This window comes from Bos mutus, chromosome 8 (assembly GCF_027580195.1).
Source record: "Bos mutus isolate GX-2022 chromosome 8, NWIPB_WYAK_1.1, whole genome shotgun sequence".
Lineage (NCBI taxonomy): Eukaryota > Metazoa > Chordata > Mammalia > Artiodactyla > Bovidae > Bos > Bos mutus.
The window spans coordinates 31,835,846-32,124,203 of record NC_091624.1 but is presented as its reverse complement, the minus strand read 5'-3'; the positions used below and the strand labels follow the sequence as shown (position 1 = coordinate 32,124,203).

At 43.8% G+C, this 288,358-nt stretch overlaps 1 protein-coding gene, 1 long non-coding RNA gene and 1 other non-coding gene across 4 annotated transcripts; 2 read left to right on the top strand and 1 right to left on the bottom strand.

Moving 5' to 3' along the window:
- Positions 1 to 16,093: 16,093 nt before the first annotated feature.
- TRNAY-AUA (transfer RNA tyrosine (anticodon AUA)) lies at positions 16,094 to 16,166 on the top strand. Its single transcript has one exon. It is a non-coding gene; the product is annotated as a tRNA-Tyr (tRNA).
- A 35,722-nt stretch (positions 16,167 to 51,888) lies between these two features.
- DAPK1 (death associated protein kinase 1) lies at positions 51,889 to 263,674 on the top strand. Of its 2 annotated transcripts, none has more exons than XM_070375366.1 (26): positions 51,889 to 52,153; positions 52,997 to 53,166; positions 163,865 to 164,086; positions 202,442 to 202,580; positions 204,745 to 204,874; positions 205,051 to 205,099; positions 205,186 to 205,212; positions 205,691 to 205,843; positions 206,206 to 206,251; positions 207,720 to 207,809; positions 209,147 to 209,239; positions 211,511 to 211,630; positions 212,094 to 212,192; positions 213,025 to 213,123; positions 214,541 to 214,639; positions 215,531 to 215,728; positions 217,316 to 217,513; positions 221,967 to 222,065; positions 228,703 to 228,780; positions 243,184 to 243,406; positions 249,686 to 249,874; positions 252,486 to 252,683; positions 253,773 to 253,911; positions 255,105 to 255,225; positions 258,159 to 258,347; positions 261,168 to 263,674. In XM_070375366.1, the coding sequence occupies exons 2-26, from the start codon at positions 53,105 to 53,107 to the stop codon at positions 262,398 to 262,400; spliced, it is 4,293 nt and encodes a 1,430-aa protein (XP_070231467.1). In that variant the 5' UTR covers positions 51,889 to 52,153; positions 52,997 to 53,104; the 3' UTR covers positions 262,401 to 263,674. The 2 variants fall into 2 exon arrangements, with proteins under 2 accessions (XP_070231467.1, XP_070231468.1); XM_070375367.1 differs by lacking the exon at positions 51,889 to 52,153 and adding an exon at positions 52,446 to 52,532.
- LOC138988961 (uncharacterized) lies at positions 129,804 to 154,825 on the bottom strand. Its single transcript, XR_011465228.1, has 4 exons — positions 154,728 to 154,825; positions 140,868 to 140,995; positions 140,603 to 140,668; positions 129,804 to 131,860 (listed from the first exon to the last, which is right to left on the bottom strand). It is a non-coding gene; the product is annotated as an uncharacterized lncRNA (long non-coding RNA).
- Positions 263,675 to 288,358: the final 24,684 nt, after the last annotated feature.

The following is a 288,358-nucleotide window of genomic DNA, read 5'->3' as shown; positions in this document are numbered from 1 at the left end:
TACAGCCAGGACAGGATGTTGAGACTGACCCCAGAGCTCATGGTCATGGCCATTGTGCTATTCTAAGATAGTGTCATGAGACTGATGGTCGTACATCAGTACCAGAGTCTTAGATTCAAATTCTGATGCCACCATTTACAAGTTCAATATAGAAAACAGTGTTGGCATCTAGTAAATGGCCAATTATTACCAGGTACTATTCTTGTTGCTTTCAAAGTTCTTTATTATTATTCTCTCCTATGAGAAACAGATTCCTTTTGGCTGTGATATACTAATATCACCTCTTAAAAATAATTAAATAAATTGAAAAGATAAATAGCAAACTAAAAGAAAAGGAAACTCCAAAAGAAAAGTGGCACTAAATAAGTCCTTAGGATAAAAATTCTTTTTTCAGACCTTGGCAGAATTCAACTTCCACAAACTATGATTGTTTCAGAAGAACTTCTGTTTTTTTGTTTGTTTGTTTGTTCTTGCCACATACAGAATTCAAAGAACTAATTTACAAGAATTTGAGTTCTGCTTAAAAACTCCACGCTGGTAATAGCATGCTTTGCAGATATTATGCTGTTGGGCAAGGAAGCACCACTGTTTCTAGGCAACAGACCAGAAGCAACAAAGAAGAACTAAGCAAACAACTCCAGCTCAAGGGCTGTGAACTCCATTTCCTACTTTACTTCTTTGACCTTGAGGATGTTACCTGCTCCATGCGCCTCTTGCTCCCCGTTGTGCTAAATGGGAGTAACAAGTTCAAGTGTTACAAGCTCAAGTGGCTTGTTTTGAGAAAGCCACTTCTAGAAGCAACCTGCCAATAAAATATATAATTAAAATATGTGATAGAACATTATTTATCCATTAACATAATTGTCTAGCCATTAATATACATGTGTGGTCTTGGTTTTCACATATTAATTATTAAGAATTCTTCAATCAGAGTCTTCCTGAATATAAATTAGGGTCAAATTTGTGTTCTACGTCAAGATTGAAAAATACATACACCTCAAGGGATCCCAGGTCTGAGAGCTACAATTTATATGAAGATGCAAATACCTTTGATGTAATTGTTCCACTGCCCATAGTTATTTCAGGCTAAATTAGCCTTAATTTAGATAAACCTCAAAAGCTCTCTGCATCTCAGTAGGGAAGATGGCTCATGATGCCTCGAAGTTCATGCATCACTTCTGCATAACTAATTATTGTCATCATCCTTATTATTAACCATAAAATGATGAACCCCTAACTAATTATTTAATAGAGTAGTGGAGAGTGAGTAAACATTGAGCAGCCCTCTTATTTCTCAAGTTATTATTTAATTCAGCAATGAATGTGAAGTCAACCTCATTGTACATCTGTTTTCATTTTGATGGAGATGAAAGAAAAAATGTGCAATATTCAAAATTAAAGATAAGACTAGCAGACTTACTACCCTTTTCTTCTGAGGAATAGCCTATTGCAAAGCCTACACAGGGTTTGACCTGGTTATTTCTGTATTTGAGAAATTGGAGACAAATGACCAAAAAGAAAAAACCAATTAGTAAAGATTACTGACTAGCTTATCTATTTTCTTTCTTAATGATAGTAACTCAGAATTTCCCTCTCACTTCATATTTTCTTTAATTTCTCCCTTTGAGCAGTTGTCCCCTCATTAGGGGTTAGTGGCATATATGCTGGAAGCATCAAGTTGAAAGTGAAGTCAATATTTGTCTTAGCTACACATCAACCTAGAAAACCAAACAACTCCTGTTATAACACATGAATTGGTCTTCATAATTTTGTTGTGCTATTTTAATAACAAGATCATCAGGGCCTCAGCAGATATTTATCAAAAAGATTATACACAGAAGTAACACACTTTTCACAAGACCACAAATATTATGAATATGTGACACATAATTGTTTGCGATTCAAACATCCCATTCTTTAGATGTTGATAGGAAAGGGCCACCAGAATGTTCTGAGGATTGAGGCCACTGCCTCTGTTTGCCTCCAAGTACAATGGGAGGTTCCCTGTACACAGGTAGAAGCAGGTATTTCTTAGTAGTGCATCTGTCTCCAAGAGGAAGAGTTTAGTTATCTCACCAGAAATTCCCACCTCACAAGCACAAACCTATTTCACAAGGTTAAGAAATGTTCCTTAGTGACTTTTCACACTAAGGGCTCTTGAAAAGGTTCACTCTGCAAACACCAATTCCTGTTTTTCTAACATGATGAGTTTTAACCTCCAAACTTAAATAGCAAATAGATTGCTCAACATTGCATTTCAAGCAAAGCCATACTCATGAGTTTACCCACAGACTCCCTTGGAGGATGACCGAGGCTAATGGTACATGTTCGGGTGACTCGCAGATGTTTGGCTTTGCCTAGATTCCGCTGAGTGGGAAGGATGCAGAGCTGCCGTCTCTGACAACTCCTCCACCTGTGCTGTGCAGCCTTCGTTTCCAGGTGCTTCATCACAGCTTTCATTTTGCCCAAAAGATGTTTTCTAAGTAAAAATTTTATTTTCCTGTGCGGTTTTAGTGCAAGAAAATCTTGGGCCCCTCAAAAGTCGGAAAAGTTGATAAAGAAAATGGAGCAGAAAGAAAATGATTTCATGGTGTCTTTCCTCCATCAACTAACACGAGCTGTCATCTTCTCTTCCATCCTGGGAAGGAACCAAAACCTTTTGTGAGTGGTGTACAAATTGTATTTATTAACCTTAAGATTGTTCTTTAGGACCTATATAAAGGTATCATTGTCCAACTGATATGCTTTCTACCTCTGCACATTAGGCATCTTAGCTCTGATCTGGAACACATTCTAATTTTTCCTATTAAAATTAATGAAAAATTTTCTTCCCTTACTGGCTTTTCACTTTATAGCAAGCTTTGCAGAAATGAATGATACTCACTAAGTGAGGGATAGGTGTAACCTGAACTTAATCTGATCTGTACAAATGCATTCTTGCCCCTCCTGTGGAATCTTTCCTCTCTAATTACTGCTGCTGCTGCTGCTAAGTCGCTTTAGTCATGTCCGACTCTGTGCGACCCCAGAGACTGGGCCCTGAAAGTGGGTCTGTCTTCCCTATGTCTTTCTGTTTGACAAGTTATTCCTGTTCCCTGGAGTTGTGTCCCTGGCAGATCACTCCATCCAGATTGTGCACATGGTTCAATACTGTGCTTGAATGCCTCCCCTGCCACTGCTTTCTCTGGCATCCTGGTTGTCTGATTGGCCGCACCATTCTTTTTCCCATGAGCTCATCTTGCCGAACATTATTGTAAACTGGTGGACAGGCCCAGGTCCTTCCCTCTATGAGACTTCAAATTCTACTGTTTTCTCTCCCCACCACCATCACCCACCCTCATAGCACTTAGCAAGGAGATGGACAAGATGTAGATGCTCAGTATACGTTTACTGAATTGAAATTCCATGGAATGAGTTTTTGTTTTCTAATTCAGCAGTGGAGGCCACATTTCTGCATGCTCAATTTATTTTTCAACAAGTGCTCTGTTGTATTTCTTCCTTTAGGATAGTCTGAAACATGTAAAGACATTTTACTTTGTAGACACTGATAGGGATAATAAAACAGTGCTTAAGTAATTAGCTTTGTACTCAAAGCCCTGACTGTGACACCTGGCTCTCCTACTTACTGGCTGTGGGACATTGAGCTAGTTTCTTAATCTGTCTAAGCCTCAGATTCTTAATTACCAAAGAACAAATTGACACCCCCGTGCCTAGTGATTGCACGGTTCAAATGAATATTTTTCCTTTCTCTGTCTCTTTTGATTTTAGACATTTTTTAAACTTTTTTTTAAGTATGGTCGATTTACAGTGTGGTGTTAGTTTCTGGTGTACAGCAAATGGATTCAGTTACATATATATGTACATATAATATATGGATATATATATTCTTTTTCATTTTCTTTTCCATTACAGTTTATTAAAAGATATTAAATATAGTTCCCTGTGCTATACAGTAGGACTTCGTTGTTTATATATATAGTGTTTATTTTACATATATTTACATATAGCTTTGCTAATCCCAAACTCCTTATTTATCCCTCTTTCCCTTCCCTCTTGGAAACCATGAATTTGTTTTCTATGTCTGGACTCTGTTTCTGTTTTGTAAATAAGTTCATTTGTATCATTTTTTTAGATTCCACATATAGGTGATATCATATGATATTTGTTTTTCTATGACTTACTTCATTTAGTATGATAATCTCTAGGTCCATCCATATTACTGCAAATGGCATTATTTTATTCCTTTTATAGCTGAGTAGTACTCCATTGTATATCAGGTCAGATCAGATGAGTCGCTCAGTCGTGTCTGACTCTTTGCGACCCCATGAATCACAGCATGCCAGGCCTCCCTGTCCATCACCAACTCCCGGAGTTCACTCAGACTCACGTCTATTGAGTCAGTGATGCCATCCAGCCATCTCATCCTCTGTCATCCCCTTCTCCTCCTGCCCCCAATCCCTCCCAGCATCAGAGTCCTTTCCAATGAGTCAACTCTTCGCATGAGGTGGCCAAAGTACTGGAGTTTCAGCTTTAGCATCAGTCCTTCCAAAGAAATTCCAGGGCTGATCTCCTTCAGAATGGACTGGTTGGATCTCCTCGCAGTCCAAGGGACTCTCAAGAGTCTTCTCCAACACCACAGTTCAAAAGCATCAATTCTTCGGCGCTCAGCTTATCTATTCATTTGTTAATGGACATTTAGGTTGCTTCCATGTCTTGCCTATTGTGAACAGTGCTGATATGAATACTGGGGTGCATGTATCTTTTCCAACTAGAGATTTCTCCAGAAATATGCCCAAGAGTGGGATTGCAGGATCATATAGTAATTCTATTTTAAGTTTCTTAAGGAATCTTCATAGTGTTTTCCACAGTGGCTATACCAATTTACACTCCCACCAACAGTGCAGGAGAGTTCCCTTTTCTCCACACCCTATCCATCATTTGCTTTTCGTACTTTTTGATGATGGCCATTTTAATGGTATGAGGTGATACTTTATTATAGTTTTGATTTGCATTTGTCTAGTCATTAGTGAGGGTTTTCCTGGTGGCTCAGTGGATATAGAATCTGCCTGCAATGCAGGAGCCACAGGAGACATGGGTTTGATCCCTGAGTCAGGAAGATCTTCTGGAGGAGGAAATGGCAACTCACTCCTGTATTCTTGCCTAAAAAAAACCCCTGGACAGAGGAGCCTTGTAGGATGCAGTCCAAAGGGTAACAGAGAGTTGAACACAACTGAGAGACTGAGCACACAGCACAATCATTAGTGATATTGAGCATCTTTTCATGTGACCATTGGCCATCTGTAGAAATACTTATTTTAAAATCATTTTCAGATTGCTCCTTGGGAGTAAATTCCTCAGCCAATTGCTGAATTTATTCCCTATCTTTTTCAGCATCAGCTTTCTTCACAAGCTTTGGACTTGGAGTCTGAGAATTCCTCGTGAATAGGAGTTCAGGGCATATGTATTCCCTTCTCTCTAGTTTAGCCTTGCCTTACTAGCAGTTTTGCTATTTCCTCCATAATCAACCCCTATGCTTCCTAGGAGATCCAGATTTTTATTTCAATTGGAGGAAAATTGCTTTACAATGTTGTGTTTTCTGTTGTTCAGCTCAGTTCAGTTCAGTCCCTCAGTCGTGTCCGACTCTTTGTGACCCCATGGACTGCAGCACACCAGGTCTCCCTGTCCATCACCAACTCCTGGAGTTTACCCAAACTAACGTCCATTGAGTTGGTGATGCCATCCAACCATTTCATCTTCTGTCGTCCCCTTCTTTTCTTGCCTTCAATCTTTCCCAACATCAGGGTCTTTTCAAATGAGTCAGCTCTTCACATCAGGTGGCCAAAGTATTGGAGTTTCAGCTTCAACATCAGTCCTTCCAGTGAACACTCAGGACTGATTTCCTTTAGGATGGACTGGTTGGATCTCCTTGCAAATCAATCATAATGATATATATATATACCCTCCATCTTGAGCCTCCTTCCCCTCCCCTCCATTCCACCCACTGGGTCATCACAGAGCTCCAGGTTGGGATTCCTGTGTTATATAACAGCTTCCCACTAGCTATCTAATTTACACATGATAGTGTATATATGTCAATGCTACTTTCTCAATTTGTTCCACCCTCTCCTTCCCCTACTGTGTCCACAAATCCATTCTCTACTTCTTCACCTCCATTCCTTCCCTGCAAATAGGTTTATCAGTACTAGGAAACCATAAACAAGATGAAAAGACAACCCTCAGAATAGGAGAAAATAATTGAAATTAAGCAACTGACAAAGGATTAATCTCCAAAATATATAAGCAGTTTATACAGCTCAATATCAGAAAAACAATCAACCAAATAAAAAATTAGGCAAGAGGCATAAACAGATATTTCTTCAAAGAAAACACACAGATAGCCAATAAATACATGAAAAGATGCTTAACACTGCTGATTATTAGAGAAATGCAATAGCCAATAAATACATGAAAAGATGCTTAACACTGCTGATTATTAGAGAAATGCAAATCAAAACTACAATGAGATATTACCTCACTCTGGTCAGAATGGCCATCATCAAAAATTCTGCAAACAGTAAGTGCTGGAGAGGATGCCGAGAAAAGGGAACCCTCTTGCACTGCTGGTAGGTGTAGGACAAGAGCAAATTAGCCAAGATGGTGTAGTCAGGCTCTCTCACCCCACAGTCTCTCGCTCACCTAATGTTTGGTAACAATGACTCTGTAACTTATAGCACTGTGCATGTGTGCTACGAGTTACTTGCTTTGTCACGAGGTACTTATTTGGTTGCAGGCTACTGCGTGCAGTATGCTGGTATGAGCTTCACCATGAAAGCCCTGGCTGCTGCTGCCTTGGGGCTACCTTGGAGAGCATCATGATTATGTTATATGAGGTTATGTTATGGCTCCTTCAGGGCTCTGTTATGGTGATGTTGTGGCCGCTGCTACAGCTCCTGCGTCAACCAGGAGAGAGGCTGTGTTATGGCTGCCAGGCCAGCCAGGAGAGAATAAAATTGTCTTCAGTTCCTATGGCTCCCTCCAACCTCTCAGCTAGCACCTTGCCTACCCTGGGTTCAGCGAACAGTGTGGACAGTGTGAACAACGAGATAATTGGCATCGTGAACAGGATGAAGAGCAATACAGTAGGAATGTAAATTGATACAGCCACTATGGAGAACAATATGGAGGTTCCTTGAAAAACTAGGAATAGAATTACCATATGATTGAAAAATGAGGATGAACTATGAGTGGGGGGCATGAAAAGGAAAAGAAGGACCCCTAGACATGACTAGAAACCATCGAGTCCAACCTCCTCATTTTATAGGCAGGGAAACTCAGGTGCAGAGACCCAGTAACTTGCCTGAAATCTTATAAATTCAGACCCAAGAACAGAAACCTAAACTCTTAACATTTGTGCAGTTTCCTTCTTGTTTCCTCATCAGGCAAAAGTAATTCCTTGAAAAATACTTACTGGAGTACATGTGTTTTGAGCCAAATGAAAGGAAGTAGAGTTTATCATTTTGATTCTTGCAAATGTAAATTTTGTACAATACTATGTTGGCAGGTCTGATGATTTGTAAAATGTAATGCAAATGTCTTTCGAGCAAGTAAAATGGATTCCAAATAAATACTCTATATTTTGGAAAACAACATAATTGACAGAAGGAATGAGAAGCCTTTATGGGATAAAAATGGGGTGCAAGAAGCTATCACTCGTCATGGGGAGTTATGGTCATGAGTGATGACAGACCAGTAAGACAATTAACTCTTGACTGACTCCTTAGACCACTGGACTCTGATGTTCCTAATTTGCCTGTTGACTACAAGGACTTATCTCCTAAAGAAGGAGATTAATATCTAAACTGGATCATGTTTTTCCCTTAATGCATAGATATGGCATCTCTTTTCTTTCTGATCAAAAGATGACCTTCTCTACAAAGCCTCTATGAAACAAATAATAATAATGAATTTTGGACTTGGACTGCAAGGAGATCAAACTAGTCAATCCTAAAGGAAATCAGTCTTGAATATTCATTGGAAGGACTGATGCTGAAGCTGAAGCTCCAATATTTTGGCCACCTGATGTGAAGAACCGACTCAGTACAAAAGACCCTGATGCTAGGAAAGATTGAAGGCAGGAGGAGAAAGGGATGACAGAGGGTGAGATGGTTGGATGGCATCACTGGCTTGATGGACATCAGTCTGAGCAGGCTCCGGGAGTTGGTGATGGACAGGAAAGCCTGGCGTGCTGCGGTCCATGGCGTCACAAAGAGTTGGAAACAATTGAGTGACTGAACTGAGCTGATTGAATTTTGATATATTATTAAACTTCAGTTTGGTTTCTAAAGCAAAATTCAACACTCCACACCTACTTCAGGAGATACTAATTTTAAAAAGTAATTTATTGCCCTATTCTAACCATGCTGTGTTTCTAGAAATAATGTTACAGTTAAGATAATCTTTTCACTGGGAAAACTGTGATTTTTATCATTTATAAATTTTTTTATTTTTTAAAGAGAGACATTTAGGTATTTTTAGCTAGTAATTCCCTTTCTAGGAAGCAATCCTAAGGATATAATCAGCAACTCATATTAATATACAGGTTTGCTCATCATTTAATCATCTATTATAATAACAATTCAAATCAGTCTGAATGTAAAACAATAGTATAATTAAGTTATCATGTATACATACACTGGAATATTAGGTACTTTTGAATTCATGTTTCAAAGAATATGGTACAATATCTCCTACAGAATGTAAGCTTCCTGAGGATAGAGACCAGGTTTGAAATTCCTCAGTACTGTATTTTCAGTTAACAGTGGCTCAGTAAGTATTTATTGGATGAATGAATGGGTGGGTGGAAGTACTGAGTTAAAAAAAAAAGGAGAGAATTCAAAGCTATGTTTATTTTGTTGTTGTTGTTGTTTAGTTGCTAAATCACGTCTGAATCTTTTGCGGCCCCATGGACTATAGCCTGCCAGGCTCCTCTGTCCTGAAAATTTCCAGGCAAGAATGCTGGAGTAGGTTGCCATTTCTTTCTCCAGAGGATATTCCCAACCCAGGAGTCAAACTCTTGTCTCCTGCATTGGCAGGAAGATTCTTTACCACTGAGCCACTAAGGAAGCCCATGTGTGTATTGTAAATTCCCCTATTTCTTCTCAAATAAAAGACTCCAAAGAGATACTGTCACTACTATTAGAAACAAGAACAATATTACCTTCTTGTGACTTCATATAATGTAAACATAATTAAAATCTGTTTGCTTTTGAAAGCAGAAATATGTTTTTGGGTGCTCATGTAGAGTTTTCGTGCACATGATAAACAGGTTGAGAAAAAAACAAAAGATAAACAGTCCTTTTATTTTAATCAATTTTCTCCCCTAATTCTATTATATTGAACCTTATTTTTCAAAATTTGTTCTTTGTTGCCATAGTGATCAACTCTCAATGTGAAATTATATCACACTGGCTTTCTTTCAAGTTTCAATAACGTGCCGTCACCACCTACTTCTCTTTCAAAATGTTCAAATCCTCTAATCACTCAGTATCTTAATAGCCTCACTTTTGGGGAACTGAAGTGGGAGTTGGGGACTCAGAAAGGCTTATGTACAACGAGTGGGAGTGAAATTTAAGAAAAAAGTAAAATTTGGAAGTAAATTATTATATAAAATAAGGTTTGACCTTCATCTAGCAATTTACTTAACATACCTCAAGTTTTCCATTTATATATTAGATACTAATGAATGAATTGAGCTTTAATTTAAAATAAGAGTAATTTGAGAATAAAAGTATGTGGTCTGTGTTAGCACTTACAGAGTATTCTTAATATAGAAAGAGTCTTTACAAAGCAATAAGAAAATATTTTCCTATAAAAGAATGAAGGAAAGTTATAGATAGACAATTTACAAAAGAAAATAATAAAATAATCAATAAACACAGAAAAAGGATATTCAACTTTGCTAATAATCAAAGGAATAAAAAAAAAGTTACCATCTTTTGTCTGGCATTTGGTAAAAATTTTAAAGGACAACCAATGACAGTGTAGCTAGAGTTTAGAGAAACGGGCATTCTTATACACTGTGGCAAGAATGTAAATTGGTACAGGCTCACTAAGTATCTTTTGAATTAGAATTTCCAGTTCTAGGAATTCATCTAAGGGGGAAAAATAGAGAAATGAAGATATATATTCACAAAGATGGATATACAGTGACATTCATCTTTTTTTTGTTTTCATACAATAAGTGGAATCAACCTCAGTGTCTATCAACAATACATAGATTATGATTTAACCATATAATGGAGTGTTTTGAAGCCATTGAAAATGATGATGTAGATCTATATTTTTTGACATGAAAAGTTTTCACATTGATGTGGAAAGATATCCACATAACATGAAGTGAGGGAGAAAAACACATGGGGATTTGGAAGACGTCTAAAAATACCCTAGGAAAAATAAATGTGTATGAGGCTCCACAGAAGCAGGTCTAGACAGGGCTACACCAAAATATGGACTGTGGTTATTGCTGACAGGGATGCTTCCAAGTGGTTTTTATTTTATAGATTTCTGTGTTGTGTGAATATTTATAACTGACAGTTAAAATCAGGAAAAATAACTGAGATGTTTCCATTTCTTTTACATACCAAGTAAGTTTCTCAGAGAATTCGAAACTCAAGTTCCCAGGCACTTTAAATTCTTAGGACTGAAGTGAACCTTGGAAATCAGAAATGAAGTGGTGATGATTGGGTTGAGAAAGGTCTGTGGAAGTACGTGACACAAATCTGCTACCCAGCAAATAGTTACTGAATAAAACATACATTTAGGCTCTCATTTTATAAGACAGGAAGTCCAGGCTTGCACAATGAGTAATGTCAGGACCCCAGGCTTCCTGACCCTGGGTCTCCTGGTTGTCTCACCAAACAGACCACCCCTGCTGAACAAAGCAACCATTCCCTCCAGCAACTTCAGGTGACTGCCTAGTTTGAATAGCCAAAACTGTTGTTTTTTGATGGATAACACATCCTCAGCAAAGAAACATAACACGGTGCAAACAATGAGCTGAGTTTACATAGAAATTATAGACTGTGTTGCTGTTTGGTAAGAGTTTGGAACTGATTACAAGGTACTCCCAAAGCAACACCTCTTTCGGCATCACGTGCGTTTCTGAAGATTTTCTGCGGATGACTGCTGGCTGAGGGCATATCCTCTGTGAAAATCCAAACACTGCTTGTTTATTGTTATGCTCCAGTGCAAGATTTCTAGGAATCTTTCTAGAAACCCAAGACTGGATGTTGTAGCCTGTCAGCCCTGACCTTCCCACGTAGGAACCTATTTAGCTCAGGAAGCATTTCTGTTGCTAATATAAGCCATTACTCCTGAATAAAAGTGTTTTCATTCTGTTTGCCTTTAATACAGGAGATGAGTATACATGGAGTCATATTAATAGGGAAAGCCCATATTTCTCTGACCCTTGAACTGACATCTTCTAGAACACTGAAAAGTGTCACAGGTTAAGTCTGGGTGCCCCTGGCTAGAGTCTTATCTGGGCTCCCATATCAGCTGCATTCTTCAAGCAGGGCACCCCCACATTTTTCCTCTCTCCTGGTCTCTTCTTTGATGCTCTCTGCCCTCAGCTACACTGAGCCCTGCTTTCAGCGCCCACCACAGGATGGCCCAAGTCCATGTTCTGGCTTTCTCTGGATGCTCCCAGTGGCACCAGGTCTCAATGATAGCCTGGTGATGTAGTCCCTAAAAGACTGAGGAGAAAGTATCACTGACTCAGGGTCATATTTTGTCAGTAGGAGCTGGAGGGAGCTGAGTCTCTCACCAAGGACTCCCCAAGGCCAGCAAGGTAGAGAGAGGACAAGCACCAGAGCATCTGTCTCCCACCCCTGTCTCTCCCCAGTTCAGTTCAGTTGCTCAGTTGTGTCTGACTCTTTGTGACCCCATGGACTGTAGCATGCCAGGCTTCCCTGTTCATCACCAACTCCTGGGGCTTGCTCAAACTCATGTCCATCAAGTCAGTGATGCCATCCAACCATCTCATCCTCTGTCGTCCCCTTCTCCTCCTGCCTTCAGTCTTTCCCAGCATCAGGGTCTTTTCGAATGAGTTGGTTCTTCACATCAGGTGGCCAAAATATTGGAGCTTCAGCTTCAGCATCAGTCCTTCCAATGAATATTTGGGACTGATTTCCTTTGTGTGTGTCTCCCCAAACTCACCCAAATCCTTCTCACCCACCCCTGCAACAAAAGCAGGCTGGTTATAGCCCAAATCAGGCAAATCACCTCCTAACGACCCACCCACCCCCAGCTCCTCAGACGGTCTGGACCTTGCAAGAGGCTCAAGGAAGGATGTGGGCTACATGCATTTCCCTCATCGTGTTATATTCCAAAGCAAAAGCCTATTTTGAAAGAATGAGACCATTTTGCACTGTGCTAAAAGAAATTCAGCATCTGACTACTGTAGAGCAGTCTGTCACTTCGGGTTGAGTTTACTGGGAAAGAAAGACAAAGCAAAATACATGAACATGGACATGAAAACCAAGGAAGACACAAGAACTGAATAATCAAAACAGTGTTCTTTCTTTTTGGTTTCAATTCATTTCTGTCAGAGATCAAACCACCGTACAGATGACTTTTTAAAAGTTAGCAACAGTTTAAGCTTAATTGTACTGCAATTTTTAAATTGAACTTAGAATATTTTAATGTGATTTCCATGAATAAACTGAAACACTGAAGACATTACACAGTGGCTGAAAGAGAAGACCAGATTTCATTGCAAAAATATATGGTTACACCCGAGTGAATGTGCTCCGATCAATCTTGAACACCAGGGATTATGTATGCAAACACACAAAATTTAGCACCTCTGAATTTGATCACTCAGACTTAAATGCAACTGTTCTCAGAGAAGATCAATGTTTATAGCCTTAAATTCATTCAATATTTAATTTAAATGCAAGCAGGTTTATATCTGAAACCAAAGCCTGACATTTCAGAGTTGTTTTCATCCCTGACAGCCCAACCCAGCATGAAGCCTCATGCTAATTCCCAAGTGCCAAGGAGACTTCAGAAACCCAACTGCAAAGCCCTCTTGACCAGGGATCCAGAAACAGTGTAGGAAAGCATGCTCACAAATCTGACCCAGTCCTGAAAAGGCTAACACCAGCTTCCTAACTGATTTCTCTGCCACCTCTGACGCTCTCCAGACATCTCTATGAGGCTGCCAGAGCCAACCTTCCAGGGCCATCCATCCTTCCAGGGGGCAAAGATGGGAAGCATTCAACCCATTCAAATCAAGATCAAGTTAAACACTTAGGAAAGTATTGCCAAAGAGCAGAACCCAAACCAAAAATAAAGCCCAAATATATCTAGATCCACCTCTTATATAGTGTTCTTCATTGGGTTTCATTTCATTAGCTTCCATTTCAAATGTTGTGCACACCCAGCACAGAAAAATTACAAAGAACATCTTTATAATCAAGCTTGCATTTCTGGAATGGCATGTTTGTACATGTCCTTCAAGATCCTTCCTTGTGGACACACATACATATAGGTAATATCTTTACAAAACTGGACCCCTGAAGTAAGTGCTGTCTGTTACACACCATACCTTAGGTCCTTGATTTTCAAACTTGGCTATGCATTATAATCACTTGGGGAGACTTTTAATACCTTGATGGATAGGTCTCAATCCTGACCTTCAAATTAGAGTTTCTGGAATGAAACCAAGGCTTCAGTATTTTTTAATACTTCCGAAGTGCATCCAAGGTACAAACGAATTTGAGAGCAAGTCTTATGCAGAGTAGCACAGTATACCACCCCTAAATATGCATATGCATCCTTGGCATAAGAATTATTTTGAGAAACTGCAGGCATGGGAGATCTGAAAACAGTAGAAATTACCATTTACTATGGAGAAGGCACTGGTGACCCACTCCAGTACTCTTGCCTGGAAAATCCCATGGACGGAGGAACCTGGTAGGCTGCAGTCCATGGGATCATGAAGGGTCGGACACGACTAAGCAACTTCACTTTCACTTTTCACTTTCATGCATTGGAGAAGGAAATGGCAACCTACTCCAGTGTTCTTGCCTGGAGAATCCCAGGGACAGAGAAGCCTGGTAGGCTGCCATCTATGGGGTCGCACAGAGTCGGACACGACTGACACGACTTAGCAGCAGCAGCAGCAAGGAGCATTTATTTTCTTAAGGGAACTCTCCATCCATGGTGGTGTCTCCCTCTCTAGACCAGGAGGAACAGGATGACTGTAAATCACAAGAAACTTATCAGTGGAGAAGGTACCACTTAAATCTACATAACAACCTTGTCCTCCTTAAGTGGGGTTTTCCGGGTACCCTCCCATAACTGGCTCCCCTTCTGCCCCACCCACCCTTTTGTCTTTAACTGAAGATATATTTAAAGTGGTGGCTTGGGCCATTTGAGGGAGTTCTACTCAGTTTTCCTGGGTATCTCCCATGTATATGTCAGGTATACACACTAACAGACTTTCACTTGTTTTTCTCTCATTAACCTGTCTTTTTTTACAGGGGGAACTGAGCCAAGAACTTGGGAGGGTTGAGGGGAAATGATTTCTCCTCCTCTACACTTATACAAGGGCTTCCCAGATGGTGCTAGTAGAAAGAACCCACCTCTCAATGCAGGAGACACAAGAGACAGGTTTGATCCCTGGGTTGGGAAGAACCCCTGGAGGAGGGCACGGCAACCCACTCCAGGATTCTTGCTTGGAGAATCCCATGGATAGAGGAGCCTGGTGGGCTACAGTCAGTCCATCGGGTCACAAAGAGTTGGACACGAGTGAAGCAACTTAGCATCCATCCATGCACATTTTCACAAAGAACTGAGAGTGAGGAGATTGGTTGAGGGTGAGGTAGGGCAGAGGTTGTCAAGCTTCGCTGTGTATCCAGTCCCCTGGAGAACTTGGGGAGGCTGCTTAATCCCAGGTGTCTCCTATGAGCCTTAGACTCTATGTCCTGTATTAGCTCTCTGGGCAATTCAGATACACACTAAGTTGGGGGACCACCAACTCAGGTAACCAACCTCCTATCGTGTGATTGCCTCTTAAGTGACCTGCTCCTCCTTCCTGCTCACTAACTATAAACCTCAGGAACTGAGCTGTTTTCTATGGCAGGAGCCTTTAGCCACATGTGTCTACATAGCACTTGAACTGTGGCCAGTTCAAACTGAGAGAGGCTGCCAATACAAAACAAACACTAGATTTCAAAGACTGGGAACACATTGAAATGACAGTATTTTGCTATATTGAGCTTCTCTCTTTCTTTTTTTTTTTTTCCCAGTGTGGCCTCTAAGAAGTTTAAATTACACTTGTAGCACATAACTTGTTTCTTTGGGACAGGCTGCTTTAGGGGAGAAGACTTATGACTATTCACTACTGTCTTTTTAGCACCTGGCTCAGCAATTTTGCATCAAATAGGCATTCCATTGATGCTTTTTGAAAAGAGAAAATGAGTCAGTGAATTAATGAATGCACACAGACATATGGCAGCCCAGGCATTCATGGTATTATCCCACAGACAAAGGAGAAACTTTTGAAAAATAGAAGCTATATTGGTTTGGGTTCCCCCAGAAGCAGTCCCTGAGACAAAGATCAAGCGCAAGTGATCTATTTGGGATTTACCTGTTAATATTTGCTCTCTCATTCCATCCTAGAAAGGCCAAAAACAAAAGCCAGGGAGTGGAGAAGTGAAACTGGGAAGGGAAGAGGCTAATAAAGGGTGTGATCTCAAGTCAGTTACCACCATGGGCAACAGAAGCTTGATCCTGCTGGGAAACTTCAGAAAATGTGCTTCGAGGGTATCTCCTTCTGCCAGGGTATTTCTACACCATTCCTATCTATCGTTACTTAAAGCTGCTGGGAGGGCTGCATGTGTTCATCCCAGGCTCTCTTGTCCTACTCTATGGCACAGACAGAGAAAGCAGGCAAAGAGACATCAGGGCCAGCAGGTGGCATGTGCCAAAGTGGTACAGCTGAGAGATGGGGCGTGGCCAGTGATAGCTAACTATAGTTTCTTTCAAAGCAAGCCATCATTAATTCCATGACCTAATAGTTAAAAGTACTTCCCTGGTGGCTCAGATGGTAAAGCGTCTGCCTATAAAGCAGGAGACCCGGGTTTGATCCCTGGGTCAGGAAAATCTCCTGGAGATGGAAATGGCAACCCACTCCAGTATTCTTGCCAGGAAAATCCCCTGGACAAAGGAGCCGGGTAGGCTACAGTCCATGAGGTTGCAAAGAGTCAGACACGACTGAGCGACTTCAATGTCAATAGTTAAAAGTGGTACCACCATCATACAGCTCTCCACAGCCCACAAGACAGTCAGTAAAGCCCCTCTGGGATCCTTGGACAATTCTTCATTTGTTGCCCACCCCCCCACCCCCCCGCCCCCACTTCTTGCCCTACCATCCCATCCTAGAGTTACCAAGTGGATATTGGGAAGAGGTTACCAGTTATGAGCTCAGTGCACCTTAATAAAGAGTTGCCAAAGTTGATTGAAGATGGCCCCAGCTTCGTTGTCACTGAGTTACAACTCTGCTCTTCATCTCCTGTTTGTACACCCTCGGCAGGTATTGGTAGCCAATTTCTTTTCTTCTGGTTTCTCCACTACAATGCAGTTACCGAGGAATGTGACCAATCATTGTCTTTGAATTCCCCTAATACATGTACACATGAAGTGATACATGTATGTGGTACATGAAGTGGTGGCAGCTCAATCTTTTAACAGAGTCTCAAATTTCTAGTTCATATAACTTCACTCAGCATTAAGTCATTTCACAGAAACCAGACCATAGCAGTTCTGTTTTTGGAGGTTAATTTTGTCTGGTTCTAATTTGAAATCAGGAGAGGCTCCAGAATAATTTCATTAAGCACAGTGAAGCAAGGCAAGTAAGACAGAAGTAGTAAACAAATTGAAAATGAGAAATGGCTGATCCAGGGGGAATGGAATTCAGAGTAGTCTGGAGTCTTTATAGTAATTTTAAATCTACTTGATACCATAAAACTGTGTGTGTTTTCCATGAACAGTTCACTTCAGTCAAGGCCCTGGTTCCCTTCAGAGGACTTGGCCAAACCACTGTCACAATCTGTCATTGCTGGCACTTTGCATTCAAGGCTTTTCCCCCAATCTAACATTTTAGCATTTATTTTCTTCTCCGGGAATTTAAGTAATGTAAATATTTAGGTTATTTAATTAAACCTTTAGCTTATAAATAACCAGGTTGCTTAATTTAGATAGAGTAAATAGATAATGTAAAGGTCCTGCAAATACTTGGACCATCATAAATTTAAGAATAAACTGGATACTCCAATAAAAATATGCAAATTTAAATTAATCCTGCCAATCACTGATCCTTCTCTACTTAACAAACACATGTGAAGCATCAAGAGTTGGAGAAAACAGATGTCCATAGTAAGTTAGATAACAGCTCCGTCTGGGCAAAGAACCCCTATAAAGATCCCTAATTGTTGCCATGAAAGAACATGGGTTCCATCTTTCTTAATTTACTGATTATATATGAGAAGTTGCATCACAGACTTTTATAAGAAATATCCCTTTTTTTGTTTAACATTGGCAATAAATGTTTAAAATTTTTAAAAACACTTTGCAGGACTTCTCTGCTGGTCCAGTGGTTGAGAATCTGCCTGTCAATGCAGGGGACACGAGTGTAATCCCTGATCAGTCAGGATCCCACATGCTGTGGAGCAACTGAGCTCGTACACCACAACTACTGATCCTGTGCCCAAGTGCTATGGCTACTAAGTCCACCCCCCAGAGCCAACGCTCCACAGCAAGAAACACCACCTCAATGAGAAGTCCACATACTGCAGCTAGAGAGTAGCTCCTGCTGACTGCAACTAGGGAAAGCCTGTGCAGCAAAGAAGACCCAGTGCAGCCAACAATAAGCAAATAAATAAAATTCTTTTAAAAGTCAGATTTTCAATAGAAAAAGAGAGAGAGAAGCCACTGCAATGAGAAGCCCACGCACCACAACTCACTGCAACTAGAGAAAGACTGAGCACAGCAACGAAGACCCAGAGGAGCCAAAAATTAATTAATTAATTAATTACCTAAAAATACCATGCAGATCCAAATGAAGAGAGACAAGCAGGGGGCAGGCAAGGTTATGTCTTTGAATTCTCCATAGAGCAAATACAGTTGTAGGTGCTAACTGGGTCAGATACGAATATGCAAAGAACATGTCAACTGCTCTGGTTTATCTTCACATGAGACCCACAAAAGGAACGGGGCTTAAATTCAAGCAGAACTAAACACTGATAGAACACTGGAAATAACTTCTTGGTTGTACATCAGGGAATACACATCTCGACTAGAGAAAGATTTATCCTGGGAAATCTGCTGCTTTCAACATTGAACTCCCTAAAGACCAGACAGGTTATAGTCATTTAGTGGGAATGTGTATCAAGACTTTGAATTTTGGTTATTGATTGGCAAGAATAAAAACACAGCCACCCACACAGAAAACAACAGCAAAATTGGCTTCTCTTAAATGAAAATATTTCTTTGGCTTTCTCTTAGTTACATATTTTTAGCAAAAATTAAACATACACTGCAAATCATGCTTTCATTTCTTGGGTAGGGAAAAGACTCATTTCAATCTAACTTGAAAGGAGCAACCAGGAGACTCTTCTTTCCTAGCCCAATTTGAAACACTCCCACACATTTTTATCCTTTTCTCTCTGTGAGTTATTTTTTCTCTCCTCAGAACGTAGAGTATGTGAGAAATCTGTACTGTTCTATTTTTGCTGAGGAATAAATTTTAAGCTCAAACTGTTGTCTATTTGATTGTTATTCCTTCTCCAGACCTTTATATTAAAGTCAATGCTAGGTCTTCATCCCTCCCATGGTCATAAAGATTACATGAGAGATAGGCTAATGATTTTAGCTACTATCTAAGACTAAACAATTGTCTGTAATTGTATTATTTTTATTATAATTTTTTCTCTATAATAGTAATCATCCAACCCCTCATAATTTTATGTGATGGTCATGATATTGCAGATCGAATAATAAAAATAAAGTTTATATTCACCGAGCTGTACTGTGTGTCAAGCACCAGGCTATACACATTTTTTAAACTCACAGCAACCTTATGAAAAATTGAAAGCATTAGTCACTCAGTCATGTCTGATTCTTTGAGACCCCATGGACTGTGTGTGGTTGGTGTAAAGGGCCTCCAAGCCTCCACCTCTGTGTTATAGCTTATTGTCTGTTGTAGATTCACAGTTCACCTGTTGACCGGCGTCTTCCCTGAATGAGGAGAAAGCCACCAACCTATTCACAGTGTTTCCCTTTGGAGTATTTGTGTTTACCTGTTCTGCCCTCATTAAATGGTGTTTCAAACTCCCAAGAAGGAAGAGAAAATCAAGAAAATAAAACCTCACTATCTTTTAGTGGGAGTTGTATACATCGTTATGACCACAGATGGTCTCTGCAGTTAGAGGCTTCATTTTAAATCTCAACTCCATTCCATGTGAACACAAGCTACTGAAGTCCCCTACATCTCAGTTTTCTCCTTCAAAAAATGGGGACAACAGTTTAGCACCTACCTCCCAGGTTTGATCTTGGAGTAGGGAAGATCCCCTGGAGGATGGCACAGCAACGCACTCCAGTATTCTTGCCTGGAGAATCCCTTGAACAGAGAAGCCTGGTAGGCTATCACAAAGAATCGGACACAACTGAAGCAAAAGAGCACACACACATAAGAAATCATAGTCAGAGAGCTTGACACCTGTCTTAGACTGTCCAGGCTTCTCTACAAAATATGCCATAGACTGAGTATAAACAACAAAAATTTATCTCTCACAGTTCTATAGACTAGAAATCCAAGATCAGGGTGCCCGTAAGTGCCCACTTACAGGCTGCAGACTGCTAACTTCTTGCAGTATCCTCACATGGCAGGGAAAGGCATCTCTCTAGGACCTCCCTCTCTCTTTTGATTTTACTTGTTTCTATTTACTTTATTTTTTTTAATTATTTTATTTATTTGTGGTTGCTCTTGGTCTTTGATGCGATGCACAGGCTTCTCACTATGGTGACTTCTCTTGCAGCAGAGGACAGGCTCTAGGCTCACCGACTTCAGTAGTTGGAACACAGAGGCTCAGTGGCTTCATTCAGCTCATGTGCTTTAGCTGCTCCATGGTATATGGGATCCTCCCAGACCACGGTTTAAACTCATGTCCCCTGCATTGGCAGGCAGACTCTTATCCTCTGCACCACCAGTTGTTGTTGCTGTTGTTCAGTCACTCAGTCACGTCCTACACTTTGCAACCCCATGGACTGCAGCACGCCAGGCTTCCCTCTCCTTCACCATCTCCCAGAGCTTGCTCAAACTCATGTCCATTGAGTCAGTGATGCCATCCAACCATCTCATCCTCTGTCGTCCCCTTCTCTTCCTGCCTTCAATCTTTCCCAGCATCAGGGTCTTTTCTAATGAGTCGGCTTTTCGCATCAAGTAGCCAAAGTATTGGAGTTTCAGCTTCAGCATCAGTCCTTCCTATGAATATTCAGGATTGATTTCCTTTGTGATCGACCGGTTGGATCTCCTTGCTGTCCAAGGGATTCTCAAGAGTCTTCTCCAACACCACAGTTCAAAAGCATCAATTCTTTGGTGCTCAGGCTTCTTTATGGTCCAACTCTCACACCCATACATGACTACTGGAAAAACCATAGCTTTGACTAGATGGACCTTTGTTGGCAAAGTAACGTCTCTGCTTTTTAATACGCTGCTGTTTGTTATAGCTTTTCTTCCAAGGAGCAAGCATCTTTTAATTTCATGGCTGCAGTACCCTCCACAGTGATTTTGGAGCCCAAGAAAATAAAGTCTGTCATTGTTTCCATTGTTCCCCATCTATTTGCCATGAAGTGAAGGGACTGGAGGCCATGATCTTTGTTTTTTGAATGTTGCGCTTTAAGCCAGCTTTTTCACTCTCCTCTTTCACCTTCATCAAGAGGCTCTTTAGTTCCTCTTTGCTTTCTGCCATTAGGGTGGTGTCATCTGTGTATCTGAGATTATTGATATTTCTCTCTTAATCTTGATTCCAGCTTGTGCTTCATCCAGCCTGGCATTTTGTGTGATGTATTCTGCATGTAAGTTGAATAAGCAGGATGACAATATACAGCCTTGACATACTCCTTTGCTGATTTGGAACCAGTCTGTTTCATGTTCTGTTACTGCTTGACCTGCAGGCAGGTTTCACAGGAGGCAGGTAAGGTGGTTTCGTATTTCCATCTCTTGAAGAATTTTCCACAGTTTGTTGTGATCCACATAGTCAAAGGCTTTAGCATAGTCAATGAAGCAAAAGTAGATGTTTTTCTGGAATTCTCTTGCCTTTTCTATAATACAACAGATGTTGGCAATTTGATCTTCGGTTCCTCTGCCTTTTCTAAATCCATCTTGAACATGCGGGAGTTCTTGGTTCATGTACTGTTGAAACCTGGCTTGGAGAACTTTCAGCACTACTTTCAAGCATTTGAAATGCGTGCAGTTGTGTGGTAGTTTGAACATTCTTTAGCACTGCCCTTCTTTGGGATTGGAATGAAAATTGACCTTTCCCAGTCCTGTGGCCACCACTGAGTTTTCCAAATTTGCTGGCATGTTGAGTGCAGCACTTTGACAGCATCATCTTTTAGGACTGGAAATAGCTCAGCTGGGACTCCATCACCTCTACTAGCTTTGTTTATAGTGATGCTTCCTAAGGGCCACTTGACTTCACACTCAAAAATGTCTGGCTCTAGGTGCCTGATCACACCATCATGGTTATCTGAGTCGTGAAGATCTTTTTTGTATAGTTCTTCTGTGTATTCTTGACAGAAGATATTAAGAAATATCTTCTGCTTCGGTTAGGTCCATACTGTTTCTTCCTTTATTGTGCCCATCTTTGCATGAAATGTTGCCTTAGTATCTCTAATTTTCTTCCAGAGATCTCTAATCTTCCCCATTCCTCTATTTCTTTGCATTGTTCACTTAGGAAGGCTTTCTTATCTCTCCTTGTTATTCTTTGGAACTTTGCATTCAGATAGATATATTTTTCCTTTTCTCCTTTGCCTTTTGCTTCTCTTCTTTTCATAGCTGTTTGTAAGGCCTCCTCTGGCAACCATTTTGCCTTTTTGCACTTCTTTTTCTTGGGGATGTTTTTGATCACCACCTCCTGTACAGTGTTATGAACCTCTATCCATGGTTCATCAGGCACTCTGTCTATCAGATTTAATCCCTTGAATTTATTTGTCTCTTCCACTGTATTATCATAAGGGATTTGATTTAGGTCATACCTAAATGGTCTAGTGGTTTTCCCTACCTTCTTCAATTAAAGTCTGAATTTTGCAATAAGAAGTTCTTGATCTGATCCAGAGTCAGCTCCCAGTCTTGTTTTTGTTGACTGTATAGAGCTTCTCCATCTTTGGCTGCAAAGAATATAATCCATCTGATTTCAGTATTGACCATCAGGTGATGTCCATGTGTAGGGTCATCTCTTGTGCTATTGGAAGAGGGTGTTTGCACTGGAAGACCAGTGCATTCTCTTGGCAAAACTCTGTTAGCCTTTGCCCTGCTTCATTTTGTACTTCAAGGCCAAACTTGCCAGTTATTCCAGGTATCTCTTAACCTCCTACTTTTGCATTCCATTCCCCGTGATGAAAAGAACTGCCAGGGATGTCCTCAGGTCTCTTTTATAAGGGCATTAATCCCATTCATAACCTAATCAGCTCCCACTTATAACCTAGTCAGCTTCTAATATTATCACACTGGACAGTAGAGTTCAACATACGAATTTGCTAGTGGGGGAATCATGAATATGCAGTCCACGGCAATATCTAACCCACCCCCCTCTTTTAACCACAGTGACAACAGAAGTCTAAAGAAGGAAAGTGGCTTACCCAGATTCACAAAGTTTTTGGTAAAACTGTAACCATTTATTGAGTTAACCAATTTCTCTGCACCTCAGTTCAGTTCAGTCAGTCAGTCGTGTCCGACTCTTTGCGACCCCATGAACTGCAGCACGCCAGGCCTCCCTGTCCATCACCAACTCCCAAAGTTCACTCAAACTCACGTCCGTTGAGTCGGTGATGCCATCCAGCCATCTCATCCTCTGTTGTCCCCTTCTCCTCCTGCCCCCAATCCCTCCCAGCATCAGGGTCTTTTCCAATGAGTCAACTCTTTGCATGAGGTAGCCAAAGTATTGGAGTCTCAGCCTTAGCATCATTCCTTCCAAAGAACACCCAGGATTGATCTCCTTTAGAATGGATTGGTTGAATCTGCTTGCAGTCCATGGGACTCTCAAGAGCCTTCTCCAACACCACAGTTCAAAAGCATCAGCGCTCAGCTTTCTTCACAGTCCAACTCTCACATCCATACATGACCACTGGAAAAACTATAGCCTTGACTAGACGGACCTTTCTTGGCAACATAATGTCTCTGCTTTTCAATATGCTATCTAGGTTGGTCATAACTTTCCTTCCAAAGAGTAAGCGTCTTTTAATTTCATGGCTGCAATCACCATCTGCAGTGATTTTGGAGCCCCAAAAAACAAAGTCTGACACTGTTTCCACTGTTTCCCCATCTATTTGCCATGAAGAGATGGTACCAGATGCCATGATCTTAGTTTTCTGAATGTTGAGCTTCAAGCCAACGTTTTCACTCTCCTCTTTCACTTTCATCAGGAGGCTTTTTAGTTCCTCTTCACTTTCTGCCATAAGGATGGTGTCATCTGCATATCTGAGGTTATTGATATTTTTCCCAGCAATCTTGATTCCAGCTTGTGCTTCTTCCAGCCCAGCGTTTCTCATGATGTACTCTGCATTCAAGTTAAATAAGCATGGTGACAATATTCTGCACCCCATGGCCTCTCAAATAGGTAAATTTAGGCAAAAGTGTGTGGTTCTCAATGTCAATTCAATAGCTCAAGTTAAACACAAAGACAATAATATTAAGGTATCTGATGTTCATCTTCTTTTTTTTTTTTAATGTAATTGAGTTATAACACTTTATTAATTTTAGGTTTACAAACAGTTATAAGATAGTTACAAAATTTGTTTTTCTTATGATGAGAACTTTTAAAATGTACTCTTTTAGCAACTTCCAAGTATGCAACACAGTATTATTAACTATAGTCACTATGCTTTAAATTATACATATTTTGTTTATTTTAAAACTGGAAATTTGTAACTTTTGACCTCCTTTACCTATTTTGCCCACCCCCCAGTTCTGCCTATTTTTTGTTTATGTTTTTTAGATTCCGCATATGCTTAAGATCATACAGTAGTTTTCTTTCTCTGACTTATTTCACTTATAATACCTTCAAGATTCATCCATGGTGTGGCAAATTGCATTCTCATACAAAGAGTTGACTCATTGGAAAAGACTCTGATGCTGGGAGGGATTGGGGGCAGGAGGAGAAGGGGATGACAGAGGATGAGATGGCTGGATGGCATCACTGACTCAATGGACGTGAGTCTGAGCGGACTCCGGGAGTTGGTGATGGACAGGGAGGCCTGGCGTGCTGGGATTCATGGGGTGGCAAAGAGTCAGACACAACTGAGCAACTGAACTGAACTGAACTGAATATTCCATTGTATAGCACAATTTTTTATCCAGTCATCCATCAATGGACACTTAGATTATTTCCATATCTTGGCAATTGTAAATAATATTACATAAACATAGAGGTGCGTATGTCTTTTTGAGTTAGTGTTTTCATTTCTTTGGTTAAGTACCTGAAAGTAGAATTGCTGGATCATGTGATAGATCTATTTTTAGTTTGTTGAGGAAACTGTACTGTTTTCCATGGTGGTTTCACCAGTTTTACTTTCCCACAACTGTACACAAGGGTTCCTTGTTATTTCTCATCTTTTTTATAACAACATTTCTAATAGGTGTGAAATGGTGTCTCATTATTGTTTTAATTTGCATTTCCATGATGATTGAGCATCTTTTCATGTGTCTGTTTGCTCTCTATATGTTTTCTTTGGGAAAATGTCTTTTCAGATCCTTGGCTTGTTTTTTAATTAAATGTGGTTTTTTGGGGTTTTTTTTTTGCTATTAAGTTGTATGAGGTTTTTTTTAATAAATTTTGGATATTAACTCCTTATCAGATATAAGATTTGCAAATATCTTCTCCCATTCCATAGGCTGCCTTTTAATCTTGTTGATGGATTCCTTTGCTGTGCAGAAGTTTTTCAGTTTGATATAGTCCTGTTGCTTGTTTTTCCATTAGTTAGTTGCCTTTGCTTTTGCTGTTAAATCCAAAAACTCATCACCAAGACTGACTCCAAGGAACTTACCACCTATGCTTTCTTCTAGAATTTTATGGTGTCAAGTCTTATGTTCAAGTCTTTAATCCATTTGGGGTTAGATTTTGTGTACGGTATAAGATGTGGGTATAGTTTCATTCATTTGCATGTAGCAATACAGTTTTCTCAGCACTATACATTAAAGTGACAGCTCTTGCCCCATTGTATATTCTTGGCTGTTTTGTGGTAAATTAATTGACCATATAGGCCTAGGGTTATTTCTGAGCTCTCAATTCCGTTCCATTGGTCTATATGTTTGTTTTTTATGCTAATACCATGCTGTTTTGATTACTTACAGCTTTGTAATATAGTTTGAAATCAGTGAGGATAATGCTTCTAGCTTAGTTTTTTTCCTCAGGATTGTTTTGGCTATTTGGGGTCTGCTGCTGCTGCTGCTACTTCTAAGTCACTTCAGTCATGTCCGACTTTGTGTGACCCCACAGACAGCAGCCCACCAGGCTCCCCCATCCCTGGGATTCTCCAGGCAAGAACACTGGAGTGGGTTGCCATTTCCTTCTCCAATGCATGAAAGTGAAAACTGAAAGTGAAGTTGCTCAGTCGTGTCCGACCCTCAGCGACCCCATGGACTGCAGCCTTCCAGGCTCCTCCATTCATGGGATTTTCCAGGCAGGAGTACTGGAGTAGGGTACCATTGCCTTCTCCATTTGGGGTCTAGATGTTCACTTTTTCTCTGGCATTACAACAGAGTTTACCAATATTTCAGCACCTCCAAATCTCTGTTAACTGGAATTTCCATAAAAGATGCTCATAATTCTTCCAGATTTCAGTGTGACTTCTGGATCATCAGAGAAAAGATAAAATTGTTGTCAGTACAGTTTCACTGTTGGCAATCTACTTTATTCTCTCTCTCCATATGGCATTTTATCTTGCATCTTCTAAACTCAGAGTCTGCTTATTAACCAGAGCAGCCAGGCTGAGCAAGAATGGTTAAAAGTTGGTGGAGGTGGGTCATGTTTCTCTCCAGAAAACTCAATAGATTCTAAGTATAACGGGAAGAAAACTGGGACAAAATAACAGAGAGAAAATTGCTATAATGCAGCATCAAGGTCTCTCAGACATAGAAAACATAATAATTTATGCTTCTTCATTCAGGGAGAAAGCATCCTTCAACTTATACATGAAACCTTCATAAACTTGCTGCTGCTGCTGCTAAGTTGCTTCAGTCGTGTCCAACTCTGTCAGACAGCAGCCCACCAGGCTCCGCCATCCCTGGGATTCTCCAGGCAAGAACACTGGAGTGGGTTGCCATTTCCTTCTCCAATGCATGAAAGTGAAAAGTGAAAGTCAATAAACTTACCTTCTTCCAAATATGTAAAGCAGCAGAACTTGGTCTTACTTCAGGAAACACTTGGAAGGAGTGTGGCCAGTGAGAGTCCAGGTGACTCTGAATACTCAACACCAGATAAGCAGAGGTCACCGTTGCCAAAGCCCTGGAGGTCCAGAAATTGGGTTATGGGGCTTGGATTTCCCAGGACTCTGAGCAGAGGAGATTGGCCTGCAGAACGTCGGTTAAGGAGTATCTTGAGATCCACACTTGAGGGAGTGAAGCGCAGGGGATAAGACTGGGAAGAGGGGGGAGTGCAACAGCAGAAGGCCACAGACTGGGATAACTTGTTGAGGAAGTCTAAAGCTAGGATAACTGTTCAAAGATGTCTCCAGCCACCACCGGTTGAGTGCAGCCCAGGCGGAGTCACGAGGCCCTTGCCAGCTGAGGAGGGTCCCCCATTGGGCTCACAGCTGAGAGTTCTCTGACAGGGGACCTCCAAGCACCTGGGAAGATCAGTGCTTCATTCCTGAAGGGAGCCTGAAGGGCACATCAGCACCATCCTAGGGACAGAAGCGTGCCCTCCTCCTGGGTCCAAGGCCTTACAAAGCCAGGCAAGAGTATTAGGGCTGTCATCCCAAGAAAGGGGTCGGGGCATAGCTCCTATCCCAAGAACAAGAGGAGTGCCTGGGCTTGGAGGATGAATCCAGGCTTTACAACAGAGCACAAACTAGACTCAAGGTCAGGCCTGCAATGATACAGGCCCAGACAGGAGGGGGCCAAATAAAGGGCCCCTGAATGCAAGGGTATGGCCTGAGGCCTGGGCCTTACTGCCCTCTTTCCTCCACCAGCTTGAGAGTAAGGAATCACTAGAAGCCCAGCAAGATTGTCTGGGCCACACACACACACCCAGTTTGGAGTGTGTGGCTAAATGGAGAAGTGAAAGGAGATTACTGATGTACTGGGTGAGGGGTAGGGCCAGCCTGGTGCTAGGGGTGGGCGTATGGATGGGGACATGATGGGGAACTTCTCAGCCTCACCAACTTGAAGGAGATGGGGAAGGCAGGAGAAATACAGTGGGGGTAGAAAAATATACAACTGAAAATACCTTACATATACAGGATGTTTCACATTTTTCAAAATTCTGTGTGTGTGTGTATGTGTGTGTGTACGTGTGTGTGTGTCCGTGTGTGTGTGTGTGTGTGTGTGTGTGTGATCCCAGTTTGCTAATTCTGCTCCTTTTATGTTTATATTAAAAAAAATATCATCTGTGAGTGAATGTGACAAATCCTTGTAATACAGCTAATCACTCTCTCTCTGTGTGTCTCTGTCTTCTCTCTCTGTGTGTCTCTCTGTGCCTCTGGGTCTTTCTCTGTTTCTCTGTCTCTGTCTCTCTCAGGACTCTGGAATTGTGAGCAATACCCAGCAGGAGAATGAGTGCCTGGAGTGTGTGGTTTTGTGGGAGTTGAGCCATTGCAGGTTTCCTTGGCCACATGACCATTCTTGTCCAGAAAGATGCCTCTAATGGCCCTTTCTTCTCTTCACCCTTCACTTTCTTCATTCACAATGCTAAATGACATCATCATTTTTTGGAGATTCACCTAAACTGTGAAGATGGTGAGGTCATATCACCACTATGACAATGAGATCACTTTAATGTTTATCCAAACCCACCATAGTGCTGTCAATGACTCAGGACAACTGTTGAGTATCTTCCCCAGATGATGTTCAGCCTGGAGGATGGAAGTGTTTTGTGTGAGAAAATATAAAATAGAGAAAGAGAAGATCCCAATCATCTTAAGTGTTAATCAAACATGGCTCTGCAAGAGGTAACGTTAGAAAAGAAATGGGATGTCTCCTGAGGTGATCACATTCTCTTGTAAACAGTTGAAGATACGTCTCAGGAGTGCCTATTAACTTCAGTGTGGTGGACCACATCTTCATCTCCATGAGCTGCTTTGAATGTTCTACAGAGAAGGCAGGAGAATGGAAAATCACGTACACACAACTGAGGCACTGATTTCAAACTTCCATTGCTAGCTGCTCACAAGTGATTCTTTGAGGACACAATCTTATTATCATAATGGGTAAAATCTAACCCTTCAGGGCCAATTAACAAATGCTTTATTCAGAGATTTGCGTGCTTAGAACTATTGAGGAGTGTCCTTGCACAGCCACATCTTCCTGTCTGTTCTCAAATATATAATTAATGGCCTTGCTCCACGATAAAACACATTGTTTTCAATAAAATGATTAAAAGCTTTTTTTTATAAAAGTATCTTGCATGTCACTACACTTGAAATTGTCCTTCAACACAAAATGGTGAAAAATTATTGTAAACAAATCTATTGTAGTAACAGGACTAGAGATCTATTGTAGTCTCACGTGCCTCAGTGGTAAAGAATTTGTCTTCTGTATCCAATGCAGGAGACACAGGAGACGTGGGAGTTTGATCCTTGGGTTGAGAAGATCCCCTGGAGGAGGAAATGGCAACCCACTTCAGTATTCTTGCTTGGAAAACTCCATAGACAGAGGAGACTGGCAGACTACAATCCATGGGGTCACAAAGAGTCGGACATGACTGACTGAGCAAGCATGCATGCACTGTAATAACAATTAGAGAGGATTCAGCTCTGGAGGTTGTCTGACAACTAATTCATCCAGAGACTTTAAGAATATATTTATATTGTATATTACATGCAAAAGGTTATGTTTTATTATGTCAGACTGCCAGGAGAAATATCAATAACCTCAGATGTGCAGATGACACCACCCTAAGGGCAGAAAGCAAAGAGGAACGAAAGAGCCTCTTGATGAAGGTGAAAGAAGAGAGTGAAAAAGCTGGTTTAAAACTCATCATTCAAAAAATGAAGATCAAGGCATCCGGTCCCATCACTTCATGTCAAATAGATGGGGAAAAAATGGAAACAGTGACAGACTTTATTTTCTTGGGCTCCAAAATCACTGCAGATGGTGACTGCAGCCATGAAATTAAAAGATGCTTGCTCCTTGGAAGAAAAGCTACAACAAACTTAGTGTATTAAAAAGCAGAAACATTACTTTGCCAACAAAGGTCCATATAGTCAGAGCTATGGTTTTTCCAGTAGTTATGTATGGATGTGAGAGTTGGACCATAAAGAAGGCTGAGCACCAAAGAATTGATGCTTTTGAACTGTGGTGTTGGAGAAGACTCTTGAGACTCCCTTGGATAGCAAGGAGGTCAAACAAGTCAATACTAAAGGAAATCAACACTTCATTGGAAGGACTGATGCTGAGGCTGAAGCTCCAATATTTTGGCCACCTTTTCACTGGAAAAGACTCTGATGCTGGGAAAGATTGAGGGCAGGAGGAGAAGGGGGGCAACAGAGGATGAGTTGATTGGATGGAGTGATCTACTCAATAGACATGAATTTGAGCAAACTCTGGGAGATAGTGAAGGACAGGGAAGCCTGGTGTGCTGTAGTCAATGGGGTCACAAAGAGTCAGACATGACAGAGTGAACAACAGCAACAACTCTACTTCAAGAATTTCAAGAGTTTTCTCAATGTCACTTTGGATAAAATTCTGCAATTCTTTTTTTTAAAAAACAACTTTTTTGAAATTCATTTAAGTATTCAATGATGTTTAGTAAATTTTGTTATTCATTTTCAAAGTGATCATTATCCTTGGTAAAACTGTACACTGAATTTTCCTAATCACATGAATCATTTCCAATTCGGGTGTTTTGGTTGCTCCTGTACCTGGGTTACTCTTTTGTAGAAAACTCCAAATTCTTGCAAACTAGAAGACTGAAAGCACTGGGATTCCCTGATAACAGCTTTTAACAAATACTTGGTTGCCTCTGCATTATAATCAGAATACCAAGAAATCTGCCTGGCTAATCCTATTTAACATCAAAAAAGACACCAAGGGCAGGCCATGATATGTTAAACATTTACAGTTTGCATGTAAGTCTGTCTTTTGCAATTATATTTTAAAATGGTTTATTCCACTGTCAAAATACAACGTATTTCATCATCATTCAATAAATTTTTCTTTGTTTTTTGGAAGGTGTACAACCTATCCATCATTGACAGAGATTGCCCCAATACAGCATATAAAGGTGCTGTGAATTTTGAACCTTATGAACATCTGTGCCTTGGTGTACTTAAACAGCTTGCAGTGCATATTAAAAGCCAGCTGATCTAATTTAGCACGACAGTGATCCACTTTGAAAATAGATAGAACTGTTAGGCTTTCAATTAGCATATATTTAATCAAAAGGTAAATGAAGGAAGATTAGGAAAGAAACAATTATTTGACAGTTTTAATTGAAATCCATGTATATAGTAGGTGTAAGATACGTAGCAGTTATACAAAGCATGTTCCTGAAGAAACAAACTCTGTGCTGAGAGACGAGAGCAGCAAACATAGAACGATGAAGGCTACATAAGGGAATACACACATCTGGGGATAAGTTGCAGGGAAAGACCTAAAGGTCAAAGCAGCTTAAAGAAGAGAGGTCAACACAGACCATAAACAATAGAGAATTTTTTATGGAGAAAACAGGACTTGTTCTGGACCTAAGAGATGATTAATATCCTCAACAGAAAGTTTTCCAATTTGGGAACACTTTGGTACATACAGTCATGATTCTGATGGAGTGGCATAATCTGTATTTCAGTTCAGTTCAGTCACTCAGTCCGATCCGACTCTTTGCAACCCCATGGACCACACCACACCAGGCCTCCCAGTCCATCACCAACTCCCAGAGCCTACCCAAACTCATGTCCATTGAGGCATTGATGCCATCCAACCATCTTCCATCCCCTTCTCCTCCTGTCCTCAATCTTTCCCAGCATCAGGGTCTTTTCCAATGAGTCAGATCTTTGCATCAGGTGGCCAAAGTATTGGAAATCAGCTTCAACATCAGTCCTTCCAATGAACACCCAGGACTGATCTCCTTTAGGATGGACTGGTTGGATCTCCTTGCAGTCCAAGGGACTCTTAAGAGTCTTCTCCAACACCACGGTTCAAAAGCATCAATTCTTCGGCGCTCAGCTTTCTTCATAGTCCAACTCTCACATCCATACATGACCACAGGAAAAACCATAGCCTTGACTAGACACACCTTTGTTGGCAAAGTAATGTCTCTGCTTTTTAATATGCTGTCTAGGTTGGTCATAACTTTCCTCCCGAGGAGTAAGCGTCTTTTAATTTCATGGCTGCAGTCACCATCTGCAGTGATTTGGGGGCCCCAAAAATAAAGTCTGACACTGTTTCCACTGTTGGCCCATCTATTTGCCATGAAGTGATGGGACCAGATGCCATGATCTTTGTTTTCTGAATGTTGAGTTTTAAGCCAACTTTTTCACTCTCCTCTTTCACTTTCATCAAGAGGCTCTTTAGTTCTTCTTCACTTTCTGCCATAAGGGTAGTGTCATCTGCATATCTGAGGTTATTGATATTTCTCCCGGCAATCATGATTCCAGCTTGTGCTTCCTCAAGCCCAGCATTTCTCATGATGTACTCTACATATAAGTTAAATAAGCAGGGTGACAATATACAGTCTTGACGTACTCCTTTTCCTACTTGGAACCAGTCTGTTGTTCCATGTCCAGTTCTAACTGTTGCTTCCTAACCTGCATACAGGTTTCTCAAGAGGCAGGTCAGGTGGTCTGGAATTCCCATCTCTTCCAGAATTTTCCACAGTTTATTGTGATCCACACAGTCAAAAGCTTTGGCATAGTCAATAAAACAGAACTAGATGTTTTTTTTCTGGAACTCTCTTGCTTTGTCCATGATCCAGCAGATGTTGGCAATTTGATCTCTGGTTTCTCTGCCTTTTCTAAAACCAGCTTGAACATCTGGAGGTTCGTAGTTCATGTACTTCTGAAGCCTGGCTTGGAGAATTTTGCGAATTACTTTACTAGCGTGTGAGAGGAGTGTAATTTTGTGGTAGTTTGAGCATTCTTTGGCATTGCCTTTCTTTGGGATTGGAATGAAAATTGACCTTTTCCAGTTCTGTGGCCACTGCTGAGTTTTCCAAATTTGCTGGCATATTGAGTACAGCACTTTCACAGCATCATCTTTCAGGATTTGAAATAGCTCAACTGGAATTCCATCACCTCCACTAGCTTTGTTCGTACTGATGCTTTCTAAGGCCACTTGACTTCACATTCCAGGATGTCTGGCTCTAGGTGAGTGATCACACCATTTTGATTGTCTGGGTCATGAAGATCTTTTTTGTACAGTTCTTCTGTGTATTCTTGACACCGCTTCTTAATATCTTCTCCTTCTGTTAGGTCCATACATTGTCTGTCCTTTATCGAGCCCATCTTTGCATGAAATGTCCCCTTGGTATCTCTAATTTTCTTGAAGAAATCTCTAGTCTTTCCCATTCTATTGTTTTCCTCTATTTCTTTGCATTGATCTGTGAGGAAGCCTTTCTTATCTCTCTTTGCTAGTCTTTGAAACTCTGCATTCAGTATATCTTTCCTTTTCTCTTTTCCTTTTCACTTCTCTTTTTTTCACAGCTATTTGTAAGGCCTCCTCAGACAGCCATTTTGTTTTTTTGCATTTCTTTTTCTTGGGGATGATCTTGATCCCTGTCTTCTGTACAATGTCATGAACCTCTGTCCATAGTTCATCAGGCACTCTATCCATCAGATCTAGTCCCTAAAATATGTTTCTCACTTCCACTGTATAATCATAAGGGATTTGATTTAAGTCATACCTAAATGATTTAGCAGTTTTCCCCACTTTCTTCAATTTCAGTCTGAATTTGGCAATAAGGAGTTCATGATCTGAGCCACAGTCAGCTCCCGGTCTTGTTTTTGCTGACTGTATAGAGCTTCTCCATCTTTGGTAGCAAAGAATACAATCAATCTGATTTCGGTGTTGGCCATCTGGTGATGTCCATGTATAGAGTCTTTTCTTGTGTTGTTGCAAGAGGGTGTTTGCTATGACCAGTGCATTCTCTTGGCAGAACTCTTTTGCCTTTGCCCTTCTTCATTCTGTACTTGAAGGCCAAATTTGCCTGTTACTCCAGGTGTTTCTTGACTTCCTACTTTTGCATTCCAGCACCCTATAATGAAAAGGACATCTTTTTTGGGTGTTAGTTCTAGATGGTCTTGTAGGTCATCATAGAACTGTTCAACTTCAGCTTCTTCAGCATTACTGGTCTGGGCATAGACTTGGATTTCTGTGATATTGAATGATTTGCCTAGGAAATGAACAAAGATCATTCTGTCATTTTTGAGATTGCATCCAAGTACTACATTTTGGACTCTTTTGTTGACTCTGATGGCTACTCCATTTCTTCTAAGTGATTCCTGCCCACAGTAGTAGATATAATGGTCATCTGAGTTAAATTCACCCATTTCAGTTCATTTTAGTTAGCTGATTCCTAGAATGTCGATGTTCACGCTTGCCATCTCCTGTTTGACCACTTCCAATTTGCCTTGATTCATGGACCTAACATTCCAGGTTCCTATGCAATATTGCTTTTTACAGCATTGGGCTTTACTTCCATCACCAGTCACATCCACAACTGGGTATTGTTTTTGCTTTGGCTCCATCCCTTCATTCTTTCTGGAGTTATTTCTCCACTGATCTCCAGTAGCATATTGGGCATCTACTGACCTGGGGAGTTCCTCTTTCAGTACCTTATTATTTTGCCTTTTCATACTGTTCATGGGGTTCTCAAGGCAAGAATACTGAAGTGGTTTGCCATTCCCTTCTCCTGTGGACCACATTCTATCATACCTCTCCACCATGACCTGTCCATCTTGGGTGGCCTCACATGGCATGGCCTAGTGGTCCATATGATCAGAATGGCTAGTTTTCTGTGATTGTGATTTCAGTCTCTCTGCCCTCTGATGCCGTCTCGCAGTGCCTACCGTCTTATCTGGGTTTCTCTTACCTTGAATGTGGGGTATCTCTTCACGGCTGCTCCAGCAAAGCGTAGCTGCTGCTCCTGACCTTGGACGTGGATTATCTCCTGCCTGCCGATCGCGGCTCCTGCGCTGCCCAACCGCTGCTAGCTGTTCCAGCTCCTTGTAGCCGCCGCTTTTTATGTCCACCTAAATTGACTTAGAAATAGCACATAAGTAAAAGTGTATCCATATCCTTATATAAAGAATAATAGAACTGGAAAATACAAAAAGTAAGTTTGCATATCTAGAGTTCCTGGGCAAAGAGGAGATCCAATAGTTTAGGGTGACCAGGCTTACCAAATTCCTGACTTGGAGCCCTGCACATTGGTGTATTAAAGTTCTCAGAAGTTAAGCTGAAGAGAAATTGTTTACTTACTTATCTGACCGTGGAACACTGTTTCTCACAGAATGCATGTTACACAGAATATACATGTCAAAGAACTGAACTCCATGGCAAACAGATTGGAAAGATTAATCCATAACAATGAAAAACAAGCAATCTGATTTTTAAAATGTGCCAAGACCTTAAAGAGTGCTTATGCGCTCAGTCATGTCTGACTCTTTGCGACCCCATGGACTGTAGTGCACCAGGCTTTTCTGTCCATAGGTTTTCCAGGCAAGAACACTGGAGTGGGTTGCCATGCCCTATACGAGGTAAGCTTCCCAACCAAGGGATCAAACCAGCATCTTCTGCATTGGCAGGGAGATTGTTTACCACTGAGTCACCAGGGAAACTCTAAGACCTTTAGGACACTTCATCAAAGAAGATATACATTAACATATACACACTGTCTATACAAAATAGTCAACAAGGACCTACTGTATAGGTAGGAGGGAATTGTAGGGGGAGTTCTAATCAATAGAGGGAATGCTACTCAATATTCTATAATAACCTATATGGGAAAAGAATATGAAAAATAATAGATATATGGATATGTATGTATTTGTATGATGGAGTCACTTTGCTGCACATCTGAAACTAACACAGCATTGTAAATCAACTATACTCCAATATAAAATTTAAAAATTAAAATAAAAAAAAAGAATGACTTCCTTAGTGGTACAGTGGATACAAATCTGCCTGCCAATGCAGGGAGCATGGGTTTGATCCCTGTTCTGAGAAGATCCCCTGGTGGAGGGCATGGCAATCGACTCCAGTATTCCAGTATTCACCACAACTACTGAAGCCCATGAGCCCTAGAGCCTGTACTTTGCAACAAGAGAAGCCACTGCAAGAAGAAGCCCGCCCACCACAATGAGGAGTAGCCTCTACTCACTCGTAACTAGAGAAAGCCTGAGTGCAACAACAATGACTCAGTTCAGTCAAAATAAATAAATAAGCAATTTAAAAATATACATAGATGGAAAATAAGCATATGAAAAGATCTCCATATCATTTGTCAGCAGGGAATGCAAATTAAAGCAACAAGGTACCACTACACAGCTATCAGAATAACTAAAAATCAAACACTGACAACATTAGATGCTGGTGAGAATGTGAAGCAACAGGAACTCTCATTCATTGCTACTTCAAATGCAAAATGGTACAACTCTGAAAGACAGCTTCACCGTTTCTTACAAAATTAAACAGGATCCAGTAACTGTGTTCCTCAGTCTTTAGACCTCCCCCCCAAATCCACTTGAAAACATGTCCACACAAGCACCTGCGTGTGGATGTTTATAGCAACTTATTCATAACTGCAAAACTCAAAGAATCAAAGATGTCCTCAGGATGTGATGACTAAACTGTGGCACATGCAGACATGGATGGTTATTCAGTGCTAAAAAGAAGTGAGTTATCCAGCCATGACAAGACGTGGAGGAAAGTTAAAAACATATTCTTAAGTGAAAGAAGTCAATCTGAAAAGGGGGCCTACTGTATGATTCTACATAAGTGACACTCTGGAAAAGATAAAACTATGAAGACAGTAAAATGATGGTGGTTTCAGGGATTGGGGGTGGGGGGATGGGGAGGATGAATACTCAAAGCACAAAGGATCTTAACAGCAGTGAAACTACTCTGTAACACTGGAGAAGCTGTAACCAGTAACACTGAAGAAGCTGAAGTTGAACAGTTCTATGAAGACCTATAAGACCTTTTAGAACTAACACCCAAAAAAGATGTCCTTTTCATTATAGGGGACTGGAATGCAAAAGTAGGAAGTCAAGAAACACCTGGGGTAACAGGCAAATTTGGCCTTGGAATATGGAATGAAGCAGGGCAAAGACTAATAGAGTTTTGCCAAGAGAATGCACTGGTCAGAGCAAACACCCTCTTCCAACAACACAAGAGAAGACTCTACACGTGGACATCACCAGATGGTCAACACCAAAATCAGATTGATTATATTCTTTGCAGCCAAAGATGGAGAAGCTCTATACAGTCAGCAAAAACAAGACCGGGAGCTGACTGTGGCTCAGACCATGAACTCCTTATTGCCAAATTCAGACTGAAATTGAAGAAAATAGGGAAAACCACTAGACCATTCAGGTATGACCTAAATCAAATCCCTTATGATTATACAGTGGAAGTGAGAAATGGATTTAAGGGACTAGATCTGATAGACAGGAATCAAGATTATCCCCATGGAAAAGAAATGCAAAAAAAGCAAAACGGCTGTCTGGGGAGGCCTTACAAATAACTGTGAAAAGAAGAGAAGCAAAAAGGAAAGATATAAGCATCTGAATGCAGAGTTCCAAAGAATAGCAAGGAGAGATAAGAAAGCCTTCCTCAGCAATCAATGCAAAGAAATAGAGGAAAACAACATAATGGGAAAGACTAGAGATCTCTTGAAGAAAATTAGAGATACCAAGGGAACATTTCATGCAAAGATGGGCTCGATAAAGGACAGGAATGTATGGCCCTAACAGAACCAGAAGATATTAAGAAGAGATGGCAAGAATACACAGAAGATCAGTACAAAAAAGATCTTCACAACCCAGACAATCACAATGGTGTGATCATTCACCTAGAGCCAGACATCCTGGAATGTGAAGTCAAGTGGCCTTAGAAAGCATCACTACGAACAAAGTTAGTGGAGGTGATGGAATTCCAGTTAAGCTATTTCAAATCCTGAAAGATGATGCTGTGAAAGTGCTGCACTCAATATGCCAGCAAATTTGGAAAACTCAGCAGTGGCCCCAGGACTGGAAAAGGTCAGTTTTCATTCCAATCCCAAAGAAAGGCAATGCCAAAGAATGCTCAAACTACCACAAAATTACACTCATCTCACACGCTAGTAAACTAATGCTCAAAATTCTCCAAGCCAGGCTTCAGCAATAAGTGAACCGTGAACTTCCAGACGTTCAAGCTGGTTTTAGAAAAGGCAGAGGAACCAGAGATCAAATTGCCAACATCCGCTGGATCATGGAAAAAGCAAGAGAGTTCCAGAAAAACACCTACTTCTGCTTTATTGACTATGCCAAAGCCTTTGACTGTGTGGATCACAATAAACTGTGGAAAATTCTGGAAGAGATGGGAATTCCAGACCACCTGACCTGCCTCTTGAGAAACCTATATGCAGGTCAGGAAGCACCAGTTAGAACTGGACATGAAACAACAGACTGGTTCCAAATAGGAAAAGGAGTACATCAAGGTTGTATATTGTCATCCTGCTTATTTAACTTATATGCAGAGTACATCATGAGAAATGCTGGGCTGGAAGAAGCACAAGCTGGAATCATGATTGCCGGGAGAAATCTCAATAACCTCAGATATGCAGATGACACCACCCTTATGGCAAAAAGTGAAGAGGAACTCAAAAGCCTCTTGATGAAAGTGAAAGAGGAGAGTGGAAACGTTGGCTTCAAGCTCAACATTCAGAAAACTAAGATCATGGCATCTGGTCCCATAACTTCATGGGGAAACAGTGGAAACAGTGTCAGACTTTATTTTTTTGTGGTCCAAAATCACTGCAGATGGTGACTGGAGCCATGAAATTAAAAGATGCTTACTCCTTGGAAGGAAAGTTATGACCAACCTAGATAGCATATTCAAAAGCAGAGACATTACTTTGCCAACAAAGGTCCGTCTAGTCAAGGCTATGGTTTTTCCTGTGGTCATGTATGGATGTGAGAGTTGGACTGTGAAGAAAGCTGAGTGCTGAAGAATTGATGCTTTTGAACTGTGGTGTTGGAGAAGACTTTTGAGAGTCCGTTTGACTACAAGGAGATCCAAGCATTCCATCCTAAAGGAGATCAGTCCTGGGTTTTCATTGGAAGGACTGATGCTAAAGCTGAAACTCCAGTACTTTGGCCACCTCATGTGAAGAGTTGACTCATTGGAAAAGACTCTGATGCTGGGAGGGATTGGGGGCAGGAGGAGAAGGGGACGACAGAGGGTGATATGGCTGGATGGCCTCACTGACTCAATGGACGTGAGTCTGAATCAACTCCGGGAGTTGGTGATGGACAGGGAGGCCTGGCGTACTGCAGTTCACGGGGTCTCATGGAGTCGGACACGACTGAGCAACTGAAGTGAACTGAACTGAACTACTCTGTATGATACCATAATAGTAGAGACATGTCATTATCAATTTGTTCCAGGTGGCTCAGATGGTAAAGAATCTGCCTGCAGTATAGGAGACCTGGGTTTGATCCCTGGGTGGGAAAGATCCCCTGGAGAAGGGAATGGTTAGCCACTCCAGTATTTTTGCCTGGGGAATCCCCACAGACAGAGGAGCCTGGAGGGCTACAATCCATGGGGTCACAAAAGTCAGACACAACTGAGGACTAACACTTTCACTTTCATAGAATGTACAACAAGAATGAAGCCTAATGTAAGCGATGAGCTTTGAGTGATGTTGTGTCAAGATAAGTTCATCAGTGTGACAAATGCACCACTCTGGTGCAAGATGTTGATGATGTTGGTAATAGGGGAAGCTGTACATTTATGGGGCAAGAGCTACATCGGCAATCTTTGTACACTTCCCCTAAAATTTCCCAATTAAACTGCTCTAAAAAATAAAGTCTTTAAAAAAAACTTGACCCAGTCAGACATGCAGTACACGCAGTGGAATCTGGTCCACACAGGTATTTTGTTTGCTATTTTACCTACTTACATTTCCTGTCTGGCAGAAAGCTTCATATATAAAAAACAGAGAGAGAAACCGACATTGGGAGCGATTATGTAACTTGCACAGGGCCCCATGGCAGTGTTAGTGGCACAGTAAATGATAAAACTCAGATCTCCTCAATTCTGTCCTTGTGGTTCTTCCGCAAAGTTCTCCCTTACCGAGGCTTCCATATCAATACCTGAAAAGCTCAGAAAGACAGCTGAACAGGTTAGAACAATGTTCCAACTGATATTGAGAAGGAAAAAAATAGGAGTCTGAAGTGTAACCTGCTGAAATGTGGCCAAACATAAATAATTTTCAAGGTGATGGAAAAAAATGCCTTATGATTTTTAAAATGTCAAAATTGCTCAAATACATAAAGGTGGTCCCAGTAAGAGTTGGCAATCACTAACTAATTCCATAAGGATTTCTGGTGTACATATATTTTTTGGGTAGCACTTTGCAGTTTGTGCAAAGGGATCTTTGTTCCCTAACCAGGGATTGAACCTCTGCACTGGGCGGTAAAAATGTGGAGTTCTAACTGCTGGACTGCCAGGGAATTCCCTCTAGTCTACTTTTTAGCCACATAAATCTATTATTTCTCCTTCAGGACTGACATCTTTCCACCCCACTCTTACCTTGAAAAAGCAAATGTAATTTTTAAAGAACATGGCGGCTGAATGCAATGTTTAGAGAATGATCTGATTAAATCAAACACGTAAGACCCACAGCTCCCACTTTTCATCTCTTTTAGTACGGAAGTTTGTGCATTCCCTACTGCCTGGCAGTCATCTAGCAACCCTTTTCCATTTGTGTCCTTCTGTACTTTTTAAGTCTGAGTCTTTCTTCAATGTCTTTAGTCATTTTTAGCATTCTTACTTTCTAATCTCTATCCAATTATCCCATTAGCTAAATTTATTGGGAGAGAGGTTGTTTCCCTCATTGATTAAGCCTGGAAAGTAGTGAAAGTGTTAGTCATTCAGTGGTGTCCAACTCTTTGAGACCCTGTGGACTATATGTAGCTCACCAGGCTCCTCTGTCCATGAAATTCTCGAAGCAAGAATACTGGAGTGGGTGGCCATTCCCTTCTCCAGGGGATCTTTCTGACCCAGGGACCAAACCCAGGTTTCCCACTTTGCAGGCAGATTCTTTACCATCTCACCCACCAGAGAAGTCATGACTAAGCCTGCTGCTGCTAAGTCGCTTCAGTCGTGTCCGACTCTGTGCGACCCCATAGACAGCAGCCCACCAGGCTCCCCCATCCCTGGGATTCTCCAGGCAAGAACACTGGAGTGGGTTGCCATTTCCTTCTCCAATGCATGAAAGTGAAAAGTGAAAGTGAAGTCGCTCAGTCACGTCCGACTCTTATCGACCCCATGGACTGCAGCCTTCCAGGCTCCTGCCTCCATGGGATTTTCCAGGCAAGAGTACTGGAGTGGGGTGCCATTGCCTTCTCCGCATGACTAAGCCTAGTGATTCTTAATTCTGCTGCACTGGTTCTTGGAGAGTTTTATAGCTTTTGATTGTGAACTCCTCTTCAGTGAGACTTGGGTATCCTCCCTGGGGTGGGGTTGAGGCCACGGCTCTTCAGAGGATTTTACCAGTTCAGGACCACTTTCCTGACATAGGTGATTCTGGACCAACACAAAGTATCAGTTTTAAACTCAATTTCATGTGAGGAGGAGGTGTAATGTTACAAATTCTCACATACCTTGTGGCAGATCAGCTTTATGTCATCTGCCCATGTAAGAGGGTAGGTGCTTATCTAGTTCATCTTACTGAAGGTTTGATCTCTTGAAGAGTGTTTTATCTAAAACTGCCCAAAGTCTCAACTACTGTCCCATTTGAGTATTAAAAGTCTAACCCTTTATATTCCTGAGGCTGATGCCCATCTCCAGTGCTGTCAGGATTCATTTTTATCATTTATTTTTAAAATTTTAGTAGCTTTATCTTTTTGGTTTTTTTCTTCCTCGCTATCTTTCAGCTGCAGATGAACATTTAAATGATTCTTTTTTGTATGTTATTAGTGTTTCTAATAATTCATAGCTAGAGGGTTTTAAGGTTTCTTATTTGCCATACAGTCAAGTTCAAAATGTCTTTTTGCTTTCACTGCATGGCTTCTGTTAGAAAACGAGGACAGAGCTCAGGTTGCTCAGATTGTGTTATATGCCTTTCTTGATTAACTCTGTTAGAATACATAAAACTATTATTATAAGTTCAAGGTTTTCCAGTGAACTGGAAATGTTGTTTTGTATTCTTTGCTGGGAGCTTTCCTTTTATTTCATGATAAACAGAATTTGTAAATAAATTGATGATGCAGCAAACAATGAAGAAGAGATGTTTGGTCAAACTTGAGATCCTTAAAAAATTACTTCTCAGTGTAGTAGCCATTGATGTCAACAAGTAACACATGTTGATAACTTCATACCATCCTTTGAAGCAGCACTGATGAATTCCGAAGCTTCTCACTGCTTTAAGGAACTTTTCTAAGAGAGAAAGGGGAATCACCTTAAACCTTCTTGAACAGATATTAGAAACCTGGTCCATGCCAATTATCTCCCCAAAGTCCTTCCAAACTTAGAAAATAAGCATGATTATTATTGATGAACTGTTTAATTAATGCATATTTTATTCAGCATACTATTTTAACTAGCATTTATGATACTATGAAATGCATTTTATGCGACATACATATGTATATACACATGTATCTGTAACAGTGGAGTGCTGTGGTGATGTCTGCAGTGCAATTATGCCCATTTTATTAGGCTTGGAACATAATTTTGCTGTTTTGTATCTTCATAGAGTCATTGCTGCTGAGCCTCGATTTTTATGACATATTTTTGTTTACTGCCATGTTTTGTATCATGCCAAATCCTTGGGCAGTAGTACAACATCCAGTTATTGCATTCTTCCCATGGAAAAGCACTATATGTTTACACCGTGGGTTGCACGATGTTCTAGTTTCCTCAAATGCATTTTGGTTAAAAGCAAAGACTGTCTGTATATCAGAACATCATTGTAGCTAACTGATTACCCCAAAGGCAATTAATCCAGGAAACAGTTTCACTGCCATTATGTGCGTGAAGTGAAAGTCGTTCAGTCATGCCTGACTCTTTATGACCCCATGGACTGTACAGTCCATGGAATTTTCCAGGCCAGAGTACTGGAGTGGGCAGCCTTTCCCTTCTCCAGGGAAGCTTCCCAACCTAGGGATTGAACCCAGGTCACCCACATTGCAGGCAGATTCTTTACCAGCTGAGCCACAAGGGAAGCCCATCATGTGTGTAGTACCACTCTTTTTTAGTACTAACTTTTTGAGATCTTTTTAGAGATACAAAACATGGACTTTTAACACTTAAGGAGTCTGTAAGTATTTGTAAAACTTAAATAAATCAAATATCTAATCAAATATTTGAAAAATATTTGACTTTGCAAATCAACTGGGCAAAACTCATTTTAAAAAGACATATTTAGTCATTGAAGACATATTTAAGTCAAGCGAAATGTAATTTTCTTTTTGGTCACACCTCACAGCAAACCAGATCTTTGTTACCTGGTCAGAGATTGAACCCATATTCCCCTTGGAGTCCTAACAACTGTATTGCCAGGGAATTCTCCCTAGATGTAATTATTATTTTTAATATATGAAAGAATCTATTTAGTTAATATTTGAAAATTTAACCACCTTTGCAAAAAGTTAGGATAGGATGGGAAGTAGGAATCTTGTTTTTTAAATATTATGAGAGTGCAGTAAACTGGAGATATGGCAGTGGTGTGAAAGTCTACAAAAGAGGTGGGAGGTACATTTTCAGCTATTATGTCTTTTTTATTGTATAAACTTAATTAGGAACTACTCTTATCGATTGTGTTTGGAGAGCTCCATTGGGGAGATTTCTTCTAGGAATCTTAATCAGGAAATTTCAGAAAAACCAAGTAGATCCTTTCTTTAAGAGTATTCTATTAAAACAGAAATATAAAATGTAGCTCCTTCTAAGTCATTACTCCCTGGGTCTGTCTTATTCACCATTATCCTTATGACTCAATAAATAATTAAATGAGTGAGTATGAAACTATTAGAAGTAATTCTCGATTCCTAAGAAGTTATAAATCCAGTATAGTGTTCTTAAGTAGTATTTCCAAAGAAATTTTCATCATCTCAATATTTCTTAAAATTAAGAGAAGATGGAGGAAATACTTAAGCAACAAGTTAAATTATGCCCATTGTAAGAATATAATTTTTTTAAAAGAATATATTTGGACTTATTAAGTTTATGTAAGCAAAAGCTATCAATTTTATAGGTGTGTAGATTTATGAGAATACAGCATTGAAAAGGCCAAAGATAATTGCTTTATTTTTAAATCTTCAGACTGACAAAACCTTCTTGAAAAATTTATGACGTTTGTCCTTTTTAAAAAGCAATGTTTCTATAAATCCTACCAAACTGCTATGAATAAGGCTGTAAATCACTTCATTGGCTTGAGTAATGGGACCTGTATTTCATGAAACCATGCCAGGAAATGTGGAGGCTTTCATTGATATTGAATCTCCTCCTGTAACATTTAATATCTCTGTGTCCAAAAAAAAAAAGAATTTGGTAAAATATTTTTACCATAATTTTTTCTTAAAGGAAATAAATATAAAACAATGATATTAAATCTGATGATTTTAAAGAGGTTCATTAGTTACTGATAGAGAAAAAAAAAGATTAGAAACAGTAGAAAATAAATAGAATTACCTTCACTAAATCAGTGCGGCTGTAAGCTTAGATTTTACCTGTAATTATGATTTGTACATCCGGTTCTGATGGAAGAGTAATGTCAAGTGCTTCCTTAGGGGTAACTTTTCTTTCAGTCTTGCTTTAAGTTTGTTTGACAAAACAGAAACTCTTGAATGTTCCACTCTTCCCCTTCCCTCTATATCCAACTGGATATGGTCCTAACTTTATCCATTGTATCCAAATGAGGAAATGCTGTATAATCTGGTGGCTAACTGCACAAAAAATCCAACAGCAGGAACTCTGTGGAGAGATAAGGAGTTATATGAATGCTATATTTGCATTTAACAGTAAAATGAGTGACATGTACAGGGCTTAGAGACAGTGCTATGCACCTCTAGTTAAGAACATGACTGATATTCTGGGCCATGAGCTTTATGAGTGCTGTTCAGTGATTTAGTGTTACCAATCTTTTGCTCCAGCGAGTGTCTGAACCTAAAAGAAATCGGGCCACGCATAAAAGAAATCAGGCTAAGGACCAAAGTAAGCCTGCATCTGGAGACATTTATAATCTCCTGTGGCCTTTCATACACTGGTCAGTGATTTGTATGAGTTTGTTTACATCTCACTTGTTTTTGTTTTTTAACAAAGGATTTAATGAAGGTTAGCAAAGCATTCTGGAGAAGGCAATGGCAACCTGCTCCAGTGCTCTTGCTTGGAAAATCCCATGGACGGAGGAGCCTGGTAGGCTGCAGTCCATGGGGTCGCTAGTTGGACACGACTGAGCGACTTCACTTTCACTTTTCACTTTCATGCACTGGAGAAGGAAATGGCAACCCACTCCAGTGTTCTTGCCTGGAGAATCCCAGGGACGGGGGAGCCTGGTGGGCTGCCATCTGTGGGGTCACACAGAGTTGGACATGGCTGAAATGACTTAGCAGCAGCAGCAGCAGCAAAGCATTCAATACCATAAAATAAGTAAATGAAAACTGGAAAGAAACTGAGTCAAAGGAAAGTAGGCATAGCCAAGTAGGCAGAATGCATGCCATAGGGTCTCAAACTCGGGGTCTTAAACTCCAGTGCAGAGGGCCAGGCAGGTGATGGCAAGTCCTAATCTTTACAATTATGCACTAGAAAAAAGTAGAGAGGGGAAGGGTCTTTTGCACTGTGTCCAGCACTTGGATAAGAGCAGAAAGGTAAACCAAGGGAGAGCTTGACAGTCTTGTCCATTGTGCTCAGCACTTGAGTCTTCATTCTGAAGACTCTTTGATACCCGGGGTGATTTATGCTAAGTTGGCACATCCTAGGAGATGGTGGGGAGAGAGAAACAATGAGAAACTTTAAGGAGGTAGAACTCATAGGGCTTGGTACCAGAGGAAAAGGACAGAGTCGGGGCAATACCCAAATTTGGGGTTAAGTGATTAGGTAGATTTTGTTGCCATGTGAGCTGAAATACAGACGGATGAGCTATTTGGGGTCACTCTTTGATACATAAAGCTTGAGGAGCATGTGAAGCTGAGTCAGGAGCAATGGTGGGAGAAGGGGTCAGAGAAGTGTTTCATTTATCTCACAGCTCAGAAGGAGTTGTGCAATGTGCATTCGACATTTTGGCTGTGAATATTCAATTCTGTTATAGAAAACAAGAAAACAAATGGGATAGATTAAACTTGCAAGTTGTGTTAAGCACGGATAAGGAAGTTAGTAACCTATTAGACCAAGAAGACAGCAAATATTTATAATGCATTGTACATACAGGAGGCATTTGAGGCACTCAGTATTCATGAGGTCTCAATTCACCACTCTAACCCTTTCTGCTAGACGGCATATTAAAAAGCAGAGACATTACTTTGTGAACAAAAGTCCATCTAGTCAAGGTTATGGTTTTTCCAGTAGTCATGTATGGATGTGAGAATTGGACTATAAAGAAAGCTGTGCGCTGAAGAATTGATGCTTTTGAACTGTGGTGTTGGAAAAGACTCTTGAGAGTCCCTTGGACTGCAAGGAGATCCAACCAGTCCATCCTAAAGGAGATCAGTTCTGGGTGTTCACTGGAAGGACTGATGTTGAAGCTGAAACTCCAATACTTGGGCCACCTGATGCGAAGAGCTGACTCATTTGAAAAAACCCTGATGCTGGGAAAGATTGAGGGCAGGAGGTGAAGCGGACGACAGAAGATGAGATGGTTGGATGGCATCACCGACTCAATGGATATGAATTTGGGTGAACTCCGGGAGTTGGTGATGGACAGGGATGCCTGGTGTGCTGTGGTTCATGGGGTTGCAAAGAGTCAGACACGACTGAGCGACTGAACTGAACTGAACTGAACCCTTTCTGACCTCAAGAAATATAAGTAAAACCCATAGCTGCTCAGCTGACTCACTCATGCTCAAACCTCCCATGGCGTACACAAGAATTACCTCTGTTCTCGCATAGGAACCCTTCTCCACAGGGATATTATCTAAATGCCCCATGGGCACCTTAAACTTATGTCCTTTTCCTCTGGTACCAAGCCCTATGAGTTCTACCTCCTTAAAGTTTCTCATTGTTTCTCTCTCCCCACTGTCTCCTAGAATGTGCCAAGTTAGCACAAATCACCCCGGGTATCAAAGAGTCTTCAGAGTGAAGACCCAAGTGCTCAGCACAATGGACAAGACTGCCAAGCTCTCCCTTGGTTTACCTTTCTGCTCTTATCCAAGTGCTGGACACAGTGCAAAACACCCTTCCCCATGCTACTCTTACATTGGAATATTTCACTGCCCAAACTCTGGTTACTTACAGATTCCTGAACAAGCCATTATCTTCCTCACATCCGTGATTTCACCCTCACTGTTCTCCTCTCCCTAGATGTCCTTCTCTCCCAGCCATCCCACCCTACAACCCACCACTCATCACCCACCACTTTATTCTGCTAGCTCTTAATCTGCTTTCACAGGTTTTTAGAAGGATCATCAGCTCCTCCAGGAAACTTTCCTGAAACCTCAGTTTCGCCCATTGTCACCCTCCATCCCCATTTTTTATCTGAATTAAGTGACCTCCCTTTGTGTTTCCACAGCAGTCTGCGGGGGTTGCAAAGGAAAGAGATGGCACACTCAGTTTAGGATGATCAACAAGGTGTGCAAGAGGTGCAGAGGAGCCATGAAGGATGAGGCAGGAACTCCGGGTCTGTAATGTGGAGCTGCCATCAGTTCTAGGTCTGAAGAAACTAGGGGAGAGAGTGGTTACCAGCAACACCTGTATAGAGACAATCACAAAGAAAATTTACCTGGTGAGGAGCAGTGACTTTTGTTTGATAGTGACCAAGGCAAACTTGCAGTGAGAAAAGCAGGACAATAATTACCCTGGCCTCCTTCGCCTCCCTTCTCCTTGACCCCATGCCTGGTACCTCATTGGCCAAACCCACCAGAGGACAAGGTAATGAATTAAAATGATCTTACAACCAGCCTGGAGACCTGTAAAGGTAGAGAAGCGTAGAAAGTACATATAGAGAAATAAATGGATTATATCTAACACAACAACACTTTAATAGAACTGTCCCTTTGTTCTTTAGTCTCCCTCACTGGATTGAGTTACTTAAGGACAGAGAATGTTTTATTTATCTTTGCATCCTTAGTATTTAATATATATTGGACAATAAATGCGTATTGATTGATTCAGAGAATATAGCAAATTGGACATAACTTGGATCCTGCTATGTGCTTTCTGGAAGCCAGGGGAAAATGGAAAACAAAGTGAGCTCTGTAATTTTCATTGTCACAAAAAAAGAAACATCATTTGGTCAGAAGTGATGAGTTCTCTCAGTGCTCAATGCTGAGAAGAATTGGAGTCAGTCATGTGACTGTCTACATAAGAGGCACTCAACTACACAATGGGCAATATCTTCAGGGAAACCACAGGTGCAGAAACATTCTTCCTGCGGCCATTTAAAAATATTAGCCCTTGATAAAAGCCAAAGGCACGTCACAAAAAGTAACCCAAAGTTGAACTGAGCTAGTGTATTCCACTCTCTTTGATATTAGAACATCTTTTCCAAGAAACTGTTAAGCCTCAGACTTCAAACCTGACCCCCTAAAAAAACTTCAGTGCAGTCCTTTCTGAATTGTCTCTTCTCTAATCAGCCAAAAGATGAAAAGGATCAACTGAGAAACTCAGTGTGCCAAGGAACCGTGGATCTATTAGAGGACAGAAGCCTGGATCCTCGAATGACCATGTGGAGGGGAACCCTTTCTCTAATTCCTGCAAGTATCTGTTCTGAGTGCAAGAAATAAACCTTTAAATGCATCACACCTCTAAGATCTGTGGACTTTTTAGCAGCGGTTATTTTACCCTAATGCAGATGTAAAATAATGTCCTAAATTCTATCCTTGAGTCTGTTTTAAATGTTATCCTCATGATTATCATAAGTCACAGTCCATATCACAATCAAGTTCTCTTCATGGAAGTCCTTTCCAGATTGAATCTCATAATTTCAGGATTGTAGTATTGTCATCTTCCATGAAAGAGATGTCCCTAAGAGCTCTTCTTGCTTGGAATATGTTAGAAAATATAATACCAACATTCTGATGTATTTTATAATGTACAAAGCCTTGTTTAATGCATCATCTCTTTAGAATCTTCCAACAACTCTGAGGAAAACACAAGGGTCTATTTATTTTTCCCATTTTGCAGGTGATGAAACTGAGACTAAGAAGGTTAAATATAAAGTGGAAAAAACAATTAATTTAGAGTTGTTTGAAGATTAAGTAAGAGAATAATTCAGTCTGATTATCATTTGGCACAAGTTAAGAGCTAAGTTTTCTTATATAAGTTATCTATTGCCTTATAATAAACCACCCCAAAATAATGACTTAGAATGGTGAGTGAAGTGAAGCTGCTCAGTCGTGTCTGACTCTTTGTGACCCCATGGACTGTAGCCTATCAGGTCCCTCCATCCATGGGATTTTCCAGGCAAGAGTACTGGAGTGGATTGCCATTTCCTTCTCCAGGGGATCTTCCCGACCCAGGAATCGAACCGGGGTCTCTCGCATTGCAAACAGATGCTTTACCATCTGAGCCACCAGGGAAGCTTAGAAAGATAATGGTCCTTTATTCTGCTCCCAAAATTGGGGCTGTGAAGGCACAAATAGCTGAGAGTGGGGGTGGGGCTGGAACAGCTGGCTTCTTTGGGCTTCTCTCTTTCTGTGGTCTCTCCACATGGTCTCTCCACATGGCAGCCCCAGTGTAACCATGGCAGCTGAAGGCTTCCGGAGTGTGTGGAAAGAACAAGAGTAAGAGAGACAAAGAGCCAGAGAGAGAATAAGAGAGTATTAGGCAGAAGCTCTAAAACCTTATGACCCAGCCTTAGAAGTATGTTACACCCTGTCAACTTCTACTACATTTTCTTAAACTCAAGCCACCACAGCTAACTCATATTCTTGGAGGAGAATTGGACTCAGCTTCTTCACTGAATTTTGGGCACATTTCCCTGTCTAAAATGCTTGCCTAAATTAGTGCAGACATGAAGCTAAGAGGTAAAGGACACAGCCAGGGTCATTCACAACTAGGATTAAATGGTTCCACTAATATTAGATCCAACTGTGTGACTCCCAAGTTTGCACTTTTTTTTTTAATACTCTAGAAAATCCACTGTGATCATCATGTCCAATAGGGTAGGGAAGACATGCTGGTCACCAAACAGAACCAGTTCTCTTCACTGCTTTGGAAAACTTATTTATTTATTTTGTGGGAAAATATTACCCCTAAAGCAGTCATCCTCAAGCACTCAAGTCTGTTTTTAATCCCTCCCGCCAACAGATGTATTCAATTGCATTTTCCCAAAATGAATCACTTTTTTTTGTTATTTTTGTCTGTATTTTTCACCTCTCAAGATCCTTTTATGTTAATTCTGAAACCCATCATTTAGATTGATAATGCCTCCCAATGTGGAATCTTCCCTTGATTCTTTCATAATGAATGTGTGCCCTTTCTGTGGGTCACTGTATGAAATATTCTTTAAGAGGAGGGTCTCACATAAGATCTGAGGAGTATTCTTTTTTACCCCAAGAATTTCTGTTGAACTAAAAGGAGTTTTGGACAAGGAAATGGCAACCCACTCTAGTATTTTTGCTTGGAGAATCCCCATGGACAGCTGGCAGGCTACAGTCCACAGTGTCGCACAGAGTCAGACCCGACTGAAGAGACTTAGCACAAAGAGAGTTTAAACCATCTCATTTTGGAAAATCTGGAAATTTGAACAATGACATGGAGCTGAATTCTCAGTGTGTTCACATACCAGTTTTAGTAACTCTCAGCAGTAAAGTAGATTTTTCCAATAGGAGCTTTTCTCTGTTTAAGGATTCCCAGCAGTCTCTATGGACTTCCCAGGTGGCTCAATGGTTAAGTAATCCGCCTGCCAATGCAGGAAACTCAGAAGACTCAATCCCTGCATCTGGAAGATCCCCTGGAGAAGGAAACTGCAACCCACTCCAGTATTCTTGCCTGGAAAATCCCATGGACAGAGGAGCCTGGCGGGCTACAGTCCTTGGGGTCACACGGAGTCAGACATGACTGAGCTTGCAGGTACAGCAGTCCTTATAGGGAAACATCCTTCCTGTTTCTCACACCTCAGGGCTTGGTGGGGGCCTGGGGTAAGAAGCAGAGAGAATGGATAAGGATCTCCAGTAGGTATGGGATCTCTAAGAAGACCAGCACAGTCCATAGAAATATCTGCAAGCCACATAGGTACTCATATTTTATAATATCTGCATTTTGAAAAGTAAAAAGTAACATTAATTTTAATAATATATTTTATTTAACCCAATATGTACAAAATACAATTATTTGAACATGCATTTAACATAAAAAATATTCAAGAAATGTTTTTCATCCTTATTTCTATACCAAGTCTTGGAATCCCATGTATATTTCACACTTCTTGCACACCTAATTCTGGACTAACCACATTGCAACTCATCAATAACCAATTCGTATTGGACTGCACACATAAACCTTTCGTTTCTGCTGTTACATTGGGCCTCTGATACCCCAAACCTTTATTCTTTGGTTTCATATCTTTTCACAGTCCAGATCTCAGCTCAAAACACCAGTCCCGTAGAGAAACTCCTAATGAGATCTACTCCTGTCTTGCCATTCTTTATCGTGTTATCCTTCAGTATTGTCTCCACAGAACCCATCCTTTCTAAAATGATCTCATTTATTCGTTTACATACTTATTGTCTAGTTTCTCTGCCAAAATGTAAGTTTCAGAAGACCAGAGATTTTTAAAAACTTATTATGGTCTGTTGTGATTTTCAGGTGCCATGCACCGTGCCTGGCCCACGCTGGGGGCTCAAAACACCTTTGCAGGAGGAAGGAATTGCATTCCTCTGGATCCTAGCGGAAGAGGGCAGCGTAGCCGCGTGTCACAGGTGGGGCACCCACGTTGCGCGCGACCGCTCTCTGCGCGAGTGTAGAGTGAGTGGGTTGGTGTGGGGGTGTGCGCGGTAGAGCGCGCCAGCGAGCCCCAAGAGCCGAACGGGGAGGAGCAGCCAGCGCAGCGCAGCAGCTGCAGCGCCGGTCCGGCCGGGCAGCTCGGAGGTGGGTGGGCCGTGTCGCCAGCCCGCCCGCGGGGTCCCTATTGGCCGCCTGTCGGCCGCCCTCAGCCCGGAAGGCGGCTAGGAGCCGCGGGGCTGCTCCGGAGCCGGAGCGGGAGAGGCAGGCCGAGCCGACGCCGGGCGGACGCGCGGGATCCGCGCCCCCACTCTCAGCCTCCTTGCACTCCCGCCGCCGCCCAGCTCGTCTCGGGCGCTGGCGCCTACCGTCGGCCTCCGACAGCGCCCGGAAGGACCCGGGCAGCTCCCGGGCGCCCGGGTGAGTGGCCGCGCGCGACTCTGATCCTTCCGAGCCCCGCCGCCTGCTTTGGCTTTCGCGGCCGAGGCACGACGAGGTTTGCCCGGGCAGCGCCCAAGACAACAGGGAAGGCCAAGGCAGGGTAAACTTGACTGAGGGGAGAAGTAGGATCGCCACCAGGAGGTTCCCCCAGCCCCGCGGGCCGGATGGGAACAGGTGGCGCGGGCCGGGCGCTTTGTGTTCCGGGCGCGAAGAAGGAGCCGGCGGCCGCGCCTCCCTCGGCCGCTCCCTTCCCTCCCTTGCTCCCCCGGGCGGCCGCACGCCGGGTCGGCTGGGTAACGGAGCGGGAGTCGCCAGGAATGTGCCTCTGGGGACAGCTTGGCTCGAGGGAGGAGAGAAGGTGGCCGTGGCGGCCGGGGAACTGCGGGCACCGAGAGGTGGCGCGGGGGCTGCACGGCTGCTCCTGGCAGGAGAGGGATGCTTCCAGCCAGGCGCTTTCCGCCCGGGCGAGGGCTTCATTCTTCCGCGGCGCCCCTGGAGCTGGGGAGCTGGGTGGGCGTGTGTGCATAGAAAGAGGAGGCCGGGAGGCCAGCGACTTCCGGAGCGGGTGCTGATCGGTGCTCCGCGCCTTGCTTTCGGAGACCCAGACCTTGGGGTGCGGCGGTGCCGGGCCACACGAGTGCGCCAGTGATGCTGGGCTGGGGGCATCCCTATGTTGGGGTTTAACAAAGAGTGCTCCTCTCCACCCGGCGGGGTGGGGCAGCTCCGGAGAGGTGGTCTTCAGCGAGCTAGACTTAGCCCAGGGGAAGGGTACTTCCTTTTGGGGTTGTCATTTTATTATTATATTGCCTTTTTCGTTTTAAGGACTGCTGACTGATGCATGAGGGGCCCACGGAGGCGCAGGAGCGGTGGTGATGGTTTGGGAAGCGGAGCTGAAGTGCGCTGGGCTTTGGTGACGCGTGACAGTTTATCATGACCGTGTTCAGGCAGGAAAACGTGGATGATTACTACGACACCGGCGAGGAACTTGGCAGGTACGGGGCAGGTGGGGTGGGGTGCCGAAAGCTCAAAGCTTTCGGGTGGTGGGAATGCATAATATTGCGGGTAGCGGGGCGGTAAACAAATGGAGTTTGAATTCAGATGTCTCCCTCTCCCTTCTAGGAGATGTGCAAATTATAGAGAAAAGAGTTACTAACCCAGCAAGGACTAGGGACCAGAAATAAACTACCTCATCCAAGGGGTTGGGGGTGGAGAGGCAATTTCAGTGTTAGATTATGATGAAGTGTATTGATCGAGACCCCTGGACAAGAACAGATTTAATTGTCTTCAATAACTCTTGTCAGCTTTTGCCCTTCTGAAACAATGAGGCAAAAGCTTATGTAGTTGGAACTGGAGTTAGCTGCTTATGTGTGATTCAGATAGAGAGGACACACCAATTAATAGACTTTTAAAAGCATAATACTTTCCCTCTTTATGAATTTTTGGAGTAACATGCATGAACAAGTATTGGTAGGTCACACATGAAGACTTGCTAGATGTTGATGTTGGGTTTAGATTTTGAAACTTCCTTGAACCAGCAGTTTAATTACCCAGTTGGTGTCAGCGGTTGCTTGCTTTGCTTTCTTTCACGATGTTAAATTTTTAACAAATCCCTGACAGCGAGTCTAATATGGCTATCTGGATTCAAAGCATACTTCCATTGCTGCAGGAGCTATGACTCTGAAAGTGGAGCTTTTCAGTTCCAGGTGAACAAAGAACCATTTCTTTGGGGACCTGGAAGGGCTGGATGGGTCTCCTCTTGACTGGGGATTTGACAAGGTGGGTTGTGCTCTGGTTTGGCTTCAGCAGAAAACCCAGGTTTCACGCCTCAATTTAAATTCAGCATAAGGAATTTGACTGTGGTTTATTTGTATTGTGAGTCAAGTAGAAGAATCTTTAAACAAACAAAAAGTATGTCTTTATTTAATATGTGTATCAAAATATGTATTTTTCCATATACATCTGTTGTCTGATTCAGTGCTTCCTTTTTCCCCATGAAAAGGAAATTAAAAAACACCCACACCCTAGATTACCTTATGAGAACTGAAATTGAGTTTAAAATATTTTTCAAGTTCAAGTAATAGTTCAGGCTAAAAGCAATGTTTTTAAAGTTATTATATAAAATATTTCTGTATACATTTAGTATGAACTAAGAACATCACTAGGAGCTTGTGCTTAGGGGAAGCTTATTATATACTGGAGATTTACTGAATGAATAAGAAGGAAACCTCTCAAAAATCACATTTCGTGGATATGTTTAAGGTTAAGGTTTAAAAGTATGTGGTTGAAATACTTGGTTTAACTAGAATTAAGTCACTTTATTCCTGTGGCTTTTAGCAAGATGAGTGGTACATGGAGTTTTCCTTTGGGAGCAGGAGAGAAAGGCGAAAAACTATATTTAAATTCTGTTTGTGTAGTGTGGCCTGATTATATAAATTCTCTCATAAAGAGAGATGATTAAAAGTAGGTGAGATGACTGCTTTATAGATTAAATATGCTGACCTTATTTTCATTAAGATCTTTTGATAGAATTATGTGTAATGAGAAGGAAAAACAAAAAATGCGGACTCCCTGTGGCTGATGGAGGAGTTTGTGATCCTTTATTTCGTGGGTGTGATGACAGGACCTCTGCCTCTGCTATGGGAAGTGGTTTGCTCATTTGTCACTAGCAGTTGGCTTTGATTCTGGCTCGTTCTACATTTCTGTGTATAATTTTCTCCCCACTGTGCAAGACTAACTGACAAATTGTTTATTGAAAATTTTAATTTGTGTGACCTATGAATTTCAAAGAAGTGCTCTGAAAAACTGGGAGTTGGGGATTTTGAAAAAAAAAAGTATACGTGCCCATCTGTCTAATAGGTCTTTTGTTTTTGTCTAAAAATGTGGTAAATAGTTGGGGTTTTTTTTTTTTTGAAGTTTTTTTCAAGCCCTGTGAATTTTATGTCTGCTGGGAAATTGCCACTTCCTGAAAACAAATGCAGGCATAAGATGGACATTTGGGAAAGATGCTGCTGTGAGTCACTGCGAGGAGATTAGGAGTGGAGGCAAGAGCTTAGTGTTGCAAAACGGAAATGGGCAGATATTTAACACATAAGCAAGGTTGTTCTAAGTGTGAGTTACAAATAGGCCAACATCTAGGATTTAAGACTTCACCCATGTATCTTTAGCAGTAATCTAAATAATAGCTACTCACCTTGTAAAGGGCTTCCCTGGTGGCTTAGAGGATAAAGTGTCTGCCCACAATGCCGGAGACCCAGGTTCAATCCCTGGGTAGGGAAGATCCCCTGGAGAAGGAAATGGCAACCCCACTCCAGTACTCTTACCTGGAAAATCCCATGGACGGAGGAGCCTGATACGCTATAGTCCATGGGTTCGCAGAGTCGGACACGACTGAGTGGCTTTGCTTCTTCTTCACCTAATAAATGAGCTGAGAAAAGTCCATAGCTAGAGGAGGAAAGACGGGCTTTTTAACAAGTAGAATGTAGTATTGTGATTATTACTATTGTCACTTTACTTTTATGAAAACAGAGTTTGTATGTACAAGGGCGAGAGTGTGTGTGTCTCTGTGTATATTAGGGTGTGTACTGCCAGGACTACCATAAAAACCCTTTGTCAGCGCTAAAACCTTTATAAAGTATTATGATCATTTGCAGTAGTGACAGAGCAGACAGACCACTGCACAGATAGTCTGACCCAAAATTGGCTCTACAGTTCAGTAGCTTTATAACTTTGACTAGGCCACTTATCCTCCCTGACCCTCAGGATCTTCATCTATTACATTAGAGGCCTAGTGCTTATTTCATGACTGTTGTGAGTATCAAGTAATCTAAGACATGTAAAAGTATTTTATCAGCAGTCGTGAGTTAAACAAACAAAGATATCATCGGCAGAACTTGGTTGAGACGTGAGTATTCCAGGCACGCCAATAACTCGGTTTGCAATCCGATATTCTTTTAAGTGTCTGTTTACCAATTTGGGGAAGGGCCTGTGGATAAAGGGCCGTGAGGAAGACCCACTGCTGACGGCCCTCAGCCTCTCTACGCTGATTCTGAATAATGCAGCTCTGGCCTTGAAGTCAAGTGGAGACAAGCGCCTGCAGTGAAAGAGACTTCATCATTAGAGTATTGTTTGGTGACCTCTGTTGACTCCAGGAGGTCCTTTGGGTCTCAGCCTCTATCCCAGAAGGTGGAATGAAGAACTGCTTCCGTCATGTGTAGTGGTTTCTGGGAGGAGTTCTTACAAATGTGGATTTCTGCATGTGCTGTTACACTGGGTCATTTTAATGCCCCAGGTGCCTTAGCATCTCTTATCAGTGGGCGCATGGGGCAGCTGAAGTCTGGCTTGTCCCACCATCAGGCTCCAGTTTCACCCCTGGCTTTGGTTCAGCCTAATCCGTGAGCCTTCCGAGCACCTCTCTGAACACTGCCTTCCTAAGGACTGGCCTTGTTTCTGTTCCAGTCTGACCTTATGTGATCTTAAGACCTTGGTCCTATCTCCTGAATAAATCTCTCCACGATGATCTCTCCCTTTCAGAAGCCAAATGGCTTGTCTGAAGCACTCCATTGATTGTGACCACAGACTGCCCGGTCCATGCTCCATCTTTGCTTTGTGTTATTAATGTTCTTGTATTACTCCATGTAGCCAACTTGAAAGTTCCTTTAGAGTGTGTTCTGGTCTCTTTTCTCCCCAGGGTGTACAATGTGCTTTATAATTCCGGGCAAAAATTTGATCAGTGCCTGAATAAGTTAATGCAGGCCTGCAGGTACAATATTGAGACCAGAATGGGGATTTGAGATGCAAACGATGATGCGGATGCCGACACCGATGGAGAGGCAGTGTGTAGCATGGGATGGCCTGGTACACCAGAAAGTGGGAAGATCCCTACCTTTGCAGGATGTTGTGAGAATTGGGGGCAGTGGCTGTAAACATCGGATACGTAGTCACTGCCGCAGATATTATTTTTAATAACCTCTTTTCCTCATTAGAACATTTACCACAGTGCATACTCATTACTTGTTTGATTGTCTGCTTTCCCCACAACTTGTCACAAGGTTGTGGCCCTGGACTTTCTCATCACTTTTTATCTCTTCTGCCTAATTAGATGTGTGATACTAGGTGCTCAATAAATGCTTGCTGATTGAATGAATGAATGGATTAATATTCATAAAGTATCATGAACACCCCATATATATTTACATGTATATGACCCTCAATAAGTGATGACTGGTAGGGATAAACTTAGGATATTAAAGACTGTAGCTCATCAAAATAAGAGCTGCTTTTGCTTTTGCATTCTCTGGCTGAACAGTAATGTTCACAGCAGCCAAAATTTCTAAGCACAAGATGAGTTTTAAACAAAACACAGTGGAGCCTTACATATTCTACATTTGTTTGGATGGTCACTGGAAGATAATAATTCAAAGTTAAAACATTCTCATTTTGGCATAAAATCCATGAGCATTTTAATCAACATAAGGAGCTGTATTGATAATAAACCTGACAGTCTGAGTACATCTTTCAGTTGATTTACTGTGAACTGCAGAAATCAGTCTTAAGAATACTGGCAGTCTCATGGGGATAGGGGTGAGGGTGGAAGGAGAGACCTCTGAGCATGTTTTCTCCTTGGAAGTGGGGCTCAAGGCTCGTGCGGTTGACTAGTGAGATCATCCCGTAGGACCTCGCTGATTGTGAGTGTTCTCTATTCATTTCTGCTTTCTTGTCCCCTCAGATGTTTGCTCTGATGGGAAAGGCAGCCAAGCTTTAAGAGAGATAAAGTTCAAATATTCCTATTAGAGATAACAGTCAGGGATTTAAAAATTCTGTGCATTTCAGGGAGATCTAATAATAGTCTTCTAGAATGTGAAGGGAGGGCGTGGTGACAGTGCTGAGTGGCATTTGGGCTGAATGCTTGCTTGCCAGCCCTGGGAATGCAGAATGTGCCTCTGGACCTCCTGGGGACACAGAAATTCAGCTCACTGGACCCCAGCATACCCCAGGAATGTAGGGTATGGAGGCGCTTATTGATGGAGAAGCCAGGGAACATTGAAGCAGCCTTCTTGGCCTGTCTGTGCTCTTTACTCTTGGCTTGCGTCTCACCCAGCTGCTTACGAACCTAAAAGCCCCATAGCGTTGGCTCACCCCTGTAAAGCCGTGAAAAACACAATAAGCTTACAGAGGTGGATGTGCAGATTAATTTCAGTAATTGCAAATACAGTGTTATGTCAGAAGAGGTGCCATCGTCAGACATATCCTCTGGTCTCCCAGCAAATCTGTAACCTCTGAAGTGCAGAGTGCATTTCCTTGAGGCACTGGTGTGTGAGTGTTTGTGTGTGTGTGTGTATGTGAGGCACTGGTGTGTGAGTGTGTGTGTGTGTGTGTGTGAGGCATTGGTGTGTGAATGTGTGTGTGTGTGTGTGTATGTGAGCATTGATGTGTGAGTGTGTGTGCGCATTGAGGAGGGGGTGGAGGGGGGAGGCTTGAGAGATGCTGTGGTAGGGGGATGAGAGGTGAACCTCAAGGTCAAGATTGTGTTGTCTGATCTCTGGGACACCCTGCCAGGGAATGTGTTATGAACTTTCACCTTTAATTCTAGTCAGTAGCTTTGTGTACCTAACCTAACCTAATCTTGCATTTCATATGCATGAAATAAAGCATGATTTTAGTGTAAAAACTTCTTTCTGATCAGGAGACAAAGAAAGCTACCTACCAGTAGAGGGGAGGGGAGGAGCTTTTGTTGGTGAGTTCAGTTCAGTTCAGTTGCTCAGTCGTGTCCGACTCTGCGACCCCATGAACCGCAGCAGGCCAGGCCTCCCTGTCCATCACCAACTCCCGGAGTTCACCCAAACTCATGTCCATCAAGTCAGTGATGCCATCCAGCCATCTCATCCTCTGTTGTCCCCTTCTCCTCCTGCCCCCAATCCCTCCCAGCATCAGAGTCTTTTCCAATGAGTCAACTCTTCACATGAGGTAGCCAAAGTATTGGAGTTTCAGCCTTAGCATCAGTCCTTCCAAAGAACACCCAGGACTGATCTCCTTTAGAATGGACTGGTTGGACCTCCTTGCAGTCCAAGGGACTCTCAAGAGTCTTCTCCAACACCACAGTTCAAAAGCATCAGTTCTTCGGTGCTCAGTTTTCTTCACAGTCCAACTTTACATCCATACATGACCACAGGAAAAATCAGAGCCTTGACTAGACGCACTTTTGTTGGCAAAGTAATGTCTCAGCTTTTGAATATGCTATCTAGGTTGGTCATAACTTTCCTTCCAAGGAGTAAGCGTCTTTTAATTTCATAGCTGCAATCACCATCTGCAGTGATTTTGGACCACAAAAAAACAAAGTCTGACACTGTTTCCACTGTTTCCCCATCTATTTCCCATGAAGTGATGGGACCAGATGCCATGATCTTTGTTTTCTGAATGTTGAGCTTTAAGCCAACTTTTTCACTCTCCTCTTTCACTTTCATCAAGAGGTTTTTTAGTTCCTCTTCACTTTCTGCCATAAGGGTGGTGTCATCTGCATATCTGAGGTTATTGAGATTTCTCCTCACAATCTTGATTCCAGCTTGTGCTTCTTCCAGCCCAGCGTTTCTCATGATGTACTCTGCATATAAGTTAAATAAGCAGGGTGACAATATACAGCCTTGACCTACTTCTTTTCCTATTTGGAACCAGTCTGTTGTTCCATGTCCAGTTCTAACTGTTGCTTCCTGACCTGCATATAGGTTTCTCAAGAGGCAGGTCAGGTGGTCTGGTATTCCCATCTCTTCCAGAATTTTCCACAGTTTATTGTGATCCACACAGTCAAAGGCTTTGGCATAGTCAATAAAGCAGAAATAGATGTTTTTCTGGAACTCTCTTGCTTTTTCCATGATCCAGAGGATGTTGGCAATTTGATCTCTGGTTCCTCTGCCTTTTCTAAAACCAGCTTGAACATCAGGAAGTTCATGGTTCACGTATTGCTGAAGCCTGGCTTGGAGAATTTTGAGCATTACTTTGCTAGCGTGTGAGATGAGTGCAATTGTGCGGTAGTTTGAGCATTTTTTGGCATTGCCTTTCTTTGGGATTGGAATGAAAACTGACCTTTTCCAGTCCTGGGGCCACTGCTGAGTTTTCCAAATTTACTGACATTTTGAGTGCAGCACTTTCACAGCATCGTCTTCCAGGATTTCAAATAGCTCAACTGGAATTCCATCACCTCCACTAGCTTTGTTCGTAGTGACGCTTTTTGTTGGTGAAGGGAAGCCCAAGACCCTTGGACAATTAGACCTTATAAGAAGCTGAGCAGTCAGTGAGTCCTTTCTTCTTGTTTCTTCCCGTCAGACCTTAGGTCCAGTAGCTTTCTTGAGGTAGATGGTTGGTAGGTAGCAAGAGATGGACCTAGATTCCTGAGCAGGACTGTTTTCATTATATTCTTCATACTACTTAGGATTTGGCGATTATCTTTTTTTTGGAAGCCAGGAAACATTGATATTTAAGAGAAGTGGTTTAGGTAGCCATCTAATGCCCATCTATCTTAATACCTGCTTGGACAGGATGGTCAGGAGTAACCAGTAACCATTTCATGGTGGGTTTTCATTTCACCCCATGCAGAGGGTGTGAACCCCTTGGCGTTCAGAACACTCATGGGTACTTGACAACATATGTGACATCCTTGCCTTTTCCAAAGGGCTTGTGCCCCATGGTTATGAATGGCGCTTGAACCTGCTGTAGTTTTACCCAAGTCTCAAAGTTAATAATTTAGCTTTTTGGAAAGTTCACAGAACACTTTCATTATTATTTAACCTTTGAGTCTTGGAATATGTGAGAGTTGTGGCTCTACCTAATAGGCCACCCTGTAAGTGACAGCTTCTCAGTTCATTAAGCATCACTAGTCTGTCTGGTTTAAGGTTGGGGTATGATTGTTTAAATCTTTATGTGGAAAGTGACAGCTGATTGTTTTGCGTTGGTTTGTTGTGGTAGGTTATCACAACAGAATGCATCATCTCTCAGCCTTGAAGGAGATTATATGGTAGTATAATTTTTTATAATAAATGCAATTATTACTTTGTTAATATTTTAAATGAATTCCTTTAAATATCCAGTTAGGAGAGAGTAGAGGAAAAAGTGATTGATCTTTGGTTTTTCTACATCATCTAACAAAAATAGGTTTAAAAATAACTGTCTAACTAGTACATCTTTCTTAGGTAAAACAGAAAGTGCCATATCCCCGTTCCAGGTTCAATGTTCTGTTCAGTTCAGTTCAGTTGCTCGTCCTGTCTGACCCTTTGCAACCCCATGGACTGCAGCATGCCAGGCTTCCCTGTCTATCACCAACTCCCGGAGCTTGCCCAAACCCATAACCTAAAATCATTGGTCTCATTTTCAATCCTAGTTCAAAACAAAACAAAACCAGTCATGTGCTGGTAACTAATCTCTTGTGATAGCTGACAGGTGTGACCCTTAGTGACTCTTGTTTATCGTTCCTGTCTTTCGGAGGTGACGTTAAGCGCTCGTGTGGCTTACAGACCACAGTGTGATCATTTAAGTATAATGTTGCTTACCTCTGAGAAATGACCCTGAGTCTTTCCCTTGTGTCCTACCTGTCGACATTTCGATTGTGAGCTTGAGAAATTTTATTCAGTAATATAATGTTATGTTCAGAGACATCAAGAGGGGAAGGAGGAGGGGAGAAAGTTGTTTTTTCCCCCTTTAAAAACACTTTCAACTTTGGACGAAGAACATAATGTTTGAACAAATGAATGCTGTGAACTGCTGATCACTGGCGTTTGAAAAGTTTATGTTGATGGTGCTGATATTCATAAGCTTGATGGTTTTCAGCTGGAAAATTTGGCTCTGTGTGTGAACTTTTGCAGGGCACATTTTCAGTCAAAACTGTTTTGATTATTCCTACTCAGATATCATGTGATGAGTGGGACTGGTTTTTAAATATCTCAGGACAGTTGATATAGTAAATTTTCACTTATAAGTAATGAGCTAATTTCCATTTTTCCGTTACTCATTGTTTTCTACCTTCAGAACCACGCACCCCTTCCCTTTTTAACTCGTAAAAATTGTCAGGATTTTTGAGACCTTACTTCAGTCCACCATATTCTTGTCTACCTCCCAGTGTAGAATTTTCCATAGAAGAGGTAATCAGTACCTTTTTTGGCCCCACCATGAAGAGGGTCAGATTTCCCTCGGAACTGCCTGGCTCCGTGTCCGCCTAGCAACCCATACTGCTGTCTTAGACTAGGCTATATGTGTGGGAGGGTAGATAAGACTCAGCTCAGGTGATGGGACAGAATTGTGTCAGGATACGTAGGCACATGGAAGGAGTGGCTTGGGGGAGAAGAGATCAGTAGTTGTGCTGATTCTGCTCTGATGTTTCCACCCCACTTTGAGAAGTTTTTCTAAATTGTTTTGCCTCCTTTAAAGCTTTCTTTCTTTCTTTCTTTTTTTTTTTTTTTTTGCCATCTGTGGTTTATGGGTGAGCAGCAGAAATATGTGTCTCTGAAAGAGTGTTGAAAAGCTGCAACCTTTTGAGTCTAATATTATATAATAGACTGCTTCCCTTTAAAAAAACAAAGCCATTGGCCCTGCAGGTGTATGGATACTGTAGAGAATAGACTTCTCACAGCTAACTGCTGAAGTTGTAAATGCTGAATTGCACCTGATACCCAGAGGAACTGTTCTTAGAAATTTGCTAAGTCAAAAAAACATTAGTAGGTTATTTGTTATCTTAAAAATACTATTTTACTGCCACATAAATCAGTTAACTGAAACCAGAGCCTGCCAGGGTTTCTGCTATATACCTTAGATGTGGATATAGAAAGTTGTCTTTCTCAGTGTTGTTTTTGCCACTCGATGTTGAGAATCAGCACGTGAACTGCTGTTCGTAGTGCCAGAAATTTCCACCAAAATGTCCTCAGGAGCTCCCCTTTCTTTGGATAACAGTAGGTTTATTTCCTTCCCCTTCCCTGGCCAGCTTACACCTCTTTTCAGACCATAATTGCAGTGGCACCATGTGCTCAGGACAAGGCCTGCCTGACCTAAGGCAACTCTGCTCTTGTTCTCCTCCTAATGTCTCTTTTTCCACATTGTACAATCAGAGTGGACTCCTCACGTGTCATCCCATTTGGTGAAAAATCTATAAAAAGAGTGCTTGAGACCCTGTTCTAGGCACTTCTTTGCCATGTAATTCACACTGCCTTTGGAATAGAGAGGAGATAGTCACAGTGACCCTTTTAGTACTGCGAAGTTTGGACACCTGTCAGATGTGCCTCCTCACCAGCTTCAGGCAGCTGATTCAATTGTTTGGCAGAGAAAGTGAATTTGAACAAGTGGAATATTTTCCAGGATGAAGCTTTATCATTTTGCTTTCCTCCCCACCCCTCTCCTGACACAGAGATAGGAGAACTTGGCAAATGCAGTTGGGGACAGGCAAGGTAAGCTTAGCTGTGGAATAGAAACATCAGATCCCTTGGTTTTGCTAAACATGGTTGGGGCACTGAATGAATATATCCAGTTTTATGAACAGTACCAGTTAAGATGGACCATCCTTTGCAGGCCTTATCTTCAGAAGCAACATTCTTTGAGGCATATAATTTAAAAAAAAAAAAAAGTTTTTTGTTTTTTTTTAAATTTTGTATCCACTGGACAAAGTCAGATGGAGAAACAGTGGAGCAGGATCCAGAGTCCTGCTGGGTCCATACTCCCAACATTCTTGAGTCTCCGGTGCTCCTTCCCCAAGGCCCAGTGTGCCCTTTAATTTCATTTAGAACCCAGGCGCCCATGGGGAGGGGCTCACAGTCATTGCGCAGCCTGCCTTTTGCCCGCAGCCCTGCGGGGGCTGGGTCCTGACTGGCTGGTGAGTGCACCTAGCCTGCCCAGAGGAGGATGCAGGCCCGTGAAGGCCAGTGCCCTTGCCTGCCGACCCTGAGCCACCTCCACTCTGGCCCATGCTGGGTGGGCAATAAAAACATGTTTTTTTTTAATTAAAAAAAAAATTACCTGCATCAGAGAGAAGTTTTAACCTGGAGAACTAAAAAGCAAATGCAAAGTGAGCTGGCCGATGGTGGCCTGCAGCCTTCTGTGGAGCCTGTCCAGGCTTGTCCTGCTGGTTCTCTTTCTTATCTTCTATATCCTTAATTTGTGGTAAATAACTGGGCACTTTGTCTTTTTTTGTACTTGGCTTGTCCCTGTGATTCTTGGCTCTCCCTATGAATTGGGCGTTTCACAAATTGACTTTTTGTGTTTTTACATTGGGTGGGATTCAGCTATCTGCACAGGAGGCCTTGTTTATCTGCCTCGAAAGTGTTAGTCTCTCAGTCTGTCCAACCCTTTGCGACCCCATGGACTGTAGCCCACCAGGTTCCTCTGTCCGTGGAATTCTCCAGGCAAGAATACTGCAGTTGGGATCTTCCCAACCCAGGAATTGAACCTGGGTCTCCCGCACTGCAGCAGATTCTTTACTGTCTGAGCCACCAGGGAAGCTATGAAGGTGCATATTCGGAAATGATAATATAGATCAGAGCTTTTGACCCACATCCCTGACTCAACAAAGCACTAGCTTTGGGGAAGGCAATTGACTACTGTGAGACTCCATTTTCTTATCTGTGAAACTGGTATAATAATCATATCTGCCTCAGAAGGTAGTTGTGAAGATATATGTGATATGTGTAAGGTACTTGACTGAGTAGCAGGAACATAGAAAGTGCTGAAGAAAGGGTGGCTGTTTACTAAGAATAGGAGGGACTGAACGGGCTTCTGGGTCTCAGGGGCCTGCCTTTTTCTGTTAGTTCCTCATCATCACCCAGGTTCTGGCCTGGCCACCTGGGGCGGGGTGGGGGTTACTTCCCTCTTCTCCTCAATTCCATCCTCCTGCCTTCTCTGCTCCTCTGTCTTTGGCTCAGCCCACAGGGTGGGCTCATTCTACCAAGTTTGATGTCGTTTGTGCGCTCCGTCTTGGCTGTCTGTTTCAGCTGGCTCAGACCCAGGACTCAGTTTATGTGCTGGGCTCCCTCGCTGGTCTGCCCTGTGGTGTGGTCAGTGATTCTCAGAACTCCTGAGAAACAAGTTATCCAGGAATTTAGCCATGCATTTGAGGGTGGGCTGCTAGAGATGGGGCTTATGGGATGCCATTGCCAAAGTGCACCCAGAGTCTCTGGGAAGAGGGAGGAAGGAGCTCATATCAAGATGGGAAGACATGCTTTCGGGGAAGCCAGAACAGCTAAAAGCTGCACAACAACGGAGGGAGGGCTGCTCAGAAATGCTCAGGGGGACAGTCATCTTGGCATTATTAAGAACCTGAGGTATGCCTGCACACAGATTCATGTTTTAATGGGGTGTACTGTAGCTTCCTGAAAAGTCAATTTCATTTTTCTAGCTGCTTTTTAAATGAAAAAAACTGTCTTAAGCAGCTGAATAAGAGACTAGGAATTTGATCCGATGAACAAATCATTGATTTTTATTACAGATCTTTATGGGGGAAGGAGTCTGAATGAGTGTGTGAGTTCCATTCCAAGATGAGCTTGCTGCAGAAGGCAAGACGTACAGCAGGTCTGAGCCTCCGCTCAGTTCTGACACGTACTGATTTAAGATGTGAAAATGAGTGTTTGGCCAAGCCAGAGTTTCCTGTGCCAAGAAAAGCCTATTAGATTGGTGGCTGAAAGGCTGAATTGTTAGGATTTACTTAATGGTGAGGCTCTGCCAGCTGCTGGGAGTGAATGCCCACTTAGGCGTTTGAGTGCATCCTTGTTCCCTGGACTCGGGGCCCATTTGTTCAAGGAATATGGCGGCCTCACAAGAGGCCACTCTAAAAGGATGCTTCCTTATTCTTTGGGCCCCTTGTGTTGAGCTATCTGTAGTTTGTAACAGTAACATTAGTTGCTCACAAATTTATAAAGAAGAATGCCTGGAAATTGGGCTTATAAGGTGAGTTCAGGTGAAATATCAGGGAGTGACAATGTTAACTATAAACAGGCAACATAAATGGCCTGTTAAACAAAAGTCACGTGAGCTGTGATATCCGCCCATCACGTATTCATTCATCCAGGGTTGATTGATGTCTCAATGGTAGGGTACTGGCTGGGGGAGTGGGCAGAACATTTTATCTCAACGAGTTCCAAGTGGGGCAGACAGACTTTACATAACCAATGATAATAGAAAACCTAAATAAGAAGTGAGAGAAACCAAGTATGAAAAACTGTTTCTGGAGTTCCAGCAAAGAGAGGCCATTCTGACTTTGAGGGTTCATTTGTTTATTCACTCATTCATTCAGATTTTCTGGGGACTAAAAACATAAGCAGGTAGGTGCCCAAGTGGAAATGTGTGTGTGTGTCTACCTGTTTATTCCCTGAAACAATTTGGAACTCAGACATGAAGGAAGAGACTAGGAGACTAAGATTTACTGGGAACCCATTCTAGACCAGTGACTGGAGGTAAGTTTAGTAACCTACATTTTACAGATGAGAAAACTGAAGTACAGAAAGACATTGGCCTTGGATAATGTGTTTAAAATAGTGGAGGCAACCATTGGACACCCCAGATTGCTAAGTGATGACTGGAAATTGGGTGATGGGCTTACTTTGTGGCCTATTCCTCTGCAACTGTCATGGAAGGGAGAAGTTCAAAGAACTTTAAAACATTCAGAGCAATGCCTGGCGTATGACATGTTCAATACATGTTTCCTGCCTTTAAACTGGAAGTTTTCAACCTCAGTACTAGTGACATTTTGGTTGAGATGATTCTTTGTGGTTGTGGGAAGCCAGCATCCCTGTCTTCTGCTCTCTGGATGCTAGTAACATTTCACCCTACCCCCACCCCAGCCCACTGAGAACTGCTGGGCTACAGGATCAAGACAGGGAAGTGTTAACAAATGGACCTAGGGGTTGGAACAGGTGGTAGGCGAGGAGGATCCTGAACCCAGTGAGCAAAGAAACTGCCTCTGAAAGAAGGTATTGGCCTTAGGTGTCCAGAGCTGGGGAAGGAAGAGAGCAGGCTACCGATGGTGTGAGCCAGGATTCTGCAGCAGGTGTTGTTGTGATCTGGTCTTTATGTTGCCCTTGCGGTGGGCAGATCTGTTGTGTCCCAGTAGTATGGGGTGGCACACAGACAGTGAGTAAGACCTGGAGAGACTCCATGGTGTTGCTCACCCAGGGTGACAGCCACCCATGGCCCACATGGAAGTTTCTGCCTTGCGCTTCCCTGCTGAGCAGGCTGCTCTGAGTCATGGCTCAGCCGGGTCCCCATCATGGCCTGCTCTTTCTTGGTCCACTCTGCTCTCTCCCAAGGGTGGTTTCCATGACTGTTTTTAACCTGAATAGCTATGTGGTTTTCTTTTTAATGCTGATTTCTGATTTTTAGTCAGAGCTAGAGAAAAGTGTGTTAGTTGCTCAGTCATGTCCGACTCTTTGTGACCCATGGACTGTAGCCCACCATGGTCCTCTGTCCATGGAATTCTCCAGCCAAGAATACTGGATTGGGTATTCTCTAGGGGATCTTCTCAACTCCTTGCTTTTTAATTGCTTTACATTCTCTTAAGCCTGCAGGGCGGTTCCAGCCTCTCCAGCAGGCTGGGTGGCATAGCATGCTGTGGGATTGTGGGGAACCCACAGAGCTTAGTTATTGCCTCCCATATCCCCTCCTTCTGGCAGGGGGCTTTTGAAGGTGAAAGGTTGGGTCTTGGGATGTGGCAGAAGGCGTGAAGAATGTTTTCTGCCCTCTCCCAGCTCCCTGGGGGAGAGGGCACTTATGTGGAGTTTACTCGAGGAAGCTTGTCAGTGGTGGAGGGTGTGAAAGGACCCGGGCTGATTGGGAGGGCATAGTGGGGAAGGGAAATGGATCAGTCAAGGGGCAGGCAGGATGTGAATCCGCTCTTGATGGTCACAGTGAAGAATGGCCAAGTATGTACTGTCTGGGAAGATGATACTTCACCTAGGGCTGAGCTGGAGCCACCGAAGAGGGCCTTTAGCACATGCCATGCTGGGAAAGAACACCTGTTCTTCCTGTTAACCCCCTGCAGGGAGCCAGGGTGGCGCAGGATGTGGAGCAGCCTCTGGCTGGGCAGAGAAGAGTGAAGAACAGAGTTTGCGGGGGGTTGGATATATGGACGGATGGAGGAGAGGGATGTCCACTGATGACAGCTGTGAAATAGCACTGGGTTTGTCATGGAAACTGTTCCCCTCTGTTGGTGCAGGTGCTCAGAATCTGTACTGTCAGCATGCAGGACCCGCCTCTTGACTCAGAATATTGGGTCTCCATCCATTTGTCCCAGGAAGTCACTCTTGACCATGCCCTTGCAAAGTGTTCCTTCCTCTTGCAAACGCTTGGATATTTCCTCTTTGGCACAGTCGTCCAGCATTTAGACCCTCCATGTTGCATCGCTGGCTGTCCCTCTGTGTGTGTTCAGTTCAGTTCAGTCGCTCAGTCATGTCCGACTCTTTGTGACCCCATGGACTGTAGCATGCCAGGCCTCCCTGTCCATCACCAACTCCCGGAGCCTACTCAAACTCATGTTCATTGAGTCAGTGATGTCATCCAACCATCTCATTCTCTGTTGTCCCCTTCTCCTCCCGCCTTCAATCTTTCCCAGCATTAGGGTCTTTTCAAATGAGTCGGTTCTTCCCATCAGATGGCCAAGGTGTTAAAGTTTCAGCTTCAACATCAGTCCTTCCAATGAATATTCAGGACTGATTTCCTTTAGGATGGACAGGTTGGATCTCCTTGCAGTCCAAGGGACTCTCAAGAGTCTTCTCCAACACCACAGTTTAAAAGCATCAATTCTTCGGTGCTCAGCTTTCTTTATAGTCCAACTCTCACATCCATACATGACTACTGGAAAAACCATAGCTTTGACCAGACAGACCTTTGTTAACAAAGTAACGTCTCTGCTTTTTTAATATGCTGTCTATGTTGGTCATAACTTTTCTTCCAAGAAGCAAGCGTCTTTTAATTTCATGGCTGCAGTCACCATCTGCAGTGATTTCAGAGCCCAAAAAAATAACTTCTGTCACTGTTTCCACTGTTTCCTCATCTATTTGCCATGAAGTGATTGGGACTGGATGCCATGATCTTGGTTTTCTGAATGTTGAGCTTTAAGCCAACTTTTTCACTCTCCTCTTTCACTTTCATCAAGAGGCTTTCTGTGTGTTTATCTTCTCTGTATTGTAAGCCACTTAAGTTGTCATAGTTCTTTTGTTCCCAGCATCTTGTGCAGAGAAAGTACTCCAGAAGTACCTGTTGTTTGGTGATCAGTTCCCTTCACTGGCCATAATCAACAGAATTCTGAAATGCCCGAATGTACTGTACCTCCTATGAATTTTAAAGGCGGCTAAGTCATCACTAAAAACTTCCTTAAGAAGCATAGTATGTTTTCGTCCTTGGAATAGCCCTGCCCAAGGATAGCATCAGCCCCTTGGAATAACCCTTGGAATAGCATCAGCCCCTTAAATGTACAGAGTGGGTCCCAATGTCAGTAGCTCGCTGGAGAGTAGGGTATAGACAGAATGGCTATGTCCTTTCCATGATGGCATCCTGATAATTTCCTCCAAATCTGGTGGTACTTTTTTTTTTTTTTTTAACCATGTAACCTATTTTTATTGTCTTTTTTTTTTTTAATTTAAAGCATGGTGGAGCCTAGTGGGAGTAAGCTATGCTTGACCCCATATCAGTTACTGAAGGGAAAGCAGGTATCAGAGCTGATAGGCACCAGGCACTGATGTGCCTGTGTCACAGCTTGTGTGGCTCTTAGAGAAAGCAGCCCACGTGTGTGCTGAGTCTATGAATGGAGCCTCTACAGCACAACTGTTTGCCCTAGAATATTTGCAATTTAAAAGTGAAAACCCATGGGACTTGATGTTAAACCTCTCTGCAATTGGCGGTCTCCCTGCTGTCAGTCACTCCCGTCAAGTTTGCTATTTTTTTACAATGCTGGAAAACTGGGACTTCACAAAGGAAAAAGGAGGTCTGAATATAGAATTGACTTCTTCCCCACCAAATTTTAATTGATTCTAGTGCAAGTAGAAAGGTGTATCATGTGTTCTGAAAAGATAGGGTTTAATTATGGTTTATAATTAGTTCTCTAGGAAGCGCTTGGAGTTGTACCCAGGGAGGAAAAACAGAGGGCTCCGGTGGAATCGTGTAAAAGGATTGATGAGAAAATGGGTTTCTGTTGCGGAGGATTTGGGCATGTTGCCAGCCTTACGACAAGGTGTCAATTAGCCTCCTCGCTCAGGGAGCAAGAGAGGGGACTGCCAGCATGGGGGACCCCTGCTCTGGAGGACAAGGACACCTGGAACCAGAGCAGTTTCCAGGGCAGAGAAGCTTTTGTTTCTCAGGTAGCATTTCTTCCTGTGATAAAAAAGAGGTTACAGGCAAGAAGACAGCTGCTCGAAAGCCAAAGACAAGGGGACAGTTGTGGGGAGTGTATATTTAAAAATCAGCCACCGTGAGATGGAAAAATTAGGATGTTGGAAACAATTAGGGTTCAATTTTATAACTTAGAGTTTCTTTCTTGACCCTTGAAGGTAGGTGGAAAGTGTTTTTTTTGTTTGTTTCTTTTTCAGATTGGGAAACTAGAGTTTAGAGAAGTTAGGTTCAAGGTAGCATAGGTCAGTTCACAGTGAATTGAAATATGTGTATGTGTGTATATAACTTACATACATGTATATATACATATAAAATATACACATGGAGATATGTATATATATACACACCATACAAATATTTATTGTAAATCTTACTGATGTAAAGGATATGTAATAATTGACAAATAATACAAAATATCCATATTCATTATTATAAATCCATATAGCCGGTATATAGCCAGAATGCATTTGTTAATTTTTGACAAACCTATGTTTGATGATGTTTTGACAAATGCTAGCTCTTGTCCATCTGCTAATTCTTTTCCTGATAAATTGATTGCCCCTGAATCTGACATGTGATCTACTCTTGTACAAATTATATTTAGTAAATTGAACCCCTTTCACCTTCAGCACTGCTGATTATGGTAGTGCTGTGTTTCAGCTCTTGGTGTCATTGCTGGGATTGGTATACATTGTTGGATTCTGCATTCTTTAACAGTGGCCGTGTTTAACCAGCAGTTCACAAAATTCCTACAAAATGAGCAGTGCTCTTGTGAGTCGCACTGGTCAGCTAGAGCACTTCCCAGTTCCATTGTTAAGGTCTGAAAAGGCAAGTGCTTGCCTGTCTTACTCACTGTTGAGCCCAGAATCAAGGATGGTGCCAAATGTGTGCTTGGAGGACATGTTGTTCACAGGGATGAATGAGATTTCAAAGCTGGGACCTGGAGCCAGCTCGTGGGACTCCATGAGGACAAGGTCCTTGGTGGGCAGTGAGGAAGCTCCGGAAAGAAGAGACAGCAGAGACTGTCTCCACCGTCAGAGCTGCCTGAGAGAGCCCCGCCTTCTGGTGGGACGTTAGCACTCGAGCAGTAACACAAGGAAGAGGAGAGGGGACAGCATCTCCTTCTGTGTCCCTTTCTTCCAGCTGTATCAGGCCTGACAATTCTGTGCCCCATCTTCGACGTGGCCTTCTTGTGTATCAATGTGGAGGCTGCCTTAGTCTTTGGTCCTCAATGTGGTTAAGCAGTGATGGGAACAAGAGAGAGATTACATGGTCTGAAATGGAACAGGTCATACCTGTCACATGACACAGATGTCAAAGAGGACGTGCAGGGAAAGTCGTGTCCCTCCTTCCATCTTCCAGCCACCAGCTCCTCAGCTACTTGTGGATCCTTCCAGGTGGAGCCTGTGCATATTTCAGTCAAAAAACTTTTTACATATTTTCATGTGTTTACTAAGATGGGATCATGTTATATGCATTGTTCTACACTTGGTTTTTTTCACCTGACAACATATTTTGATAATCAGCCCGTTACTGCACAAGGAGAAATGACTCTATTCTATGGGTTTACCGTAATTTATTTAATTCTCTCCCTATCTGTGAACATTTAGAGTTTGTTTCCAATTTTTTTATTACAAATAATTCTGTAATGAAAACTTTTGCATTAAAGGTTGAAATTATCTGTAGGATAAATTCCCAGAAGTGAAATAGCTGGGTCAGAGGGGAGCATTTGTTATTCTAATAGATATCCTCCAGGTTGCTCTTTATAGAAAATAAGCCAGTTTACCACCCAGTATGGGTCACACAGAGTCGGACACGACTGAAGTGACTTAGCATAGCATAGCATAGCATGGGCTTCCCTTGTGACTCAGCTGGTAAAGAATCAGCCTGCAATGCAGGAGACTTGGGTTCGATCCCTGGGTTGGGAAGAGCCCCTGTAGAAGAGAAGGGCTACCCACTCCAATATTCTTCCCTGGAGAATCCCATGGACAGAGGAGCCTGGTGGGCTACAGTCCATGGGGTCCCTGAGTCGGACATGACTGAGTGACTCAGCACAGCTTAGTGCAACCCAGTACATTTAGAGAGACAATTTCTTCCCCCTTTTCTGGAACTTTTGGGTACTTGCTACTTTGATAGGTGTGGTCTCATTAACTTTTTTTTGCTCCACCACGTGGCTTGCAGTATCTTAGTTCCCCAACCAGGGACTGAACCCGGGCCACTGCAGTGAAAGTACCAAGTCCTAACCACTGGACCACCAGGGGATTCTGTCATTAATTTTTGAATATGAATGAGTATAAGCATCTCTTCATGTGATTAAGAACTGTTTGTCTTTGTTGTCAACTTTCAGTTCATACTATTTGCTCATTTTTCAATAGCATTGTAGACCTCTATTAATTTGTAGGAACTCTTTATATATTGAAAATTGCTTTATGTCTGTTGCATGATTTACACATCTTTTCTCTAGGTTGTCCTTTGTCTTTTGACTTTGTTTCTGGTCTCTTCCTCATATATGTATGTTTTTCTGTATTATGTAAAATATACATAAAATAAAACATAGCATTTTTAAGTGTACAGTTTAGTGGTATTAAGTACAGCCACACTGGTTATACACCACAATCTAGCTCCAGAACATTTTCATCATTCTATTTTTCTAAAGTAGTTGAATTTATCAATAATTTTTCATCTTTTTTAGATATTATATCACCTTTAGAAAGTCTCTGCTCGCTTTGAGTTTATTAAAAATATTTTCTATCATTTCTTCTCGTACTTTGTATGGTTTATTACTTACTTTATTTATTTCTTATTTTTGGCTGCGCTGACTGTTCGCTGCTTTACATGGGCTTTCTCTAGTTGTGGTGAGCAGGGGATACTGTCTAGTTGCAGTGCACGGACTTCTGATGGCAGTGTCTTCTCATTGTGGAGCACAGGCTCTAGGCGCATGGGGTTTAGTATCTGCAGCACGAGGACTCAGTAGTAGTGGCCTTTGGGCTCTAGGATGTGTGGGCTTCAGTAGTGCAGTACTTGGGCTCAGTAGTCATAGCTCCTGGGCTCTAGAGCTTGGACCCAGTAGTGTGGTGCAAAAGGTTAGTTGTGCTGTGACAAGTGGGATCTTCTCAGACCAGGGATCAAACCCATGTCCTCTGCATTGGCAGGTGGATTCTTAGCCACTGTGCCACCAGGGAAGTCTTATTACTTCTTTAAATTCTATGATCCATTTGGAATTCCTTTGGGTGTAAAGTGTGAACTGTGGCTCCAAGGGTACCTATTCCTGATAGTGAGCTCCTTGATTGCCATTCGGTCATCAAACATGGTTTGAGGACTAGTTGGATGCCTCTAGCTATAGGGGAGCAGCAGAAGAAGCCATTTTGAGCAGTCCATGTGAGTTGGGGTTGGAAGGGGGTGCTTCAGAAATGAAGCCTGACCCAGACTGATGAAGTCTCATTCTAGGAAATACGAGCTCCTAGGTATTTATGTTTGCTATCCTCAAAAAAAATCTCAGACATGCTGGTCAGTACTTTGAATTTGCTGAAAGAGTCTCCCTGATGACAGGTAGGTAGGTTACGTACAGCACACAGGACAGAACTGCCTCTGAGGTAAGGCTGTCCTGCAAGGCGAGCAGTGTGTGTCCTGCCAGAGGCTCTGCAGCAGGCTAGGGAGCAGTGAGGTCAGGGCTGAAGTCCAGCTGATGCTCAGCAGCATCTTCCTGGAAGAGGGGGCACCTATGTCTAATTCTCCTGTAGGCACCTAGTAGGCAAGAGGTGCCATAATGGGAGAATTCAGTTTCCAGGTCTCCAGACCCACGGGCGAGTACCCTTCTGGATCTGTCCTCCCAGGCTCCTTGAGTGGAGGGTCAAGGAGCACCCTTCATGTTCCAGGTGGGCTGGGCCATGGGCCATTGGTCCCCTCACCCTCAGGGTAGCTGGGCATGGCCTGAGGGCACTGGAGTCCCGAGGCTGGTTATCTCAGGTGGCAGGCAGCACATATATCCTTTCTGCATGGTCCGTGAGGTGGGGGAGAAAAGCTGGAAAGCACAGACATGGCCTCTTGAACTTGTATCTTTCTCAGAAGCCTGCAGGTGGAGCTGGGGTGGGTTCCCTGCCAGAACCACCTCCCCACAGTATTCCAGAGGACACCAGCCATGAACATTCACATCTGACCATTTGAATGGTATGCCCTGCAGTCTCCCCAGGGTCCCATCTTATCCCATGGGAGTCTGTGGGTGGCCCAGTGGAAGCAACTGGGCTGGAAGGATATGTCTTTTCAGTTCTAGGACTTTCTCCATCTCTGTTTTTCACTGCGTGCAGCTCAAAAATGAGTTGAATAAATGAGTGACACAATACGAACTTCTGAAAAAACCCCTGTGGTATTTCTTCTGTCAGAGCAGCCACATCCAGACTGGGGGCTTCTGGTCCATGTCCAGAAAACATGTGTTTTCCTTTCATCCCTTCCTCTGTGAGCTCCCCAAGGCCTGGTCTGGGACATCTCTCCTTTGCCCAGCTCCTCTCCCTATGCTTGGCATGTACTGAATGCTTGAATGTTTGAGGAGCTTAATTACCTGCCCCTGTTGCTCCTACCACGGGTGAGAAGTCAGTTGTTCTGAAGGGCACGGCCAGTCAATTGAGCCACCAATGTACAGAGAGAGGTAAGTTTGTTTTTAAATATTAAAATGGAATTTACCTAGAAACAGCAAATATTTAAGTTCTTTATTGGGTTGTGCACTTTTTCCTGGTTACTACTAGATTTTTTTGTTGGCCTTTTTTTTTTTTCAGATATAGTTAGTGTGTAGTAATATTGTACTTTATATTGTACAGTGTTATGAGTTTTAACAAATCATATTGTCATGTAGCCACTGCTGCAATTGAGAGATACAGCAGTTTTGTAATCCCTCCCAAATTTCCTTGCTGCCCTTATAGTTAACACTCCCCTGTCCCCAGCATCTGACCACTATCAGTTTTCTGTTCCTCTAGTCTCTCCTTTTCGAGAATGGTATAGACATAGAATCATAGCATATATACCTTTTAAGTCTGGCTAGCATAATGCATTTGACGTGTATTCACGTTGTTGATATCTTACTTCATTCCTTTTTATTGCTGAGCAGTGTCTTGTCATATGAATACACCACAGTGTATCCATTTACCAACTGAGGGACACCTGAGTTTTTCTAATATTAGCACTTTGACTCCATTTGCTGTGGGTGGGAAGCTTTTAGAGAGTTGTTATGGTACTAACCTAGTATGTTTGGTATCTTTTTCAAAGGCAAAGCGTTTTGAGCAGCATCCTCCAAGGCACCCTTGTGAAACTGTGCAGTGGATGGTCCTTTAAGGTGATAGTGGTGTGGTCTCGTCACCGTGCCCAAATCTGGTTGACTTCTCACCCTTCAGCTATCCTTAATGGTTCTCTGCTGCTCGCTCTTGTGGGTGACATGCCTTCTTTGATGTTGAGGCCAATTTGAAATGTTATAAAAAGCATTTCTCTGAAAACTCAGAACCCAGACTAAACCATCTCCATATGCTGATTTCTGCTTCAAAGACAGTTGGAGGCTAGTTCGACAGGATTTCTTCCCATTAGAACAGGGAAGACTCTTGGCAGTGGGGCCAAGGAGGAGGAGATGGGAAGAACCCCCTGAACAGAACACACTGGTCTCAGGCAGTCTGTGAAAGTGGACGCCTGAAGGGTGGAGGGTCAAAGTTGACATTAGTCCTCTGCACTTACTTAGCTGATGGAAATAGAATTCCATAAACTTTCCATGAAAGCAAAGGCTGGTAGCTGGCTACATGCGCTACACACTCCAGTGAGGAGAGCTGGGGTCTGCATACTTCACGGATGGGGTGTTTCATTTGGGGGCAACTCTCTGCCTCTCTGGGCTTTCCAGGTGGTTCAGTGGTAAAGAATCCACCTTCTAATGCAGGAGATGGGGGTTGCATCCCTGGGTCGGGAAGATTCCCTGGAGGAAGAAATGGCAATCGACTGCAGTGTTCTTGCCTGTGAAATCCCATGGACAGAGGAGCCGGACGGGCTATAGTCCATGGGGTAGCAAAGAGCCAGACACAACTTAGCGACTGAGCATGAACTTGTGCCTCTCTAGATGTTGACCAAAAAAAATCCAAGAGACAAATTGAGGAAACTCATCTTTTGACTTTGACTTGTGTGTCCTTGGGTGGATCACTTACTCTCTATTTCCTCTTTGCCAGAATGAAGGGCTTGGAGGGGATGGGCCTCCTGGGTCTCTGACACTGATGTCACCTTCTCAGAGCAAAGCACATCCTTGGGCTTTACATCTGCAAGTCCAGAAGTATCTCGGTACCGTGGGGGTCCCTGCTGCCATCACTGCTCACCAGGCGTGGTGGGTAGGGGGCATACTCTGTTGTGGGACAAGCCTGGGCTGGCCCTGCCCGCCTCACAGAGTGCAGGTACAGCTTGCTCCCCTTGGGAACTTCCCAGGAAACTTCTCTGATGCTTTCTGAATCCAAGCCTATGAGGAAGGCTGTCTGGCCAAAGATCTCCAGAACCTTTGAAAATCCCCTATTAAGATGTGCATGCAATACTGTCTTTCAAAACACAAACCTCGTGGGGTTTTTTGGACCATTTCCAAATACTGAGCTTTTTTTTTTTTTTTTTTTTTTGAGCTGTCAGTGGCTGAATTACTGGGACTTACCTCAGATGGTTATTTCACATCCTCCTTTTCTTGTGAGTGACATTTAAAATAGCAACACTTCTCCTTTGATAGCACGCCATGGTAAGCCAGGAGAAAATCCTAGGACGGGTAGAGGTCTTTTGGCTGAGGTCTTATCTCCAAATGATCATTTGCCAACTGGAATACAGAAGCCACGAATCCTCCTTTGCTGCTGTGTTCTAGTGCCTTTGAGGTGGAAAGTGAAATTTCAGAAGCATTCCCAGTGCTCTGCTCAGCCCGCATTATTTCACATGCCCGTATGCATTGGTAGTTTGAATTCCATACATAGATATATTAAGCCACCTTTGTACAGAGAATGCTGGTGACATATAGGAATGCACCATGTAAGGCTAACATCCTGAGAGTGAATGCTCCTCTGCATTCATCATTCTTATGAGTACTTCAGCAACACGTGGACACTGTCCACTTAAGCTTATCGTACAGATGTGATGTCTATTCCCTCTTCCGGGGATGCTCTTCTCCCCAAGAGTCACATGTTAATCCTCACCTTCTTCAGTGTTTGGTCAAGTGTAACTGTCTCAGTGAAGTGGAACTTTACTACCCTATTAAATTCACTTCTTACCCCACAGCCCCTCATTTTTCTGCCCTATATCTCCCCCAGCACTTAGCACTTTCTAACATGCTACTAATACAACCTTAGCGTTTTAAAGTTGTTGTTCAGTCGTTCAGTTGTGTCCGACTCTTTGCGACCCCATGGTCTGCAGCACGCCAGGCTTCCCTGTCCCTCACTATCTCCTGGAGTTTGTTCAAACTCATGTCCATTGAGTCGGGGTTTTAAAGATAAGAATGTGTTTTCTTTTTTTTCCGGGCAGAGATCATTGTCTCTTTTATCCTAGGTATCTAGAACATTATCTGCCTGACACATAATAGGTGCTCAATAAAAAGTGGTGGCGTGAACATATGCGTGAATGGCGTAGTTGTTTGCTTTCATTCTTGCCTGCAAAGCTGGTGGGAAGGCCCTGATTGCACTGAAGGAGACCAAGCTTTAACACTAAGTGGGCTGCAGTCCACATCCCTTTTCCTGTTGGGATAACTGACTGCTTTGAGCTGCCTGGAGTGAGGAAGCTGTGACCCTCGGGAGGCTCAGGCTGGACCAAGAGAGCCTAGGAGGAGGAGGAGCCCTGGTCATCTCCCACTTAGTACAGGGCAGATCTCCTCCTTGCACTGGAATCTGGTCTCTTGCTGTAAATTTATTCCTTCTTGCCTCTGGCCCTTTAAATTTGAGGTTTTATGAGAATACGTGGGGTGGTAGAGTATCTGATGCCTCCTTTGCTTCTCAGAACCCCTTCTTCCTCATCTGCAAAATAAAATCCTAAGAACCGCCTTAGAGATCTGTGTGCATTAAATGAAAGAATGTCCATAACTTCTTATTACAGTGCTGTCATTAATTTTTAAGCTCCCTGCATCCTCCCTGCTACCATCCCTATTTAGCATTAAGAAAAACCTTGCTCTCTTGTTTTCCCCAACAAGAACCTATATGGTTTCTCTTGTGTTTTGTTGTTATTCTTCCATTCACCGTAACTTAGGCCATAGAAAAGTAGCATTTTCCGGAATGTTAGGAATAACTGAACATTGAGACTGTCATTTTTGTGCAGTTGTCAGAGGTCTGGAAGAAGCAGTTGAGAGCTCTTTTGACCTTTAGCATCAACCTCAGAGACCCTTGTGTTACCAACATAGGTCATATTTTCAGTTCATGCCTTTAGTTTTTTGGAAGGTAGCTTGATTTTAAGTTTGCAGGTTGATTTCAAGTTTGTTTCATAGGTACAGTTTATATTCAGCACATTGACTACCATCCATTGACTACCTTGGTCTTTCTGAGGGTCAGATGATAATTCTTTTCTGGACCCATTTTGAAGTTGGCAGAGACAGTTAATAGGCAGCTGTGTGCCCTCCCTTTTAGTTTTAATAATGGATGAAAAGTTCTTTCATCCACTGTTATTTCTTAGAAAACTCCAAAACAGTTTTCCTCTGAGGAATATTAATACGGCTCTTAAAAAGATAAGCATGTTATTAATTTTAATTTCTAGACACAACTTTCCAGTGGCATTCTGGCGTCTGGGGACACCCTGGATTCAGGGGTTGGGTGTTGCTACATGGAAAGGACACAAAGTGGGGAGCCTTCTCAGGCCAGTGGGAAAGGACATCAGGCAATCCCTAAGGGGCCCTTTTGAAGGTCAGGCTCCCTAGAACAAAGATAGTCATTGGGGCCAGACCCTTGGCCTCCTCATATTCATGCAGTTCTCCCCTTCAAAGGAGGTTTTTAAGTAATTTCCTTCCCCGGAGGATGGAGCAGCTGTGAGCCAAGAATTAGCATCAAGCCTTTTAAAAATAGAGACTGATGAATTTAAGAAATGCTTACCCTTTGGAAAGTCGAGTAGAGACATGGATATATTTTAAAGTAGCTATCTATCTAACCCTTTCTCTCAAAGGAGATGGAGAGGGAGGGAAGAGAGTGGAAGAGTGAGAAAGAAAGCTAGAAAGAGGTGGATTTATGCAAAAGATGGGGCACGGAGGAAGGAGAGAAGAGTCAGACATTTTTAGGGGAAAAAAATGGTCTGACGTTCTGTGTTGGGCACAGTGGCCTTGCTGTGTGGGCACCCCATTGTGGATGGTGGCTTGTTTGCAAGCCCTCTTGTACACTGTTCCCTCCGAGTGGGGGGCTACCCTGTGTGCGTTGCCATCAGCCACTGAACTGCATTACTGGGCCACCAGCCTCTGGCCTGGTTGTTCAAAGAAGAAGCAATATTTGAAAACTAGCCTGATTTTTTTTTCCTTTGAAATTTCCTGCATTTTCTTTACTGAGCATGTTTTCCTTTGTACAGTAATTGGGGCAAACAGAATAAATAGCAAAAAGAAGGGTCGTGAGATGAGATTATCTGAAGGCTTTGTGAACTGTGAGAGGGAAAGGCCGGGGTGAGAGCCTGGCCACCAGACAGCAGAGACTGGTGTGTTTCAGGCCAGTGCAAACCTCTGTGAGATTAGTGACCCAGGACGGGTAGACAGGTAGAAAAAGCCATCACTTTCTTTCAATGCTAAGGAAAAGCCACTCCCTCCCTGGCAGAAGGCATGGGATCCTTAAGGATTTCATTCAGGGATTAGATATTACATATAGTTTAAAAAGCTAGTTGTTGAAAGTTAAGCTATTATTGTTTGCTCTGGCTTGCTGGAGAGTTCTCAGTATATTGGAGACTATGGAAGAGAGAACAAGGAGGGTGCTTGAGAGATGGTATCAGTTCAGAGAAATCCCTGGGATCTCTTCTTTCTGCCATTTTCCTTGTGTGTCCCCTGGGCATTTGCTCCATAATCTGTTACAGGTAGTGGCGAGAGCATTCCTGGCTCTCCATTTTACTTTTTTTTGAGGCATCATCATCTTAACAACATATTACTAAACTGGTGTTTGTGCTGTGATGAGCCTGCTCTCTTTCTGGCCATGTGGGAATTAATGACACCCTTTGATCGTCTCCTATTTATGAGCCCTTATGTGCCATTGATAACTGGGGCCAGACTTGACCAAGGTCCTGTGGTTTACATCGGATCACAAAGGATGACTCTAAAGCCAAGTCTGGCCGAATGCCTTTTTGTCTAGCTCACAGGCTAAGAATGGCTTACATGTTTTTAAATGATTGGAAAAAATCAAGAGGCGATAATACTTTGTGACATGTAGGAATTATTTGAGATTCAGATTTCAGTATCCACACATAAAGTTTCATTGGGACACATCCTCGCCCACTGTTTTACATTTGGTCTACACCTGCTCTTATGCTATAGAGTTGTGTCATGGCAGAGATCAGAACCCTTGAATACTTACTGTCTAGCACCCCACTCCAGTACTCTTGCCTGGAAAATCCCATGGACGGAGGAGCCTGGTGGGCTGCAGTCCATGGGGTCGCTAAGAGTCAGACACGACTGAGCGACTTCACTTTCCCTTTTCACTTTCATGCATTGGAGGAGGAAATGGCAACCCACTCCAGTGTTCTTGCCTGGAGAATCCCAGGGACAGAGGAGCCAGGTAAGAGGCCAACTATGGGGTCGCAAAGAGTCGCAGCAGCAGCACTTTATAGAAAAAAGTCTTTAATCTCTGGTTTATATCATTGGGCTTGGCATATTGTACTGTTATCCTATGCTGTTTAAACTTTGAGAATTGAAATGTATTAAGTTTATCCTGTTTATATTATTATAGTGGAGCAATTTTTGTTTTGACAGCACTTTTCATGCCCCCTATAAAAATCTGAAAATGCTAGACAATGAATAAATGTTGAAACTGTTGAATAGACAGAGCCAGGTGTCCATAACCAAGCGCTCTGATGCTTTAAGAGAAGAGAAATCTCATCCCTCCACTTTTTTTTTTTAATTTTATTTTATTTAACTTTACAATATTGTATTGGTTTTGCCATATATCAAAATGAATCTGCCCCTTTTTTCCCAACATGTTATTATGATAAATTTAAAGTATGCAAAACAGTTGATGGAATATGCAGAGAAATTTGCTATGCAGTAAACACTAATATGCCTACCACTGAGATTCTGCATTTGCTAGCAACATTTTGCTTTATTGCCTCTATCCCATATCTATCCATCAGTTTACCTCATTTTCAATGCATTTTAAAATAAGTGGCATATGCTACTACATTTCAACTATGGGTTACTTTTATTTCCACTACTGATGAGGCATAGCCAGAAGGGTGTGGAATATTTTTATTCTCTGAATGGAGTAAAAGGGAGGTGCTAAAAGTAGATAGGAACAAACAGGAAGAGATAATTAATTGAAGCCTGGGTTTAAAAAACTAAGCGTGTATGTGTGTGTATGCACACACATTGTAAAATTGTGTGTACATATACCTGTGTGTGTGTATGTCTACACATAAAGTAAGAAACTTGTCCATAAAATAATGGAATTTGGGGAAGCTAGTTCACAGGCAGCTGCTGGGAGAGAACTATGCATTGCTGGGCCTGGACACCAGGATAGTGTTGTGAAGTTAAAGCTGCTAGAGACAAGGCCAGGTTGAGTGTCTAGACTGTGAGCAGATGTGTTTTAAGGAAGGGAACATGTGGCCACCTGGGCAGCCCCATTTCTAGCCAGATTGCATGGCACCACCAGGGCAGCCAGGACTTGCATGCCCATTTTTGTCGAATCCCCCAGAAGCCTGAGCGCTCCTGCAGTTGTGTTGCAATTTTGCCTGCACCTGTTGGGCTTTGCTCCAGAAGAGCCTTCAAGGAGTGGGAGGAGTCAGGAAAAGAGGCGGCTGTGTGTTCCAGGTGGCTTCAGACAGGTGGAGAGGTGCCCTTAGGAACAAAGTCCGGCCAACCCAGAGTGCACTGTGCCCAGGTGGGCAGGGAGAGCAGAGCAGGGTTCAGGGGAGCAGAGTCGGGTTCCTGAGGGAAAGTCTGAACTGCATCAGGCAACCTGCTACGTGAAGGACTAGAGAGGAAACTTTGATTATCAGAGAGCCTTTTATGACAGGAACAATTAATCTTTAACCAGTTGTGTTCACAACCTTCTCAACTCCCTGTCCCCAAACCGTATTTAAATGTATGTTTGCATAGTGCTTTACAGTTTTTAAAGCACTTTTCATGGGTGGTATTGACCGCCACTATGATCAGGTGGGGGTTATTATCCCGATTTCTTAGGAGAAATTTTCTTTTCAAATTGCTCTGTGTTCTTAGGGAAAACTATAGCCTATTTAGCAGTAAATGTACACAAAACTATGTACCACACATGTGGCAAAATACAGATGGCTTATTTTGACAACTGTTTTTGATTTTTGTTTTATTCCTGCGATGCTATTCCAATTAGTTTGGTTTAGAAGTTCTTTAATTGACAGTTTTTTGCCACTCCCAGTCTTTGTTCCTGAGGGCTGGAGTACTCTGTTGTACATTTACTCAAAGCTTCTAAGCCCCTTAACATAATGGTGATCCTCTTGCAGATACTCTGTAATGCTTACTTTAAACAGACTTTGAATTGTTGATAGGATGACTTAGTTTTGATACATCTCTGACCCAAGGAACAGCAAAAACAACTTCAGGCATACTCGGTGTTCTTGTAAGTGGATATGTCGTGAACACATGAAATAACCTTCTTTTTGGAGACCATTATTTTAAAATTGTGTTCTTGCTTGTGTTGTATTCATCCTTGATTTGTTTTCTATGGTTGATTTGATTCATGCAAATGTATTTATTAATATGAAGGACACTTTTTGACAAGACATATTATTCAGAAGATTAAGGGATAAACAGTTCCTTATTTTAAATAATATTGTAAAGCTATAGTAATCAAAACAGTGTGGTATCGACATAAAACAGATACATAAATCAATGGATTGGAATAGAGAGTCAAGAAATAAACCCACATATTTATAGTCAGTTTTCAAAAAAGGAGACAAGACATTACAAGGGGGAAAGGACAATCTCTTTAATAAATAGTGTTTGGAAAATAGGATATCCACATGCACAAGGATGAAACCAGACCCCTGTCTTATACCATACATAGAATCAATCCTACCAATAACTCAAAATAATCCTATCAATAACATCCTATCAATAACTCAAAATGGATTAAAGACTTGAATATAACTTCTAGAAGAAAGTATATATATAACTTCTAGAAAAAACTTATAGAAGAAAGCACCTCGATATCAGTCTTGGCAATGATTTTTTGAATTTGGCACTAAAGCAAAAATAAATAAGTGGAACTGCATCAAACTAAAAAGCTTCTGTATAGCAAAGGAAATCACCAACAAAATGAAAAGGCAACCTATGGAATGTAAGAAAATACTTGCATATCTGATGAAAGATTAATATCCAGAATATATAAAGGACTCATATAGCTCAATAGCAAAACCCCCAAACCATCTGATTAGAAAATGGACAGAAGAACTGACTTGACATTTTTCCAGAGAAGATGTACAGATGGCCAACAGGTGCATGAAAAGATACTCAACATCACTAATCAAAAGCACAGTGAGCTATCACTTCACACCTGTTGGAATGGCTGTCATCAAAAAGATAAATGTTGGTAAGGATGTGGAGAAAAGGGAACCCTTGTACACTGTTGGTAGGAATGTTAAGTTGGTATAGCCACTATGGAAAACAGTATTGGATGTTCCTCAAAAATTTAAAAATAGGACCACCATATGATCCAGAAATCCCACTTCTGGGTAATATCCAAAGCAGAGGAAAACAGGATATCAAAGAGATATATGCACCCCCATGTCCACTGCAGCATTATTCACAGTAACCCAGATATGGCAACAACCAAATGTTTCGATCAATAGAGAAGTGGTACAGAATATTATTCAATGTGAGAAAAAAACATCTTGCTTTTGGTACAACATGGATGAACCTTGAGGGTATTATGGTATATGAGATAAATCAGACACAGAAGGACAGCACTGCATGGTATCACTTATGTGGGATCTGAACAACAGACAAAAACTCAAAACCCAGTCAAACTCATAGAAATAGAGATCGAAAAGTGGTTGCCAGGCACTGGAGGAAACAGGAAAAGGTTGTTAAAAGGGTACAGATGTTCATCTATGAGATGAGTGAGGTCTGAGGATCTAGGGTATAACATGGTGATAATAGCTGATAACACTGTTTTGTGTGATTGAAATTTCCTAAGAGAGTTCACACACACACACAAACACACATATGCAAGAATAAATAAAACTTCATCAGCTCTTAGCTTCTAGAAATTATGTGATGTAAATGAACAGATGACACAGCCATTTTGTTTTTTCCGCATCCTCTGTGCTTCTGGCCCCAGGCTAATCCCTTTGAAATGGGCCCTGTTGTGCTGTCACCGTGGCTTACAAACGAGTCTTCCATTAGCCCCCCTTTTCTGGGTTTACCTGACCCTGGATTATTGTTCCCTTAGCAGCTTCAAGCAGAAAGCAGCAGAGAGTTGCTTGTGAACATGCTGAATCGCCAGTGTTCTTAGATTTATCTTGGTGTTCACTTCTAGTATTGACATGAAGTTAATTTGTTTTTTATATTGACTTAAAATTATAAGTCCTAGCTTTTGAGTGTGGTTAAAAAAAGTCCTATAAATTTGAAACTGGTTCTTATGTGGCATCAGCATTTTATATTGTAAATTATAGATACTCAGAATAACTTACAGGGTTCAGTTGATCCTAACGTGAAGTTCTTATGTGTGAAGGTCTCCTTTGATGTCAAATATGTAATCTTTTTTAATGTAGTACTATCTATAAATATGATTCTCTTTTCTAAGGAAGGTTATAGTCTTGCCTTAGTTAATTTAAATACATAGTCCTTTAGAGTTTTATTTCCCTTTGTATGATAGGGACATAATTGACATTATTCAGGATATCTTAGTGTATTTCCAGAGCCATAAATTTGCTTCACCAATTCCTTACAAAATTATTAGATAAAGTGTGTATTATTTTTTATGAAATAGATGATGGTATAGTAAATGTCTTTTGCCTGCTGCTGCTGCTGCTAAGTCACTTCGGTCATGTCTGACTCTGTGTGACCCCATAGACGGCAGCCCACCAGGCTCCCCCATCCCTGGGATTCTCCAGGCAAGAACACTGGAGTGGGTTGCCATTTCCTTCTCCAATGCATGAAAGTGAAAAGTGAAAGTGAAGTCACTCAGTCGTGTCCGACTCTTAGCGACCCCATGGACTGCAGCCTACCAGGCTCCTCCGTCCATGGGATTTTCCAGACAAGAGTACTGGAGTGGGGTGCCGTTGCCTTCTCCAGTCTGACATACTATTAAAACAGCTATATATATTTGTATGTATAGGGAAGAAATATATATATTTGTATGTATAGGGAAGAAAAGGGTTAGATATATAAATCAAAAGCCAGTGGTGGTTATCTTTCCCTAAAAAATTGAATCTTAGTCATTTTTGTTTTCCTTTTGCTCATCAGTTTTCTAAAATTTCTACAGTAGATGCTTTACCCTAATAAAAAAACTAAAATGATAGATTTTGTTTAATAAAATCAGTTGCAGTACCTCTCACCTTTTCTTCCTTCCCAAATGAGGCAGAACTGATGTAAATGGATTTTTAAAGCTTTATTGAGATGTAATTGACAAAATTTTAAAATATTTAAAGTGGATATCATGGTGATTTGATAAGCATTGTGAAAAGATTCCTCCCATTAGTGTGTGTGTGTGTATGTGTGTGTGTGCATATATGTATACATGTGCCAGTGTGTGCACATACACTCAGTCACGTCCAACTCTTTGTTACTCCATGGACTGTAGCCCGCCAGGCTTCTCTGTCCGTGAATTTTCCCAGGCAAGAATACTGGAGTGGGTTACCATTTCCTGCTCCAGGAGATCTTCCCTACCCAGGGTCCAACCCATGTCTCTTGTGTCTCGTGCATTGGCAGGCAACTTCTTTACCAGCTGAGCCACCGAGGACACAAACATAGATAATATTGTTGTTGTTCAGTCACTCAGTTGTGTCTGACTGTGACCCCATGGACTGCAGCATGTCAGGTTCCCTTGTCCTTCACCCTCTCCTGGAGTTTGCTCAAATTCATGTCCATTAAGTCGATGATGCTCTCTAACCATCTCATCCTCTGCTGCCTACCTCTTTTGCCTTCAATCTTTCCCAGCATCGGTGTCTTTTCCAGTGAGTCAGCTCTTCACATGCGGTGGCCAAATTGTTGGAGCTTCAGCATTAGTCCTTCCAATGAGTATTCAGTGTTGATTTCCTTTAGGATTGATTGGTTTAATATCCTTGCAGTCCAAGGGACTCTCAAGTGTCTTCTCCAACACCACAATTCAAAAGCATCAATTCTTTGGTGCTCAGCCCTCTTTGTGGTCCAACTCTCACATCCATACATGACTACTGGAAAAGCCATAGCTTTGACTAGACGGAACTTTGTTGGCAAAGTCAAGTCTCTGCTTTTTAATATGCTGTCTAGATTTGTCTTAGCTTTTTTTCCAAGGAGCAAGCGTCTTTTAATTTCTTGGCTGCAGTCACCATCCACTGTGATTTTGGAGCCCAAGAAAAGAAAATCTGTCACTGCTTCCACTTTTTCCTCTTTTATTTGCCATGAAGTGATGGGATCAGATGCCACAATCTTTGTTTTTTGAATGTTGAGTTTTAAGCCAGCTTTTTCATTCTCCTCTTTCACCTTCATCAAGAGGCTCTTTAGTTCCTCTTTGCTTTCTGCCATTAGGGTAGTGTCGTCTGCACGTCTGAAAAAGTGAAAGTGTTAGGTGTCCAACTCTCTGCGATCCCATAGACTGTAGCCTGCCAGGCTCCTCTGTCCATGAGGTTTCCCAAGCAAGAATACTGGAGTGGGTTGCCATTTCCTACTCCAGGGGATCTTCCCGACCCAGGAATCGAACCCATGTCTCTTCCATCTACTACACTAGCAGAAGGGTTCTTTACCACTATTGACACCTGGTAAGCAAATATGAAGTTACTGATATTTCTCCTGGGAATCTTGATTCTGGCTTGGGATTCATCCAGTCCAGTATTTCACATGATGTACTCTGCTGCTAAGTCACTTCAGTCATGTCCGACTCTGTGCGACCCCAGAGACGGCAGCCCACCAGGCTCCCCCATCCCTGGGACTCTCCAGGCAAGAACACTGGAGTGGGTTGCCATTTCCTTCTCCAGTGCATGAAAGTGGAAAGTGAAAAGTGAAAGTGAAGTCTCTCAGTCGTGTCCAACTCCTAGCAACCCCATGGACTGCAGCCCACCAGTCTCCTCCATCCATGGAATTTTCCAGGCCAGAGTACTGGAGTGGGGTGCCAACTCTGCACATAAGTTAAATAAGCATGATGACAGTATACAGTCTTGTACTCCTTTCCCAATTTTGAACCAGTCATTTGTTCCATATCCAGTTCTAATGGTTGCTTCTTGACCTGAATATGGGTTTCTCAGGAGACAAGTAAGGTGTTCTGGTATTTCCATGTCTTTAAGAGTTTTCCAAACTTTGTTGTGATCCACATAGTCAAAGGCTTTAGTGTAGTCAATGAAGCAAAAGTAGATGTTTTTCTGGAATTTCCTTTCTCTATGGTCCAAGAAAAGTTGTTTTTCTTAGTGACAACATTTTAAATGCTACTCTTATAGCATATGGTCCTTATATAGTACAATCAGTTCAGTTCAGTCGCTCAGTCGTGTCCGACTCTTTGCAACCCTGTGATTGCAGCACATCAGGCCTCCCTGTCCATCACCAACTCCCGGAGTTCACTCAAACTCTCGTACATCGAGTTCGTGATGCCATCCAGCCATCTCATCCTCTGTCGTCCCCTTCTCCTCCTGCCCCCAATCCCTCCCAGCATCAGAGCCTTTTCCAGTGAGTCAACTCTTCGCATGAGGTGGCCAAAATACTGGAGTTTCAGCTTTAGCATCACTCCTTCCAAAGAACACCCAGGGCTGATCTCCTTCGGAATGGACTGGTTGGATCTCCTTGCGGTCCAAGGGACTCTCAAGAGTCTTCTCCAACACCACAGTTCAAGAGCATCAATTCTTCAGTGCTCAGATTTCTTCACAGTCCAACTCTCACATCCATACATGACTACTGGAAAAACCATAGCCTTGACTAGATGGACCTTTGTTGGCAAAGTAATGTCTCTGCTTTTGAATATGCTATCTAGGTTGGTCATAACTTTCCTTCCAAGGAGTAAGTGTCTTTTAATTTCATGGCTGCAATCACCATCTGCAGTGATTTTGGAGCCCCCCAAAATAAAGTCTGCCACTGTTTCCACTGTTTCCACATCTATTTCCCATGAAGTGATGGGACCAGATGCCATTATCTTAGTTTTCTGAATGTTAAGCTTGAAGCCAACATTTTCACTCCCCTCTTTACTTTCATCAAGAGGCTTTTTAATTCCTCTTCACTTTCTGCCATAAGGGCGGTGTCATCTGCATATCTGAGGTTATTGATATTTCTCCCGGGAATCTTGATTCCAGCTTGTGCTTCTTCCAGGCCAGTGTTTCTCATGATATCAGATCAGATCAGATCAGTCGCTCAGTCGTGTCCGACTCTTTGCGACCCCATGAATCGCAGCACGCCAGGCCTCCCTGTCCATCACCAACTCCTGGAGTTCACTCAGACTCATGTCCATCGAGTCAGTGATGCCATCCAGCCATCTCATCCTCTGTCGTCCCCATCTCCTCTTGATAGTACATAGTATATAGTACAATAGTACAGTGTTATCAGTGGCAGTCACCTTAGGGTTGTATCTGGCCTTCTTGATTGCCCTCTAGGTGAGATCACTGCTCAGGTCAGCACCAGGAGCTCTTGGAGGTCAGGAGTAAGGGTAGCTTGCTGTCACCAGAGTGGCCTAACTGGCTGAGACAGTTAGAAGTGTCTAACTGTGAAGTGAAGAAGGCTTCAGGTCTCAGTGGATTTTAAATCAATAAACTCATTTGGTTTCTTTTGGGGAATCACATAGTGCGGAGAGCTTGGGCTTTGGCTTCCCTGGTAAAGATGATGTCAGGCCAAGTGAGGGGAAAGGATATAAGTCATAGTGTGTTTCTGCAAGCAAAGATGATTTTAAGACACCATGTGAATGAGAATGTGACCCAAAGGCTGAGTAATGATGGTTTCTTTTCTCCAGGGAACTGCTCAACAATTAAAGCCTTTATCTGTCTACCCTGGTTTTGAAAACCAACTGCCTAAGACTCTGACAGCTGAGTTTGTTTAAAAGAAAAATCTTGAGGTCATATGAGAGTTTTAAAAAATCAAAAATGCTTGATTTCCCAATCACTCGTCTTTTCAGTCACCCCACCATTCATGCCAGCTTTAAATGAAACTAGTATTATGCTATATTTAATTCATTTCACAAATTACTGCCTTTATTGCTACTCTTTCCATGTCATTTGGTTTTAAGTCAGATGATATCCTCTCTGAGAATGTTTTATCCTTATTTAAATTCTGTGTTGTTTTGAATAGGCACAATAACAATAAATGTATTCAAAATTCAAGAATGGGAAAAATTTTTAATTATCTTGATCATTTTATATTGTTTATAATGGAATAGCAGTGTTGGTTTTATCATCTGGGCGATAATAGTTGTTTTAAATTAAATTGTACTTAGAAAAAATTGATACTGAAGAGAGATGAGGTTTTTATGTGTTTTGGAAGTCCTGTTGAGAACATCAGCATCTACTGTGATAAGGACTGTCTTAGCTGCCCCCTCACCAACCCCTGACAGGCTGGGGGTCCAGGGAGATGTTCCCAGGTGTGGTAGGGTCTGTGTTTGTGCTGCATATGGGATGCCTGTGTGTGTGTGTGTAGTATGTATTGTATAAGGTGTGTGTCTGTGTGTCCTTGGAAGGAATAGTGGATGCCATAAAGGATGCATTCTCACGCTCTGCTCTAAGTGGAGGGAAAAGGATTTCTGGAAGCAGCAGATGGAATGAAATGTGCTGCTGTAAAGTCAGAAGAAAATGTTGTTGAGGACCAGATTGGTTCTCAGGCCCAAGGAGCATCCTAATAAAATCTACCACTTAAAACTATAAACATCAGATAGCAGAGCCGGAGGCCACCCAGGGGGTTGAGAGGAGCTGAAATGTGTTCCCATTCACAGATGCAGGGTCTGCCAGCTTTGATCCACAACTCCCATGGGAATTACAAGTATTTTACTGGTCCAGAACATTTTGTAATTCAGCAGATGGCTTGAAGAATTCAGTTTCTTCCCATTTTTACTGTAAAGTCAAAGGATTCTAATGAATGTTCAAGCTACAATCTCAATGTTGTTGTTTAAATGAATTCGCTAAGACTGTAGTTCTAGAATCTTTTAAAAGACATTTGAAGATGTTAATTTCCTACAGAAGTGTAGTATACTAATAATTGAACCAAGTAATTACACTAAAGAATGATTTAGAGATCTGCCTTTTTGGAGTACATTTTTTTTTAAAGAAAGAATTTTTTTTTTCTTTCCTAATTTAAAAAAGTACCAATAAAAAAAAAAAAAAAAAAAAAAAAAAGAAAATCACTTATTCCCCCACTCAAAGAGAATCATTGTAAATATCCTTTCATTTCCCAATCATAAATGTAGATGTCTGAGGCTGTGTGAAAGTGTATGTGTTAATTTATTTTGCACATCTACAGTTCATGTTGTGTCTATAAAGGTTAGTATCTTTCTCTTTAACCTAAGGTTCTATTATTGTCTCCCTTTCAAATGCCTTTATCTTAAATCCCCAATATGTCACAGTTCACATGTCTTGGAGACCTCTTGTTAGAACAAATATTTGAACAAAATTCTTTTAAAATCCTGAAATATGCAAGATACAATATTTAAGCAAGACTGACTTTCTGCCCAGATGTTCTGTTGCTGACTCATTCTATGGAAATCACCCATATGACTAAAAAGACATTGTGAGAGATTAGAAACAAAATGAAACAAAGGTAAAAATACTTTAAAACCACAAAACCAACTGTCCATTTGATTAATTAAAATATTTAAGTATACCTAAGTTAAAAATAATAAATTTCAAAACAACAATGAATTGTCATAGCTTTATAAACTGTTGACTTTGTTTTTTAAATTAATTTTAACAATTTTTAAAATTAGGTGGCTTGGGGTCTTTAGCTGTGATGTCTTTTTAGTTGCTAGATAGTAAAGGCCTTTAGACTCTAAAAAGTGGGCTAAATACCCTAATTGGATTATATATATTACTTAGAGGCTTTTTATGTTAGCTTAAGTCTCCTAAAGGGACGTCCCAGGTGGATAAGTGGTAAAGAATCTGCCTGCCAATGCAGGAGATGGATGCAGGTTTGATCCCTGGGTCAGAAAGATCCCTTGGAGAAGGAAATAGCAACCCACTCTAGTATTCTTGCCTGGAAAATTCCATGAGCAGGGGAGACTGGTGGGCTACAATCCCCGGGGTCACAAAAGTGTCCGACAGGACTTAATGATTGAACAACAAGTCTCCTAGAGGTGATGAGACTTGAAAGTGAAAGTGAAGTCACTCAGTCATGTCAGATTCTTTGCAATCCCATGGACTGTAGCCTAACAGGCTCCTCCATCCATGGGATTTTTCAGGCAAGAATACTGGAGTGGGTTGCCATTTCCTTCTCCAGAGATCTTCCCAACCCAGGGATTGAACCCAGGTCTCCCTCATTGTAGGCAGACACTTTACCATCTGAGCCACCAGGGAAGTCCTGATGAGACTTACATCAAGGCAGTTACTGAGGTTTAAGTTTTGTAGATTTTGTTTAGATTTAGGATGAATAGATGTATAGTTTAAGATGTATAGGTTATATGTGCTGGTAAAAGCTAGGTAAAACCTTTTCCTGGCTGCTGTTAAGTTAGTTTAATAGGACAAGTAATTATAGTTGATAATAGGAATATCAGTGTGACAGCCATAACTAATTCTGTTATTATACATATTATTCAACAATGTAGTCGCTCATCTGTCTATGTCCTAAACTGTAAGCTTCTTAGTGAAGCGTTTGTCTTAATCATTTTTTAATTCCTGGGACTGACATGTACTTGAGATAGAAATAATTGTTGAATTAATGAAAGACCCTCTCACAGAACTGGTTTCTCTTTACCTAAGTTCATTTGGACTGTGACGTGCATACCACAGAAATCTGTTTTAGTTTTCCATGTCAGTCTCATCCTCACACAGAAATGAAAATAATTTGACTTTCTAGGAGCATTCTCATACTTTACCACATTTTGATTAAAGTACCCCAGATTTTCAAAAAGACATAGTAATATTTATTATGTGTAAATTACCAGAAGTAGTTAAGTAAGAGCAAAGTCAAGACATTCAGTTAGAACACCCTTTTACTAAACATTGAATATTGGTTACTGCTTTTATTCCTCCATCAGCCATTTTTGGTAAATGCTTATATATTCCTGTGTGGTTCCTGTCCAGTTAAAGTATAAGTGATTCTTCTTCCAGCACTTAAAGAATGATGATAAGAGACAGTGAAAGGCGCTAGAGCAAACTGCATCCCACTAGAGGAAACTTGTGACTTTCTGAAAAGTCTCTCAAAACACTGTGGTTAACCAATGAAGAACTGCAAAAGGGGAAATGTGAAGTTTATTTTCAGGCTGAAGATGTAGTAAGAAGAGTTAGGATCTCTCAAGGATATATTTTCATTAACTACAATCACATCTTACATTGCCACAGGTACTATTGTTATCTGTAGGGCCATTCCAGTTACTAATGTTATTGACTTATTTTTCTGTTATTTATCTACCACGTAGTCTATCTATATTTATGCTTTTCTTGTTTGTTACAATTAGATTTTGTTGTTTTCAGTAGTTCCTTGTGTCTCAGGTCAGAGAACGTCTTTGCTCATCTTTAAAGTGGTATTGATAGCTACACAGAATGAATTGAATTTTTGAAGAAATAGAATTTAGATTCTTTTAGACCCTGAACTTAAGGACTACAGTAGTATTTATAAGTCCTCTGCTCTAATAAAAAAGAGTTGGGGACTTCAAAAAAAAATGAAGTACAGAGTTTGTCAGCAAAGTTTTATACTAATCTGTCCCTTCATAATAATTTAGCTCACTTTAGTTTCACATTAGCAATGAAAATTAATAAGGTACAAAAATTAATTATTAATAATAATAGGCAACATTTCCTAAAAACTTAAATCATATAGTGATAATGTCTAATAATATTGCTTTCTATGGATTTCCCCATAATCATCACTATAATCATAAGAGGTTGCTGCTGTTATGCCTGTTTTGCAGATGAGAAAACTGAGGCTTGATGAGGTGAAGGAATTTGTCCATGTCACACAGAGAGTAAGGGATAAAGCCACAATGCACCCAGGTGTGTCTGACCTCCTGGTCCCTGACGTTGTGCTCCACCCATCATTGCTAACTTTGTCAGCAGCACAGTATGAATCTGTAAGCAGTGTGCATGCCATTGCCTCACCAGAACTAGCCTGTGCTGCAGAGCTTTCAGCTAGGTTTTCCTGTGCATGTTAATGAGGACTTACGAGGTACCTGCGGTGCTAAATCTGACTTACATTCAGTGACTTTTTTGAAGCCTCACCAAACCCCATGAGCTTAGAAGGATCATTTGCATTTTAAGGATGAAGAAACTGGCTTTGTGGCTAAGTTGCCAAAAGGCAGGTGGCCAGTGAGAAGTGAAACTCAAGTCTGTCTGAAGCCAAGACTAACACCCTTGTCATTGCCTGGGGCTGACTTCAGAGTCATTGCAGCCTTGAAATGATTGGATGCCCTGCACAAGTTTCCTTGCCCTTTATCACCAAAGAGTTCATTGACAAATACATGAAATGTCAGCATGGTCCTAAATAGATGTTCAAATAACCTGGCATATTGTTAGCATGTCATTTTATAATTAAATCCTAATGCAATTGTGGCAGAAAGCAAAGGAACTAAAGAGACGCTGATGAAGGTCAATGAGGGGAGTGAAAAAGCTGGCTTAAAGCTCAACATTCAAAAAACTAAGATCATGGCATTCAGTCCCATCAATTTTCATGGCACATAGATGGGGAAACAATGGGAATAGTGACAGACTTTATTTTCTTGGGCTCCAAAATCAATGCAGATGGTGACTGCAGCCATGGAATTAAAAGACGCTTGCTCCTTGGAAGAAAAGCTATGACAAACCTAGACAGTGTATTAAAAAGCAGAGACATTACTTTGCCAACAAAGGTCCATATAGTCAGAGCCATGGTTTTTCCAGTAGTCATGTATGGATGTGAGAGTTGTATCATAAAGAAGGCTGAGCGCTGAGGAATTGATGCTTTTAAACTGTGGTATTGGGTAAGACTCTTGAGAGTCCCTTGGACTGCAGAGAGATCCAACCAGTCCATCATAAAGTAAATCAATCCTGAATATTCATTGGAAGGACTGATGCTGAAGCTAAAGCTCCAGTACTTTGGCCACCTGATGAAAAGCGCCGACTCATTAGAAAAGATCCTGATGCTGGGAAAGATTGGAGGCAGGAGAAGAAGGGGATGACAGAGGACGAGATGGTTGGATGGCATCACTGACTCAATGGACATGAGTTTAAGTAAGCTCAACTTGCTTGCTAGTGAAGGAGAGGGGAGGCTGGCGTGGTGCAGTCCATGGGGTCTCAAAGAGTCGGACACAACTGAGTGACTGAACAACAACAAAAATGATTGTACAGGTGACAAATCAGAATAAATTTTTATTGCTTCTACCATAAAACATGTGGACATTTTGTAAGAATCATTTTAGTAAGTATTAAAGATATGGCATATATTATATATAATTCTTGGCTATGAGTTCTGCTTGTCTGAAGCAAATGATCTGAACATCCCTTAACCCTGAAGGTTGGGGCAGGGTGGGGGCAGGAAGTCTTTATAAAGAAAAACAAAATTATGGTGACCTTCTTAACAGGCATATGGATGAATCTTTCTCAGTGCTCATCTCTTAAAAATTGCTTTTTATGCAAAAAATTTTCTTGGCTCACCAGTTAAGTATATCTATTAATCATTTTGAACCGAATTTCTTTAAAATACATTGTTGTTAATAAATGTTTTCTGGAGGTAGATAAGTGGATTCTGATGTGGTTAATAAAAGCAGCACAATCAGCATAAATGCTTCTGAGGATTATCTTTTCATTTCATGGAGCTTTCTGCACATTTATCACTTGTCCTTATCTGAGTTTTTTCTGCAGTTGCTTTATTAAGCATTGCATTATTTAATAATGCAAACTGTTTGAGTTTGTATGAGCTGAATGAAGTGGTACAGACTTGGGGAAAATGTACAAGCCTCACTTTTTAAATATCCAAGTTAATTTCAGTATATTCTTGTGAGTTTGGATTTTGTTTATTGTAACATTGGGCTGTAGGTTTAAAGACTGAAGATTTAGAAGACTGTGGCCTTAATTAGTGATCTGTCATATTTTAAACAAACTTGTGTTGAGATAATAAATATAGAACCTGTAAATATTAATGTTTACAGCCTCAGAAGGCAGGGGTTGTATCCAAAAATTATTTTGGATAATATTTCAGAAGAGACTATACATAATTAAATGTATAAATCTATCATCTGTAGAAAATTATACATAGACCAAAATTCATTAACCAAATTTTGAAAAAAAAAACAGAAGAAGATTCACCCATAGCTCTACTATTTCTTTAAAACTTTGTCATGATTTTGAATTAATAAACACTTGTTGGCAATGAGGATAAACCAGTAGTTCACCAGGTTTTCATTTTCAAACATCATGCATGAGCAGGGAAAAATTTTGTAAATACCATACTTAAGAATGTATGATACTTGAGAATCTATGAGTATGTCAGGTAATGTGTGTATACATGTATACATATATGTACACACATTTCAGGAAGTTGTCTAACATTTCTTCCAAAACACAGTTTGCACCTTTATGAAAATAAGTATTTTTCCATTGTATTTAGTGACTGTATCATTTACACCAAGTCCCCTACATACAGATGAGTTCTATTCTAAGAGCATGTTCGTAAGTCAAATTTGTTTAACAGAGTTAGCTTAGGTACCCAGCTAGTCTAACAGAGTTTGTCTAGGTACTCAGCTAGCACAATCAGCTATACAGTTCAGTTCAGTTCAGTCGTTCAGTGGTGTCCAACTCTTTGCAACCCCATGAATCACAGCACGCCAGGCCTCCTTGTCCATCACCAACTCCCGGCGTTCACTCAGACTCACGTCTATCGAGTCAGTGATGCCATCCAGCCATCTCATCCTCTGTCGTCCCCTTCTCCTCCTGTCCCCAATCCCTCCCAGCATCAGAGTCTTTTCCAATGAGTCAACTCTTCGCATGAGGTGGCCAAAGTACTGGAGTTTCAGCTTTAGCGTCATTCCTTCCAAAGAAATCCCAGGGCTGATCTCCTTCAGAATGGACTGGTTGGATCTCCTTGCAGTCCAAGGGACTCTCAAGAGTCTTCTCCAACACCACAGTTCAAAAGCATCAATTCTTTGGCGCTCAGCTTTCTTCACAGTCCAACTCTCACATCCATACATGACCACAGGAAAAACCATAGCCTTGACTAGATGGACCTTTGTTGGCAAAGTAATGTCTCTGCTTTTGAATATGCTATCTAGGTTGGTCATAACTTTTCTTCCAAGGAGTAAGTGTCTTTTAATTTCATAGCTATACAGTACTGTACTGTAATGAGTTTATAATACTTTTTGGATAAATAATCATAAAAACAAACATAAAAAATAAAACATTTTAAATCTTAGGGTACAATAACATGAAAAGTACGGTAGTACAGTCCAACAGCTGGCATACAAGTGAACAGGCAAGAAGAGTTACTGACTGAAGAAGGGAGAGGAGGTGCGAGACAGAAGAGCTGAAGAATCATCAACAGTAGGAGACAGGAGGGCAAGCTGCAATTTCACTCATGCCTGATGCTGATGGAACACACATTCACATCTTTGAAAGTTTGCAACTGAAAGGTTCATGTGTAAGGGACTTACTATATTTTTCATAGCAAGATTTGGGTGGTCCCTATAGATGGGGCTCTTCTATTCAAGGTGAATTCTGTATGTCCCACTTCAAACAGGGGAGGCAGGACAGCTGAATAATGGTAAATTTTAAATGAGAGCTTAAGATCCACACAAAGTTAACTTCCCTGCTGGTATCCAAAATACAGAAAGAAAGGCATTTTTTTTCTAGGAAGAAATTAAAAAGTGAAGATTTTAATTTGGTTCTCCCCATTCCTCAAGGTGGAACTGCAAAACAGCTCTGCTTTCTGGCAGGTAAATGATTTTATGCACATTTGAGGCCCCCACACTGTGGGCAGCATTCTCACACTCCCCTAGGTTGCTTTCAGCATCTCATTGCTTGCTTTCAAATCTGCTTCCCATCTGGAAGATATTGTCAGCTACCCTTGTAACTTCACAGATAAGAACAGAATTCCTGAAGAGCAGAGGTTGTCAGAACAGTTGTTGAAGTGCTTACCACAACTGTTTTATTATTCAGGGCCCCCCAGCAGTCTGGTCTCCCTGCTTCTCCCAGAGCAGGCTCCCTAGTGAGATGTTAGGAAGGACTTAGCTTGAGAATGGTTCCTGAACCCAAAGCTTGTTGCTGTTGTATAGTCACTAAGTCATGCCCACCTCTTCTGTGACCCTATGGACTGTAGCCCGCCAGGCTCCACAGGATTTCCCAGGCAAGAATACTAGAATGGGTTGCCATTTCCTTCTCCAGGGGATCTTCCTGACCCAGGGATTGAACCAGTGTCTCCTGAGTCTCCTGTATTGACAGGTGGATTCTTTACCATTAAGCCACCAGAAAAACCAAAACCAAAGGTAAATTGTTATTAATCATCTCAATTCCAGCAGTACTTCAGATGAATAGATCTTAACAGCTTTTTAAATGAAAAAATGCATATATTGAGAGAGGATTGGGCAAGCTTATTGAAGCTGAATCTCCAATACTTTGGCCACTTGATGCGAAGAACCAACTCTCTGGAAAAGACCCTGATGCTTGGAAAGATAGAAGGCAGGAGGAGAAGGGGATGACAGAGGATGAGATGGTTGGATGGCATCAGTGACTCAATGGACATGAGTTTGAGCAAACTCAGGGAGATAGTGAAGGACAGGGAAGCCTGCTTTGCTGCAGTCCATGGTGTCACAAAGAGTTGGACACGACTTAGCGACTGAACAAGAAGAAGAAGACAACCACAAGCAAGAGTCTTTGTCATTTATTAGTTTTAGGTGAATGTGCACCAGATTGAGAAAAACAGGCTGGACACAGACATCAGTAAGAATGTTTAGGATCAACATTAAATCAGTTTAACTCTTCAACAACCAAATGCCTTTTATTAATAAGGTTATCCATCTGTTTTGCAGGAGAGACACAGGAATAGGAAAAACGTAGTCAACAAGACGGTGAAAGAGACAAACACAAACCTAGTTTTACTCATGGTGGTGGCTTTTGGAGAGATGTTTCAGCTGTAAAGTAAGGGGTTTTGTATGATCATCTGATAATTAAGTTTGAGAGCAGTTCCACATGGTCCTGTAGGAAGAACCATTTTGCTGCATCCCCAAAAACTATAAAAGAAGAGGTGTCTTTTTGGCTGCATGTGGCTCTTGAGCATTTGAAATGTAGCCAATGAGACTGAGGCACCGAATTTTTAGTTTTAGCTCATCTAGAGTTAAATTTAAATAGCCACCCCGGATGAACAGCACACAGTAAGGACAGTCCGCCTGTTAGCGTGCCAGGCACTTCATGTGGGGCTCCATTAAATAAATGCTGTTATACATTCTGTAGAAAACATTGCGAAGCAGTGGTTAAATCATTTGCCCAAGGTCACTAGGTCGGGACATTAGGATTCACACTAGGCAGTTTGGCTACAGAGGGCCTGGGAGCCTCCCTTAGCTGTGAGGGGCAGAGTTGCTTTGTAAACACCAGTCTTTTTTTTTCATGGAGGCTAAAGTCAGAAAGCTTAGGTTAGAACCCTCGTTCTGCCCCTTAAATGGCTGTATGATGTGTAAGTCACTGAATGTGAGCAATATCGTCAATCTCTAATATAGGTAAGATTATTCCCTCCACTTGCATTTCTTTTTTTTTTTAATGAGGGGAAAGAGGATGAGAGGGTCCTAACATTTTGCTTGCGTTTGTCTCTTTCACCGTCTTCTGGACTACGTTTTTCCTATTCCTGTGTCTCTCCTACAAAACAGATGGATAACGTCATCAATAAAAGGCATTTGGTTGTTGAAGAGTTAAACTGATTTGCATTGTTTCTTTAATGCTAGAGTGCTGGAATGGCTTCTTTAATTCTACAGAAACGACTTACATATTCGAATTACCTTGCTTCCTCAAAGAGGAAAGCATGGCATTTTTCTGATTTGTGTAAAGCTTTTCTTTTGAGTAACTGTCTCTGAGCCACTTCCTCATATGTGACCGCCGTCTTGAGGAGCACCGTGCTGATTTTGCTCCTGGTATGCCCATCAGGTTTCAATACCTGCTTCTGCTTTGGGGAACTTCTGTCTATGCCACACCTCCACACAAGGCTCTCAAGGACACACCTTTTGAGAACTCAGCACTGAATGTGAATTTTTTATGTAGTTTGTTGGTTTGAGTTATCCTCGGGGGTTATTAAGAATAGACTTCCCTCATTTAAAAAAGGAAAATTTTGCCGTTTGCGACAAGGATGGACTCAGAAGGTATTATTCCAAGAGAAATAAGTCAAACAGAGAAACACAAATACTGTATGATACCACTTGTATAAGGAATCTAAAAAATACAGCAGACTAGTGAAGAAAACAGAAAGGAAGCAGACTCACAGAGAACAAACTAGTGATTACCAATGAGGAGAGAGAAGGGCAGGGGCAATATAGAGGCAGGGGATTAAGAGGTGCAAACTATTAAGTATAAAATAAGCTAGAAGGAAATATTATATAACATGGGGAACATAGTCAACATTCTATAACAACTATTAATGGAGTACAACCTTTAAAAATTGTGAATCACTATATTGTACACCTGTAAGAGTCCCTTGGACTGCAAGGAGATCCAACCAGTCCATTCTAAAGGAGATCAGTCCTGGGTGTTCTTTGGAAGGAATGATGCTAAAGCTGAAACTCCAGTTCTTTGGCCACCTCATGCGAAGAGTTGACTCATTGGAAAAGACTCTGATTCTGGGAGGGATTGGGGACAGGAGGAGAAGGGGACGACAGAGGATGAGATGGCTGGATGGCGTCACCGACTTGATAGACGTGAGTTTGGGTGAACTCCGGGAGTTGGTGATGGACGGGGAGGCCTGGCGTGCTGCGATTCATGGAGTTGCAAAGAGTCGGACACAACTGAGCGACTGAACTGAACTTATATAATATTGTGTATCAGCGATGCTTCAATTAAAAAAAAATAGACATCCCTGAAATCAAGAAAAAGTTTTTGGTACTATCCACACTCTATTCTGTTTTTTTAAAGTAAGAATTCAGACAAATTAGTTTTACAAATAGATTGGAGTAGGAAAACCTTCCTCATTTTGAAGAATGTAAAGTAATGTTCCCTCTCATTAACCTGGTTTTCAGATCCTTAGCAGAACTGTCATGAGGTTGTACTGCCTGCAAGTGGTGCCCTGAATGAGATCAGACGGTGGGCCTGGTAACAGTTTTCCATATTTTATTTTGAAAATTTGCAACTTTGTAGTCTGAGTACCCTGATGCATTCCCTAAATTCAGCAGTGAACATTTTACTCTATTTGCTTTATCAAATCTCTGTTCATGGGTCTAGCCCTCTAACAAACCATTTTCATTTTTTGTGGATTTCAGAGTAAATTGTGAATACCAGTACATGCCAGTCCTTAACATTTCAGCCTGCCTATCACCCCCTAGAATTCAGCATTTTTTTGTAGTTCTTTTTATGTGAAGTAAATTTTACATGTAGAGAAACACTCATCATAAGTGCACCTTTTAGTGAGCTTTGGTAAATGCATACCCCCATGTAACCCAAACCCCCATCAAGATAATATAGAACTTTAATATCACCCCAGAAAGTTCCCTCTGCCCGCTTCTTAGTCAGTCCCTGTTTTCACTATGGTTTGGTTTAAGCTGTTCTAGAACTCAAGGTAGATAAAATCATACATTTTATACGCTTTCTTGTTAAGACCTCTGTTGCCATCAACATTTTGCTAGGGCTGGTGGAACAAAGTGTCCCAGACTGGGAGGCTTAAGCATCAGAAATGTGTTTTCTCCCAGCCCTAGAGGCTGTGGGAGGCAATGTGTGGGAGACAAAAGTCAACCCAGAACCCCAACGAATGACTGAAAGTTTCTCCTAGGTTGTCGCACGTGTCAGTACTTTGTTTTGAGGTGTTTCCCATCATGTAAGTAAACTATAGTTTGTTTAGTCGCTATCCTGTTAGTGGGTGCTAGTTCTGACTGTGGTGAATAAAGCCACTGGGAACCTTCTTGAGCAAGTCTTTCTGTGGACTTGTGCTTTTGTTTCTCTTGGATACAGAACTAGTGTGGAATGACTGGCTCATCTTCTTCCAGCTCTAATCTACTGAGATTCAGAAGCAAATCTCTGGGCCTCTATTTCCATATCTGTGGAATGATGACTAGACTAAATGATCTCAAAGAAAATAGTTTCCTCCTATGTTCCTCTATTTTTTGACACCCAGGGATCAAACCCGGGTGTCTTGCGTTGCAAGCAGATTCTTTACTGTCTGCACCACCAAGAAGCTTCTATCGGTGGTAGTGAAAGTTAATTTTCTGGGCAAGCACTGGGAATCATCAGGCAGGTGTGCTAAGGTGATTCCCTTTGTCCTTTCCATAAAAGGACTTGAATACATTCAAGTTTCTTTTGGATTGAAGCATTGCTTATTCTGGGCTTTCTGAGTGGCTCAGTGGTAGAGAATCCATCTGCAATGCAGGAGCCACAGGAGATGCAGGTTTGATCCCTGTGTCAGGAAGATCCCCTAGAGGAACGCATGGCAACCCACTCCAGTATTCTTGCTCGGAGAATCCCCATGGACAGAGGAGCCTGGCAGGCTACAGTCCATGGGGTCAAAGAGAATTGGACACAACTGAAGCAACTTAGCACACACACAATGCTTATTTTCCAAGGGGTTGTATGTAGGGTGAGGGGATGACACATGGGTTAGATGAGATCCTAAGGAGGGGCTGGTGTCAAAAACGGGAGGCAGTGAGCTGTGAACTGAAGCTTTCTCTGCATCTGAAGTGGAATTCAGGGGAGGGAAGCATTCTTGGGGCCAAAGAAAGGCTAGAGAGGCAAAATGGGGCCCTGTGCGGTGATGGCCAGGAACCCTTTAGGCCAGGGATAAAGTCAGCATGGAGCCAAAAGCGGGACAAAGTGTCAGCAGAGCTTGGAGATGAACAGAGTGATGGGTTGGGGGGCGGGGAGGGGGCGCCCAGCAACCATATGGGATGCCAGGAGGGGTCAGATGAGGAGGCTGGGCTGCCAGCAGTCTGGACAAGCAGGGGAAAGTCTAACCCCTGTGTCATCTCAGGGACTTGGGACCAGGAGCAGGGATGAGATGTCCCAGTGTCCAGAAGCAGCAATATTTAGGAAGGCAGAGACAGAAAATAAGTATGTGTTATATATTTTTATATATAATAAAAATAAATAGCAACCTTTTCAGGGTTGTGCAGAACAGCCTGGTGCCCAGGAGAGCCTGGGATAAATTCCTCCACCCATGGGAAAGCCAGAGGGGCTGACCTCTTTTAGGGTGAATGTTAAAGGGCATTCCTCTCCAGGTCAGAGGACCCCAGCTGGTGGATCCCCCCCCTCTTATGGGCAGCAACCTGGAAGTGTTGCTAGGATAGAGTCCAGTTGGGAGACAGCAATATAAACCACAGCCTTCCTTCTTAAAAGCAGGTGACATCTTCATGTCCCTTCATTTAGACCCTAGGCCAAATCTATTGGTCTCTGTCTAAGGTTAATGATGAAATCCCTAAAGACCCAGTGACTGAGTGTGTTGAGTGAGACCACAAAGCAAAGGGAAGATTGTCCTAGTCCCCAGGCCTGTGCTGGCAGCGATGAAGAACAGGGAAGAAGGTGACATCCTCCAGAGCTGCAGAATAAAGGGGGCAGGCTTCCCTGTGCATCTGGAGGGCCAGCCCAGCATGATGGCCCTTGGATCTGTCATGGGGAAGGAAGCGATCAGCACCTTGAATGCTTCCGAGGCAGCGCAGGTCCTGATACATCAGCGCAGAGAAGCCATAAGAAAACCAGAGGGTGACGAACCCTGAAGGTGGATCATGAAGATAAGCATCACCTCTGTACAGTAGTGACAGACATGGGAGCTGGAAGCTGATGCAGAGTTTCAGATCCCTCTGTGGTGTGGCAAATCTAGAAGCATAGGACTCTAGATAATCTCAGCTGCCAGTGAGCCTAGGGCCTTTGTGATAACCAAGATCAAGTTCTGAGATGACCAGGAAGCCCATGTAACTCTCTCCACAAGCGGCTCATTTTTCAGGCTGCCTGAGACAGAAACGTGATGCTGTCCGGAACCCAGGGAGCAGGCAGGAGAGGCTGTAGCTGGTGGCCATTCCAAGTGTCAGAGGAGGTTGCCAGGCACCACAGTTCTGCTCAGGGATGCTCAGGACTCCTTTCAACCCTGAGGATGTCCTAGAGGAAAGAAAGGAAGGGAGTGTCAGCCTGAGCAGGGACACCACTTAGGGAAGAACCGGGTGTGCATCACAGTTTGTGAAACTCTGGGTCCAGCAAACTCATTTTCTTTAGCAACCCAGCTTAAGGGGGTGCCAGTAACATCTTTTTTGTCAACTATGTACAGAAAGGGCTTCCCAGCTGGCACTAGTGGTAAAGAACTCACCTGCCATAAGAGACATAAGAGACATGGGTTCAGTCCCTGGGTCAGGAAGATCCTCTGCAGGAGGAAAAGGCAACCCACTCCAGTAATCTTGCCAGGAGAATCCCATGGACAGAGGAATCTGACAATACAGTCCATGGGGTTGTAAAGAGTCGCACACAACTGAAGCGACTTAGCATAGCAAACAGCACACACTGGAAAATCAAGACTGCTTCTTATTAATTGTGGTAAGATATACATTCCCTATAGACAGTACCTGATGAGACATGGTGTTTAACTGTGAGAATCAGTGAGAACTGGTACATCTCTGCTTTGTGGGGTTTGGAGAAATTTTTTGACAGAATGAAAGGATTCCTGCAAGTAGCCAGTCCTTTACAAACTTTGCGTGTCTTTTTTAAAGTGAAATAATTAAGGATGTACTCAGGCAATGGCACCCCACTCCAGTCCTCTTGCCTGGAAAATCCCATGGACGGAGGAGCCTGGTGGGCTGCAGTCCATGGGATTGCGAAGAGTCGGACACGACTGAGAGACTTCACTTTCACTTTTCACTTTCATGCATTGGAGAAGGAAATGGCAACCCACTCCAGTGTTCTTGCCTGGAGAATCCCAGGGACGGGGGAGCCTGGTGGGCTGCCGTTTATGGGGTCGCACAGAGTTGGACACGACTGAAGCGACTTAGCAGCATACATTCCCTAAAATTTACCATTTTAATGTGTTTGGTTCATTGCCATTCAATGCATTCGCATTGTTGGGCAGCCATCCCTGCTATTTGCCTTCAGAACTTTTTCATCTTGCCACCAAAACTCTGTGCCTGTGAAACACCAGCTCCCCATTCCCACCCTTCCTCCTGGTCATCTGCTTTTTATCTCTGAATTTAAGACTGCTCTTGAGGACACACAGTTCATCCTTGACATTGTTATTGATACTGTTAATGAAAATATATGTCAGTAGTAAGAAATGGAAGATTTTGATCTAAGAAATGGAAAATTTTATTTGAGCCACCCTAAGGTGATAACCCAGAGGACAATATTTCAACAAGCTCTGAGAACTGTTCCTGACCATTAGAGGTCAAAGCACAGATAAATAAATTTTTGAGATAAAGGGTTATATATCAAATGATGTACTGTTGACAGTTAACACAATCCAGATCTACACTTCTAAAGCAAGTCATGGGTCATGGGTCACCTTGGCCCCTTACAGGATTAAGAAAGATTATTTCCAAAGGAGCTGGAACTCTTGATGAGATTAAGAAAGAATGTTATCTCTTAAGAAAAGTGCAGCTTTCCTGATGGCTCAGTTGGTAAAGAATCCACCTGAACTACAGGAGACCCTGTATTCAATTCCTGGTTCGGGAAGATCCCCAGGAGAAAGGATGGGCTACCCATTCCAGTATTCTTGGGCTTGAGATCAAATTGCCAACATCTCTTGGATCATTGAAAAAGCAACAGAGTTCCAAAAAAAAAATCTACTTCTGCTTTACTGACTATGCCAAAGCCTTTGACTGTGTGGATCACAATAAACTGGAAAATTCTTAAAGAGATGGGAATACCAGATCTCCTGACCTGCCTCTTGAGAAATCTGTATGCAGGTCAGGAAGCATCAGTTAGAACCAGACATGGAACAACAGACTGGTTCCAAATCGGGAAAGGAGTATGTCAAGGCTGTATATTGTTACCCTGCTTATTTAACTTATATGCAGAGTACATCATGAGAAACACTGGGCTGGATGAAGCACAAGGTGGAAACAAGATTGCCAGGAGAAATATCAATAACCTCAGATATGCAGATGACACCACCCTTATGGCAGAAAGCGAAGAACTAAAGAGCCTCTTGAGGAAAGTGAAAGAGGAGAGTGAAAAAGTTGGCGTAAGACTCAACGTTCAGAAAGTTAAGATCATGGCATCTGGTCCGATCAGTTCAGTTCAGTTCAGTTCAGTCACTCAGTCGTGTCCGACTCTTTGCGACCCCATGAATTGCAGCATGCCAGGTCTCCCTGTCCATCACCAACTCCTGGAGTTCACTGAGACTCACGTCCATCGAGTCAGTGATGCCATCCAGCCATCTCATCCTGTTTTCCCCTTCTCCTCCTGCCCCCAATCCCTCCCAGCATGAGTCTTTTTCCAGTGAGTCCACTCTTCGCATGAGGTGGCCAAAGTACTGGAGTTTCAGCTTTAGCATCACTCCTTCCAAAGAACACCCAGGACTGATCTCCTTTAGGATGGACTGGTTGGATCTCCTTGCAGTCCAAAGGACTCTCAAGAATCTTCTCCAACACCACAGTTCAAAAGCATCAATTCTTTGGCGCTCAGCTTTCTTCACAGTCCAACTCTCATATCCATACATGACCACTGGAAAAACCATAGCCTTGACTAGACGGACCTTTGTTGGCAAAGTAATGTCTCTGCTTTTGAATATGCTATCTAGGTTGGTCATAACTTTCCTTCCAAGGAGTAAGCGTCTTTTAATTTCATGGCTGCAGTCACCATCTGCAGTGATTTTGGCTGCTACTGGTAAGTCACTTCAGTCGTGTCTGACTCTGTGTGACCCCACAGACAGCAGCCCACCAGGCTCCCCCATCTCTGGGATTCTCCAGGCAGGAACACTGGAGTGGGTTGCCATTTCCTTCTCCAATGCATGAAAGTGAAAGGTGAAAGTGAAGCCACTCAGTCATGTCCGACTTTTAGCGACCCCATGGACTGCAGCCTATGAAGCTCCTCCCATGGGATTTTCCAGGCAAGAGTACTGGAGTGGGTTGCCATTGCATTCTCTGCAGTGATGTTGGAGCCCAAACAAATAAAATCTGACACTGTTTCCCCATCTATTTCCCATGAAGTGATGGCACCAGATGCCATGATCTTCGTTTTCTGAATGTTGAGTTTTAAGCCAACTTTTTCACTCTCCTCTTTCACCTTCCCATCAAGAAGCTTTTTAGTTCCTCTTCACTTTCTGCCATAAGGGTGGTGTCATCTGCATATCTGAGGTTATTGAGATTTCTCCCGGCAATCTTGATTCCAGCTTGTGCTTCTTCCAGCCCAGCGTTTCTCATGATGTACTCTGCACATAAGTTAAATAAGCAGGATGACAATATACAGCCTTGACGTACTCCTTTTCCTATTTGGAACCAGCCTGTTGTTCCATGTCCAGTTCTAACTGTTGCTTCCTGACCTGCATACACTTCATGGCAAATACATGGGGAAAAAATGGAAACAGTGAGAGACTATTTTTGTGGGCTCCAAAATCACTGCAGATGGTGACTGCAGCCATGAAATTAAAAGACCCTTGCTCCTTGGAAGAAAAGTTATGACCAACCTAGACAGCATGTTAAAAAGCAGAGACATTACTTTGCCAACAAAGGTCCATCTAGTCAAAGCTATGGTTTTTCCAGTAGTCATGTATGGATGTGAGAGTTGGACTGTGAAGAAAGCTGAGTGCTGAAGAATTGATGCTTTTGAACTGTGGTGTTGTAGAAGATTCTTGAGAGTCCCTTGGACAGCAAGGAGATCCAACCAGTTCATCCTAAAGGAAATCAATCCTGAATATTCACTGGAAGGACTGATGCTAAAGCTGAAACTCTGATAATTTGGCCACCTGATGTGAAGAACTGACTCATTTGAAAAGACTCTGAGCTGGCAAAGATTGAAGTGGGGGGTGAAAGGGACGACAGAGGATGAGATGATTGGATGGCATCACCGACTCAATGAACATGAGTTTGAGTAAACTCCAGGAGTTGGCAGTAGACAGGGAGGCCTGGTGTGCTGCAGTCCATGGGGTTGCAAAGAGTTGGACATGACTGAGTGCCTAAACTTAGCTGAACTGAAGAAAAGTGGAAGTCGCTTGGTCCTGTCCAGACTCTTTGTGACCCCACAGACTACACAGTCCATGGGATTCTTCAGGCAAGTGTACTGAAGTGGGTAGCCATTCCCTTCTCCAGAGTATCTTCCCAACCGAGGGATTGAACCCATGTCTCCCTCGTTGCAGGTGGATTCTTTACCAGCTGAGCCACCAAGGAAGCCGTCCTGAGAAAGCTGGTTAACACACATGCACAACACACACTAACAGGGAGGGAGGAGGCCCAAACAGGCAGAGAAGAATTTTATGTTCAAATTTTTCTCATCTTGCCATAAAATATGAATTTTATTTCATTAAATCTTTTTTTTCTTCTTTGGTTTTTGCTTATTATTTCATTAATTCTTAAGTTCCAGCCAGCCAACTCAGCTAGAAACCACTCGAGACCCCAGTCATCAGGTTCTTAGAGTATCTTTTCCCTTGATTTTTGTCTCTGATGTAGGCTAGGATTGGGGATTGGAAACTGACATCTCTCACAGCAACTTGCGAGGCTGTTCCAGCATTCTGCCTTAGGCACATCAGACTATTTGTGTCTTCTTTTCTTTCATCTGACACCAAGCTCCTTGGGAACATGGGCCCTGTCAGAATGACCTTGTATCCGCAACTCTGAACACCTTGTCCAGCACATGGTACTCAATATTGATTCATTTAGTTTTAAATATTCACCAGATGAGGGTGACAAGGAGAGGAGGAAGAAGAGAGAAGATGAGATGAGTAACTTGTGGGCAGAACAGGGACATAGGAAAACTCCCCGCAATGTGTCTTCCACCAAGTTTTAACATGTTCAAGGGAATAAAAGGAACTGGTTGGGTTAACTTTCCTGTAAATTAAGTAGACTCTAAACTTAATATTTTGGGAATCTTCTTTGGGAATGCTGCTGCTGCTGCTGCTGCTAAGTCGCTTCAGTCGTGTCCTACTCTGTGCGACCCCATAGACGGTGGCCCACCAGGCTCCCCCGTCCCTGGGATTCTCCAGGCAAGAACACTGGAGTGGGTTGCCATTTCCTTCTCCAATGCATGAAAGGCAAAAGTGAAAGTGAAGTCGCTCAGTCGTGTCCGACTCTTCGCGACCCCATGGTCTGCAGCCTACCAGGCTCCTCTGTCCATGGGATTTTCCAGGCAAGAGTACTGGAGTAGGGTGCCATTGCCTTCTTCATCTTTGGGAATAGTTGAGAGTATATACTCCTTTCTCAGAAAAATGCCCTGAAATACTCAAACACATTAACCTACAGGTCAGAAATCTTGTCCCAAGGCTAAAAAATAGAATTTTAATTGTCTTCTAAATGAAGTTCATAAGGAGCTACAGATTTATTAAAATTTTACAGTTGGTTTTGCCCTCAGTAATCTCTTCAATGAATGCAAGGGAGTCAAAGGAGGGTATTCAGTGCAGTCATACTGTTGCTGTTAAGGGTTCTTGTTGCTGACTACCATTTTAAAAATTATTATTATTCCCATCTTGTGCAATGCCTCAAGGCATTTTTAAGCTCAATAGCCATCAATAATTTAACTAATGATTAAATAATTGTGAAACACAGGAAGCAAAGCAGTAAAATATAATACTGAAAAACATGTTAAAAAGTCATCTTTACTTCATCTAGGAAATTCAGTTGAAAGAAAAGAAATCCTTTCCTTCCAGACATAACAGTGACTAAGCCAGAACATTCCCTCTGACCCAGCAGGGCCATGGGGGTCCAACCTACCTACTCTGTACACAAAGCCCCCTTCCTCACCACCTTGACTTAGAGGTGCTCACGTAGCTCCCTCCACTGGTCCTGTAGTGGGGGCATCTAGAGAGACTGCTAATCTCTAAGGCAACCTGGACCAAGGGAGCAAAGCGCATTGACTATTCAGGGCCCGCTGACTACTTGGAGGGACAGTGGTGGCTGGTCCAGCCCTGGCTTCCTGCGCCACCTGACATGAACACCTGGGGCAGGGGTTTTCCGATCTCAGCTTTAGCTGGTTCTCCAGGTGGTCTTTAAACAGAAGCCTCAGTTCAGTTCAGTTCAGTCACTCAGTAAAGTCCGACTCTTTGCGACCCCATGGACTGCAGCACACCAGGCCTCCCTGTCTATCACCAACTCCCGGAGTTTATTCAAACTCATGTCCATTGAGTCAGTGATGCCATCCAACCATCTCATCCTCTGTCATCCCCTTCTCCTCCCACCTTCAATCTTTCCCAGCATCAGGATTTTTTCAAATGAGTCAGTTCTTCACATCAGGTGGCCAAAGTATTGGAGTTTCAGCTTCAGCATCAGTTCTTCCAATGAATATTCAGGATTGATTTCCTTTAGGATGGACTGGTTGGATCGCCTTGCAGTCCATTGGACTCTCAAGAGTCTTCTCCAACACCACAGTTCAAAAGCATCAATTCTTTGGTGCTCAGCCTTTATGGTCCAAGTCTCACATCCATACATGACTACTGGAAAAACCATAGCTTTGACTAGATGGACCTTTGTTGGCAAAGTAATGTCTCTGCTTTTTAACATGCTGTCTAGGTTGGTCATAACTTTTCTTCCAAGGAGCAAGGGTCTTTTAATTTCATGGCTGCAGTCATCATCTGCAGAGGAGCCTAGCTGGTGACAAATTCCCTGACACAGCCCAGAGCGAGGTTGTAATGATGGCTCTTTAGGTGCTCAGGGAGCCAAGTGACTTGCTGGAACAGAGGAGGAACTATGGACCGGCCTCTCAGAGCCGGTAGCAAAGCAGACGCGGGAGAGCTGTGTGATCAGGGAAGCCTCACTGGTATGACTTTTAATGACATGGGGGTTTACATAATATCCCTTTTTCTCAGCAAAGTAAGTTCCTTATTTCTGAATCTCATTGCTCTGAGAAGATCCAGTTCCTGAACTGGCTGTCCCATTAGAGCACTTCCCTAATATAGCACAGTCTTCAGCAGGTGTTAAACCAGGAAGCACTTATGTCAGAGCTAAGCCTGGTCTCAACCTTCTAAAGCAGTGTATCTGCACTTCCTTTTGGCCTCTCTCTCCTGTTGATGGGTCAAGGAGAAGCTGGGACTGATCCTTACAGAATAGAAAACACGCAACAAAATCAAAAGCAAAAATTTAAATCCCCAATTTTAAACACTAACCACTGAGAGCACCTTAAAATTTACTGTTAAGCACAAATATGCAATCACACAAGAGCACACTGTTAAAAAATTACCAACTTACTACAAGGCAGGTGAGTTCCATATCAATATGATTAAATAGTGCACAGGAAAATGATTCTTTAAAGGAGTGAAGTAGTCACACGCTGCCATTGTGGGGGATAACTGTTTTATTCTTTAAAAGACAATTGAGAAAATTAGGTATTATGAATGAAGAAGCAAATGCAAATGTAACCATCATAATTACTGCTGAGGAGCAGGGGAGAAACTGTCTATTTGTGTTCTAGTTTTGGTCACTGGGACTCATAGATGAAGCCGGACCCAGAAACAGGAGAAGGCAATTTGGGGTGGACCTTTCATTAACAGTAACTTGTATGGCTAAACGGCTGTGTGGGTCAGGCACTGTGCTAAATGCTTCTTCATGTATTATCTCAATTAATCCTCACAATAGTCCCTGAGGTAAATCCCTACCAGGGCTTCCCTGGTAGCTCAGATGGTAAAGAATCTGCCTGCAATGCAGGAGACCGGGATTCGATCCCTTGGTTGAGAAGATCCCCTGGAGAAGGGCATGGCAACCCACTCCAGTAGAGAATTCCATGGACAGAGGGGCCGGGTGGGCTACAGTCCATGGGGTCACAAAGAGTTGGACACGACTGAGTGACTCTCTCTCACACAAATTGAGCGACTAGCTCATACACATACACACACACACACACACACGTATTTCAAACATGCTGTGAGGATTCCAGCTCAGACCTATGTGTGTCCAGCATCTTAGAAGGAGGACTTCCTCCCCATGTTTTTATGTGAAGAGGGAGAAAAATTGCTTTTCCCTCTCTTTGCTCTCAGGAAAGCCTAAGAATGGAAATGACTCGCCCCTGCCAGGCTGAAATGGGGTGCGGTCACAAGGGTAGGGCCTGGGGGCTGGGGCTGGGCTTTCTCAGCTGCTGTTTGCAAGGGGGCAGCCTAGAGGTGGAGGCAGGGCGGGCAGAGCGCCTCGGACCTGGTGGTGGAGGTGGATGGAGGGCCTCTTCCCGTCTGGTCCACAGCTGCTCACATCCTTTAAGGAGTCAAGGAAAGAGGAAGGTGGAGGCCTGGCCTCTACCTTGTCCTCCCCGAGGCCACTTTGCAGGAAGGAAGGGCTGACATCTCCTTCGGCAGTGTGGCTTCTCCGAGGTCGGTGTTTAGCTTTGTGAGGCCGTGGTTTTCTAATCCTCTTTGGTTTCTAGTCATTTGTTCAGGGCATGTTCCCTGGCAGCCCCATATGTACCAAGCAGCCCTTTGAGGAATGTGTGGGACTCCTGAGAAGAGTCTGGAAGCCTGGAATCTGCCTTTTCCTTCATGGCTAGGCCTCAGGGGAATCACTTTTGCTTTCGTCCTGACCTCTGTTCACTACATCGGGCCCCTTCCTTGTGCTTCTGAATGCATGGCATTCAAGAAGAAAATTACAGTTTTCTTTCTTTGATTCAAAAAGTCCTCCTTTGTGAGCTCTAAAGCCATACAGATTAAGAAATTATAAAGTTAAAATAACATCGAATGTTCATTGCTTTTTTTTTTTTTTTGGCCATGCTATGCAGCTTTCAGAATGTTAGTTCCCCACCCAAGGATCAATCCCAGGCCCTCAGTGGTGAAAGCACTGAGTCCTAACAACTGGACCACCAGGGAATTCCCCTGTTCATTGCTCTTATTGCCCAACAGTTTTAGTTGATAGAATTTTTTTTCCTGTCTCCTACAGGATCCTCCTCTTATTACTTAAACCATTACTCATTGAGAGGCTTTTAAAAATACCTAGTCCTTTAGCCAAGTGTGTCTCTTTGAAAAGTCAGTGCTTTCCTTCTTTCACTTACCAAACTGTGATCAGTCTTTAATTTTAACTTCAGTGATCAGGATCTTGAGTGAGAGCCCAGTGTGGTAGCTGGTAGTGAGTTCGTCACACGTCCAATCGTCTGACCAGCCCCTTGGAAGTCAAGTGCAAGGGGCAGGCAGTCTGTCTGGTTTCATATCATGGTCACAAAATCTCCCCAGCTGATGTCTTATCTACACACAGGTGTGTTGCCTGTCCATACTCTCCTTGAGGCGTCCCGGGAGGATGCTAAACAAAGTGGATTGAAGCCTTTCATGATAACAACCCAGTGGTGTGTATTACAAAACCTGAGGATAAACCCACACAGACAAATGGGAAAAAATAAATAAGGCAAGTTTAAAATTGAGATATATTTTATTTATGAAAAAAAATCTTAAATGAGTAAAGGATCCTGGAATCCCTTGATTATGTGCTCCATATACACAAATATCAGAGACGGCAATGGCACTCCACTCCAGTACTGTTGCCTGGAAAATCCCATGGACGAAGGAGCCTGGTAGGCTGCAGTCCATGGGGTCGCTAAGAGTCAGGCATGACTAAGCGACTTCACTTTCCCTTTTCATTTTCATGCATTGGAGAAGGAAATGGCAACCCACTCCAGTGTTCTTGCCTGGAGAATCCCAGGGACGGGGGAGCCTGGTGGGCTGCCATCTATGAGGTCGCAGAGAGTCGGACATGACTGAAGCAACTTAGCAGCAGCAGCAGCAGCATACACAAATATAGCATATGTATATGTTCATACATGTAAACATATACACAGTAGCAGTACATTAGATATGCAAGGTGCAAAGCAGTCAGTGAATATCAGTGCCCCTCTTGAGGGACATGAACAATTCCCAGTACTGGCTGGTCCCTGGGTGTCTGACATCTGTCACTGCAGAGTCATTGAAGAGAAGGGCTGTGATCAAAGGGGTTCCTATTGACATAAGCAGCAAGTTTTCATCTGTGGATCCCTCACTTGACTCGTTGACAACCTGCTCTAGGCTGCACCCACCCATGTGGGCTCCGCATGTGGTCCTTCTCCCTACAGTCTCTATGGGTGGACTCCTGATAAGTAGGTGGGAGAAGGGAGACCAGACCTCCTTGAGCCTGGCCCCCATGCCTGGTGCCTCGTGGGCCATCTGGGAAGGGCTGTCCATTTCAGTTGTTTAATCAGAATCTTATGCACTCTTTCGGGGTAAGAAGGGTGTACAGAGGATGGATTCATGCTCCCTCTCTGCAAGGAGTCCCCAACGTATATGTGTTTGTGCGCATTCATATTCCAGATGCACCCTCCCCACAAAATAATAGCTGGTCTTACCTGAGCCCTTACTGTGTGCCTGACAAGTATGATCCCATTTTCCCCACTGAACAACCCTATAAGTTATGTGCTAATAGTATAATTTATGTATCACATAAATTTATGTATCACATTTTTCCAGTTGTCATGTATGGATGTGAGAGTTGGACTGTAAAGAAAGCTGAGTGCCAAAGAATTGATGCTTTTGAACTGTGGTGTTGGAGAAGACTCTTGAGAGTCCGTTGGACTGCAAGGAGATCAAACCAGTCAATCCTAAAGGAAATCAGTCCTGGGTGTTCATTGGAAGGACTGATGTTGAAGCTGAAACTCTTAATACTTTGGCCACCGGATGTGAAGAACTGACTCATTAGAAAAGACCCTGATGCTGGGAAAGATTGAGGGCAGGAGGAGAAGGGGACAACAGAGAATGAGATGGTTGGATGGCATCACCGACTCAATGGACATGAGTTTGGGTAAACTCTGGGAGTTGGTGATAGACAGGAAGGCCTGGCGTGCTGCACGTCACAAAGAGTTGGACATGACTGAGTAACTGAACTGAATGTATCACATGTAGATCCCAGTGCCCCAGGAAGCCTTCTTTCCATCGCTGTGTCATGTAGTATATAGTGTAGCATCTATACCAGTGCTGTGTGATAGGCCTTTCTGTGATTGTGGAAATGTTCTGTGCTGTCCATTGTGCTGGCCTAAAGGTTCTGTTTTTAAAGGTTAAATAGTATTCCATTGTAGGTATGTTTGCCTTTATCCATTCATCCACTGACGGATGTTTGGATGCCCTTCTATCTTATCTTTTCTTCCTTTTCCCCAGGTATATCAGTAATATATAATTAATATATCCAGACAGTTATTGTATTAGATGAGGAGTTCAGTTCAGTTGCTCAGTTGTGTCCGACTATTTGCAACCCCATGGGCTACAGCACGCCAGGCTTCCCTGTCCATCACCAGCTCCCGGAGCTTGCTCAAATTCATGTCCACCGTGTTGGTGACGCTATCCAACCATCTCGTCCTCTGTCATCCCCTTCTCCTCCTGCCCTCAATCTTTCCCAGCATCAGGGTCTTTTCTAATGAGTCAGTTCTTCACATCCGGTGGCCAAAGTACTGGAGTTTCAGCTTCAACATCAGTCCTTCCAATGAATATTCAGGACTGATTTCCTTTAGGATTGACTGGTTTGATCTCCTTGCAGTCCAAGGGACTCTCAAGAGTCTTCTCCAACACCACAGTTCAACAGCATCAATTCTTCGGCACTCAGCTTTCTTTATAGTCCAACTCATACGTGACTACTAGAAAAACCGTAGCTTTGACTAGACGTACCTTTGTTGGCAAAGTAATGTCTCTGCTTTTTAATATGCTGGCTAGTTTGGTCATAGCTTTTCTTCCAAGGAACAAGTGTCTTTTAATTTCATGGCAGTGGTCACAGATGAGGAGTAGTTTGTGCTTATTTCATATTTTAAGAGCAACACATGTTAAGTCTTTATTCTGTTCCTCTCATCACTCCAAAATGTACCAAATGTGTCTGCCCAAAGTGGATTTTAGTCTAATGAAGCCTCCCAGTGATTTTAATTCCTCTAGGTTGTTGACTTTCCATGGAAAAAGAAGTTTTCCAGGCCTAGAGAATGACCCCGTTCAGATGGTAGGTTGGATAGGCGTTGCTTTGGGGGTAATGTTTGTGTACGTCGAGCACAGTAATCCTGACATGTTAAAGGGTTAATTTTTCTCTCCCATGAAAGTGGGGAGGTAAGTGGCTGAGTGTGGCATGGTGGCCCCTCAGTGCCATCAAAGACACAGACTCCACATGGGTTTCTCCCCTGCCATCCTTAGGGGTCACTGTCATTGTGAGGCTCCATGTTGGCCACCAAAGCTCCATCCACCATGCCTGTGGTTCAGGCAAGAGGAAGGGAAGCATAAGGTGTCCTGGAAGTGCCACCTGAGACTGTCCACTTATCAACTAGACTGTATCAAAAGGCACCCTGGCCCCTCCCCTAGAGCATGGGAGACAAGGCACATTTGCTGCCATGAATAAAATTTGATTCTGGTCGGAAGATGGAAGAGGGTGGACATAAGGTAGACAGCCAGCAGCTCAGCTGGGGGTCTTTGGCATTTACCCTCTTGGGGTTCGGGATATGGCATCAAGAACTGGGGCACAGACTCCTTTCAAATGGCCTGTGCTTCATACTAGAGGCATTCAACTGCCTTTTTTTTTTTTTTTGCTAAAGCATGCCAGCTTCCCTTTGTGGTTGAGGGCACTGAATTCTTCCAAAAATAGAGGAAAAGAGTGTGTTGTGTCACTGTCTGGTGTCCTCTTCTTTGTGTGTCTTGTCATGGAGAAGTGTGGGATAAAGCAGCTGCCTGTGAGGTCTCCTCTGCATGGGTCTTTTTAAAAATTCTTCTATTTAAATGGGTTTTAAAATGTGAAAGGGAAAAAGGATTGTCCCCTTAAAGAAGTCTTTTTCAGATGATAGTTCATCAAACTGAAGCTTAATAAAGACACTCATTCATAGTGATTAGGTCTTTGTTAGAAAGGATGGGGGAGAGTTACTGAGGCTGGTTTGCAGACTGCAATTTCCCAGATACCCTCATGGTTTGAGCAGACAGATAATTTAATCTTCCTCTGTGCTTCACGGGGGTCTGTGAAGGAAGAGGGCAGAGAGTGTGGGCACTGTCTTAAGTCCTGGCTCCTCAAAGTGGTGACGTAGGAGCAGGACTGTTAGGTGCTGGGCTGGAAAGTCCTGGTGGGCTTTCCTTGCTGAGGAGCTGTGATCAGCTAGAAGTGATCAGCTTTGGGCATCCAGGGGTGGCCTTTAAGGAGATGTAGCTGTCGGACCAGAGGAAAGAAACCTCTTGGGGAAGCAGAGGAATCTCAGACCTGGAAACCCTTAGACCAGAGGCAGAAAAGTCAAGTCAGATTCTAGGGGAAGGAGATGGCAGGCAGAAATTGGGTTAAAAAAAAAAAAAAAGAAATTGGTTTCCTTGTGGTGTGTGTACTAGTGTCAGGGAATAGTCTATAAGCCAGCCATGAGCCTTGGAAAACAGCTGGGCTTTAGACCTGAGTTTGCTACTTACCCTAGGCAAGTGACTCACTCTTTGCCCTCAGGGTCAGGATTGTGAATGCCCTGATAGTCAGGATTGTGAGCGCCCTGATAGGCAACACAAAGACCCTCTGACCCCATGATCCAGACTTGGGGGTGCTATCCAAGGGATCAAGGCCAAGATCCTGTGCCAGAGAGGAGCTTGATATGCCCCAATCTCTCTTCCTTAACCCAGTCACTTCTGTGCATTCCCTGCAAAGGATATAAAGGAATTTCCTAAGTTCAAGGCAAGCAAGAAGAGAGAAGTAGGAACATTCAGGCAGAGGGAAATGAGGGGCAGAGTAATTAGTGCACTTATACTGCCCTAAAATCGGGAGCCATCTTGCTTAGATGGGCTATTTACTTTCTTCCGTGTAGCAATTTAAGGTAATCATGTGTTCATCTAGTTATGTTAAGATGGGCAAAGGCATGCCACTGTACCAAACAATGCCAACGGCCAGTATGAGTGAGTTGAGGGCTCTGTCTCACATGTCCTGTTTCTGGTACTAAGCTCTACCATCTGAAAAATGGCAGTCACTTTGGGTGAGGGAAGAGGATGTGGCAAATCGAGGACTGGCTCTTGAAACTTTCATCCAAGGCAAGTACTTTGGCTCACGTTTCATCAGCCAGAGGAAGTCACATGGCCAAGCCTAACTTGAAGAGTATGGGGGTGCCTTCCTACCTTGTGCTGACCAGAAAGGTAGCTGAAATATGTGACGAATAGCACTGCCACAGTAGTTATTTTAATAGAGTTATATTTTTACAGAAAAGGGGTCAAGAACTGGGTCATTTGCTAATCCAAGTCCCTGCATTATTTATACCTAAAGGAATTTGAGACTCCCATATAACCTTACCATTCCATTTACTTAATCTCAGGCACAATGTCTAGAAGGAAATAAATCTTGCCAAGTCTAACTCATAAAATGATAGCTTGTCAGTTGCCCAAATTAGGAAGACAGATTGAAACAGCAGTCTGCTGCTACTGCCGAGCAAAGACAATTTGCTGTATATTAAGCTTAAAGAGTGATTTAAAGAGGATTCTGCCCAGACATGATGACTTGCTCTGCTTTTTTGTGGAACCTAAAGCAGGTCCTGACCTCTCCAACTTTTTTACCTCCATCATGACAAACGATGGGATTTGGAGTGAAGGCTGGAAAATGGAAGGAGAGCAGTAATCTGTCTGGAGATTTGTAACTGGTGAATTCCAGGGCACATACTCTTTGTGTAATAGTCATGTTCTTATTCTGTTGTCTTGACGTGTTTTGTAAGCAAAAAAGACTTTTTATTCTTTATTAACTGGACCCTTGGGCATTCTCTGCCCATAAACTCCAATTCCTAATTGTGTGCATTTGTGACAATTTAATTAATCCACATGAATTTATTAAGTACTCACCAGAAAGAACTATGCGAGTTACAGTTGGGGTTACAAAAGTAAGCAGGATTTTAAGCTTCTTGAATGCTTTTGAATTTAAGGGGCCCACAGAGAAGGTATACATGCATGGTCTAATGATATCTCTTTCCTCTCTGGGGTAGGTGGTAATATTCATGTTCCCTCAGGAACCTCCGCAAGGGGAGCCGCCCACCTTAGCAGTTTGGCATTTCTGTTCTTCCCCTCTCTTTGAATCAGGGCTGGCCTTGTGACTTGACCTGGCCCAGCAGAGTCCTATAGAAGGGATGTGGTGACCTCTGAGGCTAGGCCGTGCTCTCTCAGCCGCTTTGTCCTCATGTAACGATGCTCTGGGTAGGCTCCTGGAAGGTGAGAGGCACGTGGAGCGAGATGCCCAGGTGACAGTCAGCATGTGCCACCAGATAATGTGAGTTAGGCCATCAACGCCAGCCAGTCCCAGTGGATCGCAAACATGTGACTGAGCCAGGACAAAACCGTGAGGAGCGGACAGCCTGCCCATATTGCAAACATCAGACTGTGAGCAAGTCAATGACTGTTATTTGAACTTCGAAGTTGGCGGTGGTTTCTGTGCCTCTTGGTTGGCCGTGGCCCACTCCCTTCACTTACCCTCTGTGACAGCTAGACCTGCCGTCTTGCTGTTCTCCAACATGATGTGATTTTTGTCTTCTTCTTGGGTATATTTTCCCCGTAGTCTGGAATGGCTGTCTGCCCCTTTCCTTCACAGAACTTCATGTCCTATCTTCAAGACGCAGGTGCCTCTCTGCATTCTCCTGGAGCCCTTGATACTCATGTCTGTAAGTGGTGCTTTCTCTGTTGCCCTGTGGTTCTTTGCTTACAGATTGAAAGTGGAAGTAGTCGTCGTTCAGTCGTGTCCGACTCTTTGTGACCCTGAGGACTGGAGTCTGCCAGACTCCTCTGTCCATGGAATTCTCCAGGCAAGGATACTGGAGTGGGTTGCCATTTCCTTCTCTAGGGGATCTTCCTGACCCAGGGATGGAACCCAGGTCTCCAGCATTGCAGGCAGATTATTTACCATTTGAGCTACCTGGGATTTACATGTTGCAGCTGCTACTGCTAAGTTGCTTCAGTCGTGTCTGACTCTGTGCGACCCCATAGACGACAGCCCACCAGGCTCCCCCGTCCCTGGGATTCTCCAGGCAAGAACACTGGAGTGGGTTGCCATTTCCTTCTCCAATGCATGAAAGTGAAAAGTGAAATTGAAGTCGCTTAGTTGTGTCCAACTTGTAGCGATCCCATGGACTGCAACCCACCAGGCTCCTCCACCCATGGGATTTTTCAGGCAAGAGTACTAGAGTGGGGTGCCATTGCCTTCTCCAATTTACATGTTAGCGTCTCCTATTAAATGCTGAGTTCCTAGGGAAAGAGGCTGTCCTCTCCTTCGCTGACTCTGGGGCCTCTCCTCAGATCCTGGCACACAATGGACGTGGCGGTCCCCCGGGAGACCAAGCGTGGAGAATAACTCTTTTGTGAGGGTGAACACCGCACTGACCATGAGACATGGCTGCCGAGTCCTGGATATAACTGCATGCCATACTGCAGTGCCTCACATGGGAATCAACTGCCATCCTGTTAAAATGCAGCTTCTGATTCATTGGGTCTGAAGAGGGGCCCAAGAGTCCGCATTTCTGACAAGCTCCCACAATCTACATTTTGAGTAGCAAGGCCATAAGATAAGCCAGATGCCCAAGAATGACAATTAGTAACAAAAGTCCTCAGTGGTTCATGAAGAAGAAAATTATGAAAGTCTTTTTTTTTAATTAAAGTGTATAGTTGATGTGCAGTATTATATAAGTTACAGGTGTACAGTATACTGACTCACAGTTTTTAAAGGTTATACCCCATTTATAGTTGTTATAGAATGTTGGCTCTATTATTTGTGTTATATAATATATCCTTGTAGCTTGTTTTCTACATAATAGTTTGTATGTCTTAATCTCCTATCCCTATATTGCCCCTCCCCGCTTCCCTCGCTCCACTGGCAACCACTAGTTTGTTCTCTGTATCTGTGAGTCTGTTTCTTTTTTTGGTTAGATTCACTAGTCTGTTTTATTTTTTAGATTCTACATATAAGTGCTATCACACAATATTTGCTTTTCTCTGTCTGACTTACTTCACTTAGCATAATACCCTCCAAGTCCATCCATGTTGTTGCAAATGGCAAAATTTCCTTTTTTATGTCTGAGTAGTATTTCGTTATATATATACACACACCACATCTTTATTCATTCATCTGTTGATGGACACTTAATAGGGATGAGTCTTGATTAGTAGTGCTGATAGCCATAGCATACAGAATATGACTAATAAAGTGAATGTGATCATTTTAAGGGTGTTCCAGTTGAAGGGAAATGGTAGAAGGAGATAAATATTGATTAGAAAAGGAGTGTTTTAAATAAGCTCAGATTTTGAAAGGATCTACCAAAAATAAGGTGAGGAGAATCAATTATATCAGAACTGTTGACTAGAGAACTAGCCTAGATTCTGATAGATACTAAATACAGAAGCAAAACAAAAAAAAATCTTGTAGACTGATGTTCTGAAGAAGAACGAGGATGGGATAGATGCGTTAATCGACCTCTTAGAAGGATGAAAGGAAAGCAGTGAACACTGGGGAGCCGGTGCTAACAGGCTGACCTTATTTCCTTGTTTGAAAAGATGACTGTGCTGCTGGAACAGAAGAGTGTGGTTACTGCACACAGAGGCTTTCTGCAGGTTGTTTGATTCCTACCTGGGACAGATCCTGTGGTCAATATGGAAAGAGATTTACTTTGGAAATGTACAATGTATACCTTTGGAAAGATATCTGTACATTTTGATGACTGGTTGGAAAGCAAAATAGCAAGAACTCTGGTTGATAATGTTTACCAGTGCAAAGATTTGTGCTCATAGTTCATCTGAAGATATAATTGGACTACTTATGAAATATAGAGTTCCTCCCAAACTAATTATTAGAAGATTAAAATATACTTTTTCTATTGGCAAAGCAAGTGAAGGCAAAGTCCAGGGGACATGGCAGACATGAGAAATACTTGGCGTCCCCTCCCTGGTGGCTGGTGCCAAGTCAATCTGTAGCTGTTTATTGTCTTGAATATGTACTCAAATTAGCTGTGCAGCAGGCCATCTGCCATCTCCTCCAGACTCAGTTGACAGGCCCTGGGAAAAGGGCCTATGCAAATAACCTACTAAACTGATAATAAAGGGAAAGATAAGGTCTGTGGGGGGATGGGGTAGAAATAAGTGACTGTCTTCTCAGCTTCTCTTTGTCTTTCTTCCACCTGTATTTCTTCCTGTTAGAGAAAGACCAGGTGTGGACCACGAGACCCTGGTCCCAACTGGAAATGCCGGATCAGAACCCGAAGTAATAGGGGAATTAGGAGGTTCCCGTTTAAGAATGCATCTTGCAACTTCTTAAACTAGTCTCAGCCCCTGACTTGGTTTGCACTGATCACCTTGCTGCCATGGAAGCCTGATCAGATCTGTGCTCTTCCAGATGCAGGGTTGAGGTCTCTGTGCCTCTCAGCAGGCTATTGCCTGAATTCCCCAGGTTGCCTTGTCATTAACCCATGAGCCCAGCCCCCTTACTCCCCACCCCCACCCCAGACTGCCCTCCATGGTGTTCCCACCCAAGCATAACGCAACTGTTCCAAGTGGCCATCTTGAGCTGATTGGACAACTGTCATTTACAGGCGTCTATGGCTTTAGTTTCCAAATACTTTCACAGTCACATTCAGCTCCTTTTCATACTCATATAGGCTCCCAAGAAGCTGTCACTACTTAATCGGAATAGTAATATTAAAGAAACTCTGGCTTCATCCAACGAGGAAGTTGTGACCATCTGAGACCCATGGCTCAGCAGTAGGAGACGAAAAATGTGAATGCAGATCTTATCACTGGTTCTGTTGATTTAGAGGGAAGAAGAGTTTGCAAACTCAGGTGTTGGCAGGGGCTGTGCAGCTAGCAGCAGTGAGTGAGGCTGGCCAGGCACAAGGCAGTGGGGAGCAGTGAGGCCTGTGTCCTGCCAGAGGGCGCGGAGTCCTCACAGGTGGCCAGCCGTCATTCGCTGTGTGGTGGTCGTAGGTGGGAATGTGGGCCAGCACTGCCACCCCTTCCAAGTCTAGGCAGTGCCAAGAGTTAGTTTAAAATATTGACAGTGGACTCATTTCTTCTCTAAACACTGTGTGGCTCAAACAAAAATCATCCCACAGCCCTCCAGTTTGATCATCAGATTACAGTAATATTCCCCAGTGAATGATGCTTAGCTGCTTTTGAGGGTACTTGCATTTTAAAAGAATTTGGTGAAACAATTTAGTTTCTAATTAATGCAGTCAGTGGGGGACATGTTTTTTCATCCATGGCACCACCTTCCTGAGCCTGCTTTCAATCCCTCAGCTTCAACAAATCTTGGCTAAAGAGAGTTTGAAAATGAGATGCGGTATGCATAGCGTTGCCTTGCAGTTTATAACCATATACCCTCCACCCTCCCCTCCCCACCCCCGTTCTGTCTACACGGGGGTCTAAACTCTGAAGGTGGCTGTGCACCATGATGCAGAAGAGGAGGCTCTCTAAACTCACCCTGGGGAGGGCACAGAAGTCATTAAAAAACCGTTTTCTAAAAATCCTTGTAAAGGAGGAAAAAGGACTATGTGAGCTGTAGTTCATAATTTGGGGTGGTTGCAAAGCAGATCTATTTTAAAACTGCAGTTGTTCATCATCTACCCCCTGTGTTTGAAGGAGGATCTTGCCACAGCAGAGGACTTGGTGTACTTCTGGGCTGAGGTAATGAGCAGGCTTCATACTGGGAAAGGAGTTTAGAGGAAAAGAGTCTGCTCCTGAAAGGAAGTGTCATCCTAGCAGGAGTGATTTTAAAAATACGGTGGTTGGGTGGGGGGCACTGTCTTGATGCAGTAATGCCTTAGGCCATCCTTATTTCGCAAAGTAACACCAGCCCGCATGAGTCTCAGTGGTTCCAGGGAATTTCCTGGGAATTTTAGAATCGGCTGCCATCAGGGCCCAGCCTCTGAGATTAGGATTTTGTTGGTCCACGTGTGGTCTAGGCACCTGCATTCTCAACAGCTCCCTGTAACTCTGGTTGAGAACGATTACAAGTCTGGGAGTTTCAGACTTCACAGCATCAAAGCACCCAGGGAGCCTGTTAACATGGGCAGTTATGCCTTGCCCTGTCCAATGACTAAGAACCTCACGGAGGCATTGGACTCTATTTTTAAAGACCCGCAGATGATCTTGGCTTAGATTTTTAATAAAGTTTTTCAGCCCTTTGTAAACCACTCCCTACCATATGGTCACTCAAGTACACACACAAACATGCCATTTACAAGTATTTTCTAATAAATAGAAACACTTTATGGTCCCACCTTTGGCACGCACTTGAGGTGAAAATAGATTTCCTGAAACATGTCAGTTAAGGCACAAAGGCTGTGACTGCCCAGCTCTTTACTGCTGGGGAAGGGGGTGATGTTGGATGGGGCAGCAAGGACTGGATTGGGCCAGGCTTCTGGTTAAACTCAGACTTTCTCTGCTACAGCAGCGGTTCCCAGCCTTTTTGGCACCAGGGACTGATTTCGTGGAAGACAGTTTTTCCATGGAGTAGAAGTGGAGCTGGGGGGAAGGTTTTGGGATGGTTCAAGTGCATTGCATATATTGTGCCCTTTATTTCTAATCTAATGCCACCGCTGATCTGGCAGGAGGTGCCAGTCCATGCATGGAGGTTGGGGATCCCTGTTCTGGAGGTCTTCCAGCCCATTGATCTTGTGTTATTTGTAGAAATGGTGCCATATCGCTGTAAATGCAAGGCTGAGAGTTGTCTGTCCTCTTGCTTCTTTTTCAGATTCCAGAAAACACTTCTGCCCAATAATGTCAACATAGTTTTACTTATTCTCTTTTGATTCAAGAAATCACCATAAAACCCACCTTTGAGAACTCTGAACGTCATGATTTTATTTCTGGCACTATAATATTCGTGTTTCTGGGTCTTAGCGTGTTGGAAAAGCTTCTGAAACAAAAGCAGTTTGTTTTTCCTGCATGTGATTCTTAACACTCCTTATCTTGAAGTTTGCATTGCACATTTTAGTGTTGGTCTTTGCATAACTGAATAACTTGCTAATATTATTTTTGTTGTTCTTTTGTGTTAAGAGTAAGCTGCAGTCCAAGAGAAAGAAGGTACAAAGCCTGCAGATCAGATATCACCTGGGCCCATATGGACTCCTGGTCTTGCTTCCCTCCAGTGTCTACAGGAGTCACCCTTCATTCTGACTGTTCAGGCCTCTCTGTCTACTAGAAAGTTCCCTTCTGATCCCAACCTTGTCTAATTATTCACACTGAGAGATACTACTACTGAGTTGATCAGTAAGGGGGAGAAAACTTAGGTTTGGGACTAATTTTATTACATCTCAAAATGGCTTTGATGAAATCAAATCTATTTATATATCATCAAACACTTTGCTTTAACTTCAAGGATATTACTCTCCACTTGGGCCGTGCTCTTTTCCATTCTTCTTCTTATTTTGTTATGCAAACAAATAGTCAATTGCACATGGCGTAAATAATACAGGTTTTATGTGCAGAGCTAGAATTCATGGGGCACCTACAAGCAGAGAACTTTTTTCAGGGAATGAAAAGCCCACTGAGCACATCCGCTTCTCAGGATTTTCTCGAAGGAAGAGAGTCATCGTTCACAGCAGCCACCAGAGGAGATTTTATTCCAAAGACTGAATTTTCTGTTGAAATGTCTGAAATACCTGACTCCCCAGACTTGGGGGACAGGAGAGGCAGAGAAAGCATTCAGGAACACATAGCATGTTGGATATGAGTCTCAGCAATTTTTTTTTCATCCTAAGTGTCATTTGCTGTATTTGTTTTCCTCGCTTACATGTGGAACTGCCCCCTAAATGTGCTGATAAGAGAAGAATAAGTAAGTAAATGCTCCCAAGGTTCGAGGCTGATATAAAAGTCACTTGGTTTCAGTGAACCGGACTGGAACACGAGCCTTTTGTTTGCTGTTGAAAGTTTAGCACTTGAATTTCGGGTTGGGCTGTTCATTTCATTAAGGAAAATGTGGACACCTCATGCCAACCCCTGTTTTCTTTAGTCCCTGAGAATGAAAGGCATTGTGTATTCGGTCCACACACAAAAAAGTGAACAGTGACTTAATTGTACCCTGGGAACAAAAGCTATTACCTGGGGACTAGATGGGAGACCCCAGTCTTCTGCTCACCGACTTCACTCTTTATAAAGTCAGCCTTGCTAGGAACCCCAGAGCAAATGTTTGCATTGTGGCCGCTGTTTGCATTTAAAATTGTAATCCGCAGAGTAGTTTCTCCTGGTGCTTACAAATGAGAGGGATGTGGCAAAGTGCGGACCTGGCCTATTTGGAAGAGGCCAGGCATTGGGCCCCAAGTCCCCTGACAAAGGCCAGATATCCAGCAGAAGGAGGAGACTGAAAGGGGAAGGAGAGAGTTTGGTTCCTCCTCTCAACCTGCCTCTTCCTTGCAAAAGCCCCAGTGACACAAATTGATGGCTGCGTCAGTCATGTGGGTCCCATCTGCTTGCCAGCAGTTCAGCTGTGGTTAAATCCACTTAAAAAGCTTTGACCCACTGATCAGTTATCTGCAGGCCATGGCTGTGTGCAGTGTGAGAATTCGGGGGCAGCAGCTTTTCGGGAGGATAATGGCAGCCCCTTGATTCTCCCATCATACAAAGGTGAAGAAACTGTATCTCCTTGAATGGTGATGTTGGGTCGGAAGCCACTTTTCTCTCCTGAGAGTGGCTGAGGAATTGGCTTTGCTGTTGGTTGAAGCCATCACTTTGGTTGAGGACCTCAAGTCCCAGGACATTTTCTTTTGCCTTTGGAGTATCAGCTAGGACTAAAATTTTGAAGCTGTTTTGGTTCACTGGGGAGAGTGTTGACTTGCCAGGGGTTGGGGATAAAGTGTCTCAAGTCAAAAGAGTTACTTCAGAATTTGAAATTCCTATACCCTCAGTGATCCCATTGAGTTGTGATAAATTGAGATCAGTGAATAACACAGTTAATAATAATGGTGGTAGCAAAAACCAAGCTAGAATTTTTTGACCTTTCACACTACATGCGTGCTAAGTCACTTCAGTCGTGACTGACTCTGCAACCCTGTAGACCATAGCCTGCCAAGCACCTCTGTCCAGGGATTCTCCAGGCAAGAGAATTGCCATTTCCTCCTTCAGGGGATCTTCCCAACCCAGGGATTGAACCAGTGTCTCTTATGTCTCCTGCATTGGCAAACAGGCTCTTTACCACTAGTACCACCTGGGAAGCCCCAAATATTCTTCCTTCCCACACCAAAAGTCCAACCCAGCCCACCTGGGTGAAGAGCAGGAATTCTAACCACTAGACCTTGTGGGATTTCACACTATATCATAACCTTTAAAAGCACTATCACTTATAATCTCACAGTAAGTGGTTTTTATTTAAAAAATGAAACAAAATGAAAAGCAAGTATTGAGATTGGTTCCCAGGACAGTGGCTAAATATGTTACGTTCTCCATGAAGTCATGACATCATGGACCTAAGCCAGCATTTCCCAAACTTTAATGTGTACGTGAATCACCTGGGATCTTGTGAAAATGAAGATTCTGGTTCAGTAGGTGTGGGTGGAGACTGAGAGTCTGCATTTCTAATGAGTGTGATGCTGCAGGCCCACAGAACACCCTGTGTGGCGAGTTTCTAAGTCAGAAATTGCCAAATCTTGCTGATCGTTGGAATTGCCTGGAGACTCTGAAATATAGCTTCCCTTCCGCTGTGTGGATCACAACAGACTGTGGAAAATGCTTAAAGAGATGGGAATACCAGGCCACCTGACCTGCCTCCTGAAAAATATGTATGCAGGTCAAGAAGCAACAGTTAGAACTGGACATGGAACAACAGACTGGTTCCAAATCGGGAAAGGAGTACATCAAGGCTGTATATTGTCACCCTGCTTATTTAACTTTTATGCAGAGTACATCATGAGAAATGCTGGACTGGATGAAGCACAGGCTGGGATCAAGATTGCCGGGAGAAATATCAATAACCTCATATATGCAGATGACACCACCATTATGGCAGAAAGCAAAGAAGAACTAAAGAGCCTCTTTATGAAAGTGAAAGAGCAGAGTGAAAAAGTTGGCTTAAAGCTCAACATTCAGAAAACTTAAAGCTCAACATTCAGAAAATCACTGCAGATGGTGACTGCAGCCATGAAATTAAAAGATGCTTGCTCCTTGGAAGGGAAGTTACGACCAACCTAGACAGCATATTAAGAAGCAGAAACATTACTTTGCCAACAAAGGTCCATCTAGTCAAAGCTATGGTTTTTCCAGTAGCCATGTATGGATGTGAGAGTTGGACTATAAAGAAAGCTGAGTGCTGAAGAATTGATGCTTTTGAACTGTGGTATTGGAGAAGACTCTTGAGAGTCCCTTGGACTGCAAGGATATACAACCTGTCTATCCTAAAGGAAATCAGTCCTGAATATTCATTGGAAGGACTGATGCTGAAGCTGAAACTCCAATACTTTGGCCACCTGATGTGAAGAACTGACTCATTTGAAAAGACCTTGGTACTGGAAAAGATTGAAGGCGGGAGGAGAAGGGGACGACAGAGGATGAGATGACTGGATGGCCTCACTGACTCAATGGACGTGAGTTTGAGTAAACTCCAGGAGTTGGTGATGGACAGAGAAGCCTGGCGTGCTGCAGTCCATGGGGTCGCAAAGAGTCGGACATGACTGGGCGACTGAACTGGACTAACTGAACTTCCACCTTTGAGATGCTGCTGCTTAAGACGCCAGACTTGCTTTTATTTTTTAATTCTTTAAAAAGATTTACTTCTTTATTTATTTGGCTGTGTTGGGTCTCTGTTTCTGCAATAGGCTTTCTCTAGTTGCAGTGTGCAGGGGCCACTCTTCATTGCAGTACGTGGGCCTATCATTGCAGTGGCTTCTCTTGTTGGGGAGCACGGGCCCTAGGGCACGTGGGCTCAGCAGTTGTGGTGCACCAGCTTGGTCACTCTGCAACATGTGGGATCTTCCCATACCAGGGATCAAACCAATGTCGCTTGCATTGCAAGGTGGATGCTTAACCACTGGACCACCAAGGAAGCCCCCAGCCTTGCTTTTATACAGTAAGCCAACTGTGACCCCTCTGAGAGCAGCTGTGATCTATACCAGATCACACACAGGAATGCAGCCTCCTGGGGCCCAGAACACCTCCTTCCTTACACTACCTGTGACTTACTGTTGACTGGAATCAGATGCTGAAAGGTGAACCCAGGTTTATATCTTTCTTTCTTGCCAAATCTGCATAGCTGGCAAACCACCCTGTCTGCCAGGAGGAATGGGCCTCACTTCCTTCCACATGATCTGAGCTGGTCTTCCTCCCTGCATGTCTCACTGTGTGCTACACATTTCTCCCAGGTGGCACCACAGCTAAGGCTCTGTCTCTATAGGATGGAAACAGTACTCCCTAAAGAGCTGGTGACCTTTGAGTTGTGTCCTTGCACACAGCCATGTATTAACATAACATCTGGAGGTGATATGAGGAGGAAGTGGGGAGGGCTGGGGCTGGGGTGGTGAGGATAAGTGGTTCTGGAGGAGGCTTGGCATATATTTGCAGAGGTGGGCAGCGCAGCAAGGGCTTCCCTGGCATGGTGCCTTGTTGCTGTCCATCCCTGACCAGGAAGGCCTAGGCTCTGGAAGTGCTCCCAACTCCAGCCAGCACATTATGTCAATGTCCTATGGCCTCAGGACATTCTCTAGTCACTTATACTCAGCCCCAGTCTCCATAAGTATCCAGGAACTCAGCAAGCTTATGAAATGGTCCTACAGGATTCACTTCCTGCCCCTGATCTCTATGACTCTATCCCAAGCTGACCCTTGATCATTTGGAGGTTTGAAGATATTTTCATTACTGCATGTTTGTTAGGATTAGTTTTGGCCACTTGTGACAGAAAACCCAAGATAATAATGGCTGAAAGAAAATAGGAATTTATTTCTACCTTGTGTAGGCGCCCATGCTGCTGTGGCACCTCTATAGTATCAAGGACTTTGCCATCTTTTGTGATGTCACCCTGCCATCCTAAGTATGTGATTTTCACCTCATGGTCCAATGTGGCTGCACGTGCTTCAGCCATCACATCTTCATTCCATCTGCAAGAAGAAAGGGGGCATGTGCTTTTTCATGAAAGACATCCCTTGAATGTTTCACCCAGTACTTCTGCTCAAATCACTTTCACCAAGATGAAGTTACATGGCTATAGCTAGGTAGTTATATTGCCACAGAAAGGCTGGGAAATGTAGTCTTTATAGCAAGTGACCTGACTCTCAGCTGAAAGTTGATAATTCTAGGACTCAAGGTGATAAAGAACTCACCTGTCAATGCATAAGATGTAAGACACTTGGGTTTGATACCTGGTTCAGGAAGGTCCCCTAGAGAAGGACTTGGCAACCCATTGTAGTATTCTTGCCGGGAGAATCCCATGGATGGAGGAGCGTGGAGGGCTATGGTCCATAGGGTCTCAAAGAGTTGGACATGACTGAAGCGACTTAGCACAGCACACAGCACAGGACTCAAGATAAAGGAAGATCAAAGATTGGGATAGACAACTGGCCCTGCCTCTTACGGTCATTTTCAGACCCAGGTAGTATTTGAATTAGAACCAAACGTTTCAGATCGATGATTCCGAGCCACATTATGTACCACAAGAGGTTTGAGGTTGTGCTGGATTGTTTAGGCATTCCTCCAAGAGAAGCCAGAGCTGGCATTATAGTTTTATCCAATTAATTATTATTTAGTAATATGATTAATTAGGATTGGTGTGGAATGCAGATTTGAGGAGAAAACTGCCAGCAGTAATCAAAGCTTAAAGGCAGAAGGCAAGACTGGTAGATATATAGCATTTTCTCTGATGCCATCATCAGCTTGCTGGAGATGTTTGCACATGTGTTTGGAGCCGGGCAAAGAGATTAACTGTAACCACAGCAAGAAGAGAAAAATGGACTGTCTTAGTACCAGATGAGATGGTTGTTTTGAATCAGCATTGGGTACATTCTATAGCACGATAGAGCCTGTGAATCTTAGCAGCATTTGGGTCCTGAGATCATTCTTTTGTAAAATGAAAGCCTGGATCTGGAGGTACCTGGGATGTCAGGTTTCATGGGGGTTTCAAAGAAGCAGTTTGAGGAGTGGCATCTATATTATTTGAACATTGATAGCTAAGTATATTTTCTCAGATAGTATAGGGCTGAGTGGGTCATTCTGTGTTTTTTCTAGAATATTCTGCTTTGTTTTTAGAAAATACCTCAGATAACTTCTGTGTAGCCCATAATGGGCTGCCTTCCAACCTTTTTTTTAATTTGCATAACAGCAAACACAAAGTTTTCACTTTAGAAGAGAAAGTGCCCAAAGAGGTGGGAAAATAAGAGTTTTCTTCAGTCTAATCATTCCAAACAATTGGAACATAGCAGTCCTCACACTCATAGGAAATAAGGAGCTCCCCGGCAAGTGGAATCTAGGGCAGGACTGAAGATGTGGGTAAACCCAGCTATGCCTTGCAGGGGGAGGCTGTGAATACAGTTAAGTCCTGAAATCAAAGTAGACAAATCTCACATTTTTACAAATGCTTTCTGTAGTTTCCTGCTTTGCTTTTACTGACTACTCAGGATGTCTGCTTTAGTGTAATCCTCTTTAACATCAGTGTCCAGCGTCCTCCAAACTTCAGTGGATTTTGATGGGCTCATTCTTCACAGATGTACACATTGAAAGTATGTTTGAATTTGTGCTAAAGGCAGGCTGAGAAGATGTTTTCTTACACTGAATGCATTGCTTCTTCATTGTACTAATAACTGTAAAAAAAAAAAAAAAAACAGTGTGATAAACTCATACGTTTGCTCCTGCACTTTCCTCGTGTTATGTAGGTCATGTCTTTTCAGACAGCATGATATTTGTTTACAGGAGAGGTTTTATCTTAGTAAAATGTGTCTCTTCTCAGGAGAGAGAAGCCAGGACTTGGGCATCTAACAACCCTGATTGCCTCTCGGCCCCACCCCTCACTAGCTGCCTGTCCCTGGCAAATGACCCTGTTCCCTGGGATCTCAGTTTTCATTTTCCTATGATAAAGATTCTTTACTGGCTGAGCTACCAGGGAAACTTCCACCAGCTTCCCCAGTGGCTCAGATGGTAAAGAATCAGCCCAAAGTATGGGAGACCCAGGTTTGGGCTTTCCTGATAGCTCAGTTGGTAAAGAATCTGCCTGCAATACAGGAGACCCCAGTTTGATTCCTGAGTCGGGAAGATGCGCTGCAGAAGGGGTAGGCTACCCACTCCAGCATTCTTGGGCTTCCCTTGTGGCTCAACTGGTAAAGAATCCACCTGCAATGCTGGAGACCTGGGTTTGATCCCTGGGTTGGGAAGATCCCCTGGAGAAGGGAAAGGCTACCCACTCTAGTATTCTTTCCTGGAGAATCCCATGGACAGAGGAGCCTGGTGGGCTACAGTCCGTGGGGTCACAAAGAGTTGGACGCGACTGAGTGACTAACAGTTTCACACTTTCCTGCTAGAGATGGCCATGCCTCCCTCCAGGAGGATGGAATGAGTTCTAGAGGATGTGAAGGGTCCAGTCCATGCCCAGTTCCCTGCAGCTGCTTGTCAGTGGGCATTTCCTTTCTTTGTCTTGATTTTCCAGAACTTTACCTTCTTTGCGGGGCGGGGGGGGGTGGGGGTGGGGATGGGGAGAGGGTGGGGGTGGGGTAGTGGGGGGAACCCTGCCAGTTAGTGTTTTAGGCAAGAAATAATAATCTGGTTTGTCACTAAAATTTGAGAACCTGCTGTGGATGGGACTCAAGTTCCCTGGGGCAAATACAAGAAATTCTTGCTCTATTATCTGTGGTTCTGGAAGTGTGGTCCTCAACCTCATAGCATCATCCCCTGGGAACCTGTCAGAAATGAAGATTCTCAGCGCCCCCACCCCAGACTTGTCAGTTAGAAACTCTGGAGATGAAGCCTAGCAATCTGCATTTTAACCAGACTTCTGGGTGATTTGAATGTACACTAACATTTGAGAACACTCCTCTATATATATGGGTTCTCAGACCTTGCTAGACCTGAGAATTCTGAGGCATGTTTTGAAATACCTGCACCAGGGCCCTGATCCCAGAGGCTGTGATTTTTCTGGGAGTCTAGGGTAGAACCCAGACATGAGGATGTTTTAAAAGTGCCCAGGTAATTCCATTGTGTGCCAAGGTTGAAAAATTTTGCTCTGAAGAGTTTCCATCTTATCCTCTTTTCCTTCCCTCTTCCCCTCCCCACCTCCTCCTCTTCCCTCTTCCTCCTTCATGTTGGAATTAGGGAAAGAATCCACTTGTAACATGAATCCAGAGGGCCTCACAGGGAGTGGGGAGATGCTACCCACAGACCACAGAAAACTTCTATTGCTTCTGCTTCATTCCTACAGTGCTCTGCTCTGTGATGCAAGTCTGACTTTAAATGTACCACACACATTCAGGCACAAAAAGTTTGAAAAAACTGAGAAACTTTGAAGAAGAAAATAGAAATACCGCATAATCATAATCCGATTCCTCCAAAGATCTCATTACATGTTACCATTTTATGAGTTGAGAGAGTAGCTTCGACATATACACACTACCACGTGGAAAATAGGTGGCTAGTGGGAAACTGCTGTATAGCTCAGCTTGGTGCTCTGTGATGGCCTGGAGAGGTGGGATGGGGGCAGGTGAGGGACAGGCTCAAAAGGGAGGGGATATTATGGTTGATTCATGTTGTTGTACAGCAGAAACTAACACAGCATTGTAAAGATATTATACTACAATAAAAAAGAAGTATGGTAAAAAGTAATAATTATAAAAAATAAGTAAATATGTAACATTTTGCTGTATTAGCCTCAATCTTGCACTTCTATGTTATTTTCAGTATGAAATTAGGATCATGTATATGTATACACACACACACACAGTTGTATATCTTGCTTTTTTATCTGACATTATGATAATTTTGCATAATATTCTCTGAATTGTTTCAAAGCCAGCATCAGATTTTACTGTGTGGATTTGTCGTAATTGTCTCAGCCATTTCACTCTGGTTAATTCCATTCTGTTTTTTCCAGGATAAGTTCAAATATCCTTGTAAATAAATCCTTGCTTTTCTGATTATTTCCTTAGATAGATTCCTAGAAGTAGAATCCCTGAGCCAAAACTTTTAAACCGTTTAAAGGTTCTTGTTACTTACTGCTAAATTCATTTTCCCAAAGGGCTGTGTATGCCATTATCACTCCCCACTCTGAAAGTGTGCCGTTTGCTTGTACTTTTGCTAACGTTGGTGGTTATCTTAACAAACAAACAAAACTTGTCACATTGCTGAGCCAAGTGGTCATGTTCTTGCTCTCTAGCAGCTCTCTGTGGACATGGTCACAGATTTCTAAACCTATGTGTCTTATCTTCCTTTCATTCATCTTTTGGGCCATGTTTATCTTTTACTGTCTGATAGCACTAGTTTCGGAATTTTCATCTTATCTTGGGATTTGAAGCCATCTGGAAGTCCCAGCTCTGCCCTCTTATAACTCTTTCTTCACTGTATCTGGGCTTCATCTTCACTGCCATTGAACCTTTGAACCCATTCATGTCATGCATGCCAGCTTACCAGAGACAGCCTTAACATCTCCCTTAAGAGGCCCTTAATAAATGCTCTGGGATGTGGTAGCAAAGGGCATACATAGGATTACAATCAAAATTAAATTATTGTAGGCCATCGACCAAGGTATAAGTCATCCAGTGCAGAAGTGACACTGCATCTGCACACAACACACACACGCACACACACACACACACACACCCCAACACACACCCTCAAGTGCACTTCTACAGTGCAGCATGCAGGGAAGTCTTTTAAGGACCTTCAACTGAAAAAATCAGAGAATCCATTTTCTTGGCCTTCCATGACATGATATTTGCTTGAAGCACAGAATGATTATAATTGTAGACTTCCCTTTTAAACTGAATGTGCCTTACTTTCATGGAGGAAGAGGTTGAGAACATTTCCACTAGCCATTTAACATCGTGCAGCCTTCCCAGCTTGTCACAATGGCTAAGGCCATGCAGGTCAAGCCAAAATAGCTTACCTTTAGGTTTGGGATCTCCTAGGAAGATCTCTGGGCTTCCCAGGTGGCTCAGTGGGTAAAGAATCTGCCTGCAATGCAGGAGACGTGGGTTTGATCCCTGGGTCAGGAAGGTCTCCTGGAGGAGGGCATGGCAACCCATTCGGGATTCTTGCCTAGAGAATCCCCTGGACAGAGGAGCCTGGTGAGCTACAGTCCATAGGGTTGCAAAGAGTCAGATATGACTGAAGCGACTTAGCATACATGCAGGAAAGTCTCTGTGCTGGAAGGGTGATGATGAAGTTGTAAATCATCATTGCCCTAATTCATGAGGCTTCTTCTGATACCTTCCCATCCTAGGTGCTCTACTTTTGAAAGTGTAGACATCTACCTGCCAGCTTCAATTCCACCCTAGAGCATCTGTGGTCTGCGGTGAATAACAGAGGCCCATCTATTGGTGAATTTCAAGAATTTGGCATTATTTGAGAGGTGGGAAGTTTAGGCAGGACAAGAGCAGAAAGGATTGAACTCTTCTATTTAAAGGTCAGGGCCATATTACATTGTCTTCTATCTGTTTGCAGAGTGATTTTTTTTTTTTTTAAGGCAAATCAGATAACTGATGGGCAGAAAGAAACTGATGGCCTTGCTTTTATTCCAAAGGCTCCTGGATGTGTTCTGTCCTATCCATTCACCCATCCATCCATTCACATCCATTCACCTACTTACCCGTTCAGCCAGCCAGTCAGCCACCCAACTAGCCAGCCAGTCATCCATCCATCCATCCACCCACCCACTCATCTACCCTTTCATCTATCCATCTACCACATATCCATCCATTCACCCATGCCTCCATCCATCCACTCACCCATGCATCCACCCACTCATCCATCCATCCACCCATCTATCCACCTACTCATCTACCCATTCATCTGTCCATCCACCGCATATCCATCTGTTCACCCACTCATCCATCCATCCATCCACCCATGCATCCACCCACTCATCCATCCATCCAGCCATCGACACACACATCCATCCATCTACCAATCTGTCTTTCCAACACACATTTGTTAAACATATACTAGCAGAAAGCAGTCACATTTGTCCCTGGTTTTCTGAAGCACTGTTATACTGTATAACACATGAGTATGTGCTGTGTATCCAGAGGCCTAGGTATGAACTCATTTGCATATGCAGAGGTTTTTTTTTTTTTCTCACTTGAACTGGACATTATGGCAGATAAATAGGAAATTAGCCAATAATAAGGTCCAATCTATTCAAAGACAGTAGTCATAGCATGTAAATAGTGATTGAGGGGGCAGTTGGAGAACAGCTTTAATTCTGGTGAGAGAACCTCCAGGCTATAGACAGAGCTGCCCAGTCAGTCTGCTTCTTCTTCCATATAATTCTTTTCAGTTCTTAATTTAAAAAATAAAGATCTGTAGTTATGTTTAGCTCATTTTGTGGGTGTTGCAGACTTGGGTAATGGCCTCCAATGATGTCCTTCTCCTAATCCCTGGACCTGTGACTATGTGGTAGAGGGACTTTGTAGAGGTGGCAGGAGGAACTAACATGAGGGGTAAGGTGCTGTTCAGTGCAGAAGAAATCTCAAATATTTTATCCTAAGGGGCTTTCCTGGTGACTCAATCAGTAAAGAATCTGCCTGTAATGTGGAAGACCCAGGTTCAATCCCTGGGTCAGGAAGATTCCCTGGAGGAGGAAACGGCAACCCACTCCAGTATTCTTGCCTGGAGAATCCTGTGGACAGAAGAGCCTGGTGGGCTATAGTTCATAGGTCGCAAAGAGTTGGACACAACTGAAGTGACTTGGCATGCATGTGCACAAGTATAATTTGACTTTTTCTACTACATGTGCTATTTTTTGGTTTAAAAGTTTCACTCTCATAGCAGATTACATAGAAATGAATTCTGTCCTCTATCCCTTTATCTTTGGAGGAAATTTTTGCTCTAAGTTTGGTTTATTGCATGTTGATACCTGCTCTTGCTTTGCACTACTTTACCGCCTGTTCTAAGATCCCTTTGGCCCTAGCCTCCATGGTGTCCCAGTAGTGATCAGAATGTCCCATAAGGGTAGAACAGGTATGGCTCTCTCAGGTAGGACTGTGAGGTTCAACTTACAAAGAGGATTTTGAAAGTTTTATGGAGAAGCAATCCTGAATACTGTTCAGACAGTGTATCAGAGCGGGTAATACAAAATAACATCGTAATCTCAGTATGTGGCCTTTATACAACTTGGTGTTGATTCTGCTGTAAAACGGAGATGACACCGACCTCCGTGGAATGCTATACTGACAAAGTCAGTGCAGAGGGGCTGCGTGCCCCAGTCAGATAAAAACATGATGACTCCTGAGGGGTTCTCACCATTCGCTCAGCCTCCTCAACCAGTTTCAAACTCATTGTCTAAAACTATGATGCAGGCTGTTTCTCTCAGCAGTTCAGACCAGCCTCCAGAAGCATAGCTTCCTCGACACCAACTATAATCTTTAAATTGCATAGTTTCTGTGCCTTTGTTTTCATTTTTCCTTCCATGAGGAGGAGCAGGGAATAGCAGTGGCTGGTGGGAGTTACCTTAATCCGTCATGAAAGCTTTTCTGTCCGTAGGCAGATAGACTCAGCTTTGCCTAAGCACAAATGGTGATGATGGAACCAAGCTGTGACTCTTTTTAAAATGTAGTTAATTTTACTTATAATAATATTCTGTAATCAAAATGGATTTAAAATTGTATAGTTATCATTATCAGTAATAAAGCTGACTCTAGGGCCTGTGTTTTCAAAGGTGTTTAAGACCATTTCAATTTTGAGATCCACATGTTCTGTATTTGTGGCTAGGTTGGGATGTAAATTAGAATTTGATTCTTTTCCCTAACTACCCCAATTCCCTCTTGGCCATGTGGAAGGTAAACTGTTGTGTGTTGAGAACATTGTGCTCACATGATCAGCTGACAAACAGGGGCAGCCTTAAAACATGCCTGACTAAAACCAGTTTGGAAACTTGGAGAAACTTCCCCCAGTGGGGAGAGGGTCATGGTGAGGGAACAAACCAGCAATCATCTGTGCCCTTCACTTGGAGTAGATGATGTGCCTGGAGGTCATGCATATTTTTAAACATTTATTCCATCTCATTTTCTTTAATTTGAAATTCTTCAGCTTAATGTAATAAGAAAGTTTAACTGAAATTTTGAACAGAGCCTCACATACAGAGGTCAGTGCTCTACAAAAAAATAACTCAATTTCCAGAAGAAAGCAGATTTAGAAAGAATTCACAGCTATACTACTTAAAACAATCAACTTTATGTTTTAAAAGAAAATGAATTTTGTGTTCTGCTGGAATGTGGCCCCATACCAGTGTGTTCTTCTCCTCCAGTCCCTTCCTTGATGAGCTGGAGTATCCAGTGAGATCTGAATGAAGTGCACATAAGGTAACACTGGAAGAATTGCTACAATCTTGTCAGCTTTTCTGATTGTACCAAATAATTTAAAGCAAAGTTGGAGGTGTATATACATCAACCCAGGAAGCCAAAACAGAATTCCATTGACTGGGTGGCTTAAACAGCAGAAATGCATTTTCTCACAGTTCTGAAGGCTGAAAGTCCCAGGTTAAGGTACAACATGGTTGGATTCTGGTGAGAATTTTCATCATGGCTTGCAGATGGCTGCCTTGTCACTGTGTCTTTTCTTATAAGGGCACTAGCTTTTGAACTGTGGTGTTGGAGAAGACTCTTGAGAGTCCTTTGGACTGCAAGGAGATCCAGCCAGTCCATTCTGAAGAAGATCAGCCCTGGGATTTCTTTGGAAGGAATGATGCTAAAGCTGAAACTCCAGTACTTTGACCACCTCATGTGAAGAGTTGACTCATTGGAAAAGACTCTGATGTTGGGAGGGGTTGGGGGCAGGAGGAGAAGGGGATGACAGAGGATGAGATGGCTGGATGGCATCACCGACTCGATGGACGTGAGTTTGAGTGAACTCCGTGAGATGGTGATGGACAGGGAGGCCTGGCGTGCTGCGATTCATGGGGTCACAGAGTCGGACATGACTGAGCGACTGAACTGAACTGAAGTCCTATCATGAGGGCCCCACCCTCATGACCTTATCTAAACCTAATTCTCCCCCAGAGGTCTCAAATATCACCTCCAGTATCATCATGCTAAAAATTAGGGCTTCAACATACAAATTATGGGGAATACGAACATTCAGCCCTTAAAAAGGGCTGTATAGCACAGGGACCTCTACTGTGTACTCTGTAATGGCCTATACAGGAAAAGAACCTAAAAAAGTTATACATATACGTATATGCATGTGTATATGTATAACTGATTCACTTTGCTGTATACCTGAAACATGATATTTATAAATTAACTATACTCCAATACAAAGTAAAAAAAAAAAAAAGAAAAGAAAACTTTTCAATCACACACACACAAAGGGTAAAATGAGTTAAAAGAGTAGGTGTGTTGTGAAAACAATAGTAGAAAAACAGTAATCTCTAGAGTCTCTGGGACTGTAGCCTTTTGGGGCCCAGTAGCGGTTGACAGTCAGTGACCATCTTCACTGCTCTTCAGTATAATGGACTGGACGCATAAGTCCTTAAAAATGTGGTCAGGAGTGGCCAGCAAGTTTGTTGAGACTTGATGCTCTACTCCAGTTGCTTCTGCCATGTGTGTCCATAATCATGAAGCTTCTCTTTGTACCATGATCACACTTTGCCAGCCATCCCTATTTCTGGTGGGGTCCCTGTGCTGTAAAGGACCCTGAATATTGGTGATCAGAACCACAGGAGCAATGTAGTGTGTTCACATCTGCCAAGAAGTAGCTCCTCCCTGGGTCTTGGGACCTGTCTTTAGGTCATTAGTGGAGTTGGCCACTTTTAAAATGGCATGACATTTATCTTCCTATTATTTAATAGGGAGAAGGGAGGAAGCAAAGGAATAGTAAACAGAGGCAAGATCCCTAGAGATCGTAATTCTCAGTCAGGCAAGGAAAAATTAACATTTAATTGTTACAGACTCCCCCTTTTTGTGATATTTTAGAGATCAGTCCTGGGTGTTCTTTGGAAGGAATGACGCTGAAGCTGAAACTCCAGTACTTAGGCCGCTTCATGTGAAGAGTTGACTCATTGGAAAAGACTCTGATGCTGGGAGGGATTGGGGGCAGGAGGAGAAGGAGACGACAGAGGATGAGATGGCTGGATGGCATCACCGACTTGATGGACATGGGTTTGAGTGAACTCTGGGAGTTGGTGATGGACAGGGAGGCCTGGCATGCTGCAGTTCATGGGGTCACAGAGTCGGACATGACTAAGTGACTGAACTGAACTGAGGGAGGAAAAAACCCCACCATACTGTGCCCGACACAGTGCTCAAGAATTGTTTGATGAGTGAATGAATGAATGAATGAATGAAAGTAACAATTACCTGGAATTCAGGCAGAGACCCCAGTTTTTCTCAACATAAACTTACCATCTGATGGGAGCACTAAGTATTTAGTGCCTCCACGTGATAGGCGTGTTAATTCTTGTGAGTTTCCTAAGCAAGGGAAATAATGGATATCAGTACCATGATCTCTCACAAGAGAAGAAATAAATCAGCCCTGTGTTTAAGAAACGTGCATGAAGAGGGCAGATGTCAGTGAGCAGTGAGAATCTGGGCTTGCAGACATCCCTTCCACCCTTCCCCACCATCCTGTCAGCAGCTTTAACCTCCCTGTGGATGACAGAAACCTTACCTGCTTCCTACTTCCTTGACCTTCTTGTTTCTGGTATCCTTTTCTCGGCTCCACAGTATCACCAGAGATTCTACCAGTATATCCATTTCCAGGCAGCTTCCCAGGTGTCACAGTATTAGAGAATTCTCCTGCCAATGGGAGAAATACAAGAGATGCGGGTTTGATCCCTGGGTTGAGAAGATCCCCTGGAGTAGTACAATGCAGCCAACCTTAGTATTCTTGCCTGGATAATCCCATGACAGAGGAGCCTGGCAGGCTATAGTCCATGGGGTCGCAGAGTTGTACACCTGAGTGACTGAGCACACACACTTCTCACAGCACCTCCCCCACTGGCCTGCCCACCCCTTCCACCATAGACATGCTTTGGCCTCCTTGGAAACTTGTGGTTCATCTACCACTTTTCCGTGTCCATCACTGCTCTTCTTTCTCCACTTTAGTCTTTGGGTAGAAGGAGGGGATGACTGAAATAAACAAGATCGTATGCAAAATCAATTTACGAAATAGGGTCAAACTTTTGAAGTTAGCTGAGTCATAATCTTTGTGTTTCTCACTGGGGCTGGATGTGTTTTTGTAGCCTCATGTAGTATGCTACATAGACATCTTGATGTTTGCCGTTTTTGAACCATAAGATGGTCTATACCAACCAGTGGTTTGTGGTAGCAGGAATTTGCTAGAGAAAGCTATACAGAGACTTAGGAAATGCCTTTAAATGCAAAAAAGTTGGTTAAAGCATATAGATTGTCCAGTTGACTCCCATACTCCAAACAGCAGAGTATACTTACAAAGAAGACTATTTTAGGGCACATAAATGAAGAATTGAAATGTATTCATATAATTTTAAGAAGAATATCGAGAATACATAGTCTGGATTTCCAGGAGAATTTTCATCTCTATTATTGTTCTAATAATAGAACAGTGATAGTATTGTTAGTATTACTAACTATATACTAACAATGTTCGTATTGTCAGTGGTAGTATCTTTTATCTTCTAATGATTAATGTACTAAATTAGCAGTGATTCACCTCCCAGGGACTTCACAAGTATCCTTTCCACCTTCCTTCTATAAATAAAATAATCACGCTATAGCCCTATTTTATGATATGGCTATGAAATTAGCCTGAAGCTGTGCTGTATGACACAACAGCCATGAGCCACTTGTGCCCATAGAGTACTCAGACCATGGCAGTCCCAGTGGAGGTGTGCTGTGGGTATCAAACACGCACTGGGGCTCGAGAACCCAGAAAAGGGTAAAATAAATCATAATAGTTTTTAATTCTTGATCACATGTTGAAACTAATATTTGAGATATATATTGGGATAAATAAAATATATTATTAAAATTACTTTTACCTGTTTCTTTTTGTAGCTACTCACAAAATTGCACATGGGGTTTGCATTTGCGACTTGTGTTATATTTCTGTTGGAAGTTATTGTATTTTATATTGTATTATAGTTCTGTCTTAAATAAATCATATTTTAATTTAATTGCCTAAAACTTAATTTTATTTTATGTCCTAACTAGGAAGATCACATATTTATTTATACCCATAAATATACCAGATTACATATTTGTAATTCACTTACTGTAAGAAAAAACTATTGGATACATCTCTGAACAAATTAATTGACACTTAAATAGATAGTACTTAATAGAGAGTAGTTAAATAGATAAATGTAAATTGAATCAAACTTAATATAGTTAGGTTGTAAGTTTTTAAAGCTTTTCTTATGTGAAATTGTATTCTAAGTATGTTTGTTTAACACAGGTTAACCTCTGTGAGAGGTTAGAATTCTGGAATTAGTGCAAAGTTCAGTTCTGTTTGCTTTGCCCTGAACCACTAATATTAACTCTTCCAGTGACCTGACACCCAGTTACCCAGTGGGTTATACAGTGACATGACACCCAGCATTTTTAAAGTTAAGTCAGCATGCTAAAAGTCATCTTTAGTTTGTTTACACATGTCTTTATCATATTCCATGGGCCTAGCAATGAAATTCATCTAACTAACATTTCTGTTAATTTGGTCAGTGAATCAAAAACTAACAAGAGAAGCTTGGAATTCCAAGGACCCAAGGCTAAACAAATTAATACATCCACCCATTCAACAAACATTTGCTGAGAGGAGGAAAATGAAATGTCCTAACAGGGTTGGAACTCTCTCTTCTCCCTCACTGTGTAAGGTTCATGGACTTGTAGACAGACCCAAAAACATAGATTCAAAAGCACATGATATGTTCTAGTACAGAGGTCCCCAACCACCAGGCCACAAACTGGTACTGGTCTGTGGCCTGTTAGGAATCAGGCTGCACAGCAGGAGGTGAGCAAACAAAGCTTCATCTGTATTTACAGCTGCTCCATAACTCACGTTACCACCAGAGTCCTACCTTGTGTCAGATCCGTGGCTGCATTAGATTCTCGTAGGAGTGCAAACCCTACCATGAACTGTGCATGTGAGAGATCTATGGTGCACGCTCCTTATGAAAACCACCCCAAAACCATCCCTCTTTTCCCCCTAGCCCGTGGAAAAATTGCCTTCCATGAAACCAGTCCTTGGTGCCAAAAAGGTTCAGTTCAGTCACTCAGTCCTGTCTGACTCTGCGACCCCATGGACTGCAGCACACCAGGCTTCTCTGTCCATCACCAACTCCCAGAGCCTACTCAAACACATGTCCATTGTGTTGGTGATGCCATCCAACCATCTCATCCTCTGTCGTCCCCTTCTCCTCCTGCCTTCAATCCTTCCCAGCATCAGGGTCTTTTCCAATGAGTCAGTTCTTCACATCAGGTGGCCAAAGTATTAGAGTTTCAGCTTCAGCATCAGTCCTTCCAATGAATATTCAGGACTGATTTCCTTTAGGATGAACTGGTTGTATCTCCTTGCAGTCCAAGGGACTCTCAAGAGTCTTCTCCAACACCACAGTTCAAAAACATCAATTCTTCGGCACTCAACTTTCTTTATAGTCCAACTCTCACATTCACACACAACTACTAGAAAAACCATAGCCTTGACTAGACGGACCTTTGTTGGAAAAGGAATGTCTCTGCTTTTTAATATGCTGTCTAGATTGGTCATACCTTTTCTTCCAAGGAGCAAGCTGCAGTCTCCATCTGCAGTGATTTTGGAGCCCACAAAAATAAAGTCTCTCACTGTTTCCATTGTTTCCCCATCTATTTGCCATGAAGTGATGGGACCAGATGCCATGATCTTAGTTTTCTGAATGTTGAGTTTTAAGCCAACTTTTTCACTCTCCTCTTTCACTTGCATCAAGAGGCTCTTTAGTAGTTCTTCGCTTTCTGCCATAAGGGTGGTGTCATCTGCATATCTGAGGTTATTGCTATTTCTCCCGGCAATCTTGATTCCAGCCTGTGCTTCATCCAGCCCAGCATTTCTCATGATGTACTCTGCATATAAGTTGAATAAGCAGGGCGACAATATATAGCCTTGACATACTCCTTTCCCGATATGGAACCAGTCTGTTGTTCCATGTCCAGTTCTAACTGTTGCTTCTTGACTTGCATACAGATTTCTCAGGAGGCAGGTCAGGTGGTCTGGTATTCCCATCTCTTGAAGAATTTTCCACAGTTTGTTGTGATCGACATAGTCAAAGGTTGGCATATTTAAAAAGCAGAAGTAGATGTTTTTCTTGGAGAAAGCAATGGCAACCCACTCCAGTACTCTTGCCTGGAAAATCCCATGGACGGGGGAGCTGCGTGGGGTGCCGTCTATGGGGTCACACAGAGTCGGACATGACTGAAGCGACTTAGCAGCAGCAGCAGCAGCAGATGTTTTTCTGGAACTCTCTTGCTTTTTCAATGATCCAGTGGATGTTGGCAATTTGATCTCTGGTTCCTCTGCCCTTTCTAAATCCAGCTTGAATATCTGGAAATTTATGGTTCACGTACTGTTGAAGCCTGGCTTGGAGAATTTTCAGCATTACTTTGCTAGCATGTGAGATGAGTGCAATTGTGCAGTAGTTTGAGCATTCTTTGGCATTGCCTTTCTTTGGGATTGGAATGAAACTGACCTTTTCCAGTCCTATGGCCACTGCTGAGTTTTCCAAATTTGCTGGCATATTAAGTGTGGCACTTTCACAGCATTATCTTTCGGGATTTGAAATAGCTCAACTGGAATTCCATCACCTCCACTAGCTTTGTTCGTAGGGATGCTTTCTAAGGCCCACTTGACTTCGCATTCCAGGATGTCTGGCTCCAAGTGGGTGTTCACACCATCGTGGTTATCTTGGTTATGAGGATCTTTTTTATATAGTTCTTCTGTATATTCTTGCCACCTCTTCTTAATATCTTCTGCTTCTGTTATGTCCATACCATTTCTGTCTTTTACTGTGCCCATCTTTACGTGGTAAAGATGGTATCTCTAATTTTCTTGCAGAGATTTCTAGTCTTTCCCATTCTATTGTTTTCCTCAATTTCTTTGCATTGATCACGGATGAAGGCTTTCTTATCTCTCCTTGCTGTTCTTTAGAACTCCCCAGCCAAATAGGTTGGGGCCACTATTCTAGTAGCTACCGGTTGCTGAGTTCATCGCTGTCAGATTGACAGGGATAATGTTATAGCTAGATCTCAGGCCTGAAGTTTTCCTGTGTTCCCTGTCTTCATGGCAGGTAGATGATTATATTTCACATTTATGTTATTAATAATGGAAGCAAAAACAAGACCAAATCTTTCTCTACTCCCTTCCTATACTTAATTTTGCTTTAATGCTTTGTCTGTGCTTTAGAAAATGTTATTTTTCTTGTGCATGATAAATATTGGTCTTAAATGATCAAAGTCACAATGTTAGCTTGAGACATTTGAGGCTTCTTTGAACTCAGGTAATCTTGAGTTAGAAACAGCCTCAAACAGCCTGAGAGTCTTTCCTCCATGGCTGTCCAAGAGATGGACCTATAATTGTTCCAGGATGAGGTTGTTTCACAGAATTTGACCATCTAGTCATTCCTGCAGCCATGAGACCAGAAAGACATCAGAATGATATTAGTTAGGGTTATGCTTTCCTTCTCTTCACCCTGAATATTTTAGTATTTCCTGAGTCCAATTGGTTAGTACCATCCTCATGTCCCAAAGTGTTCTGAAGTCAGCCGTCTTCATGGGGGATTCACTCAGCAGCCCACGTTCAAGATGGCTTTTCCAGAATAGGGTGGGAAAAAAACTTGCATAAATAATTCCTTCTGTTATTTCTCTAATAAGGTGATATATGAGCCTTGATACTGGTCTAAGAGATGTGATGGTTTTAAGCAACCATATACTATAATAGCACAGGTTTTTCATCTGTATGGAAGTACAGCATTCCTATGAAACCTCCTAAGCTGAAATAACATGAAGTGAAGCATATCCCCTGCTTTCCAAAAGTTCACTTTATGCCACTTAGCTTTTATGAAAGACCTACATTAGTACATGTTTTTGCTAACTGCAAGAAATGTGAAGGGTAACATAAATTTTTGTTTTCATAAAAGTATAAATCCTCTGTTTGCCTTTATGCTCTTTTCACACAGTTAGGAAGTGGCAAAGCCAGGATTCAAAACTAGACCCTCTCTTCCCAAAGTTCCAGATACACGATGTCATGCAGATTTATCTGTCTAGATATTTAAGTTTTCATTTTGGAAGACTTGAATGCGCTGTTTCTAAATCCTGCTTAAAAGAATTCTTTCCCTTTTTTTGTCATTCCCTCTTAGAGACTGACTTGAACTTATTAGGGATCTTTGGACATAGACACAGGGATTTTGTTCCCAGCTGTGATATCACTTAAATATTTCCAATTAGTAGCATTATATTTGTGTGATAGTATGGACTCTGTAAAACACAGTCACATCTTTTTACTTCTTTTGAGTCTTACAGCAGCCCTATAAGCTATGCATTGTTAATCTCAGTTGTGTATGTGTATGTGTGTGTGTGTGTGTGTGTGTGTGTGTGTGTGTGTTTAACTTCCAAAATGACCATGCTAAGGCTCAGGAAAGGTACTAAAGGATCAGCATTCCCACTGTTGCTGGATGGGAGAGTTGGGTCAGCTGCCTCTTGGCTGAGCTCTCTTTCCTTCCCACAATGCATTTCCACTCAGATTATTAATACTCTGTAATTTTGGAGAATTAATCTTAAGGTACAGATGCATAAGTTTCCAGATAGAGTTGAGAGAAGTTGATGGCAATATGGAATTTATTTTGAGTTTCAGTCTGGGAAGATCATTAGTATAACAGAGATTCAGAAAATTCATAAAGAAAAAATAGCGTCATAGCATTTCAACTGTACTTAGTAATGTGTTTTCTTTCAGCTAAGTGAGGAGTGCAGTGCCCTGATCTCTGCAACTCTAGAAACAGAGCCTCTTAAGGTTGGAAGGAATTTAAGAGACCATGGTCAGGCCTCCCACTCATTCCTGGCAGATGGCCTGATTCCTTTTGACAAGCTTTCAAACACTGACAGTTCTCATGCCCAGAAGCAAAACCTCCCTATTGTCATGGTCCTCCCCTGACTGCCACCTACTCTGCCAGCATCTTTCCTACCAAGGGCAAGTGCCCAACATGGGGCACAGATTCATGCTGAGAGCAGGAGCACTGCACCCCTTTGGCACATGGGGACCACGTGCATGGTGTGGGCAGTGAGGTTACACTCTGCTTGTGCCATGTGTGGTCAGATACAACCATCATCTGTTTTCTATATGAACTGCTATCCTGTAAGCTTGATTTCCTTGAACCTAACTATGGGGATTTCTATTTATTTCTCTTATGAATTTTATTATTAAGCTGGTTGGGATAATGTAGATTCTAGATTCTGTCAGTAAATACTGCCATTACTTTCCGTGTTATTTTAAAATGTGGTAAATATGCCTTCATCTGATACACTGAAAAATATCTTGTCTAGGACAGTGCTAAACTCGAGAGTCTTATGGCCTGCCAAAATCCACCACATGGTGATTCACCATTTCATCTACAAAAATATCATGAAAAATTATGTCAGAGGCCCTGCTAAAATCAAAACATTTTTTTGTCTATATCATTTCCCATTTTTGCTGATTTTATAATGCAGTTGGGACAGTGGGAAAGTTCTAGCTGATTATGCTGTTTTTTATTTGCTATTTTTAATTCCTGAGATTAATAGTTGATTCTCAATGTTTGCTCTGTACTAATAACAAGGTAATTGATCTTAGAGAGGGATCCAATTTAGTCATCTTTTGAATATCAATCCAGTATCACTCCTTATAATTTGTCCAAGGTTACCAGCAGTGATTTGAGATTGCTTCTGCCACACTGAGGTTTAACTTTCCTGTAGATTTGAATTTTTCTTTCTTTCTTTCTTTTTTTTTTTTTTTTTTTTTTTTATTATCTAGCCAGGCAGTCTTTTATCGTGTCTTTTCTAAACTCAAGCTTTGGTTACACTTTAGTAGCATTTCCCCAGTCTTCTCTAAGGGAAGACAACTGGCCTCATATAAAAAAAGGAAAGCACAAGAGAGTTAATTTTGCTTCCTACATGTCTGTTATACCATCAATTCTAATCAGCCATCTTTAGCCCCTTTCTATCCATCTTCTGTTAGGTGTTGAAGGATTTTTTTCCAAATCTTAAGTTCTTTTAGGGTTCCTGTTGTATACAAATGAACTTATAAGCCTTGCCTTCTCATTTTCCCTTTTTTAGAAATCCCACTTCCTGGAGTTTGCAAATTGCATTGAACTTTCATGGGCCAATTACAAGTTGATTAATGACTATGAACAATTCATGTTTTAAAAATCTTTAGGTTGTGCTTTGATTAGGGAATTTTCCCAGTCACCTAAAGTTATAGCCTAAAAGCAACTGCCTGGGAAAAGCACTTGGCCTCAGGGAGACTGGGTGAATTCCAAGGAGTGTCAATAGCCCTATGAGAACTATAATATACCTCTGCTTTTTGAATGAATGTACATGATCAAATACACTGATTGTCCCTTTGACAGTTTCTAAAGCAGGTGGGCCAGTTAGGACCTAGCACAAGGCTGAAGCCTAGTAAACAGTGGAGGAAAGTAAATGCACATGGACTGCCCAGGGCCACGAAATTCTTAAAGCAAATGATGAAACATAGTGTGTGATATTTTTAAGTACTGCACCAACAGTTTTCCCATGTCCAGAAGGTCAGTGGAAGCAATCTAAACACTTAAATGGTCAGCATATAAATTTAGGGTGACCCATCAGGTGATTGGATCAACATATTATTAATTCCAGAATTTTACTGAATGTACCATGTTGTGCTCTTGGCACTCAATAGTGTTAATTTTTAGGAAGAACCCTGTATACGTGTGTGATATAAACAACATTTTACAAGCTAATATATTGGTAGATCACTATGAAGAGGATTAAAATTCAAACTCTATAAGCTGATTCTTCTAGTTTTAATTCTTTGTGGTTCTAAACATAGCTAGTGGTGTATCTTTCATAGACGCCTAACAGATCAGAGTAGCTGGAAAAACAGATTCTACTTCTGTGCCATTCACTTGCCTGTTAAATGGAAAGTCCATTCCAAACTGTGTACTGGGCTTCAGAGTACACAGCTACAGCTTTTTAGAGTTCACTGTCACCACGAGGCCACCCAGCCACACCTGAATCCAGCTACCCTCTCTTCTTGAGCTGCTCTCGAACCCCCAGAAGTCAGTCCCTCGACTGGAAGTGGCCTAAGCAGGTGGCCCGGAGTGTCGCATGTGACCTCTGGTGCACCTGCCTAGGGGTCATGGGTGTGTTTACTCCTGTTGGATTGCTCCCTGCTCCAGGCCTGTAGTCATGTTTCCTCTGCGCCCCATTATCTGCCTGCAAGTTGTAGATCTTTCAACCAAGTAGCCTGGCCCAGGTGTCTCCTTGTTCCTGCAAATAAGTACTGGCTTTTGATACAAATGGCAAAACAGGGAAGACCCTCAGGGGAGGAGTTCTGACAGCCTCACTCAGCTCTGCAGAGTCCAAGGCCATCAGTGGGGCAGGGTGGGGGTTACACAGACCCTCAGTGCCTCCACTGCAGATGAGGAAATGGGGGGAGGTTTTCTCACCCGCTCCTCTTACAGGGGCTGTTCCAGAGGTCAGCCCACAATGCCCCCTCCCCCACCCCCTTACCTGCTAGAAAGTTAGGTTTCCAGCAGACAAAGCTTCTGAAGCCCCCTGCGCATGCTCACTCTGCTACTGCTGCTGCTGCTGCTAAGTCGCTTCAGTCGTGTCTGACTCTGTGCGACCCCATAGATGGCAGCCCACAAGGCTCCGCCGTCCCTGGGATTCTCCAGGCAAGAACACTGGAGTGGGTTGCCATTTCCTCCTCCAATGCACGAAAATGAAAAGTGAAAGTGAAGTCGCTCAGTCGTGTCCCACTCTTAGCGACCCCATGGACTGCAGCCCACCAGGCTCCTCTGTCCATGGGATTTTCCAGGCAAGATCCCTCTGAATACAGGTTCCAAGTTTTCTTGGGAAGAGACGTCACAAAACGGCTGTGGGGTTTGAAGCCCCTGCTTCAGGAAGCATCATGTTCATGAATGTGAAGTGTGAATTAGTTTTCATTTTCTTTAATGTTTGACCTAAGACCTGATAAGTGACACCTGCTCCTCAGAAGTCTCCCTTCCTAGGAGAGGTAACGTCATCCGTATGTCCAGGCTCCCTGCTGGGTGTTTACAGCCCTCCCAGCCTCCAGCGATAAGCTTTGTGTTTGCTCTGGTTCGGGGCTCCGGGGTGAGGTCGGCCCACATGGCAGGCTTCCAGAGATTTCTGCTTCCACTGAGGGAATACTTAGCCTTCCCGGCAGGTCTGGTTTCTCTCTAACTTATCATCTTTCAGTTTTATCTGTGTGGCTCTCTTTCTGGGTAACTCCAGCAGTGAATTTCCCTGCCAGCCTCTCCTTGCCTGGCCTGAAGTGACCCCCTCGGTCCTCTACTTGTTTTCTCCTCTCCCCAGACTTCCTCTGGGAGGTGAGTCCCCTCCTGACTCAGAGCCAAGGTGACAGATCTGTAGACCCCGTGGGAGAGGGTGTGGCCAAGAGCACTGCGAAAGGACTCCTCCTGGCTAGGCCGATGGCCAGATAACCACTGGCTGCCCCAGAGGAGGCAAACCCTCAAGAAGGGGGTGCCCCAGTTTGTACTCAGTCTCCAGAGCCGGACAGGCCCGTGAGCAGTGTCTCTACAGCACATCCATCTATGGCTGCACTAAGAGCCACATCACGACAGCGTATTTGAATTTCTTGCAGGTCACTCAAGTCCAAACTCTTCACCAGTACAGACCTGACTTCCTGGGATAAGACAGAGCTGATTCTCAAAGCAGGACAGAGGGTCCCAAACCTGCTCATGAAAACACATAGGCAAATAGTATTTCTAGCTAAACTGAGAGGGAAGACATGAAGCTAGTCAGACATATTTGTTCAGCACCTGGAATACTCCAGAACTGAGCAGACTGCATGGTGGAGGGTGGTGGGGGTCATCCCACACTTTCTATAAATTACATTTAATCTACGCAATTCAGTGTAGTGTTTGCACAGTTACAACCTGTACCCATCAGATGGCCAAACTGGTCCTTTCTCGTTACCTTGAGCTCGTTCCCTCATCTAGAAGCTCAGCATTTGGAAGGAATCTGCATTTCTCTTTGGCTGAGGCATGAGGAACTTCAACTCAGCTCCTTGACTTCTGTCTCCCTGTGAAGATATATGAACCTTCTGCTCCCTTTTTCAGCCTTTTCCCCGAGAGCTGCTTGCTGAGTTGAGAATAGATCGTACCTTATGGCCCAGTTACCTTGAGCCCAGTAGTAGCTGGAGGGTTTTGCGTGACACAGTCTGGAGGATCAAATAATAGGATTGGCCTGGGGAGTAGCTTGCTGAGGTTGGAGCAACCAAACAAGGGACAGACCCCTCTGAGCCTCCATGGGATATCCTGAGGGTCTCCTGCAACTGTGGCTGTCTGGGGCAGGAGGCCCCAATCTCCAGTCCCCTGACAAGGTCACTGTTCATAAAATGTGTGAGTTGCTCCTGACATGACACCCTCTCTTTGTAAAGGCATTTGATTCTCCATAAAACTGGACTGACAGGGCAATCCTGGTGGGACTTACTATTTGGGAAGAACATTTGGAGTGTTGTTTGTTTTGTCTGGTCCATTGGAGCATCATTTAGATTGTAATTAAATGACACTTTTCCAATACTCATTTTCTTCTTTCCTTTTTCCTTTTCACTTTAAATGAAATGATACAAATGAACTTATTTACAAAACAGATACAGACTCACAGACTTAGAGAATAAATTTATGGTTGCCACGTAGGGAGGATGGGGGAAGGGATGGTTAGGGAGTTTGGGATTGACATGTTCCCTGCTATATTTAAAACAGATAACTAACAAGGACCTACTCTACTCAATGTTATGTGGCAGCTTGGATGGGACGGGAGTTTAGGGGAGAATGGTTGCATGTATATGTATGATTGAGTACCTTTGCTGCCCACCTGAGACTGTCATAACATTGTTAATTGTCTGTGCCTGTGTGCATGCATGCTCAGTCACTTCAGTCATGTCCAGCTCTTTGTGACCCCATGGACTGTACCCTGCCAGGCTCCTCTGTCCATGGGATTATCCAGGCAAGAAGAATGGAGTGGGTTGCCATTTCCTCCTCCAGGGGACCTTCCTGACCCAGGGATCAAACCCACGTCTCTTACAGCTTCTGCATTGGCAGGTGGATTCTTTACCACTGAGCCACCTGGGAAACCCTGTTAATTGGAGGCCCTGCTATACTCCAATATAAAATAAAAAGTTAAAAGAAACAAGCAAACAGTCATCAGGCTCCAAGTTTGCTCTCTGCCCAGCCCTGAGTTCGGTACCAGGGGTGATGCTGAGCAGAGTGGATGAAGTCTCCCCCAGCCCTCAGCTCCAGCAGGACGTCACCTGCTTGGCATACGTCATCACGCAGTACTCACAGCTCTGTCATATAGAAATATTAACTTATAAAGTCTTGTAAATCCCCGTGGGTTGTAGGTTCCTTAAGTCACAGACTGGATCTGAATCAGGCCGAATGATTAGGTATGGCAATGAATAATGCAAACCGAAGGGCGGCTCCCAGAACAAGATGGTTTTCTCTGCTGTTGCTGCTGCTGCTGCTAAGTCGCTTCAGTCGTGTCTGACTCTGTGCGACCCCATAGACAGCAGGCCACCAGGCTCCCCCGTCCCTGAGATTCTCCAAGCAAGAACACTGGAGTGGGTTGGCATTTCCTTCTCCAACGCATGAAAATGAAAAGTGAAAGTGAAGTCGCTCAGTCGTGTCTGACTCTTAGCGACCCCATGGACTGCAGCCCACCAGGCTCCTCTGTCCATGGGATTTTTCAGGCAAGAGTACTGGAGTGGGGTGCCATTGCCTTCTCCTATGGTTTTCTCTAGGCTCCTGCAAATCAAGTGCTGGGGGAGGCCATTCAGGACTCACTTTGAGGCCTCCTTCCCACCACCACACTCTTCTCAGGGGTGGTGCTCATGGTCCAGGGTGGCAGCAAGGACCCCAGAGCTCATTTGGAGTCATCATAAAGCAGATATCCCTGTGTTCTGCCTCGGCTCCCACTCTCCACACCTCCTCAGCCTGTTCTCAGTTGCCACGGAAAATACCCAACCCAACTGACCATCCGAAAGAAAAGGGAAACACCAGATTCCCTGCTAGTCTCTGGTGGTGCCGGACGTCTGTCAGGATGAAGACCACTGTGCATCTGCCTGCCCCCTGGGAACAGCCCAGACCAGCAGCCAGGAGGAGGCGGGGAGCCCCAGGCCCAGGGTGGCGGGTGGCCTCCTCTTCCAGGCCCGACAAAGTGGATCCCCCACCCTTCTAATAGGCCAGAGCCCCGAAAGGATCTGAATCTCTCACACCTCCATCAAGCTCTGCACTCAGCTCCCCCAGGCCCGTGAGCAGCATCATGCCTTAGGAAACACCTCTAAATGCAGCTCTGGGTTCAAAGGAAAGGGAACTGCTGTCTGCAGACTCAGTCCCAGCTCTTAAGAATATAACTATTAACTGGAAGAGAAGACCAAAGCAAACTCTCCCAAGAAAACTGGATTTCACAACCAAGAAAAAAAAAAAAATTATGGTTAATAACACCCTCCAACCTGCTAAAACGCTGAATTCCATGCCCCCTTGGAGACAGAGGGTGGGGTCTGGTGAGTTCTCCGTATAGAGGCCTGTTTTGTCTCTGTTTACCCGATTTTCCCTAAATGTGCTTTGCCATGAAACTTTCTCCATGAAAAAAATTTTAAAAGAGTACCCTCTTTTAAAAAAAATTTTTTTTAATAATTGATTTACAATATTGTGTTAACTTCTGTTGTATAGCAGAGTGACTCAATTATACATATATGTATACATTCTCTTTCATAATTATTTTCCATTATGATTTATCACGGGATATTGAATATAGCTCCCCATGCTAGATGTAGGACCTTGTTATTTATCCTTCCTTTGTATCCTAGTTTGCATCTGCTAATCCCAAACATGAGCTTCAGAGAGCCCACTTTGGGAAATGATCTTCTAGGTGGAGCTGAGACCTTCCCCCTCCAAAGAGGTATCCTGGGGACACATCAGGTTAACAGAGATACCTGCTGTTCTCTTTCTCATCTTCCTTATTTCTGGGTCCTCACCAGCTCTGGTTTGCTAGTTCCTTAATTATAAGGAGGCTGCTTCAGCCACCTGATACTCTGTGTATTTGGTTTCTTTGACCCACTGGCAGCCCCACACTTGTGTGGGAAGCCAGACCCTTATCTGCCCTGCCTTAGGTCCTGGGTCTTGCCCCGTTCTCACGGGTGACTTCTCTGTGTCCTATCTTCTGGGAGGATGCTCCCCCCAAGGGGTCCGTCCCTGGTCTGAGCTCCCTCGCCCAGCGTGTAGCTCCCAGCGTACCCTTAGGCAGCACTTACGTTTTGCAGCTCACTCCTGACTCACGTGTTGTCCTGGTTCCCGGGGTGACATGCTGCTGTTTATCCTCTTGGCAAACTGCTTCTCCCCCTCCGTGTCCTGGCAACCTGCTCTGTTTGCTCACTGCTGGGGGAAGTCTTGTTCTCTAGATCATGTGACTTTTTAACTGACCCATGGCAGCAGTTCAAAATAATTTTTGGAGGGTTGTTTGTTTTTAATAATAGTAATAAATAACCAACTTTGTTTCTTTGTAAAAAAAAAAAAGTGGTTTCTCTTCCTGTCACAAATAGCTTCTCAAAAGGCAGAAAGAGAGCAGTTCCAAGTGTGGGCTGCAGCACAGAAGCGTTCCAGGAACTCAGACTTGGTGCTGAAGTACCAGGTTCCCATACTGGGTCATCATCTGCTGAAGTCTGCACAGCCGGTGGGTTGTGATGGAAGGAGAAGTTTCCACTGAATAAGGATCAAGTGCTTCCTCATCACCAGAGACCGCTACAGGTGATGTCCCTAGGGGTAGGCCCTGGGCGTCTGCACCACTCAGGATGGAGATTCATAGCCATATGTTTACTGGGTCTTGCTGGAGAGCTTGGCAATTCCCTGGTGGCTCAGCTGGTAAAGAATCTGCCTGCAATGTGGGAAACCCAGTTTTGATCCCTGGGTCAGGAAGATCCTGTGGAGAAGGGAATGGCTACCCACTTTAATATTCTTGCCTGGAGAATCCCATGGACAGAGGAGCCTGGTGACAGACGAGTCCATGGGATCGCAAATAGTTGGACACGACTGAGTGGCTGGAGACTTTGGGTCTTGTGCATTTCCCAGAGAGGAGGTCCTGCTTCCCCAGAGAGACTGGGAAAGGTACGTTGGGGATGAGTACAGCTCAGCCAGAAATCTGCAGAGGCATTTTAGTGTGATCTTTGGGTTTTGTTGTCATCGGTTTGGGGTTTTGGCACAGAGGTCCCTCGTAAATGATGTAACACTTCCCTTGAAAGAGGGCGACTTGCTGCCAAGATGAGAAGCGGAGAACCTGAAAAGTGAGCCCGCACCTGCTGATGTAACAAGGGGGCTGTTTGTGTGGGGCCCCACCCCCACCCTGGGGGGCCAACTGCATGCAAAATGGTCTGGACACTCTCGCTCCTGTTCCCGGCTCTCCTTTAGGCTTGTCAGAGACTCCGGTCACCTTCTGTCCCCTCACCCTGTGCATTGAATCTTTTCTTCACATAGCTTCTGGGATCATCTGTTTTTAAAAAAAAAATTTTTTTAGTAGCTGTTCCACCTATCCATTGTTGTGAAACAAACGCCCCAAAACTTGGTAGCCTGAAACAACATTTTTTTAATGAACATATGCTTCTGTGAGTGTTCTTGCTTGGGGGTCTCTCTCATGTGGTGGCACTGAGATGTTGGCTGGGGCTGGAGCCACCTGAAGACTCACCTGGCTGACTTTTTAGAGCTGCTCTCCACTCCGCGGGAGCTATTGATGGGAACATGTCCACATGGCTTCTCCCAGCATGGTGGCTGGGTTCCCAGAGGGAGCTAGCTCTCAAGAGTATGCATGCTGACAACCCAGGCAGAAGCCCCAGAGTCACGCTGCCATGTTCTAATGGTCAGACAAAGCTCAGATTCCAGGGGACAGGGATGGTGGGAAAGGCAGGACCACACCAAGCAAGAGCATGAGCGATGGGAGATACAGCTGAGGTCATCTTTGCAAAATGCAGTCTGCTTCCCATCACCTGCATGCATTGGTGCTCAGTCGCTTCAGTTGTGTTTGATTCTCTGCGACCCTACGGACTGGAGCCTGCCAGGCTCTTCTGTCCATGGGATTCTCCAGGCAAGAATACTGGAGTGGATTGCCATGTGTTCTTTCAGGGGATTTTCCCGACCCAGCAGTCGAACTCATTTCTCTTACCTCTCCTGCATTGGCAGGCGGATTCTTTACCGCTGATCTACCGGGGAAGCCCTCTCATCACCTACCTAAAAATTCAGCATACAAAGCCACACGGTCTTTTATGGACCAACTGTGGAAAATCACATAGGTCCCATCCAAAATGAAAATAGCTTTGTTGAGTCCTGATGAGGGGGAAAATGTAGAGATTTAACACTTAGATTTCAAAGATGTTGTAAAGAAAACTGCCAAGAAGAAATTAGGTGCTGCTTTTCAGCCTCTGAAATACCACCCTCTTGGCTGCTTTGAGTGAGTGAGTGAAAGTCACCCATTCGTGTCCGACCCTTTGCAATCCCAGGGACTATTAAGTTCATGGAATTCTCCAGGCCAGAATACTGGAGTGGGCAGCCTTTCCCTTCTCCAGGCGATCTTCCCAACCCAGGGATTGAACCCAGATCTCCTGTGTTGCAGGCAGATTCTTTACCAGCTGAGCCACCAGGAAAGCCCAAGAATACTGGAGTGGGTAGCCTATCCCTTCACCAGGGGATCGTCTCAACCCAGGAATCAAACCAGGGTCTCCTGCATTGCAGGCAGATTCTTTACCAACTGAGCTGTCAGGGAAGCCTCTTGGCTTCTTTAAGAAGTATGAAACTGAGCCAACGTGCTAACTTTCATCCTTTTCATGTGCTTAAATGCTGTACTCACGTGCATGACCTCATTTCATGTTGCCATTGCTCTTATACAGAGGAGGAAACCAAGGCTCAGCCAGCTCTCTGCTTTCCCACGTTGTTAGCAGGATTGGGGCTGGCATTGCTCCATTCTGGGCAGGACCCTGGCTGTGAGGATCCCTCATTTCCCCACCACCACTTCCTCTTCTCTCAAGAATACCAGGCAGGCTCTTTCATGCCTCCCTGCCCTGGGTCATGCTCTTCTTCCTCTTGGAAGCCATCCCTCCAACACACAGTTTCTTCCTCTTTTGGCTGGAGCCCAGACTTCAGGACACTGCTTGGGTCTTCCAACCCCATCCTCTCCCCTGAAGTGGTCCCAAGGGGCCGTGTCCTTTCTGTGGCCCTTCCCACCTTACAGTGTTAACAAGCTTCTCTCTCCATTACTCTATAAGCTCTTTGGGGTTTTTATCGCCTGCCATAAATGTGAATTATTATCAAATGTGAACTCATCCTTGAACAATCTTTTCTGTCACCTCACCTCTTATTTAAGACCTGTAATTCCTGTATTCTAGCAGGATCTGTGTCTATGCCACTCTCAGAATGCAACTCTTCAAGAAAAATGTGCTTAATCGCTCAGTCATGTCTGACTCTTTGCGACCCCATGGACTGTAGCCTGCCAGGCTCCTCACCAGCACTAAAATTTTGCCAGAAGCTTGATATATGAATTCAAAAGTAAAAATTATTTTGTGTTAATTAAAAACCGTATTGCAAATCTTGGAAGGAGGGGAGAGATGGAACTAATTATAGGCACAAATGCTTCATCAGTTGCATGCAATCCTTGTATGCTGACCTTGGGAATGAACTTTCTGTGGTTCTTTCTCAGTGTTAGCATCTTGCTTCCTTAGCTTACACATAAACAGGGTTTTCCTTTGGTCACAGAGCCCCCCTGAGCATGTAAAAGCCATGGTTTTAGTTAATTAAACACTGTTTGAATTTTCAGTGAAGAGGAAGCTCCATTGCCCCAACTTACTTAACCACAAGGCCCCTCTCTTTGTCTTCCCCTTAGAAAACTCTTTTGTGAATGATGTTCCAGTCCTGTCTGTGACTTCACAAGAGGTGGCTGTATCTCAGTCAGGATGGACACAAGCCCAGTATAGCAACTGTGCTCATTGAATAGAGCTCTGGAGGCAAATGCACTTGGGTTTGGCTCCAGTTCTCAATTATGCAACTTACTTGCTGAGTGATTTGGCGCGATTTTAAAAATCTCTCTGAGACTTGGTTTTCTTATTGATAGATGAGGTGGTGATAATGTGAATTTCATGTAAAATGCCTTGCATAGCATCCTGGATAAAGCTCATTGAATGACTGCCAGGGTACTGTGTGAATTAGATATATTAATAAATAAGACAAGGAAATCAGCTTGTAAATTAGATTGTTGTTGTTTAGTCAGTCATGTCCAAGTCTTTTGACCCCCCATGGACTTGTAGCCTGCCAGGCTCCTCTGTCCATGGGATTTCCTAGGCAAAACTACTGGAGTGGGTTGCCATTCCCTTCTCCAGGGAATCTTCCTGACCCAAGGATTGAACTACATTGGCAGGTGAATTCCTTACCACTGAGCCAACAAGAAAGCCTCCAAAATTAGATTACGTTATTTTATTGAAGTTTTGGTCCTTTTAGCCAAAGTTTTTTCTTTTCAATGAAATTTGTGATTATGTTTGAAACACTTTTTTTGTTGTTTTGTTTTTAGTAGATAACTCTTATAAAGCTGGGATGGCTCTTGTCTTTATATGCATCTGACCACTGGTGGTTAATAAACATTACCTTAAATGGAAAGTTTTCATTTGAAAATGAATGTGGCTGGCTGTACCTAATGTAATAAACTGTCAGTTATTAGATGACAGAGAATGTTATGAAAAAAAAACAAAAAACAAAAAATGACACACGGTCAGTGCTTGTCATGGTAATTAATGTTCTATAAATTCATCACAAACACTGACTCAGTGGATACTGGACCAGTTGTCCTGGAGGAAATACAGAGTTAGGGTCCTGTGAGCGGGTCACATTTTTACCAATAGGTCAACACATAACCTTGTCTGTTGTGTTTCTGTTTAAAGGCACCTTATTATATGTATATAGTTGATGCACTAATGTTGATCTCATGGCCAACAGCACTATATCTCATGCCAAGCGTGGCTTGTCTAACACGTGTTTTCTCTGTAAGGCACACCATAGCCTCCATGCTTAATGAACACTGGACAGCTCTTCAATACCATGTTTGGGGGCCATTTTAAATAGTGAAATCATGAACAAAAAGCACAAAATGCAAAATGAAACCGAAAACACGGCACTGAACAGACTATGAAAAGGACACTGTTTTCAGTGTGAGAGCTGAAACAAGGAAGCAGAGCGTGCCCTTAACCGAGCTCAGCTGGGAACATGCATGTCTGACCATGTCTGGTCATTTGTGGTCAGATCCACAAATGACCATGAAAGTACTATAAGTATTGAGTTTTTAGATTACAAACAAAGTTGTAAGGAGTAAGTGAATTTGCAAATAAAGATCCTGGAGAAAATAAGGATTGCCTGTACTCTGTCTTGTCAAGTTTAAATGTTTCTGTTTTCTAGTAAGGAAGCTATGTTCCCCATCCACTGCCTGTGTGGGTTTCAGTCACTGAGGTGTCTCGTGTGTTTGTCACAGGACAGGGGTGGGCTGGAGCTACAGCCAGTCCCCTAGGTGGCAGGTGGCCTGGCTTCTCTGTGCATTTGCTCTCCTCCTACCCCGGAAGCTGGATCAGGAAGGGAAAGGGGAGCAGCAGTTAACCAATAGTCCAACGGAAATTAGGTCTCACAAAGCAAATCACTGTGTTTGAGACAAGTTTCTTCTCTGAGGAGTCTGTCCTCAGCCTGCTAAGGTGCTACAGAGGGGTATGAGGTGCCCTGTGGACTCGGGGATGCAGCATTCACTGGAGCAAAGGGATGGGGAGGCAGATTGTTGAAGAACTGGTGATAAATAAGGAAAAGTGTCTTTAAAGAGGCAGCATTGAGATAGATCTAGAAAGTGTTTCCCCAAATTGTTCTACACTCTCCTCTGACATCCTGCAGCCAAAGTTAGCTCAGATGCTAGCATGCTGCCATGGGGGGCACTAGAATCACATCTTCTCCTGTGCGGGGGCCTCTCCCACCTTCAGACTGCTCATGAGGGGACCCTGAAGTGTGAGCGAGGGGTCAATGGTTTGGTGAAGGAATGGGTTCTAGATATTAGGCTGCAAACCTGGACGACACGGTTGTCTTAGATGTGTGCACACACTCTTGGCCTTGAAACACAGGGTGTTCAGAACCACACTTGAATTCAGCTTTAGGGTTGGGAACCTGATGCTCTCACTTCCCATAACTGAAAGCATCGAATGCCCACATGGAACATTTGGCTGTGAAAATCTTTGATTTTAGGCTTGCATTTAAAATACTTTGTGGCTCTCCTGATGATTTTTTTTTCCTTTGCTTTTGTTTTTTAAAGCAATGTGATTCAAGTCACCAAGTTTGCCTTAAGCCTGCCTGACAAGTGGCTGTGACTGCCAGACGCATGCATGGGCCCAGCTCCTACAAGCATGTGTTGCTGTGGGTCAGAGGTCCTTGGCTGGGCTGAGTCCTGGGGCCCCTGGAGAATGCTTAGTGGGGAAGTGGTACTGTATTTTTGAGGAGAGGGGTTACAAGCACCACTTCACTGGCTTCTGGAAAGCTAACATTGTTTTGTATTCAGGCTGTTTTTCCTCTTTTCTCCATAAGCCCCATCTCTGCAGCCCATCCCCACCCCCTACCAGAGGGAAAGCCCAGTGTTCCACTCCCCAAGGAAATCAGAAAGGGATTGTAATACAGTCATAACATTTCCTGTGACTCTTTAAGGTTGTGAGCTTACAGGCAGTAGGCGCTAGTGTTCTGATGTGATTTATTCTTCAGCATCTCTGCGATCCTGCTGACCGGGGAAAGAAAGTATTAATAACCTGTCATGCAAAAAAATCGGCACTGCTATAAAAATACTTCTTCACTATGTGTTTTCCCACTGCCAAAGTAAATGAGTAACATTTTAATGTATCCATTCTTTAACATCAAAATATTAGCCTTAACTTGATTTTTCTGTCTTCCTTTTGTCTTCATGTGAGGAGAATAAATCTAGCAAAAAATAACAGTGATAATTCTTCACATAGCAGTTCCCCAGCAGGTGCCCAGAAATGTGCCCATCCTGTGATGGCTGGATTGGCCCTTGGCACTCGGGTGCTAGGGAGGAAGTGAGGGTCCCAGCAGTGACATAGGAAGCACCTTTCCATTGTGTTTCACTTACTTTAAGGGTATACTACTTGCTTCTCTCCTGCTTACATGGTCACTTTACTATTTTGTGTCAAGTTCTGTTATTGTATTCTTTTATTGCAAAGCGTAGGACACGACTTAGCAACAGCTTATGGGTAGGAGGCTCTGCTGTTGAATTTAGGATGCTTTCTCTGCAAGAAATAAAAACCCCAAACTGGCTTTAGCAGTAAAGGGAATTTTATTGGCTTGTGTTGTGGAAAAGTCTAAAGGCAGATGACTTCAGGCTAGGGTTGATCCAGCCACTCCACAGGGTTACCACAGACCTGTTTTCTTTCCTTTGACCGGTTGTGCCTCTGCTTTAGATCAGGAGTGGTCCCAAGATGATTGGCAGCAGCTTTGGGAGGGAGGAGGGTCAAAGAGTCTTAACAAAAATCTTTGTCTTCACATTCTCCAAAAAAAGAATATAGTGCACAAATTGGATGGCACCCCACTCCAGTACTCTTGCCTGGAAAATCCCATGGACGGAGGAGCCTGGTAGGCTCCAGTCCATGGGATCGCTAAGAGTTGGACACGACTGAGCGACTTCACTTTCACTTTTCACTTTCATGCATTGGAGAAGGAAATGGCAACCCACTCCAGTGTTCTTGCCTGGAGAATCCTAGGGACGGCGAAGCCTGGTGGGCTGCTGTCTATGGGGTCGCACAGAGTCAGACACGACTGAAGTGACTTAGCAGCAGGTCACATGAACCATATCTATGGTTGGGGGTGGACCTTGGCTTCCCAGAACCAAAAACCCCGGATGTAGGTATTTTGGGAAAAGAAGAGGAGAGAGATGATACTGAAGAAGCATCCAACAAACGTCTAAGTGCATATGACTTATCAGTCCCTGAAGTGTGAACAAAATCTATAGAGGCAGGACATTGCAGGTTCAGTTCCAGACCACGTCAATAAAGCAAAGATTGCAATAAAGTGAGTCAAAATAACTACATAAAAAAGTCGCACACAGTACTGTAGTCTCTTAGGTGTGCAATAGTGTTAAACCTTAAAAAAAAAAGAAAACAATATAGATACCTTAATTAGAAAATATATTATTGCAAAAAATTGCTCACCATCATCTGAGCCTTCAGCAAGTTGTAATCTGTTCTCAGGGGTAACATCAAAGATCACTGATCTCAAACTACTGTAACAAATATAATAATCATGAAAAAGTTTGTGAGCAAATGCTATTGGAAAAATGGAGGAAATAGGTTTGCTCAATACTAGATTGCTGCTGCTGCTGCTAAGTCGGTTCAGTCGTGTCCGACTCTGTGCGACCCCATAGACAGCAGCCCACCAGGCTCCCCCGTCCCTGGGATTCTCTAGATTGCTACAGACCTTCAAACTGTAAGAACTCTCTGTGAAGCACATAAAGTGAAGCCCAACAAAATGAGGTATTACTTGTGTTTTTGTTGTTGTTGATGTGTTTCAATTAATAAGTATTTGTGCTTCCCTAGCGGCTCAGACGGTAAAGCATCAGCCTGCAATGCAGGCTGGGTCAATCCCTGGGTCGGGAAGATCCCCTGGAGAAGGAAATGGCAACCCACTCCAGTATTCTTGCCTGGAGGATCCCACGGACAGAGGAGCCTGGCGGGCTACAGTCCATAGGGTCGCACAGAGTTGGACGTGACTGAAGTGACTTAGTACCTGCTAGAAATACATCACTGAAGGCAGGACCCTGTATATTTCTGCCATTTCCTTGATCCTGACCCCTTGCTTTCCTAGAATACAGGACAAGAACAAGGAAGTGAGGCCCAATGGGAGGGGGCTCCTTCCTGTGGCCCCTGAATCTGAAATGGGGGAGAAGGAGGAGAACAGAGAAATGGAGGTGTTATTACCCATTTAATAAAATGTGATTCAAGAAAGGAAATTATATTCTTTGCAGCATTGTTCATAAAGAAAGAGGCTTAAATTAATGGAGCCAAATTATAAGAAGAAATTTCTCTATTGAATTTATTAATTTCCCACAATTTGGACTCCTTATTTACAATCCTATTGTTCCCCCCTCCCCCCCTCCGCCCGCCGTGGGACTACATTCTTGCCCAAACCTGGGTTTTAGTGAACAATAAAGAACATATATCCCCTGGAGGAGGGCATGGCGACCCACTCCAGTATTCTTGCCTGTAGAATCCCATGGACAGAGGAGACTGGCGGGCTACAGTCCGTGGGGTTGCAGACAGTGGGACACGACTGAGGGCCTAAGCGCAGCACACAAAGAACATGTGAATGACCCGGGACCTCTTCCTTCTCTCTGCAGTGGGCAGTTTGCCGTCGTGAAGAAATGCCGTGAGAAAAGCACCGGTCTACAGTATGCCGCCAAATTCATCAAGAAAAGGAGGACCAAATCCAGCCGGCGGGGCGTGAGCCGCGAGGACATCGAGCGGGAGGTCAGCATCCTAAAGGAGATCCAGCACCCCAACGTCATCACCCTGCACGAGGTTTACGAGAACAAGACGGACGTCATCCTGATCCTGGAACTGTGAGTGCTGTGCTGGGGCGGGGGAGGGGCACTGCCGGCTCCCAGCGGCCGGACAGCACAGCCACCAGCCTGGACCCTCCTCGGGGACCACTCGGCCTTGCTGAGTTGGAGAACTGGGGTGTGCGGCCTGCCCTGAGGCCCAGCTGCAGTTGTCTGGAGTAGGTCTGCAGAAGCTTCCACCCATGTGGTCGCACTTGGTTTGCCAGTGGGTCCCGGGTCTTGAGTTCTTCCTTGTCATGAGATCGTCTGTGTTTTAAGTTTCATGCTAAGCTTTAGGCTTAAGAGCATATGCTCTTCTCCTCTCACACTGTTCCTCTGCCTTCCCTCTGTTTTCCTACTTCTGTTTTTCTCTTCTCTCTCTTTTTTTTAAAAATATTTTTAATTTATTTTTTTGGCTGTGCCACACAGCATGCAGGATCTTAGTTCCCCGACCAGGAACCCATGCCCTCCTGCAGTGGAAGCATGGAGTCTTCACTACTGGACAGCCAGGGAAATCTGTCTCTTCTCTTTCTTTCTCTCTTCTCTTTCCCTCTGTCTTATACACACCTCATTTTTAACTGTTGAAACTGTCGACACTCATTATATGAAAGGGTGAGATTGAAGCAGAATCACTCAGCGGTGACTGCAGGACTTGTTAAAGCATTCTGCTGATTCTCTCAGGCACACCCTGTCCGTCCGATGTTACTGTGGGAAACTGACTATAGTGCGTTGTTCTATGATGTGTCCGGTCCCTGGCCCCCTGCCTGAGGGCCCCGCTCCCTGTGATGAATTCAGCAACCAACATGGGCTGGTGGGAGAGGAGAGGAAGTCATCCAAGAACATGCAGCTGGGAGTGTCTCTGGACAGTTTGGGTGGAGGACACACATCATCACCCTGGGGGCTGAGGGAGGGAGGGATGGCGCAATCCTGGGTGGTTCTTAGTGATGACAGACCCCACCCATTTCCTGGAGCCTCTGAAATTCAGATGTACCCTTTTGCCAGCCCAGCAGCTCCCCCTTATTTGCAGATCTCTCAGGGCTAAGAGGTGATTTTTTGAGACCAGAGAAGGTGGAAGTGAGGGGAGGTATACAGAGGGCTTGGCACCTCACTGTGGGGACCTGTGCTTTGCAGTCAGAAGGGCCTGGGATGCCCACTGCTTATTGTCTCAACACTGGGCTCTGAGCACGTTCTTTTATGCATCTGAACAGGAACCTTCTTAACTATAAATTGGGATCAATTAATACCTCAGAAGGGTTTTGAGGAGATATGTGAGATGAGAATATAAACATAGCTAGCAAAGTGTGTGGCTCATTTGTTGTCGTTCAGTTGCTCAGTCATGTCCGACTCTTTGCAACCCCATGGACTGCAGCACGCCAGGCCTCCCCATCTTTCACCACTTCTTGGAGTTTGCTCAAACTCATGTCCATTGAGTCGTTGATGCCATCCAACCATTTCGTCCTGTATCGCACCCTTCTCCAGCCCTCAATCTTGCCCAGCATCAGGGTTTTTCCAGTGAGTCAGCTCTTAGCATCAGGTGGCCAAAGTATTGGAGCTTCAGCTTCAGTATCAGTCCTTCCAATGGATATTCAGGGTTGATTTCCTTTAGGACTGACTGGTTTGATCTCCTTGCTGTCTCAAGAGTCTTCTCCATGGATGTGTTTCTGGGAAGTTCTCAGCCTCTGCACTAGTGACATATTGGGCTGCATAATCATTCAGGGGACTGTCCTATGCATTGTGGGATGTTTATCAACATCTCTGGCTTTTACCCACCAGACAGCATCCTCTCCTCTAGCTGTTACAATTAAAAAATGCCTCCAGATGTTACCACATGTCCCCTGGGTACAGACTCTTCCCCTCTCCCCCATTGAGAACTACAGCATTAAAGGAAGAGCAGGACTCTAAGAGCACAGAGGATTAGAGGGCTGCTCAGGGTTCAGCAGAAAAAAGAGAGGAATCAGAGTGTAATCTTTGCTGTGACTTTATATGGTGATGTGAAAACTAGACAGACCCGAGATCAAAATCCAGAGCAAATCCTTTCCCATCTATGGGCTATGTTGTGCTTAGTCACTCAGTTGTGTCCAACTCTTTGCAACCCCATGGACTGTAGCTCCTCCTTCTATAGGGATGATTCTCCAGGCTAGAATACTGGAGTGGGTTGCCATGCCCTCCTCCAGGGAATCTTCTCAACCCAGGGATTGAACTCAGGTTTCCTGTGTTGCAGACAGATTCTTTACCATCTGAGCCACCAGGTAAGCTCAAGAAAACTGGAGTGGGTAGCCTATCCCTTCTTCAGGAGAGCTTCCCAACCCAGGAATTGAACCAAATTCTCCTGCATTGTATGGAGATTCTTTACCAGCTGAGCAACCCAGGAAGCCCTTACCATATATCTCTAAACCTAAATTTTCTCCCTTAAGGCTGTTGTCAGAGACCATAAATGCAAAGTTCCTGGGAAAGAAATTATATAGATCACAACTGTTTTGCCATTTCAGAGAATTACTAGGTAATGCCTGGTAACTCAGCCTGCCCAGGTGGCTCAGTGGTAAAGACTCTGCTTGCCAATGCAGGAGCCACAGAAGACGTGGGTTTAATCCTTGGGTCAAGAAGATCCCTTGGAGAAGGAAATGGCAACCCACTCTAATATTCTTGCCTGGGAGATCCCATGGACAGAGGAGCCTAGCAGGCTATAGTCCATGGGGTGGCAAAAGAGTCAGACATGACTGAGCAACTGGGCATGCCTGCATGCCTAGTAACTCAAAAATGTCATTTGCTCCCTTTGTATATCAGAATGTACAAATGATGGTGAGGTGTTACTGTTACCTGTGTGTGTATATTCTGAGTTCAACTTCTGTTGACTGACTCCCAGTTCATAGAAATTTACCATTAGATGCATTTATCCTCTGCATAAAGTGAATGACATGCAATTTCTTTAGCCACTTGTTTTAAAATTATTATACAATAAATTTGATGTTGGAGGAGAGTTGTATAATTCTATGAAAGGTAACATGTGTGTAGATTTGTATAACCACCTCCCAAACCAGGATTCAGAATAGTCCATTTGCCGCCAAAATGCCCTTGTACTCACCCCTTAGAGTCACACCCACCTTCCACTCCATATCCTCTGGTGGTCGCTGAGCCATTCTCTATCACTATAGTTTTGTGTTTTTAAAAATTATTTAAGTAGACCTATATTCAATCTTTTGAGACCAGTTTCTTTCACTCAACATAATGCTTTTGAGATTCAAGTATGAGTCAGTTTCTCATTTTTAATCCTGAATGGTATTCCATTGTATGCTGTTTTTTAATTTGTTCACCCATTAAAGGACATTTAGGTTGTTTCTAGTATGTGGTGATCATGAATAAAGCTACTGTAAATATTCACATACAGATGTGTGTGTGGATGTAAGTTTTCACATATTTGGGGTAAATACAATGGAGTGGGATTTCTGGGTCACTTAATGAGTACATTTAACTCTATAAGAAATTGCCAAACTTTTTTCTAATGTGGCTGCACCAGTTTACAGCCTTTCCAGAAATGGGTTGGAGTTCTAGTTCCATCAGCCCTTTTTATTGTCAACATCTGTTTCTAATTGTAGCCATTCAGTCAGGTGCATAGTGCCACATAGCTCTACGTAGTTCATTGTGCAGTGATCTTGAATATTGCATAGAAGCCTGGAATGTTAGGTCCATGAATCAAGGCAAATTGGAAGCGGTCAAACAGGAGATGGCAAGAGTGAATGTCAACATTTTAGGAATCAGCAAACTAAAATAGACTGGAATGGGTGAATATAACTCAGATTACCATTATAACTACAACTGTGGGCAAGAATCCCTAGAAGAAATGAAGTAGCCATCATAGTCAACAAAAGATAAGAAATGCAGTACTTGGATGCAATCTCAAAAATGACAGAATGATCTCTGTTCATTTCCAAAGCAAACCATTCAATATCAAGGTAATAAAAGTCTATACCCCAACCAGTAATTCTGAAGAAGCTGAAGTTGAAGGGTTACTTTGCCAACAAAGGTCTGGCTAGTCAAGGCTATGGTCATGTATGGATGTGAGAGTTGGACTGTGAAGAAGGCTAAGCGCTGAAGAATTGACGCTTTTGAACTGTGGTGTTCGAGAAGACTCTTGAGAGTCCCTTGGACTGCAAGGAGATCCAGCCAGTCCATTCTGAAGATCAGCCCTGGGATTTCTTTGGAAGGAATGATGCTAAAGCTGAAACTCCAGTACTTTGGCCGCCTCATGTGAAGAGTTGACTCATTGGAAAAGACTCTGATGCTGGGAGGGATTGGGGGCAGGAGGAGAAGGGGACGACAGAGGATGAGATTGCTAGATGGCATCACTGACTCGATGGACATGAGTCTGAGTGAACTCCGGGAGTTGGTGATGGATAGGGAGGCCTGGCTTGCTGCGATTCATGGGGTCGCAAAGAGTCAGACACGACTGAGCGACTGATCTGATCTGATCTGATCTGATAAGATCTACAAGGCTTTCTAGAATTAACACCCAAAAAAGATGTCCTTTTCATTATAGGGGACTGGAATGCAAAAGTAGAAAGTCAACAAACACCTGGAGTAACAGGCAAGTTTGGCCTTGGAGTACAGAATGAAGCAGGGCAAAGGCTAGTAGAGTTTTGCCAAGAGAACACACTGGTCAGAGCAAGCACTTTTCCAACAACACAAGAGAAGACTCTACACATGGACATCACCAGATGGTAAACACTGAAATCAGATTGATATATTCTTTGCAGCCAAAGGTTGAGAAACTCTATACAGTCAGGAAAAACAAGACCGGGACCTGACTGTGGCTCAGATCACGAACTCTTTATTGCCAAATTCAGACTTAAATTGAAGAAAGTAGGGAAAACCACTAGACCATTCAGGTATGACCTAAATCAAATCCCTTACGATTATACAATGGAAGTGAGAAATAGATTTAAGGGACTAGATCTGATAGACAGATTACCTGATGGACTATGGACAGGGATCAAGACCATCCCCAAGAAATAGAAATACAAAAAAGCAAAATGGCTGTCTGAGGAGGGCTTATAAATAGCTGTAAAAAGAAGAGAAGCAAAAAGCAAAGGAGAAAAGGAAAGATATACCCATTTGAATGCAGAGTTCCAAAGAATACCAAGGAAAGATAAGAAAGCCTTCCTCAGTGATCAGAGGAAGAAATCTATCAAAGAAATAGAGGAAAACAGTAGAATGGGAAAGACTAAGATATCTCTTCAGGAAAATTAGAGATACCAAGGGAACATTTCATGCAATGATGGGCATAATAAAGGACAGAAGTGGTATGGACCTAACCGAAGCAGAAGAGATTAAGAAGAGGTGTCAAGAATACTCAGAAGAACTATACAGAAGAGATCTTCACCACCCAGATAATCATGATGGTATGATCACTCACCTAGAGCCAGACATCTTGGAATGTGAAGTCAAGTGGACCTTAGAAAGCATCACTATGAACAAAGCTAGTGGAGGTGATGGAATTCTAGTTGAGCTATTTCAAATCCTAAAAGATGATGCTGTGAAAATGCTGCACTCAATATGCCAGCAAATTTGAAAAAAGCAGCAGTGGCCACAGGTCTGGAAAAGGTCAGTTTTCATTCCAATCCCAAAGAAAGGCAATGCCAAAGAATGCTCAAACTACTGCACAATTGCACTCATCTCACACACTAGTAAAGTAATGCTCAAAATTCTCCAAGCCCGGCTTCAACAATACGTGAACCGTGAACTTCCAGATATTCAAGCTGGTTTTAGAAAAGGCAGAGGAATCAGAGATCGAATTGCCAACATCTGCTGGATCATGGAAAAAGCAAGGGAGTTCTAGAAAAACATCTATTTCTGCTTTATTTACTATGCCAAATCCTTTGACTGTATGGATCACAACAAACTGTGGAAAATTCTTCAAGAGATGGGAATACCAGACCATCGGACCTGCCTCCTGAGAAATCTGTATTCAGGTCAGGAAGTAACAGTTAGAACTGGACATGAAACAACAGACTGGTTCCAAATAGGAAAAAGAATATGTCAAGGCTGTATATTGTCACCCTGCTTGTTTAATTTATGTGCAGAGTACATCATGAGAAATGCTGGGCTGGATGAAACACAAGCTGGGATCAAGATTTCTGGGAGAAATATCAATAACCTCAGATGTGCCGATGACACCACACTTATGGCAGAAATCGAAGAAGAACTAAAGAGCCTCTTGATGAAAGTGAAAGAGGAGAGTGAAAAAGTGGGCTTAAATTCAACATTCAGAAAACTAAGATCATGGCATCTGGTCCCATCAGTTCATGGGAAATAGATGGGGAAACAGTGGAAACAGTGGCAGACTTCATTTTGTGGGGGCTCCAAAATCACTGCAGACAGTGATTGCAGCCGTGAAATTAAAAGACACTTGCTCCTTGGAAGAAAAGTTGTGACTAACCTAGATAGCATATTAAAAACCAAAGACATTACTTTGCCAACAAAGGTCCGTCTAGTCAAAGCTATAGTTTTTCCAGTAGTTATGTATGGATGTGAGAGTTGGACGGTAAAGAAAGCTGAGCACCAAAGAATTGATGCTTTTGAACTGTGGTGTTGGAGAAGACTCTTGAGAGTCCCTTGAACAGCAAGGAGACCCAACCTGTCCATCCTAAAGGAAATCAGTCCTGAATATTCATTGGAAGGACTGATGCTAAAACTGAAACTCCAATTCTTTGGCCACTTGATGCAAAGACCTGAATCCTTTGAAAAGACCCTGATGCTGGGAAAGATTGATGGCAGGAGGAAAAGGGGACGACAGAGGATGAGATGATTGAATGGCATCACCAACTCAATGACATGAGTTTGAAAAAACTCCAGGAGTTGGTGATGTACAGGGAAGCCTGGCGTGCTGCAGTCCATGGGGTTGCAAGGAATTGAACACAACTGAGCGACTGAACTGAATTGAACTGATCTTGAATAAAAGTTGAGTGAGCTTACAAAGAGCAGCTATTAGGTGGAAGAGGCAGGAGGGGCCTCAGGAGATGGCCTCTTCACCACAGTGTCAGACAAATGTTTGTCTTCCCTGGGTATTTGCTCCTCACAGATTCGAAAATCCCTGTGAGGTGATTGTCTTTGCTTTTGCACCCATTGGGCATGTGGGGAGCCATGATGATTACATGTATGTGTCAACTGACTGGGCCACAGGGTATCCCAGGATTTGGTTAAACATTATTCTGGATTGTGTCTTGAGGGTGTTTCTGGATGAGGTTAACATTTGAATTGTAGACTGAGTAAAGTGGATTGCGCTCCCCATTGAGGGTGGGCCTCATCTAATCAGTTGAGGATTTGCATGGAGCAAAAACGCTGACTTTACTCTGAATAATAGGGAGTTCCTCTTACCTTACAGCCCTTTAGCAGGTGCATTGCTTTTTCCTGCCGTTACACTGAAACTAACACATTGACTCTCCTGGGTCACCAGCTACGTCCAGCCAACTCACCTTGCAGGTCTCGGGACTTGTCAGCTTGTGATGGCATGAGCCAGTTCCTTACAATACATCTCTTCCTCCCTTTACATATGTACATCCTATTGGTTCTGTGTTTCTGGAGAACCCTGACTAATACAGTGATACCAAGGACTAAGGAGAGAAAGTGCACTCTTGTTTTCACACTACAAGTCTGTCCCATTTTGTCCCAAAATAAATACCTAAATATAGGATTTATTTTGCCATAAAGAAATGTTGTAACTTCTAATACACTATTCAAAATATTAGGTCTTTCTGAGAGAGTCATCTTTGCCTTTGAGAAAATCATGCTTGTTGTAAATTCTAACAGTTTTAAAGAACATTTAGTCATCAGTGACATATTCCATCTTCTCTTTCCTTTCTTGTAAGGGTGTTGGGATGCAGTGGTAGTTAAGGAGAGAATAAAATGTAAGAATTTGTCAGAAAGTAGCCCTGCAACTCATAGTGTTGTCTTGTCTGTATCCTCTGGTTCAGTTATCTTTAAGTGTATAATTATTATTTTAATATATATATTTAAATATATATTTTAAATATATTTTAAATATTTATAAATATATAAAATAATATAGTAAAATTTTAAGAAATATATTATATATATTAAATATATATTTTTAAAATATATATTTGGGATGAACTCCATGGCAAGTAGAGCTTCCTTCAGGCTTCCCAATGAAGTGTGTTCCGTTGTTGAAACTTCTGTTATTGAAGCCTGCCTCCACGTGGATGTGTGAGTTCCCACCACCACTCTCTGGACTTGTCCTTACCACTGAGACAGAGACCCCAAACCCCCACTCCCCTCAGTATTTCATGAGCTGCTCCCAGGGATCTGGGCAAAATGCAAAAATGGTACTTTCTGTGTCCTTTGTACAGAAACTACTTGGTGTTAAAGGCAAATTTGTTCAAATTCCACTCCAGGATTTGGCTTAAAATTTCTGTAAGTATTTTTGAAGAGTGACTTTTTCTCCACATGCTTCTCTGGAAACAAGGCTGATATGCTGTTGCAACTCAGCAGAGCACATACTTGAATGAGGCAAATCTGATGTCTCAAAAATCGCAACTTCATGTCCTCCACATCCCTTTGTTCCTTAATGAAAATCTCGTGTTGCCGTATTATAGCTCATTCGCATCGTCATGTGGGCAAGTCACTACAAGACTTTGACCTTCGGTGTTTGTGTCATTTTATAACTTGCTCCATTACCTGGTGGAAAGTGAAGCCAAACAAAGTCAGTGCTAATCAGAGACACTGGCTTCTAGAATTCTGCTCTACACTTGCTGCTCAGAAACAGCTAAGTATTTCAGGCAGCGGATAATTTAGTTTCCCTCTGCCCAGACGTGTGTGCACGCGTGCTAAGTTGCTTCAGTTGTGTCCCATTCCTTGTGACCCTGTAGCCCACCAGGCTCCTCTGTCCATGAGATTCTCCAGGCAGGAATATTGGAGTGGATTGCCATGCCCTCCTCCAGGGGATCTTTCCAACCCAGGGACTGAACTGGCATGTCTATGTCGCCTGCATTGGCCGGCGGGTTCTTTACCACTAGAGCCACCTGGGAAGCCCCTGCCCAGACATTAATCAAATCCAAATGCCCTTAGGGGGCTGGACAGGTGACGTAAATGAGTGGGATTGTTCTGCTCGGAGTCTCAGTGTTGGGGATGTATGAGGGAATGGTAAGGACTGTGGCTCGTTGAAACTCTCAGCCACTCAATAGCGGATTGTTGCCATGTGGGTTATTGGATCCAGTGTTGCCAGATCCTGCAGTTTTTTCCAAGGAAAGTCTGGTATCTAGGCTTTTAATTTTGGCAGTTAATTCATAATACTTACAAGCAGATGGAATAAAACTTTCCTGGAAGGTCACATGTGGCCTTCATAGAACTTCAGATTCTTACCTCTTTTGTGTAAGGAATAAGTATTAGCAATAGGTGATGAATACAGTCAGAGATAGCCCCAGAAGGCTAGCAACTCTGTTGGAAGGGCAAGTTACACACTTAGCATTACAAAATGATTTTTTTTTAATGTACACTATGGTTTATCAGCTATTTGTAAGGCCTCCCCAGGCAGCCATTTTGCTTTTTTGCATTTCTTTTCCATAGGAATGGTCTTGATCCCTGTCTCCTGTACAATGTCACAAACCTCATTCCATAGTTCATCAGGCACTCTATCTATCAGATCTAGGCCCTTAAATCTATTTCTCACTTCCACTGTATAATCATAAGGGATTTGATTTAGATCATACCTGAATGGTCTAGTGATTTTCCCTACTTTTTTCAATTTAAGTCTGAATTTGGCAATAAGGAGTTCATGGTCTGAGCCACAGTCAGCTCCTGGTCTTGTTTTTGCTGACTGTATAGAGCGTCTCCATCTTTGGCTGCAAAGAATATAATCAATCTGATTTCGGTGTTGACCATCTGGTGATGTCCATGTATAGAGTCTTCTCTTGTGTTGTTGGAAGAGGGTGTTTGTTATGACCAGTGCATTTTCTTGGCAAAACTCTATTAGTCTTTGCCCTGCTTCATTCCGTATTCCGAGGCCAAATTTGCCTGTTACTCCAGGTGTTTCTTGACTTCCTACTTTTGCGTTCCAGTCCCCTATAATGAAAAGGACATCTTTTGGGGTGTTAGTTCTAAAAGGTCTTGTAGGAAAGAAGAGGGATCTCTTCAAGAAAATCAGAGATACCAAAGGAACATTTCATGCAAAGATGAGCTCAATAAACGACAGAAATGGTATGGACCTAACAGAAGCAGAAGATATTAAGAAGAGGTGGCAAGAATACACAGAAGAACTGTACAAAAAGATTTTCACTACCCAGATAATCACGATGGTGTGATCACTGACCTAGAGCCAGACATCCTAGAATGTGAAGTCAAGTGGGCCTTAGAAAGCATCACTACGAACAAAGCTAGTGGAGGTGATAGAATTCCAGTTGAGCTATTCCAAATCCTGAAAGATGATGCTGTGAAAATGCTGCACTCAATATGCCAGCAAATTTGGAAAACTCAGCAGAGGCCACAGGACTGGAAAAGGTCAGTTTTCATTCCAATCCCAAAGAAAGGCAATGCCAAAGAATGCTCAAACTACTGCATAATTGCATTCATCTCACACGCTAGTAAACTAATGCTCAAAATTCTCCAAGCCAGGCTTCAGCAATATGTGAACCATGAACTTCCTGATGTTCAAACTGGTTTTAGAAAAGGCAGAGGAACCAGAGATCAAATTGCCAACATCCGCTGGATCATAGAAAAAGCAAGAGAGTTCCAGAAAAACATCTATTTCTTCTTTATTGACTATGCCAAAGCCTTTGACTGTATGGATCACAATAAACTGTGGAAAATTCTGAAAGAGATGGGAATACCAGACCACCTGATCTGCCTCTTGAGAAATTTGTATGCAGGTCAGGAAGCAGCAGTTAGAACTGGACATGGAACAACAGACTGGTTCCAAATAGGAAAAGGAGTTCGTCAAGGCTGTATATTGTCACCCTGTTTATTTAACTTATATGCAGAGTACATCATGAGAAACACTGGACTGGAAGAAACACAAGCTGGAATCAAGATTGCTGGGAGAAATATCAATAACCTCAGATATGCAGATGACACCACCTTTATCGCAGAAAGTGAAGAGGAACTCAAAAGCCTCTTGATGAAAGTGAAAGAGGAGAGTGAAAAAGTTGGCTTAAAGCTCAACATTTAGAAAATGAAGATCATGGCATCTGGTCCCATCACTTCATGGGAAATAGATGGGGAAACAGTGGAAACAGTGTCAGACTTTATTTTTCTGGGCTCCAAAATCACTGCAGATGGTGACTGCAGCCATGAAACTAAAAGACGCTTCCTCCTTGGAAGGAAAGTTATGACCAACCTAGATAGCATATTCAAAAGCAGAGACATTACTTTGCCAACAAAGGTTCGTCTAGTCAAGGCTATGGTTTTTCCAGTGGTCATGTATGGATGTGAGAGTTGGACTGTGAAGAAGGCTGAGCGCCGAAGAATTGATGCTTTTGAGCTGTGGTGTTGGAGAAGACTCTTGAGAGTCCCTTGGACTGCAAAGAGATCCAACCAGTCCATTCTGAAGGAGATCAGCCCTGGGATTTCTTTGGAAGGAATGATGCTAAAGCTGAAACTCCAGTACTTTGGCCACCTCATATGAAGAGCTGCTCATTGGAAAAGACTCTGATGCTGGGAGGGATTGGGGGCAGGAGGAGAAGGGGACGACAGAGGATGAGATGGCTGGATGGCATCACTGACTCGATGGACGTGAGTCTCAGTGAACTCCGTGAGATGGTGATGGACAGGGAGGCCTGGCGTGCTGCGATTCATGAGGTCGCAAAGAGTCGGACACAGCTGAGCGACTGATCTGATCTGATCTGATCTGATGGTTTATTAGTGGGTCTCAAACTCTAGCATGCCTCAGAATTTCCTGAAGCCTTGTTAAAATATACATTATTGTAAAATATACGTTATTGTTAAAATATACATTATTGTAAAATATACCATCTTGGCTGCATTTCCAAGATTTGAGTCAGTATGTCTACGGTAATGTCCAGGAATTTACGTTGCAAACAAATTCCCAGGTGATGCCGATGCTGCTGGTCTTAGAGTTCATCTTTTGAAAAACTCGTATTTTTATATATTATTGTGTGTATGCTTGGTCACTCAGTCATGTCTGACCTTTTCGCACCAGACTTCTCTGCCCATGGAATTTCCCAGGCAAGGAGCAGGGTGCCATTTCCTCCCAACCCAGGGATTGAACCCACCTCTCTTGCATCTCCTGCATTGGCAGGTGGTTTCTTCACCACTGTGCTCCTGGGAATCCCTAGGGTTCATCTTTGGAGAAACTGTTGTAGGTTGAATTGTGTCCCTTGCCCCCAGATGATATGTTGAAGTCCTAATCCCTTTTACCACAAAATGTCCCCTTATTTAGGACTAGGGTCCTTGTAGGTGTCATTAGTTAGGATGAGGTCATCCTGGAGTAGAGCAGGCTCCTTATCCCATGTGACTGGCATCCTTATAAGAGGAAGACCATGTGGGGATGGAGGGTTGGAGTGATGGAGCAGTAGCATCCACACACTGCTAGGGAGAGGCCTGGAACAGATTCCCCTCCAAAATCCTCAGAAGGAACCAAGACCACGAGCCACACCTTGCTTTCCGACATCTGGCCTCCAGAATTTTGAGACAATCAGTCTCTGTTTTTTAAGCCACCCACTGTATGGCGCTTTGCTGCTGCTGCTGCTGCTGCTAAGTCACTTTAGTCGTGTCCAACTCTGTGCGACCCCATAGACTGTAGCCCACCAGGCTCCCCCATCCCTGGGATTCTCCAGGCAAGAACACTGGAGTGGGTTGCCATCTCCTTCTCCAATGCATGAAAGTGAAAAGTCAAAGTGAAGTCACTCAGTCGTGTCTGACCCTCAGTGACCCCATGGACTGGAGCCTACCAGGCTCCTCCATCCATGGGATTTTCCAGGCAAGAATACTGGAGTGGGGTGCCATTGCCTTCTCCAACAGAAGCACTAGTTGAATAGAAAACTACTAGGCTCCTATTTGGACTCGGAGCCCGCTCACATGTTAATCTAAAACTCTGTAAGCCAGTTCATAACAAAATTAAATACCTAATTGTGGTAGTTCCATTGGGCAACCGAAAAACAATGGGATGTATGAATCTTCCTCCGAACCGGAGGCCTGAGCCGAGGAGGACTGGAGTGGGGTAGGTGATTCTAGGTCTACCTTCAGCAGGAGTGGACCTCACCCATCACAGCCTGCTTCAGGAGGGACACCTGAACTTTGGGTGACCTATCTGAGGTCACCCTGTTAAGATTTTTTAAAGTAAAAATCTTGGAATTGCCGTGTCATATTGTCATGTGGACTATTCCAAAGAAATCAAGCCGATTTGGGCTCTCCAACCTTAAATTTTCTCCTTTTTGTTCTGATTGGAATTTAAAGCTGGTCTTTATATTGGAGGGGGGCTTCCCTGATATCTCAGTTGGTAAAGAATCTGCCTGCAATGCAGGAGACCCCAGTTCAAATCCTGGGTCAGGAAGATCCGCTGGAGAAGGGATAGGCTACTCCTCCAGCATTCTTGGGCTTCCCTTGTGGCTCAGCTGGTAAAAAATCCATCTGCAATGCCAGAGACCTGGATTCTATCCCTGGGTTGGGAAGATCTCCTGGAGAAGGGAAAGGCTACCCACTCCAGTATTCTGGTGTGGAGAATTCCATGGGCTGTATAATCCATGGGGTCACAAAGAGTTGGACACGACTGAGCAACTTTCACTTCACTTTATATCCTTTTTCACAGGAAACTCCATTTAATTAGTGCAGTATGCAGTGGTTTTAGCCAAGTATGGGACATGAAATTAATGCACTCTTTTTTTGCATTTAATAAAGTAAATTTTATTAGTTTTTCAATCTGGTAGAAAACACATAACGTAAAATTGACCATCTTAACCACTTTTAAGTATACACTTCACTGGTGTTATGTATTCACCTGTGCAACAAATCTGCAGAACTTTTTCATCTCGCAAAATAGAAACTCTAAACCTATGAAACAACAACCCTCTTTTCTTAGCTCTTTTTTTTTTCCGCTTTGTATAAGTTAATAATTTCTGGAATTCAGTTTGTTCATTGCAAACAACTGCTGAGTTGTATTCAAACGTTTGTGCAATATTAGATCACTTTATGCAGGATCACTGTTAAGCTGGCTCAGTCTCTTGTAGCCAGACTGAGATACACATCAATAAGAATATAAATATGGTTTTTCCATGTGTGTCAGCACAGTGAATGCATGTGGATTGGGTTCATGCTGCCTTGTCAGCAAATCCAGAATTGCAGGAGCCTTTCAGGAAGCAAATGCAGTGATTTAAGTGATGCTTTCAAGCTGCTGCCTAAGTGGCAAAGTTGTACTAAGTTGAAAGCATTTGTAGGGACATAAGTGATGCTGGTAAACGGGTGTGTCTGATGCCAGGGGCCTTCCAGCCCCCCATCCCTACTCTCTGCTGCTCTCCTGGTTCTCCCAAGACTTAAAAGCACACTCAAATTTCTTAAATGCTTTCTTTCTTTTTTTTTTTTTTTTCCCTGCAGCTACATTTGTTCTCTCTTCTCTGAGCTCCAGCCAGCTCTTTTGACTTTTTGAACTCTTGTTTTTATTCACAAAGGTAATTTCAAGAACTGTTCTGGGTTACACTTTTGGCATCTGGCACCTGGATATCTACTATTAGGCAAGAACAGAGAACTGAAATGCATTTGGCAACAGTCGCAACCTTTCACAACAGAATTAAATGGTGTAGAATAGGTTATTTTCCACTCAGGCAGTCTCTTGAGAAATAAAACCCCCTATGTATGATTTCCCCTATGCTCTTTCTTCTTACCAGTTCAGTTGAAAGTGTTTCCGTAGTGTTTATTAAATGGGCATTTTTACTCACTTAAATGGATTAATTGATTTCCAGATGGCCTTAAAAGAAGTGGGACAATGAAAGTCATAAAAGCAGACCACATATAGTATCTGTGAACTCAGAGATGTGTCGTTTTTATCATATATTCATAATTTTAGTATCTGGTTCAATATACTCTGTGCTGTATACCTAAATTATAGGTAGTGAGTATTTGAAGTCTTTGCCTGTCTCCAAGAAAGGTGTATACTTTAAGTTAAAGTAAACTGGGATAACACTGCTGCCTGCCAGCCTCAGAGGCTTCCAGAGCTCCAGGGATGGGCTATTCTTAATCCCTCCTAATGGACCACAGATTCTACTTTATGATGATCTGCTGCTGCTAAGTCACTTCAGTTGTGTCCAACCCTATGCGACCCCATAGACGGCAGCCCACCAGGATCCCCTGTCCCTGGGATTCTCCAGGCAAGAACACTGGAGTGGGTTGCCATTTCCTTCTCCAATGCATGAAAGTGAAAAGTGAAAGTGAAGTCGCTCAGTCGTGTCTGACTCCTAGCGACCCCATGGACTGGAGCCTACCAGGCTCCTCCATCCATGGGATTTTCCAGGCAAGTGTACTAGAGTGGGGTGCCATTGCCTTCTAGGGTACTGCAAATCCCTGGGAATCATTCACACTTCCTCTTGGAAGCTCACAAAGGTAATTTATGTCACAGATCTTATTATTCTTCCTGTGTTGGTTAACCCCTCTTCTAACCATCAACCTGAAGAGGATGTAATAGAAAGGTACTCTGTGGAACTGTGGCTTTAACTGACCCCCACCCACCCAGGCATTCTCGTTTCCCCTTGCTGTGTTCCCTCCCCTTGCTGCTCTGGTTTCTTCTGTCCATGGTGGGGCCATCCCGGACATAATCACAGCCTCCCTGCAATGTTCAGCTGCGTGCCTGCCCCTAGAATCCAGGTCCCTCCCGGGTTGAGGGCTGCCAGTTTGTGGTCCAAGCTCCGCCCAAACCTTCAGCCTGCTTTCCTCCACGCCAGTCATACAGCCCTCCATGTCCAGGCACGCTGAGCCCAGAATTCTGAGGTAATGGTTGGGGGTCTGCTTTGGGGACAGGATTGAACCCACGTCACCTGCATCGGCAGGTGGATTCTTTACCACTGAGCCAGCAGGGAAGCCCTGTTCACTTGTTTTGAGGCACATCCAATAGACGTGGATCTTGACAGACTTCCATGAGAGACAGGAGAGAGGACGAGAGAGGCTTCCTTGGAGAAGAAAGGGACGCGCACTTCACTGGAGTCTTCACTGGGTCAATTAGCCACGGCAGGGACCCTGCTTTATGTTTTCTCATTCAGTCCTTGGACACAAGCCCAGCAGGGTGGTGTTGTCACCAGCCTCCAGATCTGGGAAGCTATGCACGTCAGTCCACATTGAGCGGTTGGGAATTCTAATTCTCAGATAGCTTCTTGGGGAGAGAAGTGTTTCATTTGAGTCCTGAGGTTCTGCTGAGCCCCTGTAGGACTTAGCCAACAGGCCTATCACCCATCTTTTCTAAGCAGTTGTCTTTGGGGGTTGGGGGAGGGTGACTGAAATGAAAGACCACTATGGAGTGGGGAGGACATTCCAGGCCTGCCCCCTACCCTCTTCTTTCCAGGGCTGCAGTCAACTTGGACGTGACCCTGAGAGCAGCATTGCTCACATTCTAGTGGCTCCTGAGCTGCACTTTGCTGCTTTCAATTTCAAAGCAGTGACGTAGCAGCTTTTGAAAGCCAATCTGGACTTTGAAGACCTTTCGGTTTCTCTCTTTGGTGGTGTTTCTCCAGCAGTCATGTTATTCCTGCCCCTCGTCTCTTAGCATTTCCATGGTGCTGGGAGAGAGCAGAAAACGCTCTCGTGTTCCCATGGGAATGATGGAGTTCAGGACGCTGTGAGGGCTCTCATGCGCACATTTGCCCCCCTCAATGTTTCTTTGAGCACAGGACCATGTCCTGCTTTGGCTTCCACAGCCCCTAAGACTATTCTTGACCTGATAAATGTGTGCAGACAGGGCCAGAAGAATGCTGTGTGATGGAAGAGTCACGTGTGGCTCAAGAGCCAGCTGACCGTATTTTTCTTTGTGAGATGCTGATCGGCTTGCTTGGAAATGTACTCTTGACTAAGGCTCTTAGAGGGTAAGGAATAACACCTTTAACACTAGGATCTGAGTCAGTCTGGATCCTACCAGAAAGCAGATGGCACACACAAACAGGGAAATTTGAAGAGCATTTGATAGCGACTGTTAGTAAAAGTGTGTCCAAGGGTTAAAGAAAATAAGTGATAAGGAAGCACCCTAGGACTGGTGATAGCATGGCGCTCTCGCCACCCTTAGGTCGGGGAGTGAGGAGGGGTTAGGAGAGGGAGTGATTTGGGGAAACTGGAAAGGATAACTTCCTGGAGAGAAAGCCCACCTGACCTGAGCTGAGCACTCAGCAGAGGGACTCAGCCCTCCCTTGGCACTCTGGCAGGGGAAGCGGAGTTGCCTCACTCTCCCTCTCTCCTGGTGCTGCTTGTTGCCAAACCAAACTAGAAGCCAATTGACAAGGGAACCTTTTCATTCTGTCTCAGTGAGCAGCCTCCTTGTACCCAAATGTGGACGGACAAGAATATAACACAGGTCTGGAGAGGTAATCTTGGTCTGGGTTTAGAAGGATTTTTTTTCTTGGTTCTCTAATCTTTTGACACTAAATAGTTACAGTTCAAACTTCCTGGCACCACCACCCCTCCATGAAACTTGTTCAGGCCTGAAAAATATACCAATTTGTCCGTGGATGGTTGGGATCCACTTGATCTCATGCCCTTCTTTCTCAAAGGCTGTGTGCCCATCACAGATTCTTAAAAAGGAAGTGCTTTTTTTGAAGCGTAACTCCCTTTTGTTTCCCCTGTTTTTTACTTTGTTGAAAACTCTATTGGAGTGAGGAGGTGGAGACATGGAAGGCAAGGCTCAAAGTCCTGGCTCTTTGACAGGCAGTAGTTCTCTGTTGCCAGGGCAACCTGCCCAGCAGGAGAGCGGTGTTCACCTCACCTCTTTTACCCCTTGAGTGCCGCATCTTTCTGTGAAGGGACAGGAGTTGTCTTGATGCGCCTCGACACACAGGTATCTAACAGATGCACTGGGAAGGATTTCCATGGGGATGGGAAGCACTTTTTATCTGTCCCCTTCTTTTTTCATGACTTGCATTCCCTTTTCAAATCTCTTTAGTCTACTTTCCATTTCTCTACTTGCCACTGAAAGGACTCCTGCAGAAGCTTCCTAATTCACAAAAGTCCTTAATATGTAAACAACGCATGCTACTCAACCATCAGCTACCAATATATTGATGTCCCTACAGCTTTATCTCTCAGTCTCTCTGCAGCTCCATGATTGCTTCTCCAGTTACCTATCCAGCATCTCCGTCCACATGCATCTTTCCAGGTACCTCAAACTTAACGTGTCCTCTCTGAACTCATAATCTCGCCTTCCGCAATCTACTTCTGCCCTCTCCTTCCCTAGCTCAGTTCATGGTATCACCATCTTCCTGGTTGCCCAGCCTGGAGAGCTTAGCACCACCCTTGCTACTTCCTTCTCCCCTCACTCCCCACTGTGCTACTCAGTCAATCTTTCATTAAGTCCTGTGGATTCTGGGTTTTTTTTTTTTTTTGATTCTGGTTTTGAAAGAGCTCTGAGTCCCTCTCTTTATACCATGCTCATACTTTCCCCTGACCCAGGGCCTCATTAACTCTCCCCTGAGTTGTTAGAACAGCCTCTAGTTTCCCTCCCATCCAACTCACCCCCAAATTTATTATAAAACATCTACATTTCTTACTTAAAAATCTTTGATTAATAAGCATATGAAAAGATGCTCAACATCATGCATCATTAGGTATCTCTACAAATCAAAACCACAGTGAGACCATTTCATATCCAGTAGGATAACTGTGGAGCTTCCCTGGTGGCTCAGACAGTAAAGAATCTGCCTGCAGTGTGGGAGACCTGGCTTCGATCCCTAGATCAGAAAGATCCCCTGGAGAAGGAACTGGCAACTCACTTCAGTATTCTTGCTGGGAGAATCCTACAGACAGAGGAGCCTGAAGGGCTATAGTCCATGGGGTTGCAAAGAATCAGACAGGACTGAGTGACTAACACACATACACAGGATGACCATAATAAAACAAAGACAATATCAAATGTTGGTTGAGGTTTTGGAGAAATTGAAACATTTTCCAAAACCTTACATTGTAAACATAGTGTTATGTAGCATAGTTACATTGCCAGTAAGACTATAAATGGTTCCACTACTTTGGAAAACAGTTCAGCCATTCCTCAAATGGAGAAGCAAATGGCAATCCACTCCAGTATTCTTGCCTGGAAAATCCCATGGATGGAGGAGCCTGACAGGCTACAATCCATAGGGTAGCAAAAAGTCAGACACGACTGAACCACTTCACTTTTTTTCTTTCTCTTTCTTTCATTCCTCAAAATGTTCGACACAGAGTTACCATTGCCACTCCTCAGATTATATCCAAGAAAAATGGAAATATATGTCCACGTAACTTACTCATGAAATATATAGCAGCATTATTCACAGTAGCCAAAAAGATTGAAACAACCCAAATATCCATCATCTGATGAATGAACAAACAAGAAATATGGTATATCTATTACAATGAACTGATATTTGGCAATTAGAAAAATACAGAGGCACTAATACTTGCTACTGTGAATGAACCTTTGAAACATTATACTAAGTGACAGCAGCCAGTCTCAAAAGACCACATATCATATGATCTGATGAATATGAAATGTCCAGAAGAGGCAAATCTGTAGAGACAGAAAGCAGATTAGCAGTTGCCTCCCAGTGTCAGAGAACGAGGCGTGGCTTCCAGTGGGCACAAGGTGCCTTTTGGAACCATGAGAATGTTCTGAAATTAGATTATGGTAGTAGTTTCACACTCTGTGAATATACTAAAAACCACTGGATTGTAGACTTTGAAAGAGTCAATTGTGTGGTATATGAGTCATATCTCAAGAAAGCTTTAGAAGATATCTCTGATGGCTGCCTCCTGGCCACAGAATAAAGCCCATGATCTATAGAATGGTGTAGGATTTTGAACCCATGTCCAGCCCCCTCCTTATAGCCAGCCACTTCCTCTGCACTCCTTTGCCTCTGCTCCTCTTGCCTGGCACCCCTCACCTGAGTTTATGCCGTTACCCTCTATCTGACACACCGTACCTTGTCCACCTGGAGAATTCCAACCCATCTCTCAAAGCTGCCTCACACATCACTCTCTCCGTTTGACTTTCCTACTTGGCCTGGCTAGATTTAATTGCTTTCTGTTGTGTGTCTTTATCACCTTTGAGAAGTGTGTTGATTATAGCACATGTAGTACTATATCTTCAATGTTTGTATGGTCTCCCTGTAATGGATTGTGAGCTTTCTAGGAGCTGTGCCAGTGTATTACTTACTTATTTTTTTCATCCCAAGCCCCTAGAAGAGGATATGAAAACTAGCGCACAGTCAGTGCCTAGTAAAAGTTGCTAAGTTGAATTCAGTCAAGGAGACTAGTGGGGAAATCCTCATGAACAGCAACGAGGGGCTTTTCTAGTTAGGACAGTGGGAATGAGAAGAATTAACAAAACCTAAAGCTCTGCATCATTTGTGACCTGTGAAGGCTGCCCTCTCTCCTGAGAACAGACCAATCTGTCACCTTAGCTAGTTTCTATCCTGGGCCTGAATAGGACCATGTGTTTAAGTTGAGGGATAAGGAAAGAGTAGGTAAAGAGGGATGGTTGGTGGGATTCTGAGGGACAGAACTGAGAACCTCTGATGTGCCTGACATTGTGAGGCTCGATGCCAATGACAATCAGAGGTAGTTGGCTAAAATTAAAGCTGCTGATTGTCATTGGCATCTGGTATAATAATGCCCTTCACAAGGCAGGTTCTCAATAAATATTTATGTGAATGAAAAAAGAAAGCTTTTCAGACAGTCAAGTCACCTTTGCCCATTATAGCATTCTTCATAGAGCCTGCCCCAGGCTGACCATACTGTTAGAAAGGAGGTCTACATCCCTTCTCCATCTTTCTTTGATGCCTCCAGTGAGAGTGACTGTCCACTCTCGGCACCCTCTTCCGGGGAGAGCCGGTTTCAGGCTTCCCTTCTCCTGCCTTCTCTCCTTGTACTGACCGAGGTGGCCAGTAGGAGGCGCTCAGCTTCCCGCCCCTCCCCTGCCTGTGACTCCTGGTCTTCTGCCAGTGGTGGCCAGGTTCTTTGGAGCTCTAAGCAGGGAAGCCAAGGTAGAATGTGACCTGAGAGCCTCCAGCTTGCTGAGTGACTATCAACTCCCTTACCTTTTCCACCTCTTCCTCTTCCAGCTCTTCTTCCTCTTCCTGAAATCCATGCTCACATTCAAGGGAAGGACCACTCTACTCTGCGCCCATTTAAAATCACAGCTTTCCACACTGGGGGCAGCCTGGCCCACTCTGTGCTTCAGATTGGCCTGTGCCCCCTGTGTGACAGGCCAGTGGCTTTCCATCCTGGGATTTCCAGGGCATTAACAACTACAAGCAGCTTTCATCTGAGCCCTTTGGGCTAGATTGTCAGAGACGATAAACCTGGTCAAGGGGTGGGAGGGGTGGATCCCTGGGCTTCCCCAGATGATAGCCCTGCCTTGTTTGCAGCTAGACGAGACAGAATGGTTTTGGAATGAGCCTCCATCTCTGGCTGTCCCAGCGTGGTTTTCTTCCCACTGGCCTTTTGTTCTCACACCAGTTACAATGGCCCAGGCTGGGGAGGTATCCAGCTGCCCAGCTTCTCCATTTGCCCCACTTTTGATTGACCTGATTATTTCTGTGCGTCTCCAAAGCTTAGGCTGGATCCATTAAAATAGAAAGAGGCTTGTCGGACGCTGTGCTTAGTCTTGCTGAAGAGTTTCTCCTGTCCCTTTACATGAATACATTTTTTAGTTGAAAGAATCTGCATGGACATACTGGAAAGAGGGACCAGTCTGTCCTTCAGCACCTTGTCTACCAGCCCCCAGCCCCCAGCAGTGCCACTCTTCCTTGCCACCTTACACTGGTGTGGGAAGCCCTGGTGTAAACAGATGAGGCTGTTCGTTGCTGGAAGTGACCACCCTGTACATCCAGGCAGGCACCTCTGGGCCCCATCCACAGACACCTGAAGTCTGGGGCCCGGGCACCTCTGCACACCCATCTCTTACCTGTGGTAACCCAGTTGGCAGGCTCTGCCACTGAGCCCTGAACACTATGCCCAGGAGGCCACATGTGGCCTTTCTAGTGAGTTTCTTGCCTGAACCACCTCAGCCAGGATTCTTGCATTCCTGTGTCTTGTCTTCCCCCAGCTCCTGGCCTCCCTAAGCTCCTCAGGCATGCGCAGTCTTTATGTGTATCTTATAGCCTTACATGCATCACACCCATTGTTGGCCTGGCATTTCTTGAGTATCCTCCAGACTCCGCCTCTTGCTTGAAATGTAGGACCGGGACAGTGTGCTGTCCTCGGATTGTTGACTGATGAAGGGATGAAAAGAATTAACCAATTTATTAATTTAAAAAATTTTTTTAATCTTTAGGCTGTGCCGCATGGTATGTGGGACTTTAGTTCCCTGACCAGGCCCGGAACCTGTGCCCTCTGCATTGGCAGCATGGAGCCTTAAACTGGACCTCCAGGGAAGTCCCCTGTGCTCAGGCTCTGAATCCACCTGCATTCCCAACACAAGCGGCTGAGGGTCTCTTCTGACCCTGGTTCCCTTCCTTGCATGTGAGCGTCTGCTTTTTCTCATTTGAGTTTGTTTATAATCTCACCTGGAGTGGGCACTTTTGACACTCCCTCTCTACCCTCCCTTTCTTCTTCCCCTCTACCCCTGTTAGAACAGAGGCCTGGGCGCCTCCAGATCTGGGGCTCCTCATCACTCTAACTCAGAAACCCAAGGTTCTCCCAAAGTCATGCTGGGCTCCCAACACAGCCCTTTCTTGCACACTATTCCTTCTGACCAAGGGCATTCTTCAGTCTAGTGGAATTCTTTGGAAAGCCCATTGAGTCTTTGTTCTACAGAGGTTTTTGTTCTGTATTATATACCTTTTTCCTATTTTCTTCCCTAAACTGATATACTCCCTCATTTTTCGTTTCTGGTAGGTTTCAGGTTTAAACTGATTTTTTTTTTGGGGGGGGGCATATTTTTATGTTCCCTCCTCCATCCATTTCTCTTTCCCATGTCCCCTTGCTCTCTATCCAGTATGGGGGGTGGGGAATGCAAGTGGGGGATCAGAAAATGAGCAAGTGCTCAGAATTGGCTTACATTAATCTACTGTAGCTGTGATGACCACCTACGTGAGACATCCTGCAGTGTGTCATGTCACCCACTGCCTGAGCAGCAGGCCTTGACACCCCAAAAAACAGCCATCAAGGTTTTCTTCTCCAGAGACCTGGTTTAACAAACCGCATCTCTGAGCCAATAGCATATTTTCAAGAGTTGTTAATGATTTTGATCTGGTCAATGACAGAGAACAAGTAGATTTTGATTCCTGAGAGAGGAAGAAACAAAATTGGTTTTGGTTTGTTGGCTTGTTTTATAAATGCCTCATTATATTCCACATAGAGCTTCTTCAATTAAGAAAATTAGGGATTTTTTTTTTAGTACCATATCTAGCTGAAAACTGCAGCCTCCTGTTTGAAAGCCTGCCTCAGCAAACTGTGGCTCTCTGCTTTGACCTTGAACATGTAGTCATGTAAGTGAGGGGTTGGATAATCGCATCTGGGACCACTCAGACTTCAGCATAATCACTCATTATGTATTGTCCGCAGCTACTGCTACCTTATCAGCTGAGCGATGCAGCCTGCTCCCGTGCGTCGTGCCTGCTGTATTGATAAATCATGACGCATTTTCTGTTTACCAATCCAGCATCCTGTTTCCATCTTGGATACTGAAAGAGAAGTCATGATTCTGCTTGTTCATTCATGAAGGAAAGTGATTGCTTTAAAATCATTTTTTTTTTTTTCACAGAAGCCATACTTTAATCCAGCATCACAAATTAGTCCTTCCTAACAATAGAAGGCTCGGAGAAGGCAATGGCACCCCACTCCAGTACACTTGCCTGGAAAATCCCATCGATGGAGGAGCCTGGTAGGCTGCAGTCCATGGGGTCGCTAAGAGTCAGACACGACTGAGCGACTTCACTTTCACTTTTCACTTTCATGCATTGGAGAAGGAAATGGCAACCCACTCCAGTGTTCTTGCCTGGAGAATCCCAGGGATGGGGCAGCCTGGTGGGCAGCCGTCTACGGGATCGCACAGAGTCGGACACGACTGAAGCAACTTAGCAGCAGCAACAATAGAAGGCTAGATTTTTGAACAGGGGACCTTTGTGGGACCCCCAGCTTATTTCCAAATGTGTCTTTTGTAAAAGACTGCAATCTTCCTCTTCTTGCCATAGCTGGCAGAGCTAAAAAGTGTGGTACCTCTTGCACAAAGCGTAGGTCCCTAAAAGCAATAGACCAGCTCACCATTTATTCAGTACCATTTCAGGTTTTCTTGCCAGTTACATCAGTCAGTCATTCTCAAATCACTGGAGGTGCCATGTCCACCAGGAGGCAGAGAAACTGAAATGAAATTATTAATTCTTGAGGAGTTTGAGGATCAGGTAGAGCTACTCAGGTGGAGTGGTTACATGGTAGACTGGAGATGTGAGATGAGCTAGAGCTTGTGTGAACGTTTCTGAGCATCCAAGCAGGATTTTTTGGTATTTTCTGAGCAACTACTTTATGCCATACTCTGCCAAATGCTTTTTGTTTAATCTCATTTAATGAGGAAGTCACAAGAAACATCAGCCTCTTTAGAAAGCTGAGTGTTAGAAGCAGACCTCCTAAGATAAGGAAGTGAAACATTTCCCCTATTCCTGGAAGGGAACTCAAGTAGCTATATTTTTTTCTAAAAAGTAATTGCAGATTACTGAGGATTTTTTATGTGCCAGGCATTGAGCTAAGCACATTATATACATCATGTCATTTAATCCTCACAAAAGCCCAAGGAGGTAGTGTTCTGGACCCCACTGTGGGTATCTTTTGCTGCATAACAAACAACCCCAAAGCTTAATGATCTAAAATGGAAACAGCCATTTGTTCTGATCACATATCTATGACGTGAGCAGGAATCAGCCATGTGTGCTTTCTCTATTCCTTGTGGCGACTGCTTGGGGCTGGAGGACCCCCTTCTAGACAGCTTCCTCACATGATGGGCAGCTGTCAGCCACGAGTTCAGCGGGGGTGTTGGCTTCACTCCACGTGTGCCTGCCTCTCCACAAAGCCACCCAGGCTCCCCCACCACATGGAACTGGGTTCCCAGAGCAAGAATTCCAAGCAGGATGGAGAAGCTGCCAGTGTCTTAAGATGGACACAGCATCACTTCTTTCGTCTTCTGTTGGTCAAGCAGACACAGAGCCTGCTCAGGTTCAAGGCGAGGAGACCAAGGTCATAGCTCTCAGTGGGTAGTACCAAAGCATTGGCAGTCGTCTTTATCCTACCAGGATCCCAGAAAGGTTAGGTGCTTTGCCCTGGACCACACAGCCAACATGTAGACGGCTCCCCTGTGCTCTGCTTCTTCTAGATCCTGTGACACTCCCAAGTTGGCCAGAGTACCTGACTAACCTCAGTCCAGAATTCTGTTCCTTTTCCTACCATTAACCCAACCTATGGTATTGATGCCCAGTGAAGCAGATTCTAGAAACATTCCTAAATCACTGCTCCGGTATTTGGGGTTGACTTCAAAAACATCCCTGAAGGAATCCTAGGCTTGAGAAGAAAAGACCCAGAGCTATGTAAGAAGCATCTTTGGATCCGGGAACGATGGTTGTGTCTGTCATAGTGTAGCTTGTGTTCTTCATCTTGTGTTGTTCATGAGTAGAAGTTGTCAGACTCCAACCAGTGAACCAAAGCCTGCCACCTGTTTATGTGTAGCCCTTGAAGAAAACAAAATGGTTCAACATTTTTAAATGGTTGAAGAAAAAAGCAAGAAGAAAATGTAACAGTCGAATAGTTGCAGCAGAGACTGTGTAGCACACAAAGCCTCTTACAGAAATAGTTGACCTCTGTTCTAGAAGACAGAATCAGGACTGGGTGAGCGGAGCTAGATTTCATGTCTAGCATAAGGAGAATTTTCTGTCTAGAGTTGTCCATATGCACGAACAGTAGCCCTCAGCTGAAGGCCGTGCAGGCAGAGGGCTGTGTGCCTAGGATGCTGCTGTCAGTGGTGTGCTGGTAAATGCATAAAAACTGGCTCTCCAGGCAAGATAAACCCTGACATGTAATGTTTGTCTATTTCTTTGGTACAGATCTCGCTATGGTCAATTTCTAGTTCTGACATGATAGCCCTAAGGATGGAGTTGGGAAGAGATGCACATAATTGGCTCTTGGAGTTCTAGTTCAGGGAACTGGGAATTGATACTATGTAATGCTGTCCTCCGGTAGCTTCCAGCCCAGAGAGCTTCAGGGGTGCAAGGAAGAACAGCAGTGCAGGAAAAGCTTCTGCCATTCCCTCTGCCTCTCTGGGCTCACAGGCAGCCGCTGTTAGTATCTGCAAGCACAGGAAGATGAAGTTCCATGCCCTGAATTACATAGCTGCTACAAACACTTGCCATTTCACTGCCACACATTGGGTTTAGAAAATCTTGATTTCTACAAAGAGTGAAAAGTTGGACTGCATCCAAATTGAGAACTTCTGTTTAAGAAAACGTCACTTTAAACAAAGTTAGAAGGTAGATGACAGATTGGAAGAAGATATTTGAAAATCTTAAGAGATCCATATCTCGTGTCGAAAAGATGTAAGGAATGCCTATCAATCATTTAAAATTAAAGCCAAAGACAGTCCAAGAGAAAAATGGGCAAAGGGTGTGGACAGTGTATTTCCACTCAAATATGAAAGGCTGATAGCATATGAAAGATGACTAATCTTTCAGTACGTAAGAGTACTAATCTCACTACTAAGCAGGGAGATGTGGGATAATAATGGGATTTCATTTCATCCATCAAACTGGCCCGAAGTCATGACACCAGCAAGTGAGGCTGTGATCCACAGCACATTCATCCACTGCAGCTGGAAGAACGTAAAACATCCGTGTTCAAACTGAGGTTCCTTCTACTTCCTCTTGTCCCGAACCCCGCCTCCTCCCTCCCTCCCTCCCCAAAAGTAAAGATGGTCCCAATTCAACTTCATGATTTTTCAGTTTTATGATGGTGTGGGAACAACAAGCATTCAGTAGAAACCATCCTTCGAAGTCTGAATTTTAATCTTTTCCCGGGTCTAGTGATCTCCCCTGATGCTGGGCAGCTCCCAGTCAGCCACACGAGGGGAATCAACAGACACTCTTATTGCATATTGTGTTTCATGTTTCAAATCGCATCATGGCTACAAAATAACCTCTGACCCAGAAATTCCAAATCAGGCTATGTGTCCTATGGCCTAGAAAAGCCCTCACATTTTCAGAAGAGGCCAGGGACACAAAAATATTGTTGCCTTGTAGTTTGTGATAGTAAACAATTGGAAACAACATAAAGCCTCTCAGTTGGGGGAGTGGCTGAGTGCATGCTGTTGTAAACATTCCAGTGAGTGCCAGGCAGCAGCGGAAAGGAGGACCCCGGAGCCCTGTGCCGACCGACGGGCATAGCTGAGCTGAGATTAACAGTGTAGAACAGCTCGTGCTGTCTGATACCACTTATGTTCTTAGAGTGTTGATGAGAGAATGCTGTGTAGTCCATAGGACATATATAGAAAGTTTCAGGGGGCTAAGAGTCGGACACGACTGAGCGACTTCGCTTTCACTTTTCACTTTCATGCATTGGAGAAGGAAATGGCAACCCACTCCAGTGTTCTTGCCTGGAGAATCCCAGGGACGGGGGAGCCTGGTGGGCTGCCGTCTATGGGGTCGCGCAGGGTCGAACACGACTGAGGCAACTTAGCAGTAAGCCCACTATAAGTTGAAAATGCATTTAATACACCTAACCTTCGGAGCACTGTAGCTTAGCCTGGTCTCCCCTAAACATGCACAGAACACTTGCATCAGCCTGCAGTTGAGCAGTTATCTTGAGCTAAAACTAATTATTTTACCTTCCTCTTCTCACCAGAAGCGGGAGAAACAGTTGAGCATTTTGTAGATATGATGGAATTTGGAACATAAAACACAATATGCAATAAACACTGGTAACATGTTACGTTATTGAGTACTGGCTGTTTCCACTGGGCACAGCTGCCCTGCCCAGCATCATGTGTGAAGATTGTACCTTTTATCAGTAGCCCCGGGAAAAGACTAGATTTCAAAATTCGATGTAGAGTTTCTATTGAATGCTTATGGCTTTTGCACCATCATGAAGCTGGAAAATCATAAATTGAATCGGTGTGATCTGTACTTTTGGGGAAGGGGAGGGACAGAGAAGACCAGGACTGAGGAGAAGGGGAGAGAGATAGAAGGAACTTTAGTGTTATACATGGATGTTTTAATTTTCCTTAAGGCAAGTATATTCATGTATTTCTTGTATAATATTTTCAAGAGACCAAGTTAAAGTTCAGTCCTCCCTGCATGGAAGGGTTTCTGTGCCATCTACCTGGCTAAGCCCACATCTACCAGGTTGGCCAACAGGGGCATACCTGGGAAGGGGCATGTGAGAATGGTGATCACTTTGGCCCATGAGCCTGAACTTCCCTTGAGGACTCTTTTACCTCCACCAAGGTCTCAGTGTTCCTTAACACTTTTGCCTAACCAAGAAAAGGCTGTTGTCCTTAACTTCCTGTTGCTCAACTGAGACTGGCCAGGAACGAGGGAACTGGAGTCACACTGGATGGATGGTGTTGGACTGGGATTGGCTTCTGCCACCCTGCCCACCTTCCCCCTCAAGGCTCTCATCCCAGTGCCCCGGGCAGCTCTCAGGCTGGACTAGATCCCTCTGTGTCCAGACCCAAGGAAAGTGAGCCAAGGCTCCCTTCCACCTTACCTATTTCATGTCTGGGAATCCACCTCTTCCCCAGATTACGGGCCCTAGGAATGTCCCCCCATTTCAGGAAAACTCTTATGTTTAACTGCAGGCGAGTGTGTGGCATCATTCTACTGTTAGCATGAGAGCTGCACGAGAAGTCCACGCCTTATGATGCCATTTTGACGAGATACACAGAGAGTAGCTTCGAGGGTTTCCTCACCCAGCTGCCTGTGGCCTAGAGTATCGAAGGCCCAGGACAGCTACGTGGAACACCGACACACTGACCACGTGGCCAACAAGCTTACCCTACGTCTTATCCCCATGCATCCCCAGAGGTGATAATAGGTGTTGTTCCTATTCTGTAAACAGATGAACTGCGCCTCAGAAAGTAACTTGCCCCATCTGAGGTCACAGAGTCCAGACTGAAACCCTGCCTCCAATGCTTTTTTTAACTTGAGCCATGTTCTTTCTTCCTTCAGGGATTTCATTCTAGAAACATTCAGAAGTCTTCCTGTTTTGGGCACAACCGCCCTGGGTGAAATGAAAGAGCACTTCCTCCATGAGTTTTGAGTGCCAGGCATTCTTTTCCATGAGAATCCCCAGAACTCTTTTTAAGTTCTACTTGAGTTGAAGTAAAAACAGAGAACTTATTTGCAGATATGGCTTGCATTTTTGGATGTAGGAGGCAGGACTAATTCAAGAGGAGGTGTGGAGGTTGGGAACTCCTTTGATATTATTTATGTGATTTGAGGCAACAGTCTATAATCAAAGAATGGTGTTGTCAAACCCCTAATCTCCCTTGACCTTAAATTCACAGCTGTTTCACAGATGCAAAAGGAAGATATTGTACCACATCTTTGCTTTGAGTTCTCCAGCTTCAGTTTTGCATTCCCCAAAGACCTCAGTTACCCAGGGAATTTAAATTAGTGAGAGGTGAGAATGTGAAAACCCTTCAGGACTTCCCCTAGATTAACAAGAAAGAGCATTCAACACTTGGTAATGACCATGGAGCATTGCTTTTTAATTTGAGGTTTATTTCAAGGCAGAGCTGAGAAACGGTTGGGTACTTCCCCTCACACCTTCACACAGAGTCCACCAGGAGAGCTGGTTTTCCAAAAAAGAAGCATCTCAAAGTCTTGGGGAAATTACTTCAGGATGGGATCAGATATGCATTTTTCTCCAACATTTTCTGACTTGAATTTAAAAGTTTTTTATAATAATGCATGAATGAACCCCTCCTTCATAAGAGAATCTGAAAGCAAGACTAACAAAAAATATCAGCGGATTCTATTTATCCTCCCTTTCCGTTGCATCCTCTCCTTTCCCTGAGTTGCTTTAGCCATCCCATAGTATTTTGTTGCAGCCCTGTGAGCAGTTACTACCTGTTATGGTTTGAATTATGCCCCCTGCAAAGAAAAAAAAAGAAGAAGATATGGTGAAGCTCTAATCCCTAGTACCTCAGAATGTGACCTTATTTGAAAATAGGGCCTTAGCAGATGTAACCAGGTTAAAATGAGGCTACTGTGGTGGGCTCTAATCCATCTGACCTGTGTCCTTATATAAAGGGGAAATTTTAGGCATAAACACAGACTTGCAGAGAGGGAAGATGATGTGAAGACACAGAGAGAAAGAAGGCCATGTGCAAGCATAGGGTTTGAGTGATGTATCCTCAGCCAAAGAAAGCCCAGGGTTTCCTTTGAGGCAAACCTCTGAAAACTAGGAAGAAGCATGAAGATTCCCTTATGGGCTTCAGTGGGAGCAAGGCACTGCTGACACCTTGATTTCCAGCTTCCAGAACTGTGAGACCATAAATTTCTGTTGTTTGAAGCTATCCAGTTTGTTTATGCAGCCCTAGTAAACTAATCCAGCTGCCTATACCTAGCCCTTATCAAATATCCATGTAGGATAATTAAGAGTGAGGATTTCTATTCGTCTCTCTCATAGTTAATGTGACATTATATTTTCCAAAGATGGCTGCAACTTCCTCCCCTGTCCTCCATGTCCATCTGGACACTTGAAGTTCCCCCATCAAGAGATGAATCCTAAATCTCCTCCCCTTGAATCTGGTCGGGCTGTGACTCCCTTTTGATGCTCTGTGACTTCTGAGGCAGCTTCCACCCTGTTTCTAGAGCACTTGCCCTGGAGACCTAAACTGCCATGCAAATAGTTCACTTGTCTTGAGTCCGCCATCCCATGAGGAAGTCCAAACTACCCCAAATGGAGAGACCACACAGAGACACAAGACTATGCAAGACTATGTGGAGAGAGATGCCCAGACAATCCCAGATGTTCTGGCACCCCTGTAATTTCAGTTTCAGCCACTGATTGCACCCCCATGTCAGACCCTGAGCCAGAGCTACTGCCCAGCCCAGCCCTTCCTAGATTTCTGATCCATAGAAACCTTAAGAGATAATAATAGCTGTGTTTAAAGCCACTAAGTTCAGGGAGATTTGTAACACAGCAGTAGGTGACCAGAACAGTTAATGTACTCTGTGCTTTGCTTTGGTTGCTTTCCTTTAATTAAAAAAAATTTTTTTTTAATTGGAGGATAATTGCTTTATAATTACCCTGGTTTCTGCCATACATCAACATGAACCAGCCACAGGTATACATACGTCCCTTCCCTCTTGAACCCCCTTCCCATCTGCTGTCCCATCCTACTCCTCTAGGTTGTCACAGAGCACTGGGTTGAGCTCCCTGTGTCACACAGCAGAGTCCCCCTGGCTATCTGCGTTACATGTGGTAACATGTATGTTTCTATACTGTATCAATTTGCCCCACCCTCTCCTTCCCACGCTGTGTCCGCAAATCTGTCTCTATGTCTGCATCTCCATTGCTGCCCTGCAAATAGGTTCATCAGTACCATCTTTCGAGTTTAATTTAAAAAATGGATTGCATTTTTACTCCTGACTGAAGTGATTTGTATTTAGAGCAAACAGACTACAACCACAGCATTTCAATGACTTAACCTAATAGTACTTATTTCTCACTCAAAGTCCAGTGTGGATGCTACAGGTTGAGTGGCTCTCCTACAAGCATTAACTCAGGGATCCATATACTTTCTAACCAATGTCTCTGTTGTTTCTAGTCCTCCTTGGGGTCCTCTGCTGGGTTGTCTGTGTTCAGGTAGCCAAAGAGAAGGGGGAAAGAAAGTGGAGGATTGCGTGAGATATTTCAGGGGCCAGGCCGGAATGTGGTGCACTTCATTCTGGTTCATGTTGCACTGGCTAGTCTTCAGCTCAAGGGAGCTGGAAAGTGCAGATTAGCTGTGCAGCCAGGAGGAGAAGGTGAGCGTGATGGAAGCAAAGCTCGGCTCCATTCACACATAGATTCATAGAATCTTATATTATCAGAGCTGCAAGGGACAGGAGATAGGCTTCTCCAGGTGTGGTCCACCAGCATCAGGACCCCCAAGGGACTTGTTAAAATGCAGGTTCTGGGCCCCCACCTGCTGAGCCAGAACCTCAGGGAGTGGTTCTAGGAAACTGCATTTTTCCAAACCTCCCAATTCTTGTTGTGTATGGTAGGCTAGAGAGTCACTTACCAGTTCAACTTTCTCATTGTACAGACACCCAAGTTGAGGTGCAGAGAAGTGACGTGACCTCCATTCTCTTTCTGTCCACCCACAGCCTGAGGCCAGAGCAGGAGTGGGGGCCTGTGTGCTGAGGCCCATCCAGTCCGCTTGCCAGGCCACCTCCCAGGGCTCTGTGTGATAGCCAGCCAGGCCCCCGATGGTGTGCCCTGGCAGAGCATACTCAGTTCCTGAATGGCCCCCAGTTCAACAACCACTCAGACTTGCTCTAAGCCACCAGCATAGAAATCCAATCCAACACTGTAGAATCACGGCATGTGCCTTGAAAAGCCTTATCAACTTATAGTCAAGAGTCCCTTAAAGTTTAGATTATGACCAAATCTGGTCCAAAATCAAGTCTTGTTATATCTTGGACAATTCCTAATAAGAGTCAGGGACCCTGAAGAATGTTTTACTTTAGAAACTGGAATCCTATAGTAATTTCTCTTAGGTCACTCTGAAGGCCCACCTCATCATTAAAGCTGGAACATGTCCTGATGACATTCAGATACAGTAGCTTCAGGGAAGGCGTTGGTGTTTGATGAAAGTCATGAGGAGGAAAGTGAACCTTCATATTTTCCAGAGCTCTTGATGAAAACAGCCTATGCTTATTAACATGCATTCCACACAATTTCTATTATGATGCTATAATTTAAAACACTGACTCAAAGCCCTAATAAAGAAGGTGAAACTCACTTTCTATATTTACTGTACAGATTGCTCTTCCCCTCTCTCCATCAATCTTCCTCCTCTTAAGCAAAATGTACAATTTGGAACAAAGAGTGAAAATACTAGGGTTTTGACTGATCTTGTTAACAGTATTCTGCTGTGCAGCAATGGCATTGTAAGCATTTGAGTTCTGGCTCAAAGCATGCATGTGAAAGTTTATGTGAAAATATCAGGTCACTTTCTATCTTCTGAGTTTAGGGGAACAAGCAGGGGGTAAATTAACAAGGGATGATTATCATTCTTCCCACCCTTTGCTGGAATCACTTAGTTTCAATTATTTTGATTATTGATTAAAGATTTTGTAAGTGGAGGCCCTTGGCTAAAACATCAGCCTTCCCATACTGGCATGAAGGAGAATGAGGATATAGGGGAGACCTTCAGGGCATCAGGAAGTCAGTGATGGGTCCAGGTGCAGTGAGATGGGGTCCAGGTCCTAACCCTCCTGATGTCTAGCTGAAAGATTTGGCTCCCAGCACAAGTGATGGTGTGGACCTCATTGTGAACAACACAGAATTTGAAAAGGGCCTGAGAGTAGATGGAGAGGTTGAGGGTAGATGGAGAAAATCAAAGATGACCCCTGCTTCCTTTCTCACAGCATTGTCACTTTGCTGTCTGCTCCCTCACTCCAGGGTTGTTCCCGGTTCTCACTTCTGTGGTCAGGAAGCACTGTTAGAGTTAAGTTACTTAGGACATGACGACTGAATAGGGCATGAGGTGGCCAGCCTTTCGAGGTAAACCTGATATCCATTGGCTGCTCAGAGGAAACAGACCCAGTCAAGATGGGGAGTGTTCCAGACAGCTACTGCTGTGTAACAGACTACCTCCACATTTAGCAGGGTGCAAGGCGTGTTCCCTGGGAAGCAGACTCTGGGCTGGAGTAGAATGTACAGGATGTTCCTGAAGAACTGCTCTTAGAATTAATTCTTCCAAGGGAGAGGAAGGAACTGTCTTGCAGCTCAGCCCTGGCTGACCCAACGGAGTTCTGGAGCCAGAATGACCCTTGAGAGTTGCCCCAAATTGGGCTGGGACGACCTGGCTTCTATATCAGGGGTGCACAAACGAGCATGTTTTCCACATACAGGTGGCCACCTGTTTTGTTGTTGTTCAGTCGCTAAGTCATTTCTTGACTCTTTGCGACCCCATGGACTGCAGCACACCAGGCTCCTCTGTCCTTCACTATCTCCTGGAGTTTGCTTAAACTCATGTCCGTTGAGTCAATGATGCCATCCGACCATCTCATCCTCTGGCACCCCCTTCTCCTACCTTCAATCTTTCCCAGCATCAGGGTCTTTTCCAATGAGTCTGCTCTTCATATCAGGTGGCCAAAGTACTGGAATCTCAGCTTCAGTATCAGTCCTTACAGTGAATATTCATGATTAATTTCCTTTAATTTTTTGATCTCCTTGCTGTCCAAGGGATTCTCAGGAGTCTTCTCCAGCACTACAATTCAAAAGCATCAATTCTTCAGCGCTCAGCTTTCTTGATAGTCCAACTCTCAAGTCCATACACGACTACTAGAAAAACCATGGTTTTGACTATATGGACCTTTGTTGGAAAAGTGATATTTTTGCTTTTTAATATGCTTTCTAGGTTTGTCATAGCTTTTCATCCAAGGAGCAAGCACCTTTTGATTTTGTGCCTGCAGGTATGGTCCTCACTGATTTTGGAGCCCAAGACAAGCCCACTGTTTCCACTTTCTCCCCATCTATTTGCTGTAAAGTGATGGGACTGGATGCCATGATCTTAATTTTTTGAATGTTGAGTTTTAAGCCAGCTTTTTCTTTCTTCAACTCTCCCTTTCACCTTCATCAAGAGGCTCTTTAGTGCCTCTTGGCTTTCTACCATTAGAATGGTATCATCTGCATATCTGAGGTTGTTGATATTTCTTCCAGAAATCTTAATTCCAGCTTGTGAGTCATCCAGCCCAACATTTCACATTATGTACTCTGCATAGAAGTTAAATAATAGGGTGACAACATACAACTTTGACATACTCCTTCCCCAATTTTGAACCAATCTGTTGTTCCATGTTCAGTTCTAACTGTTGTTTCTTCACCTGCATACAGGTTTCTCAAGAGACAAGTAAGGGTTTATGTAAATAAAATTTTATTGGAACGCAGTTCCACTCTTCATTTCCATATGATGAAATGAAGAGTGGATAGAGTTGAGCAGTTGTGACAGAATCTGTATTACCCATAAAGCCTAAAACATTTAGTATCTCACTATTTCTAGAAGTGAGTCGACCTCAGGTTTATGTTGCCACAGTAGCCATTGGCTGTGGGCTTCCAGGGAAAGAACAAGACCCTGGACAGCGGTTCTGCAGCAGAGATGAGCCCTGCTGGATGAGGGCTTGGGGCTATGCTGCTTCGATCCACAGCATTGGGGAGAGTAGGTCTTTGCTCAAGGAAAATGTGGGCTGAGTTCATATGATGGTGTCCATCATAGAGAATTAAAATGACCATTGCATTTAATGGATCAGGAATTCTGGAAGGACTCAGATGGACAGTCTAACTTCCAAGATTCCTTCCTTGCTCAATGCTTCTTTGCCTCTTTCCCTCTTTATGAGTCATCTCATCTTCCAAGGGTTTCTCCATGCTACAGGGTGATTTTAGGATCATCACACTTACAGGAGGGATTCAGGAGGTGGGATATGGAAGCCCTGGGCCTGTGATAAAGCACACCAGAGCTGACACAGCATCACTCTGCTATGTCTAATTGGTCAAAGCTGTGATGGATCTGCCCAGATTCAAGGGGGTGGAACCAGACGCAAGATCACAGCTCAGAGAAGGAGGTGGGAGATGCTGTTACACCATCTCCGGAATGCCTCACTGGACCAGATCTCAGAGCTGTTTGAACACGTCCCTTCCCTTTGAGCACATCAGATTTCCTCTCCCAGGAGAAATGGCAACCCATTCCAGTATTCTTGACTGGAAAATCCTATGGACAGAGGAGCCTGATGGCCTACAGTCCATGGGATCACAGAGAGTCAGACACAACTGAGTGTGTAGGGAGTGGATTTGAAGGGGGAGAGGGGAACAGGCAGGAAGGGGATTTCATGTTGGAGCGTAGGTGCATGGATCCTTCCTTTATAATAGTACCAGGCTACTTCCTACACCTCAGCCTCATGCCAGACCTGCCTGCCATGGGCTTTATGTATATTTATTATCATAAACCTTCAAAACCCTCAAAGTAGTAAGTCCTGTTATTCCCATTTGATGAAAAGAATGAGGCTCAGCACAAAGGAATAACCTTTTGGCCACAGAATTAAGATTTGAGTGTGACAGGCTGACTCTGGCCCATCTCTCCATCCTGGAACCTGCAGTGTCTACCTAAGGGGTGGCCGTGCAGGCCGGAGAGCAAAGAAGCAAAAGGACCGTAGAGTGACTTTCTCAGCATTAGGTGGTTCACAGTTTCCCATTTTTTCCTCCTTTTTGTTCCCTATAGTTGAAGGAGTCCCCCTCTCTGTTTTGTTGGTTTTAAGAGGAATAAAACAAAAAAGTGAGAAGCAAAGGGCTCCATAAAGTTGAGCAGGGAGCCAGTGTGAGGCCCCATGGCCCAGGGGAGCAAGACTGGGAGGGTGCAGACAGTGGTGTTATCAAGGGCCACACCAGGCCCCTGCCCCCCAGGCAGGGCTCAGGCTCTGTGGTTTGCGGCAGAAATGCCCTCGGGCCCCAGGGGTGGAGGAGTCACTTTGCCCTCCCCTCCAGATAAACATCCTCAGGTATAAGCCTTGAAACAGGAGGACGTCATTAACACTTGGAAAAATAGTCCTCTGTTTTTAGTGTGCTAAGAATCACACTTGAGCCTTCCCGGGTGGTGCTAGTGGTGAAGAACCTGCCTGCCAATGCAGAAGGTGCAAGAGACGCAGGTTCAACCCCTGGATCCGGAAGATCCCCTGGAAGAGGGCATGGCAATACTCCAGTGTTCTTGCCTGGAGAATCCCATGGACAGAGGAGCCTGGAACACTAGGGTTGCACAGTCAGACACAACTGAAGCGACTTAGCACGTGCGCAAGAATCACCTGAGGTGCTTGTTTAAAATGCTGCACTCCTGGTCCCCCACTCTTGGAAACTCATGCAGCAGGTTGGAAGTGATGCCCCAAATCTGCATATTTAAAACACCCCAAGCCATTCTGCTGCCAGTGGCTCCTGAGCCAGGCTACAAAAAACATGGACTTGGAAGGTGAAGGGGCAAAATCTCAAACTTCTTTTGTGAAAGCAGCTTGTTTGTCATTATAGTTTAATCTCACGAGCACCAGTTTTCTTATTCTGGATGTAGATGTGGTAGGTATGTTTATGGAGCTGTCTTGCTGAAAGAAAGATAATGCACACACAGTTATGTGCATAATTGCAGTTAATTATTGTGTTGTGAATGTATGGTTAAACTCTATAAAGATCAACTTATAAAAACTCTTATTACAAGTTCTCTGTTATTTGCCATTAATCACTACTGTGGATTTTTTTAGGGGAGTTTCTTCATTCATCTACTTAATTAAAAAGTTTTGTGTTCTTGCTGTGTGCTTGGCCCTGTGGGAGGAGTGGGGAGCACACATACAGTGGGCCCACAGCCGGAGGCTGACCACTGCTCTCCAGGGATTTACAGTCTGGCCAAGGAGACAGATTCGATAAATCCCCAGCAACCACAGGCATTTCAATTCTGTGTATGTTTGTGATTTTTATAAATATGAAAGTATTTTCATAGATACAAATACAGAATATACAAACAAACACTGATTGTCAGGCCATAGGTTGTAATGTGAGTGTTTTGTTGTTTTTTTTTTTTAATTGACTAACATACAGATTTTGAAGTTTCCAGGTAGTCTCTGACTGGGCTAGGAAGATATATCCTATAAATTCTACACGAAGTTGGATTGTAGGGTTTTTTTTCCAATCAGTGAGTTAAGACTTCACATATGAATATGTTGAATAAGATGTCTGAAAGACGCATTGATTTTTTTTTTCCATCACATTTCTGCTCCTCCCCCATTTGTGAACCTAGCAGATTAGGAGAGCAATACCCAGCTGCTTTCAAGCACAAGCATACCTGAATGCAGAGTTGTCATCCAACAATGAGAAGCACAGAGAATTCTGATTCCTTGCTTAGCAGTTTCAGCATGTCCTCGACGCTTATTTTCTTGCCAGAAGTTTGAGTGTGCAAATCGTCTTTGAGAAAACAAATCAATAGGAGACAGAAGCTGTCATCAGTAACCTCTGCTTCCTGGTTTTCAGCGTTGCAGGTGGTGAGCTGTTTGACTTCTTAGCTGAAAAGGAATCTTTGACTGAAGAGGAAGCAACTGAATTTCTCAAACAAATTCTTAATGGTGTTTACTATCTGCACTCCCTTCAGATTGCCCACTTTGATCTTAAGGTACGTTGTGTGGTGTAAACCAGATGAAAGCATATGCATATCACAGCACTTGTTTGTTTGCTGGGAAAAATGGAGGCACCCAAAAGAGATACATGTATTTTTTTTTCCCTAGAGGGGTTTAACACATAACAGTTATCAGTATAAATCAGCAAGTGTATAATGCATGCTTACTACAGCAGTTCCTAACCATTGTGTGGAATAGAGGCTTAGGATTAATCATCACATTCTAGAATTTTCTTAGGGAAGAATTGAGGGCTCTTGCCAGCCAAGTCTTTAAGCAAGGGGGCTGCTGTTAGTTATGAGATATTTTCAGCCTGGAGTAGCCACTGGCTGCTCCATTTCTCTCTACCTGTGGTTATTATCATATAAGATGGAAGGTATTTTAATCTCTACTCTCTTTCTTGATGCAAAGGCTTCTGGGCTGACTCTGTCTGGCAATCAATTAAGCCAGACTCTGAGACTGTCTACTTGGGGTCTTTGTTGACTAGGGGCAAGGCATTATCAGCAATAAAAAAAAGGGGGGAGGGGGCAGGTCATACTCCCACCCATCACAGAGGTTATGGTCTCTTTGGGAGGGGAAGACATCCATATGAGCAACAGAAGTGACAATGTAAGATTCAGGGTACAGTCCAAAACAGTGAGAAGATTATCACCAAGCAGTGTGTGGTGGATTGCCAAGTGAATGACTCCTGTCATTGGAGCTAGGATAAGATGTAAGAGAAGGGAAGATTTTCTCCATATTTACTGTAGCAGAGCTGTCAAGACCACATCTGGATCCCCCAGTACTCACTGGCACACACCCCAAAGACTGCTGCTGGGAGCTGGAAATGCCAAAGCATAAATACCCACTGAAGCAGCTCTTAGCAGTGGACCTGGGGAGATAGTGGATAAATACCCCAGCTTCCTTGTGCTTCAGTTGGAAAATTCTGAGTGCTACCATTTCTCCCCGAGTCTTCCAAAGAGACTGCTCCAGTCACCCCCACCTTGATAAGACACTTTATGTCAGCTTCCTTCCTTCTGTCTTCCCATTCGCTGCCCTGGGGTCCCCTCCCACTTAAGCCAAATCCCTTTCTGGATCTGTTTCTGGGAGAACCTAAACCAAGGCATTTATTTTTCCAGGTGTTCTCTTGCAACCTCTTTTATCCCTACTTTTTGTTGTTTTTTCAGGAGAGAGGAAGAACTACACTGCCATCTTGTCCTCAGCATAACATATGATAGTATTTTTTTTTTTTTGGATTGTGGAAAGATAAACACAATATAATATTTGCCATTTTAACCACTTTAAAGTATGCACTTAAGTGGCATTAAGTCTATTCAGATAGTTGTGTAGCCATCAGTTCAGTTCAGTTCAGTCGCTTAGTCGTGTCCGACTCTTTGCGACCCCATGAATCGCAGCACGCCAGGCCTCCCTGTCCATCACCAACTCCCGGAGTTCACTCAGATTCACGTCCATCGAGTCAGTGATGCCATCCAGCTATCTCATCCTCTGTTGTCCCCTTCTCCTCCTGCCCCTAATCCCTCCCAGCATCAGAGTCTTTTCCAATGAGTCAACTCTTCGCATGAGGTGGCCAAAGTACTGGAGTTTCAGCTTTAGCATCATTCCTTCCAAAGAAATCCCAGGGCTGATCTCCTTCAGAATGGACTGGTTGGATCTCCTTGCAGTCCAAGGGACTCTCAAGAGTCTTCTCCAACACCACAGTTCAAAAGTATCAATTCTTCGAGCTTAGCCTTCTTCACAGTCCAACTCTCACATCCATACATGACCACAGGAAAAACCATAGCCTTCACCACCATCTATTTCTGGAATTTACTGTTCTTTCAAACTGAAACTATGTATCCGTTAAACACTAAGTCCTCAGCCCTCCTACCCCCAGCTGCTGACAGTCATCATTCTACTTTCTGTCTCTATGATTGTGCCTATTCTAGGTACTTCATATAAGTATCTAGAATTATACAACATTCTCCTTTTGTGATTGACATTTCAATGTCTTTAGGGTTCATCCATTTTGACACACATGTCAGAAGTTTACTTTCTTTCTCAGGCTAAATAGTATTCCATTGTATGGATAGACCCTGTTTTGTGGACATCATGTTATTTCCACCTTTTGGTTACTGTGAATAACACTTCTATGAACATTGCGGTACTATTTTTCTCTTTTTAAAGCCCGAAAACATAATGCTTTTGGATAGAAATGTTCCCAAGCCTCGGATCAAGATCATTGACTTTGGGTTGGCCCATAAAATTGACTTTGGAAATGAATTCAAAAATATATTTGGGACACCAGAATTTGTTGGTAAGTTTTCTTCATTCCTATGGCCATTCTATTTGTTTTTCATGAACATTATGCTGGCAGAATTCCCCCTGCTTGCAGCATCGTTTCCCTGGTACATGTTTCTGATTTATACATGAAGATTAGACTCTGTTGGTTCACTTCCTTCCAAAACTAAATGTGCATTCATTTCCCCATAGCTCCTGAGATAGTCAACTATGAACCTCTTGGTCTTGAGGCAGATATGTGGTAAGGAACATGTCATTAATGTTGTCATTTTTCTGATTTATTTTACTATTTGTCTGATATTGTTTTTCTTCTTGTTTCACGTCTAGGAGTATTGGGGTAATAACCTATATTCTGTAAGTACCCAAATTCACTATTTGTGTTCTTCCCCTTTTTCTTTGAAACTATGTGCCGTGTTGATCACTTCAGGTTACGCATGCTTTTTATGTACACATAATCATTTTACACCTCCAGAACACATTTAGTTTATACTAATTACACATTTTCTCTTAATTTGAAATGAGTCATCAGAAATTGCAACATAATCACCCAAAGAAAGTTTGACAGCCCATCACTGCTGAGAAAATAGCAAAGGTTTTTCTTTTATAAACTACTAAACGCTATTCTAAATTAACTTTTTAAATGTGTCCTTTGCATAAGCTGAAGCTTTTGTGCATGACAATTAAACGCCCCGTAAAATGTAATTGAATTTTGAAGTGACTGCTCAAGCACCAGATTAGACTGTTATTCCTCATTCTCCTAATCAGATACTAGAGGAGCAGCATGATAACAGTAGGAAGACTTACTCATGTTCTATGCCCGCTTTATTAACAGCCTCAGTGGGGCCTCCCCGTTTCTCGGAGACAGTAAGCAAGAAACGTTAGCGAACGTATCTGCCGTCAACTATGAATTTGAGGAAGAGTACTTCAGTAATACGAGCGCCCTAGCCAAAGATTTCATAAGAAGACTCCTCGTCAAGGATCCAAAGTGAGTGTCCCTTACTCCTGAAAGTTCCCTAGCCGTGGCCTCAGCTAGACGAGGGTTAGCATCTGTCCTGTGCACATAGCCGTGTTTATTCCTCGCTGGTTGTTTCCACCTGGCAAAGAGAAGCATGCCACGTGAAACGCTTCAGCAAATGCAGGCAGGGCCCCTTGTACCTTTCAGTCCTGGTGAGCACAGTGAAATAATCACACAAAGACTGACCTCGTTTTCGGCTTGCTTCCGTGAAGCAGGCCCCGAACTGCGTTTTCCAGAGCATCTGCTTGGTAGGTCCAGCCGGCATGGAACCAACCTTAATGTTTGCTTCTATGGTCACTGCATTTTTTTTCTTTCCCCTCCCCCCCACAAAGGAAGAGAATGACAATTCAAGATAGTTTGCAGCATCCCTGGATCAAGGTGAGTTGCATATTGCAATTGGTCTGGGGATAGGGTGTCCTGGAATTCATTTGCCCTGGGCTTTCTGGGTAGCTCAACTGGTAAAGAATCCACCTGCAATGCAGGAGACCCTGGTTTGATTCCTGGGTTGGAAAGTTTCCCCTGGAGAAGGGATAAGCTACCCACTCCAGTATTCTTGGGTTTCCCTGGTGGCTCAAATGATAAAGAGTGATGTGGGAGACCTGGGTTCAATCCCTAGGTTAGGAAGATCTCCTGGAGGAGGGCATGGCACCCCACTACAGTATTCTTACCTGGAGAATCCCCGTGGACAGAGGAGCCTGGTAGACCACAGTCCATGGGGTCACAAAGAGTCCATGGGGTCGGACACAACTGAGTGACTAAGCACAACACAGGATATCACGTGGCACTGTGGCTTCTAACCATGGCCACGTCTGGAGTATTGTGTTTGCTGTTGGTGCCGTATTTTAAGGCAGCTGAGAGAATACTCATGATAACAGAGGTAGACAGGAGTGAACTACCACAGGGCAGGATGGTGATGAGAAGCTGAAGGGCAGAGCCACTCAACCACTTTGCATTTGATTATGGGATATTAGCCCAAACACTATTTTTGTTAAGTTTTTGAATTAAATTAAGCATTTAAATATGATATCAAATCTAGATTGCCAGCTTCTCTTGAAAAATCTGAAATTCTGCCAACACTGAGACCTCATTCCACAAGTCTGCCAGAAACTCTTACCCTGCTGCTTTTGTGCCAGGCCAGGGTCACCTCCACCATACATATACCTACCTGCCTGGCGCCTGTTGGCATTTGGGTTAAAGAATCAAAGCTGCTTCAGATAGAGCAGAAAGGACTAAGGGTGGGGGAGCATGGCAGTTGCAGACTAAAATCATGGAACCAGTAAACGGATTGCAATGCAGAAGCAGGTTTGGGGCAGCTGGCAAACTCCACCTGTGCCAGCTCCCAGCAGTTACCTTGGCTTCCCTGGAAGGCAATGATATCTGCTTCTCTTGGAGGTAGAGCTTCACGGCCTTCTGAAAAAGATGCAGTGGAGGAGGGATTTCAATGCTGTGGGATAGAGTGAGTTTGCTAACCTCTGAGGTCTCAAACAGCTCTAAATTACTTGACGATGTTAAGTTTATAACATAACAGCGTCTCATAACATGGCCTCACCATGAATCATCCCATTCCCAGACTCTTTTATGGAGAGTTATTTATTCAGCTTGGTCCAAGCTAACTTTTCAACTTTCCCCCAAGACCCAGTCTTTATGGATTTTTCTCAAATCTTTAGGCACAAAAGTTAGCCTTCAGAGACTAGGTTCCTAGATCTGCTGTATTATCCCAGTGGTTTTGTTACTTTAGCAAGGTGAATAAGTAAGCATCCCAAATAGTAAGAGGTATCCAGAAGTTGTCATGTAACACATTTCTGTCAATTTGAGAGCTCTAAATTGTCTTGAATTTTCATTTTAGCCTAAAGATACCCAACAAGCACTTAGTAGAAAAGCATCGGCAGTAAACATGGAGAAATTCAAGAAGTTCGCAGCCCGGAAAAAATGGAAAGTAAGATAGTTTGATTTGAAGGAATTAACTAATTCAATTTCCTATATGGTTCTCTCTGCTGAGGGTACATGTCTGATATCAGCAATGCAAAAGTGCATCCTTTTTTCAAGTTCACATCTGTACCATTACTCTATTTTCAAACACAAGCAAAAATATTATTTCAGTCCTATTTAACTCTTCTTTTTACATGTAATCTTACATTTATTTTTTAAATCAAAGCCATTCCCAAGGCACGTTTTTAAATCAGTACAATAAAATTATAGTGCAGTTTTTTCTAAATGCAACAAACCACATTTTAAATAGATTTGTTCCTTGTGGTAAGCAGCATGGCATTATGATTATCCCAGAGTTTGGGTAAATGGTTCTCTAAATCCAGCTTTGGTCTGTGAGTGGTTGAGATGAGGGTAGGGTGGGCCAGGAGCATTTGCTACAATCTCTTCTCAGTGTTAATGGTTTCTTCAGGGGCTGAGAAAGATGTGGCTCTAAAGAACATTCCATCCAACTTGAACAAATACAAATTCAGGGTTCAGAGGGGGACAGGATGGCTTCTTGTGCACAGGGTCATGTCAAGCCCAGAGGAAGCAGGTACTTGCCATGTCTCCTCATCACTGGCCCAGAGGTATACCTCATTGTCATGCCCATCAGGTTGGGATGCCTTGATAGAGATGAGGACCACAGCAATAGATTACTCAAGACCTGACTCTTAGTTCTCAAAGAACCCCTGAAAATATGACTTAAAATGTAGTGTGAACCACCATAACTTTCTTTCTCTCATTCTCTTTCTCACATATACACACACGCAGTCTTTACATGTTGCTTCTGCCTTTGAGAGTAAATGCAGAGGTGTTTGTCCCATTGGCAAAAAAGTACCCCATCTGCTCATTTCCAACATCTGTAAGAGTTTTGAGTGTCACACTGCCTGCCATTACCAGCTTGCCTGGGCACCACAGGCACAGGGCCCTTGCCTACCATGCTTCTCCAAGGGGGGATGTCCATAGGCTTTGTTAAGGTAAAATCACATTCCTCAAAGAGTAGAGAGTGAAATATGGAGAGAGAACAGACATGTCCACTTCTATGGTTTGATAATGAAATGTAGAAGGAGAATCTCTCTTTTGTTGTCTTGATTTATAAGACCTTTAGAAGTTTCTTTAAGCAAATATAATTTAACCTGCTTCTGGGATTGCCCACCCCTAAAGAGTATGTGCAGTCAGCAGTGAATGCTATCTCAAAAGACTTTGTCATCTGCACTAATTTGAGTATTGTTACATAAGCTGTCTCTCCTCCTTTCTCCCTGCCTTTTATTCACTCTCTCTCTCTCTCTCTTTTTTTTAATAAAGCAATCTGTTCGCTTGATATCACTGTGCCAAAGATTATCCAGGTCATTCTTGTCCAGAAGTAACATGAGTGTTGCCAGAAGCGATGATACTCTGGTAAGCAATCCTTTTCCCTGGATAGATTCATTCTTAGTGCTGTGTATTTACAATGTTTAAGTTATTTGACTTGTTCAGCAACCCAGAAAACCTGAAATCTTGGAAATGTCAGGCCTGTTCTTCCTCCTCTCGAAGAGGGAGTTGGGATGGCTGATTTGATGTACTCTATACTTTTTGGTCCTTTTTCCTCTTTGTTTTGATTGGCTATACCCACTACCTCCAACCTCCACCTTCCCACCCTCCTCTGCCCCTCCAACACAGTTTGATAAAAGAGAGGCTGGCCAGTAAAGGGGAGAGAGCATCTAATTTTCATGAACTAAAACGAGAGCCCTCTGTTTCCACTGACCTTGGAGAATCTTGAACTGTAATAGTACAAAAGGGACAGACAGCCCTGCTTCCGAACATACACACACACACACGAACACACACAGCAGAAAATCAGGGCAAGTGCAGTGGGGCTTGATGATACAGTTCATGGTAGATCAGAAGGCTAAACCCACTCTCTTTGTTGACATTGTATTGACTTCCAAAGGTCCTTGAGAACAATTGCACAATTTTTTTCCCTAATCCAAACTGAAACCTAATCATAGATTAACTGTTGAGATATAGTGGACACATCAAAATTCAACAAGACTTTACCTGACAGTCAGACAACGGGACTTTGTGAACCCCGGAGGAAAAGGAGACTCCAGAAAAGGCAGGAAGGGTGGTTCTGTGGGAACCTGCAGGCTCATGTAACTGAGTAGTCAGGGCTTCCTGAGTGGAATCTGGGGACTCCAAGGGCAAGGTCACATATCAGCAGACACCAGCTCTTTTTTTTAATCCCCTGAAGCTAACAGTTTTACTCAAGTTCCAGGTCTAGCCTTATAGAATGAAAAGAGTTAGGAAATACTAAAAAGAAAAAAAAAAAAAAGAAGTTGGAGAGATGCAAGAGAGGGGAAGAAGAGGAAGAAGTCTGGATTGGGAAATTGTCTGAGGGTGACAATGGAACCAAGACAAGATATAAACTATTAATCTAAGTCAGGTGATGAGAATGATTAAATCTTATAAATTAAAATCACAGAACAGTCAGTTGGGGGAAAATACATTACGATGAAAAGTTCAGGGGAGGAGAGGGCCTGGGCTTGTGAAGGAGCTCCAGGTGGGAAGACCCCCCCGCCCCCGCAGCCCTCAGGTTCTCTCTCATGTCATCTCAGTGTCCTGTTGACCATGAGGTGTTACAGCAACCTGCCTGCTCCTCCATTCTCCCCTTTCTCGTCACTCTCGCTTTCAGGCAAATGTCTCTTAGTCTTCAACTTGAAAAGGAAAACCAATGGTAATCTTCAACATGTATTCTCTACAAATAGTATTACAGCCCTTGTGAAGCTTGTTTGAATTCAGATTTATAAAGAGAAAGCAGAGTTCAGAGAAATGCTTTCTCCATCCCACCCCCACAGGCAGAGGTTCAGCCTCTGTACCTATGCTTTTCCAGATCTGAAATTGTAGTAGCTGTACCTCTGTAAGTCCAAAACTTTTGTGTGGAATTTTTCTAGCTTATGTTTTTGGTTTTAATTTACCATATTTTACAAATATCTTATTATATATATTTAAGAAAGTATTTTGACAAAGTAGCAAAAATTTAGTAAATTTATTGTTCTATAGTATCTAGTTATTTTCTCTTTATAAATAGAAATGCATCCATTTTACTTTGTTTTATCTGGCCTTTATTTTTACATTTCTCCCCTTTTAGGACCTTTTAAAAAAAAAAAGTGTGACCAACTTTCAGAGAATTTTATTATGTTATAGAATACAGGAATTTCTAGTAATCAAAAAATGACAATCTGTAATAGCAAAAATCGCAAAGTAAGTCTTTCTTATTCAAAGACGTCATTTCCTTGGTTCAATTGTTTTAGAGTCTGAGTTACACCTGAAATTTTCTACAGTGGTTTCTGGAACAATATGTTTTGAAAGATTCCTAAGATAAACACAAAGAGTAGTTTGTCGTCAATCATTGTCCTAAATCTGAATCTTCAGAGCTGTTTGCTGTCTGGGTTATACTGCAGGTGACATAAAGTCACAGGTAAATAGTAGGTGGTATTAGTTCCCAACGTGGGAGGGGCAAAAGGTGACCTCCTGCTTCCCTTCATGACCAGGTAGATTTGGGGATTAAATGGCTTACTTGCCCCCTGAAGGCTCCTTTTAACAAATGAGCCTTAGTCTCTCTGATGTTGGTAAAAGGAGCACCACAGCCAGCTGTGTAAACCTTTTTCCCTCTTCCGTGTCTCTCTCAAGGATGAGGAAGACTCCTTTGTGATGAAAGCTATCATCCATGCCATCAACGATGACAATGTCCCAGGCCTGCAGCACCTCCTGGGCTCCTTGTCCAACTACGACGTTAACCAGCCCAACAAGGTCTGATGCTGTCCTGCCAGGGGGAGTAGGGGTCAGGGGTCATAGTGACTGTGCTCCTCCAAGTCCAAGGTGGAGAGAATCCATCTGCTTCTCCATTCGTCTTTCCTGTGTAAACTCCATACTGTGGGGAAAATCACTTCTGCTTAGAAAGTGAATTGAATTAGAGATAAGGTCGTTGTGCATTGAGGGCCTTTCTTCACACAAGGCCTTTCTATATGCAGCTAGCATGCCCCTCTAACCATGAAATTTTATATGTACTCATCTTGCAAATGAAAATGTCACCGTTGGTTGTGAATCCAAAAGAGGGCAGGCTACCATTTCCTCCTGTGTCTACTCTTGTCAGGCAGGACAGGTCTGTGTCTGTGGAAACACAGGAAGGCGTCTGGGGCAGCGGTGCTGGTTTAGGCTTTTCCTTTCCTATCAAACCTGAAAAATTGTATTTTTTTTTTCTTGCCTTTTCCAGCATGGGACTCCTCCATTACTTATTGCTGCTGGCTGTGGGAATATTCAAATACTACAGTTGCTCATTAAGAGAGGCTCAAGAATTGACATCCAGGATAAGGTCATAATTCTGTTTTATTGCAAAAGGAATTATTTTTTAAGTATTTCCAAATGTCTCTAATCATAGAGGTAACAGAGAAAAATACCACATATGCCCTACTTCATTTCTCAGTTTCCTGTAAAGGGAGATGAACTGATTAAGTAGTCTGGTCCTGTCTAACAGGTTATAAGGGAAAAGGCAAACATTGATCTTCCTCATGGCTCTGTTACTCAGCGTCTGCCTTTCTTTGTGCCCTGCCCAGACTGACTCCTTACTGATCACATTGACTCAGCGGTGTTAATTGATGTTATATTTGGAGAAGTTTTCATTATCCAATTAATCTCATCAGAAATGTATTTTCCCACATGTTTATTAGGGTAACAGAATAAGGAGGATATGCTTTGAGGTGTATACCTCACTGGGAGTGTAGACACAAGTGATGACCAGCTAATTGTCGTTACAATGGATCTGTCATCAGCTTCCATAGACTTTCAGCAGCACTGTTAATAGCCTAGAACTGGCCCTTGACAATATGGGGAATTCTAACTGGAAGTTGAAATGAAGGTTTTAGGGAAAAAATAAAAAAATTATTTTGAGATAATTCTAGATTAAAAAAAAATCTAGAGAGATAATATAGAAAGCTCACGTATCCCTTTCACCCAGCTTTCTGGAATGTTCATGTCTTACATAACCTTGGTCCCTTTGTCAAACCAGAAACTGAAGTGGGGTTTTATTCCTCTTGGGAGTTGCTCCTTTGGTGTTTGCCATCACACAGGAAAAGAAATATAGCAACTGAGTGATGTGTGTGTTCAGATCCATCTGGGAGCGTGACTCTGCCTTGGTTTTTGTACAGGGTGGATCCAATGCCATCTACTGGGCCTCTCGGCATGGCCACGTAGATACCTTGAAATTTCTCAATGAGAACAAATGCCCTCTGGACGTTAAAGACAAGGTAAGGCCACTTCTTTTCTTATGGAAAGTGATAAAAGACTGCATTTGAGTGTCGGCATGCCATCTGCATCATGACCCCAAAAATAAGGATTCGGGACCAAAATCTTCCTACAGAAAATTTAATTTAGAAGTTTCTTTTTGCTGGTGACTTGGTCTAACATTAAAACCTGATTTTAGCTGAAATATGCCAAGTGGTCTTCATATTATGTGAGCCGTGAACTGTCTTCCCTGTAACATGAAAACTCAAAAGTTCTGCTAGAAGGATAACCAGAAAGTGACCTGAGTCCTGGTCCTCCTCTCACCTCCTCTTCCTCTTTGACATGACTGACTCTGCTGACCTTGACCACTGGTACTAGAAGGGGTAATGAGACAATGCAAGTAAAGTTAAGGCTTTGGGGATTAAAATGTTATACAAATTATTAATTTGGGAAGATACCCTACTTTCACACACCATGTTTCATCCACTCCACACAATACTCCTGTGAGTTAATTGCAGGGCTGGGGCTTGCACCTAGGGTTCCTACTTTCTCATCTGTATGTATTCCACTATGTATGTAACCCTTCTCTGCTTCTAATACTAGTAGACTGATTTGTTATGTTCAGTCAGGGCTGTCACATACAGTTGTATGGATTGTGCACTGTACCATACCTAAGGGAGAAGGGATGACATTCACATTCCATGTTCAGTTGCTCAGTCATGTTCAACTCTTTGCAACCTCACTGATTGTAGCCCATCAGGCTCCTCTGTCCATGGAATTTTCCAGGCAAGTATACTGGAATGGGTTGTCATTTAAAGACATACTTTTATTATAGCAGTTTTATGTCAGGTGGCAACAAATATCTCATTGTTTTAGATCAGTTTATTCTGACAGTTTTATGGCAGATATAAGTAAAATATCTTAAGAAGTTGCATCTATTACAAATTCACAGAATATGTTATTGTAGGGGCTAGTGGTAATACTTATAAAAATCTCTGAGGATGTAAGAAATTATATTCTAAACATAGTGAAATCAGAAACTTGCTAGTAAATAAAACCTTGTGTTCAAGTAACTTAATATTAAACAAGGAATTTTGTGTTTTGAAAAAAAATCACATAGCTGGAAGCACCAGTTTATGAAGATTAGGAACATCCATCACAGAAAAGGGAATGGACTCTCACCTGTGGGGTGGGTAGGGTGGGTGGCATTACACACAAGAGAGGCCAGGTATGTGAGTTTAACACTAGCGACATGGTGGACACCCCACCACGGGGTCCCTGGCCCAGTCACCAAAGGGGCATCTGGCCTGAGAGGGACAGGCACCGCCTCAGGGGGGACGTGGAGCCAGGCATGTGTGGGAGTGGGCCTCCACTCCTGTGTGTTCTAGTCCCTGGAGACGTTTTCAGGGGGTTCTGAATCTTTGGCTGTGTCTTTTGCAGTCTGGAGAGACAGCCCTTCATGTGGCAGCTCGCTACGGCCACGCTGATGTGGTTCAGTTACTGTGCAGCTTCGGCTCGAATCCTAACTTCCAGGACAAGGTGGGTCACGGTAGCTGATGTCCTCACTTCTTCCTACTCTTTGCATGGATGCACACACAGCCAAATGATAGGCTTGAGTATTTTGGAGGTGCATCCAAGTTAGGTTTTCTGCTTAAATTACAGAGGGCAGGGACTCAAACAAAAGCACTGCCATTCATTCATTCATGAATCCTCTGAACAACCCTTCAATTCTCATTTTACAGATGAAGAAACTGAGGCAGAGAGAGGTTCGGGAACTTGCCTAAGATAGCACAGCTTGGTAGTGGTGGAGCTGGTGCTCAAACCCACACAGACTGGTTCCAGAGTCTGTGTTCATAACCGCTACAGTGTAACAGCCTCTTGTAGACAAATATCTATGTGTCTGATGGTGTTGGTCATGAATATGTAGACCTGATGACCAGTCCTTTTTGTTGAAGCATGGTTACCTTGGCCCTTTCTCTGCCAGAGCAATAATCCATTTATGTGACTCATCTTTATGCTATGTTTGTGACAGGAATCTTGAGACAGGTTTGTTAGAGGAGTTCTTGCTCAAAGAAATGCTCTCCCTCTGTTAGTAATCACAAATGAAGTAAACTATTGCACTTTCACAGGGAAGATGCTATACATCCACTCACGCGGGGGCTCCATTGTTCAGAGGAGCTGAGCCCGTGGTGCCAGTGGGCTCTGCAAAGTCAATTGTCAGTAAAATGCTGGAGAAAGCTGGATTTGAATTAAGGAAAGGCATCAGACCCAGCCCATTATTTCATGTTAACATTTTGCTCCAATAGCTGCAAGCCCTTTCTCTCCACTGCCTTGAGTTTGCTGCCAAATTTGGTTAGGACTCTCACCATGCCTGTACTTTCTCTCATCTTATTGCATTCTCCTCTTCTCTGTGCTTCTCTCCTTGGCCAGGAAGAAGAAACCCCCCTGCACTGTGCTGCCTGGCACGGCTATTACTCTGTGGCCAAAGCCCTTTGTGAAGCCGGCTGCAATGTGAACATTAAGAACAGAGAAGGCGAGACCCCCCTCCTGACGGCCTCCGCCAGGGGCTACCAAGACATCGTGGAGTGTCTGGCCGAGCACGGAGCCGACCTTAATGCATCCGACAAGGTGCTTTGTGGATGAAAGTATCCCACTTGCTGAAAAGTCATCTAGTGGGGGCTACAGGGACCACAAGACTTCTCAGTTCGTTTACCTAAAATAACTTAGATGCCACAAGTTATAATTATCCTTTCTCTTCTCCAATCTAAACATTCTAGGATTCTTAATTCTGTTTCATAATTAATGTTCATTTGTGGGATGCAGCAAAATTTATGAGATGGTCAAATAATTCAAGTCTCTATTTTATTTTTAGCTTTTTTAGCTTTGGAGTAGGTACAGTGATCATCATGGAACCCAAGACAAATCCTCATTTAGTACTGAAATTGGCAATACACTATTGATTTGTAGATAGACAAAGAAATAGGTGGTTTATTTACTTCCATCACCTGCTATTTTGTAGAAAGACGATAAACTATTCTTATTTGTTTGCTAACAATTCTAGACAAGGTTTCCCTTCTTTAATTAAGCAAATTCAGCATAATCTTTTCTTACTGTGAACTGCAGTGAAACTGATGCTACATCCATGGTGGTTTTGGAACACTGTGGTTCATTTAGTCACTGCCCTCTGTGGAGTATTCTCTTGGTACAGAGCAGCTGTTCTCAAGTGGGCAATGACCTTGCCCCCAGGTGACATTAGGTAGTGGCTGGAGACGTATTTTTGGGTCATCACAGCGAGGATAGGGTGTCTAGAAGATAAAGACCAGCGGCTCTGTTGAACAGCCTGCAATTCCTAGGACAGGCCCCAAATGTTAACAGGGCTGAGGTTGAACAACCCTAGAGTAGATGAGTTACAGAAATGCTTCTAAGCTCCCTCTACCCAGCTCCTAAAACTCAGCACTTATCTTCACCAGGGGCTCTACAGGGAGAATGAACTCCCAGGCTGGTGCTGTGTGGGTGCAGAGGTTAAATATGTTATATTTGCTTCTTAGGGCTTCCCTGGTGGCTCAGTGGTAAAGAACCTTCCTTCCAGTGCAGGTGACGTGGGTTCAATCCCTGGGTTGGGAAGATCCCCTGGAGAAGGAAATGGCAACCCACTCTAGTACTCTTGCCTGGGAAATCCCATGGACAGAGGAGCCTGGTGGGCTACAGTCCATGGGGTCACAAAAGAGTCAGACACAACTTAGTGACTAAGCAACAACAGTTTGCTTCTCATCTGTGTGATAGACATCACCTCGCTTTCTCAGTTTCTCAGAGTACAAAATAAAACAATAAACTCTCTACTTAGGAAGTTAGTAAAGATCACTGAGCAAATGTTTTCCAAATACTTGATAAAACAGGCCACTGGAGAACCAACAATGACGTAAGTCCTATGAATTCAGACACAAGAAGGAGTGTGGTGTCTTCCTACCTGAATGTACTGGCCAAGCCTAGATTAATTAAACTGATGGTCAGCTTAGCCCGTGATTATTCAGAGTGAGACATGTGGGGCTTCACCTCAACCCCGCCAGGAGTAAAGTTTGTGGTTTTTAATCCTCCTTCAGGCTTTGCAGTAACGGTCCCATTACCAGTTAAACCTGACCCAGTGAGGCTAGAAAGGCAACCAGCCAGTCCCACATGCCCGGTCAAAACTGCTCACGGCCCTGGCGTTTGTTACAGGATGGGCACATTGCTCTACATCTTGCCGTGAGACGATGTCAGATGGAGGTCATCCAGACTCTCATCAGCCAGGGCAGTTCCGTCGATTTCCAAGACAGGCATGGCAACACCCCCCTCCATGTGGCCTGCAAAGATGGCAACGTGCCGATTGTGCTGGCCCTCTGTGAAGCCAACTGCAATTTGGATCTCTCCAACAAGGTAAAGCTGGAGGGAAGATCTCTGCACAGTCTCTGTGTCTAGCTGCTTCTGGGTCTGGGCAATTTTCTCTCTTCACTGGTCATAGTCAGTATTGCTTTTATGGACCTGTTCTTTTTCACAGGGCTCTCCACTTTAAGTGTATTTTGCATATGACTTTTTAATAATTTCCTATAGCTTATTAATTTAATAAATTGTTCAATAATTATTTATTAAATAAATATTATATAGGAAATTATTTAATTTCCTATAGACTATTAATTTAATAATAGTCACAGAAAAGTATTACATTAATACTTCCTGCTGAGACTGGCTTACCATTTATGAGCATCTAGAAAGAGAGCAGAAAAGGCAATGGCACCCCACTCCAGTACTCTTGCCTGGAAAATCCCATGGACAGAGGAGCCTGGTGGGCTGCAGTCCATGGGGTCGCTAAGAGTCAGACATGACTGAGCGACTTCACTTTCACTTTTCACTTTCATGCATTGGAGAAGGAAATGGCAACCCACTCCAGTGTTCTTGCCTGGAGAATCCCAGGGACAGAGGAGCCTGGTGGGCTGCCGTCTATGGGGTCGCATAGAGTCGGACACAACTGAAGCAACTTAGCAGCAGCAGCAGCAGCAGGAGCAGAAAGAGAGAGAAGGAGGGAGGGCAGGGGAGAGAGTGTGTGTGTATGTTCTCTTCCTGGAGAAGAATCAAAGAACATGGTACAAATCAGGGCACTGAGTGTTCAGGAAAACACCTAATGAGTTATATGATTGAAATTCCTAGAACCAGATTTCTCCAGTTTCCCTCATTTGAGAGTTTTATGGTCAAAAATTCATAACATCTTTCTCGTGCTAAATACATTTGGTAAGACTAAGGGGATACTATCATTTGGTGAATGATAAAGAAATAAAAATCCCCATATGTTGACTGCTAGAAATTCTAGAAATTAGCTAACACCTTCTCTTTTCCCTGAATGCCATCTAGATTTTCATTACCAAGTATGGTAGAACAGGTGGATAGTCATGTGGTTTCAGCTCTGTAACTGTATGAAAGGCAAGCACTATTCTGTTACCATTATGTTAAAAACAAAGTCCAAATAGAATTAATTTTGTAATTGCAGGAAATATTTGTTTATAAGTGGCAGACATGATACCAGCAGAATTTAATATGGTTTGTTTAAGGTAAAAGAATCACTGAAATACCTGGAAAATTATGCTTCTACCAAAAAAAAAATCCTTCTTGCATATTATGTGATTAATTCTAATAGAAATTGAAATAGGTAATCTTCATATTCTGGAAATATGAAAAGGCAATATCCTAAGTCCTAGCCATCAGCTGCTGGTTGCTTTCTTAGTTTATCCTTTTCTAATCTTGCCAAGTCAGTTATATAAGTGGCTTAAGGAAGAAACTAAATGTAATATAATATTAAGCAGCATCAAGAGGTTGGCTTTCCTTCCAGGAGTCTTAAATGAATAAAAAGCAGATTTAGGGACCTCGTGGCACTCATTTGAATGGCTGTGACTTGGCCATTGTACGTGGTGACTTTGTGAGTCTTACACCTTCAGAAGAGCTGGTGTCAGCTTGTTTTTCTCTTCCATTTTTTTGTTGCTTGTTTTAGGAAAGATGATGAAGTCTATAGAGGAACTTAAAGTCAGAGAAAGGCCTTGTTTCCCCAGAAAGCATATCTGATTTTACATGGACTGACCCTGGTAACCAATTGCATGGCCATGGCACAGTGACAGCCACGTCGCCCAGGCAGACTGTCACTCCTTTCCCATGCCCTGCCGTTTCCTTACCTGGATTCCATTCCCCCAGAGATACACACGGCCATTCAGATCCTACTCCTGTCGTCAGTATGTGACAGGAGCTTATCATGATTTCTGACAGTCATTGCAGTGAAACAGGCATTTCTCTATCTGCCTTCTTCTCATGTGTAAATCAGGAGACTGGCTATTTAACTCAGCTGCATCAGGGAATGTGGAAGAAGAGAGGAACTGGACGATACAGACAGTACACACTTAACCCTTTGTTCTCTTCTGGATTGGCTCTTCTGATCAGCAAAGGGAGAAAAAGCATGTTGACACATGCGTAGGTGTACACGCACATACACACACACACACACAGATGTGCACACACACCCAGGATCTGCCCAAGAATTCCGTGCCTGCCAGGTATTGATGAACGAATGCCTTTTTCTGACAACACTGTGCAAGGTGTGATGTGAAGGGGCTGGGAGGTGGGCAGCAGGGAGTGATTCTTGTCCTCAGGCTGCTTGCAGACAGACACAGGGACATTTCACTATAAGAGCATCTCGTGTTATAACCACTACTGTGATAGAGACACTGGCACTCCAGAAGCATGGGCATCTGGACACTAAAGAAACTGGGAAAAGCTGTTCACAGGTGATTATTTTAAATGATTGGGATTTGGACAGATGGAGAAGAGGGGAAAAGCATATTTCAAGAAGAGGGAGGCAGCCAGGAAGGGGAATTGAGTCCAGATGGTGAAAGACCTTGAATATAATGTTAAGGAGTTTGAGTTTTGTTCGGTCAAACATTGGAGGCCATCAAAGTGTAAATTCTCCTGGTCTTTTATTCATCATATGTCTCTTCCTTGACCCTTTCCCCTTCTGTAAAACTATGCATCTTGTTACCCAGGACTGTCTTCCTTACACAGAAATCCAAACACTTCCTCCAAATCTTCCAAACCAACTCCTTACTTTTCACTTTAGCTCTGGGGTATTTGAGAGCTTCATATCTGTTTTCTAAGTGACTCTAGGAGTTAACAGTAAACAAAACATAAATATGCACACACACTGCAGCATTACTTATAGTAGCAAAAAATGGAACCACCTTAAGTGTCCATCCTCAGCAGGCTAACTAAATAAGTTATGCTATATCTAAATATTGGATATTATTCAGGTATCTGAAAGAATGTAATAGGTTTTCTTATAGACATGGAGAAGTATTCAATCTGTTGTCAGATGAATAAAGCAAGTTGACAGAATGGAAGGTGGAATATGATTATGTCTTCGCTTTTCAAATTATTTCTCTCCACTTATGAATTCGTAGAGAAAAGCCTGGAAGGTTTGTGTGGGGCTAGCTCTGAGTGCGGGAACCTGGGGGAGCGGAAGGAAAAGTCTTCATTTTTCTACTGTGTATCCTTCTATGTCGTTTGGATATTAAATGAGCATGTGTTACCTTCTTAACAAAAACCTACATTTATTTGTACATAAACAGCACAAAACAGAGACAGCCAAACTTGCTCAGTTCATAATTTCCATTGTGTAAAATAATTTATTTTTTTCTGGTTTCCCCAGAGCAAAAGAAAAACCTTAATAAGTTCCAGGAGTTCCCTAGTAACCTAATGGTGAGAATTCTGGGCTTTCACTGCCATGGCCCAGGTTCGGTCCTGGTCAGGAGCTGAGATGCCACAAGCTGTGTCGTGCAGCCAAAAAAGAAAAAAAAAAATTGTTTAAATGCCTTTGTTGTTGTTCAGTCGCTCAGTTGTGTCCGACTGTTTGCTACCCCGTAGACTGCAGCACTCCAGGCTGCTTAAGTTCTGTTTATTAAGTTATTCCACCCAAACAACCTAATATTTCAGGAGCTGATGGAACAAACGATTCACATAAATTGAAAGAAAGCTATTTTTATTTAATTCTCAATTGACCACAGTTGTGTACTAATGGAAGGTGTGTGCTTGCTGGGCACCTCACGACTCTTTAAACCTTGGACTCAGAGTGGACACCACCACCCCTATATCCTGTTCTATGTGGATCTTCGCAAGATACCTGCTTTGTATCACAGCCGCCGCCAACCCCATGCTGTGCATACACAATGTCACTGAAAGGAAGGCAGTCCCAGCTAATTTGAGACACTGGACTGCCTGAAGCTAGTAGTTTCCCTGATGTCTGAACCTGCTGGTTCCATCAAAAATTTAAAATATTCCTCAGCATCCCCTTGAATACACTGCAGTGCCCCCAGATACCTTGGCACACGTTTTGGGAGCCGTAGGCAATCAAAACTGCTGGGTATGGCCGTGGCGTTTCACCTCATTAGAGCGTCTTCACTTTCTGTCCTTCCATGCCTTCTTCCCTTGCTGTATCTAAATCTGAGCCACAGTGCAAATCTTTCCGGAACTTTGGGGCCTTCAGCCCTGACTCATGCCTCCTTTCTGCCAGCACAGCAGGAGACTTAATTTAGTTATTTTATGATAAGCCTCCCACTCTTTCAGCCTTTGAAGTTTTATTTTAAAGTCACTCTGTTAGCTGAGAAATACTTGAAAACATTTTGTTTGGCTTGCCTCCCCAAGGAAATGGCAAGTTTCTGGAGAAAGGAGACCTCGCCTCCTATCTCTTCCTTGTGGCTCCCAGATCCTTACACAGTGCTGGCCCCGTGAGATTCCCTCCACACATGTCATCCTTTGCAGCAAGAGTGAGGACTCTCCCGGGTCTTTTTGTCTCCTGCAGTATGGACGGACGCCTCTGCACCTTGCCGCCAACAACGGGATTCTGGACGTGGTCCGCTACCTGTGTTTGACGGGCGCCAATGTGGAGGCGCTGACCTCGGTGAGTAGCCCTCTGGCAGAAGAAAATGACTACAAATGTCTCAGGCCTCGAGGGCACGAGAGGGAAGGTATTGCTTGGCAACTGCACTGCGAAGCAGACAGGCTGCTATTAAGCTCCAGCTCCTCCGCAGGCAGTTATGTAAACATCTGCCCACACAAACCCAGGGTAAGATCTTGTTAATGCCTCATCCTCTCCTTTCCCCAGACCCGCACTGCGGGGAACACCTGCTGTTTCCCACTGGCCTTTTCGTTTCCTGTGTTACACAACAGGCCTTCATGTTTTGTATTAGCTTGTGTTTATCTTTTCTAAGTGTGCCCCCTCCACTGTGGGGGACTGGAGGGGCCATGGGCTTTCAGAGAGGGAGGAGGAAGGCCCCTCGGTGTGGGGGGGAACAGGTGACAAGAGCTGTCCTCTCGTCTTTGAAAGGTCTGGCTTTGCTCTTAGGCCTGCATGCATGCGGTAGTGTCCGACTCTTTTGCGACCCTATGGACTGTAGCCTGCCAGGCTCCTCTGTCCATGGGATTCTCCAGAATACTGCAGTGGGTTGCTGTGCCCTTCTCCAGGGGATCTTCCCAACCCCAGGGACCTAACCCACATCTCTTATGTCTCCTGCATTGGCAGGTGGTTTTTTTTTTTTTTTTTTTTTTACCACTAGCATCACCTGGGAAGCCACAGCATATTTTAAAATGAGGTTTCTTTAGTTTCCTTCACTCCTGACACTCCCCATTCCAGACCTGGTACCTCCCTGCAGAAGAAACCCTTTGATCCTCATTTCGAGGATACCAAAGAAGAACAACGTGTCTGCGGATGAGATAAGGTTGCTGTTTTACAGCTGCAGTGAAACATTATCTTTTGAGCTGTTTCTGGCCTGGCAGTGGGTTGAGTCTCCACTGGCTCATGTGGGAGATTCCTAAAACTCACAAGAGCTTTACTAACACAAATTGTTTCTTTAGAGGAGACCCACTGGAGTTTTAAAACATGGCAGCTAACCTTGGGAAAATCAGGGATCTGAAGCTGGAGACTCATACAGGGGATGGCAAACTGTGGACCACAGACCAAATTCAGCCTGCTGCCCACTTCTGTTAATAAAGTTTTATTGGGATACTGCCATGCCTGTTGTTTACATATTGTCTGCAGCCATTTTCACTCTTCAAGGGGAGACTTGAGCAATTGCAGCAGAGACCCTAAGGCCCTCAGACCCCCAAATATCTGCTCTCAGGCCCTTTACAGAAAATGGTTGCTAACTCCTGGCCTAGGGTGTTGCCTCCCTGGCTGCACAAATGTGACAAGAATGTCATTCCCTGTCCACAAGCAGGGGGTCTGTTTTCTGCAGTGTTGAGCCCTGAGCTGGGCTCCTCTGCAGGCCCAGTGATGACCAGTGCTCTACATGGGACTGGACCTTCTTAGGGCACCTGCTCACCCATCACAAGCCCACCCACAGCCACCTATGAACCTGATGTGCCATTATCAAACTTTCCCCAACCATGTGTAGGCACTCAATCCAGTTACTCCACAGTAGAGCACTTATATACATTTTTACAAGAAGAAATATTTTTTTTTACAGATATTGCCTCATAAAAAGTAAACTGTCGACAATGGCTGTGAAGATGCCAGCAGCTGCTCCTGCTGCCAGCCTGGCAGTGTGGGTCAGGGTCTTGGGCCTCTACTGGGTCCTCAGGCTTCCCCATGACCTCTGTGAAAGTGAAGTGAAAGTTGCTCAGACGTGTCTGACTCTTTGCGACCCCATGGACTGTAGCGTGCCACACTCCTCTGTCCATGGAATTCTCCAGGCAAGAATGCTGGAGTGGGTTGCTGTTCCCTTCTCCAGGGAATCTTCCTGACCCAGGAAGGAATCGAACCCAGGTCTCCTGCATTGCAGATGGACTCTTTGCCAGCTGAGCTTCCAGGGAAGCCCTGACCTCTGTGAGGCCACAGCTGTCTCCCCATGCCTTCCCCACAGCAGCTGCCTCCAGCCTTGGGCTCGCCCTCTGGAGGCTCTCAGGTGTACCTGCCCTCCCTGCCAGCTCACTGCAGATGCTCCTTCTTGGTCCTGCGAGTCCACTTCCTGGGGGCTCCATTGTTTATTCATTCAGCAGATACTGAGCACACACTGCACACCGGACAGACACGAGGGACACAGTGGGGCCGCGATAGGCGAGCTGGCCTTACCTTGAGAAACGTCCAGTCTAGTGGGAGAGTCAGAACCAAGGGTCACAGCAAGAATCACAGTGAATATGCAGCTACAGAGTGGGACCTGAGCCAGTTGGGAGCCAGGGTCCCCAGGGGTTTCCAGAGGTCAGGAGCACTCCTCAGAGAAAGAGGAGGACAGTCTGAGCCCAGAAGAAAGACTGTGGGCTGGAGCATAGGGGGATGACGGGGCTGGATGTGCATGGCCTCCCCAGCAGGCGCAGTGGAAACCACGCTGGCTCCACGCAGGAAGGGCGTTATCATGGAGGTGCCCTGATGCAGGCCTAGGCTGGCTCCATAGAAGGACAGCGTGCTGCCTGTGTCATTCTAAACTTTCTAATAGCCACATCTGATGAGGAAAAAGACAAGAAGTCAGTATCAGTCATATACTAAAAGTAATATATAAAGTAAAATATTTTGTACATAATATGCCAAATATTATCATTTTGACTTGCAATCATTATATTTAAATTACTGAGATATATCCGGTTCTCTGATTTAAGTCTTCAAAATCTGTCTGATTTAAGTTCTCTGATTTAAGTTTTCATCCACAGCACGTCTTAGCTCCACATTTCCAGCCCCAGAAGCTGCATGGGGAATGGAAAATGAAAATGAAAGTAAGTCGCTCAGTCGTATCTGACTGTTTGTGACCCCATGGACAGTAGCCCACCAGGCTCCTCTGTCCATGGAATTTGGCTGCCACATTATGGACAACACCCTCCAGCCCGTTTTGTCAGTGGGCTTTTCTCCTCTGCCTGACAGCACGGCTCTTCCCGGTCAGCACCACAGCCCTCGACCCCACAGCGCTCCCCAGCTGCTCCCTTTCCTCTCCCAACCTGTTCCTCAGCCAGGATGGCCAAGAAATCTTCTATCTGGTTCTCTTTTTCCTTGCTTCCCACTTCTCCTCTACCCGCCACAGTCTGTCGTCGAATCCCTGTGACTCAGCAGAGGGAGTCACCTCGCTTTTTTGTTGTTGTTATTTAGTCACTAAGTCATGTCTGACTCTCTGTGACCCCAAGGACTGTAGAGCCCACCAGGCCCCTTTGTCTTTGGGATTGCCCAGGCAAGAATACTAGAGTGGGTTGCCATTTCCTCCTCCGGGAGATCTTCCTGACACAGGGATCAAACCTATGTCTCCTGCTTGGTGAGCGGATTCTTTACCACCGAGCCACCTGGGACGCCCTCAAAACTTCTTTGTTGTAAAATAAAGCAGATTTTCTTTTTAAGAAAGGACAGGAACAAAAGAACTTGGTGAATTTGACAAACGCCTTTGTAGCCCTATTGAAATCAAAAAATAGAACTTCAGAGGCCACCCCAGAAGCTCCCCGTGGCCTGTCCCAGCCACAGTGCACCCCAACCCCCCACCCCGAGTGTAAGCCCCACTCTGACTTTGTAGTTCTCTAAGCATTTCCTTCCTTGCCTTTCTTTGAGGTCTTTCTCACCCATGAGCCAGCAGTCACATCTAGTTATCTCTTCAGGACATGGTACTTCCTTGACACCCACCCCTGTCTTAGATAAGAAAATCCTACTTGCCCTTCTTCCCCTCCCACCTCTGCTGCCCTCCTCCAGCTCTAGGTCTTCTTGCTGCTGCTCCACCCCACCTGGCAAGCTGCCCTCCCACTCTCTGCCCTCTGCTCCTCTCAGAAGCCCATGGACAGTAGCTGCACCTGGGAACTCAGACCCGCATCCGAATCTCCAGCCCTGTTTGACTCCTGAGCACTGGCACCAAGCCTTGCTATTTCTGCTGTCTCAGGGCCTTTGCACTTGCTGTTTTGTTGTTGTTGTATTTGTTTTTTTCCTTTTGCAAAACTTCCTTGGGTATCCAAATGGCTTGCTCTCTCACCTCCTTCAGGTTTTGACTCAAAGGTCACCTTCTCAATGATGCCAGCCTCCTAGACCACCGTGTATGACAAAGAAGGCAGAGAGTGCTGGACTCACTTGTGGGCCAGCTTCAGAGCTGGCACCTTGCTTAGCATGGGACTGGGATGAGGAGATCTAGCTCCTACACCTTTCCTTCTTGGACGGAAAGCTGGGGAGGGGGACGCTGGGGACACTCTCAGCTCTTTTTTCGTTAATTACTACTGCTTGCTTTTTCAGCTCATGGTGCTTCATTTATTTGTTTTTGTCTAATCTGCCCAAGAACCTATGCAATAGAGTGTCATTTCTCATCTCATGGGTGAAGAAACCCAGGTTCTAGGAGGCCAAGTGACTGACCACACAGTCTGGGAGGGATGGAATCTGAATTAAACCCGGGTCCTTCTCACTCTAGAGTTCAGCCTCTTTCCAAACTCTGGCAAAGAGTTCTTTTGGAATCTGAACAGTGTCCTTTAGAGCAATACTTTTTGCAAACTGTAGAGTACCATGCAAACATAAGGAAGTGTTGGTGGCAGTTTTCCTGTCATTTGAGAGACTCGACAGTGGAGAATAACTTTGCCAGTGAACAAACATCCTGTGTCTGAGTGCTAAGCAGGTCTAAGGCCTTTGAGAGAAATCTATGGTCAGTCACACCAGAAGACAGAAGATTTTAAGTTGAGGCTCAGATTTCTTCCAACTAAGGCAATGGTTCCAAAACCTATTAGAACCATTGCCTTAGTTGGAAGCCATTCTATTGGCTGCACAATAGAATCACGTGGGAGGGCTTAGAACCCTGATGTCCAGGTCACACCTCAGAAAGGTAGAAGGTGAGTATGCAGGTGGGAACCTGGCAGCAGAAGTTCTTAAAGACCCCAGTGACTCCAGGGCACCATGAGGTTTGAGAAGTAAGGCCTGTCCTTATCATGTCAGTAAAGATCCAGACAGTCTGGTATGACCCCCTTGTTTGGATGCGGTGTCCAACAACTTACCTCATTCACCCCAAAGCAAACTAAAAGCTTTTGTCTGCCCACTGGGGCCACTGCAGGACTTGACAGCGGGGAGTGGGCAGAGAGAGGTGGGCAACATGAGTGCAGAGCACACCTCCCAGGAGCACCCACCGAGCTCCAACCACAGCCTACGACCATGCTTCTCAAGTTGGGCAGTTTCACTGCTCAGGAAACATTTGGCAATGTCCAGAGACACTGGACTTCCCTTGTGGCTCAGATGGTAAAGGGCTTTCCTTGTAACTCAGATGGTAAAGAATCCACCTGCAATGTGAGAGACTTGGGTTCAATCCCTGGGTTGGGAAGATCCACTGGAGGAGAGCATGGCAACCCACTCCATTATTTTTGCCTGGAGAATCTCCGTGGACAGAGGAGCCTGGTGGGCCAACAGTCCACGGGGTCGCAAAGAGTCAGACATGACTGAGCGACTAAGCACAGCACAGAGACACTGGGTTGGCACAGCTGGTGCAAGGGAAATCTGCTGGTGTCTAGTGGTAGAGGCCAGGGTGCTGCTTGACATCTCACAGTGTACGGGACAGCCTCCCATGGCAGGGAATCATCCTGGCCAGAATGTCAGCAGTGCCGAGACTGAGGTGATATGATGGTTGGGATTGTGACCTGGGCTGCGAGATTGGCAGGTATGCTGTCAGTCAGATCCGGGCATCCCCCCGCTTCCTCAGGAATGGTACTTGAACTGTCCCTAGAAAACACTGACAGATGGGCCAAAGGCTGCTTAGTCTTCTCATTTAAGAAATATTGCTTTTATTTCTTTGGAAATTGCTTCTCATCTTTTCTACTTTTAAATTTGTAATGATTCCTAAGCTGCAGCAGAGCAGTCCCTCAGTCTCCGATCCCTCCTCTGTGATGGGTGAACAACTAGTGTTCCCACCGCCCGGGAGCACCTCTGAGGTTTCTACGCTCAACGCACTGAGACTGCGAGGAGGCGCTCGAAAAACGTTAGCCATCATCGTGCATGTTCACAGCCTGGAAACAAATTTGTTCAGTATGAGACTGCAGCCCTGTGAAAATTCTCTAATTAAAAAGCAAACACTGAAGTGCCGTGGACCCTTATTTCCACCTTTTATGTTTCACTGAAGATCTTCAGATCCAAATTGTCTGTAAAACTCAGCCTTTTCTTTGAAATGCACAGTAATTACCAGTAACTAGCTTGATATGAGTGCTGAGGTTTGTCCCTGGAAGGATTCTAAGACATTAGCTTCCACTAACTAGAATTTGGCAGCTAATGACAGTCTTTATCGTTGGCCTAATTGGAGGGAGGTTCAGGATGCAGAGTAATCTGCCTGCTAATGAGGTGCCCGGTTTGATTAAAGCCTGTGGGCCTGAGACATCTTGCCTTTGGACCTCAAAGCACCAATGCATGGTTTTTTCCTACTTTCCTTATCTTCCTTTCCTGGACCATCAGTGAAATCAGGATTCCACAGAAAAGGGAATAATTCAGGACAGGGTCTTTTGTCCACCTTATTTGCTTCTGATGCCTGTTACACTGTTTCTGTCTCAGAAGGTGATGTTGGTGTGTGGAACACACAGTTCTCTGCAGCGAAGGAAAAACTATAATCATTTCTCTCCAACAGGATGGAAAGACAGCAGAAGATCTTGCGAAATCGGAACAGCATGAACACGTAGCAGGCCTCCTCACAAGACTCCGAAAGGTGAGAAATTGTTTGTGCTCTGAAATGCTCTGTGCTTTTTATGTGAAAAATTCTGTCTTGTCCCTTATAAATGCTGAGAATGAACAATCTGTTGGACACACAGATGGTACCAAAAGGCACCTGTCCTGGGCTGTGGTTTGCTTATCGATTTGCATAAACATGTCGGCCACCTCTCTGGTTTCTTCTTCTGTGTTAGGACTTGGAAATCACTGGCCTCTTTTTGCGGTCACTGTGCCTGATTTTCCTCCTCTCACCCTGTCTATAATACCTGCCCCCGTGAAGTAGAGGGGAAATGAAAAAGCTGACCCTGCTTCTTTCTTTCTTAATGTTTCGAGCTCCAAAATATCACATATGCTCTAGCTTATCAAACATCATGGCTGTAAGGTTTAAGAAGATATGACAAAAATAAATAAATGCAGGTATGCCGTTTCAGCCCACATCACAGCAGTGTGTACGGAGAGACTTCAAAACAGTCACACCCTTTAAGTTAGGGATTCTCTGTGACTCTATCCTAAAGAAATCAAAGAAATGCATTAAAAAAAAAAAAAAAAAAGTTGTATGCATGAAGATGTCCATTGCAGTGTTATTTATAAAAACTGGCAATTAAAATCAGAAATGTTGGATGACCAACAATAACGTCTGATAAACTGTCATACAGCTATAAAATGGAATGGGTTTTGGCCTTTAAAATGTTCCTAAAGAGGTTTTAGTAACAGGAATTTAATGTTTCAGATGTTCCTAGGCTGCAAAGCAGAAGATGAATTATGTGCACATTATAATTCCAGCTATGTTTTTTCAAATACATATAAAGAAAATGTTAACAGTGATGTCTTTGGGTTTAGCTTTCTTAATTGACAGTCTCTTCTTTAAACATAACTCTGTTGTTTCCAAACTTCCTAAAATAATCGTGTAATAATTTTTTTAAAAAAAGGACAAATGTTATAGAAATTTTAAAAATTACTCAGTTAATTTAAGTGTTCATGAAAAAGTATTATTTCAAATAAGCTCAGGGTATCCTACAAAGACCCTGCCATATAAATTGAAAAGTGCCTGGGGGAGGGATAACAATGTTTTAACTTTCACAGCTACTAAAAGTTTGAATTGATAGTGGTCCCCTGGTCCTGGTTACAGGGAAAGGGCAAGGGGACACATGCAGAGATTGGAATGATTTCAGTGCCTGGAGTTGGCCCGGGGAAGATAATGGACTTTCACACCTTTGTGCTTTGGAGTCTGTGAACTGATAAACACTGAGATCCCCCCAGGCCACTGCTGGGATTCAGTCTCCCCTTTGATCTAGAATTTCTGGAAAGAGATCCCGGCTTATTCACACGTTCTTAGAGGAAAAACTTACATTAACTCTGGACTTCATGTTCTCCCACTCTGTGCCCCCACAGACTGTGGGGGAGAATCTGGACTAGCAAAGCAAGGGAAAACTTTTTGTTTACAGGCAAAACAAGAGGGGGCTGTGCAGGAACCTATGAGACTGTCAGCCAGTCAGCAATGAACTTTCACATAAAATCTCCTCATCTTAAAACTCACTTTATTTGAAGTGATATTCAGCCAAATGAAACACAACTTCAAGCCAGATTGACTCAGAGGCCACCAGTTTGTAACCTCTGACTTTTGCTGGATTTTATTGTAGGGAGCCCCGCATTTGAGTATAGAATTCTATGTTTATATAGATTATCACACTTTAAGGGCTGTTTTTGGTTTGTTTTTTTTTTAATGGAAACAGTATCTTTTGCTTGCTTGCTTGTTTTTTAATATTTCTCTCTTTGGCTGCACCGGGTTTTAGTTGCAGCATGTGGGATCCAGTTCCCTGACCCGGTATCAAACCTGGGCTCCCTGCACTGGGAGCACGGAGTCTTAGCCATGGACCACCAGTGAAGTCCCATAATAAGGGCTGTTTTAAACTGAGTCCCCCATTATAATATCCATTGATAGTGGAAAGAAACCGAAGCAAATCTGGCCTTTCCACAGTTTGGGTGAGTACACATTTTTACAGTTAATACCTCTAGTATGGTCCACTATTAGGAAGAAACATTTTATTAGGCTCAACACCTTAGCAGGTATATAAACATGCTGAATCAGGTATTCTTAGGTTTCCCAAATTCCACAAAGCGGGATTTTAACCTGCCTGCCTCCGCTGGCACCATCGTCCTGCTCTGAGCCCAGCGTCGTCCTTGCCGGTGTTTTGTGGGCTCAGTTGGTGCACGGGCAGCCCCTCTCACAAGTGTAGCACTCTGGACAGTACTGTTGCCTCATACTTTCTTGGCTTGAAGTGCGGTTCATCATCTCAGAAACGCTTGTTCCACAGCAGTGCTCCAGGGAAAGGTATAGCCTGCTCATCTTAAAGCAACAATCAGCTGCAAGCCATGATCTTCCATGGCCTAATAGTCACCCCAGGAAACACCCTCTTCTGGCCAAGGGACAAGGCTTTTCCTTGGACTGTGCTGTTTTAGTGCCCATCTACCCCTTAGGAAGATACTTTTATTTAAAAACATTGCTATGCTAGATACAAGCCCAAGCCCAGATGTCCATTCCAGCAGGTCAGAAACAGCAGACAAATGCCATTAAAAAAGACAGGAAGGAGAGCACTCTACAAGATAGCCAAGGTTGGGTGGATTGGATGAGTGGGGCTCAAAGCACTTTCTCACGTTATCTGATTCCTGTATTTCTTGCTGTGCTTCAACCACTTTTATAATTAGGAATATAAATAGTAAGTGAAGCCACATGCAGCTCAAGGAAGGGTGGCTGTCCCCAGACTGGAATTTTGAACTCTGTGTGGTGTGGGTTCTTGTACAGTCCCAGTTTGGGGCTTTCCCTTTTTTTTTTTTCTTTCCTTCCATTAATTCGTACTTTTGCTTTTTGATGTCTAGATTTTTTCAAGAGGGGTGGGAGAAGGAATATTACAGCGTTTAGTCTTTTACCATTATCCTATGATTTTTGTAAGGAGATGAAAAAAGTCATTACGATGCCTGTGAATATAGTACATCCTCCCTCTTGGAGCCCAGAATCTACTGGGAGATTCCCCTCTCGTCTTTGCTTTGAGAGGCAAAATATAGGGTAAAGGCTGAGAGCACAGACTCAGGAGTCCCTGCTCTGCCACACCTTCATGCTGGGTGAACTACCAATCTGCTTAACAGGCTGGGCCTTAGTTTCCCTGTTTGTTAAATGGGATGAGTACAGTGCTACTCACAGGATGGTGGTAAGGGTCAGGCGGGTGGTGTAAACGATGTCCTTAGAGCAGCGCCTTGCACACCCTGAGCACCGTGAGTTTGCCACAGTCGGCATCCTAGTTCGCATCCTGCAGACCACCCTCCAGGTCCAGGGGAACTATTGAGGTTTCCTTGGGGCCACCTCTTGTGACCCAGCCCGCAGGAGCAGATGTTGGGGTGGCAGCAGTGGCAGCAGTGGCAGCTCTGGCAGGGTACGTTTGAGAGTCATTTTTAGTAACAGCCACCATTGACGCTCAGTGTGTGTGGCAGCCCTGTAATTTTACATCCCTGAGTTGCGGATGTTCCCGCAGGAAACCCGGTCTCCACTAGGTTAAGCAACATGCTAATTACAGAGCAGAGACCCAGACCAAAACAGAAATGCCTGCTTTTGGGGCTCGATCAGGGGCTCAGGACTCCTTCAGACTCAATTCTCCAACAGCCCAGGATGGTGCTTCCCTCCAGCGGGGTCACCCGCTTGGTGGCTAGACATGGGTCACTTCCCTCGAGATAATGCAGAGCCCTGTGCCCTTCAGCGGAGTCTCCCCAACTTCATGTTCGACAAGATCCACGTAATCATTTGCTTTAGTCATGCCTTCAAATGACTCTAGACCTCAGCTTTCCCCTTAGCCAGAAAGGGAGGAGTTGACTGCCAAACATTTCTAACCATTCTCTATCTTTAAAAAAAAAAAAAAATGTAAACCCCAAAATAAATAACTGCTTGGGATTTCGGGACACCCAGTACTGGAACCTGGTTATTGAAAATGATCATGACGTCCCAGTGTGTCTGGAAAATGCATCGCAGAGGACTCATGGGCGGTTGCCTTAAGGAGCAGGCTCTACCTGCAGAGAAAGCCAAGAAAGGTGATTTGTTTGCAGTGCTAACCTGCAATGGGTCATCTGCAGGAAGAGACTGCCCACAGCCCTGTACAGTGGGTGAGGGGAATGGAAGAAGGTAATTTACACTGAGGGGCATTTTATCACCTTTCCTTTCAGTGTCATTTTCTGTTCCAGGCTGCAGTGTTTCTTACCAGGGTGCTGTCAGAATTTGGGGTTGGGTGGAACTTCCTGTCCTTGCAGGATGCAAGGACCCCCAAGGATCTAATGTCAAGCACCCTCTCCCACATTCATTGTGGAAACCAAAAGACTGCCTCTGTTCCTTTCCTGACACCCCCAGGCGTGGTGCCAGCCTCTGCTCACCCACTCCACGTGCATCCTAAGCGCAGTCACTGGGTGGGGTCTGTGTCTGGAGCAGCAGGGGTTGGCCATAAGGTGCCTTGCTCAGCCGTTTGGTTTTTCAGGGCCAAATTAGCGACAGAAATGCTCCCTGTGTTTTCACCTCTCATCAGTTGTCAAGCCTAGGAACGTGTTCTTAAACATCTGTTAGGGGTAAGCCATGGTGCTTTCTCTTCTGAAAAAAGAACCAAAGTCATCTTGTTGAGCTGCATAGGGCAGAGGAGGGTGGGCTGGAGGAGAGTGAGAGGAGATGACATCTCTAAAGCAGGGGGCTGACCGTGGGAGGTGAGACCTGCAGCCAGCGCATCTGCATCTGGGCAGGTAGGGGAGAGGGCAGCCGAGCTGGGGCTTGTGAGGGAAGGAAGAACACAGCGCATCTTCCTCTCTGACCCAGTTCAACAGGAGATGATGGTGTGGTGGCATGTGGGAGCCCATGGTAATGTCTGGGAGAGCCCACCATACACATCTCTCCCCAACTGCGTGTTCCGTGCCGTCACATTCGGGGCTGAAATCAGCTGTGGTAGTGGTATTTACACCACAGGAATCAGCAAACACTGATCAGGCTTCACCTTTTGCCCGAAACCCCAGCCTGCTCCCCCCGCCATCCCCTGCAGTGAGCTGGTTTCCCAGCACACCATTGTTTTAGGGGCCTCTGGGGGCCCCCTTAGCTCCACCATGCATGGTAGGTATCACTTTCTTATAAGGAGCTGCACCCTCTTCTGTCCCCTGTGTTCACCCCCACTGCTAAACAAAGCCCCCTTCAGCCCTCCAAACCTGCTCAAGAACTCTGTGCTCACTTAACCAAACCAGTTCTGCTCCTAGAAAAAGGGGAGCTTGTTATAACAGGCGGGGAAGGGGGTAGCGCTTAGATTTTGTACTGGCATCCATTTTTACTATCATATCAAGGTCTATTCTTTCCTGATTTTAAAACACTAGTTTTAAGGGGGTTGAGGAGTCAGCTTATTTTTATTTTGTTTGATTGTCCTTCTAATCAGCTTTTCTGTAAAGTGATATTAAAAGTAGTTGTTTTTCCTAAGTCTGAGACTAGATGGTGAAGAAAGATGCCCAGGAATAGTTTGAAAAAATAGGACAAAGTTGGGAGCTTGCCCAAAATTTAGAATTCACCACAAGTAAACTGCATTTGCATAATTAAGAGTTGCTGCTCCCATCCTGTGGGTCTAATTGCATCCTGCCACGTGCAGAGAGCCACGTCACCTCTCCATTCTCTTATCTCTCTTTCCCAGGCGGGAGATGGCTCTCGATCTCCCATCAACCTTGCTGTTTAGTCACTTTTGCCGATGAGAAAGTGAAAGCTGAATTGCCAGGGGGTAGAAGGTGCTGGAAGAAAGGAAATTAGAAACCCCTGTCGACTAAAAAATATAGTCAGAATGTGAAAGTAGAGTTATTTTATTTGGTGGGAATATTTAGGACTCTGCGGCAGGGAGACAGCATCTCAGTAGCTCTGAGCAAACTGCTCCAAAGAGGCAGGAGGGGAAGTCAGGCTATATACAATTTTGTAACAAAGGGAGCAGGCATTTTGAACATCAAAGATGGGATATCAAATGAAGGAATTTAGCATTCTATGTATGGGGAGATGCAAGCCTCTGGGCTCACTGAGTTCCTTCCTTTCAAATGCATCTCAGCTTTCTGGGGCCAACCCTGTTCCTTAGTTCACATCGCCTCTTGCATTCCCAGCTCCTCAGCAGTCACCCTTGGAGGTGGCAGCGTCTGCACTCATTCACATTTGGAGGCCAGAAATCGCTGATGGCTGTGACATTTCTTGTTTATTAATATGGCAGGAGATGTTTTCATTTCACCCCAGAGTTCACCAGGGCTTCAAAAAGCAATGCAGTTACCAAATAATGCTCTTTTAAAAGATAATCAAAGGGTCTACCATAGGAAAGAACTATGAGAGACCAAGTAAAGGAAAGAGGCAAGACCAGTCAATAAACAAACAAGAAAATGTGAGATAGGTCAGAGGGTGGCAAACTAGGACCATAGAGCCAAAACCGGCCCCTCACCTGCTTTTATAAATAAAGTTTTATTGGAACAGCTATACCCCTCTGTTTACTCCTGTCTATGGCAGGTTTCTAGATCCATATATGGCAGTCACAACAGAGACCACCAGGTTCTTTACAGGAACCAGCCAGAAGAAGGGCTGGGAGAAGACAGAGGGAGCAGTGAGTGGAATGGGCCTGAGAAGGTAAAGAGTTAGAAATAGATCAAAAAGGAGGGAGCTATGGGGGTAGCAGCAGAGTTTGAGTGTGATTGTTGGGGCAGAGGACGGTGCCTACGGTGAGCAGAAAGATAGGCCTGGCTTGAAAAGGCGATCGGGTACGGGGCCAAGTGTGTTAAGTAAGTTGTTGTTCAGTCACTCAGTCGTGTCTGACTGTTTGCCAGCCCATGGACTGCAGCACGCCAGGCTTCCCTGTCCTTCACCATCTCCCAGAGTTTGCTCAAACTCATGTCCATTGAGTCGGTGATGCCATCCAACCATCTCGTCCTCTGTCAACCCCTTCTCCTCCTGCCTTGGGATTTCCCTCTGACTGCTCACACCCAGAAACCAGACAGAAGGTGGTCTTGGCAGCCAGGCGAGATGGGACGGCTGCTTGGACTGGTGCTGTTCAGGCTCAGTTACTTTGTGAGCTTGAGGCCGGAATACAAATGAGAGCTCGCTTTCCTGTGTAAATATTTGAAGTATGTGGTTAAAGCTAACAGGGAAACTCTGGCCTCCCATTACACAAATGCACCTTTGTGACCACCTGGAAGCCTGAGTTCCGGTTTAGAGGTCTGGTTCCTCAGGGTCCCTGCTGCTTCCCCTCCCATCTTCCCAGCCTGCACGCGAGGCCTTGCCGTGTCCCAGCCACATCCACCAGCCTGTGGGGTCGAGCGGGATGGGATGCACAAGAATATTTTGAGGCATGAGTCAAGACTTAGGGAACCCAGAAGTCCTGACCCTCCTCTCCTCTGGGCTGGTACAGCCCACACTATCCTGGTACAGCCATTGAGGGCCTGAGCAGACTGGGCGCTGGGGCATCTTGGAGCTTCTGTTAAGAAATCAACATTCTTCCACCTTCTCGAGCTAACCAGGAGCACACTCTGTACCTCTCTTTTCCCCCTCTCTGCATCAAAACCAGAGAGGGCACACACACTAAGGCTGCTGCTGGAAGCTGCCTTCTTGGGGACAGACGCTAATCTGAGCATGCCACTCGTCCCTGCTGCGACATCTAATGGTGAAAAGTGGAAGTGCACCACCCACCAGGAGGAGAGGGATGTCAGAAACTTCTTGTTTCAGAGTTGTTCAGTCACTCAGTGTCTTCACGACTCTTTGTGACCCCTTGGACTGCAGCACACCAGGCTTCCCTATCCTTCACTGTCTCCTGGAGTTTCCTCACACTCATGTCCATTGAGTCGATGGTGCCATCCAACCATCTCATCCTCTGTCACCCCCTTCTCCTCCTGCCTTCAATCTTTCCCAATATCAGGGTCTTTTCTAATGAGTTGGCTCTTCACATCAGGTGGCCAAAATACTGAAGCTTCAGTATTGGTCCTTCCAGTGAATATTCAGTATTGATTTCCTTTAAGGCTGACTGGTTTGATATCCTTGCTGTCCAAGGGACTCTCAAGAATCTTCTCCAGTACCACACCTCTGTCTCAGAGGGCTGTCTCAAATTCTGTGTTCAGATTCTTCACGGTTCTTAGTGAGTGCCAGTGGGGAGGGGCCCTCCTTGAGGACAAGGTTAGATTTCCTTGGACTGAAGACTGGAGTATATTCTGCTTGTCCTTGCCTTTAGCAGTTTCTCAGCCCATCTTCCCCAGGGCAAAGTAAAGGGTGAGAGTCCCTCCCAGTCCAGGCCAGCAGGTCCTGACTGCAGGGGAAGGGAGGGCAGGGAGATGTGTGAAGGCCCTGGGCAGAGAGTAGGAATGTGGGATGGCTTGTAACCCCTACACCCCTTTCTTTGGCCATTGAAATATTTTTCTCACCTGCCTGCCATTCATCTCCACTTGAAAGGTGAGAAAGTGTGTGTGTTTGTATGATCGTCCCAGAATCGAGGACACTGTAAAAGCTGAGCTGTCAGTCCCATGAAGCAGTATTTTCTTGGACAAAACAAGATTTCTTGAGGATTGTTATATTTGGGAAACACCATGAGAACTAGTGATGGATTCTGACATGAACGCAGTCCCTGCAGAAGAAGGTTCAATCTGTATTTCTGATTAAAAAGCTTGGGGCTGGTGCACTGGGATGACCTGGAGGGATGGTATGGGGAGGGAAATGGGAGCGGGGTTCAGGATGGGGAACACTTGTACACCTGTGCCGGATGCATGTTGTTGTATGGCAAAACCAATACAATATTGTAAAGTAAAAAATAATAAAAAGTTAAAAAAAAAAGATACTCCCCTGGAGCTCCCCAAGGACATGGAGCCTGTTAACACAGGCCAGCAGTCCAACTCATTTGCTTAGGAAAAATGAGGTGCCCGAGTGTACTCTTTGTCTGTGCAAATCCAGAGTGGGGAGGCGGGGTGCACTCTCATCCTACAGAGCCTTTTCATAGCAATGACTTATAAGCCTTACTTTAAATCAGGACTCTGTACTAACTGGGAAGTGTTTTCTTAGTGAAACGAACTGGAAATGGCCCTTGTTGGACATTCATAGTCCTAGGATTAATAGCTGAAGCACAACCCAGCTTTCAGTTTCCGTTCTTAACTTTGTAAATCCTTGTTTACTCCTCCCTGCTCCCCACTCCCCTTCTAGAAACCCATCACCTCCCTTTCAGTGACAGCAGTGGTAGGAAGGAAACCTAGTTCTGTCTTCGCCTTGGTCAAGAAAGGGCCTTGACCTCTCTGAGCCTTGGTTTCCCCACTTGAAAGGGAGAACGACCACAGTAACCACAAAGGTTTCTTTGAGGTTTAATGAGGAATGTGAGTGAAAGCACAACATAAGCTGGAAGATACAAACCTGAAAGTTACTGTTGCAGACAGGAAATGCATCTGTCACAACTCCTAGGCGTGTTCATGAAAGAATAGTTCGGGACCCTTTTTGAAGACAGTAGGATTGACTATTTGGGGGTACTGCAGTGGGTGCAGAGCAGAGGAAAGAGATCAGCTCAATCCCAACTTCAACAAGGACAAGCGGGGATTTATAACCAAGGAATTAGGTGGGGTTCATGGATGGAAAATCACTAAGACAAAACCCAAAGGCTAAGGGGTTTCTTGCTAGAAACCCATGCCTTGGATTCTTTCATGAGATGGTCAGCCAGCTGAGACCACAAGAGGAGACGGAAGGGAGGCTCAGGGGAAATGCAGTGTGTATATCATTGGTCCCAGAGAGAGAGGGATTAGGGTTGGGTCGTGGAACTCAGACTCAGTTCAGCAGGGAGAAGCAGAGAGCCCCTGGGGCAAGTGCTTTACTGGGGTCAGGGTGGGTACACATGGAAAGGTGCAGGGCGTGTCACTGGGGCATTTGAGTGTCAGGGGTCACAGTGGGAAAGTAGGAAGGGGAACCTGTGGCTGAGCCCACTCACACACTGGTATACCTGGGCTGGCACTCACATCCTCTATTTGTGGGGACGTTGAGGCAACAGAAACATAGGAAGTTTTAAAGATTATAATACTCATCAGGATTATTGCTAAAGGCAGGGCAGGTGCTCAGATATCAAGGTTGGGCATGAAGAGTTTGCTCAGATGTCAAGGGTGGGGGATTTCCTCTAAACTTGACCTTGCAGGATTCTTGTTCATCCTGGACTACCCAGCCCGACACAGCCCACCATCACCAGCCCCTCTTCCCGCTTTCCTCCATTTCTGGGGCTGACTTGGGGAGCAGGCAGACAGACCACCAGCCACTGCTAGCCCACCATTGTCCTGAGTGGAACTGGAAGGAGCAGAGGGCTCTCAGCCCAGGCAGCACTGAGCAAGGCCAAGACACACCCTCTATCAGTGGCATGGGACAAGCCCACGTTGGTTCAGAGCAGCCGCTGGAAGCAATGGGATAACACCTGTGTCCGAGTGTTACTGCAGTCTGTTCAGACTTGGGCTCAGACCTGCGGGACTCATGCGAGGGAACAGAGGTGCCCTCACTCCTTCTTCACACAGGACAGATGTGTTGGCCCAGCCTCAGAGTGTCAGGATCAGAGGACACGGAACAGACAGAATAGAGCAATGCTATGGGTAATGCCCCCAGGTTCAGTGATGGGACTAAAGCCAGAAGCAGGTTTTCTGCCTTTGCCGCATCTCAGGAGAAGCACATCCCGGCTTCATGCAAAGAATCTGTCCATGTTAGTTAGCCATGTGTCATGGACTAGGTGGAGAACTTTTTTATTTATTCATGAGATACTCCTAAAGGAGGGAGCTGCTCCCAATTCAGACACTCACTGTGCAGTGGGTGGCACTAGTGGTAAAGCACCCCCTGCCAATGCAGGAGACATAAGACACGTGGGTTCGAATCTGGGTTGGGAAGATCCCCTGGAGGAGGGCATGGCAGCCCACTTCAGTATTCTTGCCTGGACAGAGGAGCCTGGGGGCTACAGTTCGTGGGGTTGCAAAGAGTCAACACAACTGAAGCAACTTAGCATGCGGCACCCACGACTTGAAGATAGAAGGGCTAGTTTGAAGATTCAATTGTAATGAAAGGTGGTAGATTGGCTTCAGGGGTCATGGGCTCATCTGCCACAGTAAATGGCATCAGGGAGAAGCCAGTGCCCCATTTCTTCTTGCCTGATCAGCAGCACCCCAGTGAGTAACTGCCTCAGAATAGAACTTTTCAACTCCTGTGCTGACCTGGGTCATAATTCAGGGGAAGTGCTGGCAAGATACTCCAGCCCTTTCCGCCCAGTGCAGCGTTTTGTCTCAGAACCTGCTGAGATTTGAGGTTAAAAGAAGAAACCCAACAAGGATAACACCATGTTCTACAGATCACTGTCCAAAGTGTGGTTTCCAACCCTAGGAGAACCAATACTTTCTAACAATGGTGCCCAACCTTTTGGATAGGGGAGTGGTTTGGGCAGTAATTCCAACCCTGGGGAGCAGTGGATGGAGCTTTGCTGCTCACCTCCTGCTGTGCTTCCTGTGTCCTAACAGACCAAGGGCTGGTGGGGGGTTGGGGACCCCTGCTTTATAATGTACATTTTGTGATGCCACAGTAACTCTCCTGAAATAAAACTCAAAGGTAACAGTGTACCTACTGAGGTAATTTTAAAAGATCAACAGAATGCCCTAACTGTAATATAACAAAGACATCAAAGTAATATATATGTGATATAATAGAATGTGTTTCAGTATGTAATTGCAGAGCAGAGGTGATGAGGAGACATTGTTAACTTGACAGACGCTTGGGCCCATCCACAGAATCCCCGAATGGAACACCTACAGATGCCATGGATGTTGGAGGGACAGCAACTCAAAACAGCAGCAACAGGCTGACATTTTACAAGAGGGGATCAGAGCTATAATTCCACCAACATATACAATTGGTGCACTCTTGGGAAAGTCAGTATGTATTAAGCCATACCCTCTCAAAACCCTCTGGGTCATATTAAAATGCAGTTAAGTCCTAAGTTCAGATGATCACAAACAAGGTCTTTCTCTTAGATAAATGCTTAGCAGACACTCAGAAGTCAAGCAGACTCAGGAGAATTCGTCCCATTCAGAACACTGTGTGCACATGTCAGGAGCCCAGCACCCACCTACCCACCACCCGCCAGCAGCATGCCCCCAGCGCTGGGAACTAAAACTGCCACCTTCCATTTTCAAAATGCCAGCTCCTGGGTGGTGCTCCCCTTGTCGAGAAAGATGAGTCGGAGTTTACCAGGAGGAAACAGAGGAAGGAACGCAGGAGAGTTGTGAGTTTGCTACTAGGGCATGAGCGTGCCCTAGGGCTCCCATCCTGGGTTGTTGGTGGAAAATGTAACAATGGCTCAGGAGGAGGAGATGAGCATTAAATCAGCACCTCCTAGGATTTAGGTCTGGAAGCAGGGGCCCAGCCAGGCCTGAGATCGCACTGAAAGAAAAAGGCAGACCCTTAGCTCTGAGGCAGTCCTGCATGGGTCACCCTGAGTACCTCATTTATGTAGCATCCCTTTACTGGCCATCCTAGGTGAGCCGGATGCTGGGGATACCATCCTGCCCTCAAGTTGGCCTCTGTTTTAGAGGGGAAAAGTATCACATGATTACCCTCCAGTCCAGTGGGGTTACGATGGAGAACCACGTGTGGGCTGGAGCCTGCCCATGAGGAAACTTCTGGGAGAGGTCACAGCAAGATAGCTCTCCTAGGGTGCAAGGAGTTAACAGGCTAAAGCATAGGGAGTCATCGTGGGTAGGGGAGAAGGACTCGTCCTCAGGCTGCAAGCCAGAGGCTGTTATTACACAGCTGGGAGCTGAGAGCCAAGAGGGTGCATGAGGCCAGGATGGAGCTAGCATGACATGACCAGCGTTCCACCATGTAGCCCTTGAGGTGGGTTCTCCGGGGGCACGGAGCTCCTCGCCAGCACCATGTCTTCAAAAGCACCCATGTTATATTTAATAGCACATTGTTCTTGTGTCTGTTTCTCCTCAAAGCTGCGGATCTGGGGCTGGCACACAGGAGGTCCTCCACGAATGTTTGTTGATGAATCTGTGCATCATCCAGGGCTGGGGAGACTTCTGCTTCTCCCTGTAGGGCTGAGAAAGAAGGCGGCAGAAATGTTATCATGTCCTGCAGGCCCTTCCCCAGCATTTAACTTTGTACCTTGAGACACCCTTCTTCTCATCATCTTGTACCTTCAGAATGTCGTCAAGGAGCAGGACTCTTCCACACAGAAGGGGCAGGCGCCCAGGCCAGTCTAGACTGCTTCCCAGAAATTGTTCTACCTAGTTCATCGTGCATCCAAGTGCAATGGGAGTGGGCAAATCCACTGAGACAGAGCACATCGGTGGTTGCTAGTGGCAGGGCAGAGGGAGGTCTGGGAAGTAACCACCAATAGGTACAGAGTTTCCTTGTGGGGCAGGTGGAAGTGCTTTGGGACCAAATAGCAGTGATAGTTAGTTGTACATGTAGTAAAAACCGCTGAAAGGTCTGTTTTAAAATGGTTAAAATGGTGAATTGTATGTTATGTCTGCATGCATGCTAAGTCACTTCAGTCGTGTCCGACTCTTTGTGACCTGATGGACTGTAGCCCGCCAGGCTTCTCTGCCCCTGGATTCCCCAGGCAAGAGTACTGGAGTGAGTTTCCATGTCCTTCTCCAGTGCATCTTCCCCACCCAGGGTTCAGACCTGCATCTATTATGTCTCCCACATTGGCAGCAGGTTCTTTACCACTAGGGCCACCTGGGGAGCCTATGTTATGTCTGTTTTATATTTAAAAAATTTTAATGCCATGGGGACAGAACAAGAGGTATCTACCACGTGAGTAGAAATTGCAGACCTCCTGAAGTACAGACTTCCAGTTAGAAATTAAATAAACCTTGGGGCTATAATGCACAGCTGTTGACTAGAGTTAATAATACTCTACAGCACATTCAAAAGTTGATGAAAATAGATCTTTAATATTCGCATCACAAAAAAATATTTTTACTGTGGGTAGTGAGGGATGTTAACTAGACTTACCACGATGATCATTTCACAATAGATACAAACATCAAATCATTTACATTGATTTGAAACTAATGTTATAATAAGGTAACTTTTACCTCCATTTTTTTTTAAAGGCAAAGAAAACTCACAGACCAGAAGGATGCACTGGGGGTCTTTTGTTTGTTTTGGGGGCTGTTTTATGTTTTTGTTTATCTTCTGCCCTCACTGCGCAGCTTGCAGGATCTTAGTTCCTCCAACCAGGGATCGAATCTGGGCACGGAGTCCTAACCATTGGACCCCCAGGGAAGTCCCAAGCAGCTGGGTTCTTGAACCGTGGGAATCAGCATGTGTGTTTTGCTCAGGGCCTGCTCTTCTCCCTGACTAAGGGCCCATTTCATCTCTATGCAGGACACACACCGAGGACTCTTCATCCAGCAACTGCGACCCACACAGAACCTGCAGCCAAGAATCAAGCTAAAGCTGTTCGGCCACTCGGGGTCTGGGAAGACCACTCTGGTGGAATCTCTCAAGTGTGGGCTGCTGAGGAGCTTCTTCCGAAGACGCCGGCCCCGGCTCTCCTCTACCAACTCTACCCGGTTCCCACCCTCGCCCCTGGCCTCCAAGCCGGCAGGTATGCGTGCACCCCACCAGCCCTTGTCTCTCCACTGGGTGCTTCCAAAGTCAAAGCCTGGGAGGAAGGGTGGCTTTGTTTTGAGCACTTGGCCCGAGGCTGACCAACTCCTGCTGCCTTGGTGGCTTCAAGGTGTGGGCCCCCTGGCTCTTGGCCCTGTGTCCACCTCACTCTTGGGCAGCAAGTACACCCTGCCCCCATGCTAGCAAGGAAAGGGCCTTACTGAATTCAGTCCACAGTCACAGATGTGCAAAATAGCACAACCATGTCGTATTCTGCTCAGGGACTCTGCCCTTGAAGACGCAAAGAACTGGGACTGACACAGATTCAAGGTTGCACAGATGGAATATCAGCTCCCAGGATGGGTCCTCTCCCCTGACACTCCTTGGAATGCTGTGTGCACGTCCAGGAATGCAAGAACGCAGAGCAACAAGTCTGGGTGCATGGGGAGGCCCATCCACGCGTATCTGGAAGTGGGGTGGTGGTTTTGAAAGTCTCCTTAATGGTTTTTCAATTGGTCCATCCGCTCACCTGGACCCTGGTTGGAAAGCAGATGTTGCCATCTACCCCCACCTCCCACAGACACAATTATCAGCGGGCCCACACCCAGAACTGCAGGGTGACCTGTCCCTCCCAGGGAGAAACACCGGAGATGACCAAGAGGAAGCGGAACAGTCTGGGGTGTTGTTTTTCCTGACCCCGCCCCCCTTTTAGAGTAAGGGAATTAAGTTTTTCAAAGATAGGAATATAGACCTTCAGAGACTTTTCTAAACAATGTCATTTTTGAAGCTCTGTGCCTCGGATTCACTTTCTGTACATAATACAAAGGTGTCATATCTGTTACCTAGAATGAAAACGGATTTCAAAGTTTTGTTTCTATGTATTTCTCTCTCCACGAGGAAGGAGGTCTGGGCAGCATTAGTAGGGTGAGGGACAATTGACTGAGATCTTCATGCCCTTTCAACTTTTTTGCTCTGAGCACAGCAATAGGATTTGAACTAGGGGAAGAAGTACGGCCAAAATGGACATATAATTAGAATGATTATAATATTGCTAACGCATACTGCTAGTGCAAACTGAACACTAACCGTGTGCCAGGAACGGGCAAAATGTGGTACGTTTGACACCTCATTTAATCCACGTGACAGCTTTGTTGGCATTTTTTCCACCCTTTTACTGAAGCCTTGAGGGGTCAGATACACTGCCTAGAGTCACACAGCTGGCAGTTCATGAAGTGTCTGGCTCCTGAGCCAGGGCTTGTTAATAACGCTTATAACTCCATCTGACTTGGGGCATATTTGTGCTCACATTTTCCATTTTCCACTGTAATTTTGCTCAATTTCAGAATGTAAGATAGGTTTATACCTTCTCAGAAGCCAGTAGTTTTCCAGATTTGACCATTAAGTTCAGCCTGTGTGTGTGGATATGCCAACGTTTGCATAAGGTTCAAAGTGAGCTTCTCTAGCAGTTCCTGGGGTTGCCCCTAGAAGGAGCCAATTCTCACCTGCTGTGGGTAAGGTCACTCCAGTCTCAATGACTTGAGGCTGGGAGGTGCAGCGGGAGGGAGGCAGAGAGAAACAGACAAAGAGCAGAGACAAAGATGGGATCTCTACAGATCCATGATCTGGAATTTTCATTAGCCATATTAGATATGAATTTATGCTGCAGGGGGCATCCCTTGTGGCTCAGCTGGTAAAGAATCTACCTGCAATGCAAGAGAAGACCTGGGTTCGATTCTTGGGTTGGGAAGATCCCCTGGAGAAGGGAACGGCTACCTACTCCAGTATTCTGGCCTGGTGAATTCCATGGACTTTACAGTCCGTGGAGTCGAAAAGAGTTGGACACGACTGAGCAACTTTCTCACTTCACTTATGCTGCAGGAGCTCATGGGCATACTTCAGGTGACATACAGGCTCTCCAGGAGGGAAAACAGCTCTACCCTCTACCCTCACTTCTCAGAAGTCGGATCTCCATTCTTCTTCCTCTGATCAGTTCCCATGTCTGGAAGAATCCAGAAGTAGATTCTTGATAAAACACAACTCAGGATGGCTAAAGTGAAAGAAGGAGTTATCACTCAGTCATATCCAACTCTTTGTGACCCCATGGACTGTAGCTTTCCAGGCTCCTCTGCCCATGGGATTCTCCCAGCAAGAATACTGGAGTGGGTTGCCATTTCCTTCTCCAGGGAATCTTCCCAACCCAGGGATCGAATCAGGTCTCCTGCATTGCAGGCAGATTCTTTACCATCTGAGTCACCAGGGATGCCCCTCAGGATGACTAGATTATCGGCAAATCTCACTGCATCTTCCAGCCAGAGCTTAGAGAGATGTGAGTCATGGGGCTGAGTTACACAGATTCTCTCAAGGACGACAGGTGCTCTGGACCAGATGAGTGTCCCTGACTGCGATCAGCACAGAGAAAAGTAACTCGGGGTGCAGGGATGTGAAGTCAGAGGTCAGCAGCCGGGTAAGCTGCAGCATTTTGTGTAGTATGAGGAAAGGGAAGGAGAAAAGTTGAATTAACTTCCAGCATTTGCAAATCAAGACACTTCACCTAAAAAGTTGGATATTTATTTGGTTTCTTGTAAAAAACAAACTTGGGAGCTCTGGCCACACTGGATTCACATTTCTACCTGGAACCAGTTAGTGGCTGAGATGAGGGGCGTAGCACCATATCGAGGGGCCCAGGCTCTGCATTTTGCCCTGCCCCCACCCAGCCCCCTAACTCCAGGAGGGAGAGCTCAGGAGTAGACTCCCCACATCTGTGTCTGAAATTTCTCCCTGTGACAGAAATGACTTTTCAGCAGTGCATTGGTGTGTGTGACCCTTGGGCTAAGGTCACTCCTAGTTCATCCCAAATCTGTCTGACCAAGGCCAGGCAGCCTCCCAGAGGGCCTGGGCAAGGACGGAAGAGGCTCACCTGGCTTCGTGTCCCGGTGGCTGGTCTGCTCTGAGGGTGGCTGAAGTGTCCATATGGACAGTTCCTGGAGGTGACAAGATTCACTTGCAGCTAACTCTAGTCCTGCTGAGGCCGATTCACTCACAGCTAATTCTAGTCCTGCTGAGGCTGATAAGAGCTGGGAGGCTGTGTTTTCTGCAGGAGGCTCTGTGTCAGGCCCTTCTCCTGCCCTGCCCAGTGAGGGGCCAGCAGGCCCCCTGCTGCAGAATGCAGGCAGGAGGCAGCAGCACATGAAGCCTGGACCCCCGCAGCCCCAGACCAGGCAGCCTAACAGTCACTTTCTGACCCTCACAAAACAGAAGGGGGTCCTCAGGAAAACAGCATGGCACAGATATGAAGCACCAGGAGGGCCACCTTGGGAGGACCCGGCTTGGAGAGGGCGGCAGGCTCTGGGGGCCTTGTGTACCGTAGGAGAAGGGACGGGGCAGTGTTTCTTTGTAAGGCATGAGGAAAGGCTGCTCTGGAGCATGGTCTTCAGGGAAGGAGGTCTGTTGCAGGCAGGCTCAGCTGCACCCCAGCTCTGGACACCCCTGATTTCTGCTAGAATGGTCAGGCCTTCCTCCTTTCCCTGGGACAGATGCCTGAATGAGCACATTTACGTCACTCAGGCGCCAGGAAGATTGTGGGCTTTTGGAAACTTGCCTTTTGCATTGTGCTGGAGCTAGAGCCTGAGCCATCAGCCAGGAGACAGGATAGCATGGCGTAGGGGACCTGGTGCAGCCGCTCACGGCACATGGCTGCCGCACACACTCCCTTTGTGCCACAGCTGTTGAACAGTGATTTTGCGGTAGGAAGGAAGCCCCTGGTGCCAGCGGAGGAGTGAATGTCCAGAAAGAGCCTGCAGAAGGCTGTTGCCTGCTTACCAGAGAGCAGTGTTTGCAGGAAGTCTGTTCTGACCTGGGTGCTAAAGTGGCTTCTCCATCTTTTTACCACTAGAGGTCAGTGGTTAGCAAAAATGCTTTCCTTGTGATTTACACTTGATCTTAGCCAAAAGGCTGAGAAGTGATTTTCCCTCGTGGTTTTATTGTTTCCCTGTAAAGTAGTTCTTTAATAATACCGTGTACAACAATGTCCTGATTTTCATCCTCCCAACAAAAACTGTCAGTGAGATGCAGGAGTTCCTGTCATTTACCGAATCTGGTCTGTTCTTCCTCGGCAAGCCCCCAGTGCTGCTGGTGCTGCTGCTGCTGCTAAGTCGTGTCCGACTCTGTGCAACCCCATAGACGGCAGCCCATCAGGCTCCGCCGTCCCTGGGATTCTCCAGGCAAGAACACTGGAGTGGGTTGCCATTTCCTTCTCCAATGCATGAAAGTGAAAAGTCGCTGAGTCGTGTCCGACTCTTAGCGACCCCAGGGACCGTAGCCCACCAGGCTCCTCCATCCATGGGATTTTCCAGGCAAGAGTACTGGAGTGGGGTGCCATTGCCTTCTCCACGGTGCTCCTAAGACAAAACTTATTCCTGACAGTGGCCGTCCCAGACACAGGTTTTGGAGCACAGGAAAATGGACACGCCCATTCTTATACGTGGCTTTTCTCAGACTTGGACTAACAATCTCTAAAGAAATACACTAAAATGCCTATCTTGTTGGCCTAGAGTATTGGTCTTTACCTTTCTGTTTGCCAAGTTTCCCCCTTTTATACCAGGGCTGGGGGAAGATCGTAGGGCAGAGAACAAATATATGAATAATTCTTCCCCTTCTCATCTTATTGCCCCTTCTTCCTCCCTTGTACCTGACCCAGCCTTTGAGCTCCAATTTTATCCTCCTCCCCGTCAAACCTCTTGAAAACTCCTATTGTCTATGTCCTCTGTCTAGAATGTTTGGTCTTTCAACAAGGCTTATCTTTGTGTTCGGATCACCAGTTTTAAAAGTCAGGTGGCCCAGATGTGATGGCCTTGCAGAGTCTGTCGCTATCAACTCTGAAGCAAAGGCACTAACTGTGTAGTAGGATTTAGTTCACTGAGCCCCTCCCAGATGCACTCTCAGAGCCCCCACATGTGCCCACCCAAGTCCTAGCCTTCACCATACTGTTGGAGGTCTGTTGGAGAGACAAGCAAGCCAGCGAGCAGTCAGGCTGAGGACACACAGGGCTCTGCCTGTGGCCCAGGGGACCCAACTGTGTTACTCAACTGATCTCTCACAAAGTTCTACCATTATTATTCATGATAACATCTTTAAAACTGGTTCTTTTTATTTACTAAAATATATAGATTTGAAAATGAAATCTTCATGTCCTTTCCATGAATAGAAAACCAATACCACTGCTACCAGTAAATAAAAATAGATACCGTGAACAGTGATGTGAGGAAAACCTAGCTATATACTGTTGAAAGTGAAAGTCTCCCAGTGGTGTCCAACTCTTTGCAACCCCATGGACTGTAGTCTGTCAAGCTACTCTGTCCATGGAATTCTCCAGGCCAGAATGGGTAGCCATTCCCTTCTCCAGAGGATCTTCCCACCCCAGAGATCAAACCCAGGTCTCCTGCATTGCAGGCAGTTTCTTTACCATCTGAGCCACCAGGGAAGCTCATATACTGTTACCCACTCCCTCCTTATAAAAAGGGGAGATTAGCAAGGATTGAAGACATGTAAAGACTTAATGCCACAAACTGAGACTTGCTGCTAAAGCAATTTAAAAACTTTCAAGGGGATCTTTTAAAGCAATAGCTTTCTCACTGTGTGATTCAGCATTAATTAATGCTCTGGCCTGCCACCATCTAAGATCATTTTTCATTCGATCTAACTTCTCATGTGCCAGAGTGATACTCATCTCACCTGTATCAGTCAGGCTCCTGGTGGGGGTTTAATGAAAGGTTCAAGTCACAGACACAATTCACAGGAACATAAAAGAGAGGGTGAAGCACCCAGAGGCCAGGTTAGTTACCACCCCTGGGGCGGAAAGGGCAAGAGGAAGAAGTCACAATCCTGGGAAAGCTGGAGCTCCAGGGGAGAAGCTGCTCAGGGAAGTCTAGAGTCAGAGACACAACTGGCATCAGAAAAGCAGCAGGCAGTGCAAGGGGACATGGGCATCAACCTTCTTCTCCAGTGCCTCCCATCAGCGGACCCTAACTGGAGGCAAATGGCAAGCAAGCCTGGGAGAGGCAGTCCATCAGGTCGGCCTCTCAGTGTACAGAGCAGCACAGGAAAGGATACAAGAGGTGGAGCAAACAGAATCAGCACAATGTCCCTGGGAAACGTTGCTGCCCAGCATATGCGAGGGACACACACACACACCTTGGCCTGAAGGGAGGGGGAGACAGAGGGCGGAGGCTGGGAGGGACAGGGCAGGCAAGATCTAACGTGCCTGTTCTCTGGCCCGCAGTGTCCGTGAGCATCAGCAACCTGTACCCGGGCTGTGAGAACGTGAGCGTCAGGAGCCGCAGCATGATGTTCGAGCCGGGCCTCACCAAGGGGGTGCTGGAGGTGTTTGGGGCCCCGTCCCACCATCCGCACTGCGCCACCGATGACCAGTCCACGAAAGCAATCGACATCCAGAATGCCTATTTGAACGGTATGGCTCACCCTCCCCAAACGAAAGAGTTTCCAGCAGGGAACCTGTCCCGGCGAGCATGAAGGGTAGAGAAAGGGCCAGCGTAGGAGTGACCCAGGGCTGAGGCACAGCTGGTTAATATCCCAAAAGTAAAACTAAACACAGTAGGTGCTTAACAAATGACTGTTAAGTTGTTGTTCGGTCGCTCAGTCATGTCCGACTGTTTGCCAGCCCATGGACTGCAGCATGCTAGGCTTCCCTGTCCTTCACCTTCTCCCAGAGCTTGGCTGAAACTCATGTCCATTGAGTCTGTGATGCCATCCAACTGTCTAATCCTCTGAGCCCCATTCTCCTGCCCTCAGTACTTCCCAGCATGGGGGTCTTTTCCAATGAGTCGGCTATTGCATCAAGTGGCCGAAGTATTGGAGCTTCAGCCTCAGCATCCAGTGAGTATTCAGGATTGGTTTTCTTTAGGACTGACTGGTTTGATCTCCTTGCAGTCCAAGAGACTCTCAAGAGTCTTTTGGGTAAAAGTGAAGAGTCTTTTGGGTAAAAGTAAAGAGTCTTTTGAGTAAAAGTAAAGAGTCTTTTGGGTAAAAATAAAGAGTCTTTTGAGTAAAGAGTATGTTTACTCTTTGGAATAAATTTAAAGACTCAAATTCAAAGACTTAGAGTAAATTTTTTAAATAGACTTTACTCAACAGTCTTTTGAGTCTGTTGAGTAAATTAGTGCATTTTTTAACCTCATAAAATACAGTCCCATTAGCAGTTGGTATACCCAATTTGAAACCCAAGTGCTCTCCCCAGAGCTCCCAGGGCCCCCAGCAGGAACACAAACCTTGCTGAGACGCAGTCCATTCAGAACAGGGATAGAGCAGTTTCTCTGAGGCTGAGTTCCCTTAACTGTGAGGATTTTATGAGCTGGTGTCTATTAAAGGTCCAAGAGAGAGGAACTCAGAAGAAATTGGGGGCATCTTCATGAAAGCCCTTTTATATACTAAACCCAGTGAAAAATAGAATACTCAGGGTGTTTACCTAAAGCAGCGGTTCCTAAACTCCAGCATACACACACATCCCCTGGAGCCACTGGAAACAGACTGCCAGGCCCTGCCCCTAAGCCTCTGATTCAGCCCATCTGGGGCCTTTCCTGGCGATGCTGCTACTGGGCCAGGGACCCTAAGGAAATAAAGTTCATATGCATTTTGCTCCCTTAAAAGCTGAGTGTTGTCTGAGTTCCAGGGGGCACAGCTGGCCCCGCCGCGTAGGGAGAGAAGTGTGTGCTCAGCACCCACCACCCACACCCTCACCCCGCCTCCTCCCCTGGTCTCACCCCCTTCCCGTGTCTGGCTCCCAGCACTCTGCAGGCTCAAAGGGCCAATTTCTGTGTTCCCAAAACTATTCCCACTGAGGTCTTAGCTGCCAGACTTAGAGGGTCATGCTCCCCAGGAGTGCTGGGCTCTAGAAAAACCCTGAGGATCTTCCAGAATGTCTCGACTGCAGACTTTCTGGCACAGAGTAAACACCAAGGGGAAAAATTAGGGAAAAGGAGCCTGAAATCCTATAACTTAAGTGGTCCTGCCTGACTTCCCAGAGGCCATTTGGTGGATGTCACTGACCTTGTGGTGTCCAAGTGTCTGGACGATCATGAGGAGGTTCTATGATATTTATAGGAAAACCAGCCGCACCACAGCCCCTGTGTGGGAAAACAACCGCACCGCCCGCCCCCACCCCCCCACACACACACTTCCTCCCTAGCCTGACCCTTCCACTGCCTCCCCCAGTGTGGCTGGCCTCTCGGACCCAATCTCCTCGCAGTTCCTCTTACATCCTTCATGTGCCAAGCCGCTCATCAGTTATTGCATCTTACACCTGTGTACAGTGGCCATCCAAAACAGGGTGCTCCCTTAGCCGTAGAGGCGAATTTAGTCACTGTTTAACCAAAATTAAGGTCACATTTCATAGTGAAGATTCCAGTGTTGGGGGGTAGAAAACAAAGTATTTGTACACATACACCTTTCCATGTATGCTTACAGGCATGCACATACACACACACGTGTAGGGGGTGTGTGTGTGTGTTTGTACCACTCTGGGGTGTTACAAGTAGATGTGATAGAGATACACATATAATAATGATACAGATATGACAATGGAAGTGTTAAGGAAAATGGAAAAGCAGATGACAGGTACAAGCAGGTTTATTGTAGTAGTAGCGTTAGTCACTCAGGCATCTCCACTTCTTTGTGACCCAATGGACTGTAGCCCACCAGGCTCCTGTGTCCATGGGATTCTCCAGGCAAGAATACTAGAGTAGGCTGCCATTTCCTTCTCCAGGAGATCTTCCTGACCCAGGGATTGAACCAAGTTCTGCATGGCAAGCAGATTCTTTACCGCCTAAGCCACCTATAGATGTATAGATACAAGGCGTGGGTATAGAAACAGACATAGACAGAAAATATAGGGATGTGTAAATATTCCATGTGTAGATCTGTACTTAAGTAGATGCATAAATAAACAGATGAATGCAGTGGATGTCACTGTCCCTCTTCATAAACCCTAAAATGCTGAGAAAGATTGTGATTGAAATTTGGTGGCGTTTCACGATTGTAATCTTTCTTTTCCTTTTTCTCTGTAGGCATTGGTGACTTCAGCGTGTGGGAGTTCTCTGGAAATCCTGTCTACTTCTGCTGTTATGACTATTTTGCTGCAAACGATCCCACGTCCATCCATGTCATCGTTTTCAGTCTAGAAGAACCCTATGAGATTCAGCTGAATCAAGTGATTTTCTGGCTTAGTTTCCTGAAGTCTCTTGTCCCAGTGGAAGAACCGATAGGTGAGCCGCGACGCCAGGGGGTGGATGGCCCTTCCTCCTGACCTTGCTTCCCGCTCACACCCAGATCCGACAGCTTGTGGCCAGCAAGCCACCCTTATTCCTCCCTCCTATCAGGAGATTTCCACTCGGGAAGCTTCCTAAGGCTCAGCTGTTGGTTTTGTTCTGCAAGGAGTTGTTTCATGACTGCATTATTTCTGCCACAAAGACTCAGTTCTGAACAATTCCTTGAGAGTCATTTCTCACTTTCTTTCTGTATTTCTGAGCTGTGGTCATTTCTGTTAGGTGCAAAGTGGGACACTTCATCTGACAGCTGCTGTGCCTTTACCTAATGGGCACGTAATTAATAAACAGAACAAGCTCCCCTTCATCCATCAAAAATGAAAGAAAGGGAACCATGTTAACTGAATGTAGTATCTTAGCCTTACTCCTAGAGGAGAAGACAGCGTGGACAGACTTATTTTGTTCTTTTCAGACAAAAAAAAGAGGCAGCCTTCCCTGGTGAAATGTAAAACTCAGCAGTCAATTCTTTTCCTGAAAAGCATATAACAGCAAAATAAATTGGGCTAATTCCCTTCAGGGTACCTCCACTTTTGTCCCCTCCTTTCTCATGTTTTCATTTTAAACACTGCCATAAGTGAGAGGCTCTCTGCTGATGTGAACTACAGGAGTTTCCCTTCTGAGCCATTTCTGTGCTGTGCTGCATTCAGGAGCTGGCTCTGGTCTTGGAAAAAGCATCCCCCAGCCAGAGGTTAGATCTCCCCTCACCATGCAAACAAGGCCTACTTGGAGGAAGATCTGAGAAGCTGCAACATGTTCTGTGGTCGCTTCTGGTCCACTTCTGAGCAGCCTTCCTCGAGGCCCAGAAAATAGGCTCATTCCATCTTTGGCCAGGCCTAGACCTTCTAGTGACCTTGTAGGTCACTCCGATCAGCAGGCATAGGTTTGCAAGTCTGCAGACAAAATGTACCACTCTCGTCCACCTAGCAAGGCAGCCCAGACCTGAGGCCGAGCACCCCACCTCACCTCGGCAGGGTGGAGGTTTGCTCTCCACACCTGGCAGGTGTGAAATGGCTCACTTTCTGCCCTCAGCCTTTGGCGGCAAGCTGAAGAACCCACTCCGAGTTGTCCTGGTGGCCACCCATGCCGACATCGTGAACCTTCCTCGTTCAGCTGGAGGCGAGTTTGGATATGACAAAGACACCTCGTTGCTGAAAGAGATCAGGAACAGGTAAGGTGGCTGCTGTATCTTCAGGCAATGCAGCCAAAATCAGGTGACCCAGAGGGAGGAATGAAAGCCGTGAAAGGTCTCTGGCTGGGCCGAAATTTTTATTGTATGTTTCGTTGTTACCAAAGCCACCAGTACACATAATAACAAATGAAACAGAAGTAAAAGGCACAGGATAAAAATCAGCAGCCTTGGAGTACCACTGCCCAGAGGTAACTCTTTTTAGCTGTTTTGTGCATTTTTTTTTTTCAGCTTTACTGAGATATAATTGACAAGTGAAATTGTAAGCTATTTAAACTATACAAAGTGGTGATTCAATATATATATATATACACAATGTGAAAGGATTCTCTCCATCTCATTAACATATCAGTCACTTCGCATATTTCTCTTTTTTGTGTATGAGGACATCAATCAGTATTTCTTAGAATGTAAGTTGCAACCTGCTAGTGGATCATAAACTTCATTTCAGAGGCCTGCAGTAGAATATAGGTAAGAGGAACATGATAGAAAATATCAGAGTGCATTTTATGTCCAGTATTCTTGGAAAATTTTTTTGTTTCACTGAGGAATATGGATGTGCTTAGAATCACAGCGTAGAAGTATCTATTTTTACTTAGTGTCTATCCCCCCCCAAAATTTTGAACCTAAAGCTCTACTTAATATGCTAGTAATTTGAATTCTTGGTTTATCAACTCACACTTACCTATTATCTTCCTGATATGAAAAATAAGGCTTCTACTCATACTTTTTTTTTGAACCTTTTATTTTGTATTGGAGTGTAGCCGATTAACAATGTTGTTACGGTTTCTGGTGACCTACTAGTTAATACTTTAGGTCTAAGGTGTTGTTTCATGCTCATCCCTCTTTCTCACTCCATCAGCTTCCACAGCATCTCTTCTCCTGCCTGGTCAAGTGAGTTCATTAGGCCTCCCCTTCCTGTGTCGGGGGAAGCTGTGTTCCCCAGTTTTGTGGAACCTGGCACCTGTCTGCACCCGGAGCAGGCGGTGTCCCCAGGCCTCCACACCAGGGCAACATTACAGAGGCCAGCCAACAGCAGGTGGGAGTGTGTCTCTGCAAGGCCACCAGCCCTTCCTTGCCCCCCACCAGCTCTTTGGACCAGCAGCAGCCTGGCCTTCTGTGGAAACAGCTGGGGAGACTGCGTCCCTCTCAGGAGGCCACTGCTCTTCCCTTAGGTTTGGGAACGATCTTCACATTTCAAATAAGCTCTTTGTTCTGGATGCCGGGGCTTCTGGGTCTAAGGACATGAAGGTGCTTCGAAATCACCTGCAAGAAATACGGAGCCAGATTGTTTCGGTGAGTATACCTGGGGATGGCTGGACCCAACCTTCAGCCGGACCAGCCAGTGGCCAGGGATTTGGACCTCTTTGTGCCTCTTTGTATGGTTCTCGTATTTGGTCTGGTTTTCAGGGAACCCAGTACAAGGTGTCTACATGGCCACATTTTTATCCTGTTGTTCTAGGGTGAGCAAGAGTAGAGAAATGAGGAGATGGCCTCGAGATGAAGAGTTGTTATGGGCAAGACAGACTACCTTAGAGTGTATGAAATTCTGAGTTTTAGTGGTTTGTTTAAGAGTAAAATTGCTTCCTAAAAATTACAAAAGCAATTCAAAAGTGAGTAAACATATTGTGAAATATTTGGGAAATGCAGAAAAGTGGAAAAAGAGTCACCAACAAAATTCACTGAAGAAATAATAGATGACCAAATGGAATGAGATGGTGTTCTTAGATGGCAAGATCTTAGGAAGTGTTTCATTTTCCCAAGTTATGTAAACTTTGTACAGTTCTCATTAGGATCTGAATGGGATTGAGGACATGGGGTTTTTGTCTTAACATTTCAATAGAAGAATAAGTGAACACAAAGGCTCTGCAATCAGTAAATAAATGGAATAGATTAGTGAGGGCAGAAATAGTTCAGAACATCTGCAGAAATTTAATAGAAAACAGAGATGTTATTTAACTTTAATGGGGAAATTTAATAAGTGACCTGGCACAACTGGCTATTTGCCTGGAAGGAAATAAGGTTGAACTCCTACTCACTACGCAGCCCCAAAATAAACTGTAGGTAGATTAAAGCGTTTAAATGTAAAAAGCAGTATCTTGAATAGAAATGCAAGAGAATTTATTTTTAAAATACCTTGAGAGTGTTCGAGAAACCTTTTAAACCAAGACAGAGAACCTCAGAAGTTTTCAAAGAAAATACACCAATAGTTTGTTCAAATACATTGGACAACATAAAAGTTTAAAAAGTTTTTTCTGGCAAATAAATTCCATAAATGAAGTTAAAAGGTGACATGGATTGGGGAAAGAAATATTCTCAATGCTTCTGGCATATGAAAGATTACTATCCATAATATTCAAAAAGCTATCTGAAATGAGCAAATGTTCTAATGGAAAACGCTAAAAAAAGAAAAAAAAAGTGCTCCAGGGACTGTTTTTTTGTCTAAGCTCCAGTGTAACAAGGATACGGCTCTTACCCCCCTGCCTGGTAGAGGCCCTCTTCAGTTATAATTTACTGTTTACCTGATGGAAGTGACCTGTTTACAACACCAGGCTCCAGCTCCAGACGTGCTTTAGGAATTTTCAGGAACTCTCTCCTCTCTCATGAAGCCTGACCCCGACTTTCTGAAAGGGGCTGCACTACAGCACTCAGTGGGCAGGGAGTAAGCCTGGAGGGCCTCAGAGAACCTGGTCACAGAACCCCGTGGGTGGCGATCAGAAACAATGGTCTGTAAAGGGCTCAGTGCCTGCCCACCAGGTGGGACAAGGGCCTGTGTTCCCTGCAGCGTTTTGAGCTGAGGTGTGGCATATATCTGCTCCACGTCCCTGTACCCCATAGCTCCTGAAATCAGGCAGATGGAACTCACCAAACCCACTGCTTTTAGCCCTGGGAATGTTGTTGAATTTAGGGGGCATAAAAATGTGATTGAAAAAGGGACTGCCCAACAAATGATGCAGTGCAGTGTATGGCTTGTTCAGTTCAGTTCAGTTCAGTTCAGTCGCTCAGTCGTGTCCGACTCTTTGCAACCCCATGAATTGCAGCACGCCAGGCCTCCCTGTCCATCACCAACTCCCGGAGTTCACTCAGACTCACGTCCATAGAGTCAGTGATGCCATCCAGCCATCTCATCCTCTGTCGTCCCCTTCTTCTCCTGCCCCCAGTCTCTCCCAGCATCAGAGTCTTTTCCAATGAGTCAACTCTTCGCATGAGGTGGCCAAAGGACTGGAGTTTCAGCTTTAGCATCATTCCTTCCAAAGAAATCCCAGGGCTGATCTCCTTCAGAATGGACTGGTTGGATCTCCTTGCAGTCCAAGGGACTCTCAAGAGTCTTCTCCAACACCACAGTTCAAAAGCATAGGTTTAATTAGGAAGATGTGTTGATTATATGAGTCTGTAACACAGACTGATTTATTTAACCAAGTTAAGAGATGAAAAGCTCATTACAAGCCAATTACCCAGAATTAATCAAATTGGCTCTACTGGTAAAGACCCACCTGCCAATGTAGGAGACATAACAGACACAGGTTCGATCCCTGGGTTGGGAAGATCCCCTGGAGGTGGGCACACAACCCACTCCAGTATTCTTGCCTGGAGAATCCCATGGACAGAGGAGCCTGACAGGCTTCAGTTCATAGGGTCACAGAGAGTCAGACACGACTGAAGTGACTTAGCACACATGTACATCTCAACAGTAATCCTCAACGATACCTAATTTACTGGTAAAAACCCATCTAATGTTGATATAATGATACTTAACTCTCTTTTCCTGTCTCTTTGTTCATAAAGTGGTCACCCCCTGGCTGAAACCCTCACTACAAGGGGGTGGGGGGACATCAGAAGTTGGTGCACCTTAGGTCATGGAGTCCACAGTTCCAGAACCATTATTGCAAAGCCTCACCATCTGTCTAACATGAACAGAAGTGAAAGCCTCTGTAAACTTGTAGATTTGTGAAATAGATTCTGCTTAAAGGCAGTCTGAAAAAAGAACTGCCCCAGGCACCTAACACAGTGCTTTTTGCATATAGTAGTTATTCAATGTTTGTTAAATAAAGCTATTAGTGTTGTTCAAATTTTAAAAAAAAGACCTGCCCCAGTACTTAGCCAAAAAAGCATGAGTGCACCCAAATAATTCCATGCAGCAGTGCAGATGTGAGCAGCGTCATTTTTAGTCCCAGCTGCCCCTGAGTCCCCACAGCAGAACATTGACCTGCCCATCCTGCATGTTCTAGGTCTGCCCTCCAATGACTCACCTATGTGAAAAGATCATCTCCACTTTGCCCTCCTGGAGGAAGCTCAATGGCCCCAACCAGCTGATGTCACTGCAGCAGTTCGTGTACGACGTACAGGACCAGTTGAACCCCCTGGCCAGCGAGGCAGACCTCCGGCACATCGCCCAGCAGCTCCACAGTGCTGGCGAGGTGAGCGCTCCAGCCTGGCAGGGATCTGGGAGGAGCCCCCCGGGATGCATTTCCAGCATCTGAAGGTGGGATGAGCTGGAGGGGCAGAGTGGCAACTGCGCACTGCCCCTGATGCCTCACAGGAGGGCTGGAGTGATTTCCTGAACTGTGATCCTCTGCTCTCCTGTCCACCTTAAAAGGGCTGTATATTTGTTGTTGTCTTTTTTTTTTTCGCTTTGCTTTAGTTGGTTGATTTTCTGGCTTCTCTAAGCTTGAGGGCAGAATTCCCACTACCCTGGGTGACTGGGCCTCTCCTCCCTCTCCCCATAGCACCTGGTGCTTAGCTGTGATTCCTGCAGCTCGGATGACTGCTCTCCATGAGGCGTGTCAGCTACACACAGACCTAGTGGGTTCACAGACAGTCAAGAAATGGCAGTGATGTATCCTCAGGGAGATGACATCTGGAGACACTAAGATGTGCCAAGCGGTGGTCCCCAGAGATGATCAAGAAATAGAAATCTCTGTTTCTGGTTGTGTTACATTCAGCACTGGGATGTAGTTTGGGAAGTCTGTTCTAATTGCTTCATATGCTGCCTGTCCCTCTAAAGGGGGCATAGCCTTCACATGCTTCCATCTTGTGAAATCAGGAAACAGTATAAGCTAGTCTGGAACAAGAAGAACAGTTCTGAACATGAAAACCCAGAAGCAGTTCAGAGAATCTTACAAACAAGAAGTTTGCCTCCCCATTCTCAGGGGCCACTTTGGGCCCTTGGCCATGGATCATATAGGCTTGAAATTCTGATTAAATCAAGAAGCCAGTGATCCTAAAAACCTAGAGCCTCAGGCAATGATTGTGTCAGTCTTTGAATCCCCATGAAACCACAGGCTAAATCCACTAGCCCCTCCAGCAGTACTTTAAATGATTGCCTCCAAGGATGGGAAAAACAAAGGACCAAAGCTCACCTTATAGTGCTAGATATAAACGTATGTATTTTAACCACAATAATAAGCTCACTCTTTTTAATAACGTATTCTCTTGCCTTCTGGCATTTGACCAGCAACTTTCTAGCTGGTCAATTCAGCAATTCTTCTCTCCTTGCTCTTGAGACTTTAATAAGTAAATGAAGGTAAAAAGAAAAGAAGGGAAATCTGAATCAGGATGCCCTACTCTGGCTGCCAGCCCCTCTCCAGTACTGTGCTGCTCTCTAGAAAATAATCTAAGGTTCTTACTCAGATTTCATCAGTTGTTCTGTCTTTTTCTGGCTCAGGATCGCACATTGCACTCAGTCATCTGTCTCCTTAGTCGCTATCAATAAGGCACAGTGTATCTGTCTGTCTTCGGTGACCCTGAGGAGATAGTTATGTCTAGGACTAAACTGCAGACAGTATTCTACCAAAGTGAAAGTGAAAGTCGCTCAGTTGTGTCCAACTTTTTGCAACCCCATGGATAGTCCACAGAATTCTCTAGGTCAGAATACTGAAGTGGGTAGCCTATCCCTTCTCCAGGGGATCTTCCCAACCCAGGACTTGAACCAGGGTCTCCTGTATTGCGGGCAGATTCTTTACCAACTGAGGAATCAGGGAAGCCCATTCTACCAAATGCCTTATTAAAAACTAAAAGACACTGTTCTGCATTCCAGAAATGTCTCAAGTTTGAACAGAGGGCATCTCAAAGACTTAAGACTACAGGGAGAAAAGTGGGGGCTTCCCTGGTGGCTCAGATGGTAAAGAATCTGCCTGCATCCCAGGAGACCTGGGTTTGATCCCTGGGTCAGGAAGATCCCCTGGAGAAGGGAATGGCTACCCACTCCAGTATTTTTGCCTGGAGAATTACAAGGACAGAGGATATAGTCTATGACGTTGCAAAGAGTTGGACATCACTGAGTAACTAACACTCTCTTTCACTTTTCATGGGGAGAAAAGTATTCCCAGTGCAAACAGGTCTCAGCCTCCATGCGAGATCACTGATCTTTGTAGAACTAACCAAGGACAGAAGAAAGTTGCTTCTGTTTGTGTGTGTGTGTGTCATTTTGTTTTCTAACTTCTGCTTTTTAAAGAAATGAGTATGACAGGAAAAGTTGAAGTCCCCTTTGGCCATCACCTCTCGTCTCATTCCTCCCTTTCCCCTCCAGGCCCAACCACTATGGTAGCATATCTTTCCAGAACAGTCTAATATAACATTCTTTATCTTTTTTGAAAAATTTCAAGCCTTCAGAGAAGTTGCAAGAACAGTAGGATGTATCCTCATATCCTCCAAACCTAATTTAACTAGCTGTTTACGCTTTGCTAAATTTGCTTTGTCTCTCTTCTGTTTATTTATTTGCTTTGCAAACATCATGACCTTTCACCTCTAAATAATTTAGCTCGCATCTGCTAAGGAGGACATTCTCCCACATAACCATAAAATAATTGATTATCATATCCTGGAAGCACAACGTTGATATAATACTATGGTTGAATTTATAGTCCTCTTTCAAGTATTTGCCACTTGTCCCAGTATTTTCTTTTACAGCTAATTTTATTCATTTGTGTATTTATTTTGGGATTCAGAATCCAGCCAAAAATCACCCATTGCATTTGGCTTCTGTCTCTCCCTCTCTTATTGCATTGGCCTTTAAGAGTCAAAGGTAGTCTTTTCAGAATCTCCCTTATGACATTGCCAAGCTGGTATTTCTTGGCTGAGAATTGATTTTGAGACCCCTCCATATGAATGTCCTGGGTCCTTCCTTATAGCATCTGCACAGATTTCATCCCTGCTCAGGCCCCTTAGTGGTTTGAGCAGCTGGGTTATCTGGCCCTCTATGTTCCTAATGCATGACTTCCCCTTGTCCCCTTGGACAGATCAACATCATGCAGAGCGAGACCGTCCAGGACGTGCTGCTCCTGGATCCCCGCTGGCTGTGCACCAACGTTCTGGGGAAGCTGCTCTCTGTGGAGACCCCACGGGCCCTGCACCATTACCGCGGCCGCTACACCATGGAGGACGTCCAGCGCCTGGTGCCCGACAGTGACGTGGAGGAGCTGCTGCAGATCCTGGATGCCATGGACATCTGTGCACGGGACCTGAGCAGCGGGACCATGGTGGACATCCCCGCCCTGATCAAGACTGACAGCCTGCACCGCTCCTGGACGGACGAGGAGGACGAGGCGCGGGTCTACGGCGGCGTGCGAGTCGTCCCGGTGGAGCACCTCACCCCCTTCCCATGTGGCATCTTCCACAAGGTGCAGGTGAACCTGTGCCGGTGGATCCACCAGCAGAGCACCGAGGGGGACGCGGACATTCGCCTGTGGGTGAACGGCTGCAAGATCGCCAATCGCGGGGCCGAGCTGCTGGTGCTCCTGGTCAACCACGGCCAGGGTATTGAGGTCCAGGTGCGTGGACTAGAGACGGAGAAGATCAAGTGCTGCTTCCTGCTGGACTCCGTGTGCAGCACCATCGAGAACGTCATGGCCACCACGCTGCCCGGGCTGCTGACGGTGAAGCACTACCTGAGCCCCCAGCAGCTACGAGAGCACCACGAGCCCGTCATGATCTACCAGCCACGGGACTTCTTCCGGGCGCAGACTCTCAAGGAGACCTCACTGACCAACACCATGGGCGGGTACAAGGAGAGCTTTAGCAGTATCATGTGCTTCGGCTGTCACGACGTCTACTCGCAGGCCAGCCTCGGCATGGACATCCACGCGTCAGATCTGAACCTCCTGACCCGGAGGAAACTCAGTCGCCTGCTGGACCCGCCCGACCCCATGGGGAAGGACTGGTGCCTCCTTGCCATGAACTTGGGCCTCCCCGACCTTGTGGCCAAGTACAACACCAATAACGGGTCTCCCAAGGAGTTCCTCCCGAGCCCAGTCCACGCCCTGCTCCGGGAATGGACTTCCTACCCCGAGAGCACTGTCGGCATTCTCATGTCCAAACTGCGGGAGCTGGGGCGTCGGGACGCAGCGGACTTCCTGCTGAAGGCGTCCTCTGTGTTCAAAATCAACCTCGACGGCAACGGCCAGGAGGCCTACGCCTCAAGCTGCAACAGTGGCACATCTTACAATTCCATTAGCTCGGTCGTGTCCCGGTGAGGGCAGCCTTTGGCTTGGGCAGGGTCTCTTCCAACTGCAGGGGCAAGGGGGACACAGCCCATCTTTCCCACCAGAGATTCTGGCGCGTTCCTTCCTACGCCCACATCCTGAAGGACGCCCCCTCCCTCCCCGCCTCGCTTATTTCTCTGCCACTACCTCCCTCCTCTCACACATTCCCTGATGTGTGAATGAATGGTCTTTCTAGTTCAAGAGCAGACCCTATCCTTTAAACCTTTGGCCATTTGAAAAGCTAGCCACCCTCCACCTCTCATCCTCTAGTACCTTGCTTCTTAATGATAATTTTATTGGAATTCCTAACTTTTCAATGAAATTTTTTTAAACTGTTATATTAAATGTCCTTTAAAAAAAAAAAAGCGCACATTTATCCAAGATGTGTATTTCTTATACTCTTTTCTTTGTTATATCATGTCCTCAGCTTATCTCTTTTATATTTGTAGGAAAAACTCCCATGTAAGGAATCCCACTGTATGATTTATAAACAGACAATATGTGAGTGCCTTTTGCAGAAGAGGGTGTGTTTGAAATCATCCAAGTCAGCCCGAAGCTGTTGAGAAAGAAACACTCCCTCTCTGTCTCTTGCTGTATGCTGATCATCGCCAGAGGTGCTTCACCCGAGGGTTTTTGGTTGGTTTTTTTTTTTTTTTGAAACTTGTGTTTCCTTTGGCAAGGAAAGGGGAGAAAGAAACCTCCTCTAGAGCAATTTCATGGCCAGTGTTGTTACTGCAAGACATGTTCGTGTTTGCTTCTGTTTCATCGTCAGTGTGAACGTTCACGTGGAACCTGCAGGCTGTCATGCTTCTTCATCCCCTGTCGTCTCAGGTAGAAGGTTGACACGGTCATAGGGAGCCAAGACCTGTGTGAGAATTCAGAAGACCCCAACTCATGATTTGTGGCAGTTTGTTGTCATTGTGCATAGCAGATGGTTCTCCACATTTAGATCCTGGTTTGAAAACTTCCTGTACTTGAAGTCGCAAAAAGAAAATAAAGGAAGCAAGTTTTCTTGCAGTGATTTTGAATTGTAATGGAGTTTTAAATTGAAATAAGGGAACATGTCCTAATTCTTCTGTCCTGAGAAGCATGTAATTTTAATATTATATCATATGTATATATATATATGCAGTATGTATATACATATATATTAATACAGGTATTTTTACTTAATCTTTAAGATGTAGTAAAAAAGTTTTCTTTTGTTCTTTTTTTCTTTTCCTTTTTTTTTTTTTTTTATAAATAAACTGTTGCTTGTTGCATTAGCTTGTTGGTCTTTAATTCAAAAATGATTCTTTTTGTCATGTCTTCATTTGTCAGTACCCCACCTCGTGGGACCAGCCAGTCTAGAAAGTGATTAAACCTAAACTCTTAGGGCTGGAAATCAACAACAGTTTATTAGGTGCTTAATTATTACTGAAGTTGGGAAAGGTGTGGAAAAGCAGAAAGAGCTTGGATGATGTAGAAAAGAAGCTCTTTCCATTTCCTTAGGTGAGCCCCAAAACCAAATTGTATCATTTAGTTCTCTGCTATGGGGAAATAGGAAGCTTTCTATTTCTGTACAAAGGTGGAGAGACTAGTGCCCTATGGGAGCAAGAGAAAACTTGCTACAAAAGATACATACCTGCCTGCCTTTACTTAGAGACCATACTGCCCCAGGCCATCAGGTTCAGTCCTGTATGATAGCTGTAAGTGTCAAAAACTCTAAGTGACAAAACCCATCTTTAGTAAAATCTCAAGACTTCTTTAAAAAAAAAAAAATTAGCAAAGAAAAAAAACTGTAAGGAAAAATACTGCAATGGTGTGGTTGATGTTTTTCTGTGGTGGTGGAAGTAGAATTCATTTCTGTTTTGCCTAAATTGTCCTTAATAAACATGGTTTACTTTTATAGGGAGAAAATAAATTTTAATGAAATAAAATTTAAAGCTGTATACAGATAATGTGTCAAAAGGATGGCACTGAAATTGAAATCACAGTTGCCTTAGAGGAATAGAACCTCCTTTTATTTTTTTTGGCCACACTCAGCTTACAGGAATTCAGTTTCCTGACTGGGGATCGAATTCAGGCAATGAAATTTCGAAATCCTAACTACTAGGCCACCAGAGAACTCCCAGAACCTCCTTCTCTTGTGTCAACTCCCTCCTGAATGTCAGCTTTGTTTCCTCCTGCTTCAGAAGTGCTTCACATCACAGGGTCTAGCACCAGGACATAGGGCCCATGAGGCGAGGGCTGTGTCTGGCTGCATCAGTAAGTAAAATCCCAGAGAAAGATTCTGACTGCTCCAGCCTGGGTCATGCTCTGTCCCAGTGGTTCAAATGATTGGCCTGGCCCCGGGAACCCTGGGACAGTTTTGGGAAAGGAGCATTTCCCCCAAGAAGGGAGTCCTGTCAGCAGGAGAAAGGGACAGAAGGAGGATGCTGGGTAAATAAAGCAGAGGCGGCAAACATCCCGCACGAGTCTTCAGACTTTTGTTTTATGCAGGTGCCTGTTCATACGATTATGGGGCCACCTAAGCTCCTGAAATATTGAAGCCATACTTCAGAATCATTACTACCCAGAGTTTAAGGACCACTGAGCTCACTGCCCTTCCCTGGCAAGTGCTGTGGGGACATTCCAGGCGACATTCGGGGGTCTTCAGTGCCATGAACTCTAGCTAGGTTAGAACTGTTGCAAAACCCCAACATTAGTAGATGACTCTGCCTCCTACAGGAGGGAAGAAACCAAGCCATTCGTAGCCTCCTGCCCCACAGTGAGAATCAAAGGTTTAGGTTCTTAGGAGCCAGAAAAAGCCTTTTGTGGACCCTTTATTGGAGTTGCTGTAAAATGCACTTAGGCACATGTTCCTCATCCCCTGTGGTTGCTCTGGGGTGCCCAGGGTTCCCCTATAGAAAGGAGCATCCTAATGACCCAAAGTCTCTAAGGCATGGGTTAGAGGGGACTTCTGGGGATTCTGATTGGTTCAAAAATCTGGATCCCACACCTTTGAAAAGGAATCAGAATTCTGGGTGGTCTTTTTTGCAGAAAGCGGTGTACCATTACACTTACAGGATTCCCTGAAAACCATAAAACTACCCTTGGCCCTTTCTGGGATTCCCTGATGGCTCACTGGATAAAGAATCCACCTGCCAGTGCAAGAGATACAGGTTCAGTGCCTGAGTTGGAAAGATCCGCTGGAGAAGGAAATGGCAACCCACTCCAGTCTTCTTGCCTGGGAAATCCCATGGACAGAAGAGCCTGGCGGTAAAGTCCAAAGGGTCGCAAAGAGTCAGACTCGACTTAGCAACTAAACACTCTCTGGCCCTTTCTGTGTCCAGAGTCTCCACCAGTCTTTCTAAATCCTGCTGGTGTGACTGCAGAGAAGCCATACCAAAGTGAAGAGCTGGGCCTGGCTACTCCTGTATCAACAGCACTAGATGCTAGCCAGGCTGTAAAACTGAAGGGTAGCCAAGAGATCTGAGTTAATAGAGGAAGACCTTCACTAAGAATAAAAGGTGAGCTGCAGTTTTGCAAGATGAAAAAAGTTCTGGAGGTGCCAGTGGCACAATAATATCAATGTATTTACTGCCACTGCACCATGCAGTTACAAGTTATTAAAATGAAAAAAAAATGTTATATTTATTTTACCCCAGTTTTTTAAGAACAGAGAAAAAAGAAAGCTGGAACCTAAAAATACCCAGGTAACTGTAAAGCTTGCTGAGTAATATACAAAACTACTCATGTGTTTAGTAATATATAAGACTACTCATGTGTTTGGTAATACACAAGACTATTCATGTGTTTAGTGCAGCCCAGCAAAGCATGTGCCCCCCACTTTAGGGGGAAGGTGAAATAAAAAAATGAAAGATTGCCTTTTGAAGGATTTGATATTTGTTATTAAAAAAAAAACCTGTAAAATGGTTATCATGGAAGGAAGAAGTGAGAATTTTGTTTGACTTCTTTTCTTTTTTCATTTACTTGTTCAGGTTTTAGTTCTTTTTGTTGTTGAAAAGTTTGAATTCATACTTGTGAAGGCAACAATAGTCTTTTCAGGACTTTGGATTCTTGAAGATTTAATCAGGCCACGCTGTTCATGAGGATAAGGTGCTCTGATTTGTCATTCCCCAGATGTCTGTTGGGCACCTATTGCTATGAGGGGGTGCCAGCCCCAGGCACACAGAGCCTGGTGAGTTGGCACTTGATCCCCAGGCTGGCCTTCAGGCTCAACTAAACTCTTTCAGTTCAGTTCAGTCGCTCAGTCGTGTCCGACTCCTTGCAACCCCATGAATCGTAGCACGCCAGGCCTCCCTGTCCATCACCAACTCCCAGAGTTCACCCAAACTCATGTCCATTGAGTTGGTGATGCCATCCAACCATCTCATCCTCTGTCGTCCCCTTCTCCCCCTGTCCTCAATCTTTCCCAGCATCAAGGTCTTTTCAAATGAGTTAGCTCTTCGCATCAGGTGGCCAAAGTATTGGAGTTCCAGCTTCAACTTCAGTCCTTCCAATGAACACCCAGGACTGATCTCCTTTAGGATGGACTGGTTGGATCTCCTTGCAGTCCAAGGGACTCTCAAGAGTCTTCTCTAGCACCACAGTTCAAAAATATCAATTCTTCAGTGCTCAGCTTTCTTTATAGTCCAGCTCTCACATCCATATGTGACTACTGGAAAAACCATAGCCTTGACTAGATGGACCTTTGTTGACAAAGTAATGTCTCTGCTTTTTAATATGCTGTCTATATTGGTCATAATTTTCCTTCCAAGGAGTAAGCATCTTTTAATTTCATGGCTGTAATCACCATCTGCAATGATTTTGGAGCCCAAAAATTTGCTCTCAGGGGGATATTTTCAGGGACTGTGACTGTGTTTGCAAGGCCACCTGAGGTTGAGGTCCATTTTATCATTGCAACCAAAGGTCATGTACGGGTGGGAGGACTCAGCAGCTGCCAGGCAGGGGCCAGGTCAGGGCCAGCAACTTCTGCCCCTGCTGAACACCTGGTCAGGGAGGTGCCCCTGAAAAGGGATTTCAGGGAGTAGTCAGCCACTTCGATATGCATTTCTGGAAATGCGTGTGGTGGAGCGGGAAATGACCCAAGAAGGAAACAGCTGCTAATCCTGATGGAAACGCCTCAAACAGGTGCTTGTGTCTATTGTTCACAAGGCAATTCTCTGATGAAAAGAAATGTGTGCGGTTGGAGCGGAAGGCAGGAAAGAAGCTTCACAGATACTACAGCAAAGGTTTCCGTGGCATCGGACTCTGATGCCCGTCACTCTAGGGGCTATTGCTTGGTGATGGTGGCCTGGCCAGGTGCCCAAGGCGGACACTAGCCTGTGGGGATCCTGTCAGCAGTACCATGAAGGGACCGAGACAAGCTCCTGTTGAATAATGTGTCTTGTCCCACTGAAATCACAGAATTTTATTGATGAAAGGAGATCCTACAGATGGTGATTTAACCACACTTTGGAGGGAAAGTGTTTTAAGAGATTTAGACCAAATAGTGTGGTTCAGTTAGTCACAATTTAGACTAAGTGTCAGGTCCTCTGACCACAACTGGGGTCCTTTATACTCCTCTGCTAAGTGTTTATGTTGTAATGTAGTATGTGTGTCATGAGTGCATGTGTATATGTATATATTGTGTGTGTATGCATAAGTGTGCACAAGTGTATGTGTGTAAGTATGTGTATACGTGTGCAGCATGTTCATGTGTCCATGCCTACATGTACCTGTGTGTACATGTGTCTAAGTGTACATGTGCTGTGCTGTGCTAGTTATCTGACTCTTTGTGGACTATTGCCCACCAGGCTCCTCTGTCCATGGGATTCTCCAGACAAGAATACTGGAGTGGGTTGCATGCCCTCCTCCAGGGGATCTTCCCAACCCAGGGATGGAACCCAGATTTCCCGAACCCAGGTCTCCCACATTGCAGGCAAATTCTTTACTGTCTGAGCCAACAGGGAAGCCCAAGAATACTGGAGTGAGTAGCCTATCCCTTCTCCAGCCAATCTTCATGACCCAGGAATTGAACCAGAGTCTCCTGCATTGCAGGCAGATTCTTCAGCGGCTGAGCTACCAGGGAAACCCAAGTGTATGTGTATATACATGTATAAGTTTGTGTATGAGTATATGTATGTGTGTATATGTGTGTAAATGTGTATGTGTTGTGTATTGTGTATAAGTGTGTGTTTATGTTTCATGAGCAGCTATTCTGGGCAAGAGCCTCTATTCCTGCTAATTCAGCCTTGACAGCCTATTTCCCACAGCCGGGGTGACTAACAACATCACGAGAAATTTCTTGCCCCATCCTGTGTCAACCTCCCGCACCAGTGTGACCCTCTGGGGTTCTGCACAGCCCTCATTACATCACAGCCAGTGTTGATGACAAAGTTCCTGTCTTCCCAGAAGGGAGAGGCACTCACCCTAGAGGGAGGCCAGGGCTGTTTCCTCTAAATCACAGGAATCTGTGACCAGTTCTCGCCTGGGAAGGAGAAGCCCCTGTGCTGAAGGCAGCAAACTGTGCTATACTGGCCCTCCCTGGGGCTCAACTGTGTCCTTCGGCTTTCGAGGCAATTCCATGCAATGGAAGTTGTTTGTTCCTTTCACTCTTTTTCTAGACATATTTTAATGGACATTAAGATGTACAATTTTATATGCTGCTCTTTTAAAAAATTGAAGTATAGTTGACATATTCTATCATTTAGTTTCTGGTGTGCTTGCTTTTTCTTTGGTGTAATATGACAGCTGTTTCAATGTTACTAGAAGCTCTTCGAAAACATTAGTTTTAATGGCTGCATAATACTAAAATAGCATTGTCATATCCCAATTTGGCCTCGCTGTTCCTTACCATGAAATACTCAGATCTTTTTCCCCCATTATAAGTAAAACTGGGACAAACATCTTTATGCATTTTTCCCTCCTGCATTTTGGATTAGACATGAAACATTTGGGGTAGGGGTGGAGCTTTGTCATATGACAATTAAAAATCCAAGGTCAGAAACATTTATTGCTGAGCAAAAAAAACTGCATTCGTGTTGAACTCTGTCTGGACTTCTATTTTTCCAGAAAAGTGTTATTTTACCTATTAACTGTTAACACACTTTATGATGGTCTCTTACTACATTTTTTGCTGCTTATAACCACTTTTATAATATTATTCTTTTAGCAAGAATGGAAAGAAAATTCAGTCTTTCCACTGAGAGATGAAATATTTCCTGCCATATCAGTAAACAAGGCTGTCACCGCCATCAGTGATTACAGCCCTCCAGAGTGAGCTGGTGAGCCTAAGGGTACTGGGGAAGGAGAAGAATACCTGCCATCAGCCTCCAGCAGACTACAGCGACTCCCTACCTACGGTGAGCCCAAAGGAGCTCAGGATGTGAAAACACAGGATAGCTGAGATAGCTGAGATGGCCTCAGATAGCTGAGATGCATTTATGAAAGGAATGACTTCCATGAGCCCAGACTCTTGCAACTTCTATACAGAGAAAAGTGTTAAATTCCTGAACTTGGGATGCTTGCTGCTGCTGCTGCTGCTAAGTCGCTTCAGTCGTGTCCGACTCTGTGCGACCCCATAGACGGCAGCCCACCAGGCTCCCCCGTCCCTGGGATTCTCCAGGCAAGAACACTGGAGTGGGTTGCCATTTCCTTCTCCAGTGCAGGAAAGTGAAAAGTGAAAGTGAAGTCGCTCAGTCGTGTCCGACTCTTAGCGACCCCATGGACTTCAGCCCACCAGGCTCCTCCATCCATGGGATTTTCCAGGCAAGGGTACTGGAGTCGGGTGCAATTGCTTGGTTTTCTTTAATTCACAAAAGTACTTTTGACCTTCAGACTACCTGCCCTTTGTTCCAAAACTTCTATATAACCTGACTCCTCGCCTCACCTCCTAGGAGCAGTTCTCCCAGGGTTCTTGAGATGCTACCTCCAGACTTAAACACTAAAAGTGAAGTGAAGTGAAGTGAAAGTCACTCAGTTGTGTCCAACTCTTTGCAACCCCATGGATTATATGGTCCATGGAATTCTCCAGGCCAGAATACTGGAGTGGGTAGCCTTTCCCTTCTCCAGGGGATCTTCCCAACACAGGATTTGAACCAGGGTCTCCTGCATTGCAGGCAGATTCTTTACCAACTGAAAAATTCCCTCTAAATAAAAGATAACTCTCAGCTTTTAGGCTTTGTGTATTTTTTCAGTCAATATCACCATCATGAGACATGAAAATGGTTAGTTAATAATTACAGTTACTGATTGTTTAGAAAACTTTCAGCTTCAAAATTCATTATTAGTAATGCTATATAAATTTTGAGAATTGTTTTCAAATCCAAGCAAATTCTATCAAGCATATATATGAGCTGTAGGATTTTCTGACATGCTGAGTTTTCTTATTTAGTAACTTATTTTATATGTTCATTTAACTGTACACGCTCACTAGCCAGTTGTCAGAGTGGATGTCCTTCTCCATCTGATGGAGTGTGCTGAGTTTCTGTGCAGACTTCCCTCACTGGGAAGGCAGGCTTCCTGGTACTCTGGTCTCTTCTATCTATGTGGCTCCCCAGCCATCCTGCTCAAGAGTCCCAGTTCTCCAGTAGACACACATTGCTGACCCTGAGAGCCAGCTGTACCACTGGGCCCCTATCCAGCATATTGGGAAACTACAGGATGAACACCTCAGTCAAAACAAGCTGTCGGTAGTGAAGATCCCCACTAAAGACTTATTTACGCAGAGAGCACTCCACCCCAGTGCAAAAATGTGAAGCTGGTTATTTTGTAGAAGGTTCTAATCTGTGGATTTAGCTGACTGCTTCCTCCTCATGATGTTTGACTTATCTCTCCATGAACTGAACAAAGGAAGACTAAAGCTTAGATTTGACTCTCATCCATCATTTAGCAAGACTGCGCATCCTGAAAATGAAAAATAAAAGTGAATTCTACTTCTCTCTGGTCCCAAAAGCTATAGCCTGAAGCTTTTTCCCGATAAGTAGCTTTTCGTTTTACTGACTCTTGAACTCGGAGACATACTACTGTGTCAGTGGTTCCGTGCTTTGGGAAATGCATGGACTAGTAAAATGTCATAAAGGGCATGGGCGCCTGACACTTTGTTTTGCAAAGTAAGACCACTTAGATACAGTGACTACCAAATATTGTCACCAGTCCTTGACAAAAAAAAAAAAATTAACGTTATAATGCCCCCCTTCCAAAAACTAGGTAAGTTAGAGTCTTAGAATAAGGGACATTTCTTTCCATTGAATTTCCATTGAATCTAAGCATAGAGGAAAAAAAACAACCCTGTGGTCCTTATTTTCTCCATGTCACGAGACTAGTGACTAGTTGGTCATGGGCAGTGTGGCTTTAAAATTCATTGTTTTGTTGGCCCAGAAGGCTTTGCTCTTTGCTATATAGAGAAGTACATACAGAGCCCCACAGACTCCTTCCCATGAAGTATTTTATAGCCATTTGATTTTATCCCCTGAAAACTGTAAAACTCACCTACTGTTCTCTAGGCAAGGCCAGGTTTTAGGAAGCACAGAAATTCTGGCTGCTCTGGAAAGAAGGTCACAGGATCTCAGCATTAGGGGAAACCTGGAAGTCAGGAGGTTTGGCTAGGGCATGAGGCCGCCAGGAATGGCAAAGGTCAGTCGGTTTCTGCTCCAACAAGCCCCCGGGCTGAGGAACTGCAAAAGTGGGTGTTAATTCCTAAGTGTGCTAACGCTTGTCATTTTTGTTCTCTTTTGCCAATGTATACAAATCTTGATTCATCAACCAAAATAGCCACTTACACATATATTTTTTTAAAGTTATCACACTGCTTGCTGACCTTCTATGTATCACGGGAGACAAGAGGACTTGAGTCAGGCCACCGTAGGTGCCGACCTCGCTTCTCCAAATCTTTGGGATTTGGAAGGACATTTTGTCTCTCTCTATAATAAAAACCTCTACATTTCTACTGAACGTCATGAGCTTAAAATCCTATTTTGGAAGTTAAAGCCTGAACATTTGACTCTTCCCTTTCATTTTCTCCTTTAAAAAAAAAAAATATATATATATATATTTTTTTTTTTAATTGAAGGATAGTTACTTTACAGAATTTTGTTGTTTTCTGTCAAAACATAATACATGATACATCACCATGATTCAGCCATAGGTATACATATACACCCTCGCTTTTGAACCTCCCTCCCATTTCCTTCCCCATCCCACCCCTCTAGGTTGATACAAAGCCCCTGTTTGAGTTTCCTGAGTCATACAGCAAATTCCCATTGGCTATCTATTTTACATATGGTAATGTAAGTTTCCATGATAGTCTTCCCATACATCTCACCCTCTCCTCCCCTCTCCCCATGTCCATAAGTCTGTTCTCGATGTCTGTTTCTCCATTGCTGCCCTGTAAATAAATTATTCAGTACCATTTTTCTAGATTCTGTGTATGTATGTTAGAATACGGTATTTATCTTTCTCTTTCTGACACACTTCACTCTGTATAATAGGTTCTAGGTTCATCCACCTCATCAGAACTGACTCAAATGCGTTCCTTTTTATGGCTGAGTCATATTCCATTGTGTGTATGTATCACAAGCTCTTTATCCACTCATCTGTCAATGGATATTTGGTTGCTTCCATGTTCTAGCTATTGTAAATAGTGCTGCAATGAACAATTGGATACACATGCCTTTTTCAATTTTGGTTTCCTCAGGGCATATGCGTAGGAGTGGGATTTCTGGGTCATATGGTGGTTTTATTCCTAGTTTTTTAAGGAATCTCTATACCATCTTCCATAATGGCTGTATCAATTTACATTCCCACCAACAATGTAAGAATGTTTGCTTTTCTCCACACCCTCTCCAGCATTTATTGCTTGTGGAATTTTTGATGATGGCCATTCTGACTGGTGTGAGGTGATAAATCATTGTGATTTTGATTTGCATTTCTCTAATAATGAGCAATGTTGATCATCTTTTCATGCATTTGTTAGCCATCTGTGTATCTTCTTTGGAGAAATGTCTGTTTAGGTCTTTTTCCCACTTTTTGATTGGGTTGTTTGTTTTCCTGGCATTGAGTTGACTGAGCTGCTTGTATATTTTGGAAATTAACCTTTTATCAGTTGTTTCATTTGCTATTATATTTTCCCATTCTGAGGGTTGTCTTTTCGCCTTGCTTATAGTTTCCTTTGCTGTGTAAAAGCTTTTAAGTTTAATCAGATCCCACTTGTTTACTTTTGTTTTTATTTCTGTTATTCTAGGGGGTGAGTCATAGAGGATCTTGCTTTGATTTATGTCATCCAGTGTTCTGCCTATTTTCCTCTAAGAATTTTAAAGTTTCTGGTCTTACGTTTAGGTCTTTAATCCATTTTGAATTTATCTTTGTGTATGGTGTTAGGAAGTGTTCTAATTTCATTCTGTAATGTAGCTTTCCAGTTTTTCCAGCACCATTTATTGAAGAGGCTGTCTTTGCCCCATTGTATATTCTTGCCTCCTTTTTTAAAAATAAGGTACCCATAGGCACATGGGCTTATTTCTGGGCTTTCTATCTTGTTCCATTGGTCTATATATCTGTTTTTGTGTCTTGATGACTGTAGCTTTGTAGTATAATCTGAAGTCAGGAAGATGGATTCCTCCAGCTCCTTTCTTCTTTCTCAAGACTGCTTTGGGAGGAACAGGACGGCGGAGGAGTAGGTGGACATGGAATACATCTCTCTCCACAGATACATCAGGAATACACCTTCAGACACAGAAGTGCGTGCAAAACACCAGATGAGAGCAGGCAGGAGTACCTGACCAGCAGAAAAGAATATATAGACCCATGCAAAACTCGCTAGGGTGAAGGAACTAGTTATTCCTAGATATTTAATTCTTTTTGTTCCAATGGTGAATAAGATTGATTCCTTAATTTCTCTTTCTAATTTTTTATTGTTAGTATATAGAAATGCAAGTGATTTCTGTGTATTGATTTTGTGTCCTGCAACTTTGCTAAATTCACTGATTAGTTCTAGTAATTTTCTGATACTATCTTTAGGGTTTTCTATGTCCAGTATCATGTCATCTGCAAACAGTGAGAGATTTACTTCTTATTTTCCAATCTGGATTCCTTTTATTTCTTTTTCTTCTCTGATTGCTGTAGCTAGGACTTCCAGAACTATGTTGAATAATAGTGGTGAAAGTGGACACCCTGTCTTGTTCCTGATCTTAGAGGGAATGCTTTCAGTTTCTCATCATTGAGAATAATGTTTGCTGTAGGCTTATCATATATGGCCTTTACTATGTTAAGGTAGATTCCTTCTATGCCCATTTTTTGGAGTTGTAATCATAAATGGGTGCTGAAGTTTATCAAAGGCTTTTTCTGCATCTATTGAGATTATTATATGGTTTTTATCTTTCAATTTGTTAATGTGGTATATCATTGATTGATTTGCATACATTGAAGAATTCTTGCATTCCTGGAATAAACCCAACTTGATCATGGTGTATGAGCTTTTTTATGTGTTGCTGAATTCTGTTTGCTAAAATTTTGTCAAGGATTTTTGCATCTATGTTCATCAGTGATATTGGCCCATAGTTTTCTTTTTTGTGTTGTCTTTGTCTGATTTTGGTGTCAGGCTGATGGTGGCCTCGTAGAATGAGTTTGGAAGTGTTCCTTCCTCTGCAATTTTTTGAAAGAGTTTAGAAGGACAGGCATTAGCTCTTCTCTAAATGTTTGATGGAATTCTCCTGTGAAGCCATCAGGTCCTGGGCTTTTGTTTTTTGAGAGATTTTTGATCATAGCTTCAATTCCAGTGCTTGTAATTGGGTTGTTCATAATTTCTATTTCTTCCTGGTTTAGTCTTGAAAGATTGAACTTTTCTAAGAATCTGTCCATTTCTCCCAGATTACCGATTTTATTGCCTTATAGTTGTTCATAATAGTCTCTTATGATCCTTTGTATTTCTGCATTGTCTGTTGTAACCTCTCCTTTTTCATTTCTAATTTTGTTGATTTGATTCTTCTCTCTTTTTTTCTTGATGAGTCTGGCTAAAGTCTTGTCAATTTTGTTTATCTTCTCAAAGAATCAGCTTTTAGTTTTATTAATCTTTACTATTGTTTCTTTCATTTCTTTTTCATTTATTTCTGCTTGGATCTTTATGATTTCTTTCCTTCTACTAATTTTGGGATTTTTTTAGTTCTTCTTTTTCCAGTTATTTTAGGTGTCTATTTAATGTTTTTCTTGTTTCTTGATATAGGATTGTATTGCTACAAGCTTCCCTCTTAAGACTGCTTTTGCTGCGTCCCATAGGTTTTGAGTTGTGTTTTCATTGTCTGTTTTTTTATTTCCCTTTTGATTTCTTCAGTAACCTGTTGGTTATTTAGAAGAGTATTGTTTAGTCTCCATGTGTTTGTTGTTTTTACATTTTTTTCTTGTAACTGATATCTAGTTTCATAGTGTTGTGGTCAGAGAAGATGCTTGACATGATTTCAATTTTCTTAAATTTACTGAGGTTTGATTTGTGACCCAAGATGTGGTCTATCCTAGAGAATGTTCCATGTGCACTTGAGAATAAAGTGTATTTTTATGCATTTGGATGGAATACTCTGAAGATATCAATGAGATCTATCTCATCTAATGTATCATTTAAGATGTGTTTCCTTACTAATTTTCTGTTTTGATGATCTTTGCTTTGGTGTGAGTGGGGTGTTAAAGTCTCCTACTATTATTGTGTTACTGTCAATTTCTCCTTTTATGTCTGTTAGTGTTTGTCTTATGTATTGAGGTGCTTCTATGTTGGGTGCATAGATATTTACAGTTGTTATATCTTCCTCTTAGATTCATCCCTTGATCATTATGTAGTGTCCATCCTTATCTCTCGTAACCCTCTTTATTTTAAGGACTATTTTGTCTGATAATGGGGATTGATACTCCAGCTTTCTTTTGCTTCCCATTTGCATGGAATATATTTTTCCATACTTTCACTTTCAGTCTATATGTGTCTTTAGGTCTGAAGTGGGTTTCTTGTAGACAGTCTACATATAGGTCTTGTCTTTGTATCCATTCACCCAGTCTATGTCTTTTGGCTGGAGCATTTAATTCATTTACATTTAAAGTAATTAATGATGTATTTGTTCCTATTGCCATTTTCTTAATTGTTTGGGTTTGATTTTGTAGATCTATTTCTTCTCTTGTATTTCTTGACTATATAAGTCCCTTTAACATTTGTTGTAAAGCTGGTTTCGTGGTACTGAATTCTCTAACTTTTGCTTATCTGAAAAGCTTTTTATTTCTCCATCAATTTTGAATGAGATCCTTGCCAGGTACAGTAATCTTGGTTGTAGATTTTTCCCTTTCAGTATTTATATATATCCTGCAATTCCCTTCTGGCCTGCAGAGTTTCTGCTGAAAGATCAGCTGTTACACATATGGGATTTCCCTTGTATGTTACTTGTTGCTTCTCCCTTACTGCTTTTAATATTCTTTCTTTGTGTTTAGTCTTAGTTTGATTACTATGTGTCTTGGTGTGTTTCTCCTTGGGTTTATCCTGTATGGGACTCTTTGTGCCTCTTAAACTTGACTGACTATTTCCTTTTCCATGTTGGGGAAATTTTCAACTATAATCTCTTCAAAAATTTTCTCATACCCTTTCTGTTTCTCTTCTTCTTCTGGGACCCCTATAATTCTAATGTTGGTGCACTTGATATTGTCCCAGAGGTCTCTGAGACTATCCTCAGTTCTTTTCATTCTTTTTACTTTATTCTGCTCTTCAGAAGTTATTTCCACTATTTTATCTTCCAGCTCACTGATTCGTTCTTCTGCTTCAGATATTCTGCTGTTGATTTCTTCTAGAGTATTTTTAATTTCAGTAAATGTGTTGTTTGTCTCTGCATGTTTATTATTTAATTCTTCTAGGTCTTTGTTAATTGATTCTTGCATTTTCTCCATTTTGCTTTCAAGGTTTTTGATCATCTTTACTATCATTATTCTGAATTCTTTTTCAGGTCGTTTGCCTATTTCCTCCTCTTTTATTTGGACTTCTGTGTTTCTAGTTTGTCACTTCATTTGTGTAGTATTTCTCTACCTTTTCATTATTATTTTTTTAACTTATTGTGTTTGAGGTCTCCTTTTCCCGCCTTCAAGGTTGAATTCTTTTTTCCTTTTGGTTTCTGCTCTCCTAATGTTGGTCCAGTGATTTGTGTAAGCTTATAGGGTGAGATTTGTGCTGAGTTTTTGTCTGTTTCTTTGTTTTTCCTCTGATGGGCAAGGCTGAGTGAGGTGGTAATCCTGTCTGCTGATGATTTGGTTTGTGTTTTTGTTTTGTTTGTGATTTAGATGAGGCGTCCTGCACAGGGTGCTGCTGGTGGTTGGGTGATGCCAGGTCTTGTATTCCAGTGGCTTCCTTTGTGTGAGTGCTCACTGTTTGATACCCGCTAGGGTTACTTCTCTGGTAGTCTAGGGTCTTGGAGTCACTGCTCCCACTCCAAAGGGTCAGGGCTTGATCTCTGGTCAGGAAGGAAGATTCCACAAATGGTTTGTCATGGCATTAAATGAAATTAAAACAAATATCCAAAAACAGAAACCAAAGATGAACCCCAGACAAATGACAGTTATATAATCAGGCAAATAATAATTAAAATGATGGAATATACACATATATATATACACCCATGGGCAAAGTCAAAACAGTTAAAAAAATAAAGTACAATAGATTGACCTGATGAACAAAGGAAATCAAAAATTATATTTACCAGTTAGGAACAAAACTAACTAAAGCACAAACTGGAGAACAAAACTAAAGCAAGGTGCCAAGTGGGGAATAAAGCAATGAAAACAAAACCTACAAATATGTTGAGAGGAAAAGAAAGAAAGAATAGGTATGCAAGGTTAAATAGGGGCAGATGAAAATTTATATACATTAAAGATTAACTGCAAGGGGAAAAGAGAAGTAGGAAAGGCAAACAAAGGAATAAATGTGGGGAAATGTAATAGGTTGAAAAAAATTAAAAGTTAAAATTATATAAAAGAGAAAAAAGAAACAGAAGAAGAAGAAAAAAAAGAGGAGAAAGAGGAAAACTCCACAGAACTGCAAAAGCCCAACATAGAGGCAGAGGTTTATAACAACAATAAAAAGTGTGACTGAATATACAGATATACATATACACCCAAAAGCAAAATCAAAACAGTCCAACAAAAATAAAGTACAATAGACTGACCCAGCAAAGGTAACCAAAAATTATGTCTACCAGAACAAAACTAACTAAAGTACAAACTGGAAAACAAAATTAAAACAAGGTGCCAGTTGGGGGATAAAGCAAGGAAAATAAAACTAACAAATATGTTGAGAGGAAAGAAAAAAAAAAGAATAGATATGCAAAGTTAAATAGAGATAAATAAATAGAGTTAAAGAAGATTTATACATATTAAAGATTAACTGCAAGGGGAAAAGAACAGTAGGAAAAGCAAACTAAGAAATAAATGTAGAAAAAAATAATAATAGGTTTAAAAAAAATTTTTAAGATAAAAAAAACAAAAATAAAGTAGTAAAACTCCCCAGAACTGCAAAAGCCCAATGTAGAGGCAGAGGTTTATAACAATAGTAAAAAATGTGACTGAGAATAAAAATAAAAAAAAGTTTAATTAGATTTTGTAGGGCCAATAAAATTGACAACTACAACAGAGAGGGGGAAAAAGAAAAAAAAATCAAAAGAATTTACAGAACAAGTCAAAACATAAGAATAATAAATGTTTTTCTTGAGTCTCTGCTGTCAGGGTCCTTTCCCTATCTGGGAGTCACAGTCCACCTCACCTCCCTAAGTGAAAGTGAAGTCCCTCAGTCGTGTCTGACTCTTTGCAACACTTTAGACTATAGCCTACCAGGCTCCTCCATCCATGGGATTCTCCAGGCAAGAATAGTGAAGTGGGTTTCCATTTCCTTCTCCAGGGGATCTTCCTGACCCAGGGATCAAACCGGGTCTTGGACACTGCAGGCAGAAGCTTTACCCTCTGAGCCTCAGGGAAGCCTTCACCTCCCTAGGATGCCCTCTAATACTGTACTGATCTCTGGACCTGCTGCAGGGGCAGCTCAGATTCTAATCTAGTCCTACCCCTCTGTTTTCTTGCCTCCAATGTCCACAGCTATCAGGACTAGTGTGCTGTCTTTTGTGGGATCTGTCAATGTCCTTTTATGTATTCCATAGACACAGAGTCTGCCTAGTGGATCGTGTGGATTTAATCTGCAGCTTATATCGCTGGTCGGAAGGTTTTGGGTCTTCTTTCTTAGCCACACTGCCCCTGGGTTTCAATTGTGGTTTTATTGCCACCTCTGCATGTGGGTGGTTCACCAGGGTTTGTTCCTGAGGCTTCCCTGGAGGACTTGGGTTTGCCCCAGTGAAGGCCAGGTGTGGAGGTGGCACAGCTACTTGGGTCACAGGGATTCTGGCAGCACCAGGTACTCAGGGGAGTTGGCGGCTAGGGCAGCAGGAAATACAATGCTCTAGAAGGGTATAGCAACCAGTATTGGACAATACACTCCAGTATTCTTGCCTGGAGAACCCCTCTCTCTGACAGAGAAGCCTGGCAGGCCACAGTCTCAGTTCAGTTCAGTTGGACACCACCGAAGCGACCCTGCATGCATAGGTGCAAGACTTTTTTTGACTGTGGCAGCTCTGCTCCAGTGAGAGTTGAGCATGAAGGTGGTTCAACTGCTTGGCTTTCGGGGACCCTGGTGGTGCCAAGTGTGCAGGAACACAGACAGCCTCCCCAGCAGGAGTTGTGGCCCTATCAAAGTCTTTTCAAGCCTCTTTTGCTAGCAATCAGAAGGCCTCTTTGGCCAGACTTTCTTCATAGCTCCGCCCGTTCAGGCACTTAGAGGGCTTGCTTACCTTGGGTTCTTTTCTATTGTTCAGTGCATCAAGCACATAGAGGGCCCCCCACCTCCCCCAGTCTGAGGTCCTACTCTGTAGATTGGCGCATCAGGCATTTGATGGGCCAGCCTCTTTATCGTTCAGCTGCCAATGCTGGCTGGAGAGAGAAGGGAGAGAGGCTATAGTGGTGGCTCCACCCCTATGCATGACTCGGCAGTATTGCCTTGCTTCCTTGGCTGCCCGGTTTTCCCCTACAGGCATTTCCCACCACAATCTCCTCCCTCACATCCCCTCGAGCCATCTCTTCGCAGCCAACATCAGCCCTCGCCCTGGGATTGCTCCACCGTCCCTGACTCCAGCTCCCAGCCGCTGCGCCATCTGGGTTATGGATGGCTGCGGCAAGGACTGTCTGATTCTCATTCCATTTAGGCTGCCTCAGATCAGCTGTTTCACTCCCAGCCTTACATGTTTCTCCTCTGACTCAGACAATTGCCCTGACGTGGGGATTGAATCCCTGCTTCAGTTCCCCCACCCGCCAAGGGCAGGTCCAATCCTACTAACACTCCTGTTTTTCCCCTTAGTTCCTTCATCCTACCGAGTTTTGCATGGTTCTATATATTCTTTTCCTCTGGTCAGGTACTCCTGTCTGCCCTCAGCTGGTGTTCTGCATGCACTTCTGTGTCTGAAGGTGTATTCCTGATGTGTCCATGGAGAGAGAAGTACTCCATGTCCACCTACTCCTCTGCCATCTTGTTCTCTCCTCATTTCTCCTTTAATAATCCTAACACTTTCCAATGAATGGCAACCTCTGGCTGAATCAAGGGAGGGTTGCATATAAGAAAGTCAGTAAGAAATGAGCCTTATCATTTCAAAATACTGTTCTCATCACAGCTGAAATTAAGGGACCAAGAAGAAAGAGGAATGAGATCTTAGTGTTTAATGAGCACAGAGATTCAGTTTAAGATGATGAAAAAGTTCCGGTAATGAATGTTAGTGATGGTTACACAATGAGGTGAATGTACTAAATCAAAACTGGTTCAAATGGTAAATTTTGTTACGTACGTTTTACCACAGTGAAAAAGAGAAGAAGGTTGCTTCCCAGTGAGCAGGTGAGTAAAGGAAGCTCTCTTGCTCCATCTCTCCAGTAGAACAAGAAAGAAGTTGGAAACAATGGTGGTGGGTGCTCTTAGGAGGGCATTGGAGACCCCCTGGGAGACAGTTGGAAGCAACAAGACTCATCTTCTGGTGCTATAGTTAATGTGACAGACCAGCCTTGACTTTCTGCCTGCCCAAATTACCCTCGATTGTGAGTTCTTAGCAAGCAGGGGTGGAGCATTCTGTGTATTTTACACACAGCAGTCTACTACCCATCCAACTTGTGCAAACAGTAATGCACTTTGGGAACTGCTCAAAGGTGCCTGTAAGAGGGGGCTGTGGGGGGCCACATTTCACCACATTCAACTCAAGCCACGTGCTCACAGCCCGTGGTTCTCATGTGTATAGGTAATCGTTGGCACCAAGCCCTGACCACTTTAAAGACAGTATTTGGCACAGCCTGGACTGGATTTGTGCCTAGATTGTTTAGATCCCTCTGAGTTCAGTGAATATTCCACAATACAAATTGTGGGGCACCCACCAAGAACAGCTCCATTTTGCAACAGAAATGTATAGGACTCGGGGTGGAGGAGAGTGGGGCTTGGGAAGGGAGTTCACCAGCCAGGAAGCACGAACCCCAGGCAGAACACATGTGCCTAATATACATCAAGTGTCCTAACGCACTAGAGAGACTGGCATGCTCTTCTTCATGTTTGTCAATCTTCACCCTTGTTAGTGTCTGAGTAGGACTATAAGTGAACTTGTATTTGCTGGAATCATAAGACTAGCTTTAGAAGAAATTGCAAACTTGAGCTCTCCAAATTTCATGCACCCTCTGCACTTCCTTCCTTTTTCTAGGAACCACTTACCCCGTTTCAGATTCATCCATGACTGTAACCCTGCCGTTGGAGGTAGTTATTCTCCCACACTGTTGAGAACTATCATATTCCTTTATTGTTAAAATATATCTGATTTGGACCCCCACTCATGCAAAACCTAGCCTCTTTCATTCTTCATGGAACCACTCTTCTCTGAGGTTGTGCAAAGGGCCTGAGGTCTCATGGGAAGTTTGTTTTGCCACCCTTGGTCATCCCAAGATGCAGGACCTGCCCCCTCCAAGCCAAGTCAGTGCATGGGAATCTTCTAGAGTCCACCATCTCTAAGATCAGCCTCAGTAGGATTTCCCTTTAAGTCAGAGGAGAATCACAGTACGGAAGCCCCTTCAGGAAGTGTTTCAGTGGAGGCAGTGACAGAGGGTTAGGGTCTCTAAGTTACCTAGAATGACCTTGTATAGGGCACTGGGAAGGGTGTGGGCTCTTGGTTGTTGTTCCCCTGCACTGTGAGAAAGGTCCTATTAGCATAATTGTCTTGAATGATTTTTAACAACCATCAACCTTCAATCCAGGGCTGAGACAGCCCTGTGGCGCTGCATGCTGGCTTGTCTGGAGTTACACTGACTGTCAGCTGAGGAAGTCCCCAGACTTCTCTAAGCCTCAGTTTATTTTTCTGTAAAATGGAGACAAGAGTTATTATGGTGAGCAAATGCCATAACTCAAAGCAGCGTGTGCATGACTGAGCTATACATTCTGAGTTGTCTACTGATGTCAAGAGGTCAGTGGGATTTTGTGTACTTTTTTTCCCCACTTTGCTTATCTGTATTTTCTAAGTTTTTCATAATGATTACTTGTGTTTTAACCCCCCAAAAAAGAAGGAAAAGAAGAAAAGGAAGAAACTTCTGGGAGGACAATGGCCAATGTCTCTCCAAAAATCCTTGTAAATAGTCACTACCAGGTTCCTCAGTGAAAGCACTATTGGGAGGAAAGCAAGCTGTGCCAAGCTTACTGTCCCTCCCCGAGGACATGCTCTAGGGAAATCATGACATTACTGCTCCTAAGCCGGATAATTGGTTTGGTTCATTGATCCACTTGGTAATGAAACATTCACATACTTTATATTTTTACAACAAACCAACGCTTTTTTATTAGATTATGAGTAGGTCAGGGCCTAGAGGCTAAAACTTAAATGCAGTGATGTGCTCATGTCACCTCATAGGTCCAGTTTACCAGGATAATTTGGATCAGCTCACTAGAAGTCAAAAAAGTCGTTTTGGACTTATTATCTTTCTGAGATTGTGCAAAAGAGGGGGAAGAATAGCAGCTTCCCCCATGGAGCACAAGTCAGCCAGGTTCACCGAGGCAAGGGCTAGATTCAATACTGCATTTTGCCAGAGATATGCCCACAATTAGGCTCTGTCAGTACTTCCTGCGTATATGGGGCTCAACAACCAAAGAAAAGCTGGGGAGAAGGCAGTGATGATGGAAGCTGCTTTGATTGAGAAACTCCAGGGGCACAGTAGTTCTTTAGTTCTAAATTGAACCACGAGAACCAAGCACACCTGATTCAACGTGAGGAGATGGCGCCAGGAGAGTATATGTGGCTCCAGGTGAATGTTTGTGTATCCCTAATCTGCTCATCTCTGCTCTGTCCTAAGGCCTTAGGTATGTGACGGGCCTCAAGGGCTTGTCACATGTCCGATTATTTTTCTGTATTATCTGGGAACTCTAAAATCTTCAGTGATATATCTTGAGGTATGACCCCAACAAGGGCATTTTGATGGTATAAGGGCACTCTTAAATTCCAAAACATCATGAAGAATAGCAGTAGCTATATGCTAAAACTGTGGAAAATTGTGAAAGAGGTGGGAATACCAGACCACCTGACCTGCCTCTTGAGAGACCTATATGCAGGTCAGGAAGCAACAGTTAGAACTGGACATGGAAAAACAGACTGGTTCCAAATAGGAAAAGGAGTACATCAAGGCTGTATATTGTCACTCTGTTTATTTAACTTCTATGCAGAGTACATCATGAGAAACGCTGGGCTGGAAGAAGCACAAGCTGGAATCAAGATTGCCGAGGGAAATAACCTCAGATATGCAGATGACACCACTCTTATGGCAGAAAATGAAGAGGAACTAAAAAGCCTCTTGATGAGAGTGAAAGAGGAAAGTGAAAAAGTTGGTTCAAAGCTCAACATTCAGAAAACGAAGATCATGGCATCTGGTCCCGTCACTTCATGGGAAATAGATGGGGAAACAGTGGAAACAGTGTCAGACTTTATTTTTGGGGGCTCCAAAATCACTGCAGATGGTGATTGCAGCCATGAAATTAAAAGATGCTTACTCCTTGGAAGAAAAGTTATGACCAACCTAGATAGCATATTCAAAAGCAGAGACATTCCTTTGTCAACAAAGGTCCATCTAGTCAAGGCTATGGTGTTTCCAGTGGTCATGTATGGATGTGAAAGTTGGACTGTGAAGAAAGCTGAGCACTGAAGAATTGATGCTTTTGAACTGTGGTGTTGGAGAAGACTCTTGAGAGTCCCTTGGACTGCAAGGAGATCCAACCAGTCCATCCTAAAGGAGATCAATCCTGGGTGTTCATTGGAAGGAATGATGCTAAAGCTGAAACTCCAGTACTTTGGCCACCTCATGCTAAGAGTTGACTCATTGGAAAAGACTCTGATGCTGGGAGGGATTGGGGCAGGAGGAGAAGGGGACGACAGAGGATGAGATGGCTGGATGGCATCACCGACTCGATGGATGTGAGTTTGAGTGAACTCCAGGAGATGGTGATGGACAGGGAGGCCTGGCATGCTGTGATGCATGGGGTCGCAAAGAGTCGGACACGACTGAGTGACTGAACTGAACTGATGGGACTGGATGCCATGATCTTAGTTTTCTGAATGTTGAGTTTTAAGCCAACGTTTTCACTCTGCTCTTTCACTTTCATCAATAGGCTCTTTAGTTCTTCTTTGCTTTCTGCCATGAGTGTGGTGTCATCTGCATATCTGAGGTTATTTCCCCTGGCAATCTTGATTCCAGCTTGTGCTTCTTCCAGCCCAGCGTTTCTCATGATGTACTCTGTATATAAGTTAAATAAGCAAGGTGACAATATACAGCCTTGACATACTCCTTTTCCTATTTGGAACCAGTCTGTTGTTCCATGTCCAGTTCTAACTATTGCTTCTTGACCTGCATACAGATTTCTCAGGAGGCAGGTAAGGTGGTCTGATATTCCCATCTCTTGAAGAATTTTCCACAGTTTGTTGTGATCCACACAGTCAAAGGCTTTGGCATAGTCAATAAAGCAGAAGTAGATGTTTCTCTGAAACTCTCTTGCTTTTTTGACAATCCAATGGATGTTGGCAATTTGATCTCTAATTCCTCTGCCTTTTCTAAATCCAGCTTGACCATCTGGAATTTCACAGTTCAAGGACTGTTGAAGCCTTGCTTGAAGAATTTTGAGCATTACTTTGCTAGTGTGTGAAATGAGTGCAATTTTGTGGTAGCTTGAACACTCTTTGGCATTACCTTTCTTTGGGATTGAAATGAAAACTGACCTTTTCCAGTCCTATGACCACTGCTGAGTTTTCCAAATTTGTTGGCATGTTGAGTGCAGCACTTTCACAGCATCATCTTTTAGGATTTGAAATAGCTCAAATAGTAGGAAGTAGTAGGAAGGCAAGAGATACCTGGAGTAGCAGGCAAATTTGGTCTTGGAGTACAAAATGAAGCAGGTCAAAGGCTAACAGAGTTTAGCCAAGAGAACGCACTGGTCAGAGCAAACACCCTCTTCCAACAACACAAGAGAAGACTCTACAGATGGACATCACCAGATGGTCAATACCAAAATCAGATTGACTATATTCTTTGCAGTCAAAGATGGAGAAGCTCTATACAGTCAGCAAAAACAAGACTGGGAGCTGACTATGCCTCAAATCATGAACTCCTTATTGCAAAATTCAGACTTAAATTGAAGAAAGTAGGGAAAACCACTAGACCATTAAGTTATAACCTAAATCAAATCCCTTTTGAGTTTACAGTGCAAGTGACAAATAGATTCAAGGGATTAGACCTGATAGACAGAGTGCCTCAAGAACTTGGGACCGTTTCGTGACATTGTACAGGAGGCAGTGATTAAGACCATCCCCAAGGAAAAGAAATGCAAAAAGGCAAAATGGTTTTCTGATGAGGCCTTACATATAGCTGAGGAAAGAAGAGAAGCTAAAGGCAAAAGAGAAAAGGAAAGATATACCCATTTGAATGCAAAGTTCCAAAGAATAGCACAGAGAGATAAGAAAGCCTTCCTCAGTGATCAATGCAAGGAAATAGAGGGAAACAGTAGAATGGGAGACTAGAGATCTCTTCAAGAAAATTAGAGATACCAAGGGAACATTTCGTGCAAAGATGGGCACAACAAAGAACAGAAATGGTATGGACCTAAGAGAAGCAAAAGATATTAAAAAGAGGTGGCAAGAATACAAGGAAGAACTATACAAAAAAGATCTTCAAGACCCAGATAATCATGATGGTGTGGTCACTCACCTAGAGCCAGATATCCTGGAATGCGAAGTCAAGTGGGTCTTAGGAAGCATCACTACAAACAAAGCTAGTGGAGGTGATGGAATTCCAGCTGAGGTATTTCAAATCCTAAAAGATGTAGCTATGTTAGTAAAGTATGTATTTACCTTAGACTCTGTCGGAGAAGGCAATGGCACCCCACTCCAATACTCTTGCTTGGAAAATCCCGTGGACGGAGGAGCCTGTTAGGCTGCAATCCATGGGGTCGCTAAGAGTCGGACACGACTGAGCGACTTCACTTCACTTTCACTGTCTTTCTTCTAGTCGTTTCCGCCTAAGACTCAGAAGGGATAATGGCTCAACAAACCAGTATGATTTTTACATACATACATACTTACAATTGTTCTCCTAATTTATGTTAATGAGACTATGCATTTGCTTGGAAACCTGCCTTTCTCAAGATTCATGTCAATCATTTTATATCCCAGGATGACTCACTTTGTGCCAATGTTATCTCAAAATGCATGTTGTGGGTGAGGGGCCTGGTGTCACTCTTGGAGTTTTGAGACATTTCCTTTCTGTAATTAGCAGCCTGCTAGTAGGTACATAACTTCCTGTTAAAGACTAGTAGGAGGGCACTCTTACTGTCCCCTTCTGATGTCTATGTCAGAAGCTTTCTCTGTCTCTTTTATACTTTAATAAAACTTTATCACACAAAAGCTCTGAGTGATCAAGCCTAGTCACTGGCCCTGGATTGAATTCCTCTCCTCCAGAGGCCAAGAATCCTGGTGTCTTTCACAGCCCAGCAACAACCTTTCAAGTCCACACTGCTAATTTTAAGTGAAGCTCAGAAGAAAGTGCTCTCCCACCTGGGTCATATCTAGTGGTGCTTGATGTGGCAGCAGCAAGTCAGGATGCTGTTTGAAGGCTTTGTCACCTCCTAGAGGTGAATCACAGCACAGACCCTAAGGATTTAGGAGTAAAGCCCTACTCTCCTTTTAAGAAACAGATCCTGCCTGCTGCTGAGCCTTCGTAGAGACTGAAGGTCTAACCATGGGTCATCAATGAGACCTGGGCTGCCCATTGTGTACAGATGTTATCTGACACACTAAACCATAAAATTGGAAATGCATAGCAATCCTCCACCATCAAATGTAAGTGGTATGTACATGATCTGCCCTTAAGGCACAAGTCAGTTATATCAGGAAGTGGCCCCAAAACTCCTACCTTCTCTCCCCTGGTCTGTGCCTGTGGCCTCATGGGGAGTTCCCTACAACCAATCAACAGAGAAAGAGAAAACTTGGTCCTGGTTTACTGATGACTCTATACACTATGTAAGCACTGTTTGAAAGAGGCCAGTTGCAGCACTAATGCCCCTTTCTGGAACATGCCTGAAGTAGAGTGGTAAAGGGGAATTCTGGGGGGACAGACCTTAGTCTCTAGTTTGTTCACTTTTCTTGGAAGGAGAAATGGCTAGACAGGTAATTATAGTTTGATTCATGAGCTGTGGCCCAAGGCCAACCTGCCTGCATGCCCAATATGCCAGCAGCAGACACCAGCACTAAGTCCCTGATATGACACCATTCTCCAGGGTGATCAGCCAGCTACCTGGTAGTACTCAGATGGTGCTTCCATCCCAAAGGGGCAGAATTTTCTTCCCACTGGAATAGACACTTACTATGGATTAGATTTGCCTTCCCTAC

What these genes read in the sequence shown, in the direction of transcription:
- DAPK1 (XM_070375366.1), top strand. Translation starts at nt 53,105, where the DNA reads ATGACCGTGTTCAGGCAGGAAAACGTGGATGATTACTACGACACCGGC. An exon ending in ACCTTAATGCATCCGACAAG is followed by an intron (nt 215,729 to 217,315) that starts GTGCTTTGTGGA and finishes CGTTTGTTACAG; the next exon opens with GATGGGCACATTGCTCTACA. An exon ending in CCAGAATGCCTATTTGAACG is followed by an intron (nt 249,875 to 252,485) that starts GTATGGCTCACC and finishes TTTTCTCTGTAG; the next exon opens with GCATTGGTGACTTCAGCGTG.